Genomic DNA, 288,358 nt, shown 5'->3' on the forward strand with positions numbered 1-288,358 from the left:
GGTGGTCCTTTATAGAACACACACTATGGTGCTGTATCTTCACCTAGGGGTCAACTCTCTGTGACCATACAGCCCAGTATTGGTGGTAAAGGCCTGACCTTTCTTTACAATTAGACCTCTAGTCAGTAAAAAGCCAGAGAGTATTTTCCTCTGTTGATAAAGTGAACTACTACCCCACACGGACACACCAGGGATACATGCCAGCATTTACACTGACTTCAGGTCATACATTATGACCCCTGACCTGAAGCAAGATCAGTGATACACAACAACCATTATTCTGCCATACAACATTAAATTCCTGCTGTGAAGCCACATTTGTCAGTGCAAATGTAAACTATGAGTTGTATGCATGTACACTTTTATGCAAAACAAATACAGAGCAGTGCAGCCAATAATTAGAGATCCGTGGGTTTGTAAGATCTGAAAAGCTGAGAGAACTACAGTAGCTTCTTTATGATAATGTTCAAAAAGGACAAGATCGCTGTTTGGTAGACCTGACACAAAAACTGAAACTTGGAAAATGAAACCTGGTCTGCCAGGCAGGCTACAGGCAAACACACACATTATGCCCAAATTACAGTTTGTCATATATTACTTAACATCAGACATCTTCGTCAGAAGATTTGTAGGCTGCAAGAGAATGCAAACACTTCGTTCTTTGATTCAATATCCTCTTATTTGTAAGATTCAACGACAGAGAAAATGAGCAGCTGTGCGACGCGGTCAAGGGACTGAGGGCTTTTCTATGGGACTTTATCTACAGTACGTCCAATACGCAACTGGGTTATAATCTCCTGCACCTGTTCGTCCTCAACAAAATATCGCTTGCATGCATTGTTTCCTTTCGAAAACGCTGGCTCTATTCAGATAGAAAACAAGGACGGGGGGTGAAGATGCGTCGTGATATTGCGCCCATTAAAATTGCAGTATATTATTAGTAACGAAATGAAACGGTAGGTTATGTGAGAGCTCACTTTCTTGTCGTATGTGTTTGGATGGTTGGTTGGAGGCCTGTCGTCGACACCTTGGAACAGAGAGCGTTAGTACCGTAACGATTACGTCATATGGATATTCTCACACAGATCAAAATGCCTGATATTGGTTCTGTAATAAAACAAATAAATCACTGAAAATATCAATAAATGTTAAGTTATTACATCAAAAGTAACATCCTGCAAGCTGTCTGATTGCAGGATGGTTTGTTGACTAGTATACAAGCAGAGGGTGTAGAGCGTAACCCTACACCTCTTGGGCGAGTCGCAGCTCTTACAATGTTAATCTGCCAGCAAAGTACAATTCTGTTTTGTGCATATAAATAGCACCTCCTTCAATAGATAGGGAGACATATAGACATTGCCATGATAATACATTTTCAGTAGACTGCGGTCTGCCTCTTATTTGGCAAAAATGGTCCGAGAATCTTATTTTTGCTACACAAAACATTGTTGGTGCATAAAAACAGTGGAAATAGGCTGTGTTTGTGCTAAACCGTTCTTGTGAAAATAATGTCATGTCTACAATTGAATTGCAAAAGATTACTGTGTGTTCTTCGTACAACAGACAACAAAGAGAACCCCAAAAAACTCACCTGCGGCAAGGAAAGATGTGAACAGCAAAGGACGGATATTTAGTGATTAAATCCTTAAGACTTTGAGGTAGATTGTAACTTTTAGAAAATATTTAAAAAAGTTTTCTTCGCAGAAGAAATTAAATACATGGACCTTTGTATTCGGAGCAACACAGTTCGTTACTTTGTCCGAGCCTTTCCGAGGTCCCAACTGTTCCCTTTGTTATTGTTGAGGCGCACTAACAGCTGATCCGAGAGACGTAGTTTCAACAGCCTATGGGAGGGCCCTGTATTAAATCTGTAAACCAATCATATACCGCCGTTGACTCTGACAAACAGTCACCAACGCACGTGACCCACCCCAGAGAAAGACAAGACTGGGCTAAACCCAGCCCACGAATTTTGGGGATTGAGTCTTTCTTCAAACTTGTCAAAATATTTGACAAAGCACCCTTATTTCCTGTGATGGGTAAAATATGTTTCCTAATGTATTTATACTATTTCCCGGATTAATTTATCAAGCTTTATGGATAGCAGGCTAAGAATTAGCAATATTATAATATGCCTTATACCATGTTAATAAAATGCTTATAACCCTATATTATATAACTGTCCATAAATGGTAAATGAAGCCATCCTGTAACATTATTTCCTTCGCTCAATAAAACATCGCCCTGTAGCCCAGTGACAGTCAAATGCTCTAATAATGTGAAGGTGACATTATCAAAAGTACCAAAACACTATTCAGCACCCATGCATTAGAATTGACAAAAAAAAGTAAATTTAGGAGTGTGGGACCATGTTACAAAGCAATGACAGCTTGGCCCCCTCCCGAAAAGGAAACATAACATCTATATTTTTCATTATTGTAACCTTACACCAAGTTTTTTGTCGTTGCAATCACAAAAAAATGAGATGGATGTATGTCTCCTCTATCGGGACAGAATGGGCCATTGGCTTCACAAACAAAAAGGATCCAAACAAAGGAAGAGGGGATAAAAAGATGACAATGCACTCAATACAGAGTATGTCGGTCACCAGTGAGGGGTACAACAAAGCACCCCTTCCCTCAAGCGGTGCAAATTGGGAAAAGGGGCCTGATCCAATGGTACACCAACCCCCATACATAAACCAGATTAAGGACACTTCGGACAAAGGACCTCCTGGGGCTGGTTGCTCCAGTTGGTCGTAAATGGGTCGTAACTCTACGTCCGATGTAAAATGTGCTGGATTGCTGGCCCAGTATTCCATTAGGGTGAAAATGGGTCTGCATTTCACAGTGGGCATATAGACAGACATAGGAAATAAACAAAGACACTTCTAAGTAAGCCATACACAACTAATATGTAATAAATACCAATAGCATATCGTTATTGAGGAGGCTAGAAAACACTCCACTCAATTTGGCTAACATTTCCCCAGTCGTGTAGGCAATCCAAAACGAACATTCTGAGAAGAAAAAACATAATTACTGATTACATGACTGATTTATCAAGACGAGTCCCCACGCTTGTAACAAAGTAGCGCAGATCGGGCTACAGAGTGGCGCAGCGGTCTAAGGCACTGCAGCTCAGTGCAAGAGGCGTTACTGCAGTCCCTGGTTCGAATCCAGGCTGCATCACATCCGGCCTTAATTGGGAGTCCCATAGGGCGGCGCACAATTGTCCCAGCGTCGTCCGGGTTTGGCCGTCATTGTAAATAAGAATGTGTTATTAACTGACGTGCCTAGTTAAAAGGTTAAATGTAAAAAATAAACGCTGAAATTATTGCTGACCACACACACCTATCGCTAGCTATTTAAAACGGTTGGATGACTGGGAGTTTCTGTAACAATATGATAAATGTCATTAGCCTACTTTACTCGAATATTCCCAGAGTAATTAACCATCCAGTTGTGGTTGAGAAAAACGTGCATGCATAGTGGTGGGCTTTGGGATGCGATGGGACGAACATGCCTTGCAAAGTTTAGAATCAATGTGTTTAAACCCTGGATGACTAACAGGGGGCGCTGCATTGAACCCTGCGCGCAGCCATCTTGGCACTCAATTCTAAAACATATTTTGGAAGCTATAAAAATGCATTTATTCATATCTACATTCTTTTTCTATTTTAGACACCTTAATGCATACTTTTAAATTATATTGTGAGCAAAGACATTTTCCTTAAAGTATTTTTGTTGTTGTTGAGAGTACTGTTACTGTCCCCACTATAACAAACAAATAGTTAAATACATGTAATTTTGTCAGTCCCCGAGTCCCTCAAAACATTTAATTTAAATACTGTAGAATTCCATTCATCCTATAGAGGACTGCTCCTAATCCGGAGTGCCAATATGGCCGAGCGGTGGCTTCCAAGCCTCTCAATAGCAAAACCAATCCAGGCTTTTTATAAATCATTGTCTAGAACTGCCATGACTGACCAACCATAATTACGAAGCATCAGCGGCAGCGTAGCCTAGTGGTTAGAGCGTTGGACTAGTAACCGGAAGGTTGCAAGTTCAAATCCCCGAGCTGACAAGGTACAAATCTGTCGTTCTGCCCCTGAACAGGCAGTTAACCCACTGTTCCTAGGCCGTCATTGAAAATAAGAATTTGTTCTTAACTGACTTGCCTAGTTAAATAAAGGTAAAAAAAAAAAATCTCATGAAGGCACATTGTTTACATCGGATTTAACTATCTTATTTTTGGTTGGTGCAACCTAGCATTTTATACCAACTATGCCATCCACAACTAATATGTAAGAAATACCAATAACAAATAGTTTGAGGCGGCTAGAAAAATAACTACATGGCAAGTATGTAGTTTGAAAGTGTTTCTAAAGATATCCTAACCCACAAAACAAAGATCCATGTTGAAATGAGGAAGTCTCTTGTCAGAGGGCTGAGAGGTGGGTAGGATGAGGCCATCATTAAAATGTAGAGGCCATAAACTGAGTATGTGTTGTCTTATGCCACAGCCACCCTGCCCTCTCCCATTAGGGCAGTCTGGTTTCTCTACACTGGACCATAGGGCACAGTCGTGTTTGTGTAAGCACCGAGTAGCGGTACAAACTCTTCCTGGAAGGCAAAACTCCCCCCCCCCCATCTTTCAGCGGTCAGGTTGTCAAAGTGTGAATCAGCCATACGTGTCCATGTAAAGAAAAATCTAACTAGCCGTTTCCATAATTTTCCAGGCCCAAAAACAAAGACCTGTGCTGTTTTAGTTGGCTACTATTGCAACACTGAAGATGTGGCTTTCAGCTAAACTGTTTCCTTTTTTCCACAACAGTGTTACATCACTCAAAATCAACCTGAGTGTGTTCTTGACCTACATAACTTGAGTTCCAATTTAACTTGAATAAACAAATTAAAACATACCATGGTGTTTCTATTAAGAACATTAAAATGTTTACATTATGGAAGTCAAACATTTTTGTTATTCAGAAAAAGGAAATAAATAAGGATTAAGATGAGGGAATCTTTAAAATTAAAATGTTTAAATTAACATCAGGTGTGTAGGTAATGTCAATCTGCCGAACATCAAGTAGACTTTCTCCGATACCTCATGTCAATTAATCAAGTGCTTTTAATAAAAATAAAAAAATTGTGTAATTTAATGGGCCATTGTCATTGTATAAAAAGATAATACATGTTCCCTTTCACTTGAAGACACCACATCCTTACATAATGTTGTTAATGTTTGTTTCAAAGTGGGCAATACCTACTAGGTGACACAGTTCATTGAAGACTTGTCATTTCAACGGTTTAATAAATCAATAACGTTAATTTTTTACAGAACAGACTAATTTGTATTTTCTCTGATATTTAACATGGTGAATTTAAACCATGCATGTGACAGAAAAGAACATTACAGAATCTTCTCAGAGTAGTCCATTTAAAGTACATTCAAGGGGACAGCGATTCCTTGAGGGAGAGTGCGTAAATAAAAAATTTAAAAATCAAAAAATCAACAAAAGGAAACCTATGTCAAAGGTCATGTGAAAGAGTTTTGGTGTGTTGGGAATTTTGGGGAAAAACAGCTGTGTATTCAAGCTGTGGGGTAAAGAGACAAGGCTGTGAAAACAGGAGCATGCACGCATTCACTGCAAAGTTAAGGGAGGTCTCATTCAAGTGTGGTAGGCTACAGGCTATTTCATTCAGCCACATTCTGTGGTTGGATTGACACTTTCTGTCCATTGATAGGCAGAGGGTGATATTTCCAGCCCTCAACAACTATTATGTCAAGTCCAATCACATCACTAGGAAAGATTAATATGGAACTATGGGTAAAAAAAATATTTAAAAAATAGGTTCAAACATTGTTTTGTTTTTACAGTCCCTTTTGAATGGACAAAAATATACAACATAAGACAGACGCACATAACCTGCAGTATGTTTGACATCCATAATACCTGTGATGGGATCAATGATTAACATTTGACCCAGGGTGTGACAGTTAACAGGCAAACAAGTGAAGTTTAACCAACACAAGACAGACAAGTGGGAGGGCAACCTTTCCTGCCAGTCTACCTTAAAAGACAAAACATAGACGCTCAAGCTAAGGCACACAGAAATTCAATATTTACATTGTTCTTCAAAACAATCATTTAAGCATTCAGTCACGAACACTAGGTAATGTGGGAGAGGTATGTCATGAATGGAGATAAGCGGGAGTAAGAACATGATAGGACAACTTAGAGGAAAAGAGGTGGACAGGGAACAACCAGAATAAGGAGCAAAGAGATGCAGGAAGGGAGAGTGACATCACTCTTAAGAATTGCATCAGCTGAACAGGACAGAGAAGGCGGGGCAGACATGTGCGAGTCAGCAAGTGATTGGGTGGGACATCCAGTCAGTCACTCCCATGGAAAATAACCTTGACTGTTGAGCACCAACATGTAATGGACGCACAAGATGCTAAAAATAAATCAAATGAGTTAATTACGGTTGTGGAGGCAGACTACGGACATTGCTACTTTGTCCACCAAAATAAACCACTGGTGAATGAGGTGTATGAATTAAGTACTAAATAGTACCAACCTATCCTAGACAAGACATTGATACTGAAAAGAAAATGGCTTTATTGGTGAAAAACAATCTTCACAAACTCAGCAGTGACATGCCAACCACCTTAAACTGCAGTTTGTTGTTCTCAATTCTTGCATTTGCATATTAACGGCAATACGTTTCAAGTAGACAAGATATGCGAGTTGTCATTCACGGCGATGACCGTAAAGGAGGCACAAGCATGAGAAACATTTACACCCCTTTTAGTTCATTGACTTTAGTTTGTGATTAACACTATACATGACTCAAGTGCATCAAATACATTCCTTGACAAATATTAACATATTATCAAACGTATAAATATTAAAGTAGCAATTCCTGACCCTTTTGGGATGGGAACTAAACATAATTATTTCCTTGCCTGAGTAAAACAAAGAGATAATATACATTTGTTAAAAATTAGACTAAATCAACCCCCAATCATTTGGCATTATGCTAGGTGCACTTCCTTTTTATGTAAATGAGCTCCCTTTTTCATCACAGTCATTCTTCCTCTGGCTGGCTGAAATCCAGAGGGCCCTCAAAAGTCCGTGGCCACTACAACGCACAGCTAGTTTACACAATGCGGCTTTCAAAATAAATACAAACTGAACAAAACAGATTTACAGATCCTCACTACCAAAGACTTACCCATTGTACCTTCAGATAAAAACAGATATTGTTCATTATCAAAGATGAAAATAGGAATCCAATTAAAATACAAAACATTCACATTTATAGACTGCACGGGGATCAGGGTCATCTCCACAGTATGGCTAGCCTCAGCGAGTTGCTAGAACAGGATAATTTACCACTGTGACACCCAACTTAAGGGACCACGCACACCGCACCGAATGTTGATCTGCCTTTCTTTCGGTACCTTTTAGGGACCACCCACTGGTGGACCTCTGACGAAATTTAGCATGATTCTACATGTAGAATCGGTTTGCAAATTATGTCCGGCACTCTGTTCAGAGGTGGTAAGTACTCTTGGCTCGTGGATTCGAACTTTCGGTTACTGGCCCAATGCTCCAACCGTTAGGCTACCTACCGCCTATATGTTCCAGGGTAGTGAGGTCGGGTACCTCTTGTTGGCCATCTAGCTCAGAAGCAGCATAAAACATCTACAATTTACCAAACAAAACCAGTCTCCCAACTCTCCAACAGGCAAATGTATTGAAACAAACATCTACTCAAGCAATCACCTTGATTTGCATTTTGCCTTGGCTGAAGTTCCCTGGTGAGAGTGAAAATGACATTCCTCCATTCCCTTCATCAGTTCAAGGAAGTGCGAGTTAAGATTGTATAGTTACCTAACACAACAGCATCACACAGTGAGTCATTATCACTGTATAAAGTCCTTTCACTGTTTTTGAGCACAAGTCATTAGCCATCTCAGTGGGACAACCCAACTCCCTAACAGCCTCCAAATAGACCACAATCTGGTAACCTACATGTTAAATACACATGTAAGAACACCATCAAACACATTTCCCATCAAGTGTTCTCCCACAACCTTGTAATATAACCACCCCTGGAATGTCTCAGTGATTCCTAACCTTAGTGTGTGATTATATATATACACACACTGTTTTGTTAGTTGATCATCCCTCTTTACATCCCCACTCTCCCAACATAATCACACCATTCCCTTTACACCCCCCCCCCCCCCCCCCCCCCCCCCCATGACCATATACTATCCCAATAGCCTCATCGTCCCCTACCTCACCAAGCCGCCACACAATTCTCATATGGAAAATAAATATTGGCCATAAAGAATGTCCTTGTCTCTGTGAGGCCTCAACAGAAAAATAACAAGAATAAGCTTTCTGTTAAAGAATTGAGATTGGGGTCAAGGAGCGGTCAACAAACTTACTCTGTCAGACAAAGTTAAAAAAAGTTGTAAAAAATTAAATTAAATAAACTCACTCAGGTCCTGTCAAACTAGTTTGGGTACCTGCTTATTTCTGCATTCAAAACCCCTACTGCTGCTGCCTAAGACAATTTTGGCTGAACCAGAAGCACACTTGGCACCCAGACAACATTTAAACAGGATTTCAACAGTTTATCTGAACAGTTACAAAAATAGGTGCTTCACAGGGCTGGTGGAAACATGACTTCAGACAGAAAAAAATAGTTTGGAAATCTTAAAAACAATCCCAGTGAACCCTGGTGCAGTCACATTGAATCATTTGATAAAGTGAACTCCATAAATACAAGGTTCAGTGGGTTGGAGCGTTGGGGATTTCCTGGCTAGGGTTCAAAGTTCTTAAGTTCTTAACTTGTTTGTTCTCATGGCAACAGGTGGAGAAATCCATTCCATGTTTGTGGAACAGGATTGCAAACATCAGGGTGGCCGACAATAAAAGGACCAGAATCCTCTTCTCTGTTTATGTCCCCTTAAAATACCTATTCTTATAGGGACACATACATCCTAATGTGTAAACAAATGGTCTACTGTTGATATTAGACACAATCAAATATGTTGGCATATTGTTTCTTTTTTGTCACTTAGAAAAATCTAGAGTGGAGGACAATAAAAGTAATTTAGTATAAAAAAGTACAAAGGGTGAAAGATAAGTTATTTTCTTCCTCCTTTTACTTTATGCCTTTCTTTTCAGGCTGTTTTCTCTTTCTTTACATTCACTCTGGATAACGAGCTGGTGAGTGATGAGCCGGAGGGAAAATACAAATAGCCCTCTTTCAAATAGGAGATAGAGTGTGAAACATCGAAGGCCTCGTCAGCTCTCCCTCCCTCTTTTGGATCCCTCTCTCTGCACTGCACTTCCTCCCTCCAGCTCTGACCTCTTTATGCTCTTCTCTATCCCTGGCACCATCTCTTCCTCTCCTTTATTGATTGCAACCCATTCTCTATCTAAACCTTTCTCCCCTCCTCTTTACAGTATGTTAGAGAGAGCTTCTCCAGACAGTCCTAACAGGGTAGGCTCACTCCCACCCGTCCCCCATCACCCTCCCTCAGTGTGGACATGACCACAGTTCATCCTGGGAGTCAGTCCTCCATCTTGAATACTCTTCTGTTGGGCTGCGACCCTTTCCCTCGGACCCCTGAACCGCACGCACCACCATTGATCTCTGTCAGAGAAACGTAGGAGTTGTCCACGCGGCCGGGGTGGTGAGCCGCGGACCCCCGACATCTTGATCAGGTGACCCACCAGGCTGGCCAACAGCAGAGAGGTCAACAGGCCAGTGACGATGAGCCAGCGCTGCCTGAGGAGAGATGAGGGATGAGAAGAGAGAACAGGGGAGATGGGAAATGAAAAACGGCAGGCGCTAAGCATTGGAAGTAGTGCATTTGCGGCGTGGAGAGCGCTTGGAAAATTTACATACCCAATCCAAATCCAACCCACTTTTATTATCATAAGAGGATTCATTGATATGTTCCCCAAATAGGAACATTTGTAGGACAATGAGGGAAAATGGGAGGAGGAATTGAAGAGCAATAAGGGAGAGAAAGATGAGCAATGAATAAACAAACTTGAACCTCCCACTCCAATTGTGGAGAAAAACTCTCCATAGAGCACTTGGCAGAAACCATAGCAACTCAAAACAATCCCTCACTAGCGTATGAAAGGTAAGGGGTTAATAAATGCGTATGGGCCCCTGCACTGTTTGTCCATTCAAATATTAGAACATCAAACATAGCAGTGGACACACTGTTAGTCACACCATCGAGGCATAACATTACATATGATTAAATAACTATGAATTTCTGTCAGAGCCAAGCTGTGAAAAATAGCAAGGTTGTGTTTTGCACAATGTTCTTCTGCATTCATTTACAATAGGAGAGCGACGGAGGGATTCAAAGGAGGGAGCGTGGCTGTGCATACGAGGACGGCGGTTAGATTGATTTGTAGGTGGTTAACAGCAGGGAGGGGGTTCAGCTGATATGACCTTTGGAACTTACTCAGAGAGAAAAGGCTTGGATTTGTGTGTCTCCTCTCTCCATTTTGCAAACATCTGATTGGTAAGACAATGGCCAGCTGTGGAAACAGCAATTACAGAAACCACTCTCCATGTCTAAAGTCTCATCCTAACACACCACTATGATGCTCACAGTACCATACCAACTATAGATGGTCACTTCAGCTTCCTTGTTTGAATGCACTAGCTGTGACTCTCAGCTTAAATGGAGGACAGAGAAAATGACTAAAATGCAAATAGGATGTAAAAAAAAAAATAAAAAAAAAACAGCCATCAAAGTACAAATGCGACCATTTGTTATTCCTCAACATGGCCTCAAGCAAATACAAGCCACTTAACTTTTTACACAGTGTTGTGTTACAGCCTGAATTTTAAACAGATTACAATTAGATGGTTAATGGCCTTCAGACACAATTTCAAAGTGAAATTATGCTTCTTGAAATTGTTACAAATTAAAAATGAAAAGCTGAAATGTCTTGAGTCACTAAGTATTTGACCCCTTTGTTATGGGAAGCCTAAATAAGTTAGGTAGTAAACATTTGCTTAACAAGTCACATAAGTTGCATGGACTCACTCTGTGCAATAAGTGTTTAACATGAATTTTGATTGACTACCTCAACCCATACAGATAATTGGTCCCTCAGTTGAGCAGTGAATTTCAAACAGATTCACCCACAAAGACCGGAGAGGTTTTCCAATGCCTCGCAAAGGGCACGTATTGGTAGGTACATATTGAATATCTCGTTGAGCATGGTGAAGTTATCAGTTATACTTTGGATTGCGTATCAATACACCCAGTCTACAAATATACAGGTGCCTTCCTAAGTTACCGGAGAGGAAGGAAACCGCTAAGGAATTTCACCATGAGACCAATGGTGACTTTAAAACAGTTAAAGTTGAATGGCTCTGATAGGAGAAAACTGAGAATGGATCAACAACATTGTAGTTACTCCACAATACCAACCCAAATGACAGAGTGAAAAGGAAGCCTGTACAGAATAAAAAATATTCCAAAACATGCATCCTGTTTGCAACATGGCACTAAAGTAATCCTGCAGAAAATGTGGAAAAGCAATTAACTTTTGTATTGAATATAGTTATGTTTGGGGCAAATCCAATACAACACATTGAGCACCACTCCATTTAAGCATACTTGTGGCTGCATGAATTTATTGGTATGCTTGTAATAGTTAAGGACTGGGGGACTTTTTCAGGATAAAAAGCACAGGCAAAACCCTGCTTTCCACCAGACAATTTTCTTTCTCAAATATACAATGTCGGTCAAAAGTTTTAGAACTCCTACTCATTCAAGGGTTTTTCTTTATCTTTTTACTATTTTCTACATTGTAGAATAGTGAAGACATCAAAAGTATGAAGTAACACATACGGAATAATGTAGTAACCAAAAATAAGTGTTCATTCAAAATGTATTTTATATTTGAGATTCTTCAAAATAGCCACCCTTTGCCTTGACTGCCAAGAGCGCGCAAAGCTTTCTTTCAACCAGCGTCATGAGGTAGTCACCTGGAATGCATTTCAATTAACAGGCGTGCCTTGTTAAAATTTCATTTGTGGAATTTCTTTCCTTCTTAATGCATGAGCCAATCAGTTGTGTTGTGACAAGGGGGTATACAGAAGATAGCCCTATTTGGTAAAATACCAAGTCATATTATGGCAAGAACAGCTCAAATAAGCGAAGAGAAACGACAGTCCCATCATTACTTTAAGACATGAAGGTCAGTCAATATGGAAAATTTCAAGTGCAGTCGCAAAAACCGTCAAGCGCTATGAGGACTGCCACAGGAATGGAAGACCCAGAGTTACCTCTGCGCAGAGGATACATTCATTAGAGTTACCAGCCTCAGAAATTGAAGTCCGAATAAATACTTCAGAGTTAAAGTAACAGACATCTCAACATCAAGTGTTCTAAGGAGACTGTGAATCAGGGCTTCATGGTCAAATTGCTGCAAAGAAACCATTACTAAAAGGACACCAATAAGAAGAGAGACTTGCTTGGGCCATTAAACACGAGCAATGGACATTAGACTGGTGAAAATCTGTCCTTTGGTCTGGAGTCCAAATTGGATATTTTTGGTTCCACCCGCCGTGTCTTTGTGAAATGTGGTGTGGGTGAACGGACGATCTCTGCATGTGTATTTTACCACCGTAAAGCATGGGAGGTGGTGTTATTGTGCTTTGCTGGTGACACTGATTTATTTAGAATTCAAGACACACTTAACCAGCATGGCTACCACAGCGATACTCCATCCCATCTGGTTTGGGCTTAATGGGACTATCATTTGCTTTTCAACAGGACAATGACACAACACACCTCCAGGCGGTGTAAGGGCTATTTTACCAAGAAGGAGAGTGATGGAGTGCTGCATCAGATGATCTAGCCTCCACAATCCCCCAACCAAGTTGAGATTGTTGGGATGAGTCGGACCGCAGAGTGAAGGAAAAGCAGCCAACAAGTGCTCAGCATATGTGGGAACTCCTTCAAGACTATTGGAAAAGCAAGCTGTCAAGGCAAAGGGTGGCTATTTGAGGCATCTCTAATATATTGTGGTATGTGTGGCATTTTTGGTTACTACATGATTCCGTATGTGTTTTTTCATAGTTTATGTCTTCACTATTATTCTACAATGTAGAAAATAGTAAAAATAAGGAAAATCCTTGAATGAGTAGACGTTCTAAAACTTTTGACCGGTAGAGTGAGATATACATATTTTTTCAATTTAACTAGGCAAGTCAGTTAAGAACAAATTCTTATTTACAATGAAGGCCTACCCCGGCCAAACCAGTGAGCCAAGCTTAGAGACTAAGATGCTTCTACAAAGTATTGTCTCAGGTGTGAGTAAATTAAATATTTCTGTATTTAACAAAAACATTTTTGCAAAAATGTCTAAAAACAAGTTTTCACTTTGTCATTATGGGGGATTGTATGTAGATGGGTGACCCAAAAAATATATTCAATCCTGTTTGAAGTCAGGCTATAACAACAAAATATGGAATAAGTTAATGGGTATGAATACTTTCTGAAGGCACTGTACATTTACATACTAGTGTAAACAAGGAACATTGCAAACAAGCTATTAAGAAATTAAACTTGACATATACATATGTAGAGGACTGGGGATTTTTTTAGGGTTACTCTAGTTCATGACATACATCCCAACATGACCAGACTAAGCCCCCCACCTCTCTTTTACAGGGGTCTAAATATTTTAAACTCCTGCACGTGTGCTGTGAGTGGTAGCCAGGCAGTCAGTAGATGGTGAGGGCCAGTCAGCTCATCATCCTGATAAGGAGCACTGTAATCTAAGGTAAGACTTGAATATACTGTGCTGGGCTACATTGAGACTGAAAGGGGAGATCAACCTTAGAGGACATGGGATGAAGGACTGCGGGAGGGGGTGAGTTATAACACACGAGAAAGTGAGAGGGAATGAGTCAGTGTAGTGTTGCGTTGACATGTTCCAACCCCCACACATAAAAACACCACCAACATAGAACTAAAGTAAATAGCAGAGATAGTGTGATCCACTATCTCTGTGTGATGCACTGAGATAAACAATGTGGTGTGCTGAGGAGTGAGATTCCAGTCTGCACGTGCCTGTCATACCTCAGAGTTTAGGAGAGCTCATGAACACATCCCTGCCATGCCCTACATATGGACACAACCAGCAGAGTAAGGGAGGGGGGAGACCGACAGCGAGTGATTCGCAAACCTTCCATAACAAAGCCATCACCTACAGAGAAATTAACATGGAGTCCCCTAAGCAAGCTGGTCCAACACAATCAGACCCAATCACATGAGAAAACAAAAATAATTCCCAATGTGTCAAGTAATAAAAAAATAAAAAGCACAAACTAGAATGCTATTTGGCTCTAAACAGAGTACACAGCGGCAGAATACCTGACCACCGTGACTGACCCAAAATGAAGGAAAGCTTTGACTATGAGCATAGCCTTGCTATTGAGAAAGACCGCCGTAGACAGACCTGGCTCTCAAGAGAAGACAGGCTATGTGCACATTTTCCACAAAATGAGGTGGAAACTCAGCTGCACTTCCAAACCTCCTGCCAAATGTATGACCATAGAGACACATATTTCCCACAGATTACACAGACAAACCAAAAATGTGAAAACAAATCCAATTTTGATAAACTCTTAAATCTATTGGGTGAAATTCCAGTGTGCCATCACAGCAGCAAGATTTGTGACCCGTTTCCACAAGAAAAGGGCAACCAGTAAAGAACGAACACCATTGTAAATACAACCCATATTTAAATTTTCCCTTTTGTACTTTACCAAATTTGCACATCGTTACAACTGTATATAGCCATATGACATTTGAAATGTCTATTCCTTTGGAACTTTTGAGAGTGTAATGTTTATTGTTGTTTTTTTTATGATCTATTTCACTTTCTTTGGCAATGTTAACATGTTTCCCATGCCAATAAAGCCCTTTGAATTGAGAAAGTAAGGCCAACAAGTAACGAACAAGGAGGGAGGTAAAATGACAGACAGGAACAAGAGAGGGGAAGAGATGAAATGAGGTAATACATGGAAGGGAAATTAGTCTGGGTGTGCTGGGAGAGTTGAGATCATCTCAGAGATAAACCTTCCTGATTTGTACTACAATGACAAAACATAACACTAGACACACAGGACGACTACATTAGGGCGGTACATCCTGTCTAAACACAAACTCACCACGAAGTGGAAGTAGTATGAATGGCCTGACTTCTGCAGAGGCCGTATCTCTGTTAATACTGCATGGCCAATGCAGACTTCGGATTGACCACGAAGCGCCCAGATGCGCTTCTCTCTCCAGAATGCGCTCTCCGAAAATTTGTGCACATTCATTGTTTCATAACTTCATTGTCTGAATCGTTTGTGTTTGATTGTTAGTGTATATCAATTCCCCATTACATATATCACCATTAGTACATTTGCCATTAATTCCTAATCTACAATGGTTGTTCGGTTACGGTCATTTCTGTTATTGCATTCAATATATTATTCAATTTAGCGTTCTCATTGTCAGAGTGGACACATTTTTTGCAGAGCGCACAACCTACGCAACACTTGTGAGGAACAAGTTTTGGTTTATTTCAACCCATTTACGAGTTTTGTCAATTCAATTCAGTCACTGTCTTTTGTTTGGAGCGCTCCTGTCAATGTTGAGTAAGGACGCGCACCTGATTACGTTTAGAAGTAGACCTATAGGCTACCTGGCCTGCTGACAACTTTAAGCATATAAATGTGCCCATTTGGGGATCTGATAGTGTTTCCGATTGGTTTAACCACCACTAACAAGCTGTGGAGCTTCTCAAAGTAATGTTTTCACCTCAAACAAGCAACAAAGTATTTTTACATCCATTGAGAATGACAATTGTTCCACAATTTGAAAAATCTTTCCAGCTCTATCCCTTCTGAATACCACTCAGTGTGAATGGAAAAATGTCATGCTCTGATCCAGTGGAAACGTCATTGAATAGGCCTACCCGATTACTTCTCATCAGTGGTCGACTTCGACTAAAATGGGTCCTGGTCTCATTCTGGGTGCTGGTACTGTTAATATTTAGGTGCAGAAGCTCCACAATACTTTTGAGCTAATATTCTATAAGAGGAACAGGAGCTCAAGCAGTAGAACATTTGAGGTGTCGGTACTCAGCTCTAGTGAGCTCCTGCCCAAGTCAAGCACTGCTTCTTATCACTTGCACAAATAGCCTACAGCTGTGTCTGTCCCGAGCTCACAGGAGCCGGAAACAGAGGGCCCAGAATATTTTATACAATGTTGCAAGTTTGCTAGAGCAAGCTTCAGACCAGACCCAAAAAGCCATCAGGAGAGGGATGGTTGGGTCAGGTTAAGGTTTTTTCTTCTGGTTATCTAGATCTCTAGCTCCCGCCAGAGTCATTTGTCTTTTATTTAATCAAACAGTGAGTTTAAAGTGTCAGACAAGCTCAACGCATACAGTTGATTTGATCAAAATACATAGGATGTGTCTATATGGAAAAATACACTTTTATAAATTTCGAACCAATCGATTGGTCAAAAGTACAGACAAAGTCAGTCAAACAATATTTTTGGTTGTTGTTGGGGACAGCCCTAGACTACATACAGCCAACTGAAACATATCCTGAATGTTTGTACCATGTAATGATGGGGAACCAATAAAACAAACAACTCATATTTGGGAGAAAACCTATGCTAGCAGGCTTTGAATGAAGTGGTCCACATAATGTACAAGACACTTTACAGGATGACAACTATGAAACTATTAGTACTCATTAGAGATTGAGGCGCAGACATCATGAAGAGGCTTGTAAACCTCTATGCAGTATGTTGTGATCCATTTAGTTACTGCAACTACTAGTGCTCAGAGCAGGCGCGGGTGTTACGGGTGGTCCCATGTATGCGGTGGTTCTTCTCTCCCTGGAACAGGGCGTTGCAGCTTCCTGTGACCGGGTCACATGGGCACATGTCCTTGCACTGGCACTCCTGCCCACAGTCCAGCCCGTACAAACCCAGGGGATACTCTGAGGGGAACACAGGAAGGGATGTAAGAGACACCAAGGAAACAGGATGAGATGTCACTGGAAAATACAATAAAGCTTTAAAGTTAAGAAACTTCCTTCCTGAAAACCACTGCTCTAGCGTGCAACATCAGGGGTCAGTACCAATGTTTTGGTTTCCTAGACCTTAGGGATTTGAAGATACTGTTCACAATATGTAATTGTCACATATATAAACAAGTTCATAATACATGGGAACTACAGCATTGATGTACATGAAGAGTGAAAAGGCTCTGACAGACAATAAGACTACAACAATAGCTTAATTTAATCTCCAAAGCAAAAGGTATTCAGTCCAGGATTTGGGCATCAGAGGACCAAGGAAGTGATGTAACGTAGGCTTAGCATATTAGGGCTAATGCGTTCCAGCTGTTCATTCAGAGATTTGGAGAGAGACTATTGGCAGAAGTCGTACAGAGAGGGAATGTTCTAGTCGGACCACTGGGAAAGCTTTGGTTGATCACCGTTATCCTTGTGAGACTGGGAATAAGGCATAACATTGGAAGTGCTCCAAGGTGCTATTATTGAAACAGGTGAGGGAATGTCGGGGAATGGGAAAGAGAAATTAGAGATTGAGAGGGGATTACGAATTTGCTTTGGAGGATCATAAAAGGTTGTTAGTTGTACACCAATCAAGCAGGGTTACACACTTATCCTGCCACACTACTATAGCAGTACACACACCCATGTATAAACACACCTTGTTCACAGGATTCGCCATGGAAACCAATGGGGCAGCTGCAGCCATCGTGAACAGTGTCACACGAGCCCCCGTTAGTGCAGCTGTCACCATAGAAACCCAAATCACACACTTAGAGATAAAATAAGTTAAGACACAAGTAAGCTGTTATCGGTGGACGGTCAGATACTGTAGATTTTGGAGGGAGTATTACAGGATATGAGGACATGACCTCACTGTATACAGTATTAGGGTAGGATACAGGTTTGGTCAGGAAAGTAAGGAGTGATTTATAGGACCATGGGGTTGGGAGAGGGTGCAGTGAGTGAAAGAAAATGTGAGGGCTAGGAGGTGTTAAAGTACTGCACTGGAATGTGGAAGTTATAACTACCAACCGTAATTGCCAAAGCTCGACAGAGCACATTCTTCACAAATCATAGGGTCCTGGGGACAAGCAAAATGGTTCACACCAGGAGAAATTACAGACTTGTTGTGTAAACAAACCAAGCCAGAGAGAGAGAGAGAGAGAGAGGCTGATTACCTTGGCTGCAGTTCTCCCCTCTCCATCCAGCATCACACGCACAACCATCTGCACCAGGAGAGAGATGAGATAAGAAAGAGGAGAAGGAATAGATAAAGAGGCAAGAGTCATTTCATTGTGACCTCAGAGCTTGTTCAGAACTCAAGAGAGAACAACTGTACCCACTCCTCACCAGTCATCACTCACCCTGTGTACAGACACCGTGGGCACCGCAGGCGGGCAGGTGGCACACCAGGGTGTCACAGCCAGTCCCACTCCAGCCATTGGCAGTGCCCATCGATGCACATCCCGTGCCCGCTGCAGTCCTCAGGCTGGCACTGGGGCTGGTGGACACACAGGATGGTGGAGACCCGCCGAGGGCAGCGCCACATGGGGTCTGAGACACTGAAGGAGGAAATAGACGAGATGGGGAGCGTGGAGAAAGAAAGCAGGTGAGAGAATGAATATCATGAATAGAAATTGCAGTGTGTCAAACAGCAACATTTGACTAAAATAAAAGCCACAAAAAGCAGCTACATAAGCCTTGTAATGTTATTGCAATGAACATGTGACCTAAGCTTTCTGTTTGGCTTACCAGTGGTCCGAGGGGTAGCTGGCCAATGAGCCGTTTGCCATGTAAGTGGAGGAACCATCCCCATCCAGGTTGATGGCATTGATGACCCCCTGACCTTTCAGAAAATCTGCCACCTCCCAAAGGGTCATGCTAGAGAGAGGAGAAAACAGTTGGTACAACAACACTAGTAGTACAGTACCATAAGGCCATATAGGAGAAAGGTGCATGCATTTAATGCAAAACAAATCCATAAGGATTTCTGAAGCAATGTCGATTGTGTGAAAAATAAGGTAAATTCATTGGAGGTCAGTGGTTGGTCTGATATGCACCGAGAGACTGTGCTGACTAGATACGATTTATTGACTTTATATGGCCTATTGAGTGGAGAGGCCATGGACATGAACAGACATGTCCCCTTGTGGTCTTTTCAAAGCCATTTCTTTAACAAACTCATGAATCTCTAGGTCAATGAGGTCATTTGTTCATTGCACCGGTGCAGAGAAAGTCAGATCAATAGAATTGATCAGAGCCTTATTACTTAGCCCCATCTCCTTTCATATGCCTAAATGGCCCCACTTCTGCCTATCAAACCTGCATTGTCTAACCTGCATTGTTTCACTTTGACCACCCATTTTCTCTCCCTCCCACTGTATTCCCTTTGTCTCCCACAATACTCTTTCCACTTCTTCTCCCTCAACCAGTTACACCGGTATTATTTTCCACCCTTTTTATCTTTTTTCTCCCCCCCCTATCTCATCTCTTTTCCATTTTTTACCCGCTGCGGCCCGTCTATGTGGAACAGGATCAGTTTCCCCTCATCGTGACCAACCGCTGTCCTGGCCGACACCACATCCACAAAATGGCGGAATGTCCCTGCGGAATCAAATGCATGAAAATGTAATTGAAGCATTCTGGCTGAATTTGATAGAATACATCATTGTTGTTTTTACTTAACCAGAACGGGCAAACAGTGTTTCACCATACGCATTTGTGAATTGTGCCAAATGCAATTTCTCTTCCTATTTCTAAATGTATTTTTTGTGTATTATGACAACTCCGTTTTAAATGGCCATGTTATATGAGTGATGTGAAGCCAAAAACAGATTTCTCCATCAAGTCTAGGACAAAGTTATCGCTAAGTGTTGACGTAAGGCAAGTCCTGCTTTTTATTTCATTACATTACATTACATTTTACATTACATTACATTTCCTAATCTAATGGTTGAGCAAGCCGATGCTAGATCTGCACTTAATGGGAGACTTTACCTAAAGTAATATTAAAAGGTGTCAATACTAACTAACTACATATCTCTAGCATTTTAAGTAAGTATGGCTAAATTGAAGACATCCTCAGTATCGACCTGTCTCCTGTCATACTCAGCATCTATGCTCTGGTTAATGTAGACCTGGCTGTCTCAGAGGAGCCACACCACCTCACTGACCAACTGCACAAAGGGGTTGGCCTCATCCAGCACGTCCTCCTCAGAGAGAACTTGAGAGAAAGAAGTAGAGAAACAGGGATGTAAAGAGGGAAAATCAGAGACAAAAATTAGGAAAAAGTAAATAACATCAATCAGTGCTATCTCAAGAAAGGAATAACCAACTGTGGGACAATGTGCTCATGAGAGCACATACTTCAATACTCATGTTAAAAAGGGTACATTCAGCAATCTAGTAAGATAAAACATGTCTGAGGCAGCCAAAACTCAAGTGCATCCTAAATCTCTGTACACATCAGTATTTTCACCTGGCTAGCTTTGTTGGCTTCCACAAGAAATGTTTGTACTTCAGTTTGTGACAGTTAAATATCTTAGTGTTGACAGCCCTCAGGCTCTGGTCTATGAAAAATCTATGGGGGGGGATGAGATGTGGGCGCACATTGAATGCTTTGGTGAGTCTGCCCATACAATATTACATCCGCCACGCCACAACAACCAAGCAGCCGTCTGTTCCAGGTGGCTGGTTTTATTGGTTTAGGGACCACTGCTTTTTTCACTGCTCTTATTTTTCCCATCAAACTTGCATGAACGTAAACACCCTTATCTTGGAAACAGGAACATTCCAAGGTAGAGCCATTACTCTACATGGAATGACTGACAGGTCAACACAACACTTCTCCAGGGAACAGGGAGTACCGTTCTAATCTAATTGGTTATGTTCCAAAGTAGACGTCATATTACGCGATAGGGTTATTGTGGCGCGTGCGTTTGTTGTTTTCGTTGGGTGGCTTCATTTGGACATCGAGGTTTGGCTAGGGCAAGGTCATTAAAGTTTCATACGGAGAAACAAAGAAGCATTGCTGTTACGGAGATAAGACTTGCGATAATTTAGAATGAGTAATAATCTTAGAATATAAAAGGCCTTTGTGTTTGAGCAAATAAACATAAGAACTTCATATTCTATGATAACAGGATCAGTGTTCCACAACCTCAACTACAAGCCTTGACAGCATTTGTCTAGAAAAAGTAATGAAGTGCGAATTTATGTTATAAATTACACATTACAACCACAAATGGAGCTCAAATTGAATACAGAGAGAGATTGAGAAGGACATTTTACCCAAAAACAAGTGTACCGTCCCTCCTGATGCCAAACTGGGCATTCTGCACCCCTCCGCTGTCCCTCACTTTCACCCCGTCACTGACTACATTCCCCAGTCCTAGTACCAAAGAACCCTCCATTCTGGGCATAGAGACACCAGGTGGCTTTAGCCGTTTCCTCCACCGCCTCCCGCTGGTTCACCCCGCACCCCCCCGGCCCTCCAAGCTCCAGCACAGACACTGTCCTCAGTGGGTCGTAGACCACTGTAATGTGACCTGTGGCAAGGAGGAAATCATGTCTTATATATACACACCCACCAAACAAATTAACAGAATTTCACTTGACAAAAGCCTAATATTGTAAGGGTATGGTGTTTAAAACTGTTGAATAGATATGGAAACAAAAAAGACCACATTTTGCCATAAAGATTTCAAATGGGGCAATTTTAGGGGTATTTTCAAAATGTATATTTCCTCCACTGACATGTGACCCATCGGGTTGTGCCAGGGACGTCAGAGACGAAGACTTTGGACTCAGCCGCGGGCACCCCAGTGTGGTTGCTGGCGGGCCAGGTCTGGTGGGCGACGTTGCCATGGACAACGGGCTGGCAGTCTCGGACATGACGGTGGGAGTGTGAGGGTCCATGGCTATGGCCGTAGGAGTATGGAGATAGGTCATCGTCCAATGAGGGACTGAAGAGCAAATACCCGGTTGTTTCAACTTTATTCACTCATGATACACTTATCCTGAGCCCTGAATTCATATTGCATATTACGTTAAGCAAAATAGACAAACTGCATTCAAAGAAATCAAGATCTGCAGCAAAACTGTTTAGAACTTTTTTCTTTAAAGTAAAAGCACCTGTCACACATTTGAGTTATGTCCAAAAACACTTTAATCTCACAAACAATTGACTTATTATCAGTGGGTCACAATGTGTCCATATATTGTTGGTCATGTGAAGAAAAAAATAAGAAAAAGCCTTGGGCCACTTCAGACCATCCTTGGTACATCAACGCTTATGTCACCCCATTGAATTTTAAATGGTTAAGATAAGGGTTAATAAAGACACACTATGCAGAAATAACACCTTATTTGATTTTAAGTAATAATGATTTCAGTTTAAGTAATACAACAAGCAAGTATAGTATCATCATACCATTTAAACCGCTGTGAAACATATTTTCCATAACCAGAAATATTGTATTTTTAGCCGTTTGAAGCTTGGTGTACAAAACTGAAAGTAAAAGACGTAAAAATTTAACTTTAAAACAGAAAGCATATAAATAGACCACATCTCCTGCTTCGTAAACTTGCTTCTCAATGAGAAAAGGTCTTCTATGCCATTAGACAACATATGACAGCTTATGCTACTTGATAAGATGAGAGAAATGCTGGAGAGGTTGTAGTAACAAAGTAAAGACAGGGTCTGTAAAACCAGACAAACTTGGGTTGAGAATTGATTACTAGGATTTGATTTACATAATTTGAGATACAAGCACAGCACTATCCAACACTGCTCTCTAGTGTTAATGAAATGCAACTGCCGGAACCTTCAAGACGAGTTGTGCTTAAATGCTGAGAAGAAACATCTCTGCCTCAATGAAATTACATGTGTACTTTAGATTTGTAATTTAGATAATATACATTTTGTAAAGAATAGGGGATGAGTTATTTCATGCATAAAAAAATGCTCATATTTCACATTAGCAATGATAAGTACAATGTACAGTTGAAGTCGGAAGTTTACATACACCTTAGCCAAATACATTTAAACTCAGTTTCAAGATTCCTGACATTTAATACTAGTAAAAATCCCCTGTCTTAGGTCAGTTAGGATCACCACCTTATTTTAAAAATGTGAAATGTCAGAATAATAGTAGGGAGAATTAATTATTTCAGCTTTTATTTCTTTCATCACATTCCCAGTGGGTCAGAAGTTTACATACACTCAATTAGTATTTGGTAGCATTGCCTTTAAATTGTTTAACTTGGGTCAAACGTTTTGGGTAGCCTTCCACAAGCTTCCCACAATAAGTTGGGTGAATTTTGGCCCATTCCTCCTGACAGAGCTGATGTAACCGAGTCAGGTTTGTAGGCCTCCTTGCTCGCACACGCTTTTTCAGTTCTCCCCACAAATTTTATATAGGATTGAGGTCAGGGCTTTGTGATGGCCACTCCAATACCTTGACCTTGTTGTCCTTAAGCCATTTTGCCACAACTTTGGAAGTATGCTTGGGGTCATTGTTCATTTGGAAGATCCATTTGCACCCAAGCTTTAACTTCCTGACTGATGTCTTGAGATGTTGCTTCAATATATCCAGATAAATTTTACTCCCTCATGATGCCATCTATTTTGTGAAGTGCACCAGTCCCTCCTGCAGCAAAGCACCCCCACACCATGATGCTGCAACCCCTGTGCTTCACGGTTGGGATGGTGTTCTTTGGCTTGCAAGCCTCCCCCTTCTTCCTCCAAACATAACGATGGTCATTATGGCCAAACGGTTCTATTTTTGTTTCATCAGACCATAGGATATTTCTCCAAAAAGTACAATCTTTGTACCCATGTAAAGTTGCAAACCGTATTCTGGCTTTTTCATGCGGTGTTTTTACGGCTTCCTCCTTGCTGAGTGGTTATGTCGATATAGGACTCGTTTTACTGTGGATATAGATACTTTTGTACCTGTTTCCTCCAGCATCTTCACAAGGTCCCTCGCTGTTGTTCTGGGATTGATTTGCAATTTTTGCACCAAAGTAAGTTCACCTCTAGGAGACAGAACGCATCTCCTTCCTGAGCGGTATGACAGCTGCGTGGTCCCATGGTGTTTATACTTGACTACTATTGTTTGTAGAGATGATTTTGGTACCTTGTGGAGGTCTACAATTTTTTTCTGAGGTCTTGGCTGAATTCTTTTGATTTTCCCATGATGTCAAGCAAAGAGTTTGAAGTTAGGCCTTGAAATACAGCCACAGGTACACCTCCAATTGACTCAAATGATGTCAATTAGCCTATCAGAAGCTTCTAAAGCCATGACAGTATTTTCTGGAATTTTCCAAGCTGTTTAAAGGCACAGTCAATTTAGTGTATGTAAACTTCTGACCCACTGGAATTGTGATAGTGAATAAGTGAAATAATCTGTCTGTAAAAAATTGTTGGAAAAATTACTTGTGTCATGCACAAAGTAGATGTCCTAACAGACTTGCCAAAACTAGTGTGTTAACAAGAAATTTGTGGAGTGGTTGAAAAACGAGTTTTAATGACTCCAACCTAAGTGTTTGTAAACTTTCTGACTTCAACTGTATATGTTTATTTCAGATAGCGTCACTGCAAGCTGAGGACCTAAGTGTACGAAAGACTTCTTCACTTGACTGAACATGTTTACGTTAAATAGCCTATTCACACAGCCTAGTATAGTCACACAGGGACAACTCTGTTGTCAGAGACAATAATGACTTTGCTCTTTACTGCTGCCACTGCACTAGATAAACATAAATCAAGCAACTGCCTGGCTTTAACTGATCAAATTATTAGTGAGTTTATTAATTTCCAAAACCTGGCAGAACATAGTCAGGGAATACTAATTTACCCTGATGCATTTTACTCAATACATTTTCATACTGGTCACCATTGGAAATAGAACCTACAACCATGACATTGCAAGCTCCATACTACCAACTGAGCTACACCGGACTACCACGTCAGATGGGTGCTGTGTCCTTGTCACAGGCTGTCCTAACAAGATTCCTGTCTGCCTCCTTGAGACAGCAGCACAAACAATATAGTTAGCGAGCAGGCTAGCTCTTGTTAACTTCTGAGTCTGATTGTAAAAGTTTTGCTACCGAGCTAGAAACGACGGCCCTTACCCAATATTGTTGCACTCTGACAGCCAAATACCATGCCATATCAGGACCAATGCAAAGTGACAATTAATTGAAACTGTTGCCATATGATAGAATCGACATTGAAACTGTGTAACTGCCTCACTCTACTTGTCCCCTTATATATGACGTTGTCCAAGACAAGAGCACGTCAAGTTCTGTTTACTTTGCCTGCTGCAAAGGTCTACTATAAATGACACTCTGAAATGTACAGTTGTAGCTGCTACATATTGTTCGCTAAATTACCAATAATTATCTTCCTTGAGATAAATACTTTACCTAAAACGAGTGTTCTGTATTTAAAAATACAACATAAAGCGGAACACATAAAATAGGGAGGAATACTTTTGTTGTGACACAAGGTAAGGGTGAAAGTTGAAGGGTATGTTGTCAACATGGCATCTGGCATTAGTGCAAAGCATGGATTATTAACCACAAAATGTTCGGTGTTTCACTCACTCCAAAGAAATATATTGCCACACGCTATTTGTATTCAACGACCTACCGAAGTAAAATGTATACGAGCTTCAACAAACTCTACTGCAGAATCTCAGCATAACGAAAAGTACTGTATCGATATTGTGAGGTAAGCAAGCCAGCTTGCTAGCTAGCTAGCTAGCTAAATATGGCTAAATGGTATGATTACCAAGCATCCTTCTATGCACAAATTGCATGGGCCCCTCTCTGACTGGCTACATTGTACCCATAGTTGCATGGTTGGGTTCAATTCCTGTTAATTTAGAAAGTAAACCAAATACATAAAAATTCCAATTGTTCCTCGTTGAAATGCATTGAAGAGAATTGGAATGTCAGTGCATATACTGAATTGAAATGGAATTGACCCCAACCCTGGCCAGTTATTTGTTTTTGTTACATGTGTTACTGCATCCAATGTTTTCATTGTGAAGAAGTTTGTCCACAAATAGCATTACACTTGACTTGTTTCAATTAACTTGCCTGTGTCCACTGCCTTGTTTCCCCAGGTCTCGGGACTATGACGGTTTTGTGTCCTCCCTGCTTCTCCCTGAGGATGCCCGGCGCTCCTCACTGGCCCTGAGGGCCTTCAATGTCGAGCTGGCTCAGGCAGGTATTCCAGAAAGTTCAGCCCTGAGTGCCTTCAGAAAGTATTCATACCCCTTGACTTGTTCCACATTTTGTGTTACAACCTTAATTCAAAATGGATAATTATATTTTTATTTTTTTCTCTCACCCATCTGTACACAATACTGCATAATGACAAAGTGAAGACATTTTTGCAAAAGTATTTAAAATTAAATACAGAAATATCTCATTTACGTAAGTATTCACACCCCTGAGTCAATACTTTGTAGAAGCACCTTTGGCAGCAATTACAACTGTGAGTCTTTCTGGGTAAGTCTCTTAAGAGCGTTGAACACCTGGATTGTGTAACATTGGCCATTTATTCTTTTCAAAATTCTTCACGCTCTGTTAAATTGGTTGTTGATCATTGCTAGACAACCCCTTTCAGGTCTTGCCATATATTTTCAAGCAGTTTTAAGTCAAAACTGTAACTCGACACTCAGGAACATTTCACCGTCTTCTTGGTAAGCAACTCCAGTGTAGATTTAACCTTGTGTTTTAGGTTATTTTCCTGCTGAAAGGTGAATTTGTCTTCCACTGTCTGTTGGAAAGCAGACTGAACCAGGTTTTCCTCTAGGATTTTGCCTGTGCTTAGCTCTATTCCATTTATTTTTATTCCCAAAAACTCCGTAGTCCTTGCCAATGACAAGCAAACCCATAACATGACACAGCCATCACCATGCTTGAAAATAGGACGAGTGGTACTCATTGATGTGTTGTGTTGGATATCCCCAAACATAATGCTTTTTATTCAGGACATAAAGTTAATTTCTTTGCCACATTTTTGCAGTTTTACTTTGGTGCCTTATTGCAAACATGATGCATGTTTTGGAATATGTGTTCTGTACAGGTGTCCTTCTTTTCACTCTGTCAATTAGGTTAGTATTGTGGAATAACTACAATGTTGATCCATCCTCCGTTTTCTCTTATCACAGCCATTAAACTCTAACTGTTTTAGTCACCATTGGCCTCATGGTGAAATCCCTGAGCGGTTTCCTTCCTTTCCGGCAACTGAGTTAGGAATGACGCCTGTATATTTTTGTTGTTGTTGCCATCTACCAATAGGTGCCCTTTGCGAGGCATTGGAAGACCTCCCTGGTCTTTGTGGTTGAATCTTTGTTTGGAATTCACTGCTCGACTGAGGGACCTTACAGATAATTGTATGTGTGGGGTACAGAGATGAAGTAGTCATTCAAAAATCATATTAAACTATTATTGCACACAGATTGAGTCCATGCAACTTATTATGTGACTAGATTATTACATCTTTAATCCTGAATTTATTTTGGCTTGTCATAACAAATGGATTGAATGCTTATTGACTCAATACATTTCAGGTTTTATTTTTGATTAATTTGTAAACATTTATAAAAACAATTCCACTTTGACATCATGGGTTATTGTGTATAAGCCAGTGACATAAAAAAATCGCAATTTAATCCATTTTAAATTCAAGCAGTAACACAAAATGTGTAAAGAGTTGAGGGGTGTCAATACTTTCTGAAGGCACTGTATGAATATGTATATGCATTTATTGGAAATTATGATACTATAATCCTCAATGGGGTGGTCATATGTCCAATACATGTCCAGAGCTAAGTGTTGATGTTCAGGCATCCTGCTATTGAAGGTAATGCTGTTATGTCTAGAATAATACATCAACCTATAGACCTAGATATGAACAAGGATAACAGTGAGGGAATGGTCTAGTAAAGCGAGACATTTTTCATGCAAATCTGTATGCCTAACAGTTTAAACTCATTCAATGAAGATGTCTTCTGAAAGGAATTGAGAAAACCCTCGCTTTTTGTTTCTCTCCAAGGTGAAGGACTCTGTTTCCCAGAAGACCATAGGTCTGATGCGGATGCAGTTCTGGAAGACTACAGTGGAGGAAATATACAGGGACGACCCCCCAGTGCAGCCTGTCAGTGCAGAACTATGGAGGGTCAGTCTGGAGTAGACATCTTCTGTTTTTATTTTCATTAATACATCTGCAGGCTATCACAGTCTACAGTATATTGTTTGGGCTTTGCATACCATTAAACATAGCTTTTCCAATGCATTTGATATGTACTGTTTTAAACATCTTCAAATATCTCCTTTTGCAGGCGGTGAAGAAACACTACCTGACAAAGAGGTGGATGCTTAGGATAATCTCTGAGAGAGTAAGCAAATGTTGCATTTTAGGTCATGGATTTGGGTGGATTCAATTCTAGTTCTGTTTCATTTATTTGAAGTATGTCTCTACTGTTGCCAACAGGAGAAAGACATGGAAGACAGAGCTTATAGAAACCTCCAGGAGTTGGAGGCCTATTCAGAGAATACCCAGTCCTCACTACTGTACCTTCTTCTGGAGAGTTTAGGTGAGCAGGTTTATGTGTGTTTTGTGCTTGACTCCACTGACTGAAGAGAGTGTCCAGCATGTGCATTGTTCTGTTCCCGAGGGGTGGGGGAAACATCTAATTTATATTCACAATTAACTTCCCAGTGTTCAAGTACCTCTTAGAAATGTTGAGAATCGTGCTTGCAAATGCAGCACATTGACTAAATTGAGAAAGATGAGAATTACAGCCAGCGAATGGAACATTGCCGGGAACTTTGTAATTGTGTCTTGTCTAATGATACCATGTCCGCCTGGCGTTGCAGAGCTCTTCGTGCATAATTGCACAATGGAAATGCCATCAGAATGAATCAATATAGCCACTGATCTTCTGTAGATTTTTGCTGAAAGGCTGGACAACAGAAATGACCCATTTCCACTCTACATTAAACACATTCTGAATAGATTCCATAGAGCCAAAGAAATGGATGACTATGACTCTGCTCCTTCCCTGACAGGAACAGTCACATTATACTGTGGATGTACTGTGCATTCGGAAAGTTTTCAGACCCCTTGACTTTTTCCACATTTTGTTACGTTACAGCCTTGTTTTAAAATGGATGAAATAAAACATTTTCCTCATCAATCTACACACAATACTTTTAATGACAAAGTGAAAACAGGTTTTTAGAATTGTTTGCTCATTTGTTAAAAATAAAAAACAAATACCATATTTACATAAGTACAGACCCTTTGCTATGAGACTTGGAATTGAGCTCAAGTGCATCCTGTTTCCAATAATCATCCTTGAGATGTTTCTATAACTTGGTTGGAGTCCACCTGTGGTAAATTAAATTGATTGGACATGATTTGGAAAGGCACACACCTGTCTATATAAGGTCCCACAGTTGACCGGGCATGTCAGAGCGAAAACCAAGCCATGAGGTCGAAGGAATTGTCTGTAGAGCTCCGAGACAGGATTGTGTTGAGGCACAGATCTGGGGAAGGGTACCAACACATTTCTGCAGCATTGAAGGTCCCCAAGAACACAGTGGCCTCCATCATTCTTAAATGGAAGAAGTTTGGAACCACCAAGACTCTTCCTAGAGCTGGCCGCCCAGCCAAACTGAGCAAATAGAAATGGGGGAGGAGGGCCTTCGTTAGGGAGGTGATCAAGAACCAGAGGGTCACTCTAACAGAGCTCCAGAGCTCCTCTGTGGAAATTGGAGAACCTTCCAGAAGGACAACCATCTCTGCAACACTCCACCAATCAGGCCTTTGTGGTAGAGGGGCCAGATGGAAGCCACTCCTCAGTACAAGGAACATGACAGCCCGCTTGGAGTTTGCCAAAAGGCACCTAAAGTACTCTGACCATGAGAAACAAGATTCTCTTGTCAGATGAAACCAAGGTTGTACTCTTTGGCCTGAATGCCAAGCATCACATCTGGAGGAAACCAGGCACCATCCCTACGGTGAAGCATGGTGGTGGCAGCATCATGTTGTGGGGGTGTTTTTCAGGAGCAGGAACTGGGAGACTAGTTAGGATTGAGGGAAAGACGAGCAGAGCAAAGTACAGAGAGATCCTTGATGAAAACCTGCTCCAGTGTACTCAGGACCTCAGACTGGTGAAAGTTCAACTTCCTACAGGACAACGACCCTAAGCACACAGCTGAGACAATGCAGGAGTGGCTTCGGGACAAGTCTCTGAATGTCCTTGACTAGCCCAGCCAGAGCCCGGACTTGAACCCGTGTCGAACATCTCTGGAGAGACGCTCCACATCCAACCTGACAGAGCTTGAGAGGATCTACAGAGAAGAATGGGAGAAACTCCCCAAATACCGGTGTGTCAAGCTTGTAGTGTCATACCCAAGAAGACTCGAGGCTGTGATCGGTGCCAAAGGTGCTTCAACAAAGTACTGAGTAAAGGGTCTGAATACATGTAATATTTACGTTTTTTTATTTTTAATATATTTGCAAATATTTCTAAAAAACTGTTTTTGATTTGTCAGTATGGGGTATTGTGTGTAAATTGAGGGGGGGGAAACTATTTAAATAATTTAATAATAAAGCTGTAACGTAACAAAATGTGAAAAAAGTCAAGGGGTCTGTATACTTTCCCGAATGCACTGTATACAAAATAATGATTACTTGAACATGCAGATTGTTTTATGAGAGGAAGACTTAGAAGCTGGTCAAGCTGTATTCACTTGAGCGATTAATTAAGTGGCATCATTTCTGCATTTCAAATACCTGGATTTCTGTGAATCGTTCACATTTTCTCTTGTGGAATGTCATTATTTTGCCCCCCTCTGCGAAGGAACCTGTCACACTTGTTCCAGTCTAATTGACTAGAAGAGATGTCTGACTCAAAGCCTCAACCTATTTCAAGTACAGGGCACTCAGCATGAAAGCATTTCCCAGTTCTTAATATCCAAGCGGTTGTGCATCATTGTTGTGATAAATAATGTATACAAGAGAACAGTGTCTGCTTATGGTTTTAGCATGGTCCTAGTCAATCAAAACGGTAACTAGGTTTCTGAGGTAAACTAGAAGACAAATTATTCTTGTACCTAGACAGCGCATGTTTAATTCAATAGAGTTTATTTATTTGTTTTAAAAGTGGTGCAATGTTTTAACTTTGAGTTATTTTCTGTCTTCCCTGATTCCCTTTGTGTGTGTGTGTTTGTCCAGGTGTGAAAGATGTCCATGCTGATCATGCTGCCAGCCACATTGGTAAGGCCCAGGGGATTGTGACGTGCCTAAGAGCCACGCCCTACCACAGCAGCAGACGCAAAGTCTACCTACCTATGGACATCTGCATGCTGGTGAGTGACCATATCTGCAGCAGAGGTATCAAAATGATGACTTTCCTGCTGGTGACGTTTCGTACAGATGGATGCCATACTGCCATTCCAGATACACACACACACACACACACACACACACACACACACACACACACACACACACACACACACACACACACAGGCCTTTATGTGACATTATATTCCTGCTAGACCGGTTTGTCATTATCAACACAGTGAGGGAGTGTGTCACTACTCCAAATGAAGTATGCCATAGGCACAGTTATAATGAAACCCCATGACAAATGTACTGGCTGTAGTTACAAGTCAAATTCACAGCTTTGTCTGATCCATCTGTCAACAAGGCCTCTGAGCCACAGCTGGAGTGACGGGACTGTGTGCAGCTGGTTTATGATGTGACATCAGGAGATGTTTTTACCCCTACTAGTCCAGTGTGTGTGTGACATTAGTGACCTCGTCAGGTTCATGGAGGCCTCCAGGTCATTTGCCTAGCACTATTGTTTTGACACCTGGGGGTGCTATTGTAACATAAAGGTCTAGTCCTGAGCTCAATTGAAGCTTGCCTGGTGGGTTTTCTCCACTTCCTGTGTCATTAAAGGACAGTGAGTGCTTTGCAATTTTCCAATTATTTTAATCCGGTCATAAGTTCATTGCTCTGGTCGGAAGCGGAAGGGACTGTTGGTGTCCAGGGGTTTAACTACTGCAGCCTCTGTCCGTTGTGATGTTAAATTTTATACAGGCTTTGGCAGTGGACCCTCTGTATGTTCGTGTTTTGTTGTTGTTGCTCCCATTGCTTGACAACAGCTTCTAGCCTAGCTAATAACTTACAATTCCAAGCTTCATTGCATTCAAATAGTATTGAAGTTACCTGACTTGATTGTTTAGTTTGTCAAGCTAATGTGTGTAGCAGCATGTCTACAGACACCGACCGCCTTGTGCTTTTGGGCAATACAAATCTCATTGTCCTCATATTATTGTTAAACTAAACTCAGCAAAAAAAACGTCCTCTCACTGTCAAATGCGTTTATTTTCAGCAAACTTAACATGTGTAAATATTTTTATGAACATAACAAGATTCAACAACTGAGACACAAACTGAACAAGTTCCACAGACATGTGACTAACAGAAATGCAATAATGTGTACCTGAACAAAGGGGGGGGTTAAAATCAAAAGTCAGTATCTGGTGTGGCCACCAGCTGCATTAAGTACTGCAGTGCATCTCCTCCTCATGGACTGCACCAGATTTGCCAGTTCTCGCTGTGAGATGTTACCCCACTCTTCCACCAAGGCACCTGCAAGTTCCCAGACATTTCTGGGGGGAATGGCCCTAGCCCTCACCCTCCGATCCAACAGGTCCCAGATGTGCTCAATGGAATTGCGATCCGGGCTCTTCGCTGGCAATGGCAGAACACTGACATTCCTGTCTTGCAGGAAATCACTCGCAGAAAGAGCAGTATGGCTGGTGGCATTGTCATGCTGGAGGGTCATGTCAGGATGAGCCTGCAGGAAGAGTAGGAGGATGTCTTCCTTTGTAATGCACAGCGTTGAGATTGCCTGCAATGACAACAAGCTCAGTCCGATGATGCTGTGACACACCACCCCAGACCATGACGTACCCTCCAACTCCAAATCGATCCCGCTCCAGAGTACAGGCATCGGTGTAACGCTCATTCCTTCGACGATAAACGCGACTCCGAACATCACCCCTGGTGAGACAAAACCGCGACTCGTCAGTGAAGGGCACTTTTTGCCAGTCCTGTCTAGTCCAGTGACGGTGGGTTTGTGCCCATAGACGACGATGTTGCCGGTGATGTCTGCTGAGGACCTGCCTTTACAACAGGCCTACAAGCCCTCAGTCCAGCCTCTCTCAGCCTATTGCTGACAGTCTGAGCACTGATGTAGGGATTGTGCATTCCTGGTGTAACTCAGGCAGTTGTTGCCATCCTGTACTTGTCCCGCAGGTGTGATGTTTGAATGTACCGATCCTGTGCAGGTGTTATTCGTGGTCTGCCACTGCGAGGACGATCAGCTGTCCGTCCTGTCTCCCTGTAGCGCTGTCTTAGGTGTCTCACAGTGCGGACATTGAAATTTATTGCCCTGGCCAGATCTGCAGTCCTCATGCCTTCTTGCAGCATGTCTAAGGCACGTGCACGCAGATGAGCAGGGACCCTGGGCATCTTTCTTTGTTGTTTTTCAGAGTCAGTAGAAAGGCCTCTTTATAGTGTCCTAAGTTTTCAAAACTGTGACCTTAATTGCCTACGTCTGTAAGCTGTTAGTGTCTTAATGACCGTTCCACAGGTGTATGTTCATTAATTTTTTATGGTTCATTGAACAAGCATGGGAAACAGTGTTTAAACCCTTTACAATGAAGATTTGTGAAATTATTTTGATTTTGATGAATTATCTTTGAAAGACAGGGTCCTGAAAAAGGGACATTTCTTTTTTTTGCTGAGTTTATATCAAACTAAACTCCTTATTTGTGGAATAGGATTCCGATTACCCGTTTTTATATATATTTTTTGCTGTCAAACTATCCTACTTGTACTCGGTTTCTAAACAACTGCTGTCTATCATGGGGTTGATGGCCACAGTGCCGTAAACAGACCTCAGGGCAGCCTGAGGCCATAACAATTTTTAAAGGAGAGAGGACTGAGATCTGACAATCGCTATACATGCCGTGAATAATGAAGATAATTATCGAGAGCTTCACTTTGTTTGCCCCATTAGAGGCCATATGGTCTCAGCATGAACAATTGGTTGGCTTGGCTAGATTAGTGGTTTGAAGGAACAAATCTCTCCTGTGTGAATAAGTGGTGTGAACAAAGGTGTGTGTGTATGTGTGTGTCACCACCAGCACAGAGCCTCCCAGGAGGACTTCATCCGAGGAAGCCGGGAACAGAATGTGAGAGACGTGGTATATGACATTGCCAGCCAAGCCCACGTACACCTACAACACGTATGTACCCTCATGACATCAGGACAGTGTTCCTCCAATGTTATTTGGTGGGCTGTTCTTGCCGAACAGATTTACTGCTTGATTTGATTCAATTACATTTCTACATTTGAAGGGCTCTGATAGTGTGTTCTCATGTGGGATCAGTCGATTTCTCGAATGGCTACTACGATGCCTTTTTTACCTGTACAACACATACATAATCATTTAACGTTGATGAATACTTGTAACTTTGTTTCATTGTGAGCTTCAAGTTAATTTAGGCTTGTTTGTACACAAAAGGAAAAGAGAAGCTGAAGTAGTCCAAAATGTAGTAGCTACTGGTATTTTTATATGCTCGTCCATCTCTGTTAAACAGATTATAGCTTTATTAGCCTGTGTTAGTCATTTTACTCAGTTTGAACCTTTTTGTCTCCACAGGCCAGATCATTCAGCAAGAACATACCAGCTTCCGCTTTCCCTGCCTTCCTCCAGACAGTGGGTTGTTGTTGTTATTATTATAAGAATCATTCGCATTTATTGGGTTAGGTTGTGGTCACTGTGACTGTAACATCATGAAAATGGTCATATTTACTAAAACGTTGACCAAAGACAAGACTGAACTATGAGGCTTCTTTAGTCCTGGCACCAGGGAAGAGACCAGGTCTGTGTGTTAGTTTCTCTTCAAGTTCTCTTGTCATTCGTTTTTTAATTAATCCTCCAGTCATGTTCATCTGAACCTAGGTAAGGAGGAGCAGCCATCTGTTGAATGATCCTTTCTCCTCCTCAACCACCTCCCAATATCCTCACATGGCTGTCTGTCTAGCCTAATCTCCCTCCCATCACAGCACGCTCCCCATCAGGCTAGATAGACCTTTTAATGCTCCAATTTTAATCTCACCAGACAGACAACCAAGGGACTGCATTATGGGCTCTTACCACTGGCACTCTCAAAAGCAGTCTGATTCCCACAGAGAAAGGGCATGAAAGAGAGCAAGAAAGGAAGGACAGAACATATTAACCAGAGGCTTGAGAATGAGGCCCAGGTGAAGAATTTGAGATAGACAAATGCCTCGCGTTGTGTGTTATGTTTTGAAGGGTGGATGGTCACAACGCTTGAGTGCTCCAACCAGCAGGGGTATGATGGTAATTTGAGAAAGAAAGAGCATTAATCCACTCAATTCTGTGTTCCTCATTTATCATCTCCATCCAGGACAATTTCCACAAATATGATGCTCTATTGCTGCTGGTGATATATGTTAATCTGTTCTGACGCCTTAAAGGCTCTTTCCTCTCAGCTGCTGAATCATATCATATGTTTTAGGCCGGGCTGGCTTTGTGCATCTAGGGCAAAGAGGAAGCACATTCCTGAGCTCTGAGATGACGCTCACGCTAGCTTCCACATGTAGAGAATAAGGACTGACAGACACACACAACACAACACACACACACAGGTGTGTTGATGCTGTGGATGCTGTTTCCCTCTCTCTGGCTGCTGTTCTAGGTGGTGCTGGAGGACTACCTTCAAAGGGTGCGGCGGGTAGACTTTGATGTGTTCCATCCCAGCCTCCAGAAAAGAAACCCACTGATCCCAATCCAGCTCTATTTCCGCTCCTGGAAGAAGACCTATTGACCTGTATGGTGGGACCTTATCGTTTGCCCTATTGTAATTTATACCAGGTTTCAACATCCGATTTCCCAAAGTCCCGCTCTCGTATGTTGGTTTCTAAGTAGACCAAGATTTCAAGAGACTCCTCCATCTATGATGTCAGCACTCCCCAGAAAAGGATTCTGATCTAAAACTTGCCTCTGCCATCTAAACCAGTTCACCTGTGTTATTCCCTGTTGTAGACTAGACAGCTGAGGACCACAGACAGACATTATTGTAAAGCAATAACTACAGTACTGGAGACTGAACTGATGCCCTGATATATTGAATATTTTCAGTAATAAATCGTGTAGCCATGTTGATGGTCTAAGTGTTTTCTCTTCTTTTTAAAGCTCTTAAATAAAGATGTCACAACCATATTAACAGTTCTGTATATCATTGTGAATTATGACATTTAAGAAAATATAGAGCTTTCTACTTAAGTGTGAACATCACTGTCATATTTGCGGTACAGGCTGTATACATTCACAACATAGCTTTTTATCAGCACAAAATTATATGGTACTGTTGCTCCTGACAACCATTTACAGCCAAAGTAGGATGCAAGTGTATAATTAGCATAGTGCTTAGTTTACCAGAAAATGTCCGCCGCCAGTTGATCGTTTTGATCTGGACCAGATGCCAGCTTGAAAAGAAAAGGGAACTGTTTATGTACTTATTTGGTTTTATTCTTCAAAACCAGGAAACGCTAAGGCTTTACCTTAAAGATTGTCACAGATGGCCAAGTCAAGGTTAGTTTTATGATTTATTTAAAAAATAATGTATTTTATTTATTATAATGTGTATTTTCCTCCCTGTTGTGAATCATTACAGTCAGTGTGTTCCAGACCCTGATAATGCCCTCTTCAGACTAGGCTACCCTAGCCCTTCTGCCCTTAACAGAAGGGAAAGTCCTCCTATCCCACTTTTTCTGCCTGTTCTCAATGATGCAAAGAGCTGTAGCCTTCCAGCGCTTCATTGTTTTTTTTGTTCCCAAGAAACCCTCTGCTACTTCTGTCCGCTTAAGGCTGTTTCTCATACATGCAAATCCCTGTGGCCATTCGTTAGATTGATGTTTCATCCTACCATGGCAATCTTGATGCAGTCAATGGACTACTGATAAAAATTAAGTTGATATCATTCACTTGAAGCAACCCAGTGAAGTCCTGGACAAGTGCCATGTTTTGATGAGAAGTGCCTTGTACTTCTAAAGGGAGAGACAGTGAGAGCGAGAACGCGACTAGAAAAGAGAAATCCAGGATCAAATGATATTTGGTAGGTTGGTTTAAACCTTCACCAAAGATGAGCGAGCATCGTCACAATTTATGTATTTCTTTCGTCGCCAAGCCTGTGACGGCCAAAATAAAAACACAGGCAGAACTCAAATCAAATGTACCTTTTCTTTTGAACCAAGATACCAGTATGTGATGACCAGTCAGTTATCCATAGTACTACCACTGTCTCTTTCAGAGAGAGAACACTTTGGTCTCAACCAATTGAAGATTCTCCCCACTGGGCACAGACGTCTGTTCCACATTGGTTCAGCGTCATTTCGTTGAAATTATGTGGAAACGTTTATTCAACCAGTGTGTGCCCAGTGGGTCAGAATTAAACCAACTTGATTGTCGCCTCGCTGTTTGACTTCCTGCATTGTGCCGATGTGTCCTCTTAAACAGTTTGTTTAATAATGTAGGAATGATGACTGTTGTAAAGGAAGTGACTTGCAGTCTGAAGGGTGACCTATAATATGCTTAGGAAAGATGTTTCTTCCAGTAGATGCCACTTTTCTTGTCTTACTAAGTATTGCTAGAATGTCAGTGGGGTGGTTCAAGACTAACTGAACTGTGTGAACCTAGAACGATTGATGTAGTGGCACTGCTGCTGGTACAAAGCATCTGGTCCTGTTATACTTCAAAGGAGGAGAGAGCGAACTAGGTATGAGTCATCAAGTCCCCAACTAGAATGCTAATGATCAAGCGTCATTAATTGGTCGTATTATGGTCTGTTGCTATGGAAACCTGCTCATCCTTCCAAGACTGATAAATTGTTTCAACGAAAAAGACTTGTGTTAACGATGTTAATTGTTATTCTAAATCATATAGGCACACTAATCCAAGAGGTTTTGACCTGTGGTCTAGAGGTACAACTTAATTGCAACATGATGCCAATTTTACCTTTATATAACCATTTATTGTCTAGTTGCAGAATTGCATTTGACGGGATTGTCAAGCTAAATTAATTGCTGTGATGCATAACATATTGCGATTAAATTAAAATTGTGTGCTGAACCCTACGGGACTTGACAAGGTTCCCTGTCTAGTCAAAAGCCTACTAATTCCATATTGCAGGAAATATAGGTCCATCCAAGCTCTCGATCCATTCCGTAATAAACAAAAATATAAATGCAACATGCAACAATTAAAATTGTTTTACTGAGTTTACAGTTCATATAAATTCATTAGGCCCTAATCAATGGATTTTAGATGACTGAGAATACAGATATGCATCGGTTGGTCACAGATACCGTAAAAAAAAAGTTAGGGGCGTGGATCAGAAAACCAGTCAGTATCTGGTGTGACTACCATTTGACATTTATGTCTTGAGCCGTCTGTATCCTACTGACTGGTGTTTCTTTTTTTTTAAGACACTTAATATGCTTCTCTGCATCTCTGATAAAATCTGCGTAAAAGATTGAAAGGAATGTGAGTCTTATCCAGTACATTTAGTAATTGCTTGCTTTTCTAAAGTCTACCAACCTTGCCAGCCAAGATACAGCTAACTGCCAAAATAATGGAAACACTTGAGTAAATGGGGGATACAAAATATATTGAAAGCAGGTGCTTCCACATGTGTGGTTCCTGAGTTAATTAAGCAATTAACATCCCATCATGCTTAGGGTCATGCATAAAAATGCTGGGCAGGCCATTATTTTTGCTATTATTTTGGTTACCATGGCTCTGTACCCATAGGATGACAATGCCCCGATACACAGGGCACAAATGGTCACTGAATGGTTTGATGAGCATGAAAACAATGTAAACCATATGCCATGGTGGTCTCAGTCACAAGCTTTCAAACCAATTGAACACTTAAGGGAGATTCTGGAGCGGTGCCTGAGACAGCGTTTTCCACCACCATCAACAAAACATTAAATGATGGAATTTCTCATGGAAGAATGGTGTTGCATCCCTCCAATAAAGTTCCAGACACTTTTAGAATCTATACCAAAGTGCACTGAAGCTGTTCTGGTGGCCCAACACCCTATTAAGACACTTTGTTAGTGTTTCCTTTATTTTTGCAGTTATCTGTAATTGGACAAGCTTGATTGATAGCCTGAAATGGCTTCTTGGTAGCTAGTTATGAGGTTGGCAGATGGGTTTCCATTTTGGGCTAGCTAAAGCCAACTTCATAAAATGCTAGGAAGCTAGTAGTACTACAGAAAAACAACTCTTAAAAAAATTTTTTTATTAAAACAGGACAAATCTGAGGTACCTCTGTGTATAAACATTATGCTCAGTCACACCCAGAAACATAGACAGTTATCTAATTCTGTGGGATCTATTGTGACTGCTGAAACCAACATTGAGAAAGTGTCTGATAGGAAACATTATCATATAAAGTGTGAAAAACAAGGGGTTAGGAGGAGGAACTAGTAAACAACTCCTGCTGTTCTGTTCAACTTCTTCAAAGGAAGTGGTGGGTGAGTAGGGAGGCTCCTGATGCTTACCAACTTGAAAAGATGCACAATGGCTTCTGCCCTGTGTGTGCGCGTGGGGGCAGACTGGTTTTCTTGACGGATCCAGAGTCATGCTAGATACGTTCATGCCAACTTCAGATTGAAGACCTTTTTACTGCCACATTCCCTCAGCAGGGTTGCATAATGAGACAAGAGAGGGGAAATCATCAGAGAAGTGTATGCTGGGAATAGATAATGTAATGAACTGAGTTCATATTTTCTCTCGTCCACTATTCACATTTTAGCCTTTGAAATTTCTGGCAGGTAGAGATAATGAACATATCACCCATACCAGTCACAGGAGTTCTGTTGCTTCAAGCAGGTCCAAATAAACTGCATACTCAGGCCCTAGACATGTTTACATGAATGCAGTTTAAAACATCTGGTCTCCTTCTGTAAACAGTATTTTGACGAATACATGAATCCTATGTTATGTAGCTTAAGAATTATATTTCTGATTTATCCTGCTGGACACACTGTTCCGGGTTTCGATTCATTAAGCCCTTCGGTTTTTATGGAGATTACAAAATGTATCTCTGGGAAGTACTTAATGCTCCCTGGTTCCCCCACAATAGATGCTTACTGAGGAGCTGTAAAGGACTAACTCTTAATCCACCTGAAAATGCCCTCCCACATGCACAGAAAAAAAACACTACAATCCTTTTAGCCATAGATTTGATGTACCTCTTAAAGCAACTTCTCCTCTTCTATTATTTTCCATGGCAACCTATTTTACATGTTATTCTATGTCATTACTGTGATGTTACATAAGAACCTCAAGGTTGTATGGGTTTATTCAGAAAACTTGGGTATTTCATGAAGTTCTACTGTTGTGTGGTTTACTGGTTGGAAACACTTGGTTAACAGTATGGACTTGATGTAGCCTACAAGATAGAAATGACAATCACAACAATCGTATGCTGAATATACTGTAAATAACGCTGAAGGAGAGTGCATGCTAAATCAAACACATCAAAAAAGCGGCAACCGAATCAGTATCATTAAAATCTCATAACAACTTGCTGAGAAAGACAGAAACATCAACTTACACCCCTTAGTCATGGCATCTTGCTTCTCAGATTTTCATATCTAGAGGCAATTAAGTTAGTAGATAGAGAGAAACATGGGAAAATATAGTACATTGTTTTTAATAAGCACTGGACACATACACTAAGTCCCTTGAAATGCTGATATTGTTTTGTCATTTAGGAGTGTCAAATGAAGAAATGGAAATACCCTATGACTGGATGTGCTCCTTTCATTTGCTCTGAGGTTATGAGTGTAATGAAAATGGATCCGCGTTCTGATTATTTATTTTTGTCACCCAGTAAGCCTACTTTTCACATAATTGTTGTCAAAGTGGACTTCACCCCATTGTAACACTGTATGTGATAGGCTGTGAAAGTGCTTGACAGAAAGCTCAAATTTACTTTTTGAACTGTTACCCTTTTTAGCTCTTGTGTGAATAATGTAGAAGCCTGCTATGGCCTGCTATAATCACTTTAGAGGCTACTTCTTGATAACCAATTTGTTCTTATATTTCCAGTATCAACATGAAGCTCATGGTGGTTAGGCTAGTTAGTTAGGCTAGTTATAGCCATGGATAATAAAGGAAGAGTGGAAAACAAAATAATGACATGAGAGAGGGAAGACAAATGCCTTTGGACTCTCTTAGATTAAGGTCAATCTTATTCACTCAGCTGAAGAAAGGATCCTTTTTCCCATAATTTGTTTTGCACTTTACATTTTAAAAACTATTTATTGAAGTGAAATAAACATGAGCCTTTTCATGTAAACAACAAAGGTAATAATGCCACAAATTAAGTCTGAGGTATGTCAACGCCGTGTAGCCTGTTAGCTACAGAGGGACCCATAATCAAAGGTTATTTCAGTAGAACTATTGTGTCTTTCTATAGAGGATTGTAGGTAACTTCAATGTGTGTGTGTGTGTGTGTGTGTGTGCGTGCGTGCGTGCGTGTGAGAAAGAGAGCATGTGTGCATGTATTGCAGTGCAGTCACTCTCTCTCCCTCTCTCTGTGGTGACGTACAAATGTCAACCTCACCATGTGTATTTACATGTATTGCAGTCTCTCTCTCTCTTTGTCAACTTCACCATTGGTCCAGATGCCTTAGTAATTTTGTAATTCTGAGAAGAAAGAGGATACACACTGAACAAAAATATAAACATGCAATGATTTCAATGATTTTACCTAGTTGAAGTTCAAATCTGGAAATCTGTCAAATTGAAATAAATAAATTTGGCCCTAATCTATAGATTTCACATGACTGAGCAGGGGCGCAGCCATGGCTGCCACCCACTGGGGAGCCAAGCCCAGCAATCAGAATGAGTTTTCCCCCACAAAAGGGCTTTATTACAGACAGAAATACTCCTCAGTTTCATCAGCTGTCCAGATGGCTGGTCTCAGACGATCCCGCAGGTGAAGAAGCCAGATGTGGAGGTTCTGAGCTGGCGTGGTTATACGTGATCAGCGGATGTGAGGCCGACTGGACATACTGCCAAATTCTCTAAAACAACGTTGTAACCAAAAATATAAAGGCAACATGTAAAGTGTTGTTCCCATGTTTCATGAGCTGAAATAAAAGATCTCAGACATTTTCCATACACACAAAAATGTATCTCAAAAGTTGTGCACAAATTCTCTAAAACAATTGTCACGTTCCTGACCTATTTCTGTTAGTTTGTTGTATGTGTTAGTTGGTCAGGACGTGAGTTTGGGTGGGCATTCTATGTTTTCTGTTTCTATGTTGGTTTAAGGGTTGCCTGGTATGGCTCTTAATTAGAGGCAGGTGTTTGGCGTTCCTCTAATTGAGAGTCATATTTAGGTAGGTTGTTTCACAGTGTTCGTTGTGGGTGGTTGTCTCCTGTGTCAGTGTTTGTCGCACCATACTGGACTGTTCGGTTTGTTTTGTACATCGTCATTTTGTGTAGTCTATTTTTCCCTGTTCGCGCGTTCTTCGTGTTTATGTAAGTTCGTATTGTCCAGGTCTGTCTACTCCGTTTGTTGTTTTGTTAGTTATAGTGAAGTTCGTGTTTTTTTGTCTTTTCTGTAAATAAATAATGTCAACTTCAGAAGCTGCGTTTTGGTTCAATCCGTCCTCCTCCTCTTCGGATGAAGAGGAAGAGGACTACCGTTACAACAATATTGTAACCAAAAATATAATGGCAACATGTAAAGTGTTGTTCCCATATTTCATGAGGTGAAATAAAAGATCCTAGACATAGAGATATTAACATTAAATTATCAGCTCTGGTGGACATTACTGCAGTCAGCATGCCAATTGCACGCTCCCTCAAAACTTGAGATACCTGTGGCATTGATGTATGACAAAACTGCACATTTTAAAGTGGCCTTTTATTCTCCCCAGTACAAGGTGCACCTGTTTAATGATCATGCTGTTTAACCACCTTCTTGATATGCCACACCTGTCAGGTGGATGGATTATCTTGGCAAAATAAAAATGCTCACTAACAAGGATGTAAACAAATTTGTGCACAACATCTGAGATGGATCTTTTATTTCAGCTCATGAAACATGGGAACAACACTTTACATGTTGCCTTTATATTTGTGTTCAGTATATATTGTTCTCATGGCCTTAGAAGGTGCTAAGCAGACAACCTTGGTAGGGGATAAAAACCATCTGCACAGAAACGTGACTGGCACACTTTCCAGGGCTTTCCTCTTTACTCCAGGTGTAGTACAAACAATTAATAAATAACCTGTCTTTGTTTACAATGGGTCTAAAGAGAGGGAAAGCTGCCACAAATTTCAAATAAGCAAACCTAAACTTTCCTTACAATAGCTATTATTCACATTTGCAGTTGGTTTTCTTTTAAATTAGCGAACAGTGGTGATTATGTTTTCAAGATGATGATTCTTAGTTTTTGCCACAAATGGGAAGACGGACAACAGAATCTCTGCTATCACCACCTTGTCTATGTTGCTATTTCGGGGGCCTAGAAACATATATAGGGGGGCAAATAACGGCCCGTGGGCTGTTTCTGGCCCGCCGGGCACTTCAATCCAGCCCACGAGACATTAAAAAAATATGTATATGTATAATTTTCTTTTTACCCCCTTTTTCTCCCCAATTTCGTGGTATCCAGTTGTTAGTAGCTACTATCTTGTCTCATCGCTACAACTCCCGTACGGGCTCGGGTGAGACGAAGGTCGAAAGCCATGCGTCCTCTGAAACACAACCCATCAAGCCGCACTGCTTCTTAACACAGCGCACATCCAACCCGGAAGCCAGCCGCACCAATGTGTTGGAGGAAACACTGTGCACCTGGCAACCTTGGTTAGCGTACACTGCGCCCGGCCCGCACAGGAGTCGCTGGTGCACAATGAGACAAGGATATCCCTACCGGCCAAACCCTCCCTAACCCGGACGACGCTAGGCCAATTGTGCGTCGCCCCACGGACCTCCCGGTCGCGGCCGGCTGCGACAGAGCCTGGGCGCGAACCCAGAGTCTCTGGTGGCACAGCTAGCGCTGCGATGCAGTGCCCTAGACCACTGCGCCACCCGGGAGCCTTTTTTTACAGTTTTGTCCCATCGCTGCAACTCGAAGGTTGAGAGCCATGCATGCTCCGAAACACGACCCAGCCAAGCCGCACTGCTTCTTGACACATACCTGCTTAACCCGGAAGCCAGCCGCAGAAATGTGTTGGAGGAAACACCGTACACCTGACAATGTCAGTGTGCATGCGCCCCGCCCGCCACAGGAGTCGCAAGAGCGGCATGGGACAAGGAAATCTCAGCCTTCCAAACCCTCTCCTAACCTGGATGACGCTGGGCAAACTGTGTGCCGCCTCATGGGTATCCCAGTAACGGCCAGCTGTGGCACAGCCTGGGATCGAACCCGGGTCTGTAGTGAAGTCTTAGACCGCTGCACTACTCCGGAGGCCCGCAAATTGTTTTTAACAAACAATTGATTCGCCCCAAAAAATGCATCCCTCCGTTGAATTTCAAAATCCCGACGTGGCCTTCGAGCCAAAAAGTTTTCCCATGCACCCCTGTGCTAGAGCGTCATGTTACAAACGGCGCGCGTTTCTCCCCCAAAATGTTTCCACCCAAGCGCACGCACGTTCCTAGATCTATGAAGTGAAATGTGGAGAGACCTTTAAACGCATAGCTGGCGCACTAGTGGGGGGCGACGAGCATTTTAAATTGCGCGATAGCGCTCATGTGAATGGGCAGCTGCCGCGACAAAGAGTGGCAAGCGCAAGCCTGGATATCAGAGAAGAAACTCATGACTGCAGCTCCGCCAAGCCATAATCCCCTAAACGAAATTAAAGACAAGTTTACAAAAATCCCAAATCTGCTCAAGATTACCACTGGCAACGTTTGAATATTTGCTCCCTGTGTGTATGTGCGTGCGTGCGCGTGCGCACGTGCTGTACGAGTCGGTTTGTGCGTAATCAGAGTGACAATGATGGACACTTCGGCTTGCCTAGAGGACACCTACAACAGGACAGACGCATTACACATCTTCTTCATCATCATCTTATTTATTCCTTTCAGGCTACCATTTTAATATCCAACTACTATAATTTCTACACAAAACAAATTCATATGCTGCCATGTTCTTGCTAATGGTGAGATTGACCATCTGCGCCCTCACACGCCGCTCTACCCCAAAGTAGCCTATCAGAGTGAGGTGAGGTGTAGCTCCCGTCTGTGATTATGGTGTTAATAGAAAGTGCAACTTCCACCCATCTGAACAGGCTCCCTAAATTGTATTTGTAACAAAAATACATTTATTTTTCATAGTCAGAGAACACATTGTGTCAACAATACCGCATATTTGACCAATTGTAGTACACACAGTTACCACGCAGACAAGTATTGCTGACTGAAAACAATAATTTCACAAAATGGCTAAGTGTGCACTGAACATGACAGCCTAAATAAGACAAAGCTGCTATACCATCATATTTGAAAACGTGTTATGCTTTTATTATGTAATTTTTTTTATTTTTTATTGTTGGACATAAAAGACTGTAAAAACACCAGCAAATCAGCTCCAAGTGATTTTAATTTTTGGAATCTGTTCCAAAGTATTAAAAAAAAAATCTGAAAAATCTACACTGAGTAGACAAAACATTAAGAACACCTATTTCCATGACATAGACAGACCAGGTAAATCTAGGTGAAAACTATGATAGCTTATTGATGTCACTGTATTAAATACACTTCAATCAGTGTAAATGAAGGGGAGGGGACGATTTAAATAAGGATTTTTAAGCCTTGAGACAATTGAGACATGGATTGTGTGTGTGCCATTCAGAGGGTGAAAGGACAAGACAAAAAATGTAAGTGCCTTTGAACGGGTTATGGTAGTAGTTGCCAGGCGCACCGGTTTATTATTATATATTATTATTATTTATTATTATGTTCAATTAACCATACGTTCAAGAAAAAATCTGCCTGCGGCTGAACCTAGTTGATGATTACTGCCCGAACATGTGTGTGCGTAAAGCATCGATCACAGAGATACCATCGCCTAGCATTTCTCTGTAAGCTGCTTTTCTTTCGTTATTACATTGTCTTTGGTACCTTCATCATAAATCCGTCATTTCGACATGTACAAATATGTAAAAATAAGATTAAGACAAAATGTCCACAGTTTTTGAGGTCTTGGTGACATTATTGATTTGGCAAGGAATCAAAAGCTTGTGCGCGCGCAGCCTAAACTTCTCGTCTCTCACGCTGTATATTATAACGTTCCAACAGCTATTCGTAGTCAGTATCCAAAAAGCAAAAAGCGAAAAGTTGCACCATTCGTTTCCAAGAACATTTCCCACAACAAAGACAGCAATGGGGGTGAAGGATGCCGTAAAAGCCAGCGTTAAGGTCCCTATTGTTTTGGCGGCTTTGATATCGGAGAAAGTGGGTCTGGAGCCGCTTTGGCATTCGCTTTCAGCCAGATGTTTTCTCTGCTTTGAGTTCTGGCGTATGCTAGACAATGAAATTATATTTATCACCACGGTTCCACCAAGGAGTGTGAAATCAAACGCGGGAAAGAGCAGGAGAATGTTCCATGCCTGGGAAGGAAACGTGTCGATGGTGCCTAGTGCGTAATTGCACATTCTACTACAAAGGTTATATTCGAGGGCAATTTCATTGCTGAAAATCATCGGAAACACTGCCAGAAAGAAACTTCCCACCCATGAGAAGAGTATGAGGATAGTGGTCCGTTTGCGCGTAATGACTGATTCTTTGTGCAACGGTCTCAAAACTGCGATGCTCCGTTCGATAGTAAGGAAAAATATAGTCGTAATGGATACAAAGGTGCAGCCAGCGAAAATGGGGCCAATTAAATTGCACGGGTGAAAAGTCGTTGCTTGTGAATTGTTCACGATCCATTCTGGCGCGGAGTTGTTCAACATAAGCGACACCTCTGCGTAAACGGAGACTGGCACCACAAATATCCCTACCGCCAAGTCAGCCACCGCTAGCGACGTTTTCAGATATCCCTGGGGCGTATGAAAGTGCTTAGTCCCGCACAGTACAGCTAAAGTCACCGAGTTGCCGAACAAGATAGCAAAAATCAAGATGACCATAAAAACGACCATCAAAATCTTGTTGGTCAGAGCACAGCAACACAGAGTACAGTTTTTCGGCTCCGTTCCCTCCGGCAGCATGATTGGTCTATATGAGAAACAGACCATGAGCTGAAGTTACTTTTATAATGATGAATATCCTCCTCATCAACTGCATGTTACAGCAAGAACATCTGTGGTAAATAGACGACTCCAGGATAGGACACGCGCTGTAATGTCTCGCGTCGAGGTGTCACTAAGAGTAAAGCGATGATGTCATATTTAGTATTGACAGCAGCTGGAATAGTAAATACAGATGCTATTATTTGTAAAGTGGATTTCATAAATGAAGTTTTGCAACCCTAATATTTGATAATATGAAAAAATAATAATAATGTAGTAAAAACAAATAATATTCTAGGCTATTGTTATAGAGTTGGCCAATCTCAAATTATTATTTTTTACCTTTATTTAACCAGGTAGGCTAGTTGAGAACAAGTTCTCGTTTACAACTGCGATCTGGCCAAGATAAAGCAAAGCAGTGCAACAAAAAAACAACAACACAGAGTTACACATGGGATAAACAAAAGTACAGTCAATAACACAGTGTGTGCAAATGGAGTAAGGAGGTAAGGCAATAAACAGGTCATATTAGCGAAGTAATTACAATTTAGCAAATTAACACTGGAGTGATGGATGTGCAGATGATGATGTGCAAGTAGAAATGCTGGTGTGCAAAAGAGCAAAAAAAGTAAATAAAAACAATATGGGGATGAGGTAGGTAGTTGGATGGGCTATTTACAGATGGACTGTGTACAGCTTCAGCGATTGGTGAGCTGCTCAGATAGCTGATGCTTAAAGTTAGTGAGGGAGATATAAGTCTCCAACTTCAGCGATTTTTGCAATTTGTTTCAGTCATTAGCAGCAGAGAACTGCAAGGAAAGGCGGCCAAAGGAGGTAATTGGCTTTGGTGATGACCAGTGAGATATACCTGCTGGAGCGCGTGCTACTGGTGGGTGTTGTTATGGTGACCAGTGAGCTGAGATAAGGCAGAGCTTTCCCTAGCAAAAACTTATAGATGACCTGGAGCCAGTGGGTCTGGCGACGAATATGTAGCGAGGGCCAGCCGACGAGAGCATACAGGTCGCAGTGGTGGGTGGTATATGGGGCTTTGGTGACTAAACGGATGGCACTGTGATGGACTGCATTCAGTTTGCTGAGTAGAGTGTTGGAGGCTATTTTGTAAATGACATCGCCGAAGTCGAGGATCGGTAGGATAGTCAGTTTTACGAGGGTATGTTTGGCAGCGTGAGTGAAGGAGGCTTTGTTGCGAAATAGGAAGCCAATTCTAAATTTCATTTTGGATTGGAGATGCTTAATATGAGTCTGGAAAGAGAGTTTACAGTCTAGCCAGACACCTAGGTATTTGTAGTTGTCCACATATTCTAAGTCAGAACCGTCCAGAGTAGTGATCCTAGTCGGGCGGGCGGGTGCGGGCAGTGATCGGTTGAAGAGCATGCATTTAGCTTTACTCGCGTTTAAGAGCAGTTGGAGGCCACGGAAGGAGTGTTGTATGGCATTGAAGCTCGTTTGGAGGATTGTTAACACAGTGTCCAAAAAAGAGCCGGATGTATACAGAATGGTGTCGTCTGCGTAGAGGTGGATCAAGGAATCACTCGCAGCAAGAGTGACATCATTGATATATACAGAGAAAAGGGTCAGGCCGAAAATTTAACCCTGTGGTAGCCCCATAGAGACTGCCAGAGGTTCGGACAACAGGCCCTCCGATTTGACACACTGAACTCTATCTGAGAAGTAGTTGGTGAACCAGGCGAGGCAGTCCTTTGAGAAACCAAGGCTGTTGAGTCTGCCGATAAGAATATGGTGATTGACAGAGTTGAAAGCCGTGGCCAGGTTGATGAAGACGGCTGCACAGTACTGTCTCTTACTCTTGCATTTCTAAGAGGATGGTCTCTCTGTCACGATCGTCTTCGTGAGAGAGAGTGGACCAAGGCGCAGCGTGTGCAAAATACATCTCTTTTATTTTAGAGAAGGGAAAAACACGCAACGAACACTATTACAAAACGAAACAAAACAACAAACGATCGTGAAGCTAAAGACGTAAGTGCAAACACAAGCTACAAACGTACAACATAGACAACTACCCACAAAAGCCTACTGCCTATGGCTGCCTTAAATATGGCTCCCAATCAGAGACAATGAATGACACTCTCCCCCCCAAAAAAATCTGGTTGTTTTTTCTTTGGATTTTCTCTCACCGTATCTGCTGTGTTATATTCTCCTACATTATTTTAACATTTCTACAGACTTAAAAGTGTTTTCTTTCCAATGGTACCAATTATATGCATATCCTGGCTTCAGGGCCTGAGCTACAGGCAGTTTACTTTGGGCACGTCATTCAGACAGGAAGTGGAGAAAAAAGGTGCCTAGCCCTAATTAAAAACAAATTCTTATTTTCAATGAGGGCCTAGGAACAGTGGGTTAACTGCCTTGTTCAGGGCCAGAATGACAGATTTGTACCTTGTCAGCTCAGGGATTTGAGCTTGCAATCTTCCAGTTACTAGTCCAACGCTCTAATCACTAGGCTACCTGCTGCCCCACAAATTAAAAGAGTCATTATTGCAGATGGTAGAAACAACTCACTTACCTTAAATTGATTTTCAAATTGTTAGATATAAAATTCACCAGTATGCTTTATTGGGGGTACATAGGCCTACACAGTGGCTGCATCTTTTGCTCCAGTTTAAATATGCCATATATAATCCCTCTCATAAAACAATGAAATATGACAGATTACTATTCTCAAACCCACTTTTTCAGATGACTCTTGGAGACGAGGACCAGTCAGTCCGGGACGATATGACCAGACAGGGCTTGAAGTCAGTGTGACTGTATGTGCACTGCATGGTCGAATATTATAGGCGGAACTAGAAATTACATTTTTACGCAGGCAGATTCAACCCCATTGGCTGATGTTCTTGATGACAATGATTGATGCTTAAATTGTCTTTATGACATATGAGGTTTGCTTTGCACACTTTTGGGATGACAAACCTACCAGTTTATTTTGTATCAAGTGGAGAGATGAGGAGAAAAGTATCAGTTGGTTGTGATGGTGTGAGGGACCAGGTTCAGGAATTTAGACAGGACTATTAAAACCCCTATTTGTCATAAAACTCCACTATCACTGCCCTGTGTTGTTGGGGTCGTCAGATTGATGGCCCTAGTTCTCCAACAGCAGCAATCTGATTTTGTTTTCCCATCCATCTCCCTAAAGTAAACTGGGTCTGACCCTGCTAGATGAAAACCAGTAGAAGGACAGAGGTTGGTGTGGTTTGGCTTACTAAACTCATACAATACTGCACACTGATTAAACGTGATTGTCTAAGCAGTCTGCAACATGGACCTTCGGCTTTCGCTCTGTTTGGGCTTTAGCTATGTTCGGGCAGAAGTAGACACAGAAAAACAAAATAATAATCTCATGCCATTGTGTGTGTAGTTTAGTGGTAATAATCCCTAATCCAGGGTCACCATGTGTGACTCAGGTACCAGCTCTGCAAAGCTCCATAAACAGAGGAAGACATGCAGCTGGCATCATGCCCATCTCACCAGATGCAACAGTCAATATTGCCTTTATCACCAATTCAGTCTGAAAAGGAGCAATGGGATGGCAGGACAGAGAAACAGATGGAGATGGGAGATCAAACAAGCAATATTGAGTGTAATAGGAAAGAGAGGGAGAGAGACAAGTAGGAATAGATTGTTAAGGGCATGACACAGAGACAAACAAATCAAGGGCACTTATTTCCATCGCTGGGCCTACAACAGCACCAAGTGAGTCGAGTCAGAGTTGGATTAATTGGCTTTGACCATGACATGCACCCGTTTCTCTCCGGAAAGACCAGCGCTGCCACTATAGCTTCCCCTATCCCCCAGCTAAGTCTTGCTCTGCTCGGTCAAGCTCTTGAGGGTGTGTAGGAGTGGTACTTTGGAAAGGTGGATTGAAGACGTGGGTTTGGTTTTGAGTGACAGATTGAGAACAATCGCTAAGCATGGTTTAGTACAGTGGTAATTGGCTGTATTGTGTAGCTCTGAGGCAAGTTTGTTTTCACTATGTTGTCATCCTTGTGTAGTCATATTTCTCAGTGCTGGCTGTGTTAATGCCCTGCTGAAAGAAAATAGCATAGGCTGGTCATCAGCCTTCACTGTGTTTTTGCTGTTGGCTAGCCTTTGCTGTGTTTTGGACACAGGTGACATTAATAAGGGATCATAGCTTTCACCTGGATTCACCTGGTCAGTTTATGTCACGGAAAGAGCAGGAGTTCTTAGTGTTTTGGACACTCAGTGTATATAATACATTGGCTATCTCAGGTTATGCTGGTTTGCAAAGCAATGTTTAATTCATATTGGAATCCAGCCAGAGTGGGGATATCCAACAATTGGAACTTTTATTCACCCACAATCTGCAATCAGAATGACTGCCAGGGTAAAAAGATGAATATGAAATACTACCTAAACAATCTAAACCGGAACAACCATTTCAGTAACAGGTGCAATAAGTCCAACTAACAGATTGGATTAGTTTAGAATTGTTTTATTTTATCTACGATTAATGAATCAATCAATGTACATGCAAAAACAAAAATCAACCTGCAATAGAGCTTGCTGGGAAATATGTTAATGATGGGCGTGGTTTTACCTGACTAGCTTGACCAGCTAGCTAGACCATGCTGGACCAGCATACACCAGCTTGGTCACCAGCATACCAGTATCACCAGCATAAACTGGTCACCAGCATACCAGCATCACCAGCATGAGCTTCTCACCAGCATCATCAGCTTGAGCTGCTAGTGGGCCAGCCTAACCAGACAAGGGGTGGGAAACTTTGATAGGGGTGGGGGCCACCAAAAATCTGAACTCATGAGGGGCCGCAGTGGCTCGCGGGTCTGTGTACCCACATCCATACTCACACATGCAGCCTTTTTGGGGACCTACAGTATGTGAAATTTTGTTTTGCTAACAAAATCAATGGCGGCCCCCCGATCAATAATTCGACCATGATTACTACAGGTTTAGATAGTTGGCTAGACTAACTTACTCATCTAAAACCTGTTAGCTGACATGGGCTAATTGAGTGACTGTCAGTGACTGACATAAGAGAAAAACTGCTGATGCACATTCAAATTTAGAAATTGCACCCTGTGTATTCTACTATTCTAACTAAGTTGAGACCCTTTCAAAAAAATTAACATTGTGTGGAAATAGATCCGCGGGCCTACAAAAGGGGGGCCAGTTGCCCATCCCTGTGCTAGACCATGCTGGTCAGACCAGATATACCAGCATGAACCAGCTTGAAATGTAGGCTATTTTTTTCAGCAGTGTGTACCTCGTCATCAGAAAGTTGAACTGAGTTAGTATTTCATGGGAGAGTTTCCCATTGAACAATATAAACTATGAAAATCCTGGAAAAGGGTCTCAAATTCCATACAATTCATAGAAAAAACATTTAATTCACAATATGTGTTCCTTGAGCATTGCCCTCTCTTGTCCTATTTGCTCCAGTTGGCAAACACAGCTACCTTTCAATCAGGGCAGTAGCACTGACACGTTTCAGGTAAATTAGGCTGCGTCAGCCATTTCATCACAGCCTCAGTCACTGAGAGGAGCACTTCCTCGACAACAAGCCAGGGAGACTGTCTGGAGATGACACAGGGAGACACACCAACGCAGACAGGCTCACCTGTTTCAGACAGGGACGGAAGTCTAATGGGGTGCACGACAAGATAGGGGCTTGAGCCACCTGGCGGAGGGTACTACAGCTCTGTGATATGAACCCTGGTAGGGGTGGCGATGCACAGGAGTTATCCCTGCTGAGATTCCCATTAGCAGAGAGACTGGACAGTGCTGAGTGACCCACGTACAGGCGAGCACAGGGGGGAAATTAAGCTAGACCAATGTTAATAAATTGCCATGGACACCTGATATTTTCTAATGGGAATCTGAACCAAGTAAGAAAGCAATTAACAGTGATAGGAGAGAACCATGAACAACAACAGGGCCTAAAACACATGTGGAACGTCAAAAAGAGAAAACTTGAGAAGTCTTATCACTTATCATGGAGATGAGATTTAAAACATACAAGGGTTTTAGAAAATAGAAAAACATGGATTTGGTAAAAAAGGTACTTTGTGAAAATTCCCTAAATGTCCATTAGTTGCTACCTGGAGAGACAAAGAGTCTAGAGCAAAGGTATTCACTTCCTGATGGTTTTCTGTTCTACCTGATAATTAATTGCAGACATCCGGTGTCTCAGGTCTAAATCAGTCCCTGATTAGAGGGGAACAATGAATAAACGCAGTGGAACTGGCTTCAAGGTCCAGAGTTAAGTATGACAGGTCTAGAGTATAAAGCTGGGATTGAACTAAATCTCCTTGAGGCCACTCTAGCTGAAAATAATGTTTATTTCTCCCTTTGCTCTCAATTAGTTTTTTGGAACTTGCCCAGAGTCTTTTCCTTGTAGTCACCAGAGTACACACTCCAATTGAACAGACTCTCGTCTCTACACGCCATGTTTTTTGGACTACAATTTAACCTGTTGTGTGTGTTCATGATCAGTCAAAGTAGTTTAGATGATAATCAGTGCCTTATCATTGTGCTCTAATTCCTAGCCTGGCTCTATGCTCTAACTCCTAGCCTGGCTCTATGCTCTAACTCCTAGCCTGGGTCTATGCTCTAACTCCTAGCCTGGGTCTATGCTCTAACTCCTAGCCTGGGTCTATGCTCTAACTCCTAGCCTGGCTCTATGCTCTAACTCCTAGCCTGGGTCTATGCTCTAACTCCTAGCCTGGGTCTATGCTCTAACTCCTAGCCTGGGTCTATGCTCTCTCCTAGCCTGGGTCTATGCTCTAACTCCTAGCCTGGCTCTATGCTCTAATTCCTAGCCTGGGTCAAAATCAGCTGCTAGAGACAAAGGAATATGCTCCTTATAAAAGTGTGAAACATTCAGGTGCACTGAATTAGATGTACAATTAACTGTACTGGAACATGTTTTCTGAGTGTTCTTGGACATCCCTGACCTACTAGTGCTATGTCTGTGTGTACTAGATGGTTGTCCATGCTTACATGATCATCCAGGCTATATTCACCTCTATTAAGAGTGTGTTCCTTATTTAAAGATCTAGGCATTGGAGGATAAGGATTAGAGAGGAGCAAGGATGTGACATTCTCCTGATCCTCTTAACTACACTAAACAAAAATATAAATGCATACATGTAAAGTATTGGTCCCATGCTTCATGAGCTGAAATTAAAAATCCCAGAAATGTTCCATACACACAAAAAGCTTAATTCTCTCTAATGTTGTGCACAAAGTAGTTTATATCCCTGTTAGTGAGAATTTCTCCTTTGCCAAGGTAATCCATCCACCTGACAGGTGTGGCATATCAAGAAGCTGATTAAACAGCATGATCATTACACAGGTGCACCTTGTACTAGGGACAATAAAAGGCCACTCTAAAATGTGCAGTTTTGTCTCACGTCACAATGCCACAGATGTCTCAAGTTTTGAGGGAGCGCTCAATTGGCATGCTAACTGCAGGAATGTCCACCAGAGCTGTAGCCATATAATTGAATGTTAATTTCTCTACCATAAGCCACCTTCAATGTCATTTTAGAGAATTTGGCAGTATGTCCAACCGACCTCACACCACGTGTAACTTCTTCACCTGTTGGATCGTCTGAGAGGGGTTGTTGGGGTGCTGAGGAGTATTTCTGTCTGTAATAAAGCTCTTTTGCGGGGAAAAACTCATTCTGATTGGCTGGGCCTGGCTCCCCAGTGTGTGGGCCTGGCTGCCAAGTGGGTGAGCCGATGCCCTCCCAGGCCAACCCATATCTGCACCCCTGCCCAGTCATGTGAATTCCATAGATTAGGGCCTAATGAATGTATTTAAATTGACATATTTCCTTAAATGAACTGTAACTCAGTAAAATATTTCAAATTATTGCATGTTGCATTTATATTTTTGTTCAGTATAGAAGAGAAAGCAGATGGACTTGATGAGAAAGTGATTATGTTAGTCCGTTCCTGAGTTAATGCTGCGTTCAAAACAACTGGGAACTCGGAAATCTCAGACTTCCAACTTTGGAAAAAAAACTAGCTTAATCTGTATGGGACCTCGCTTTGTGCACGGAGGAATTGTGATGCTGAAAAAGAAAAGAGCCTTCCCCAAACTGTTGTCACAAAGTTAGAAGCACAGAATTGTCAAGAATGTAATTGTATGCTGTAGCGTTAAGATTTCCCTTCACTGGAACTAAGGGGCTTATCCCAAACCATGAAAAACAGCCCCAGCACCATTATTCCTCCTCCACCAAACTTTACAGTTGGCACAATCCATTTGGGGAGATAGCGTTCTCCTGGTATCCACCAAACCCAGATTCGGACTGCTAGATGGTGAAGTGTGATATATCACTTCAGAGAACGAGTTTGCACTGCTCCAGAGTCCAATGACGGCGAGCTTTACACAACTCCAGCTGACGCTTGGCATTGTGCATGGTGATCTTAGGCTTGTGTGCGCAGCCGCTCGGCCATGGAAACCTATTTCATCAAGCTCCTGATGAACAGTTCTTGTGCTGATGTTGCTTCCAGAGGCAGTTTGGAACTCGGTAGTGAGTGTTGCAACCGAGGACAGACTATTTTTTACACGCTACGCACTTCAGCACTAGGTGGTCCTGTTCTGTGAGCTTGTGTGGTCTGCCACTTCGCGGCTGAGCCATGTTGCTCCTAGACATTTCCATCTAGCAATAACAGCACTTACAGTTGATTAGGGCAGCTCTAGCAGGGCAAACATTTGATAAACTGACTTGTTGGAAAGGTGGCATTCTATGATGGTGAAACATTGAAAGTCACTGAGTTATTTAGTAAGGCCATTCTACTGCCAATGTCTGTCTATGTAGATTGCATGGCTGTGTGCTCGATGTTATACATGTTTCTGAAATAGCCGAATCCAATAATTTGAAGTGGTGTCCACATACTTTTGTATATATAGTGTATTTTTAGTACTGACTAACCACATGATATGTTATAGCAATCTATCAGTCAATTACGTGACACGCAACCATTGGTTGATGTTTGCAACGTCTGAGAAGGGGAACGCAACCTATATGTGGTTAGCTGATAAATACCTATCAGGCATTGTAAGATCTGTCAGGAGTCAGAAATATACAAGCAGTGGAACATGACCTGAGTATTCACTCAGTAGGGAGTCCAGGCAGTTATCTTCTCTACTATTGTTGGATCCCAGTTTACTAGGGGAGTAGCCTGCCTACTTCATAACAGGGCCTGTTGACCAATCCTGAAACAAATTATGGAGAGAAAAAAAAAAAAAGACCAAAAAACATGGTAAACCAGTGAACCAGTATCCCGACCCGTCCTGTTTATGACTGCACGTCCCAGTCCAGCCCAACCCAGCCTTGCACTCACTCCCATATTTTTTGAACAAGTCGAGTGACGCCACTACTCCCTGTAGCCATATTGTTATTACTTTCAAGGCAACGAGTGAGCAGCTGTCCGCGGACAGCAAGGTAGAGGGCGACTGACAAGTGTGGAATTTCATTAAACGAAGCTACTTGTAAATTGCTGGTCGAAGTTAAAGTCGGGTATGTGCTTTGTTGGAATGGTATCTCACTATATGTGTTCTTGTATTCTTAGCCATAGTCACAGCTACTGTAGCTAGCTAACTCGCCACTGTTCCACTGCACTGTGCTAACACCACAGCGGCTAAGTTAGCTAGCAAGTTGGAAACGGGACCGAATGGAGGATTTAGCTAGCCTTTGCTTTAGCATTAACATTGTGGCTAATGAGCGTAGCTAGCAACTAACTAAATAAGTTGATCTAGCTAACTTAGCAAGCGCTACACCAATTATGAATTATATTGATATAACGTTGGCCAAGTTAACCACGCGAGTCATCTTTAGTAGCTAATGTTAGCTAGTTAACCAGTACACCATTCAAAGACGTTGTTAGCAAACTACCTTCTTTAGCGCCCATTAACGATGGTATCGTCTGACTGGGGGTGTTTTCTTAAGCGCCCCGACGCTTGTTCCTAACGTTAACGCATCGTTTGCGGTAGGGTTTTGGAAACATAAGGAACGTATCTTTCATATCAGCAGGTGGGGAAAAAGTACTCAATGTTCATACTTGAATAAACATAAAGATACCTTAATAGAAAATGACTCAAGTAAAAATATAAGTCACACGGTCAAATACTACTTGAGTAAAAGTATTTGGTTTTAAATATACTTCAGTAGCTATCAAAAGTAATTGTAATTGCCAAAATATACCAGATCAGAGACAGTAGGGATGAACAGGGATGTTCTCTTGATAAGTGTGTCAATTGAACCATTTTCTTGGCAAAATGTAACGAGTACCTTTGGTTGTCAGGGAAAATGTATGGAGTAAAAGGTACAGTATTTTCTTTAGGAATGTAGTGAAGTAACAAAAATATTTTTAAAACATATATATATATATATATATATATATATATATATATATATATATAAACAGAAATGTACAGATTGTCCCCCCCCCCCCCCCCCCCCTTAGGTAGTACTTTAACCCTGCTGCTGTGTTCTGGTCAAATTGGACCAATCTACGTTTTCGCTCTGAAAAATGTAATTAATTTAATCTGATAGTCATGGAACCTTATGACATTGTCCACACAGGGCATCTGAACACACAAAATACATCTTGATGATTTATTACATTTTGGGGGTTTTATTTAACTTTTGTACACCTGTGGTGTTCCCGGTCAACAATGACCGGTCATTAGAAATGAATGGGTGAGACTACAATTAGTGTATAAAATTGAGTTCAGGCACATGCCCATTCATCAGATGGACACACTTCCTCTCCCAGACCCCCACATGCATGTGTGTTTGAGCACACACACACACCTCACTCCCCTTCTTGGCTTCCATGGCAACCCCCAAGGAACCTTTCCCCAATAGAATCACCTGTTGGCATTCTCACAAACAATCACAACATTGTTTCAATAATATATAGAACTTTTTTCGCAGCTCTGGTATGTAAAGCTTTTTTGAGGCCTTGCTCACAATTAATTCTGTGGCAGCACAATGACCAAACAATATACTGTATGTGAGGCTCTTGATCATGACACTGGTGAGGAGAGAGTCCTTGATAAACTTTGACACACAAGTAGTCTGTGATAAATGGCACAATATGTTTCATCTGAGTATTTGTTATAGTCAAAATAACCATACATTATGCTTTTTTTAAACTCAACAAGTTGTATAAGCCTAAAGGCCATAAATAGCAAATAGAAGTTCAAACTTGTAATGTTCACATGAATTTAAGTTGATAAAAAGATCTAACACAACATTAGGTGATAATATATGGATTATTATGGATTTATAATCAGCTATAATGGGGTATAATGGGGTGTTCATTTTGGACCGAGAACACAGAATGAATTAACATGAAACAAACAACAGGAGGGTTGAAGTATTTTTACTTACAGTTGAAGACAGAAGTTTACATACACCTTAGCCAAATACATTTGAACTCAGTTTTTTCACAATTCCTGACATTTAATCCGAGTAAAAATTCCCTGTTTTAGGTCAGTTAGGATCACCACTTTATTTTAAGAATGTGAAATGTCAGAATAATAGTAGAGTGGATTTATTTAAGCTTTTATTTCTTTCATCACATTCCCAGTGGGTCAGAAGATTACATGCACTCAATTAGTATTTGGTAGCATTGCCTTTAAATTGTTTAACTTGGGTCAAATGTTTCTGGTAGCCTTCCACAAGCTTCCCACAATAAGTTGGGTGAATTTTGGTCCATTTCTCCTGACAGCTGGTGTAACTGGGTCAGGTTTGTCGGCCACCTTGCTCGCACATGCATTTTCAGTTCTGCCCACAGATTTTCTATAGGATTGAGGTCAGGGCTTTGTGAATCCTTAAGCCATTTTGCCACAACTTTGGAAGTATGCTTGGGATCATTGTCCATTTGTAACACCCATTTGCAACCAAGCTTTAACTTCCTGACCGATGTCTTGATGTTGCTTCAATATAGCCAAATACTTTTCCTACCTCATGATGCCATCTATTTTGTGAAGTGCACCAGTCCCTCCTGCAGCAAAGCACCCCCACAACATGATGCTGCCACATCCGTGCTTAACGGCTGGGATAGTGTTCTTCGGCTTGCAAGCCTCCCCCTTTCCCTCCAAACATAATGATGGACATTATGGCCAAACGGTTCTATTTTTGATTCATCAGACCAGAGGACATTTCTCCCAAAAGTATGATCTTTGTCCCCATGTGCAGTTGCAAACCGTAGTCTGGCTTTTTTATGGCAGATTTAGAGCAGTGGCTTCTTCCTTGCTGAGCGGCCTTCCAGGTTATGTCGATATAGGGCTCATTTTACTGTGGGTATAGATACTTTTGTACCTGTTTCCTCCAGCATCTTCACAAGGTCCTTTGCTATTGCTCTGGGATTGATTTGCACTTTTCGCACAAAAGTACGTTCATCTCTAGGAGACGGAACGCGTCTCCTTCCTGAGCAGTATGACGGCTGCGTGGTCCCATGGTGTTTATACTTGCGTACTATTGTTTGTACAGATGAACGTGGTACCTTCAGGCGTTTGGAAATTGCTCCCAAGGATGAACCAGACTTGTGGAGGTCTACAATTTTTTTTTCTGAGGTCTTGGCTGATTTCTTTTGATTTTCCAATGATGGCAAGAGAAGAGGCACTGAGTTTGAAGGTAGGACTTGAAATACATCCACAGGTACACCTCCAATCGACTCAAATGTTGTCAATTAGCCCATCAGAAGCTTCTAAAGCCATGACACCATTTTCTGGAATTTTCCAAGCTGTTTAAAGGCACAGTCAACTTAGTGTATGTAAACTTCTGACCCACTGGAATTGTGATACAGTGAATTATAAGTGAAATAATCTCTGTAAACAATTGTTGGAAAAATACTTGTCATGCACAAAGTAGATGTCCTAACTGACTTGCCAAAACTATAGTTTGTTAACAAGAAATTTGTGGAGTGGTTGAAACACTTAGGTTGGAGTCATTAGTTTATGTAAACTTCCGAATTCAACTGTAAGTACTTCACACCACTGCATATCAGCGAGAAATAATTTTCAAAAATCAAAAGGTTAAATGACCTTGTATAGGGTTAGGGTTCCCACAGAGACATATATCCATGTTACAACCCTTGTTTTCAGTAGTGATGGGGAAATGAAGCTTCCTGAAGCATTGCATATTTCTAGCCAATTGTGTCAAATAGGTTAATTACTCAAGGCTTTGATCAACACTGTGTACACTAGTGGCACCTGGTAGTCAAAACAATTTAGCACAGCCAAATTATTATAGATGACATCCCACATGCACAGTGTAGCCTTTTTGTCTTCTGAAGATGATACCTAGCCAATCAGGTGTTTGCGCCAGGTAGCCTAGTGGTTAGAGCTTTGGGCCAGTAACCGAAAGGTTGCTGCGTCGAATCCCAGAGCTGACAAGGTAAAAATCTGTCGTTCTGCCCACTGTTCCCCGGTACGCCGTCTTTGTAAATAAGAATTTGTTCTTAACTGACTTGCCTAGTTAAATAAATAAAAATAAGATTTTGTTAGATGAAACGAAGCTTCGGATGTCATTGGTCACGTGCCTTTGATAAAGCGATACAAGCATCGGCACACTGCTTAAAAATAAACTGCTTAGCAATTGCCTCGGAGCACCGGTATTAAACGTAACATCACTAGTTTATGGAAGACAGTGGACTAGCTAATTAGCTATCTGCGTCACTGACACCTGTGTGTAAACAAAAGACAGATGCAACAAACATCTTGTCACTGAAAAATACTGTCGGGTGCAACTGTGTTAAAACCGGTTAAAACATTGTATAGTACTAAGTGTGTTTTTAATTTGTGAAATTATTTTGTTTTGAGATGAAAGTAGAGGGATTTCTCTTTCTAGAACCGTACTGCAATTGAGAATCAATGCTTTCTTAAGGGTCCTTCCTAACAATGCAGAGAATTGTATAAATAATAGAAAACAAGGAATAAATACACAGTGAGTAATGATAACTTGGCTGTATACACGGGGTACCAGTACCGAGTCAATGTGCAGGGGTACGGGGTAATTGAGGTAGATTGAGGCGTTTGTGACGAGTCAAAATAGTTAGTGCAAAAAGGGCCAATGCAGATAGTCAGGGAAGCCATTTGGTTAACTATTTACCAGTCTTATGGCTTGGGGGTAGAAGCAGTTCAGGGTCCTTTTGGTTCCAGACTTGGTGCATCGGTACTGCTTGCTGTGCAGTAGCAGAGCGAACAGTCTATGACCTGGGTGGCTGGAGTCTTTGACAATTTTTAGGGACTTTTTTTTTAAGGACACTGACTAGTATAGAGGTCCTGATGGCAGGGAGCTCGTCCCCAATGATGTACTGGGCTGTACGGACTACCATTAACACCTTGTGGTTGGATGCCAAGCAGTTGCCATACCAAGTGGTGCAACCATTCAAGATCATTTCAATGGTGCAGCTGTATAACTTTTTGAGGATCTGAGGGCCCATGCCAAAAAGGGCTGTTGCGATCACAAAAAAATGTCAATGTCAAAAATAAAAATGCGAAGCAAACCAAACTCTTTGGTCCTTTAAAAACCTGATGTATGTAAAATATTGTGTGCTATATAAAAAGAAAGGAGGACCAAGGCACTCTTCATATAATTAATTAAAATGCCACGAAGGCCATGCAGCCGAAACGCATCGGTTTTTAAACAACTTTGTTTCTATTGAACATGCCATACTAATAAAGGCATTTTAATTAATTATATGAAGAGTGCCTTGGTCCTCCTTTCTTTTTGATGACCAATTTACCCCTTTCACCAAAGAGCACCTTCTATCTACCAAAATATACTATAGTGTACCTTAGTAGCGCTTCCCTTCCTCCTCTTTCTATTGTGTGCTAAATGTTGGAAAATATACTGAACAAAAATATAAATGCAATATGCAACAATTTCAATAATTTGACTGATTTACAGTTCATATAAGGAAATCTGTTAATTGAAATAAATTCATTACATGCTGACCAGACCAGACACGTTGCGTGCTCGAGCGTTGCAAAATAAATTTAGAAATCCATGTTATTCAATTATTGCACCCACACTGCTCGCGCACGTCAAGGGCTAAAATAGAACTCATTCCTATTTCTGACGCAGATCGCACTGCAAGTCCTGCCTCTCCCATCTCCTCATTGGTTTATAGAAGCAGGTACCCACATGCCATCTCCTCATTGGTTATACCCACGTGGGTGATTGAATGATGAACTTTGTTGCCAGTTGTCGTGGAAATACAATGAAAGTTTAGATGAGATCGCCATATAAGTTCAAAGATGAAAAAGCCTGGAAGGAGGAGAGATGACTAGAAACGATTCGGTTGGCCGTTTTATGTGTGGATTAATTGTCGGAGAAGAGGTCCTTGTGCATTTCAGGTAAAATAACTCAATGTTTATATCCCAGGACAAATTAGCTAGCAACAGCAAGCTAGCTAAATAGGACAAATTAATGTTAGCTAGCAAGTGCAAGCTAGCTAGCTAAATTGCCATACATGTTTAATGCTTTTCGACCTGCCCCCAAATTAATGTCATTGGTTCAGAGTTTGTTTTGATATTTTAACCTGCGTGTTGTGATCGCGTTTGGTGTGTGGGGGGGGGGGGGATACATTTATGCACAATAGCGCACGCACGCAGCCGGTTTGGGTTCCGTGTTAGGCCCTAATCTATGGATTTCACATGACTGGGCAGGGGCGCAGACTGGGAATGTGTTTTCTCCACAAAGGGCTTTATTACAGTCAGAAATACTCCTCAGTTTCATCAGCTGTCCAGGTCAATCCCGCAGTGGAAGAAGCCGGATGTGGAGGTCCAGGGATCTTTTTATTTCAGTTCATGAAACATGGGAACAACGCTTTACATGTAGTTTTTTATTTTAGTTCAGTATAAATGAATGTGTCTCTGGATGACTGATGTTTGTTTCCAACATTAGGTATGTTTTCCTGAATAAGTTGAATCTGCTTTGTGTTTTGTTTCCTTGCCAGCGCCTTTTGCGATACTGGTATCATCATGTATCTATTGCCAAATCTTTTCACCCTCCTGAGGGGGAAGAGGCGTTGTCGTGCATTCTAAGAGGCATTGTTGCGCCTTCTTCATGACTGTTTAGACCATGATAGTTCCTTAGCAATGTGGACACCGAGGAACTTGAAGCTCTCGACCCTCTGTTTCCTGTAGTCCACAATCAGCTACTTTGTCTTGCTGATGTTGAGGGAGAGATTGTTGTCCTGGCACCACACTGCTTAGTCACCTCCCTATAGGCTGTCTCATCATCGTTGGTGATCAGGCCTACCACATTTGTGTCGTCAGCAAACTTAATGATGGTGTTGGAGTTGTGCATGGCTACAGGAGGGGACTGAGCACGCACCCCCGAGGGGCCTCAATGTTGGAGGTCAGCGTGGTGGATGTGTTATTGCCTACCCTCACCACATGGGAGCGGCCCGCCAGGAAGTCCAGGATCCAGTTGCAGAGGGATGTGTTCAGTCCCACGGTCCTGAGCTTATTGATGAGCTTGGAATGCACTATGGTGTTGGAATGCTGAGATGTAGTCAATAAACAGCATTCTCACATAGGTGTTCCTCTTGTCCAGGTGGCAGAGGGCACTGTGGAATGCAATAGAGATTAACGCTATGCTCCTTTAGTCCATTATTGGGCTAGTTAATTAGACAGAATTTAGATAGCTAGCCGTTTTGTTGTTTATCACCACATCCAGTACTTAAGTAACTAGAGAGCTTAGAACGGCCATAAATAGATTCAACTCACTTAGCTAGCTAACTAGTAATCATGACAAATATCAATCACCATTTAAACTTGTAGAAACTTGAATGCAGAACACCACCACAATGACGGCTCAGCTATCATTAAATGTACTTTATCCTCGTCCTGGGGAGGCAAAGGTGTGTACCTTTTTTGTTTGTTTTTCCTTGCTCAGTTTGTAAAGCATGGCACCACCAACGGCAGAATAGTGGGTACGATTCCCAGGACCAACCTCGCGTAAATGTATGCATGCGTACTGCAAGTTACTTTGGCTAAATGCGTCTGCTTATGGCATATCTTTTCCTTAGCACTACACAACTGATTCAAATGATTAACTCATCAAGCTTTGAGGATTTGAATCAGGTGTGTAGTGCTAAGGCTAAAATATGCAACTCTTTCAGTTGCCAGGACCAGGATTAAGAAATTGCGATTACGACATCAGCTAGCTAGTTTTTCACCTGGTCAGAGCATCAGCCTTGTACAATTTTGTCAAAATTAGAGGTATTGAGCAATCTAGCGGTTGCTTTTGCTCTGTTACGAAACACACACACACACAAACGACTACCCAGTGCCTGATGCTGCTCACTCTCTCCTAACTGTAGAGTAGCCTAGATGGTTTAGGGCAAAAGGACAACGTTGTGCAAGTGTGTCAATAGGCCATTGCCTATTGAATGCAGGTGCTGTCATTCCCCCCCCCCCCCCGAGTAGTTTCACGTGGTCAGAGGCAAAGCATAAAATGTGCATCTGAAAAGAAGCACCTACAATAAGTTGTTTGACAGCGGTTTTATCCCTTTTTTTTTAGCTTAATGATGTAAAACCAGTTTTCTACGAGCTAGGCCTAGGTGAGGCTAAATGCAGTCGACTTGCCCAGGAGGACTCCTTCCAGCCTCAGGCAACTTGCTGCTCTGCCGCACCGGTACAGGATGTTGCTCTGGTTCCTGTAATCCAATATGGCTCTGTTTATAAATGGATGCAGATTAAATACACTAGAATAGTTCCCACTCTGAAACAAATAGGTTGCCGTCGCTTTAGTAGATCACAGGTATTGTTTAGCTTGCTAAAGTTATCGGTGTAGTGTATGTCAATTGTGTTTATCTTTCTCACCAGGAAGTAGTTCTGTCACGAAGGCCTATAATGTGATAGTTAATAGTTTTCTGTCGCAACAGGAGGGTTTTTCATATTATGTAAGCATTTCACTTCTGCATTTGTTGTGCCTACCTCCCACCTGGCGTTTTTGAAAAGGCACAATTCAGACTCACTTTTGCAGTGCCTTTTTACTTCTAATTTATTCTCTTTATGTCTCTGTGAGAGGATTTCACTTGTGACAACTTCACTTTTATCCACATGGAGGTAAACAAACAGTTAGCAAAATGGGCTGTGAGTAGCCTAGTTTTTTCTTGCTATTAGCAGACAGCCACTTTAAAATAAAACTAACTGCAAGCCTTACCACTCAACCTTTTTACCGTTCTCTGCTACCTTTTCTATTAAAATGTCCCAGAAGTGAATATGATGAACGCATATGCACATCTGAATGAGTGTAACAGATGTTATGGTGCATTCCTGTGTAGATAACTCTTCGCTGTTAATGCTCCTACAGACACACACCATGGTTGAGTTTAACGAGCACTACCAAAAACCTGGAAGAGCAGCCATTTCACATGTCATCAGAAAATATAATGTGTTCATACTCAAACCCCATATGGAGCTCAGCTACCCTTTTTTCACATTAAACATCAATCTGTAGTGAATGCTGTTGCCTGCTGCTGAGGGAGCGATCATAGCTTTCTGAGTGAGTGGTATAAGTAACAACAACTTCTCCACATAGAAGCAGAGAGCTTAAGGATCAACCACATGACACAGTGCCCTTTGACCTCTACTACAACTCGGTCGGAAAGAGGCGTGTCAGTCGGACTCTTGATCTCCATGGTGATTTTACAACCCTGTGAGTGGTCTGAGCTAATGCATAGACTTACTAAAGCTCCCACGCTGCCTGTACTGGAAATTGTAGAGGTGGAAATGATGTTGTCAACCTATAGGCCTAGCCTAAAAAATAATGTTGAGACAAAAAGGTACTTTGATCATATATAGCGTGTCAACTTTTGGCCTGAGAGGCAGCTGAAGTCAAAGGGTGGTGACCTCAAAGGTTTAAGCCAAGTTCATTTGGGTCAGGCACTTTGTCTTTGACAATCTTTCAATGATTTCTGTCAAATCAAATCCCATGATCCATCGCCTGCTCCATTAAATCGATTCAGAGGTTTTATGTAGCCTAGTCCACAACAATCTGGGGTGGCTTCCCCTCTAGTCAAAGTTAACATCCTTTCTGCCTAATGCTTTTTTTACTAGCTTTTCTTAGTCAGCAAAGTTATGGCAAGGACTAAAGCTTTCCCTCCAAGGTTCTCGGTAGAGAATAGTCGCTGAATAATTATTTGCCATTTTAAGAGTAGAGGTTTTTATTTTTTTTGTCCCTCAAACCAGTGTTTTTTTTATTTATTTAAGCTCTCACCTGCACAAGGTTATAATCTAGCCTATCTACAGGTGGCTTCACTGTAATCATTTACACAGTGGAATGTCCCACACCTTCACTTGAAGGTTAAGGTCCCCTAACAAAGGTTAGACTGAAGCAACCTGGTTGCTGTTGGATTGATAAGGGCCCTCCCTGTATTCTGTAAATGCAGTGCACTGGACATGCTTTGGTTAGACTGCCCTTTTGCTCTGGTTTAGAGAGCACATTCACAACAGTCCCAAGCAATTGTGCATGTCATGAATTAGGCTTGGGCAGTATACCATATGCCAGGGTATTTGGAAAAAGCCAAGGGATGGTTTTTCAATACTGTTTTATACATTTTAATATTTGTAGATACTTTTGAAGTAAATACCTGCAGTCAACTTGTGCAATACTATAGGAGATAAAGAACATTGCGTAATATAGTTATCCTGTCACATTTTTATGAAGCTTACGGTAGTCCCTAGTCACGTGTCACATGGTGTTTGTTTACAAGCAACTACGACGAGAGATCGGAGCTTTGTGAGTCACTCACTGTTGTGCAGCATGCGCCAGGGGATCTAATTACACTATGGAATTCACAACTAAATGTTTGCCAGCTAGATATCTTATAACGTATGTTAACAGTCTAAAATGTGCAAAATGTCTGCAGTTGTGCATTTGGTGTGTAAATTTAGTAGCTAGTTAGCTATCTAACTAAGTGGTTAGCTTATTCCAAAATCAAGCATTAGCTTGGTAGCAGCAGAGAATCACATCCTGGATCAAGAGCCTTGCTGGAAAATATTTGTTTTGTGTGCAACAAAATGAGTGAGTAGTATTTTTGAGTTACTTGTATAGTTTAGTTCAGAAACTGTACAACATGTTTACAATGCGCTCTTTAGCATTTTGTTGGTATTCTCTATTGGGATTTTACATATACAGTGCATTCGGAAACTATTTAGACCCCTTCCCCTTTTCCAATGTTTGTTACGTTACAGCCTTATTCTGACATGGATGAAAAACATGGATGAATCCTGTTTCCATTGATCATCCTAGAGATGTTTATACAACTTGTTTTGAGTCTACCTGTGGTAATTTCAATTGATTGGACATGATTTGGAAAGGCGCACACACACACACCAGTCTATACAAGGTCCCACAGTTGACAGTGCATGTCAGAGCAAATCCAAGGTCGACGAAATTGTCAGTAGAGTTCTGAGACAGGATTGTGTCGAGGCACAGATCTGGGGAAGGGTACCATATCGACTGTAGTAGTGCCATCATGCCACTATATCATCGGAGGCCATTAGGTCAAATGGCTTGTTTCGAAAGGTTACCAAAAGGAGAGGTTACCCGCCCCCCCCCCCCCCCCCCCCCCCCAACTTGTGCAACTTTCCCTTTCTTGACGATTCAGTACATATCCAGATACATGGGCTCCAATACGATACAGGAACAATATGTTTTGATTTTGAACGACTCGGTGCGATTTGGTTTGATTAGAGGAACGAAACGATAAGATTCGATGCACTGACATTTGTTGTATAAACACATTCGTTTTCCATTCTAATCTGCAGCTAATGGAGTTTATGAGCTGGGCGCCTCTAAGCTGAATCTGTCTGAGCTGACCTCTCTCACTGTGTGTGTAAATTATGTGTATATGTCGGGACTTGCTCAGCCATAAGGGAGACTCTGCATCTACCACCCCACCTATCAGATAATGGGGATAATGTTTGCTTTTTGTCCCTCAACTTTCGATCTGAAATCCCCATCACCAACTAATTTTGTCATTTTTGCAGATTCAAAGTGTTTGAGCTAGTAATGTATCAATATTCATCATTGCAAATTAGCTATGACATAGCCAATGAATATAGAGCACAATTTGGGATTTCAGCCCTGTCTCAATTGAATGGTTTAGACCTTTTTGGAAGTTGGAACTGGCTTCAAGGTCCAGAGTTGAATTTGAGGGCTTTAGTCTATTGATAGACTGGGTAAATCTAGATGTACCCTAGGACTGTCCACAGTACAGGGGAATGCATATTCAATAGGAGTATGTGCATGCATTGAGTTATTGAGCTTGTTTTGCTGATTCCATGTGGCTACAGATGAAAAACAATCTGTTTCCCTTCCATTTGGGACTTATTTTATTATACTGATCAACATCATTTGCTGCTTTTCTTTCATTCTAAAAGTTTGCGCTCTCTCTTTAAGACCCTTGACTTCATTCACACAGTCAGTTCGAGGCTAGAGCAAAGATGATATGTGAATTGGGGGAGACGATGAAAATGTTATGTTTTTGGTGTCAATCAGCTTTGAAATCAGCAATATTTTGCGCTAACATTTGCATATCAGAAGCATGGTACTAGGGTAGTGAATTGATGTTTGCTTCAGCTAGCAAGGAAAGTTGGCCTATAATTTTAATTTGTATTTATTTAACTAGGCAAGTTAGTTAAGAACAAATTCTTATTTACAATGAAGACCTACCCCAGCCAAACCCTAACCCGGACGACGCTGGGCCATTTGTGCGCTGCCTTATGGGACTCCCAATCACGTCCGGTTGTGATACAGCCTGGAATCGAACCAGGGTCTGTAGTGACGCCTCTAGCACTGAGATGCAGTGCCTTAGACCGCTGCGCTTCTCTGAAGCTACCGGTATCTTCTTGCAAGTGTTTTAGCATGTAATGCTAATGAGTGCAGTGGTTCCTCAGGCCAGGCTAGAGCTAGCAAAGAGTAAGTGGAGCAGGGACGGTGCTCTCTCGCTGTAAGGGGACATCGGCTGACCTGATACAGACATACTTGATCCACTCTCAATCAGTAGACGACGTTAGGCACATTTGACACTGACAGAAGTACCGAAAGTAACAAATTCTAGTAACAAACTTTCATTTTCTAGTATTGAAAAACGACTACAGTGCAATGGTACCTGTCAGTACCAAGGACTCAACATATTTTTTTCTGGCTGTCTGGCCCTTGGTGATTGGGGCTGGCTGCAGAGTGGGCATCAGCTCAGAGAATGGAGAGCAGAGAGTTGGGTGTAGTGAAGTAGTAGCCTAAATTATTTTGGAGGTGTCTGGTCACTGGTGACATTCATTCTCATTGAGGAGGCATAGGCCTGTAGCTGTACTGTACGTCGGCTTACATAAACACCTGCTGTGGTGGTGAGTGTCAAATGTCTCACATATACAGTGAGGGTGGGCTTATCCTCTCATACAACCTGTGCTACATGGTCCAAGGTGTAGTGAATCATGAGCTTGGCAGTCATACTTTCACTTTAATAGCTGAAATGCTTGAGGCGGATCTTTTCTTCCTGTCTGGTTGAATTATGCAATCCTCTGTCTTTCATGCAATGCTTCCTTCAGTTAAAGGGGCAATCAGCAGTTTCTACATACGTTTTAGACTTATACACTGAGTGTACAAAACATTACAAACACCTTCCTAATATTGAGTTGCACCCCCCCACCTTTTCTTTTGCCCTCAGAACATGAAATCTACAAGGTGTCGAAAGCGTTACACCGGGATAATGTCCCGTGTTCATGCCAATGTTTTCCACAGTTGTCAAGTTGGCTGGATGTTCTTTTGGTGGTGAACCATTCTTGAAGCACACGGGAAACTATTGAAAAACCCAGCAGTGTTGCAGTTCTTGACACAAACCGATGCGCCTGGCACCTACTGCCATACCCTGTTCAAAGGCACTTAAATCTTTTGTCTTGCCTATTCACCCTCTGAATGGCACACACAATTCATGTCTGAATTGTCTCAAGGCATAAAAATCCTTCTTTAACCCATCTCTTCCCCTTCATCTACACTGATTTGAAGTGACATCAATAAGGGATCATAGGATTCAACTGGATGCACCTGGTCAGTTTGTCATGAAAAGAGCAGATTTTCTTAATGTTTTGTACACTCAGTGTAAATTATATATGCCCATTGATTCTTGAAGAATTTAACTTATAAATGTCTCATGACCTAAGTTCAACTGTCGTACCCCATCAGAACCCAAACTATAAACATGTTTTACTCCCACTGTTTGTCAACAAAGTAAATACAAATGCTATATAGCCTTCAAACATGGTTAAAACTATCATTTTGATATCATGGATGGTGAATCCTTGCATCCATAGCTCTGTCTATGAATTTGAGTGGTTAGATTTCTCAAGGCCCATCCCTTAACTTTTTACTGAAACTGGTGGGGAGGTCACTTTGTTATTGTTTTAACTGCTGATTGCCGCTTTAAGGTCGTGAATTCGTGTTTTGGTGAGCGGTGTAAAAATATCTTGATGCTCATCTCTTCAGATGAATGTGTGCAGGGTAATTACTTCCTCTGTAGGAGGAGGCTGTGGCAAACTGTGCATACACCAAAAACATGAGCGCCCCCCCAACAGTGAGGTTGTTAAGCTACCACGCCACAAGTGTTTATAGACCCAGAGGCGCAACATCGCGAGACTTCCAGAAACGGCTGCGAAATAGACTAAGCAGACAGGCTGGGGTTTGGGGTTTGAGAAGTCAATGAGAGCAGTGAAATTCTCCCTTAGTAGTTAATTTTCTCAATCTAAAGGCACAACCTAGATTCAAGTCAATGTCTTAATAAGTAGTTGAACATGTTTTTACTTAAATTGACATACTAGCACGTTATGATTTTTGTCAAAAACAACTTTATATTGAGTGCCTTTGCTTTGACGGCCTGCACATGCGAAGTTTGGCGCCAGACGACCGTTAGACCTGCTGACGTGTTTCTACGCATGAGCTTAGCTAGCCAACGTCGCAATGACATCGCCTACAAGCGTGATCGAGGATTTCTATTGGCGAAGCAGTTTCTGCCTGTCTTTGACCTCTCATATGCAAAAGCAGCAGCATCCTTGTCAACAACAGAACCCTTTTAATTGGTTTTGCTTGTTTTGGAGATTTCTGTTTGGGTTAGAGCATACAAACACCTCTCTTTCTTCCGCCACTTTCATTCTCTTGGTATCTGAGTCACTTCTGTCTTGCCAGGGTTCATGAGACATGGGCCGGTATAGAACTGCATTGCACTTTGACTCAAACAGTGATCCTCAACAAGTATTCTAGTGTCTGACAGTTAGGCTAAGTAATGTTGTAGCCCAGGATTGAGGAGAAAGGTTGAATGTCCTCCGCTGCCTCCCTCTGTCTGCTTCATGAAGACAAGAGTTTTGCAATGGTGACCCATCTGGGGAAACCTTGGATTATTTTTTAGATGTACTGTCTCCCAATTTGAGACTGAAAGAAGACTGTTTTGCATTGAGTGCCTCTTCTGTTCAACGTTACAGGAAGGTAAGGGCAAGGAACCATTCATTATGAGAGCCAGGCCTTTTTTAAAGCTGTTGTTTATTGGCAGTGTCTCCTATACCATTAGTTTATTATGACCATTACACCATGTAATTGGATGCCCTCCTGCCTAGGGAAAATGTTAGCATTATTGGCCTTGATGTTGCCTCAGGAAGATGTTGGGTGGCAACTGTGTTCATTAGGCCTTCCCCACAAACTCATATAAACCTAACATAGAAAATGTTGTGGGGAAAAGAAGAACTAACATCATGAGTGTTGACTTTCCCTAAGTTGTCCTATTTTCATGTCTGCCTAATGTTGGTTGTATTTTCACAACCTCAATCTGCTTCTTGGCAAAATGTCTAGAAAAATAAACTTGAAAGAGTGAGAGGACAGAGCTCGTAATTAGGGATGCACGATATATCGGTGAACATATTGGAATTGGCCAATATTAGCTGAAAATGCCAACATCGGTATCGGCCAATGTCTAGTTTAACGCCAGATGTGCAAAACCAATGTGAAAGCTGACGTGCATACTAGAGGTCGACCGATTTTATGATTTTTCTACGCCAATACCAATTATTGGAGGGCCAAAAAAAGCCGATACCGATTAATCGGCCTATTTATTTATTTATATATATATATTTGTAATGATGACAATTACAACAATACTGAATGAACAATGAACACTTTTATTTTAACATAATATAATACATAAATAAAATCAATTTAATCGAGCCGATCGAGCTGTCAAACAGTCATTTGAAAGAGTAACAAAATTTCAGAGACAACTCAAAGGCAAAATCTATTAAAGCTAAGATAATGGAATTCGTTGCCCTTGAAAATCAACTGTTCGCCGACTGGTCGAGCACCGGTTAACACTACCAAAAGCTCTATTTTTCAGATGTTGCCCTACCGGAGTTACAATGTAATAGCGTCAATGTATGTCAAGAAGCTAATAGCATACTAAGGAACGCCGTTTGGGTCTTTGCGTGTCAAAAACGATACAGTAGCACTGTCAAAGCTGTACAAAAAAGTCAGCAAACACCACGAACGATGTGTTTACAATACCGTGTTGGTAATAAAGCATTATTTGTTTGACCGCAACTTCTGGGGTAGGTAACTTTAGCTTGGTACCTAGCTAGCACCAATACAACGCAACCTGAAAACAACGACCAGTAGAAACTGCAGTCATTTTCATTATTCTTAGCAATGATTTAGGAATCCGTGTGAGTAAGTATTGTTGTTCGCTTATTGATTTTGAACTTCTTCAGTTCATGAAAATAAATAGCTAGCCAGCTACTTAGCTTTGGGCAACAGGGTTAACGTTATAAGCAGCCAGCTAGCTTCATCTGGCTAGTGAGGCTCGACCGGACCGGATTATGTGTTGTGAAGCTAGCCACAATAAGGATTAAGCACAATAGTGGAATTTGCAGTTTGCCTTAAAAATTAAAGTATGTCATTGACAGTGATGGAAATGAATACAAATAGTAGAATTATACTATTATTTTGAAGGCTAACCACGAAGTCCGCTATTGTGGCTAATCCTTATTGTGGCTAGCTTCACATAGATGGGTCCGACCACCATTTAATCAAATAAGAACTGTTTTATAAATTAGGGTTATTTTTAGATGACACAGAGCAATATAGTTAGCTAGCTAACTATAGCTACTGAAACAGATTGTCATTTTTGGGGAAGAACATTGTTTGCATCCATGAGCTAGCTAGCTTTTTTTTATGACCAGCACTGTAGGTGCGCTATACAACTTTACCAGCATCATAGCATACGTATCGATGAATCGTTGTGACATATGAAATACGAGTGATAGTGTAATCAATGTGTAATAACTATGTAAAAAAAATAAAAAATGAACACGTTAAATTATTATGTGACGTGCAGTCATATTCAGGCCCCGATTGGTCAACAAACTTCTTTGACACATAAAATAGTGTTAAATACTATATTTTTTGACACGCAAAGACCCAAATGGCTTTCCTTAGAAATCCTGGTTGAGAATGAAAAGACTGAACAAATGAACAACGAAACAGCCGGGCAAGCAAGTGAAAAATAAGGTTTTGATGATGTTTTACTGGAAATGGGGACATACGTAAATGCCAACAAAATATATTTTTGGTGTGTGTATAACCTTTATTTAACTTGGCAAGTCAGTCAAGAACAAATTCTAATTTACAATGACGGCCTACCCCGGCCAAACCCGGACGACGCTGGGCCAATTGTGCGCCGCCCTATGGAACTTCCAATCACTGCCGGATGTGATACGGCCTGGATTCGAACCAGGGACTGTAGTAACGCCTCTTGCACTGAGATGCAGTGCCTTAGGGCGCTGCTTGTGTATGTTAACTTTTTAACTGTACTAGAATGCTTAAAAGGCCACAGTAATTTTTAATATTGGTATAATTTTCTTTGGCAAGCAAAATATTGGATATCGGTATCAGCCAAAAATGTCATATCGGTGCATCACTACTCATAAACTATTAATCATGGGTTTATCTTTAGCTCCTACTTCTCCCGTAACCTGAGTTAGGCTATAGCAACAAGTGTTGGCGTCAGCTAACCCTGCCATTCAAAATTAAGTCTTTAGTCCTGTTACTCCAGCATCCAAAACTATGAGGAGTGCGTTGTAAAAGGTTGTCCTTTTTCCCAACCTGTCCAAGATCTGGTGTCGCTGATGGAAGGGGAAAGCTTATGAGGTTTTGAAAGGACCAGCTGGTGATGGGGAAGCCCATGGTGCTGGGATAGAGGTGTATTCACCACCTTGCTACCCTCTGCTACCTGGCACATTCTTCAACCTGGTGACCCTCGGCCATTTGCCAACTTGTACGTCCACTCAGGGTCAAGAGGCACAAGAGCAACCAATCAGCAAATGACAAACTTAAACACTCCCAAGTGTTGTTGCTACTTGTTGCGTGGTGTCTGACCGGAGTCCAGGTTTGTGTGAGGGGGTGGTTATCCTGTATGTGTTTTGGCTAGGTAGTTGTTTGCTATGTTATTTTTGTTTGAGTTTTGATAGAACTCTTGAAATCAAGTCTTTCATCTGTCATTATAACAGTACTAAATCTTTCGGGGACATACACACGTGTTTGATGCGACGACTAACGAGTAATTACCTAGTTCCAGTGCGTATTTTCTTTCGTCAATGATCATTTGGACAAATCACGATTTTACAGGTGTGCTCATCTTTAACATTTCAGAGATTGGGGACATTTGGCCCATAAACTTGCCTGTAACCTGCAAGGAGAGGGGGTGGAGCTACAGCTCTGCTTCCCCTCCTCGTTCTAGTGTCTTTTCTAGCTAGACTGCCCCCAGAACTTAATCGAGCATCTGATGCAATTTCGTGGTATTTTAGTTATGGATTTCCGAGATTACTAGGTAGTGGACCCTGTGTACCCTACCTATTTGACAGCAGCAGTACATCTGTAGTATTAAAATATCTACGTTAATTCAGTCTGTATGTGCTTACTCTTTCAGGCAGTGCACTGGTTCACCCGTTGTGCTGAAGGTGGTGTATGACCCGAGCTATGCTGAAAGGACATGAATGTTTTTCTGTCTTCCCCATCTGTTTACTGCGTGTCACACTGAAGAGGAGGCGGCGTGAAAGTGAGACTGATGTCTTGTAGGTCATAATGCTGTTATTTTGGATGAGAGCTGGAATCTGCATCTTCAGAACTAAATCTATTGAATCCACTGAAGCAGTACATGTACTATAGGCCTAAGACATGTTAGGCCTCTTACTGTATAAAGTTAATGCAAAATCTTTAGCCTCACTCTGAAGCACTTTTCTCTGAAATTGCATAGGCCTCCCTCTCCACTCTGTGTTTAACTTTGCAAAGCAGAGGTGAGTCACAGTAGTTCAGGCACAACCAGGATTGGCAGTTGGTTTTGTCCCAACATGTTGGGCCCTTCAGATGAAAACAACCACGCCTAACCTGGTGGGCGCAGAGCGTCACGCTTTAATGCTGAATGTCAAAGCGCCCTCGTATGCTTTTTCCATTTACATGTAGGTGTTTGAATCGATGCTGCAATGCAGCCTCACCACCGCAAAGTTGATTTTTTTTTGGACAGTGTAACGTGATCAAGATCAAATCAAATCAAATGTATTTATATAGCCCTTCGTACATCAGCTGATATCTCAAAGTGCTGTACAGAAACCCAGCCTAAAACCCCAAACAGCAAGCAATGCAGGTGTAGAAGCACGGTGGCTAGGAAAAACTCCCTAGAAAGGCCAAAACCTAGGAAGAAACCTAGAGAGGAACCAGGCTATGAGGGGTGGCCAGTCCTCTTCTGGCTGTGCCGGGTGGAAATTATAACAGAACATGGCCAAGATGTTCAAATGTTCATAAATGACCAGCATGGTCAAATAATAATAATCACAGTAGTTGTCGAGGGTGCAGCAAGTCAGCACCTCAGGAGTAAATGTCAGTTGGCTTTTCGTAGCCAATCATTCAGAGTATCTCTACTGCTCCTGCTGTTTCTAGAGAGTTGAAAACAGCAGGTTTGGGACAGGTAGCACGTCCAGTGAACAGGTCAGGCTTCCATAGCCGCAGGCAGAACAGTTGAAACTGGAGCAGCAGCATGGTCAGGTGGACTGGGGACAGCAAGGAGTCATCATGCCAGGTAGTCCTGAGGCATGGTCCTAAGGCTCAGGTCCTCCGAGAGAGAGAAAGAGAAAGAGAGAATTAGAGAGAGCGTACTTTAATTCACACAGGACACCGGATAAGACAGGAGAAGAACTCCAGATATAACAAACTGACCCTAGCCCCCCGACACATAAACTACTGGCTGAGACAGGAGGGGTCAGGAGACACTGTGGCCCCATCCGATGATACCCCCGAACAGGGCCAAACAGGAAGGATATAACCCCACCCACTTTGCCAAAGCACAGCCCCCACACCACTAGAGGGATATCTTCAACCACCAATTTACCATCCTGAGACAAGGCCGAGTATAGCCCACAAAGATCTCCGCCACGGCACAACCCAAGGGGGGGGTGCCAACCCAGACAGGAAGATCACGTCAGTGACTCAACCCACTCAAGTGACGCACCCATCCTAGGGACGGCATGAAAGAGCACCACTAAGCCAGTGACTCAGCCCCTGTAATAGGGTTAGAGGCTGAGAATCCCAGTGGAGAGAGGGGAACCGGTCAGGCAGAGACAGCAAGGGCGGTTCGTTGCTCCAGAGCCTTTCCGTTCACCTTCACACTCCTGGGCCAGACTACACTCAATCATATGACCCACTGAAGTAAAGACTTAAAAGTTGAGACCGAGTCTGCGTCTTTCACATGGGTAGGCAGACCATTCCATAAAAAGGGAGATCTATAGGAGAAAGCCCTGCCTCCAGCTGTTTGCTTAGAAATTCTAGGGACAATTAGGAGGCCTGCGTCTTGTGACTGTAGCGTACGTGTAGGTATGTACGGCAGGACCAAATCGGAAAGATAGGTAGGAGCAAGCCCATGTAAGGCTTTGTAGGTTAGCAGTAAAACCTTGAAATCAGCCCTTGCCTTACCAGGAAGCCAGTGTAGGGAGGCTAGCACTGGAGTAATATGATCAAATTGTTTGTTTCTAGTCAGGATTCTAGCAGCCGTATTTAGCCCTAACTTAAGTTTATTTAGTGCTTCATCCGGGTAGCCGGAAAGTAGAGCATTGCAGTAGTCTAACCTAGAAGTAACAAAAGCATGGATTCATTTTTCTGCATCATTTCTGGGCAGAAAGTTTCTGATTTTTGCAATGTTACGTAGATGGAAAAAAGCTGTCCTTGAAACAGTCTTGATGTGTTCGTCAAAAGAGAGATCAGGGTCCAGAGTAATGCCGAGGTCCTTCATAGTTTTATTTGAGACGACTTTACAACCATCAAGTTTGTCAGATTCAACAGAAGATCTCTTTGTTTCTTGGGACCTAGAACAAGCATCTCTGTTTTGTCTGAGTTTAAAAGTAGAAAGTTTGCAGCCATCCACTACCTTATGTCTGAAACACAGGCTTCTAGCGAGGGCAATTTTGGGGCTTCACCATGTTTCATTGAAATGTACAGCTGTGTGTCATCCGCGTAGCAGTGAAAGTTAACATTATGTTTTCGAATTACATCCCCAAGAGGTAAAATATATAGTGAAAACAATAGTTTGAGGAACACCGAAATGTACAGTTGATTTGTCAGAGGACAAACCATTCACAGAGACAAACTGATATCTTTCCGACAGATAAGATCTAAACCAGGCCAGAACTTGTCCGTGTAGACCAATTTTGGTTTCCAATCTCTCCAAAAGAATGTGGTGATCGATGGTATCAAAGGCAGCACTAAGGTCTAGGAGCACGAGGACAGATGCAGAGCCTCGGTCTGACGCCATTTAAAAGGTAATTTACCACCTTCACAAGTGCAGTCTCAGTGCTATGATGGGGTCTAAAACCAGACTGAAGCATTTCATATACATTGTTTGTCTTCAGGAAGGCAGTGAGTTGCTGCGCAATAGCTTTTTCTAAAATGTTTGGGAGGAATGGAAGATTTGATATAGGCCGATTTTTAGTTTTTTATATTTTCTGGGTCAAGGTTTGGCTTTTTCAAGAGAGGTTTTATTACTGCCACTTTTAGTGAGTTTGGTACACATCCGGTGGATAGAGAGCCGTTTATTATGTTCAACATAGGAGGGCCAAGTACAGGAAGTAGCTCTTTCAGTAGTTTAGTTGGAATAGGGTCCAGTATGCAGCTTGATGGTTTAGAGGCCATGATTATTTTCATGATTGTGTCAAGAGATATAGTACGAAAACACTTTAGTGTCTCCCTTGATCCTAGGTCCTGGCAGAGTTGTACAGACTCAGGACAGCTGAGCTTTGGAGGAATAAGGAGATTTAAAGAGGAGTCCATAATTTGCTTTCTAATGATCATGATCTTTTCCTCAAAGAAGTTCATGAATTTATTACTGCTGAAGTGAAAGCCATCATCACTTGGGGAATGCTGCTTTTTAGTTAGCTTTGCGACAGTATCAAAAAGAAATTTCGGATGGTTCTTATTTTCCTCAATTAAGTTGGAAAAATAGGATGATCGAGTAGCAGTGAGGGCTCTTCGGTACTGCACGGTACTGTCTTTCCAAGCTAGTCGGAAGACTTCCAGTTTGGTGTGGCGCCATTTCCGTTCCAATTTTCTGGAAGCTTGCTTCAGAGCTCGGGTATTTTCTGTATACCAGGGAGCTAGTTTCTTATGACAAATGTTTTTAGTTTTTAGGGGTGCAACTCCATCTAGGGTATTGCGCAAGGTTAAATTGAGTTCATCAGTTAGGTGGTTAACTGATTTTTGTCCTCTGAAGTCCTTGGGTAGGCAGAGGGAGTCTGGAAGGGCATCAAGGAATCTTTGTGTTGTCTGAGAATTTATAGCACGACTTTTGATGCTCCTTGGTTGGGGTCTGAGCAGATTATTTGTTGCGATTGCAAACGTAATAAAATGGTGGTCCGATAGTTAAGGATTGTGAAGAAAAACAATAAGATCTACAACATTTATTCCATTTGACAAAACTAGGTCCAGAGTATGACTGTAGCAGTGAGTAGGTACAGAGACATGTTGGACAAAACCAACTGAGTCGATGATGGCTCCGAAAGCCTTTTGGAGTAGGTCTGAGGACTTTTCCATGTGAATATTAAAATCACCAAAAATTAGAATATTATCTGCTATGACTACAAGGTCCGATAGGAATTCTGGGAACTCAGTGAGGAACGCTGTATATGGCCCAGGAGGCCTGTAAACAGTAGCTATAAAAAGTGATTGAGTAGGCTGTATAGATTTCATGACTAGAAGCTCAAAAGACGAAAACGTCATTTTATTTTTGGTAAATTTAAATTTGCTATCGTAAATGTTAACAACACCTCCGCCTTTGCGGGATGCACGGGGGATAAGATCATCTGTTGTAATCAGACATGTTGAAAGTTTTAGGCCTTCTCTCTTTCTATTGGGCATTAAGTACCAATGAAGAGACCAAGCAGCCTTGTATCTTCCTCTTAACCTTTTATCTTTCTCTTAACCTAACTCCCTATGATTCATTTCCCTGACACAATCCTTCATCTCTTTTTTTCTCTTTCTTTTCTTTCTTTCTCAGGCCCGGCTCTAGATCTCATCTGCCTCTTGACTGCAGCTGAAGCCTGTCGTCATGGCAGTAGGCAGTGAGGCCTCACTAACAGGGCTAATATGTCTCTAAACAATGTCTCACCCAGGCAGAGGCACATAAGGCCCTATACTCCATGGCTCCATATCACCTGTTGTCAATAGTGTTAGCGCTCTGGGCTAGTTGGCTAATGCACAGATCATTGTGAGCCCGTGTGCCCTCCCTGCCTGTAGCCTCGCCCCAGTGCTTATGTTAGTCTTAGCTTCTGCTGCTAATTAGCACAATCCCAGAGCAGCAACAGTGGGACCAGGCCTGGAGTGAAATTGCGTTGCTAGGAACCACTCCATATTAGAGATCTGCCAGAGGTGTGTTTACCTATGTTTTGAATTTGTCTTGGTATCAACATCAAGAGATGGCATAGTTGAGTAGGCTATGTGTATGCGATCTGTATGCTTGATTTGAAATTGTGGTGATCAAAAATAATGTGCCTTTAGTATTGTATGCATCAGAGGCATGTGTGCATCACCAGTTCAAACAACTGAAGTCTGTCCCTCTTGCAAGGTACCATCCCCAGGCCCACAGGGCAAACGCAGCCCTTCGTCTTTCTCATCAATTACCTTTGACATACAAATACCGTTCAAAAGTTTGGGGACACTTAGAAATGTCCTTGTTTTTGAAAGAAAAGCATCCCAGGGTCGCCTGTTGACGTTGAGACTGGTGTTTTGCGGGTACTATTTAATGAAGCTGCCAGTTGAGGACTTGTGAGGCGTCAGTTTCTCAAACTAGACACTAATGTACTTGTATTCTTGCTCAGTTGTGCACCGAGGCCTCCCACTCCTCTTTCTATTCTGGTTAGAGCCAGTTTGTGCTGTTCTTTGAAGGAAGTAGTACCCAGCGTTGTATGAGATCTTCAGTTTCTTTGCAATTTCTCGCATGGAATAGCCTTCATTTCTAAAAACTAGAATAGACTGACGAGTTTCAGAAGAAAGTACTTTGTTTCTGGCCAGTTTGAGCCTGTAATCGAACCCACAAAATAGTCATTTACAACATTAACAATGTCTACACTGTGTTTCTGATTAAGTTGATGTTATTTAATGGACAAAAAATTTGCTTTTGTTCCAAAAAACAAGGACATTTCTAAGTGACCCCAATCTTTTGAACGGCAGTGTATATGAATGTACAATTATAAGCTCCCACTCAGTGCCTTTGCTCGAAGTTGGGTCAAAGCAGAGAAAATTCTGTGTTTGCTTATCTTGTTTTGGATTCACTCCAAAGAGTGTGAGAGATGAGGGGAGCTTCTACCTTTTGGGATAGAGAGGAATCAGGAGTATGCGCTGCAGGATCAAATCAAATTGTATTTGTCACATGCACCGAATACAACAGGTGTAGACCTTAGAGTTAAATGCTTACTTACAAGCCCTTAACCAACAATGCAGTTTTAAGAAAAATGTGTTAAGTAAAAAAGATAAACAAAAAATAAAAAATAAAAATAATTAGAGTGTTTGGACGATGATAGTTTGTTGGTAATGTGGACATTAAGGAACTTGAAGCTCTCAACCTGCTCCACTACAATGATTAGTATTCTCACGTTGGTGTTCCTTTTGTCCAGGTGGGATAGGGCAGTGTGGAGTGCAATAGCGATTGCATCATCTGTGGATCTGAGGCGGTATGCAAATTGGAGTGGGTCTAGGGTTTCTGGGATAATGGTGTTGATGTGAGCCATGACCAGCCTTTCAAAGCACTTCATGGCTACAGACATGAGTGCTACGGGTCGGTAGTCATTTAGGCAGGTTACCTTAGTGTTCTTGGGCAAATGGGGTTTTCTGGTTCTGTGAAGTTGCAGATGTGAGTGTCCTCAGGATAGAGAGAGCGAGGGAATTAGGTTGAGGGAGACAGAGATGGTGTCTTCTGGGCAGAGAGCGAGGTTAAGGAGGCGAGTGAGTAACGGAGATTGTCATCATTAGGAAAGTTAGATAGGAGCAGCTTGGTTTTTCTACTGGTATGTCAGAACCTGTTAGAATATAATGTCACAGACACCATTATTCTGCAGCTATCAACATTCATTAAAATGATTGTCCAGATCTATTTTTGGGGACGATGGGAGTTATTATTACTAAGTGTTTGCGTCTCGATTTGTGTGTGTGTGTTTATCGTTCTTTGAAGCAGTGTTTCTCCTATAATCATTTAGCAGCGGTGCCGCCACTGAAAAAATACATATTTCTGCCGAGATACGCTTTTAAGATCAGAGTGGCAAGTTACAACAAGTTGCATATCTTCCTCAGATTTTCATCAGCCCGTCCGAGAACCTCTAAGGTAATTTGTAATCCTGGAAGTGTAGCCAACCCATAGAGAGGATTCTAGTGCCCAAGGGTCCGTTTTAGCATGGGCAGCGCTATTGAGGACTTTCACCATTTTGAAGTAGTTAGCAGGGTGGGACATCCTATGAGTAAAGGAAGGACCACATAATTCCATCCAGGTCATCAGGAGGGATCAGCCAATGAATTATACTTGTGTGAAAACATTCCATTACTGCAGGTGGCAGTAAATGTATACCTGTTCAAACAGCACACTTCAGGTGGCAATATGCACCCTTTCACTTTGTTTACCAACTCATAGAAGTAGTAGAGGAAGAACATTTGACTACTTCAAAATGGAGATGGCCTCAATGGCACTGCCCATGCTCTGACAGTTGCCATAATGGGACAAATACAATGTTGCGTCCTCTGACTATCTTTTAGCCAACCTTATTAATAGATGTATGTAATAATTGTTAGCTAAGAGTTACGTTACGCTAGTTAAATTACTGTTTGGGTTAATATAGAATGGTCTGGTGATGTCATTGAGTTTTAAGAGAGAAAATGAAACTGTCCTTGATTTTCAGATGAGTTTTAAAGGAAGATAACATAATTACATGTTCATGTATTTTGGAGTAGGATGTTCAACAAAAAAATCCTCATTTTGAGTGAGTCTTAAGTTAATAAAGCAGCTGACTGAATGAGAGGCCTAGCCTAGACATTTTGCTAGAAGTTCTCTATTGAAACACGTCTGTGTTGCCTGCCATATATTTCCTATATCGTTTTTCATATTCTTATAATGCAATGAACTGGATAACACTTTTCCCACTTTCAATCTTTGTATCGCAGGTTTGAATGGGGTATTTTCTAAAAATTAAAACACAATCGTTTTCTCCCTCTCCCTGCTCTCTCTGTTTGCTCCAGGCGAGGCTAAGATGGTGGACCGGCTGGCGAACAGCGAGGCCAACTCCAAGCGGATCCAGGTAGTCGAGGGCTGCTTCGGCGCAGCGGGCCAGCCACTGGTCATACCGGGCCGCGTACTCATCGGTGAGGGTGTGCTCACCAAGCTGTGTCGCAAGAAGCCCAAGGCGCGCCAGTTCTTCCTGTTCAATGACATCCTGGTGTACGGCAACATTGTCATCCAGAAGAAGAAGTACAACAAGCAGCACATCATCCCGCTGGAGAGCGTCACCATCGACACGGTGGCTGATGAGGGCGACCTGCGGAACGGCTGGCTCATCAAGACACCCACCAAGTCCTTCGCCGTCTACGCCGCCACCGCTACCGAGAAGTCAGAGTGGATGAGCCACATCGGCAAGTGCGTGGGCGACCTGTTGGAGAAGAGCGGCAAGGCGCCGACTGGCGAGCACGCCGCCGTCTGGATACCAGACTCAGAGGCCACCCTCTGCATGCGCTGCCAGAAGATCAAGTTCACGCCCCTCAGCCGCCGCCACCACTGCCGCAAGTGCGGTTATGTGGTTTGTGGCCCGTGCTCTGACAAGAAGTTCCTGCTGCCCAGCCAGTCATCCAAGCCGGTGCGTGTGTGTGAGTTCTGTTACCTGCAGCTGGCCTCCGCAGGAGGGGGGATGGGCTTAGGCCCACGCTCGGACTCCTACAGCCGGTCAGGGTCAAAGTTCAACAACGTGTCGGACGACGAAGATGAGGAGGACAGCAGTGACTGAGGAAGGCCCTCCTGACAGCCTTCCATATTTTCCCCTTTTAGTAATCAATTAGCAATATTCCACTAATAATTATCGTTTTTTTTTTTTGCCCTCCACAGCTTAAAAATACCGTAGGAAGATTAATTCATTGGACAGCAGTGTTTTGAAGAAACATTCTCTTTTTTTCTTCTAGCTGAAATAAATGTTTTTTTAATGATAATATAGTGAAATGCGTGATGGGAATTGTAGTAAGTTCGGTAAAAATATCCCTCCGACTATTTGTAGATTGTCTGCTTCCTGTATGGCATGCTCCACAGTCCATCTTCTTTGTTCTCCATTAAACAGTGGACCTCACTACAGGAGCGAATGATGCAAGGAGTAATGTAGCTCCTCTGCTAATGTCATCCTCTCTTCAATTACATTCTTGATTTCATTTCCCCTTATATAAAAAAATTCCCGTTTTTTTTTACCAATGAACCTTAAGAGGTGTGTGTACATGCCTCAATGCTGATATTTCTGCGGGGAGAGGTGATAAGCATTCAGTCATACTTTACATAGTCTTGCCTACCCCTTTAAATATTTCAGGTAAAATACCTGTAGGTGCTTTTTTTTCTAGGTTTGTAACCGCTTCAGTATTTTCTAACATAAATAACCCCTCCTTAACTAACCTCTCAAATGATTACAGTATCAAAGCCAGAAACGTAAATAGTCTGATCTGTTGTCTGTTGATTTGTCTTTTGTAGTTATTTGCTAATGACAAATCGGCTATAGCTTTATGATTGTATGGTGAAGCTCCTCTAGGTGTGTATGTCTTAGCATACAGTGGTGGCCAACTTTCAGTTTTGAAGTTGAAGAGTTTTTCTCCACAGCTTAGCTTGTAATAGCATGTATTTGAAATGCACATAGTCAATCATCCCAAAAATGTACCTCACACAGACCTTAATTTTCACACAGTGCCTTCTGAGAAAGTGAGTTGTCTGGGCAGGCCTGTTTTAATGAGATATTGCATCAGAGTAGACCCTAGTACTGGAACTTCTGTTTTGAGGCTGTGTTCTGTCGGTATAACCCTAAGCTGAATAATGGCCATAGGGAGAAGTTTGTGTGATCATTGTGTCGGTGTCTGTAGATGCGCTAGAAAGCTTTACTTCAGATATTTTTTACTAAATCATAGAAGAAAACATGCACCTAAAAATATTGTTATGCTTTATAGAGTACTGTCCAGTGTTGGAGATGGGGTTTTGTTCATCTAGAGTATTTGGCAAGTTTCTGGATGGAGTTTCCACTGAGTGCCTCTAGAGTGCTGTGAGAGCAGAAACTTGACCTGTGATGATCAGGAAATCAGCCCATTGTCTTATTGTGGTCTCCTCAGTGTGACTGCTTCCTAACCTGCCCTCAAAGTTCCAGGGTATCCTGACCTGTCAGAAAATAAAGCTGAACTGAACTTGCCTGACCACAGAGAACGGGATATCATTGCATAACGTACAGGAAGTGTCTACCATCGACTTCTTTCCGAGGAACCGAGACCATCCCTGTCACTCTTCCAACTGAGCTTCCCTATAAGGTATGGACAGTCTGTGTCAGCTGACGCTGACATGTGAAAGGCTTGTTGGAGGACCAACAATGACCTACCCGCAACCACCATCACTTTTTCACGCTGTGAAGCAAATGTGAAATGCACTAACCATTTCAGGTTTTACACTCTGGGCCAGACAGATCTAATTCACTTTGTCTAGGCATAGTTTATCTTCCTGTGTTTCCATGGGAATCCTTACTCTCCTTTTTAAAGCAACTTGTTTTTACACTTAAGCAGTCAGGTTCACAGGTGGCATAGACTTGGAACTAATTTGCAGTCTTTCAGTGTAATATGGAACGTTTATCCTGAGAAGTGTGTGTGTGTGTGTGTTTCAGAGTGACAGAACTGGCAAAAGGGATAATTTCTTTCCTTTTTAAAAATGTTTCGCTTCTCTAAGAAGTAACTGTAGAACCCTATAAAAGTCCATCTCTTTGGCAAGCAATAAGACATGAGACAAATCTCCTACCCTGTTGTCTCTGATTATCAGGTTGTATTGTTGAAGAAGCAGATGCTCAAAATACTACATCACTCACTCCATTGAAGGTTTAGCATTATACTCACTTAAGCAAGTTTTGCTGTTGATCCTACTTATAGATATTGGGCACATCTATATTAACTCAAATCCTACCATAATCTGTAGTTTTCTTAATCAACACGTTTGTTTTTCTTCTTTCACCTCACTTAATGAATATTTTGAAATGACTTTGTTTTAATCCTGTTGATTTTGTATATTTGTATAGTGTTTGGGGTTTGTTTTGTACAGTATACTATGTAGTTATACAAATGCCGCTGTTTCAGGTCTCTTGTGCTCGTCTCACCTTCATGTATGGACCGGATTAAACACCAGCACTTTACTCTCTTTCTCTAGAGAGAGGTCGTAAACAAGAGCTACAGTGCCCCTGAGACCGTAGACTGACAGGACTGGATTTCCTGTATGATATCACCTCATGAGAGTGAGCTAGGGGGACCAACACAACCTGATATTTAACATTGTACACCCATTAAGCAAAAATGATGTCTGAACACAGAACTGAGGGAACAATGTGAGATTTCTGAGAGAGAGCATACCATACTGTTTTGAGTTTGTTTTCTTTGCCTGTTTATCTGGTGTGGTCTGTTAACCACTCAAGTCTCATGGAATTGAAGTTCTCTCGATTGTTATCGGGTGACGTTTTGTCTTCTCTCAGATTTAGATTTTTCTTGTCATTTAAATTCTCGTTTAAAATGTCTTTAAAGGGCTTAAACCTGAATGTAATACAGCATATCATCGTTAGATACTAATTTTCTCTGAATTGAAATATATATGTATAAAATATAAATAACATATTGCCTAAAATCTGTCTTGTCTTCTTTGGCTTGTTGGGAAAAAGTCCTCATGGCTTCAGAGGGGAATGACTATTTACCATGGTGTTTAGAGGGAGCTTGCTAGGTGGTGGAGACAGTCTTCTCGGGGAGCTGAGAACTGACTGCCTCATGACCTCATAGGCTGCCTGATAGTCACATGGCCTGTAGTGCTCGTAACAATCATGCCATAATCCAGCAGCCAAACTGCTCTCGGTGCAGTTTTCAAGCTCTGTTTGTCCAGTGACTCAATGGGAAGCCCAGAAAATTCTCAGACTTATTTTGTTTTCCTTATGCATATCTTAACATTTGTGATCAAGTCACTTTTAGTTATGTAGTAGAAATGAATTAGCCACTGCTTCCTATTCTGAGCATCACCGAATTCCTTGTGGCTCCGCATTGTACAGCTGTAACCAATTCTTTCACAATGTTGAGGAATTTCCCAGGCTTAAAATAGCATTCAGAAAGAAATGCACCAAGCATTTCTGAAAGCTATTTTAATCATTCTGAAGATGCCATGTTCATAGCTGTCCTTTCATTTATCTATTCGACATCTTACATTCATCCGTTTCTGATGAATTATCAAGATGTTCTCATCTAAGCCTGTGGTCTCTTGACATAAAGTCAAATAAAGTAAAGATTATAGGGATGGTTTTGTCACATTTACCAATCCCATTCCCTGTAGTAATACATGATGTATGAAGCTTAACTTGTCTAACAAGTGCAATTTTTGTATTTTTGAATATTTTACTGTGCCTCTCCCCGCAGGTACAGGTCTATCAAAACATTCAGGTTAAAGTTGGTTAAATGCCCCCAAATCCCTTCGATACACCATCCAGCCCAAATCCCTTCGATACACCATCCATCCCAAATCCCTCTGATACACCATCCATCCCAAATCCCTCTGATACACCATGCAGCCCAAATCCCTTCGATACACCATGCAGCCCAAATCCCTTCGATACACCATCCAGCCCAAATCCCTTCGATACACCATCCAGCCCAAATCCCTTCGATACACCATCCAGCCCAAATCCCTTCGATACACCGTCCAGCCCAAATCCCTCTGATACGCCGTCCAGCCCAAATCCCTCTGATACACCGTCCAGCCCAAATCCCTCCGATACGCCGTCCAGCCCAACTCCCTCCGATACGCCGTCCAGCCCAACTCCCTCCGATACGCCGTCCAGCCCAAATCCCTCCGATACGCCGTCCAGCTCAAATCCCTCCGATACGCCGTCCAGCTCAAATCCCTCCGATACGCCGTCCAGCTCAAATCCCTCCGATACGCCGTCCAGCTCAAATCCCTCCGATACGCCGTCCAGCTCAAATCCCTCCGATACGCCGTCCAGCTCAAATCCCTCCGATACGCCGTCCAGCTCAAATCCCTCCGATACGCCGTCTAGCCCAAATCCCTCCGATACGCCGTCCAGCTCAAATCCCTCCGATACGCCGTCCAGCTCAAATCCCTCCGATACGCCGTCCAGCTCAAATCCCTCCGATACGCCGTCCAGCCCAAATCCCTCCGATACGCCGTCCAGCCCAAATCCCTCCGATACGCCGTCCAGCTCAAATCCCTCCGATACGCCGTCCAGCTCAAATCCCTCCGATACGCCGTCCAGCTCAAATCCCTCCGATACGCCGTCCAGCTCAAATCCCTCCGATACGCCGTCCAGCTCAAATCCCTCCGATACGCCGTCCAGCTCAAATCCCTCCGATACGCCGTCCAGCCCAAATCCCTCCGATACGCCGTCCAGCCCAAATCCCTCCGATACGCCGTCCAGCCCAAATCCCTCCGATACGCCGTCCAGCCCAAATCCCTCCGATACGCCGTCCAGCCCAAATCCCTCCGATACGCCGTCCAGCCCAAATCCCTCCGATACGCCGTCCAGCCCAAATCCCTCCGATACGCCGTCCAGCTCAAATCCCTCCGATACGCCGTCCAGCCCAAATCCCTCCGATACGCCGTCCAGCCCAAATCCCTCCGATACGCCGTCCAGCCCAAATCCCTCCGATACGCCGTCCAGCCCAAATCCCTCCGATACGCCGTCCAGCCCAAATCCCTCCGATACGCCGTCCAGCCCAAATCCCTCCGATACGCCGTCCAGCTCAAATCCCTCCGATACGCCGTCCAGCCCAAATCCCTCCGATACGCCGTCCAGCCCAAATCCCTCCGATACGCCGTCCAGCTCAAATCCCTCCGATACGCCGTCCAGCTCAAATCCCTCCGATACGCCGTCCAGCTCAAATCCCTCCGATACGCCGTCCAGCTCAAATCCCTCCGATACGCCGTCCAGCTCAAATCCCTCCGATACGCCGTCCAGCTCAAATCCCTCCGATACGCCGTCCAGCTCAAATCCCTCCGATACGCCGTCCAGCTCAAATCCCTCCGATACGCCGTCCAGCTCAAATCCCTCCGATACGCCGTCCAGCTCAAATCCCTCCGATACGCCGTCCAGCTCAAATCCCTCCGATACGCCGTCCAGCCCAAATCCCTCCGATACGCCGTCCAGCTCAAATCCCTCCGATACGCCGTCCAGCTCAAATCCCTCCGATACGCCGTCCAGCTCAAATCCCTCCGATACGCCGTCCAGCCCAAATCCCTCCGATACGCCGTCCAGCCCAAATCCCTCCGATACGCCGTCCAGCCCAAATCCCTCCGATACGCCGTCCAGCCCAAATCCCTCCGATACGCCGTCCAGCTCAAATCCCTCCGATACGCCGTCCAGCTCAAATCCCTCCGATACGCCGTCCAGCTCAAATCCCTCCGATACGCCGTCCAGCTCAAATCCCTCCGATACGCCGTCCAGCTCAAATCCCTCCGATACGCCGTCCAGCTCAAATCCCTCCGATACGCCGTCCAGCTCAAATCCCTCCGATACGCCGTCCAGCTCAAATCCCTCCGATACGCCGTCCAGCCCAAATCCCTCCGATACGCCGCCCAGCCCAAATCCCTCCGATACGCCGTCCAGCTCAAATCCCTCCGATACGCCTGGCTAATCACCACTGTACAGTTCACATGGTAACCGCACAGGGCTGCAGCCTGGCCCTTGCTGTGATTCTGACCTGCTGTTGAACTTTGACCTCTGTCTGGGAGACATTTCAGTGCTATTGAATTTTTACTGAGACTTCACAGAAAATATATATTTTTAATCCCATTGAGAAACTTGGAAGGTTTAGTATTTGTACGTTGATACTTGAGATTTTTGTGATAATGTTGCAGATGGTGTTATAGATTGACTCCTTTATCAGGCCAGTATAAACTTGTGGTAGTTATACATCTTAAGAATTTTCTTACTCAAATGATGTCAAGGATATTGACTGGGACCAAACTAAACCTAATGGTCTAAGCTGGGGGGGATTCAGCCCCTACATGGCAAAAAAATGTGTACAACATCTTCAGAAAAATAAGTATTGATTGCTTAAAACCTATGACATCAAGCTGAGGAAATGACAGACAATCAGACTGGGAGCCATCAGGACTGATGTCCAGCCGGCCTATAACACTGGCAGGTCAGCAACCAAAGACTCATGGGGTGGAGAAAGAGGTATCGATTAAGCTAGCTGCCAGTGGGATGTGGCAGGTTAACGCCACTAAGAAAGCATGATGTACTTGCTCAGGTTGGGGGTGTGATCAGCGGGGAAGCTAGACCACTTTGTCTGTGAACAACATGCAATAAATGCACAGACAACCATTAAGTGGGGTGTTTGGTGTAGAAGTGAGAACTGCTTGTGTGTGACTGCTCTCTTACAGATGGGAGCTATGGCTGGTCTTGATGCTGTAACTTCAAAAGCTGCAGGATGCTTCCTACTGGCAGATGCTTAAATTGGGTGCATGAAGGTGACTGTAGCAGTTTCCTACTAGGGACAGTGTTCATACTGAAAACAGAAACTGACATTACCACAGGAGGCTGGTGGGTATTAGGCAGTTTACGCCACACATGCTATACATCCTCTTGCAGCGGTTTTGAACTCAGTACAGTTGGGATTCCTTCTCCTGGCATTCTCCTTTTCTACTTTCTTTTTGACAGAGGTGCAACAAAATGCTATAACTCATTTTCAATCTGAGTACCTTATTCATACTGCTTGTGTATGAAAAACTGATTCAAATGAATGGAGGTAGAAAAGCTGTTTTGAAAAGCAGCTGTACGTGTTCAATGTTTCATTCTACAAAGTCCCATTGTTTCGCTCCACAGGTATTAATAACCTTACTGCTGTGTGTCAATTAGCCTGCCTTGTCTCTACATGGTGGAGTCTGATGAACTACCCTGCATCGGAAACAGAGGTGCATTGTTTCAATAGTGATGGCTGTTATAGGAAATGCATGAACATACTTGAGGAAGTTGCCCGTTGGGTTCCCACAAAAGTCACTTGAATAATGTATGTCAAATACATTTCAAAAGACAGAGGCCTAGAGAACAATGTTTTTAATTCATTATTTAACCTTTATTTAACCAGGTAGACTAGTTGAGAACAAGTTCTCATTTACAACTGCGACCTGGCCAAGATAAAGTAAAGCAGTTCGACACATACAACAACAGAGTTACACATGGAATAAACAAACATACAGTAGAAAAAGTATATATACAGTGTGTTCAAACGAGGTAGGATAAGGGAAGTGAGGCAATAAATAGGCCATGGTGGCGAAGTAATTACAATATAGCAATTAAACACTGGAGTGATAGATGTGCAGAAGATGAATGTGCAAGTAGAGATACTGGGGTGCAAAGGACAAGATAAATAAATAAATGCAGTATGGGGATGGGGTAGTTGAATTGGCTATTTACAGATGGGCTATGTACAGGTACAGTGATCTGTAAGCTGCTCTGACAGCTGGTGCTTAAAGCTAGTGAGGGAGATATGAGTCTCCAGCTCCAGTGATTTTTGCAGTTTGTTCCAGTCATTAGCAGCAGAGAACTGTAAGGAAAGACGGCCAAAGGAGGAATTAGCTTTGGGGATGACCAGTGAGATATACCTGCTGGAGCACGTGCTACGGGTGGGTGCTGTTATGGTGACCAGTGAGCTGAGATAAGGCGGGGCTTTACCTAGCAGACTTGTAGATGACCTGGAGCCAGTGGGTTTGGCGACGCGTATGAAGCGAGGGCCTTCCAACGAGAGCGTACAGGTCGCAGTGGTGGGTAGTATATGTGGCTTTGGTGACAAAACGGATGGCACTGTGATAGATTGCATCCAATTTGTTGAGTAGAGTGTTGGAGGCTATTTTGTAAATGGCATCACCGAAGTCGAGGATTGGTAGGATGGTCAGTTTTGAGGGTATGTTTGGCAGCATGAGTGAAGGATGCTTTGTTGTGAAATAGGAAGCCGATTTTGGATTGGAGATGCTTAATGTGATTCTGGAAGGAGAGTTTACAGTCTAGCCAGACACCTAGGTATTTGTAGTTGTCCACATATTCTAAGTCAGAACCGTCCAGAGTAGTGATGCTAGACGGGCGGGCAGGGATCGGTTGAAGAGCATGCACTTAGTTTTACTAGCATTTAAAAGCAGTTGGAGGCCACCGAAGGAGAGAGCGTTGTATGGCATTGAAGCTCGTCTGGAGGTTAGTTAACGCAGTGTCCAAAGAAGGGCCAGATGGATACAGAATGTCGTCTGCGTAGAGGTGGAAAGGAGAATCACCAGCAGCAAGAGCGACATCATTGATGTATACAGAAAAGAGTCGGCCCGAGAATTGAACCCTGTGGCACCCCCATAGAAACTGCTAAACAAAACAATGCAAAAAGAGGGCACATAGCTGTCAGAAAAGCTTCAGCTATGCAATTATGACCTTAACGATGTTCTTTACTGACAGAAGTACAATGGAACGAACTTGTAAAAGAATGCATTGACCAATAATAAACAGAATAATAATAATAGTAACAGTGATTATGATTGTGTAATCAGCAGTGCTTCCCAATGATGAATCATAGCTACAGCAAGGAGGTACAACAGCAAGAGAGAATGTTGTACTTTACAGTACAACCATCCCCACACATTTTAAATGATGCCTCTGCTGTTTTCAAACATCTTGCATAGCTTTCATTTCCTGTTTTCTGTTCATCACACTGATCTGACTTGACAGGTGACTGGCAAATAACGTAAGGATCATCAAGAGTGAAGCTGTTGCAGATAATTGGGGTAACATAATTTCTATAGAAATACAGTAAATCAAATTCAAAGTTAAACTTCCTCTTTCAAGGAGTTGCTCTGTCTCCGTCAAACAGATTACATTTAATTAAATGGATGTCTTGTTGACGAGTACAAAGATGTGTGACGCACACCACCGACAATCACCCTTTCGCCCGTCCTTGTCAATTAGCTCCAGTGAGCAACAGTAACAAGACAACTAAAGAGAGAGAGAGAGTCTTGACTTAGCTATTGTGCCATGTAATCCATGTGAGTCATTGTGGGTGCTTACTGAGGTATGTGGTCTGTAGTACAGGGTAACGGTATATAGAGAGTAGTGGTGAGGTAGTGGTGTGTGCTTTGTGATACACCAATCAGTATCATGGAGACCTGACCTACAGTATAGTACTGTAGGGACTCAAAAGGGTTGTGAACCTGTTCTGGAACAGGATCCATTGGGTGGTGGGTTGCAGTTGTTACACAACTCTCCCCTATTGAAAAGCATGTCAACACTGACTCACTAACTAGTCCTTCATAGGACTTCAGGAGTGATGGTTGTCATGGTCACAATTCCACTTCTGCCACCAACGTAACAAAGCTTTGGCCTCATGTATAATGACTATACAGTATATTGTCCTTGTACAGTGTGTATAAAGGACACATTTTTGACACAAGCACAAGAGAAATGCACATACATTGTTGTCTTCCTGGATCTGCTACAACATTTCAAATGAGTTTGGGCCAAGTTCTGGGCCCAGGCCTTCTGCATGCCCTTCAGACTGAAGGAGTCTGTTTGTGTATGGTACAACCACGTCAATCTCATTGTCAAAGGATTCGTGATCAATGGAGAACATCAGGGGTGTAATAATTAGTCCAAACAGTTGTTTTGCAATGAAAACAAGAGTTTCTATTGGACAAATCCAGGTAGGTCCCTCCCCGTTCCATTCCGTTTAAGAAACGTTTTGCAACAGAATTGGTGTAATGAATATGCCCCAGTTGTGGGCGTACTGGAGGTTTAATCATGTGTACTCAATGACACTCATAGGACAGGATATTAGTTGGTTACGAAATCCAACACCTACTCCTCCCTTGGGCATTCTGTCTGAGGCAATATTGAACACTATACCTGGGGTCTCAAAGTGGTTTTAGTTGTGGTGGGAAATGCGTCATGGAATAAATTTATTTAAGTAAACAGCCAGACTTCGCAGTCCTGTCCATTCCTGTCCGCAGTCCAGCTGTTTTAGAGGGAGATAATGATTTGTTGTGGTAAAAGTGCTTTTGTAAATTGCTTGTTAATGTAGTAGGTAGTATATGAATGTGTTACCATTGAAAAGGGTATGTGTGTAAGTATGCAAAACTATTCAAACCAATAATTGACTCATTAATGAAATGTCTCATTAGATTATATAGGCATGCCTTCTATAACTTTCTCCAATTATAGCAAATTAAGAACTTGTGCCTCATGCAAATCAGTCTGTTGACATCCACCCAGTCCTCGAGTGGTTCAAGTGGCTTTCCTGTTCAAACCAGAAGCCCCGTGGCGGTAGAAAATACATTTAGTTAGGGGAAAACCCTGAGTCTGATATCAAGCCAGGGCTGAGTACCATTCCAAAAACTGTGACCTTGTCCATCTGGCCTTAACCAACCTCTTGCACATTGGAAGGTAGAGCTTCTGCTTTCGCCTATCCAGTACTTTCCATTCTGCAAGGTTTAGTCGTCAAGGGCAGAGGAAAGATGTAAGGTTTTTGGAATGGTATGCAGTCCAAGACTAGAGCCACACAACACCACAGCAAAGGTTCCTGTAGCAAACAGGTGAAAATAATACTTGGCTTGGAAAGCTATTTGGTTAGTTTCTCTTCTAGTGTCAAACTTGGCAGTAGTTACCAAATGCAATTAGGTTGTTTTTGACAAAGGTTTCAAAAAAATTATATTTGATTTATCGTGCATCTTCAGTAATCTTTGTCCAGGGCATGACTCATTCCATGTTGCTGGAAACATTTATGATGCACTGCACTCGACAAGAAAACGCCAATGTATGAGCAGTACATCATGTACACACATACTTACCACCCCCATGGCTATCGACATGGTTTGAAAGTCTTTGGTGTGAAGAGATGACACACTGACCATCAGCTATGTCCAATAACTCAGCATGAGAAACACAATAATACCGCTCCACAGCCTATTTGTCACTCTACCTTCCTGGCTGTGTTGCTATTAACCATTCTATGGTAGTTTCAGTACATGTTACATTTGTCATTTCTCTGTGGGAGAGTGAATCAGACACCTAGTCTGGATCAATCTGAAAAACCATCCCAGTGATAAACATGCAGATAGGACTGACTGTGATGGTTGGAGGGGTGGAAGTAGTCTTCTCATTTGATTGAACATGAGAGGATGCAAATTACAGTATTTAGTACCCTGTTGAATATTGAAATAAAGAATTGTTCAATATTCCTCCTTTAGAAGTGGGGTATTTTTTGCCTTATATATATATATATATAAATACACTGCTCAAAAAAATAAAGGGAACAGTTAAACAACACAATGTAACTCCAAGTCAATCACACTTCTGTGAAATCAAACTGTCCACTTAGGAAGCAACACTGATTGACAATAAATTTCACATGCTGTTGTGCAAATGGAATAGACAAAAGGTGGAAATTATAGGCAATTAGCAAGACACCCCCAATAAAGGAGTGGTTCTGCAGGTGGTGACCACAGACCACTTCTCAGTTCCTATGCTTCCTGACTGATGTTTTGGTCACTTTTGAAGGCTGGCGGTGCTTTCACTCTAGTGGTAGCATGAGACGGAGTCTACAACCCACACAAGTGGCTCAGGTAGTGCAGCTCATCCAGGATGGCACATCAATGCGAGCTGTGGCAAGAAGGTTTGCTGTGTCTGTCAGCGTAGTGTCCAGAGCATGGAGGCGCTACCAGGAGACAGGCCAGTACATCAGGACACGTGGAGGAGGCCGTAGGCGGGCAACAACCCAGCAGCAGGACCGCTACCTCCGCCTTTGAGCAGGAGGAGCACTGCCAGAGCCCTGCAAATTGACCTCCAGCAGGCCACAAATGTGCATGTCTGCTCAACTGGTCAGAAACAGACTCCATGAGGGTGGTATGAGGGCCCGACGTCCACAGGTGGGGGTTGTGCTTACAGCCCAACACCGTGCAGGACGTTTGGCATTTGCCAGAGAACACCAAGATTGGCAAATTCGCCACTGGCACCCTGTGCTCTTCATAGATGAAAGCAGGTTCACACTGAGCACGTGACAGACGTGACAGAGTTTGGAGACGCCGTGGAGAACGTTCTGCTGCCTGCAACATCCTCCAGCATGACCGGTTTGGCGGTGGGTCAGTCATGGTGTGGGGTGGCATTTTTTTGGCATTTCCTCCATGTGCTCGCCAGAGGTAGCCTGACTGCCATTAGGTACCGAGATGAGATCCTCAGACCCCTTTTGAGACCATATGTTGGTGCGGTTGGCCCTGGGTTCCTCCTAATGCAAGACAATGCTAGACCTCATGTGGCTGGAGTGTGTCAGCAGTTCCTGCAAGAGGAAGGCATTGATGCTATGGACTGGCCCGCCCGTTCCCCAGACCTGAATCCAATTGAGCACATCTGGGACATCATGTCTCGCTCCATCCACCAACACCACGTTGCACCACAGACTGTACAGGAGTTGGCAGATGCTTTAGTCCAGGTCTGGGAGGAGATCCCTCAGGAGGCCATCCGCCACCTTATCAGGAGCATGCCCAGGCGTTGTAGGGAGGTCATACAGGCACGTGGAGGCCACACACACTACTGAGCCTCATTTTGACTTGTTTTAAGGACATTGCATCAAAGTTGGATCAGCCTGTAGTGTGGTTTTCCACATTAATTTTGAGTGACTCCAAATCCAGACCTCCATGGGTTGATAAATTTGATTTCCATTGATAATTTTTGTGTGATTTTGTTGTGAGCACATTCAACTATGTAAAGAAAAATAAGAATATTTCATTCATTCAGATCTAGGATGTGTTATTTTAGTGTTCCCTTTATTTTTTGAGCAGTGTATATATACTACACATGTTGACATGACTTCACCATAGTTCACACATTTTTCAAATACTGTTGTTGGGCTATACTCGGCCTTGTCTCAGGATTGTAAGTTGGTGGTTGAAGATATCCCTCTAGTGGTGCGGGGGCTGTGCTTTGGCAAAGTGGGTGGGGTTATATCCTTCCTGTTTGGCACTGTTCGGGGGTATCATCGGATGGGGCCACAGTGTCTCCTGACCCCTCCTGTCTCAGCCTCCAGTATTTATGCTGCAGTAGTTTATGTGTCCGGGGGCTAGGGTCAGTTGGTTATATCTGGAGTACTTCTCCTGTCTTATCCAGTGTCCTGTGTGAATTTAAGTATGCTCTCTCTAATTCTCTCCTTCTCTCTTTCTTTCTCTCTCTCGGAGAACCTGAGCCCTAGGACCATACGTCAGGACTACCGGGCATGATGACTCCTTGCTGTCCCCAGTTCACCTGGCCTTGCTGCTATTCCAGTTTCAACTGTTCTGCCTGCGGTTATGGAACCCCTACCTGTCCCAGACCTGCTGTTTTCAACTCTTAATGATCGGCTATGAAAAGCCAACTGACATTTATTCCTGATTATTATTTGACCATGCTTGTCATTTATGAACATTTTGAAAATCTTGACTCTCTCTAATTCTCTCCTTCTCTCTTTCTTTCTCTCTCTCGGAGGACCTGAGCCCTAGGACCATACGTCAGGACTACCGGGCATGATGACTCCTTGCTGTCCCCAGTCCACCTGGCCTTGCTGCTATTCCAGTTTCAACTGTTCTGCCTGCGGTTATGGAACCCCTACCTGTCCCAGACCTGCTGTTTTCAACTCTTAATGATCGGCTATGAAAAGCCAACTGACATTTATTCCTGATTATTATTTGACCATGCTTGTCATTTATGAACATTTTGAAAATCTTGACTCTCTCTAATTCTCTCCTTCTCTCTTTCTTTCTCTCTCTCGGAGGACCTGAGCCCTAGGACCATACGTCAGGACTACCGGGCATGATGATTCCTTGCTGTCCCCAGTCCACCTGACCTTGCTGCTATTCCAGTTTCAACTGTTCTGCCTGCGGTTATGGAACCCCTACCTGTCCCAGACCTGCTGTTTTCAACTCTTAATGATCGGCTATGAAAAGCCAACTGACATTTATTCCTGATTATTATTTGACCATGCTTGTCACTTATGAACATTTTGAACATCTTGGCCATGTTCTGTTATAATCTCCACCCGGCACAGCCAGAAGAGGACTGGCCACCCCTCATAGCCTGGTTCCTCTCTAGGTTTCTTCCTAGATTTTGGCCTTTCTAGGGAGTTTTTCCTAGCCACCGTGCTTCTACACCTGCATTGCTTGCTGTTTGGGGTTTTAGGCTGGGTTTCTGTACAGCACTTCGAGATATTAGCTGATGTACGAAGGGCTATATGAAATAAACTTGATTTGATTTGTTTATTTTCAATGGCATACTGTAATTACTGACAAAGCATGATTTAGAAAGGTCTTCTGATAATGACTGAGTGTCATGAAATTGGATGCAGAACTAGTCTACATCCAAAAATAGAGAAAAGCATCAAGCAAAGACATTTTTCCGAGTCGTTCTGAAGAGTTATTTGAGGAAGGAAAGCGAGGAAGGCTCCTGCCACTCTCATTTGAGTATCTTACCTAGTTATTTTCTCATCTCATTTGGCCTTTTTGTAGCTTTGTGTTTCCCAGTTCACAGGTTTTACAGATGCTCCCAACCCCTTGGCTGCAACCCTTCTAATTTAGTGTAACCTGCGTGCACAACCCATGTTGAATTCCTAGTCTCTGGCAAAGTTTGGAACTGCCAATCTGCGGTCCCTCCCCTTTTTTGGCCCTGACGGAGACATGGATTTCCCCAGAAAACACTGCTACTTCAGCTGCTCTCTCGTCATCTGTGTTCTCACATAGTCCGAGAGCATCAGGTCGTTGCGGTGGTGGCACAGGGCTACTAATTTCTCCTAAGTGGAGACTCTCTTTTCCCCCTCTCTCGCCTATCTCCTCATTTGAATTCCATGCTGTCAGTGTCACTTGTCGACTCAATTTAACATTGTTGTTATCTATCGCCCACCAGTCGCCTTTGGAGAATTCCTCAATAAGCTTGACACCTTGATAAGCTAATATACCGACACTGGCTCACCACTCATCGTACTGGGTGACTTTAACCTCCTCACGCCTGACTTCAATTAATTTCTTTTGTCAAAAACGACAGATTGGTATCCCTTCTTTCTTTTCTTTCCAAAACACTTGAGCGTGCCATCTCTGACTAACTATCTCGTTATCTCTCTCAGATCGATTTTCTTGACCATAACCAATCAGGCTTCAAGGCGGCTCACTCAACTGAGACTGCTCCCTTCTGTGCCACCAAGGCTCTCCGCTCTGCCAAAGCTGACTCTCTTTCATGTGTTATAATCCTTGCGACACTCATCTCTGAGTGCCTGGCAGAGATGAGTAGGGTTTGAGCACCGACCACCTCAAGCTCAACCTCGAAGCTGCTCTTCCTCTCGGGAAAGGCCTGCTCGCTACAAGACCTCTCCATCAAGGTTAATTTTCCATCCATTCCTTATGTGGTGTTATAAGTTGCTAAACGATCACACTTTTCAGACGTGCGTGTGTGTGTGTTAGAAAGAATACAAAGTTAGAGAGAAATTACTTCCAGTCTAGTGAAGGTACACTACATGACCAAAAGTATGTGGACAATGGCTCGATGAACATCTCATTCCACAATCATGGGCATTAATACGGAGTTCTTCCACACCGATCTCGCCAAACCATTGCTGTATGGACCTCGCTTTGTGCACGGGGGCATTGTCATGCTGAAACAGGAAAGGGCCTTCCCCAAACTGTTGCCACAAAGTTGGAAGCACAGAATTGTGTAGAATGTCATTGTTTGCTGTAGCGTTAACATTTCCCTTCACTGAAACTAAGAGGCCTAGCTCAAACCATGAAATACAGCCCCAGACATTATTCCTCCACTATGCATTGGGTGTGGCTGCTCGGCCAAGGAAACCCATTTCATGAAGATCCCAAAGAACAGCTCTTGTGCTGACGTTGCTTCCAGAGGCAGTTTGGAAATTGGTAGTGAGTGTTACAATCGAGGACAGATGATTTTTACCCACTTCAGCACTTGGCGGTCCCGTTCTGTGAGCTTGTGTGGCCTACCACTTCGCGGCTGAACCATTGTTGCTCCTAGACGTTTCCACTTCACAACAGCACTTACAGTTGACCAGGGCAGCTCTAGCAGGGCAGAAATGTGATATATTGACTTGTTGGAAAGGTGGCATCTGTTGAATGTAACTGAGATCTTCAGAAAGGCCATTCTACTGCCAATGTTTGTCTATGGTGATTGCATGGCCGTGTGCTCGATTTTATACACCTGTCAGCAACGGTGTGGCTGAAATAGCCAAACCTACTAATTTGAAGGGGTTTCCACATAATTTTGTGTATATATAGTGTATGATAACCACTTATTACTAAGAACAACATAGTCGTTTACCTCCTTCACTTTATATTTAGATCGTTTGGAGGGTGGAAAACTGTTTGAACTGTGTTTGGAGGGAGCAAATCACAGTTGCCTCTGTCCACAAATACACACAGCTGACATTAATCTCACTCCACTGCTTTCTTTCAATCTTATCTGAGGGTCGTTGCCAACAAAGCGCAAATTGATATTTGGGCAATTTTCTAAAATGTTTTCTCATTGGGTGTTTATGCAGAGCTTAAAAGGTATGGTTCTTGACCAGAAAATGCATACCTAACCTATTTGGTGTTGATTCAGAGAGCTTAGGGGTCTTTTTCTCAAAAACACTGACTTGACAAATATATTTTTTACCAAAATGTGAGATCAAGTAGGCCTAGTGATGATGAAAAGTTGGACTGTATAGTGTTAGGTCATATTAGGCTTTTTGTAGCTGATAAAATTAGTCAAGGGTTTGTTGTTGATCAGCTATAGTTTGATCAGTTAGTATGGGTTCAAACAAAAGCCTGCACTCTGTGGGTCTCCACTCTCCATGGACCAAGATTTCAAAAACAGTTGTAGGGCTGTGAAGATTTTGTTGTTAGCATATGACATCACGAAATGCAAAGTAGGGCTGCTTTTATTTTGGCTTTGAACCTTTCTCTTCATTTCTAACCCATGAAATGGAGGATTGGATCATCTCAGAAATCTCAGGTAAAAGTAACAATTTAAGGCGATTTTGAAAGAACTAATAGCGCCCTCTTTCGGGTTTTCCATGTACAGGCACAATTGAACTCATAAAGCAGGCGGTCATTGCTTGCAACAGGTGGAGGGGCCCCATGGCGTACGCAACTCTTTGTTTTACATCATGGCACCTGATAATTGTCACTACATTACGTCAGAGCAAGAGTGTTTTTTAAGGCCATGTGACAATCTGTCAGACGCAAATATCTGGTTTGATATCGGTCTCAGCCTACCTAAAATCATGGCTGATAGAAGAGGATAGAATTCAACCATGATTACCCGTAGCTCCCAGGAAGTTCTCTCTCCAGGTAACAAAAATAAAAGTAGCCTAGGTGCCTACCTAGTCTTGTAAAGTAGGCTAGATAAATACATTTAGGCTACAGTAGAAATGGGTATATGGAAGGAGAAGGGATGGAAATGACAGAATACATTTTAGAATCAAACTACATTGACCTTGTATTATCAAAAAACTGAACCTAATATTTAAATATCTGTTTAAAAGGAGGTTATCATTAACTGATTGCCCCTCTCTGTTCTCCCTATAGCCTCCAACAGCTCTGACCAGGGTTGGTGTCTGAATGGAGGCGGAAGAGGAAAAGATCTGGGTTCCACAACGCCAAAACTGCTTCCCCCAACTTAGAATGTAGTGGGTCCAAGGAGCCGAAGGCTTTCCAGGAGATATTTTCTGTGCTGGCTTCCCCTGCACCCAAGGTCCTGTGGCGGCGTCCAGGGAACGTTAGCCAGAGATGCAGTGCTGTGACCTCCAGGGCCTGGGCCCCAGGCAGAGGGGGTTGGATGGAGCATGTAGGCCATGAGTCTGGTTCACGGCTGGACCAAGGCCCCTGGCCACTGTGCCTGGTGGGGGCAAAGGGTGACTGCCCCTCCACGTCCCGCCCTAAAGCCACTAAACGCCACCGGAAAGGTAAAAGTGACCACCAAACAGATTCAGATATAATTTATGGTTCCATCAGGAGGGAATTAATTTTCACAGCTTTGTTTCGTTTCAGCCTGGCTGGAAAAGCTGTGTGTAAAGGGGGCATTACTGGGGAAAGGGTGCTAAGGGGGCTCCGTCTATGCAGGGACCCGCAAATCTGACGCATGCCTGTGAGACAACACACAACTCTTCCCTTTCCTGTGAAAACAAATGTTGCCTGTGTGACACTTAATATTGTTTTAGTGTCATACAAAATCTTAAGCCAGTCTGGTTACACAGTCTGTTTCTGCATCAGCCAACTTGTTGTTGTCCTGCTTGTTTAGCAGAGCAACAAAGAACTGATAAATTGTTGAAAGCAGAAACAGACTGGTAGTCTTATACATGTTTCTACTCTCACATTCTCAATCTTACACACTGCAGACTCACCCTACTCACACACTCAAGGGATCTAATCATCATAGACAGCCTTGCAGATTCGTATATTTTTATAGTTTGAGACATTCTGTCTCATCGATGCTATAACTTTTGACTGTCGGCTCTCTATGGCAGTTGACTATTGATTTGTGTTAGTTTTGCACAGTGCTCGACTTGGGCAGGAGCTCACCGGAGCTGAGTACCGGCTCCTCACATTTTCTTCTGCTTAAACTCCTGTTCCTTTTTATAGAATATTAGCTCAAATGTATTGTGGAGCTCCTGCACCTAAATGGAATCAGTACCGGACTCAAAATGAGTACCGGCACCTATTTCAATCCAAGTCAAGCAGTGCTTTTGAATGAAGCAACTGTAGCTTATTTAAGAAGCCAAGGGTATTTCAAACAGAGGCTGCTCTCGATTCCATCTTACACCTAAACTCCCATAACTCTTGTCCAGTGTCATGGATCAAGCACACACTCGCCTTCCCTGGCCCACCAGGGGGCAAGATTCAACTGAAGCAGTTGCAATGGTAGTCTGAGATATTTTCTTGATGAGAGAATGGAGATCAAATATTCCTCTGGAGTAGTGGATCACACTCTTTTGTACTGTGACATGGCCACCCAAAGTCAATGTGACCTGACACAGGAACAAACACAGGGCCCAGTGTTGAGCTATAACCCAAATGGGACTGAGCTGTGACTCAGCATTTGAGACTGCTCTGCGGTAATACATGCCTTGGGCCATTGTATTGACAGGCCAATTCTCACTTAGGTCATCCTGTTAAAGTACATTTTATTTCTCTGTGGGCTGTCAGTCAATATAATTGCCCCTCTCCTTTCCAGTGGCAGTGTAGGAAAGTAGTTACACCTCACCTAACTTTTCTTTCCAGTAGAAAATCTCAAATTTCTTTTCATTTAGTGAGATCTTGCGCTGCTCCCTTGCAAATCAGGAAGAATGACCCAGTCATTAAACGAGCCTGTAATTATACTGAACAAATATATAAATGCAACAATTTCAATGAGTTACAGTTCATATGAAGAAATCAGTCAATTGAAGTACATTCGTTAGGCCCTAATCTATGTATTTCACATGACTGGGCAGGGGCGCAGCCATGGGTGGGCCTGGGAGGGCATGGGCCCACCCATCGGGGAGCCAGGCCCAGCCAATCAGAATGAGATTTTTCCCACATAAGGGCTTCATTACAGACAGAAATACTCATCAGCTGTCCAGGTGGCTGGTCTCAGATGATACCGCAGGTGAAGAAGCCGGATGTGGAGGTCCTGGGCTGGCGTGGTCTGCGGTTGTGAGGCCGGCTGGACATACTGCCAAATTCTCTAAAACGACGTTGAAGGCTTATGGTAGAGAAATTAACATTCAATTATCTGGCACCAGCTCTGGTGGACATTTCTGCACTCAGCATGCCAATTGAGCGTTCCCTCTACATTTTGACATCTGTGGCATTGTGTCGTGTGTCAGAACTGCACATTTAAGAGTGCCGTTTTATTGTCCCCAGTACAAGAACCACCTGTGTAATGATCATGCTGTTTAATCAGCTTCTTGATATGCCACACCTTGGTTGGATTATCTTGGGAGGAGGAGAAATGCTCACTAACAGGGATGTAAACATATTGGTGCACAACATTTGAGAGAAATAAGGTTTTTGTGTGTAATCCAAATTTATGGGATCTTTTATTTCAACTCATGGAACATGGGACCAACACTTTACATGTTGTGTTTATATTTTTATTCAGTATATTTGACGTAAAATTAAGCAATAAGGCACGAGGGGGTGTGGTATATGGCCAATATATGGCCAATATATAATATACACTGCTCAAAAAAATAAAGGGAACACTTAAACAACACAATGTAACTCCAAGTCAATCACACTTCTGTGAAATCAAACTGTCCACTTAGGAAGCAACACTGATTGACAATAAATTTCACATGCTGTTGTGCAAATGGAATAGACAAAAGGTGGAAATTATAGGCAATTAGCAAGACACCCCCAAAAAAGGAGTGATTCTGCAGGTGGTGATCACAGACCACTTCTCAGTTCCTATGCTTCCTGGCTGATGTTTTGGTCACTTTTGAATGCTGGCGGTGCTCTCACTCTAGTGGTAGCATGAGACGGAGTCTACAACCCACACAAGTGGCTCAGGTAGTGCAGTTCATCCAGGATGGCACATCAATGCGAGCTGTGGCAAAAAGGTTTGCTGTGTCTGTCAGCGTAGTGTCCAGAGCATTGAGGCGCTACCAGGAGACAGGCCAGTACATCAGGAGACGTGGAGGAGGCCGTAGGAGGGCAACAACCCAGCAGCAGGACCGCTACCTCCGCCTTTGTGCAAGGAGGTGCACTGCCAGCGCCCTGCAAAATGACCTCCAGCAGGCCACAAATGTGCACAAATGTGCAAAAATAACTTTTTTTTTTAATTTTAATTTTTAAAATGTTATCCCCTTTTCTCCCCAATTTTCGTGGTATCCAATCGCTAGTAATTACTATCTTGTCTCATCGCTACAACTCCCATACGGGCTCGGGAGAGACGAAGGTCGAAAGCCATGCGTCCTCCGAGGCACAACCCAACCAAGCCGCACTGCTTCTTTAACACAGTGCGCCTCCAACCCGGAAGCCAGCCGCACCAATGTGTCAGAGGAAACACCGTGCACCTGGCCCCCTTGGTTAGCGCGCACTGGGCCCAGCCCGCCACAGGAGTCGCTGGAGCGCGATGAGACAAGGAAATCCCTACCGGCCAAACCCTCCCTAACCCGGACGACGCTAGCCCAATTGTGCGTCGCCCCACGGACCTCCCGGTCGCGGCCGGCTGCGACAGAGCCTGGGGGCGAACCCAGAGACTCTGGTGGCGCAGTTAGCACTGCGATGCAGTGCCCTAGACCACTGCGCCACCCGGGAGGCCACTTGAAAATACATTTTGACCTCAGTCTGAAAGACTGGTAAATGATCTAGACATATTCAGATCATAGACAGAGCTTGGACATTTTTCAAATGTTTTGGGGTTATTCAAGCATAACATGGGCTCCAATCTCTACTGTTTTCTGATAAGTACAGCCCCACTGCAAATGCTGGGGCTAGTTCAAAAAGTGAGATATATCTGTACAATTCATGTTTGAGTTGTGAAAGACATTTAAATAAAGCACATGATCTATGTAAAACTTTAAAAAAAATAATGATTGAGACAAAGACAAGTTGGAAAAAAATCACAGGTTCTCTTTGAAATATTCTTACAAAACAAATCAAAACATGAATGAATGGAAGAGAGTTACTGAGTTTCTCTGAAAGGAGAGTAATCAAGTCCTTTCATTTCTTTTTTGATTCTATTCCATGTATTAAACTTTGCTGAATCTCGTTGATAATTATTTTGTTCACATTCTCGTATTCCTTGGCAACATATTAGCTGCACTACCAAACCAACATGCTTGGTATTCAGTCAGTGTCCAAAATTATCCATTTCATTTCAATCGAGATGTGGCTCTGTCAGATGAGAGTTGATGATTTATATAAATAGAATCTATGTGTATCTGCCTGCTGGGCTACTTGTGAAGCATACATATCCCAGAAATTGTTTTCCCATCAAAAACGGGAGAAGGTAGACATCACAGCTACACACGATTCCTTTACTTCCTAGCAGATAGCTGTCCTGTAGCACAACAGCGTAGACAACCAAAGAGTTCTAACCTTTATGCATTTGAGTTTCTTGAAAACATTGTTTAGTTTTGGGAACAAAACAATTCTGTCAGTGCAAGAGTTTTTTATTAATCCAATATGTGATTGAATAGGGTTCCTAAGTTTTCAAAGGGATACCAAAAGTAAGATTAAATGGGTGTGAAAGAGGGTAATTGTAATTGGAACATAAATAATTCACTTGTTAAAACATTTGATTTCATAATGCTGTTCTATTTTGAATGCAGAATGCAATATCAACCTGTTTTGTGGTTTTGTTAATTTTGATTTATATGAGTTCAATTCTAAATGATCACTCTGAATGTCACGCCCTGGCCTTATTATTCTTTGTTTTCTTTATTATTTTAGTTAGGTCAGGGTGTGACATGGGTAATGTTTATGTTTTGTTGGTTTTGGGTGTTTATTTGGTAAAGGGGTTATGGGGTGTAGTAGATGGTTTTGTGTTGAGTGTATATGTCTAGCGTTGTCTATGTTGGTTAGTTATCTAGGAGAGTCTATGGTTACCTGAATGAGTTCCCAATTAGAGACAGCTGATTTCGGTTGTCTCTGATTGGGAGCCTTATTTAGGGTAGCCATAGGCTCTCATTGATTGTGGGTAATTGTCTATGTAAGAACGTTAGTAGCCTGTATGTTTGTGCACAACGTTTGTAGCTTCACGGTCGTTTTGTTGTTTTGTTAAAGTGTTTTTGTATAGTTTGTATTAAGTGTTCGTCTTTCATTTAAATAAATTCATTATGACTGCATACCTCGACGCGTATTGGTCCGACCCATGCTTCTCCTCTTCAGACGAAGAGGAGGAGAACGATCGTGACAGAATTACCCACCATAGGACCAAGCGGCATGGAAGGCGGCAACAGGACCTACCCACAAAGGATTTCTGGACATGGGAGGAGATACTGGATGGTAAGGGGCCGTGGGATCAACCTGGAGAATATCGCCTCCCTCGTGAAGAGCTGGAGGCAGCGAAAGCCGAGAGGAGGCGATATGAGGAGGCAGCACGGAGACAAGGCTGGAAGCCCGTGAGTACAACCCAAAAATTTCTTGGGGGGGGCCTTAAAGGGAGTGTGGCGAAGTCAGGTAGGAAACCTGCGCCTACTCCCTGTACTTACCGTGGAGAGCGAGAGTACGGGCAGACACCGTGTTACGCAGTAGAGCGCACGGTGTCTCCTGTACGCGTGCATAGCCCGGTTCGGTACATTGCAGCTCCACGTATCGGCCGGGCTAGACTGAGCGTTGAGCCATATGTCATGAAGCCGGCCCAACGCATCTGGTCACCAGTGCGTCTCCTCGGGCCGGCGTACATGGCACCAGCCTTACGCATGGTGTCCCCGGTTCGCCTACATAGGCCGGTGCGGGTTATTCCACCTCCCCGCACTGGTCAGGCGACGGGGAGCATAGAACCAGGTAAGGTTGGGCAGGCTCGGCGTTCAAGGGAGCCAGTACGCCTGCACGGTCCGGTATTTCCGGCGCCACCTCCCCGCCCCAACCCAGTACCACCAGTGCCTCCTCCACGCACTAGTTATATGGTGCGTGTCTCCAGCCCTTTACCACCAGTGTCTAAACCACGCACCAAGCCTCCTGTATGTCCCCAGAGTCCTGTGCGTCCTGTTGCTGCTCCCCGCACTAGCCCTGAGATGCGTGTCTCCAGCCCGGTGCCACCAGTCCCGGCACCACGCACCAGGCCTACAGTGCGCCTCAGCCGGCAGGAGTCTGCCGTCTGCACAGCGTTGACTGAACTGCTCGTCTCCCCAGCGCCATCTGAGCCATCCGTCTCCCCAGCGCCATCTGAGCCATCCGTCTCCCCAGCGCCATCTGAGCCATCCGTCTCCCCAGCGCCATCTGAGCCATCCGTCTGCAATGAGCCTGCAAAGCCGCCCGTCTGCCATGAGCCTGCAAAGCCGCCCGTCTGCCATGAGCCTGCAAAGCCGCCCGTCTGCCATGAGCCCACTGAGCCGTCCGCCAGACAGGAGCCGCTAGAGCCGCCAGCCAGACAGGAGCCGCTAGAGCCGTCCGTCAGACAGGATCTGCCAGAGCCGCCAACCAGACAGGATCTGCCAGAGCCGCCAACCAGACAGGAGCAGCCAGATCCGTCAGCTAGCCATGAGCAGCCAGATCCGTCAGCTAGCCATGAGCAGCCAGATCCGTCAGCTAGCCATGAGCAGCCAGATCCGTCAGCTAGCCATGAGCAGCCAGATCCGTCAGCTAGCCATGAGCAGCCAGATCCGTCAGCTAGCCATGAGCAGCCAGATCCGTCAGCTAGCCATGAGCAGCCAGATCCGTCAGCTAGCCATGAGCAGCCAGATCCGTCAGCTAGCCATGAGCAGCCAGATCCGTCAACCAGCCATGAGCAGCCAGATCCGTCAGCCAGCCATGAGCAGCCAGATCCGTCAGCCAGCCATGAGCAGCCAGATCAGTTAGCCAGCCATGAGCAGCCAGATCCGTTAGCCAGCCATGAGCAGCCAGATCTGTCAGCCAGCCATGGGCCGTCCCTCAGTCCGAAGCTGCAGTCCCTCAGTCCGGAGCTGCAGTCCCTCAGTCCGGAGCTGCAGTCCCTCAGTCCGGAGCTGCCATTCCTCAGTCCGGAGCTGCCCCTTACCCTGGAGCTGCCCCTTACCCTGGAGCTGCCCCTTACCCTGGAGCTGCCCCTTACCCTGGTGCTGCCCCTTACCCTGGTGCTGCCCCTTACCCTGGTGCTGCCCCTTATCCTGGTACTGCCCCTGACCCTGGTACTGCCCCTTACCCTGGTACTGGTCCTTAGTCCGGAGCTGTCCCTTAGTCCGGAACTCCCCCTTAATGCAATGGGGTTAATGTGGAGGGGGGTCGTTTGGAGGAAGCCTAGGAGGTGGTTAGGTACTGTGGTGACGTGGGGACTACGACCAGAGCCGGAGCCGCCACCGTGGAGGGGAGCCCACCCAGACCCTCCCCTAGACTGTGTATGGTGCGCCCGGAGTTCGCGCCTCAAGGGGGGGGTTATGTCACGCCCTGGCCTTATTATTCTTTGTTTTCTTTATTATTTTAGTTAGGTCAGGGTGTGACATGGGTAATGTTTATGTTTTGTTGGTTTTGGGTGTTTATTTGGTAAAGGGGTTATGGGGTGTAGTAGATGGTTTTGTGTTGAGTGTATATGTCTAGCGTTGTCTATGTTGGTTAGTTATCTAGGAGAGTCTATGGTTACCTGAATGAGTTCCCAATTAGAGACAGCTGATTTCGGTTGTCTCTGATTGGGAGCCTTATTTAGGGTAGCCATAGGCTCTCATTGATTGTGGGTAATTGTCTATGTAAGAACGTTAGTAGCCTGTATGTTTGTGCACAACGTTTGTAGCTTCACGGTCGTTTTGTTGTTTTGTTAAAGTGTTTTTGTGTCGTGTTCATCTTCGTGTTATAATAAAAGAAGATGGCTTATTTTCCAAAAGCTGCATTTTGGTCCGTTAATCCGCCACACGATCGTGACACTGAAGCTGAAACACCGTTTCCTTCATTAATCCATAGGAATGGCAGGAACAGTAATAATAATTGTAATGAAGGAGACCAAGGGACCATAATACCAATTTCATTGGGAGGAACAGTGATCATTTTAATAAGATGAGAACAGCTCAAGCCCAACTCTGTGACAGGTAAATCTCCATTGCCCATTGTCTGATTGTGACCACATTATGCTAATGACGGAGTCTGCGTTGATTTATGCAAGACCCTGAGGGCAGTGGGAGGCGATAAAGTCACTCGACTGGAAAGGTAGGTAGGAATTGTATTATCATATAAAAAGGAAGAGACATTTAGTCATGGGAACTGACCTTCATGGCATCATTTGGAGATACTCTGCAGGGATAACAATAAAATTTACTGTAATACAAATTGAAGATATAAGTTTAACTCAAGTAATAATTAACGCTATGAAACACTAAGGATTTTCATTGTCCTCAGCTTAGCTAACTGAAAAAAGGCTACATGGTTGTATCAGTCATTAGGATACTCAGTTGATTATATATGTTCCCATCATGTCACAGGCATGCCTGCAGAGCTGTCATTTAGGAGAGACGTGATTGACATGACTTAAAAAGTCTACTCCGCCCCCAGAACAACTGGGCAAGTCATCCATCTGTCACATACTGACAATCCTTTATTTACCTTGCCATCGGTGGTTTAGATGTTGTCAGTCATGTATTAAGCTAAATAAAAGCTGCCCCAAAAGATACAAAGGAATGAGATGTGGGGGTGAGCGAGGAGATGAAAGAAAGATGACAGAAGTTAATGTCATCATTGAAAATAATCCTGCAGCAACAAGAAATGAGAATTGTTATGTGGATTATAATTCATTAAAAAAAATGTATAGGGGTTGAAAATCAAGTCTCAAATTTCGAAGTGGAAATTACAAACTTCCATGGCCTTTTTAATCCTCAAATACACTACTAGTTGTGAAACAGGGTGATCAAATTAAAATCCTACATCTGTATGTTGACTGTATTTGTTATGGTTGATATAGTATGAAGTTATTGTATTAAGTCAATCCCCAGGAAAGGAAAGTGAAGTCACCTCTCATTGAGTAGTGTATGTTTTCCAACAAACTTTCAGACTCAATGGAGAGCATTAAGAAACCCAAAGTCTTCTGGTGCTATATGATGAATCAAATGAAATGAGAAGCCAACTGAATAGAAACACAATTCTAAAGGGTGTTAGGGTGAAACAGGGTCAAGGTGTGTGAAGCATGGTTCACTTTCTCTAAAGAGTTAAATGAATAGGGAGGTTGACTAGGCTGACTCTTGGGAGCTCTGCTGTGGTGGCTAAAGGCAGTTTGTATTTACGTCCCTAAACCTGCCTCCAGGCTGCAACCATAGAGCCAGGCCTGCACTGGCAGATTCAATAGTGTTAATTAGATTCACTGGAATAGGCCTGGGCTGTGTGGATGAGGAAGGTTCCACAATAACTTCCTGCCTGGCCCTCAGGTTTGTGAGGTGTCTTCAAGAATGGGATAAATGCTTTTTATTTCAAATGAAATGACCTTGATGACCTTTGGTATATGGGTACTCAATTATATTCAAGGCTATGGTACAGCCAAGGCCTAGTCCAGTCAAGTGAAGTTCAGCTGCCTCACATAAAAGGAAACGTTTACCCATTTGAGGTAGTCTTCATTGGTCATAATGGTGGCCTTTGCGTACTGAAGTTCAGGATGTTTGTGAAGTGCTATCATAAGATAGCCTAAAATAGATTCCATTACTGTGTATGGGGACAGCTTCTACTCAACTCCTTTATTTGCTCAGACTGTCGAGGCAGACAGGCAGACCTTCCATGCCTTCCCCCACTCTGGGCCTATAATTTACCAGCTGAATGGTATTGGAGTTGGTCTTTGTTCACAAACAGTGCTTAAATTCTTATCTAGCCCATGTAAAACACTGATGAAAATGTCTTTGCTTCGATCAATGTTTAATTTAGACTGTAATAATATAGTTTTAGTGTTGCCAGCGGCTACAGCTTTTCTCAAAAGTGTTCTGGCATATAAGGCTTTTCAAGTAGATGTATTGTTGTGTTTGCCTGAATCCTAAAGCAGGGATATTTGGGTCTGATTCATTTGACATGCTCCTCTTTATCAATATAAGGAGATAATAGTCATTTGGGTAAACCTCTTAAATTGCATATGAATTTGAGTTTGTTTGTTTATTCAACCTTTTTTGAGTGTCGTTAGGAGGTTAAAATGAGTTGTCGAGGGTGTTTGCCAACAATTAAACATCTTGTAGTTGTGTGTAAGGCAGTGGGTGTATCTCACAGCCAGTCTGTGTCTGAGAAAGGCTTTTGTCTGTAGAGCACACTACTATTTGATTTTGTGTCAGAGACGGTGCTTGTGGAAAACCACAAGTTGCAGCAGTGCAAACAGAAATATAGTGAGTACACAAGTTCTGACATATACTGCTTTGTTCATGATAAGAACAGTAACGTGCATTATTTTTTCGTTTGATTGTTATTAATATTAAAAGAACAAAGTTGTTTCCGGTTGAGGAGTATGCTCAAAGGACCCCGGCCTAACTGTTTTCTATGAGATGGAACTGTTCAGGACAGCAATACTTCTGTCAGTTCTGGTTCTCTCTCAAGGTAACATAGTTTAATCTAATATTTCTACTTTGATTGTATTCAACTATATTATCTTTATTGGCTCTTTTGAAGGAAAGTATGACAGTTGTACTCTATGTACATCAAACACAGCATCAAATGTATTTTAGAATTGTTTGTATGAATACTAAAGATATGCACATCAAAATAGTTGGCAGTGGAGTCACATTTGCTTTTTTATTATGCTTCAACATCACCATATTTTTTAATTAATGTCTGTCTGTTACGTTTTACTCTACTTTTTTTTCCAAATAAGTAATAACATATTCATACAAAAAGGGACTGACCGGAGTGATGCCAATTAGGTGTAGGCTAAAGGCTGCATAATCTTACAGAGGATTACTTTACTTGCCAAAGCAAGGAGTTTACTGCAACAGCCAATACGATTCATCGAACACTAGCTAGCTAAAATTCAAAGACCGCTTGACGCAACATAAAAGTACAGGGAATTCAAATCAACCAACCATAGTAAACAAGGATTGGCTGAAACGTAAATGTTTTTGTATGAATCACTAATTTGTCACAGAGTGATACATAAACAAAGTGATAGTTCAAAATGATTTGCTTTCCGAGGAGGAGAGCTGTGTCATGGGTTAAAGCATGAACAAACTATTTTGCTTCACGAAGATGATTCATTATCTGCATTGATTCCTCAAACATTGCTAGTGTGAAATTGGTTTTAATTCAACATTGAGCCACAGATGTTATTCATGGCATATCCATCTAACAACTAAATTAACCAATTGAGGCAGTTGATATGAAATCCAACGTAAATATAGTGATTTACAGACTCCATATTATATCCTTCTAATGGGACTATTGTGTAGCCACCTTGAAATACCATCAACAGACAGTTTACAAAATGGAAAAGATTATTCTGATTAGAGCCAAATTCAATAACCTGTTTGTAATTTACCGCTGCGTGTCCTGGGCTTCATATAACATTGACAACACGTGGTAAGCTGAAATAACTGATTGGACAGCTGCATGAATACTCTCATAACTATAATACGCATAACTACAATCATTTTTCATTTATCTTAGTTTACTTTGTTGTTGTTTGTCATTTCAGGCTTTCTAAATAAAGCCTACTCTGTTCCGGGGAACTTCTCTGGGTCGAGAGAGACTGATGAGCAGCAGACATCCAATCTAAGTGAGTTCCAGTTTTATTTAAATGGTTGGAATTATGCTAAAAAGATCCTCAGAACCCGAGCCTCCAATCAAGCTTCATTTGGTTCCGGAGGACATTGCAATCTACATCGATCTTACTCTCTGAATACCATCCACCATTCCTTCCTTCCTAAACCCCAAATTCCAATCCCTCGTGCCCATCCTGTCACGTTCCTGACCTATTTATGTTAGTTTTTGTGTGTTAGTTGGTCAGGACGTGAGGTTGGGTGGGCATTCTATGTTATCTGTTTCTATGTTGGTTTCGGTTTGCCTGGTATGGCTCTTGATTAGAGGCAGGTGGTTTGCGTTTGCCTATTCATATTTAGGTAGGGCATTCTCACTGTTTGTTTGTGGGTGATTGTCTCCTATGTCTGTATGTTATGTTCGTACCACATGGGACTGTAGCGTTTGTTTGTTTCGTTTTTGTTTCGATGTCGTCTGTTTCCTGTACGTAAGTTTATGTTTAGTTATGTAAGTTTATGTTCAGGTCTCGTCAACGTCGTTTTGTTATTTTGTAGTTTTGAAAGTGTTTGTTTCGTTTCGTGTTGCCATCATCGTTTTATAATAAAGATGGCTTATTTCCCTGAGCCTGCGTTTTGGTCTGAAGATCCTTCTCTCCTCACCTCTTCCGAGGATGAGGAGAGCGTCACCCGTTACAGAATCACCCACCCACAAGCTAAGACCAAGCGGCAAAGGAAAACGAAACGGAGTAAGGGACAGGAGAGAAAGGATTTCTGGACATGGGAACAGATAATGAATGGAGAAGGTCCCTGGGCAAAGGCAGAAGAAAATCGCCGTTCACAGGAAGAGAGGGAGGCAGCTAAAGCCCAGGAGCGGTGGTTTGAGGAGGCAGCAAGGAGACGTGGCTGGAAGCCCGAAAAGCCGTGGGAACAGGTGGAGGCACTGAGGAGAGCAGAGGCTACCGAGGAGAGGAACCGGAGCTATGAGGGAACGCGTCTGGCACGGAAGCCAAAAAAGCCCGTGAGTAATTCCCAAAAATTTCTTGGGGGGGGGCTAGGAGATAGTGGGCCAAGGGCAGGTAGGAGACCTGCGCCCACTTCCCAGGCTTACCGTGGAGAGCGGGAGTACGGGCAGGCGCTGTGTTACGCAGTAGAGCGCACGGTGTCTCCTGTACGAGTGCATAGCCCAGTGCGGGTTATTCCACCTCCCCGCACTGGTAGGGCTAGATTGGGTATTGAGCCAGGTGTCATGAGGCCGGCTCAACGCGTCTGGTCTCCAGTGCGTCTCCTCGGGCCGGCATACATGGCACCTGCCTTACGCATGGTTTCCCCGGTTCGCCTACATAGCCCGGTGCGGGTTATTCCACCTCCCCGCACTGGTCGGGCAACCGGGGGTATTCAACCAGGTAAGGTTGGGCAAGCTCAATGCTCAAGAGTGCCAGTACGCCTCCACGGTCAGGTATTTCCGGCACCACCTCCCCGCCCCAGCCTAGTACCTACAGTGTATACACTACGCACTAGGCTACCAGTGCGTATCCTGAGCCCTGTTCCTCCTCCACGCACTCTCCCTGTAGTGCGTGTATCTAGCCCGGTGCCTCCAGTTCCGGCCCCACGCACTACAGGGAGAGTGCGTCTCCAGAGCCCTGAACCCACTGTATCTTCTCCCCCTACTAATCCTGATGTGCTTGTCCTCAGCCCGGTGTCACCAGTGCCGGTACCTCGCATCAGTTATAGAGTAGGCTTTGAGAATACAGTGTGCCCTGTCCCTGCTCCCCGCACTAGTAGGAAGGTGCTTGTCATTAGCACGGTGCCTCCAGTTCCGGCACCACGCACCAGGTCTACAGTGCGCCATATCCGGCGAGAGCCATCCGTCTCCCCAGCGCCATCTGAGCCATCCGTCTCCCCAGCGCCATCTGAGCCATCCGTCTCCCCAGCGCCATCTGAGCCATCCGTCTCCCCAGCGCCATCTGAGCCATCCGTCTCCCCAGCGCCATCTGAGCCATCCGTCTCCCCAGCGCCATCTGAGCCATCCGTCTCCCCAGCGCCGTCTGAGCCATCCGTCTCCCCAGCGCCGTCTGAGCCATCCGTCTGCCATGAGCCTGCAAAGCCGCCCGTCTGCCATGAGCCTGCAAAGCCGCCCGTCTGCCAGACAGGAGCCGCTAGAGCCGTCAGCCAGACAGGAGCCGCTAGAGCCGTCAGCCAGACAGGAGCCGCCAGAGCCGCCAACCAGACAGGATCCGCCAGAGCCGCCAACCAGACAGGATCCGCCAGAGCCGCCAACCAGACAGGATCCGCCAGAGCCGCCAACCAGACAGGATCCGCCAGAGCCGCCAACCAGACAGGATCTGCCAGAGCCGCCAACCAGACAGGATCTGCCAGAGCCGCCAACCAGACAGGATCTGCCAGAGCCGCCAACCAGACAGGATCTGCCAGAGCCGCCAACCAGACAGGATCTGCCAGAGCCGCCAACCAGACAGGATCTGCCAGAGCCGTCAGAGCGCCATGAGCAGCCAGAGCCGTCAGAGCGCCATGAGCGTCGAGAGCCGTCAGCCTGCCATGAGCGTCGAGAGCCGTCAGCCTGCCATGAGCGTCGAGAGCCGTCAGCCTGCCATGAGCGTCGAGAGCCGTCAGCCTGCCATGAGCGTCGAGAGCCGTCAGCCAGCCATGAGCATCGAGAGTCGTCAGTCAGCCATGAGCTGCCCTTCAGCCTGAAAAGGCTAGATACCCAGAACTGCCCATCAGTCCAGAGCTGTCTCTCTGTCCGGAGCTGCCTTTCAGTCCGGAGTTGCCCCTCTATCCTGATCTCCCTCTCTATCTTTATCTACTTCTATATTCTTATCTATCCCTCTGTCTTGATTTATCTCTCTGTCCCGGTATTGTCATTATTAGATGTGTTATTAGGAGGATTTTGTGGGGGAAGTAAGAGGGTGGACATTCTTGAAGGGAGGGGGCTAGGATGGATTATGGTGGGGTGGGAACCGCGCCCGGAGCCACCACCGTGGTTAGATGCCCACCCAGACCCTCCCCTAGACTTTGTGCTGGTGCGTCCGGAGTTCGCACCTTGTGGGGGGGGTACTGTCACGTTCCTGACCTATTTATGTTAGTTTTTGTGTGTTAGTTGGTCAGGACGTGAGGTTGGGTGGGCATTCTATGTTATCTGTTTCTATGTTGGTTTCGGTTTGCCTGGTATGGCTCTTGATTAGAGGCAGGTGGTTTGCGTTTGCCTCTAATTAAGATTCATATTTAGGTAGGGCATTCTCACTGTTTGTTTGTGGGTGATTGTCTCCTATGTCTGTATGTTATGTTCGTACCACATGGGACTGTAGCGTTTGTTTGTTTCGTTTTCGTTTCGATGTCGTCTGTTTCCTGTACGTAAGTTTATGTTTAGTTATGTAAGTTTATGTTCAGGTCTCGTCAACGTCGTTTTGTTATTTTGTAGTTTTGAAAGTGTTTGTTTCGTTTCGTGTTGCCATCATCGTTTTATAATAAAGATGGCTTATTTCCCTGAGCCTGCGTTTTGGTCTGAAGATCCTTCTCTCCTCACCTCTTCCGAGGATGAGGAGAGCGTCACCCGTTACACATCCAGTCAAATTGCTAGGTTCTAAAGTAGAGGGATGAATGGGTAAGGTGTCTGTGTGCTTCTTAGAGGGAGGAGACACAACCTCAAGCAACAATCCTGCAGAGAACTTGATTGCTCACAAGTCATTATACTGAGATCGAAATGATATGAGGCAAAGGCATTTGTTTTACTATAATGATACAGGTCACCATCAAATAAGCCATAGTATGACAATATTTTAATTCTTCTGAGTGTTATGATGATGATGCGTAAGGCTCCGTTAGTGCAAAGTGGGAGGAACATCCCATACAAACATGCTCTCTCTAACACACAAACAGAAAATAAAAATAAGAAAAGAATGGGTCAATTGTCATTTGTGTCATAGAGGATTTCAAATGGTCCGGTGGAGTCAGATTTTGAAGGAAAATGCTATCAATCAGTTATTCAGTTATAACCATACGACACTAACCTCAATTTCATTCTCTATTTGTTGAACCTAAATTAAGTGAAGACTGAAGTGTGAAATGCAGTACCAAAGGCTCCAGTGTCACATGATTTGAAACCACTGTGAGTATTTGGTCCCGTGGTGTTTCTAGAATCAGGTTGGTCGACTTCAGTGTCCCCCTCCGAATTCACCACCCAGTGACATTTCCACAGGACATGACTCACAGGATGTGGCTGCTCTGCTGAACGTCTGCAGAGCACGGCAACCGATAGGCCAACAAACAGCTAGGCCATTCAATGTGTCTGGGTGTGTGTGTGTATTATGCTGTATAACATGTACTGTACATGTGGCTACACTACATGGGGAAATATAAACAGTCATCTGTACTTCACTCTCATATTGATTCTGCATCTCCCCATCCCTCCAGCCATATCTCACACCCCCAGGCTATCTCAGCACTGCTCTGGGGTTGTCGAGGTGCTCCATCGAGGGCTGTGGAGGCCGGTGACCTTTGACCTTGGGTCTGCAGAGTGGGCCAAAGTGGTGGAGGACATATGTACCAACCTGAACTGCGGGGCAGTGTACGAGCTCCGACAGAATGGCACAGCTACTTTAAACTACTCCAGCTCAACGTGTCTGAGCCAGTGTGTCTACAGAGACCTACTTGTGGAGAACTGTACAGAGCTCTCATACACGGACTGCTCTAACCTGACTGAGATAACCTGTGGTAAGACCCTCATTGCAAAGCTTATGAGTGGATCGGCACAATTTATCTTGAGCAAGAGTAATAGCTACCGCTGTTGATAAGCAACCACAAACACGTTGTTGCAGTAACGCCTGCAAATTGCATGCCATGGAGAGCCATCGTATGGGCCGTCTCAAGTGTTTTGTGGACGCTTTGCAACAAGTTCCTCCCTTCAGCACGCTTCCATTTTCAAGCTGCTTTTTAATGATCCTGAGTGAGGCCCAGCTTCTATCGAGGTTATCTGATGATCTATGATCTGATTGGTTGATCTGTCCATTCCTCAGGGCACCAGGCCGTGCGATTGGCTGGAGGCTCACACCACTGTGAGGGACGGGTGGAGTTGTGGAGAGAGGAAAAATGGGGAACGGTGTGTGACGATAGCTGGGACCTGAGAGATGGGGGCGTGGTCTGTGCTCAATTGGGCTGTGGCTCTGCCCTAAATGTGAGTGGGGAGGACGGGTCCTTTGAAGCGGGTGTTGGCCAGGTTCTCTTAGACGAGGTGAACTGTGGAGGGAGCGAGAGGAACCTATGGGAGTGTCCCTCCATGGGGACAGTCAACAACTGTGGACACAAAGAGGACGCTGCAGTGGTTTGTTCAGGTAAGCCTACAGCTATAATATTATCATTGTCAGTTACTGTATTCACAATCATGTCATAGTGTTTTTATATTATCTTTAGATTGGTCTGAATATGGATAGTGCAGTAATAACATGTAAAATACATTGCCATGATTGAACATCTGGTGTCTTGGTGGCGAACCAAGTCCCTATCATCTTAGCGCTGATTTTCAGCACGCTAAATGTCGACAATCAGGATTCTGATGATTGCGAATCAAGAATGATTTGGCTCGTGACCTTATCAGCGTGTCTGAATGGATAGCACTGAGTCTCAGTCACACTCAGCACTGACACTGACAAACAAGCTTCAAATCCTCCTACAGTAATGCAGAGATCAGGTGATGTGAGAGAGGTCATAAGCAGAAAAGAGACAGCTGCTTTGCATATGAATTATTGTTATTTTCATTAACGAAAAAAAAAGGAAACACAGGCCTAAGTAATGCATGTCACTCAGAAAGTAGACATACCACGTCAATACCACGTCGCAACAGCTCTGTCTGAGGAAGACCCTCAATGAAAGATGTTCAACCTGGGAGCCAAGTTCAAGAGTTCCTTGGTGAGAAAACATCCAAACTGACTTGACCTCAACATGACAACAGTTGTTCACCACTTCCATGGGTTTTGAATCTTGCATCTAAATGAACAATTTTTGCTAAATGTATAGTGTGAGTTTTAGTGTGTCTGAAACTCCCGTTCTGTCAAGGCCATGGCTTGTTGACCATGTTTCCGATCCATTTCGAACACCTCAAGTGATAGTTAATTATGTAGGCCTACTCAAAAGGCTACATCCATCAATATGTGAGTCCTCCACATTTCAAGCACATTTTTTAAAGAGAAAACGCACACATTCCTGGCAGTAATTGCCAAATGACTGACTGAAATGTCTAACTTTTGAATAAGAGTCAGATATTGGTTCAATAGATCATTAGATACACAGATGGACAAACACAACTCCTCTTGGATTTACAATTTTTGAGCAAATTTTTTTTTTAAGCAAAAATGTTCCCCGTCTTTCAAACAAGAGTGCCTTGAACACTCAGGAGAAGTGAGCCATGCATCTCTTATACATTCTAGTTCTCTAACACCTCTAGGACTTTTCCATTTCCCTGACAGGAATTCAATCTCAACCAGGCAACGAGACAGCAGAACAGAACACCCAGACTTCAACCACAGGTGCCTTCAATAGATGCGGACACACATGACCCTCCATCTGTGTAATAATACACCAAGAGTGCCTGCTCTGCTCATATGAACATGTCAAGAAGAATTTGTTATCTAGTCTGTACTCTGCACTATGATTTGTTCTTGTTTCCAGCAGGCTCAGTTCTACTAGTCACCAGTGCAGAGAGCTGGTCCTCTCCTCCCACAGCTGCTGTCTGGGGCTGCATCGCATTGTCTATAGCCCTCCTCTTCACACTCCTCTCCAATGCTTCACTCTTCCTGTCTTACAGGAGGAGAGCTGGTGAGTCATCATGTTTCTCTATTTTTCTTTCTCTTTTATTGCCTCAGACTCAACTGCCACTCTCCCCATTTGTTCACACCAACAACAACAAACATGCTATCATCAATGAGTAGTAATTAACACTGAGAAACTGCTTTGTCTGAAGGGTATTACATATTCTTCTCAATGGTTTGCCAATTATGATAATACAACAACACAATGCAATGTGATTCAATACAGTACACAAAGGAAATCACCAAACTGGAACAGTATACATATCACTGGGTTGGTTGATTGCTCATTATGAGAGTCCCGCTACCAGTGTTGTTTTCACACCAACTTAAAAAAAGCAGCATTTATTATTTCACAAGGATGATAATGATTGAATATGTGCCATATGTGACGGTGGTCTAATTCAAATATTTAATTGGTTTTGAGATGTATTGTCCTTATTTTCTTTTCCAACATCAAATACAACAAAGACCAACAAACCTATTATCCTAGCTTTGGTATAGAGAAGTTTCAAAGGTAAAACTTTCCCTTCATTACTAGCACTTCTGGTTCACCAAAGACAAGATGGCCGCCTGCTGTCCATCCAGTCTCAACACACCGACCAAGGGGAGAGAGTCAACCTCCTCACAGTCACCACGGACACAGCTGATTACAGTGAGTTCCTACTGATGCACTTGTCCTCTCTGTGCCCATTAGTTACTTGCAATTTTAGGAAATGTCTTATTAGTTCAAGTGTCCCATTTGTCAGAATACATTTTCTCTGTGGCCTTTCATGCAGCTCCACAGTACCTTTCCCAACAACCCTTTCAGAATGACACCGACGCCTTGTGTGACTCTGACTATGAAAACTATGACTTCAATGACCAACCCTCTATTGCCATGGCTACTGCACTTGGTCAGTTCATCTTCATAGTTATGGATAAATAGTGAAATTCTGAAAGAAAAAATATGGGAAGTGACACCTGGCTATTAAGGGAGAAAGTGGTCCAAGGACTTGCTCACAGTGCCAACCAAATGGTCTTTTATGTTTTCATTAGTCAGGGTCCTTGACAATGGAGTAAGCACAAGCAGAGAGCCATGGGAAACCACGCAGACAGCAGAGACCTCTGACGCTCCTGAGAAATATAATATTATTGCTGAGACAATCAACGGCATTGAGAGAAAAAACCCTGCCACCCAAAGCCGTAAGTTACTGTCAGGTTGGGTGAACCAGATTTTTACCATGATCATATTGTGTCCATGTCCGACAGATTTCTTCTTTGCCTTAAAAGGACATAATGTCCTCTTAAAATCTGGGACTTTACTATAACCGTTTGCAGAACAAGGAATCAGAAAAGTTATAATTTTTTGGAAATTCCCATGGTGACAGAAAAGTTGAATAAGAGCCCTATTGTAACATACTAGCACTAACAACCATTTGTATGTCCAGTGCATTCGCTGGTGTCATCCAGCACATCTTCTGGGGAATGCTATGAAAACATTGAGACACAGGAGAAGGAGCTGCTGGACTCAGGTCAGTTTAAAATGCTCAACGACAAATGCTGCAAAAAATAAACAAAATAAAATAATTGTAGTCCAAAAATGCTTTTGTGGAGTCAGTCAGTGCATCTATGAAATCCATTCTCATGAATCAACGATAACAGAGTAACTGTGTGGAATGCCCAGGTCCAGGTTTGAGGAGAACTGCCCTCACAGACTTGATCTGTGCAAGAGAGCCATCCTTGGGATCGAGTAGTAGTACATCATCAGGGGAATCCTACTACAACGTGGGGATGGCAGTGGAACAGCATCTACAGTCAGGTCCGTTCAAGTCAAAATCACGAGAACAACAACACCTAATTTATCTGGCTGTGTCTAAACACTGAATGGAGTAGACACAACAGCAAAGGCCTTTTGCACTACAGAACAGTACATGAAAGTATTCTCTTGAAAGTTTTGGGGAGAAAATATGTAGATTCGTAATTACTTCACTGGGAGCACATTTTCTCATTTTCTCCTCAGAGAACACCTATACACATTCCCCTGTGCAATCAACAAGTACACACAAGGATCAGCAACAGCCTGTGAACAGTAGCTTTCACCTATTGAGCAATCAAAATCAAGGTACCTGATATTTCTGATGAGTCTGTGCATGTGTGTTTCAAAGGTGGACAGAATTTCCATTGAACCATGTAATGTTCCCTGCAGAGACTAATTCTCAGTCTCCTTGCTGGTGTCATATTGTGTTTCAAAACCTGACAAATTAATTTGACGACCACCGGTGTAATCCCTGAAAGAAACAGAACAAATCATATTCAAAGGTTTCTCTAAGTTTATAAGCCAATGTGATTTCAAGTTGTGTCAAAACTAAATTCAAAGAACTAAGGTAGCTTGACAGATGAGGCCATTGGGTATGGGGCATAAACATCTGTGAGGATTTAAATTGTACTTAATTCCTTTAGTTTTCGCCAGATTTACTATCACAGTGAATAATGGAAAGGGTAGTATTCCTGGCAGGCACATGCTTGAATCCAACAGAGGGAGGGAGAGAGAGCAGAAGAGAGAGACTGTCCTCATTCAGATGGAGGAAATTGGCCAACTTTCACTCTAATCTGCCATTAAACTATAGACACTAATACCCTTTATAGACAGACTTTACGGCATGTTGCCTGTAAAAAATGTTTATCTGCCAATGTTTTTTAGAACCCAATTCATATAGTCCCATTTTTAACACATTCTTGCCGGGATAAGTATTTTATATCTACTGTGCACATGCCGGCATGATTAGGAGTGGGAGTAGATGTGGGTGGATGTTATTTTAATAAATATACACCATCACAAAGAAATCCATTATTAATTTGTTTTTTGGCAGGTCCTAAGAAACATTATAGGACCAATACAATTTATTTTCAAAATAATACAAAATAATGGCATATTTTGAGTTTAATTATGTTACTGGTCTGTGCAGCCTATAGGCTACATGGCTGTGCCATGCATATAAAACCAAGTTATTTTGTTAATTAAACAGAGAAGACACACTTAGGCTACACTGGTCACAGTCAACACACATTTTATAGTAGGCTGAGAATATAATGAAATATAACAGAATAAAATCCAGAATATTTTTCCCACACCACTTGCGTCACGGCAACGTGTGGAACTGCTGTCATATTAAAAAAAAAAAGTGATTTTGAAACATAGTCCAAGGCAAGCCCATGCTTTTTTGATCCACAATCCTCACTCCGCTTTGATAGGGAGCAGGCGTAGGGTCTTACATTGAGAGTCTTCGTCATGATACCCATAGAAAATAATAGCAATCTATACTTTCAAAAGCATGAGTCTCCTGTTCATATTTCACCACTGCTGGCTTTTGGAGTTGCCTATACGCGACCTAGCATAACAATAGGCCTACGCTTGATTTAGGGTACATTATTGCATACTAAATGTTTCTAATCAGTGATAGTTGAGCAAACAAATTGATGAGTTACCACCTCTACTTATTTGGCCAGCCAGAGAATTAACCAAATATAGATGGAGATTCAGGTGAAACAAAATCACACTGACAAGTCACAGGCTTTTGGTAGGGAGTAGAACAGGCTACCAAGCCACTGAAGATTAGTATTTTTCTCCGCTCATACAGGAGTAATTAAGGCTTAGTTCTCTAATTGTACTTTTTTTGCTCATTAGAATTGTTTATTTATTATTTAATTTCGAATTATTAGGGGGTGCTGCATCACCCTCAGCACCCCTATTTCCTGTGGCTATGCCATTAATACAAAGGGGTGATTTAAAATGTTCAAACATTGATGCATTATCATTAAGGGTAAGTTCCCTTGACAAAGATTAAGCCTAGTCCTTGACATTAAGTCATGTTCAATGGCAGCACCAGGTACCCGTATTCCCCTACATGGATCACAACTGTGCAGTAGATTCTAGAGTCATGTGCTGTCTAATGTACATTGCCTTCATAAAGTATTCATACCCCTTGACTTATTCCACTTTGTTACAGCCTGAATTCAAAATGAATGACATAAATAAAAACACACAATACCCCATAATGACAAAGTGAAAACATGTTTTCAGAAATGTTTGCACTTTTTTAGAAAATGAAAAATCTTTTTTAATTTAAATAAGTATTCACACCCCTGTGTTAATACATGTTAGAATCACCTTTGGCAGTGATTACAGATATGAGTCTTTCTGGGTAAATCTCAAAAATCTTTGCACACCTGAATTCTACAATATTTGCACATTATACTTTTTTTTTATTCTTCAAGCTCTATCAAGTTGGTTGTTTATCATTGCTAAACAGCTATTTCCAAGTCCGTCCATAGATTTTCAAGCCGATTTAAGTCAAAACTGTAACTAGGCCAGTGTATATTTGGCCTTGTGTTTTAGTTTATTGTCCTGCTGAAAGGTGAATTTGTCTCCCTGTGTCTATTGAAAAACGGACTGAACCAGGTTTCCTCTAGTATTTTGCCTGTGCTTATCTCCATTCCGTTTTTTTTATCCTAAAAATAACTCTATTCCTTGCTGATGACAAGCATACCCTTAACATGATGCAACCACCACCATACTTGAAAATATGTAGAGGGTACTTAGTGATGTGTTGGATTTGTCCCAAACATAACACTTTTAAATTGTTATGAATTTGTTAAAATGTCTACAAACATAATTCCACTTTGACATTATGGGATATTGTGTGTAGGCCAGTGACACAAAATCTCAATTGAATCTATTTTAAATTCAGGCTGTGTAACAACAAAATATGGAAAAAGTCATGGGGTATAAATACTTTCTGAAGGCATTGTAGATGCAATTGCTGAAAACATGTAGCCTATTGTGGATGTATGTAGATGGTAATGTAAGTCTTTTATACAGATGATTCAAGCAGCTCATCCTCCTCTGAGCTTTATGAGAACATAGAAGTCCAAGATGAAGAGGGGATTGGTGATGCTACTGTGAAAGAAGACCCGGACCAGTCTCTTTCTGACAGTGACTACGATGACATAACAAATTACTAGCATTTCATCAAACATAGCAGTAAAGTGAGAACTATAAAAACAGGGTCATTTACATTTTAGCAGATGCTATTATCTAGAAAGACATACAGGGGAAATTAAGTGTAATTGCCTTGCTCAAAGGTAGACAGATGTTTTTTCACCTCGTTAGCTTGGGGATTCGAACCAGCGACCTTTCTGTTACTGGCCCAAAGGTCTTAACCCCCTTCGCTTCTCCACTGCACAGAATGACCCGCATTGTCAACGAACTGTACTGTCACTGATATTGATTTAATATGGTGACCTGAGCCACACAAAGCACAGTCAATGCACATCAAACTGTTTAAACTTGAAATTCAATTGTGTTAATATTATCAAGGAGAAAAAGCTACAAAAAAATAAGTGCATACAACATATATTCAACTATGACTAAATGTGAATAGCCTAGTCTATACACGCATATGCAGATGTTTTGTACATAATATGAGCACATTTTTTACCATCCAAAATACCTACTTCTGACTGGGCTATCACAACAAATCCCATGAATGTCTTTGGAAGTTAAGCTTTTTTATGGTTCCCTAATGATGAATAAATTAGTACATATTTAATCAACTATCCACAGAATACTTCATTTGATTATGATTCATTTATAAAGTATCAACTACTAGACTGCCAGAGTGAAGTAATGCTTTTATGTTTAATATTTTATGTCTCAATGTCTAGCACAGATGCATTAGGAAAGGTTTGCATCATTTAACTTCACACTAACCTCACCTTCATATTATACACAATACATGAATGGTAAGATCAGAAATCACTGAACAGAGAATGCATTTGACTCAAACTCAGTGACAGAAGGAAATAAACAAAAGGACAAGGGAGATAGAAACTAAGATAGAGAGGAAAGGCTACAGAAAAGCATGTAACATACTTTATTTTATTTATTTTTTTACATAAGACTCATTCAATTTAGCCTCATCTTTCATAAGTACCGTTTTCACACACATATGGTCTGGCATATACCTGCTCTTAAAACTGAGCTAGCTAAAATCACATCTCTAAAGATAGCAGAAGACCTACTTTGTTCATTTACCTTTAAACCCAGAACACACTAAATGTAATGCAGAGAAAGACCTATATCATTCTCAAGGCAGAAAAATATGTGTTGGGCTGTCTATAACAAGAGGACATTGGTTTTCAAGTAACTGCAAAGTGGTGTGTGTGTGTGTGTGATTGAAAGAAGGCTGTCACATGTCATGCTTCCCCCAGACCCACTTGAGCTGGTGCTGTTCTCTCAGGTCGGTGAGGTCTCGAGCAGAGTGCCAGCTACACTGGTAGGCGTGCGCCTGCGCCCCTTTTCTTCTCCTCAGCTTGGCCCGCAGCTTCTGACAGTCTCGCATGTTGCTCCTGCAGAGATACAAAGAGACAAGGCTGGTTAGCTAAGCAATGAGCTAGATGAATAGATTAATTTCTCTCACAGTATAATACTGGTATATAGAGTTATAGATAGGATAAGTAGTACTAAATTCACAAAGTACTTGACACAAATTGGTCATGTGCATGGAACAAAACCAGCCTCCAAGAACCCTTGAAATATTGTTGAATGATTGGAAATATCACAAATATTCCAGAGTTAACCTGCAATTTACAGCTGAAGGAATACATTTGAGTGGAAAGACAAATTAGACAAGACACAATGGACATGGAAGTTTGATGGTAAGCATGTCCATACTAAAGCTTAATTTCTGCATCATTTGCACAATACGTTACGTTGCATTTAACAAGCACATTTGAATGATAAATGAATCCCCATGTCTTATAGAGGAGCCCTAGTCTCTCAGAAACTTAGTAAAACCTCTATACTCCAGCACAAAGCCTGAAACCACCAAGTGTCCACCAGAACAGATCAGAACACCGACAGGAAAACCCACAAGCTTGGAACATCAGCCACTGCGCATTCTCTAGGAAGACAACGTGGTAGGGTCCATGTGAGTACTCCCTGCTCGCTGTTCTTGCACTGGATTTTCACTAGGCCTACTACCTCCATTTTGTCAACACAAAAGTCTGGATTCAACAAAGCTGTGCTGCTGCAATCCTACACTATGAAACATTTAAAAAAAAATGAAAGGCACTAGCTACAGCATATTTTAGATGAAAGAAAGAGGCTGTTCACAAAGCATACGCTGCTCCAAGTGCCATAATTTACCTGCACCAAAATACCAACATTGTAATTGCGATAGGCTTTGTTGTTTTTATATTTTAAAATGTTTTTCTCCCATTTGAGCACAGCCCTTCTGTCTATTGTCTTAGTTTGCATTTCAAGTCGACTCTCACCAATAGTATCAAATTAGTGTAGCCTAGAATAATTGAATTCCTGTCTTTGTGTTAAGAGCACCAAATACCCACGCCCGCATACTTACAGTGCTACTGTTGTAAGGTCTTCCACTTCACTGCATTAACTAAGCTTAAGTGTCAGTCTTTGTCATCATGGGCAAGCTCTCTGTCAGTAAAACACAATATTGAACCAGAGAGGCACCCAAGGTGGCATTGTTGTGTTGTTTGACTGCCTTTATAAAAGTCTGTCTCCATCCACTTGTACCAGTTGTCCTATGAAATTCCTATCTGCCATGCACTGATCTCAGAGCATGGTTAAAAAAAGTTTTAAATTTAACCACTGTGTATTCATACTCACTTTGACAAAAAATTACCCGTTTCTCTGAACGGGTGGATATCAATCAAGGTGAAAGTCATAATCTCCATTTAAAAGGTATTTTACATTAAGAATCAAATTAAGATTATTCCAGTTTATTTTCACGATGTCCCAAAATAAAAGGTTTACACTGCCTTCTTCTGTTCAAATCTGAGATATTTGGGATTTGTGGTTTTCTGTAACAACTTCAAACTTGTTTCAGGATAACAATATTTAAATTCTGCAAAGAGTTTGTTAACCGATAAAGATACATCAGGCCCAATGAGAGGAGGCTCACCTGAAGAATAGGTCATCACAAGAGGGGTCCCATTCATGATCGTCAAACATGGCCACCCGAAAGTCACAGGAGATACATTTCAGCTGGTCACACGACCTGTCAGCACAGGTTAAACAATGAGTCATATTAAAATGTGATCCATACTTACACACACTTAACATTACAACAGGGTTCCCCAACTGGTGGCCTGCAAGTGATTTTATTTGGCCCCCCACGTTTTCTGAGCAAAATAAATAAAATATATTTTATCATTTTATTGTTGGACATAAGACTGTAAAAACGGAAATCTGTTCCAAAGAATTCCCACGCATAATATAGAGATATACAGTATGTGATCATACACAAATGTAAGCAAGATTAGAAATTTGTCTGTTTTAGTTAAATATTATATATGTTTGGGCTTCTTGCGGTCAATTTGCAGTGGAGTTACTTGAAATTATTCGTAATTATGTTCCGGCCTCCTGACCATCCACTCAAGAAAAGAAAAAAATCGACCCGCGGCTGAATCCAGTTGATGACCACAGCTCTACAATTTAACAGCACTTTTAACTTTGTGAAACGGCTGTTCCTAAACAATTTGCAATGGAGCTACCACCAAGGAAAACTGGGCAGCACCTGCTCACATAAGAACAAATAGGGATTGAAAGAGAGCTTTTATCAAATACATGCTTTACCAAAGGCTCACTACTAGACTTTATGGCTTCCCGTGAATGACCATTTTGGTCTTCCTAAGATAATGACAACTGTAAAACATACAATGACATTCACAGCATGCAACAGAGATATACAGATGTCTTAGATAACATTTACTGAGTTTCAATAATAACGTCATATGAACACATTGACTTTTTGCAGAATACCATTGACAGAATGATACAGCCAGATATTATGATTCAACAGGCTGCAAAACAACCCGTTGTCGGCAGGATTCGAACCTGCGCGGGAAGATCCCAATAGATTTCTAGTCTATCGCCTTAACCACTCGGCCACGACAACTACCTACATGTACAACTACTACCAACCAACTATGATCGCAGGAATAAGTGAGGTTCTTTAAAGTTGAGTTATTGGCCAACTTACTTGCCTGTTGCCTATGGCAATGACTTCGTCTTTGTCGTTTTAGGAAGCTGTCCTGTCTGCAAATGTGTAAAGTTAAGCAAATATGAGACTACCTAGAGGGCAGCCCTTTCGCAATTTAGGAAGGCTGGCGTCTGCAACTAATTAGCTAACGTTACATAGCTATTGTCGTTAGTTACGTTGCATAAGCTTCCACTGTCAGTCATGGTCAACAACTTGGTTTGCTAACGTTAGTCCATTCCACCGTACTAGTTAAAGTTAGCCTGTTAACGCTTGCATTTTACTACGCACCAGTTTTTTTCCCCCCCAGTTTGCGTTAAACATTCCCTTGAAGTTGTGGCGTCAACGAAACATTGCGACAGAACTTTGGTTCAACCTCATCTAGTAATTCGTACCAATCGTCTGCCATAGCTTCAGGGTACTGCTGCTTATTTGGCCGTTGTTGTCATGAACAGGAGTGCTTGATTGACAGGCGTAACCTCATTTCAAGTAGGTAAAGTACGATACTTTGTAGCTCGCGATTTATGTGTAGTGATACAATAACGGATACCTGCCATCTGTGATACAATGTAAACGCCTGGGCAATGCGTCAATCACGGGAGAAAAATAAACGTTGTCGGCAGGATTCGAACCTGCGCGGGAAGATCCCAATAGATTTCTAGTCTATCGCCTTAACCACTCGGCCACGACAACTGCCTACATGGACTCCTACTACCAACCAACTATGCTCGCATGAATAAGTGAGGTTCTTTAAAGTTGAGTTATTGGCAAACTTACTTGCCTGTTGCCTGTGGCAATGACTTCGTCTTTGTCGTTTTAGGAAGCTGTCCTGTCTGCAAATGTGTAAAGTTAAGCAAATATGAGACTACCTAGAAGGCAGCCCTTTTGCAATTTAGGAAGGCTGGCGTCTGCAAATAATTAGCTAACGTTACATAGCTATTGTCGTTAGTTACGTTGCATAAGCTTCCACTGTCAGTCATGTTCAACAACTTGGTTTGCTAACGTTAGTCCATTCCACCTTACTAGTTAAAGTTAGCCTGTTAACACTTGCATTTTACTACGCACCAGTTTTTTTCCCACCCCAGTTTGCGTTAAACATTCCCTTGAAGTTGTGGCGTCAACGAAACATTGCGACAGAACTTTGGTTCAACCTCATCTAGTAATTCGTCCCAATCGTCTGCCATAGCTTCAGGGTACTGCTGCTTATTTGACCGTTGTTGTCATGAACAGGAGTGCTTGATTGACAGGCGTAACCTCATTTCAAGTAAGTAAAGTACGATACTTTGTAGCTCGCAATTTATGTGTAGTGATACAATAACGGATACCTGCCATTTGTGATACAATGTAAACGCCTGGGCAATGCGTTAATCACAGGAGAAAAATAATCGTTGTCGGCAGGATTCGAACCTGCGCGGGAAGATCCCAATGGATTTCTAGTCCATCGCCTTAACCACTCGGCCACGACAACATCTGATTATACTGTCGATAGAAATTGGTAATATCCAACATCTTTTGTATATAAAAAGAGATATCTGACATTTTGACTGATATTATGATTCAGCAGGCAGCAGCACACAACAACCCGTTGTCGACAGGATTTTGACCTGCGCGGGAAGATTTCTAGTCTGTCGCCTTAACCACTAGGCCAAGATAACTACCCCCTAATTTCACTTGTACGAGTAACTTTGTTTAAATTATTATCATGTTGGGTAGTTAGTTAATTAATTGGTTTCTTCATATTGACTGTGGCAATGACGCTTCTCAAAAATGTTACTTAATCAATGACCTAGTACAAACATTTGTGAATAAATCAATTCAACAGATAAAATAAGCATTACAAACTGGGTGGTTCGAGCCCTGAATGCTGATTGGCTGACATACTCGTGACGTGTACCAAGCGTATGACCAAACATTTATTTTTACTGCCCTAATTACGTTGGTAACCAGTTTATGCAGGCTGTATTACAACCGGCATTGATTGGGAGTCCCATAGGCTGGCGATCAATTGGCCGAGCTTCGTCCGAGTTTGGCCGGTGTCGTGTTAGGATTTATGTTTATGCACTATAGCCTGTTAGCATATTGTTTGAAGATGAATATTGTTTTGTTACACACACACACACACACAAACAATACAGATGGGTGTGTGTGTAGGTGTGTAAGGACTGACCAACACAGGCCATAAAAGCTGTGGACAGTCTGGAGAAGGGAGGGGTGCATCACTCTAGGCCAACCAGGAAGGTTGGGAGACTGTTCAGTACCATATTAGAAATTGTGTGAGTGAAGAAGCAAGGGGAGACACAAGACGGAGCTAATCTACCCAGCAACCAGATGTGGACAAAGGAACGCGCCAAGGGGCTTGGACAAGTCCGAGGGCCAGCAAAGGCGGGGCAAAGCCTCTACTGTGATAGGCCAACAGACGCGTTGGAACTACGTCATCACGGTATAAGAAGAGCTGTTTACGTACTTCCTGCCAGTTCCCTGTTTACCCTGCGCGGTGATACAGCGAACCCGTATATACGAAAATTACATTTGCCATTCATTGTTTGCGGTAATTAAACATAATTAAAGAAAGTTAGCAGACCTTGCTTTTTATTTATCCTGACACCGGATGTGTTACACGCAGCGTTCACAGTAGGCCATCATTGTAAATACACATTTGTTCTTAACTGACTTGCCTAGTTAAATAAAGGTTAACTAAAACATAAATAAAAAGTATAATAGCAATAAGGCATCTTGGGGGTTTGTGGTATATTGTCAATATACCACGGCTAAGGGCTGTATCCATGCACTCCACTTTGCGTCGTGATTAAGAACAGCCCTTAGCCATGGTATATTGGCCATACACCACACCTCCTCGTGCATTATTGCTTAAATATAAAAAACAGGAGGTTGGTGGCACCTTTATTTGGGAGGATGTGCTCGTGGTAACGGCTGGAAGCGGAATCAGTGGATCGGTATCAAATACATCAAACACATAGTTTGATGCCATTCCATTTGTTCCATGCCAGCCATGATTATGAGCCGTCCTCCCTTCAGCAGCCTACACTGATATAAAATTAACTTTATAAAGAGAACACTGATAGAAAATGAACTCTATAAAGAGAACGTTAGTGCAAACCGTTAAGGTACAGAAAGAGCTGTTCAGAGCAAAGGAAAACAGTATGTTCCCTGACCGGGAATCGAACCCGGGCCGCGGCGGTGAGAGCGCCGAATCCTAACCACTAGACCACCAGGGATCTATTACGGACTTCAAATTGACACTTTGAAATTAATGGAACAATGCTTGCATGTCTCTACAATATTCTCATACCAATGTTGTGCCGAAAAGCCCCCCCCTTTTCGCGTGAATGCGCACGCACCCCCTCCTTCTTCATTGCTGCGACTTGCGTGAACGCGCACGCACTCAAATCTTTATTGCTGCGACTTGTTTGCTAGTTGAGATTTCTGATCACGTTTTTGAACAGTAGTGTGTGCCACAAAATCAAGGGAATTAGAAGGGGGGAATTTCGGAAATTAGAAGGGGGGAATTTCGGCAAGGCTTTTTTTGGCAAGCCCCCCCCCTTTCTATTTTGGGAATGCAAGGCCTGGCACACTTCAGAATAATTTTTGGTGACCTATCATGCCCTCTGATGTGTGCCATAGGAAGTATTAGACTAGTCCCAAAAGGAAGTGGTTATTTCAGCAATAATAGTTTTCAGAGCCCTCTACTGTTCTCTACCCATCCCTCAATCCCCCATCCCATCGTTCTTTTCCCTCTTATGGCTTTTCCCACATTTTGTTTTGTTTTTAAGAATGTAGGTACAGTAGTAATAATAATAATAATAACAATAATAAATCAAAAATATGTAATCTGGGCCCAAAATAAAGTTCAAATATATAAATCAACATGAGTGCATTCCCATAATCACAGTAAACTGTTATTATAATAGACAAAAAAAGGGAAAAAATGTATAATAGTATAATAAACAAAACTATGACTGACTGTGCTTCCATGAAGAACCCTCTCCCCAATAGCTCCCTTCGCCCTCAATAGGTCACCCCCAGCACCTCCACCATCCCCATCAACCTCCCCCCACCACTCAACCACAAAACAGAATAATGACAATAATAATAGAAATTAAAATACAACAAAATATATACCAAGATATATATACACATACACACACATGTATAGTACATATACATAAACATATTCACAGGACACTTGTTAGGATATTTTATCAAGGTTTAAGATAAATGATTAAATAATTCTACCCAGAAACTTAACCATTAGGATTAGAGGTTAGGGGGGTAGGGGGGTAGAACGGAATGTCTGCGTGTGTACCTAAAGAAAACTAAATGGACCATTAACCTATGTTTGAACCGACTAAGCTATAACTCTGTGGAGATAAGGGAAGACAGAAATATCCCATCCAGGTTTTCTGTATCTTGGGGGGGGGGGGGGGGACTGGAACTGTCAGCTAAGGGGTAATAAACTGTGGTGAGAATTCAGGAGATAATCCAGATATAGTGTGCATGTGTGTGCGTTAGGGTGTTGGGATGGTCTTTTGAATTAGCTTTGTCCTAGTCGGGGGGGGAGGGACTCTATGACGCTGTGTGTAATATATAATGTGATATACATGGTTTTTGGAGGAGAGATCTCTCGAGAATAAACGCTATTGATTAATTTGGACACGGGTCTCTGTCTATTTTATGCAAATAAGAATCTTACAAATTCTTATAAACGGACAGAGTGTTTGCATTGTTATAATTAAATTGGTTAACGAACATTTAGGAACCAAATTCGTTCATCAACACTCAACTTATCTCTTATCATTTTTCCTACATCAGGTATGCAGGTAACATTTCCACCTGGATGACAGCACATAATCAGCAAGACGGAGGTGCTCTTCATCCGAGGGAATGCCTGCCCATTCTCAGATGTTAGATCATCCCAGATGATCACATGTCATTTACATTCCAGCCCTTGTCAGATCCAGATTTGACTGCTTCAACTCACACCCTGCTGGAATCCCTGCATTCTCAGATTCCCCTCTGTTATTAATCTCTATTTTGTAATCAATAAAGTGTTTCAAAATGCTGTACCTTTATTAACATATAATGTTCAGATCATTCCTGTGAGAGAAGGGGTGTAATATCTTCAGATGGGTGTGTGGGTACCCTTCCTCACCCATGCCAACAAGATGTTACTTGTGGGGTATTTGCCTTGACAGTAAGTATTCGAGTATAAGTAATGTACAATTAACCTACTGGAAGTATACTGACTAAAAGGCAAAACAGAACTGTCAAATTATATTATAGCTGTGTCGTTGTATACTTGCGAATTAGAATCTTAAGTGTAACATAATTTTGTTGGGGAAAACTGAAATGCCCATCACATTTTTTCCCCAGTTTGCAGAATGTGTTCTGAAGGAGGAGTCGTTTGTCTTTTCAAATACGGACAAAGATGTTAACATCATGATATGTTAACACTCCAAAACACTGTGTGTTCAATTTCTAATTTAATATAATTGTAGATAAAAAACATTTATATGGATCTTTCAAGGTTATCTTTGATTCAACTTCTGATTCGATGGCCGCTAAAACACATGTATTTAAATAATTTTGTTACAAGAAACCTATACTATTCCCCTGTTCCCTGTTTGATCAGAAAAATACATGTAAAGATGTATAGACTACTTGACATTATGTTTTGCTAGAAGACCTGAGCCAACTGTGCCACTTCTGTAGGGAGGTGGACAATAATGAGGAAGACACTAACTGGGTAATTGCTTGTTCACTTCTAAAGGCACATTTTTACCAGTACGAATTTGTATAAGCAGTAATGTTTCTAGAGGTAGTATTATCTGCTTTGTCTGATAATGAAATAATTGTAATTCAAGAAAATGTATTTAATGTTTTAAATATATTAACATTTTTCATCATAAATTTCAGATTGGTTGTGACCGCTGCCCACGATGGTTCCACCAGTCCTGTATGAAAACCATCCCATCATTGGAGGATTATGTCTGCGCTGCCTGTCAGGACTAGGTTAGGCTTGAGTTCCAGGCGACCGTATCACCTGGAAAACTTTCCATAAAAAGTGGAATAAATGTTCAGTCAAACTGTTGCAGCTTTCCAATATTTGTTTATGTTATTTATTGTCTTTTTATGTTTGATTTATTGTCATTTTATATCTTATTATGCAAATATTAAAATTTGTATGTCCTATTTAAAGGTTGCTAACAAACTTAACTTTCTGTAATGTTTTTGTGTTATCGTGTGATAATATTTGTGTATTATCTTTATTTTCTTAAACATTACAAAATGTTTCTAAAATAAATGTTATTTCTTTATACTGTAATTTAGCTTTCTGTGGCACACACTATTGGTAAACAGGAGCTACCAAAATGATTATGAAGTGTGCCAGGCCTTGCAGTCCCAAAATAGAAGGGGGGGATTTCGTCAGGCAAGAAAATAGCCTTGCCGAAATCCCCCCTCCCCCTCTAATTTCCTTAATTTTGTGGCTAGAGTCAATTACTTTCTGTGGCACACACTGCTGGTCAACATGAGCTACCAAAATTATTTAGAAGTGTGCCAGGCCTTACAGTCCCAAAATAGAAGGGGGGGATTTCGTCAGGCAAGAAAATAGCTTTGCCGAATCCCCCCTTTCTAATTTCTTTAATTTTGTGGCTGGAGTCAAATACTTTCTGTGGCACAAATCAGTCAAATACTTTCTATGGAATAAACTTCACATCCGGATAGGCAACCGAAATGAATAATTAATGTATGTGTTATATTAAACATAGAGGAGAGAGTAAAATGTAGGCAAGCAATCAACATTACTACTAGACAATACCACTAGTCGAATACGACATGGGAGAGATGACGAGTATTGGCAAATATATTTATTTATGGACTAATACACTTGAAACAAATAGCCAAACCGAAAACTGCAGACATTACTAGTGCCTCCCCCGCGATCAAACCGACATAAACATTTTTATGAAACGCTGCCTAACGTGATCAGAAATCTCAACTAACAAGCAAGTCGAAGCAATGAAGAATTGAGTGAGTGCGCGTTCACGCGAAGGAGGGGGGGGATTCTGGCAAGGGGAGCTTTTCGGCACAACATTGGCACCTCAGATTTTCTACTGCATGAGGTCTTGCACCTCATAAAATAATAGCTCAAAGGTATTGTACAGTTCCTGCACCTAAATATAAACAGTACCGGCACCCAAGATGAGTACTGTCATCTATTTTAGTCGAAGTCAAGCACTAGTGTCAAGCTATTTATACTGAACAAAAATATAAATGCAACATGTAAAGTGTTGGTCCCATGTTTCAAGACCTGAAATAAAAGATTGTAGGGATTTTCCGTATGCACAAAAAGCTTTATTCTCTAAAATGTTGTGCACAAATTTGTTTACATCCGTGCTAGTGAGCATTTTTCCTTTGCCAAATAATCCATCCACCTGACAGGTGTGGCATATCAAGAAGCTGATTAAATAGCATGATCATTACACAGGTGCACCTTGTGCGGGGGACAATAAAAAGCCACTCTAAAATGTGCAGTTTTGTCACACAACACAATGCCACAGATGTCTCAAGTTTTGAGGGAGCTTGCAATTGGCATGCTGACTGCAGGAATGTCCGCCATAGTTGTTGCCAGAGAAATTAATGTTAATTTCTCTACCATAAGCCACCAACATTGTTTTAGAGAATTTGGCATAACATCCAACTGGCCTCACAACCGCAGACCACGTGTAACCACGTCAGCCCAGGACCTCCACATCCGGCTTATTCACCTTCGGGATTGTCTGAGACTAGCCACCCGGAGAGCTGATAAAACTGTGGGTTTGCACAACTGAAGAATTTCTGCACAAAATGTCAGAAACTATCTCAGGGAAACTCATCTGTGTGCTTGTCGTCCTTACCAGGGTCGGTGTCGTAACCAACTTTAGTGGGTAAATGCTCAGCTTCGATGGCCACTGGCATGCTGGAGAATTGTGCTCTTCACGGATTAATCCGGGCAGTATGGCATCGTGTGGGCAAGTGGTTTGCTGATGTCAACGTTGTGAACAGAGTGCCCAATGGTGGCGGTGGGGTTATGGTATGGACCGGCATAAACTAAGGACAGAGAACACAATTGCATTTTATCGATGGCAATTTCAATGCACAGAGATACCGTGACGAGATCCTGAGGCCCATTCTCGTGCCATCCACCTCATGCTTCAGCATAATAATGCACAACCCCATGTCTCAAGGAGATGTACACAATTCCTGGAAGCTGAAAATGTCCCAGTTCTTCCATGGCCTGCATACTCACAGACATGTCACCCATTGAGCATGTTTGGGATGCTCTGGATCGATGTTTACGACAGTGTGTCCCAGTTCCCGCCAATATTTAGCAACTTCACACAGCCATTGAAAAGGAGCAGAACATTCCACAGGCCACAATCAACAGCCTGATCAACTCTATGCAAAGGTGCTGTGTCACGCTGTGTGAGGCAAATGGTAGTCACACCAGACACTGACTGGTTTTCTGATCCATGACCCTACCTTTTTTTAAAGGTACCTGTGACCAACAGACGCATGTCTGTATTCCCAGTCATGTGAAATCCATTCATCTCAATTGACTGATTTTCTTATATGAACTGTAACTCAGTAAAATCTTTGAAACTGTTGCATGTTGTGTTTATATTTTTGTTCAGTGTATATTGCACAGTGAGGAGAAATTCAACAGTGGACATAGTCCCCCCCCAAAAAATCCTGCTGTTGTGAGCATGTAACAACCACAATACAATGACATAACATGTAGCTAGTACAACAAAAAGGATAATCAATTAAAGTATTAGAAGGTTCAGTATTTATTTTTGCAATCTTAGTCCACACCCAGGGATCCAGCCACAGCAATAGAATGTTATTTGTAAGTCGCTCTGGATAAGAGCGTCTGCTACATGACTTAAATGTAATGTAAATGTTATTTATATATGATGTCATAAGGTGAATGCACCAATTTGTAAGTCGCTCTGGATAAGAGCGTCTGCTAAATGACTTAAATGTAAATGTAATGTAAATGTAAATATATTGCCTGTGTCACGTGTGCTCCCTCTCCGGCCTCTAGGTCACTAGTGTGCTCCCTCTCCGGCCTCTAGGTCACGAGGCTGCTCGTTATGGCGCACACCTGTCACCATCGTTACACGCACCTGCGCGTCATCTGACTCCATCACTTCCCTGATTACCTTCCTTATATATGTCACTCCCTTTGGTTCCTTCCCCAGGCGTCATTGTTTCTGTTTCTGTGTTATGTCTGTGCGTTGTTCGTGTTTCTTATTTTATATTATGTTGCGTTTATTTATTAAAACACTCACTTGAACTTGCCTCCCGACTCTCAGCACACATCGTTACAGCCTGGCTATACCTTAATTACAATAGAATGCTATCACTGCATTCTTATAAAACACAACCTATTATTTTTTTGTCATACTTACCTCTCTTATTTTAGCCACCACTTACTAACTTAATGATTCTATAATGGGTGGGGAGCCGTGGTTTCTCTTCTATTTTACAGACTAATCTCTCACTTTAACTTTCATTCTGTGTAAGTTTGTCATAATGGCCCTGATACTTTCAATTTATCAGAAAGGGTGTAGGCTACTGTTTCTGTTTAATTTCTTTGAAAAGCCTACACATACTGGTTCTACAGGACCGACCAAAGGGTTGTGTAACGGTCCTGACCTGTTTTATGTTGTTTTTGTATGTGTTTAGGTCAGGGCATGTGTTTTGGGTGGGCAGTCTATGTTATCTGTTTCTATGTTGGTTTTGGTTGCCTGGTATGGCTCTTAATTAGAGGCAGGTGTTTTGCGTTCTCCTCTAATTAAGAGTCATATTTAGGTAGGGTGTTCTCACTGTTTGTTTGTGGGTGATTGTCTCCTGTGTCTGTGTCGAAGTTACACCATACGGGATTGTTTGTTCATGCGTTTATGTAGTCTGTTCCTGTGTCAGCGTGCTTCGTGTATTTGTAAGTTCGTTTGTTCAGGTCTGTCTACATCGTTTTGTTATTTTGTTAGTTATATCAAGTATAGTTTGTTTTTCGTCTTTGTCTGTTTTGTTTATTTAATAAATCATCATGTATTCACAACCCGCTGCGCCTTGGCTCGATCACTACTCCACCTCTTCTTATGAAGAGAGAGAGGAACACCGTTACAGGTTGTCTGCCTACCTCTGCTCTAGAGGTAAACTCTCCGGAAAGTAGACATGACTCTTAGGCTCCTTAAAACGCAATTGAAAGGAGACATAGTTATTGTCTATATGTAATGTATTTAAGACTATAACTTTAACATGGACCTAATTTTGATAAGAAAAATGTATTGAAACCTCTAGGCTGCTATAGTCTAGCGCACCAATCAGATACTCCTCATATTGCCCTGTGCGCAATGGAGACGAGGGTATGCTGTCTATGTGTGACTGCATATAAAAATATCATATAGGTCTTTGTTTATAGGCAGATTGGGAATTTAGCCAGGACACGATAAGTACCATGGGATCTTTAGTGACCACAGAGAGTCAGGACACCCATTTAACAATCCCAAAGACTGCACCCTACACATGGCAATGTCCCCAATCACTGCCCTGGGGCATTGGCCTTCCAAAACCTGTTCAGCAGCATCCAGGGACCAACTCTGCTTATCTTCAGAGGTAATTCAGCAGTGGTATGCAGGGTGGTATGCTGCTGGCTAAATGTGGCCTATGTGACAGCAGTCTGAATTCTACAACAATGTTCCATAATAAGTCTAATGTCAGATTGTCTAATGTGAAAGCATTAGATGTCCTGAATACAAAGCATTATGTTAGCCGCAAATCCAACACATCACTGATTACCACTCTTCATATTTTCAAGCATGGTGGTGGCTGCATCATGTTTTGGGTATGCTTGTCATCAGCAAAGGCTAGGGAGTTTTTTAGGATAAAAAGAAACGGAATAGAGGTAAGCACAGGCAATATCCTAGAGGAAAACCTGGCTCAGTCTGCTTTCCAACAGACACTGGAAGACAAATTCACCTTTCAGCAGAACAATAACCTAAAACACAAGGCCAAATATACACTGGAGTTGCTTACCAAGACAACATTGAATGTTCCTGAGTGGCCTAGTTACAGTTGTGACTTAAATCGACTTGAAGATCTATGGCAAGACTTGAAAATGGCTGTCTAGCAATGATCAACAACCAACTTGACAGAGCTTGAAAAAAATAATAATAATAATGTGCAAATATTGTACAATCCACGTGTGCAAAGCTCTTAAGAGACTTACCCAGACAGACTCACCGCTGCCAAAAGTGATTCTAACATCTATTGACTCAGGGGTGTGAATACTTATGGAAATTAGAGATTTCTGTATTATAATTTTTTATTTATACTAAAAACATGTTTTCATTTTGTCATTGTGGGGTATTGTGTGTAAATAGGTAAGAGAAATGTTTTTATTTAATCCATTCTGAATTCAGGCTGTAACACAACAACATTTTTGAATAAATGAAGGGGTATGAATACTTTCAGAATGCACTATAGATGTTAGAGATGCAGAGCAGTAACAGAAAGCTCTCAAGGTTAATCGGTTCATCTTGGACTTGGAAGTGATGAAATGAGCTGGCAATTGGGGAGTTACTGGTCTGAAATCCTAATGCTGTTGTGGTATAAGGAAGGTACTCACTTAACCTGTGTCAAAATTAGCAAGGATTAAAAAACATTTAACATATTTTTATACTGTCCTCTATCTACTCTGCAATTTATTATTGGTACGGAAATACTTTTCTTTTTGAAGTTACAAGCTACACTTATCCCTATCAGACAATAAGCTTAGAGACAAGTGACTAACTGAATAGGTTGATATCACTTTGTACATTTCATGGAGACTTACCAAATATCAGTTTTTCTAATTCCTCTTATTTTTATTAACCGACAGACGTCATTTGATACACAATAGTATTACATGAGCCGCAAATAAGCAAATGTTTTTTTAGGTCAGATGCTTTGCATTTGCACTCTTTAATTCTGTTAAGCTTATTATTATTGTGCAATAATGTGTTGAGTGCTATGATCACACAGTTGTCATGAAAAAAGGTCACTGTTATTGTATATGACCCGAATCCATGCACTCCTTATATCAAATCTGTCCTGTGATATGGTGATGCAATAAAAAACAAATATTTAGTTATTCTATAGTATTACATTTTTTAAGCTACATGGAATTTAATGTTTGTAAAGGATTTTCATTTTCAATGTGGTTTAGATCACATGTAACCTAGCTTCCATTTTATGCTGTGTGATGTTGTTACCTTGTAATGTGTTTGGGGTAATGTGATTGTCGATGACAATGACAGAGACTTCACAGAATTGTTGTCACTCAAAAGATTAGTGAAGAGGTATTTATGGATTTAACAATTAAAACAGCTATCCAAAAAATATAATATTTCAGCTAACACTTTGTGTCAGCCCTTGAGGATAATTGGGATCATCCCTTTTAAAAATGTGCACATTACAACATTGACAGGTGATGGAAATGACTCATGTCAAGGTTCAGTATATAACTAGTATAAAATATAACAATGTGTTGTGTGAAATAGGTAGAGATTTGTTGCCAGCCATTTAGCACCTCAAACAGTATACTATGCAGAGAAATAGTTATGTATCTAGCTTGTAAGCCTCTGTAAAATGGTAGGGTAAATAATTTATCTTAATAACATGAAATATTCTGAGTAACAATCAATTTTTCTAAGAGAAACATCACTACTGTGGTGACTAAAAAAGTGAAGACTCGTCTTAAGAAAAAGTTAAATAACATTTATCTAAGAACCATAGCACATGTACGTCAGATACAGTACATTACAATTATTTACATGTCTTCTTTATTTTCAACGTATACACAGAATTGCTGATCATATTCAAAAACCGGATAAAGATTTATACAAAGTTTATTTTCTGTCAGTTACTTTTTGCCAATATTCACCAAAGCCCACTTTCGTATTGCTTGGATGAAAATTTTATTTTTTGGTTCTGCATAAAAAAGTATATACTGTTTTGACCTCACAAAATAACTAAAAGTTATCGGTAATGCCTGAACATTAGAGTTAATTGAGAGCTTTGCTTGGCTCAGTTGGAATGCAGTCTTGGATATTTCATCTCTCTGCAGAGTCCAGCATGTCCCACCAAATCCTTCCAACACGGGTGAGCCCCATTGAACAGTGCTCAGATCAATTCCATTTCAATACCAGTCAATACAGGATTTTAATTAGGCATGAAATTCAATGCAGTACACATTGATAATTTTCCAGTTCAAAATCAATGTCAACTTCCAATTACTGAAACTTCAATTGACTGGGTTGACTGAAATGTAAATGGAATTAACACCAACATTGCCATGGAAAGACCCTGCAGAATGACCCCTATTAGGTTTAAATTTTCAGAGTAAAAACTCAACGGCACAATGAAAGCTTTACCAAGTTTATTCTTCCCAGAGGATCAATACAGCTGCATTAGACAAAAAGATTTTCACACAAGCACTGATATTTAACCCTCTCTCTTTGGCTGAGTTGCCTACTACCCATCTGATTGTATCTTTACTGCTAGGCAGGAAACTAAGTAATATGGCCATAAACTTTTCTTTCTCCCTTAACGTGACCTGACCTCGACCCCCTTCATCACTAATCCATGGCTCTCTCACCTTATCAATGCCTGCCATATGTGATCGCTTCCCTGCACTCAGCACATTCCAAGCTTAATTGCACACACTATATACCTTCCTCCTACAGATAACCATAGGATCCCTGATATAATGTAAACGTTATACATTACCCTCTCTCCCTCAGTGACATGAATAAGTATATTTCATATTCTCAGAACCCCACACCCCTTATCATTAATTATTTATTCTCCCTTTCCTGAAGCTCTTTGTTGGGGTTTGATCTTGGGGCTTAGATCGTGGGGTCCCTTCACCAGGCCCTGCTCCTTGCGCATCACAGGCTCTTGAATGCTGCAGTCATGCCTACACAACTTAGTTCGTCCAGAGCGTCCAGAGGTTTGTCTGCCTCCCGCTGCTTTAGAGGTGAACTCTCTGGAAATTAGACATGACTCTTAGGCTCCTTGCTCAGCTTCAAATGGACTATAGTCTTTCTCTGTGTTTCCTCTTCACATTCAAGTATACAATGAGCCTAAACTAGCTGAACAGGGTCTCACACACAGACATGTTTTATGGAAGCCTGTCCCGACCAGTTTGGCCCCAGAGTGTAGATCAACATTAAATCTTTCTTCTCAAGGGGTGCATCTAGAAGTGGTTCTTGTGGATACTTCTTACTCCTTTGCAATAACATATTCCTTAGGATGACCTATGGTAAAGATTAGCATTATTAAGTAAATAAGGAAAATGAAATACATGGAAACCATCACCATAAAATGTTAGTTTCTTTCATCTGTTTAAAAAAACAAATAAGTCAGAGGAACAGCTGACAGTGTAGTAACTCACATAGCTGATGGTGAATATCAGCAATGCCGCAACAATCCCCACAATGGAAAGAACTAGAATGGTATCCATTTCTTCTGATTGGTATGTGGACTCAAGGCAACCTGGAAAACAAGTATCCACAAATCCTTGAGCATCACTGGAAATGTTTTAAAAGATTAACTCTCTCTGGCTCCAATTTAAAAACACTCACATACAGTATACAGTTTGCTTACATACCAAAAGAAGCACACAATGAGAGTAGAACACACTCACCTGTCACTCTGAGGTGAACCTGCCCCTGCTGGTTCTGCTCTCCTACAGGTGCTGCCAGGAGACACTTGTACCTCCCACTATCAACAGCCGTTACATTGGGCAGGAAGATATCGAAAGAATCGTCAGCCAAAAGTTCCACTTCACGCTCCAGACCGACGTACCATTGGGTGGTGCTGTTAGGTGATAGCCTCTTCATCAATAGACCAGACTCCTTATTATAGGGCTCCTCACCCAGCTGGGAGAAGAGGGTGTGAGGTTACTTTATGCCCCTAACAGCTGGTCTTAACCTGATCTTAGAGAATTTCATATTATTCTTTACGTAAATCTGTATGACATGTATCATATTGTCACGATCGTCAAAGGGACTGAGAGAGGACCAAGGCGCAGCGTGTGGAAAGTACATCTTCTTTTATTAGAAGAGAGGGAAAAACACGAAAACTATACACAAAACAAACCAAAACAACAAACGACCGTGAAGCTAACGACGTAAGTGCATGGACAAGCAACAAACGTTCAACATAGACAATTCCCCACAAACAGCTAAAGCCTATGGTTGCCTTAAATATGGCTCCCAATCAGAGACAACAATAACCAGCTGTCTCTAATTGAGACCCAATTCAGGCAACCATAGACTTTCCATAGACAACCATAGACTTTCCTTTCCTAGATACCTACACTCAACCTACACCCTAGACACTACAAAAAACACATACATTCCCCATGTCACACCCTGACCTAACTAAAATAATTAAGAAAACAAAGAAAACTAAGGCCAGGGTGTGACATAACCCCCCCCTTAAGGTGCGAACTCCGGGCGCACCAGCATAAAGTCTAGGGGAGGGTCTGGGTGGGCGTCTGTCCACGGTGGCGGCTCTGGCACTGGTCGTGGTCCCCACCCCACCATAGTCACTACCCGCTTTCGTAGCCTCCTCCAAATAGTCACCCTCCACATTAACCCCACTGGATTAAGGGGCAGCACCGGACTAAGGGGCAGCACCGGACTAAGGGGCAGCACCGGACTAAGGGGCAGCACCGGACTAAGGGGCAGCACCGGACTAAGGGGCAGCACCGGACTGAGGGACGGCAGCTCCGGACTGAGGGACGGCAGCTCCGGACTGAGGGACGGCAGCTCCGGACTGAGGGACGGCAGCTCCGGACTGAGGGACGGATCCTGGCTGGATGACGGCTCTGGCGGATCCTGGCTGGACGGCTCATGGTTGGCTGACGGATCTGGCTGCTCATGGCTGACTGACGGATCTGGCTGCTCATGGCTGGCTGACGGATCTGGCTGCTCATGGCTGGCTGACGGATCTGGCTGCTCATGGCTGGCTGACGGATCTGGCTGCTCATGGCTGGCTGACGGATCTGGCTGCTCATGGCTGGCTGACGGATCTGGCTGCTCATGGCTGGCTGACGGATCTGGCTGCTCATGGCTGGCTGGCGGCTCTGGCAGATCCTGGCTGGCTGGCGGCTCTGGCAGATCCTGTCTGGTTGGCGGCTCTGGCAGATCCTGTCTGGTTGGCGGCTCTGGCAGATCCTGTCTGGTTGGCGGCTCTGGCAGATCCTGTCTGGTTGGCGGCTCTGGCAGATCCTGTCTGGTTGGCGGCTCTGGCAGATCCTGTCTGGTTGGCGGCTCTGGCAGATCCTGTCTGGTTGGCGGCTCTGGCAGATCCTGACTGACGAATGGCTCTAGCGGCTCCTGACTGACGAACGGCTCTGACGGCTCGGGACAGACGGGCGGCTCTAATGGCTCGGGGCAGACGGATGGCTCAGATGGCGCTGGGTAGACGGATGGCTCAGATGGCGCTGGGTAGACGGATGGCTCAGATGGCGCTGGGCAGACGGATGGCTCAGATGGCGCTGGGCAGACGGATGGCTCAGATGGCGCTGGGCAGACGGATGGCTCAGATGGCGCTGGGCAGACGGGTGGCTCAGATGGCACTGGGTAGACGGGTGGCTCAGATGGCGCTTGGCAGACGGGTGGCTCAGATGGCGCTTGGCAGACGGGCAGTTCAGGCCCCGCTGTGCAGACGGCAGACTCTGGCCGGCTGAGGCGCACTGTAGGCCTGGTGCGTGGTGCCGGAACTGGTGTTACCGGGCTGGGGACACGCACCTTCAGGCTAGTGCGGGGAGAAGGAACAGGGCATACTGGACCCTGGAGACGCACATTAGGCCTAGTGCGTGGTGCCGGAACTGGTGGTACCAGGCTGGGGACACGCATCTCAGGGCTAGTGCGGGGAGCAGCAACAGGACGCACAGGACTCTGGAGACACACAGGAGGCTTGGTGCGTGGTGTAGGCACTGGTGGCAATGGGCTGAGGCGGAGATATGAGGAGGCAGCACGGAAACAAGGCTGGAAGCCCGTAAGTCAAACCCCCAAGACATTTTTGGGTTTGACTTACGGGCTTCCAGCCTTGTTTCCGTGCTGCCTCCTCATATCTCCGCCTCTCTGCTTTCGCTGCCTCCAGCTCAGCTTTGGGGCGGTTATATTCTCCTGGTACTTCGCGGTCCAGAATTTCCTCCCAATTCCAATAGTCCTGTGTAGGTGGGTCCTGTTGTTGTTTCACACGCTGCTTGATCCGATTCAGGTGGGGAATTCTGTCACGATCGTCAAAGGGACTGAGAGAGGACCAAGGCGCAGCGTGCGGAAAGTACATAAGTCGCTCTGGATAAGAGCGTCTGCTAAATGACTTAAATGTAAATGTAAATGTACATCTTCTTTTATTAGAAGAGAGGAAAAAACACGAAAACGAACACTATACACAAAACAAACCAAAACAACAAACGACCGTGAAGCTAACAACGTAAGTGCATGGACAAGCAACAAACGTTCAACATAGACAATTCCCCACAAACAGCTAAAGCCTATGGTTGCCTTAAATATGGCTCCCAATCAGAGACAACAATAACCAGATGTCTCTAATTGAGACCCAATTCAGGCAACCATAGACTTTCCTAGATACCTACACTCAACCATAGACACAGCTAGACTTCTATACTAAACATAAACCCAACTACTCTAATAAACCCCCTAAACCTTACAACAGGGGTGTCAAACTCATTCCACGGAGGGCCTAGTGTCTGCAGGTTTTTGGTTTTTCCTTTCAATAAATCCCTAGACAACCAGGTGTGGGGAGTTACTAACTAATTAGTGATGTTAATTCATCAATCAAGTACAAGGGAGGAGTGAAAACCCGCAGACACTCGGCCCCCCGTGGAATGAGTTTGACACCTGTGCCTTACAACCACCCTAGACACTACAAAAAACACATACATTCCCCATGTCACACCCTGACCTAACTAAAATAATTAAGAAAACAAAGAAAACTAAGGCCAGGGTGTGACACATATGTTACATTTTGTATGGTATGTATTAATTTGTGGATGTCCATCACCCATTTTGTATGATATGTTACAAATTACAATTCCTATAATATATTACGAATTTGCTAGACTTAAAATATATTACGAATTTGCAAAACGTATGATATGTTACGAATTCTAGCTACTCTAGCTAATGTTAACTAGGCTAGAGCTCAGGGGTTAAGGTTAGGGTTAAGTTTAGGAGTTAGGTTAAAGGGTTAGGGGAAAGGTTAGGTACAAATATTAAGGTTAGGTGAAGGGTTAGCTAAAATGGTTAACGTTAGGGGAAGGGTTAGCTAACATGCTAAGTAGTTAAAAAGTTGCTAAAATGCTGAAGTTGTCCCTGATGAGATTCAAACTCGCAACCTTTGATTTGCTAAATATTTGCATCGTATGCCCACCTATCCACTCCGACCAATCCTCCTCCTTTAGTTTTTGCCTTAGGTAACCATCTGTCTTATGTAACCGTAACAAACGTAACTTATCACACTAAATGGAGTTTCATGGATTTACGTACAGAATAATACAAAATGCTCTGAGACAAGTTGCTGGTCTAGGACCAGTGCTGTATATTTTTTTTACATATATTGCATGGTTCAAAACACAACGTTTGTGCTATTATAATAATAGAAAGCTTACCTTGTACCACCTCACTGCCCGGTACTGGACCCCAGGCTTACGTATTGCTTTACATTTCAGAATTGAATCCTCTCCACAAACTGACTTCACCTCTTGTGTAGGCCTATCCTGTGTAAGCCCACCTTGCAAGTAGGCAGCTATAGAAAAACACAAGGTAAATCATCATTTCAGGTGAGCCTGTCCAGTTAGACTGATATCAAATTCATTGTTTAAAAGAAATGACAACATACCTAGAATGCAGACGAGTTGAAAAAACATATTTGTAGAACTACAGCAATGAAGATGATGATCCAGAAAAGAAGTGAATCATTTTATATAATAAGCTAAAATGGAAGTGAAACTAAGGGGATTCCCGTACAGTGTTTCGTCACAGTGGGTGTAGATGGGCACTTCCGCTTCAGTACGAAATTAAGACGAGACAGCCAGGGTCCTGTATGAGGTGTGAATGTGATCTCATTGAATTACATATTCTGGGTGTGAGGTCTCAGGTGCGCGTGAGATTCCATAGGAATTGTATTTTTTGAGCATATCATGGCGATACGAGGCATTATCCTGGTGTGTTTCGGTAGGCTCTTTTTTATACATATGTTTTCATACACATCGTTAAAATAAAGCACACGGGAATTTACCGTTGTCACTGGATGCTATTTCTGAATGTTAACTCAATACTTTATTTTGCAGTTTATTAGTAGATGGGCCAAATATGGTGGATACATTAAGATAATTAATTCAGGTCATATACAATTGAAAAATTAAAGGTCAGTTACTGTCTGCTTAACGGGGTGGCTATCCCATAGGCGATACCAGCTCGGCCTGGTCGACTTAGTTAATTGACTTCAATTGAACCAGAAAAAACAGCGAGTGGGGTGTCTCGTTTCTCATCCGTCTCTGGCTAGGCATCAGATGCATTTTACGCTCACTCACACATGCCATGTGTCTGTCTGCTTGGCATTACTTAGATTTATTTCGGTAGATGAGAAGGCCTTAATTCGAAAATAACAAATATGTATATATATATATATATATATATATATATATATATATATATATATATATATATATAAGCCTAAATATACATAGGCCTTTTGCTTACTGAAAGTTTACATTTTTTTTCCATCGCCGGTGAATAACCACGCTGGCTGCGCAATCGCACACATGTCTGGTAAAGCAAAATTAGGGAATCCCATAACCATGAGCTAGGAATCCCCGTGAATTCCATTAGTCGCACTAAAAACAAATGGTTATATATAGTGCAAAGTAAGGATTATTTGGCTTGTTATGATAGCGGAATCCTTTTTGGTGCTATATATGTAACTGGGGTGCGCGCTAATAGCGTTTCAATCGGTGACGTCACTCGCTCTGAGCCCTTGTGGAACGATGGGTAACGATGCTTCGAGGGTGGCTCTTGTCTATGTGTGCAGAGGGTCCCTGGTTCTAGCCCAGGTAGGGCGAGGAGATGAACGAAAGCTATGCTGTTACATATAGAACCCTTTTTGGAAGGTCCTACAAAGAACCATTAAAAAGGTCAAATCGTTTTTTTATTTAATACATTTATTAAACTTTTATAGTGCTTTTCATTATAGACAAAATCTCTAAGTGCTTGTTAAACAAAATAAACAAGTACTTTTTAAAGAAATATAGGCTATAACAGTAGCTAGACCAGCTAGATTTTATTTATTTTACCTTTATTTAACTAGGCAAGTCAGTTAAGAACAAATTCTTATTTTCAATGACGGCCTAGGAACAGTGGGTTAACTGCCTGTTCAGGGGCAGAACGACAGATTTGTACCTTGTCAGCTCGGGGATTTGAACTTGCAACCTTTCGGTTACTAGTCCAACGCTCTAACCACTAGGCTACCCTGCCGCCCCGGCATGAAGTCTGAGTGTTTCTTGACGCCTCCAGCAGATGGGCATGAGGATCTGGAAGCTCATAGCTAGATGGTCAGCGGAGGTGGTGGTCAGGTCAGCATGTCCAAGGGCATGCAGGTAGTGCGATGTCATCATGGCGTCTCTGCCGTCTCTAGATTTTCTGTATTGTTAGGACTCTATGATAAAGTTTGAGCTCCCCACAGAGAACAGCCCACTCCTTACTTCAGAAGTATCCTCCCGAGCAATTAAAAAACTGCCCCGCTGCCAACATATCCCCTTGTACATTCTGTTTAACTTCATGTACAAATGGGTAACCTGTGCAAGGTGTGAAATGGAAATGTATGTTTTGCATATCCCAACTCCCCCTGAGACATCTTCAGAGATTGGGGTCACGGCCAGGGATCAGCCATTATTGACGCTGACCCGGGAGCAATTGGGGTTAAGTGCCTTTCTCAAGGGCACATCAGCAGATTTTTCACCTAGTCTGCTCTGGGATTCAAACCAGTGACCTTTTCAGTTAGTGTCCCAATGCTCTTAACCACTAGGTTGCCTGCTGCCCTTGTTCTATAAAAAAAGGTTTCAACTTGTCAGTTATCAAGTTTCAGTTTCCAAACGTTTCCTCTTACGTTTCACTTTTAAACCAGGATAGTTTATAAAAAAAATCTGAAGAAACACCAACAAACCAAAGAAAACAAAAGGGTCTCATGAGGGGTGCAGCCCAGGAGGCAGGCATCCATTTTCTCCAGTTCTCAGTTGAAGCTCAAACTTCATTAGCCAAACAAAACCATAAACTTTCTGCCCACTTATCTCCACCATGCCTCCAGACAACATTCACTTCCTGTGGACAGCTGCCAAGAAACACAAAAAATCGGTGGGGTTTAAACACGTAAAGCTATAATCACATGACTAGTCAGTTAGCCAATGAAATCACTTGTTATATTAAATATGCTTAAAGTCACAGCTGGGACAATGGCCTCAAAAGGTTTTCCACTATCGCTACAACCCTTTTTGGTGCTGTATAGAATTTATTTTAACGGTTCTTTATAGAACCTTTGTGAACCTTTTTATAAAACCTTTCTCAATCTAAAAATAACCTTCTGAAGAACAATACAAGTTTTTTTCTGGTTAGCCATTTTAAATGTTAAATTTCCATAGGTTTTATTGTTGTGTTAATTGGTTTATATCAGGGGTGCTAACTCTGGAATGGCTGTAGGCCGTCATTGTAAATAAGATTTTGTTTTTAACTGACTTGCCTAGTTAAATTAAATTACATTTAAAAATGGTTCTGTCTAGAACCATAATGACTCAGCATGGTAGCAACACAACATGGCAGCAGCACAAAACATGGTACAAACATCACCCAATCCAAAAAACCCTTGAGGAACCCTATTTTCTTAGTGTGTGACAGTGTGGTCGTTCGGGTAATTGGGCTGTGACAGATTAGGTTACATCTCACATGTGAGATGCATCATGAAAATAGTTCACGCATGCTGAATGGGGATATCAACAGCAGCCTAGTCATACCTAATTTAGTATATGCAGTTTGCATGGTGATGTATCTAATCTCATTTCCAGACACTTCCGCCCAAATGCGCGAATAGTCTAGTGGACCAAGGCGTCAAACTTGGCCTTCATTAGCCAATACAGAAAGATTGCGAGAAACTCCAGACGCATAGGCATTGATTTAGTCGGCTTAATCCACCAACCAATCATCTCTCAAATATACTAAGAGCAAAAACAGCTGCCTAGGATGTAGCATAATACAGTGTGGATTTAGGTCGACATCATCCTTTCTTAGTGCTAGGTGGATTCCAGTGGAGGCTGGTTGGATGTGCTATAGGAAGACAGGCTCATTGTAATGGCTGGAATGGAATGGTATCAAACATGGAAACCACACGTTTGACTCTGTTCCATTAATTCTATTCAAGCCATTCCAATGAGCCTGTCCTATAGCTCCTCCCACCAGCCTCCACTGGTGGATTCCCAATCCCCTTCAAATCCTTTTATTTATTTGCTTTTTCAGTCTTATTGTCCGCAGCCCTTGTAGTGGAGAAGAACATTTCCTACACATGTCAAGAGGGTACAAACACACTTGAAGCACCATTTGGAGCAATGGATCCCCATTGTGATCAGAGCTGGACCACTGGCAAAAAGGTAATCTATTATCTATGTGGTCATGACAAGTAGATACATTGTGAAGTCAAACATTTTTATTAGCACTATTATTTACATATCACCATTGATAATATCATCATCAACAGTATGCAGAGGGTTAGGAGCCATGTCAATTGACCTAGATAGTGTGTGTGTATTTGACCTAGATAGTTTATGTGTATGCATTGATATGTAGGCTACATGTGCCTTTTTAAAAATGTATGTAGTTCTGGCCTTGAGCTGTTCTTGTCTAATGATGTTCTTTATTATGTCATTCTGTATTCAGTTTCATGTTTTGTGTGGACCCCAGGAAGAGTAGCTGCTGCTTTTGCAACAGCTAATGGGGATCCTATTAAAATACAACAAAAAAACAACAATTGAGACATGACGTGAAAGATTATTTTCTTACTGCAGCCCATTGCCTACTACAAAAATGGCGAAGGTGAATGCAGGTTTCCATGCAAGCACGTGATCTCTGGCAAAGTCATCCTCCGTGAATGTCCCGATGTCATATTAACTACTGGTTGCACCACCAAAGTAGGTCAACTTATTCAATTCACCTTCTTCTCCTCTGTTACTGCCTGCCAAGTGTCAACCTGTTTCTTTCTCTTTCACAGGATGGGGTATATGAAGAGACCAGATTACACTTCTCAGGTATGGTTGCTCCTGATGTTATTGGTGTATAACACAACAAACTATTGATATTCATATAAAGCGTTGTTGTCATCATATTGCTCTTTTTGCTCCATTAGTGATAACCAGACCAACTGTCTCTATGACAACCACTAACACTGCAAACAAGCAATTCTATGGTAAAGTATGTTTAAAAAAATATTACATTTTGATTGCACAAATAAGTGGCACTGTTATCAAAATATACATTACTAGCGGTAAATCATTGCAAAGTAATATATATATATTTTTTATATTTTTTATCCCATTTTCTCCCCAATTGTCGTGGTATCCAATCGCTAGTGATTACTATCTTGTCTCATCGCTACAACTCCCGTACGGGCTCGGGAGAGACGAAGGTCGAAAGCCATGCGTCCTCCGAAGCACAACCCAACCAAGCCGCACTGCTTCTTAACACAGCGCGCCTCCAACCCGGAAGCCAGCCGCACCAATGTGTCGGAGGAAACACTGTGTACCTGGCCCCTCTGGTTAGCACGCACTGCGCCCGGCCCGCCACAGGAGTCGCTGGAGCGCGATGAGACAAGGATATCCCTACCGGCCAAACCCTCCCTAACCCGGACGACGCTATGCCAATTGTGCGTCGCCCCACGGACCTCCCGGTCGCGGCCGGCTGCGACAGAGCCTGAGCGCGAACCTAGAGACTCTGGTGGCGCAGCTAGCACTGCGATGCAGTGCCCTAGACCACTGCGCCACCCGGGAGGCCCCGCAAAGTAATATTTTAATTTAATTCCCCCTCTCCTACAAAGCAAATAGCCTATGTACAATGCCTTCGGAAAGTATTCAGACCCCTTGACTTTTTCCACATTCTGTTACGTTACTGCCTTATTAAAATAAAAATATAAAAATCCCCCTCATCAATCTACACACAATAAATACCCCATAATGACGAAGCAAAAACAGGTTAGAAATGTTTGCTAATTTATGTATAAAAAATGGAAATATAACATTTACATAGGTATTCAAACCCTTTACTCAGTACTTTGTTGAAGCACCTTTGGCAGCGATTACAGCCTCGAGTCTTCTTGGGTATGACACTATAAGCTTGGCACACCTGTATCTGGGGAGTTTCTCCCATTCTTCTCTGCAGATCCTCTCAAGCTCTGTCAGGTTGTATGGGGAGCAATGCTGCACAGCTATTTACAGGTCTCTCCAGAGATGTTCGATCGGGTTCAAGTTTGTGGTCTGGCTGGGCCACTCAAGAACATTCAGAGACTTGTCCTGAAGCCACTCCTGCATTGTATTGGCTGTGTGCTTTGGGTCATTGTCCTGTTTGAAGGTGAACCTTCGCCCCCGTCTGAGGTCCTGAGATCTCTGGAGCAGGTTTTCATCAAGGATCTCGCAGTACTTTGCTCCGTTCATCTTTCCCTTGATCCTGACTAGTCTCCCTATCAGGAATCAAGGTAAGACCCAGATACAGACTATCGAAGTAAGAATGTTTATTGTGGCAACAGGGGCAGGCAAAGACAGGTCAAGGCAGGCAGGGGTCGAAAATCCAGGGTAAGGCAAAGGTACAGGACGGCAGGCGGACTCAGGGGATTATAGGGAAGATGGGCGACAACTGGAGAGGGGTGGAGACAAGCACAAGGACAGGTGAAACAGATCAGGGCCTGACACTCCCAGTCCCTGTGCTGAAAGCACACTCACAGCATGATGCTGCCACCACCATGCTTCACCGTAGGGATGGTGCCAGGTTTCCACAAGACTTGATGCTTGGCATTCAGGCCAAAGAGTTCAATCTTGGTTTCATCGGACCAGAGAATCTTGTTTCTCAAGGTCTGAGAGTCTTTAGGTGCCTTTTGGCAAACTCCAAGCAGGCTGTCATGTGCCTTTTACTGAGGAGTGGCTTCTGTCTGGCCACTCTACCACAAAGACCTTATTGGTGGAGTGCTACAGAGACGGTTGTCCTTCTGGAAGGTTCTCCCATCTCCACAGAGGAACTCTGTCAGAGTGACCATCGGGTTCTTGGTCACCTCCCTGACCAAGAGCCTTCTCCCTCAATTGCTCAGTTTGGCCGGGCAGCCAGCTCTAGGAAGAGTCTTGCCGGTTTCAAACGTCTTAAGAATGATGGAGGCCACTGTGTTCTTGGGGACCTTCAATGCTGCAAACTGTTTTCGCTTTGTCACTACCCATAATATTGTGTGAAGATTGTTGAAAAATATATATATATTTAAATGATTTTAGAATAATGCTTGTAACATAACTAAATATGGAAAACTCAAGGGGCGTGAATATTTTCCGAACACACTGTATAGGCTATCAACTCAGGCGCATTTAAAAAACTTGTTGGGGGCTACTGTGTTTTTTTGTAGGCACTTGCTCTCTGGACCGATACAAAAGTCAGCTCGGCTACTTGTGTCACGGGCACATGTTTCGTTAGGCCTAAACCATGTTATCCTTATCTGTTAAAACAGTAGCCTACAATAGAAAATGAATTTTGTGATGCGTCATTTTGTGCCTTGCTTTGTTTGACCTCATTATTTCAAAGGATTTGAGGCTTGGTTTAAGAATTGGGGAAAACAGGACAACTGGTCATGAGACTATGCTGTTGAAGATTTTATGCATGGGCCTTCCATAGACTATAAGCGCAGCAGCGCACTTGCAGTTGATAGGATACTTACTGTACCTTGGATACCGCAGATTGCTGTCTGCATGTTGCGTTAATATTGTGACGCATAATTGCCATGTAAATTTGGAATGTCCAGTCCATAGCCGTGAGACACTCTGTTTGGACACGGCCGAGGTGGCAGCCTGACGCACTGTACGCACCTTATGACTCACTTCCTCATCACTGTCATCTTCTCTTGGGCGTACTCTTAGTGGCCTCTTATTGTTATACCCACTGAGTAGCTGGACCCGCGCGTGTATAGGCCTAGGCTTTGCCTTGGCAGCAAAATGACGTCATAATGGCATCGACATGATGCAATAGTAACCGTGCCATTCGAAACCAGTGTTGTGTTTGATACCACCTAAAGCGAGACCAATTCAAAACCAAGACCGGAGCAACTTGAGTCAAGACCAAGACCAGAGGTGGGGCTAGATCAAGTCAAGACCGAGACCAGGAGGGGGGTTAGGGGTCCGAAACCAAGTCAAGACCTGAAAAATGCGAGACCAGTTCAAGACCATTAATTGTGTCAAATCTCCACCATAATAAGAGTTCAAATTGTCCAGTATTGCTGTATTGATATGTCAGATATGTATTCTTTAGACATTCAGAATGGTAAGAATTTAAAAAATCATGCTGACGGCAAATAGAGAGCCACTCTGCAAATTATCACGAATTTCCCCCAGTTTCCCCTTACTAATAATAGTGATAGTAATAGTACTCTTCCCTACCAGCGAATCAATTCTGACGAGCGCGAAAATATTTGAGGATAATTTTCTGAGAAAGTAAAGGACAGTAATGTTATGAGTAAAGTAGGAAGCCCTGGTTTCAATAGGCAATAAGATATTAATGTGTCATGAAATGAGTGTGGATTTTTGGCCTGGCGAAACGGAGCTGATAATTATACGTTTTTCACTCCGCTGGTGCAATTCAAGAAATGATTAGACCTCACTGTCCGGAGACAGAATCAAGACCAATTAAAAATGTATCTAACACCGAGTCAAGACCGAGACAGATCACTCATTTGTTGCTGAGAATTCACCTGCACAGCCAGCCCAGCATGTGGTCTGAGGGGCTTCTCCCATTGTTGGTCCTAGATTGTTGGTCCTCAAAGAACCCAGATTACATCCTTTATCCTGCCAATGAAGAACAGTTGTGTATTTGTAGTGGTTGGGACACACTACACAAACTAACATCAAAGTTGAGCCAATAATATTATAGACATCTATCTACCTTTATTGCTTTTTGAAGGAAGAATATGGCTTCCGCCACCAATCTCCAGACTCTAATTGCATGTTTTAGTCTCATTGCTGTCTTCTATGCACTTTTTTACCTTTTGTTTCAATACTCTGCTAACTAAGTTTACATGTAGGATGGGTGAAGTTAACATCATGTAGTTTCACCTGAGAGGAAGAAAGAAAGCCATAGTGTTTTTTGACTGAACACAAAATTAAACAGGAAATGTGTTGCTGCTGACCACTGCCTCAACATGTTGTGCCATGTAGACAGTGTTATTTATTACATATATTTATGAAGCTATTTATTACCTATTCATTCTAAAAAGCACAAATTACCAAAGTATGAATGTACAATTAGCTAGAAAAACAAGCTGTGAAATGCTCCATTACAAGCCAATCATCTCCATCTCCAATGGACAATTTTTTGGCACAAAACGGCAGTACTTCAATATGCCTTGGGACCAATGTCAAATTGTATGTGTTTTTATGTCCCATCAAATTAAGGAATTTATTTTGCAAGGTTTTAAGAATATATATTTTAAGTAGTGTCCGTTTTTAAAATAATATCCACTTTGCCTTGGACCATTTTGTATTGGTACAAATATAGCTACACCTACTGACCCCTAGATCAGACAATGAGCTTAGAGACAAGTGACTCAATGAAGTGGATAGATTTCACCAGGTATATTTCAGAGAGATGTACTGTAAAATAGTGTTTAACACTTGGTATTAATAATACTTATTACCTGCCCCCAGTCCATACAACCAATTACTTTTATATTAACTGACAACCATCATTTTACACACATTAAGAGGAGCCCTTTTGAACACGAGCAGCGTTAAACAAGTGACTCAATAGTTTATTTTCTTGTCCGTTGATGTCATGTATGTGTACTTTCGTAGCATAGTTGTACACCATAATGTTTTGCATGCTTTTGATGAGACTATCACCCATGTTCATGTTTTGCTCATTTTCTAATCTGTCCTGTGATGTGGTGGTGATGCATTAAAAAAAATTTTTTTACAAACATTGTGACGCTTTTCTATCAGGGTTCTGATTTCCAGCATATGTACACAAAAGTACAAATGTTAAGAACACGTGTAATATAGTTGAGTTTACTATGCTATTCCTGACCTGTTTTCTGTTGTTTTGTATGTGTTTGATGGTCAGGGCGTGAGTTTTGGGTGGGCAGTCTATGTTTTCTGTTTCTATGTTGGTTTTGGGTTGCCTGGTATGGCTCTCAATTAGAGGCAGGTGTTTGACGTTTCCTCTGATTGAGAGTCATATTAAGGTAGGTTGTTCTCACTGTTTGTTTGTGGGTGATTGTCGTCCGTGTCTGTGTCTGCACCACACGGGACTGTAGCGTTTGTTCGTTCGTTTGTCATAGTCTGTACCTGTTCCTACGTGCTTCGTGTTTTATGTAAGTACTCATGGTTTAGGTCAGTCTACATTCGTTTTTTGTTATTTTGTAATCCTTCCCAGTGTTTGTTTTCGTGTTTCGTCGTTTACCTTAATAAATTCATTATGTATTCACAACCCGCTGCATGTTGGTCGAATCACTACTCCTCCTCTTCGTATGAAGAGGAGGAGGAACACCGTTACAGCTATGTTTCCGCCTTGTAATGTGTTGGGATGATTCTCAAGGAAGATTGACAATGACAAAAATATCAGTTAAGAGGTGATAGGAGTTGAACAGCCTGTTCATGTGAAAGTTATTATTCATGCAAAATAAATAATGACATAAATCTATTTAATAAATCAAAACCTCCATCCAATGAATATAGCCAATTAATTTAATCGACAGACATTTTGTGCTGTCCTACAAATCGTTTGCAGATTATCTAACTCTATAAATTCCAGATACAATACATACTGTATAACAAATGTCAATGTATTATTTTGAATATGAAATAATATCAAATAGTACGTTTTTATTTTATTTTGATCAATTTGATCTTGTCTGTGAACATCTGTAAATGGTAAAAAAAACGGGGTTCTTTCGATTAACCCAAATAACATGAGATGACTGAAAGAGACCACATTCTCAGAAAGACACTCAAACTGTGGCGACAAAAAAGTGAGGACTCATCTTACGAAAAGTAAGACAGAATTTATCTAAAACAGTGATATTTCAGAACACACAGTACATGTACTTGCGATACTTTACAAAATTATTTACATAACTTTTTATTTTCAATGTATGCGCAGCATTGTTGATCATATCAAAAACAAAACCTGACTGGTAGCCAGAGACACCTGCAAGTTTAATTTTCTGCCAATTTCTTTTAGCCAGTTTCTCAAGACCCTTTACTTATGGTTTGCTTGGAGGAAGACAATTACATTTTTAGTTTTAGCATAAAAAATTCATAAGGATTGTTTTGGCCTAGAAAAAAAAGTGATCAATTATGCCTAAACATTAGAGTTCATTGGGAGCCTTCATCTCCCTGTGCAGAGTCCAGCGTGTCCCACCAAACCCTTCCACCACTGGTGAGCCTCATTGAACAATGCTCGGATGAATTCCATTTCAATACCAGTCATTACAGGAATTGAATTAGCTATGAAATTCAAAAAGATCCACGCTGTACACATTGGTCATTTCCCAGTTCAAAACTCAATGTCAACTTCAATTCCTGGTATGGCTGAGATGTGAATGGAATTAACCCCAACGTTGCCATGGAGCGATCGTCCAACATGACCCCTCATCGTGGACCATTCCTTCACCCCTTCCTGAAGCTCCTTGTTGGGGTTAGATCTTGGGGCTTAGATCGCGGGGTCCTTTCACTAGGCCCTGCTCCTTGCGCATCACAGACGCGTGAATGCTGCAGTCCCGTGCCTCACAGAAGCCGGGCACTCCTGCGTTTCCCGCCATGCCAGGCTGGCCTAAAGCGCCTGTGAAACCACGGGGCCCTCTAGGACCTGCCATACCGGTTTTTGGCTCGGCTGGGTGGCCTGGCAGCCCTGTGAAAAAAATAAAACAATTGGAGGTCGCGTCTTAAAAGTTCTCTTGAAAAAGAAGACTTCCTGCTAACATAAATGTTGAATAAGAACCACACAATCCCTTTTGAAGTGAATCTGGAAGTGAGTTACAGATACTTTCCAACAATTCTAAGACAAGCAATTTTGAGGTAGACCTGAGAGTTTCACACCAGTGGAAACAGTGTCCTACCTCTGAGGCCTTGATGCCCATCGTGTCCTGGCAGACCTTTACCAGGCTCACCCCCCTTTCCTTTCAGACCTTTTGTACCTGTGGAGTAAAACAGAGAGCCTGTGAGTGAACTCTGAAGCTAACACTACAAATGTGCTCCACTAATTTTCACTTGAAATGAGCCTTTGTGATCAGGAGTTTTGTTTACCAGTTATCAAGTTTGGTTGAACTAAGACAATTGGAGTACATACCTCTTTCCCCCTCTGCCCCCTTCTGACCATCCACTCCTGTGTCCCCTTGGATGCCCCTGGCTCCTTTGACTCCAGCTTTGCCCGCTTTACCCTGAGAGAGAGAGAGGTCAACAGAACTTATCATCATTTGGAATAAAGGCTTTCCTTAGTAGATAGGGGTTGGTTTGGGGGCTGTGTGACTCACGGGTTTGCCTGAGTCTCCAGTTGGTCCCCTGGTTCCGGGCGGCCCAATGAGTGTGCGGTTGTTGATGGGGCAGCCTTGGGAACACTTGGCCCGGATGGAAGCTGCATACTGGGAGATCTGGGCTGTCACCACTCCTTTACACAGCTGCAATACCTGCTCATCTGTCAGCCCAGGGCCCTGAGGTAAAAAAGCAGGCAATCAATCAACCAAGCAACTAAACAATCGATCAATCAATCAGTCAGTAAAAGTTATTGCTAGATATGGGTCAATGTAAAATAAGGGGGAGACCCTTCCTCCAGGCAGACTGGAGTTGGCTCCTGATACGCACAGGGGCACCTGACACTCCTTTAGGTCCAGAGCCACCTTTGACGCCCAGGTCACCGCCTGGACCTGGCTCTCCTCTGGAGCCTGGGATGCCGGGGGGTCCATTTCGTCCAACAATGCCATCAGGGCCGATGGTACCTCTCTCCCCTTGCTGCCATTCAGGGATGAGGGGAATGAGGGAGACAGAGAGAGGGGGGACACTGTTCAGTCACTGAGTGCAGAAAGCCACGATTTAAACTCAATTATCTCAATACTTCTACCTAATAAAATCATTTAATTCTCAATACTTCTACCGAATCAAATCATTTAACTCTCAATACCTCTACCTAATTAAATCATTCAATTCTCAATACTTCCACCTAATCAAATCAATTAATTCTCAATACTTCTACCTAATCAAATAATTTACTTCTCAATACTTCTACCTAATTAAAACAGTTATATTAGGATTTTATAATGTAACAGGAACTCAACACTGTACTGTATGTGCTGTTGTGTCTGCTGTCATCTAGGAACAACCTATTGTGTCAGTATTATGGTTTTTATGTGACATAGAATGAGTTAGGGTGAACAAAAACTCATACATTCACAGAAAGAAGTATACAAACCTGTCCTTTGTCACCATGTGCTCCAAAACTTCCCTGTTTGGAAAGAGGAACAGAAACATTTTTAGTAAGAACAAAATCAGTCCCACTACATCAATGGAAACAGGAAGTAGACACATGAGTGACGTCGCCTCGGCATTGTCACATGATTACCTTGTCTCCTTTCCCTCCCTTCACTCCAGTTCTTCCAACTCCACCCTGAGGAAGGAACAATCAGCACATGAGATGAGTCAGTACGATGCCATGGCAATGATAGGACTGCTTATTACAGCTTATCAGTCACAAAGGAAAGACCCAAACATAAACAGTAGATGACCAATACACATTCACTTTCACTTACTGGTGTGTGTGTGTGTGTGTGTGTGTGTGTGTGTGTGTGTGTGTGTGTGTGTGTGTGTGTGTGTGTGTGTGTGTGTGTGTGTGTGTGTGTGTGTGTGTGTGTGTGTGTGTGTGTGTGTTTGATTAACTGTGAGAAACTGTGAGAGACTGGTAATTTAGCAGTCTGATGGGGAACGTAAATAAAAGGTTACCTTCTCACCATCAGGACCTGTATCCCCTTTGGCTCCCTAGAAACAAAGCATGAAATCAACAATTACATAATCATCAAAGTGATGATAATTGTAGTGGTAGTGAAAATGTTTGAGTAATGACATATACACACAGGCTGAGCCTGCAGGCCTTTAGGTCCTGGTTTCCCTGGAACTCCTGCATCTCCTCTCTCTCCTTGAGGCCCCTATAATATGAAATATATATAGGTAAACTGCTGCAAATACTGTACACACACACTTTAGAATGAGAACCTTTGTTCAAAAATAGGAATTTTGTTGAATTTCCAATGACAGATCATTCTTAATTGTCTAAACTTATAACAAGATACACGGTACTATTGTCATAACATCTCTGACAGTTAAGCTGGGTTTTTTAACTAAAAACAGAATGACCATCTGTGTTTTTACCTGACACTGAAACCTTATCAGGGACTTTACCAACAGATCTCCTGTTTTCAGGGACTTTACCAACATATCTGTTACCTTCCTGTTTTGACTGTCAACAATATCACATAGCTATTTGTCCACCCACACAAAACCCTCAAGCAACAAGGAATTTAAATCTAATTAACAACAACACTGAGGGGAATTTACTGAGGAATGTGGAAGTGACAGTTTATGTACTGTGATCTGTAGTCTACTGTGCACATGTGATTGAGATTAGAGCACCTCATGTAGTGGTTATAATTAAACAGTAAGGCCCGAGGAGGTGTGGTATATGGTCAATATACCACGCCAAGGACTGTTCATAAGCACGACGCAACACGGAGTGCCTGGACACAGCCCTTAGCAGTGATATATTGGCAATATACCACAAACCCTGAGGTGCCTTATTGCTATTATAAACTGGTTTCCAACGTAATTAGAGAAGTAAAAATAAATGTTTTGTCATACCCATGGTATACGGTCTCATATACCACGGCTGTCAAACAATCAGCATTCAGAGCTCGAACCACCCAGTTTATAAAGCCTGTCTTACCCCAGCTCCTACTCTCCCAAGAGGTCCCCTCACACCACGATCCCCTCTCGCACCCTAAGAGGGAAGACCGGACATTATTCACAAAGTATTCATATTAAAAGTATTAAAAGCACATGTCCACTTTTAGTTTATTTAGTAAATATTTACTTAACTCTTATTTTCTTACAACTGCATTGTTCGTTAAGGGCTTGTAAGTAAGCCTTTCACGGTAAGGTCTACCTGTTGTATTCGGCGCATGTGCCAAATAACATTTGATTTGAATAAATGTACTGTACAATATAACAAATTACATCCATGTCATAACAGCAGAACAGGTCAACTAGACATGTTTGGATTATATATCTCAGCCATTGTGATGATGTCATCCTGATACCCAGCATGCAATTCTCCTTCACTTTACCTTTTGTCCAAACTCTCCAGGAAAGCCGATCACCCCAGGAACTCCAAGAGGACCCTGGAAAATAAACAGTAAATGTAGTTTGTTAGGAGAAATCCCATCGACAGATTCCTTACCTATTGATTACTAATTTAGTGGTTATCATACTGATACTCACATCCTCTCCAGGCTCCCCATCACTGCCTGGCATGCCCCCTGGGCCTTGGTCACCCTGAGAGAGAGGAATGAAAGAGATACAAAGAAAACAGAAATTGGAAGAGAAAAGAGCAAGGGAGACATTGCTACTACAGTATCAATCTAATCTCCCACGCAGAGGACGTGCTATAGTTATGGCCAAAAGTGTTTAACAGCCACATGACTCACGAAATCAACAATAGCAAAACCTTCAGTGAAAATATAACAGTATGCAGTTTAGGGAAAACACCCATAAACACACATACATCTTGGGGGAACCAGAGTAGTTTCTGTGAAGAGTAAGGGCCAATTACTTTTGAAAGCAACCACAGTACTTTCTGTGAAAACAACACTACTCCTCTCCCCCTAAACATACCTTGTGACCGGTCTCTCCTCTGCCTCCTGGCTCTCCAGGATACCCCTATAAAACACAGAAAGAAAAAGCATGTTAGTAGGATTATTGGTCTCCCTCCATGTAGGGAATAGCATAGTCTTTGTAGAGAAGGACAAACAAGAGGTCCAAATGGTATTTTTTGTATTTGGTATTTTTATTAGGATCCACATTAGCTGTTGCAAAGCAGCAGCTACTCTTCCTGGGGTCCACACAAAACATGAAACATAATACAGAATGACATAATACAGAACATCATTAGACAAGAACAGCTCAAGGACAGAACTACATAATACATTTAAAAAAGGCACACGTAACCTACATATCAATGCATACACACAAACTATCTAGGTCAAATAGGGGAGAGTTGTTGTGCCGCGAGGTGTTGCTTCATCTGTTTTTTTAAACCAGGTTTGCTGCTTATAGAGCAATATGAGATGGAAGGAAGTTCCATGCAATAAGGGCTCTATATAATACTGTACGTTTTCTTGAATTTGTTCTGGATTTGGGGATTATGAAAAGACCTGGTGGCATGTCTGGTGGGATAAGTGTGTGTGTGTGTGTGTGAGAACTGTGTGTAAGTTGACTGAGCAAACAATTTGGAATTTTCAACACATTAATATTTCTTATAAAAAGAAGAAGTAATGCAGTCAGTCTCTCCTCAACTCTTAGCCAAGAGAGACTGGCATGCATAGTATTTATATCATCCCTCTGATTACAATTAAGAGCAAGACGTGCCGCTCTGTTCTGGGCCAGCTGCAGCTTAACTAGGTATTTCCTTGCAGCACTGGACTACACTACTGGACAATAATCAAGATTAGACAAAACTAGAGCCTGCAGAACTTGCTTTCTTGAGTGTGGTGTCAAAAAAGCAGAGCATCTCTTTATTCCGGCTAGACCTCTACCCATCTTTGCAACCATTGAATCTATATGTTTTGACCATGACAGTTTACAATCTAAGGTAACGCCAAGTCATTTAGTCTCCTCAACTTGTTCAACAGCCACACCATTCATTACCAGATTCAGCTAAGGTCTAGCACTTAAGGAATGATTTGTATCAAATACAATGCTCTTAGTTTTAGAGATGTTCAGGACCAGTTTATTACTGGCCACCCAATTCCAGAGAGATGAATGGTGTGACGGATAGACAGACATCCATCTTACATTATAGCCCATCTCCCCATGGTCTCCTGAGAATCCAGGTGCTCCAATCTGACCCTGTGGAAGAGAAAGGATGAGATGGAAGACATTTTAGACAGGGGAAATGGAAGTTGAAGTCATAAGATAAAAATAAATAAAAATAAAATAAAATTGTTATTCAACCACGGTTTAATTAACCATGGTCACAAAGTGAGGTTGAAAGGCGCTACCTTTTCCCCTTCTGTTCCCTCAGGACCCTGTTTCCCTTCTGCTCCAGTTGATCCCTGAGAAGAAAGGTTGGGGAAAAAATGTCTCAACATGGCCAGAACAAATAACAATAATTTGTATGTTGTTTATATGTTAAATGGAAATGATCACATCACATAGCCTGTTTGAGGCTTTCACATCATACGGTCTTGTATTGCTTCTAATGAGAGCTGTGTAAGGAGCTGAGTGCAGAATTGATTTGAGCATGTTGAGAAGACAGTGTGTGCTGAGTTGTGGTAGCAACTCTGAGTGGTGGCAACAATTGTGATTGGATAGTGTTGAGTTGTGGTGGCCACAATGTTTACCTTGATACCTCCAGTTCCATCAGGCCCACCAGGCCCTGCCTCACCAACTGGACCCTAGAAAAAGACAAAGAACTAAACACATGAGTAGGGCCAGACAGAAACATGCTGGGGATTTTGTACCAAATTTCCTTACACTCATTTGAGGAAGCACTTTATTTTACACTACAGAAATGACCAGGTAGTGGATTTCCTTAGAAAACCCATGGTACAATGGTAATTACACAATAATAACCTATGGATTGTTTATTTGTTTATTTGAGATGAATTGAAAAAAATCTCTGATATCAAACCAAATATGGTTACCTACAAAACATAACAGCTGCATTGTGTCAATACTCACAGTCTCACCCGTTACCCCGACTCCGCCGCGTGGCCCCTCCATACCGATGTCACCCTGTTGAGGATAAGGAACACACTCAGGCATAGAGACAGTTTCAAATTGTCATTGAAGATTTATTTTGGTGTAATTAGCTGATATTTGTGATGGAATAGTGGTATTCTATGATGTCATGCTGGTACTCTGTGATATCTCTGTGGTACAGTGGTGGTCTATAATGTCATACCTTTTTGCAGGTTTTACCTGATGGATGCGGTAAAGAAGTCAATGAAATGCAAACCATTCCAAATGACCATATTGGCACACATTCATCAACTCTGATCCAACAAAGTGGATATTCGTAACAGGGTCAATGTGGTTACTTAGATGTGATTTCGATATATTTGTCTGTTTTCTCTGTATAACATTTACAAGTTGTCCTTTTTCAGGTTTAGAAGTGACTGCTAAATGCTAACTTCCGTTCGTATAAGCTGGCTAGCATAGCTAGCATACTGAAATCGGTGGTGGTAGTCAAAGTCATTTTTAACTGTAATACAGTTGATTGGTGATGATGACATGAACATGTGTTGGGGTTGACAACCATAAAACCATTATACGCCAATTTTTACCTCACCATAGTGTGAAATACACATATAAACAATAGGTTAAATTTAGGATATTTTTGCTACGGGCAATGAGAAGTTTCAGGATCTTTCCCCCGCGGCCCTTTCTCCCACTCGTTTCCATGGCAAATCCATTGTTTTGGTCAGGTTCGATTGACCTCAATACTGCATCTATGAGGATTCAAACTGAATTGTGTGGTGTCAGAGTGGTTCTCTGTTATGTCATACTAGTGATCTGTGGTGTCTTATGATGCTTTCAAGACAACTCAGAATCTCAGAAACTCTAAGTTAAAATGTACCTATGTTTTTTGCGTAGCGCTTCCTGTTGGTCAATTCTGATATTTTCCAAGTGGAAAACTCAGACCTCATCTTTCTACAACAAGTTTTTAAGAGTTTCTGAGTTCCAAGTTGTCTTGACCGTGGCAATACTGGTTCTCTGTAATGTCACACTGGTACTCAGTGATGTCATTTTGGAATTCCTTGATGTCATATTGGTTCTCGGGGGTATAACAGGGGTTTTATGTGATGTCATGCTGTTTCTTGTAGGTTTAAACTTTAGTCAAACATTATGGTGGCTTGGGCTGTTATTAGTGAACATTCAAATAAGATTTTGTGAAGGGCCACATTGTTTTTGATATGGGGTTATAATGGCTTTTTAGGTAGAGGGTGATTTTGTTTGATGTGATACATATTTTGTAGGATGCCCGTCTGGTTTTGAGGAAGGGTCTTTACCTTCAGTCCTAGCACCCCATTCTCACCTGGATCGCCAGGAAGACCAGGCAAGCCCTGTAGGAGAGAGAAAGAATGAGAGACAAGGTGCAAAAGAATGGAATAAAGTATAGACCAAGAGAGAGAATGAGAAAGGGTGATCATAGTTGTTGAAGCTCAGCCAGTCACCTCAACTACACAACAGTGCCACTCTCCAGTTCTGAATAATAAAAGAGATCACCATCTACTGGCCATAATCAATATAGAAAAAGTTACATTGCTTGTGCCATGTTGCAGAATTTAGACCAGAGCATAGAAACAGATCAGAGCAAAACAATGAAAGAGAGATACATTACATCTGTGATATCCTCTAGAGGCCTCTTACTTACCTGGGCTCCAGAGAAACCAGAGGCACCGTCCTCCCCATCAGGCCCGGATTCACCCTGTAGAGATGGCAAAAGTCAATATAGCTGTTGAGTCAAGTTCAAGTGTAATGTTGATGCCAGACTTTGTAGTTACAAACATACCTCCCAGGGAGATACTGTTTCTCTTTTGAGGTTGTGGCAAGCATGTTTGCCGTGGGGTTGGGAAACCTGGGTTCAAGCCTCGCTTAGGGAGATGGATAGTGTCTAAGGCTGCTTTGGGTATTTGTGTGAGGTCTTTTATTTCACTTTTTTGACTTCCTCACCTCAGGCCCTGTGTCTCCTCCTCTTCCTAGTACTCCTTTGAATCCTTTGTACCCCTGAACACAACACACAGGAACAATATCAACAGCATTCCTCCAATAGGGATATGAGCAGTGATTCATTGATTAAGCACAATGGATGGTGTAATTTGGCATGCACTATGAATTTGATATAGTAATTATACAGCAATTAACACTCACCTCCCGTCCTTGAGCCCCAGGGAAGCCATCTTTACCTTGCAGTCCTCTGGCTCCCTAGTTGGACAGACAGATAGACAGACAGACAGAGACACACAGACAGACTGATATTTTGTTTAGTCCAGAAAACAGAAGGATACCACAGGATGGTGGTGGATGGGGTGAGCTACCCCCATACAATGCAAATCACTTATGGACCCAGTGAATGCTATTTAAATGCCATTTAATCAGTATTAATCAGCAAAGTACATGCATGTTTGCTGTTTATAAGGTTCTAAATTCCATTTGCATGGCGTTGAGCGTTAGGTTAGAGCCTTCGTCCTACCTTGGGCCCTGCAAACCCAGCGAACCCTGGCTCTCCTGGCTCACAGTTACAGTCTGTTGGCCCCTCCTCCCCCAGAGAAGCCTCCCCACCATCAGGGGCCTGGAGCGACTCTTCGTAGGGCTCCTGCTCGTATGGCACCTGCAGTTATAACATGATATCAACTTACATGACAGAACACAATGTTACATGACATGCCATTACTAAACATTACACATAACATACTTTCCCCCTTGACTTCCCCTCACCTGTGTGGTGGTGGTGTAGGGGTAGGAGTCCTCTGTGATCATGCTCACACTGGTGGGGGCTGGTGCATAGGGGTCATATCCAGATGAAGGTTGCTGCTCCTCATAGCTGTGAGTGTGCTCCGGTGGGTATTCCTCTGCCAGCGAGGAATGTCGGGCGGTGGAGGTGTTTAAGTGAGGCAAGTGAGAGGGAAATGTTTGCATTCTACAGGTTAGTTCATGTCAAAGGAAGCATCATACCCTAGAGTTTGTACTGTAGTAGTAGTTAGTGTCTGACTGTACACCTAGTGTACTTACACGGAGTGTACAAAACATTAAGAACACCTGCTCTTTCCATGACAGACTGACCAGGTGAAAGCTATGATCCCTTATTGATGTCACTTGTTAAATCCACTTCAATCAGTGTGGACAAAGGGGAGGAGAAAGGTTAAAGACGGATTTTTAAGCCTTGAGACAATTGAGACATGGATTGTGTATGTGTGCCATTCAGAGGGTGAATGAGCAAGACAAAAGATTTTTGTGTCTTTGAACGGTGTATGGTAGTAGGTCCCAGGCGCACTGGTTTGTGCCAAGAACTACAACGCTGCTGGGTTTTTCATGCTCCACAGTTTCCCGTGTGTATTAAGAATGGTCCACCATCCAAAGGACATCCAGCCAACTTGACATAACTGTGGGAAGCATTAGAGTCAACATGGGCCAGCATCCCTCTGGAATGCTTTCGACCACTTGTAGAGTCCATGACCTGAAGAATTGAGGCTGTTCTGAGGGCACTCAATATTAGGAAGGTGTTCCTAATGTTTTGTACACCCAGTGTATATTTTGGATCCAGGAGGGTATTAAAATACTTTATAATCTGACCACACCTCTGTCGATTTCCATCCAATGATGTATACAAACCCTGGATTGCTGATGCTATGTATTGGCCATTGAGAGGCTTTGAAGCCACAGGTCAGCCATATTGGCACTGCCCAGTAGGAGCAGTCCTCCATAGGAATTAATGGAATTCTACAGTATTTCAATTAAATGTTTCAAGGGCAAAATTACATGAATTTAAGTATTTTTGTGTTGCAGTGGGGACAGACATTGTTCCCACCAGCAATTCACATTATTCATGAAAAATGATTTGGTTTGTTGATGCATAAAAGCCATTTGGAGGAGGCATAAAGGGGTTCTGAAGGCTTGGACCAAACTCTGGCTTTTGACTAAGGGAAGGGACTTTGCTATGTTGTAGTTATTACCTGGTTGTGGGTATCCTGAATGCTCATAGTTGTCGACCAAGGAGCCCTCATAGGTGTGTTCATCACCTAATATGAAACAAAACAATAATTGAACAATCTTGAAACAATAATTGAAAAAGCCTGAAACCTCCCCAGTAAAATGATAGTCTGTTTACAAAACAAATTAGACTGTTATTAGATAGATAAACCAATGTAATGTTTGTACTCAATTATCAAAAATGTTTCATTGTGGTGACATGAGAATATACGTCTATACATTTTAACCACAATCTAGGTCAACTGAAACAAAATCAAGATATAACCTACTGTTTTTGCTTACCTCTAGAAATGTGGATAATTTGCAGTAGCTATTGTCGCGAAGGCTAATGGTGCTAACAGTGCACGTCAGGCAGCTCACCTGAGTGGTAACCAGAGTACTCGTCCTGCGCGTGGGAGGGGGGGGTGCACAATAGGAGCATGAGCAGCGGCGAGATAACGGACACCTGTAGAAAAGGCGGGGGAAACAAAGCAAGGTTAAAACTACCATGTAGGCAGTAGCCTATTTCGTCGCCGCTATAAAGATAAACAAAAGCTAATGGTTGGAAGACCTACCTTTGTCGGAAAATGGAAGACCTCTCAGCTAAAAATGAATAGCCTGCATGCGCTCTTATTTCGTTACACTTTTAACTCCTTAAATGAATACATGTTTTGAGGACGAAAAATTAGGTGACTGTAGACGTCTAAGCTAATGAAGGCTAATGGATCACTAAGAACGTTTAATACCCAATTATCATAGCCCTTTTAAAATGTCAGCTATATCTTCCTCTGGTGTTGTTTACGCACATAACTCCTTCAACTAAAGACCCTGTTTTCTTGTCTAGGCATTCGAGACATGTATTAATTGCCCACTTGTAGGCTATGTAACATGTATGAATAATATTCAACATATATATCGTCTATATTTGACTAATTTCTTGAAAAAACATCAGATTTCATATCAATCATAATATGACATCTGTAAGATCATAGGTCTATAGTCATATATCATATAGGCTTGCAGTAAGCCTAGGCTACAGTTGGAGTAGGCTAAAAGTCTACATTTAGGCCTACCTACTAGGCCTATGATGAATCTGCTAAATAAGAAAAATGCTAACTTTATTTTCATAAAACTGTATATACTGTACGACAAGCAGTGTGTGTGTGTATCCTACTTCAAATTGAATTCACAGAAAGCAACAATTTGTGGGGTTGTTGAAATAAAAATTGGGCTGCAAGGTGGCCTATCAGACCATCACTAGAAAAGGCTATATGTTATTAGGGGAGATGACCAAAGATGGTCTGTGGTTGGGTAGTTGGCTGTAATATTTGGTCACTATTTGTTAAAAGACACACTGGAACATGTCACGAAGCCTACATTTCTGGTATTGAGCCATATGGCTAAATCATGTCCAAAAATAGAGTAGCTTCTTTTATTTTCCAGAGAGAAAATGGGCCAATAAACTGAAGTCACATCCTTGGAGTAACAGCAGCCTATTGGATGTCACATGACATGAGAGATGTGGGAGGAGATTCTGCAGGGATCAGCCATCCAGGTGATAGGTTTGTATTATGCTCTGTAGATTTAGGCAAGAGCTCATCTGTGCCTTGAACAAGATAGAGATGAGAAATACAGGCGCAAAAAGCTCTTTGTTAGGGTAAAACCACAGGGTGAGCCACAGCAGTTCTCAGGCCCTTCTCACATTCCAGGGCACTTTCTCTGTACTCTAAAGGCTCTCTTCATCCCACTCATCTGAGATGGTAAAAGGCCTTTTCTCTGTTTGCTGTGAGGTCAAGCAGCTGTCTGTCCACCATGAGTCCACCACTTTCCATCCATGCCATTTCCAGCTTTGTATTCAAAACTCCAAAGAGGACATCAATAAAACACTTGTGCAGTAGTCTATAATGGACTTAAATAAATTATTAAAAGACAATGAATAAGAGCACCTAAGCAATAAATACATGTCAGTGTATACATGACAAATGATACTCAATGATAACACAGATAATTTAGTCTGTTGAAATAAACCAATTGATTTGGAGTATTCCATTCATTACCTGGGCAAGTACCCAGAATGCTTTGCATTGCAGAGTTGACGCCATACGTCTGCCTGGTGGTGTAAATCGGTGATCACCACCGACCTCCAGGTCCCCTGGGACACTGAGGTGCAGTGTGGGATACAGACTGCTCACCTCCACTAACCTTAATCCTTCCATTTGAACAATTAGTAGTCATGAAAAAGCTTCCTTTGACTAATTCTCCAATATAATCACTATTCATTGAATAGTAATATACTATCCACAAAGAATTGCTGCAAAAAATAAGAAAAGCAACTGCTTCCATCTGTATCCAGAGTGTAAACTGAGATCCTGAACTTCTTGAATGATGCAAATTTGATATTGTTAATTTATATTTATCTACCGTTAACAAATAAACATACATTTACCCAAACTGTCAAAATAAAATCACCCCTCAAAGTTGTAAAGTTTTAAGCTTTGTCGGTTGACTTGCTGTTGTGTGCAGTGGAGTGCTCTGTAGGGTAAATAAAGTCAAATCGGCACATTTCTGAGAAACGTACAAACTAAAGTAATTACCTCCTAACTACCCTTAATTCAGAGGGAACTCAAACACTGTTAGGGGCTGCATGTGACCCACTAGGCTAATCATCCTGAAAATAGGTCACATAGTATTTAATTTAAATGCCTATGTATATTTAGGTTTCTTTATGCTCACAACACACCAGCTAAATCAGTCCATGTCAAGTACACTCTCACACAGTACCAAAAATAAACCCTCATTACCGTATCATTACACAACCAATAGTTAGATTAGGTTCCTCAATCCAGCATCACTAAGTACACCACCTGCGGACCAGAGAACCTAGGCCCAAGAACCACACTACATAATTGGACCAAACACAGCGTTCACATCCAGAACCTGGCGTAGCAACATCTCAGAAACCTTCTTAGACCATGATGCCTGCTCTGCTTGCTTACCTTCACCCTGGGGGCTCCCATGGTGCTGGTTATGTCTGTTTGGTTCTGTATAATCCACTGAGACCAGACCCTCACTCAACGTATTGGATAGTCCAGTTAAAAAATAAATAAAGACAGAAAAGCCCAGTTTATTTCCTCCCTGAACTGTGCTCTTTACAGCATTCTCACTCCCCACTCACGGCACTGGTTCCCCTTCCTCTCGCTCTCTCCCTTGCTCTCCCTCTCTCAGGGTTCCATAAGGTTCTCAGGCAGCCTCTTCTCCTTGACAGGGTGAGAAATACCTGAGTCTAACCCTAACCCCAAATACACACAGGGACAGAGACCAAGACAGGAGAGAGAGAAGAGAGGGATGAGAGAGTAAGGAGAATATAATAAATACAGAGAGAGGGAGGGTTTAAAATAGAGATGAGGAGACTAGTGCAGGGTACATTTTGTTGTGAGCATTTTAGTAGACTGACAGTTCTGCAGGTCGCAAATACCCCAATGACTAAAAACATTCACATGTTGACATTTGGAGCTATGTTCAAGTAGTACAGTAAAGGTTAAGGTCAATTCTAGTCATTCAGTCAAAAACATAAATGGACATTCTGATAATGAATTGAATACCAATTTAAAGTAACGGTTTAACAGGTGATCAAACTCAGTACCAATTGAATAGTGTTGTGACTGATATTGAAAAGTATTTTTATCCCATCATTAAAAGACTGCAGATGCACATTGACTCCAGGATTGACCTTCTGTGTCCTTTTGACCTGCTGGTAAAAGTGTGCCAGCTATGACACTCCTGTCCAACATTCCATACAGTACACACTGAGAAATGCACAAACTGCTCTGAGGGGCCTCAACCAATAGGCTTGGCCTGGGCAGGGCCATTTACACCTAAATTACTACCGGTACATGAATATATTTATCTAATGGAAATGTGTAGATGTTTCTGACTATTTCTAGTCGCAATATGGAAAGACATTGACAATTGTTTATGCAGAGTTCTTGTTAAAAAAAGGAAGTAAACCATGAATTCTCAAGTAATTGTGACTTTACAGAAGTCATTTTTCTAGTTCTCTGAATACTTCTAAATAAGGGCCATCATACACACAAAAGCTTTTACACACAGATTATGACCATGATCATTAAAGTACACATATGAAGTTTTTAGTCTCTATTCAAAGTTCAAACATAATGTAGTTTTAACTTTAAACATTTAACTTTTTTTGGAAGTGAATCAAACACAGGGGTAATTGTGAATGTACAACAGAATTCCGAGAATCGTGTTCTAACAGTTTATTTACATTCTGTAATCTAATACAACAGGCATTTAATAACCTCTCAGTTTAAGACAAATGTTTAGAGCTGCACTGTTGCTTTAAAATATCATCATTAGATTACATCAAAGAAAGATTTGTCTGTGAGTCAAACTAAAATATCGACCCATGCATACCATTTAGTATGAAGCCATGAATTGGGCACTTAGTATGAAGGCGTGGTAAGTGGTACGCTCTTATGAACATTGGAACGTAGCTGTGGTTGGCTCCTTGACCTAATCTCTGGTTTTCCAAGCCAAAGTACTAAACTTGAAAATCACTTCTCTTCCTTTTTCTTCTTTTTCTTCTTTTTCTTCTTTCGTTCATGAGGTCTCTCATCCGGCGAACAGGAATCCCTGTGAATGTCCACACATTCAATTCACCAAACATATATACAGCCAAAGCATTCATCAACCACTAAATGTCTGCAACCAGCCTTGATGGTGACTTCATACAATTAAACACGGTCAGATTTGAATGCATGAGACAATGATATTCAGTCAATCCACTACTCTGACTCACCTCTTTCTCTTTTTCTTGCTCTCCTTCTCTCGGCTGCGCTCCTGGCTCTGCTCTGGGCTGGGGTCTTTGCTGCGGTGGCATTTGTGGTGGGAGCCGGGTCCATCTCTGGAGCTGACATGAGATTGGCGGGACTCTGTAGAGGCAGACCGCCTGTCCTCAGACCTTCTCCTGAGACAAACGGTTCAGTGGAGTCAGTTTTTATTTTATTTTTTACATGCTCCTCAGATAAGTATTACAGTGCTAATTGGATTTTGTATGAGCCGTCATGTAGGTAAGAAGACAATTGTTGGATTACCTATGAGGGGCATGTTTGGACTCTCTAACCTCGTCCTTCCTCTCCTCCTCTTTCCACTGACTGGACAGTTCAACAGAGTGGACATTAATTACCTCCCGAATCACCTGCAGGATTCATGAAAAACATAGCCAGATATAACACACACACCTCAAAGTAAAGTACATCCATTAACATTCTATTGAAACAGTCACACCCCCACACACCTCAGTGTAGGACTTCTTTGTGTTGTGGACGTTCTTGGCTCTGTAAGACTGCCGCCGTCTCTTGTAGTCCCTCATCTCAGCCATCAGCTCCAGGTGAGACTTGTGCTCGTTCTGATCGTTACCTGAAGAACAGAAACAAACACAACAGACTCACTGGAATTAATTTAGAGGAGCAATTCATAGGAAAATTGGTTTAAACCATACTACTGGTCTCAATAGTTAATGTTTAATAGGCCTACCCTTTTTGAGCTTGGCCACCAAATCAACATAGAGGTCCTCGTTGTCGGTTGCAACAGCTTGATCCTTCTGTTGGCTGGCCTCCCTTGTCACGTGATCAAAAAGAGCCAGTCGGTCTGCCACAGTAAGGTCACAGATAGCTCGCTTGTGGTTCTGAGGAACTTCTGAAGGATCTGTGGAGTATTCACCTGCAGCACAATGAAAAGGGCTTTACACACACTCACATGCTACAACAGAGTACAGATAGAGTCATGAGAAGTCACTAATTCAAAAGCTTTTAAGAACACATTAATCACATTGAGATAATCACTCATCAAGATGATCACCTTCAGTATTAAAGGGTTAAAAAATAGTAAAGGCCTTTCCCCAACACGTACAGGGAAAATGTGTGTGTTCGTACGTGTGTAATGCCGCCAACAGAGGCAGCATGTTTGAAAGGATATGGCATTAAAGGATACTGCACGGAATCAGTAAGCCTGAACGAGGGAAGAACCTCCTGTAATTACTCACCCCTGTCACTGAAAACAAAACACAGAACACGTACTGTTGACAAACGCAAAGAAACTATATCATAAAATAAAAAACAACAGCCACCATATTTCGCCGTGTTAATAATGAATTAATGCATGTTAATGGAGACCTTTTTAGACATGGGCAAGGCACCGAAGACCTACGAGCTTGGTAAAAAAAATATAAACATTGGTTGTTCTTTGGTGAAATGACCATTAAAGAATAAAATAATAAAGGCATAAATATTTTGTGGGGCATGTATACCACAGAGTCAAACTAACGCTGATGGCCATGAATACAAGCATAGGGTTTTTATCAGTGACCTAACACTAATGTAAGGGTGTAATGACCTTACTTTGGCTGTACAGTCCCTCTGTCCTAATTGACGGTGCACTTGCTCTTGCTTGTAGAATCACTTGTTGCTGGGTGTGTTTGTCTACAGGTGAGGCAGAACAAAAGAAAGATATGAGACAAGCATTGGGCTTCCCCAACCCAGGGTCAGTCCAAGGAATTTTGACTATTACATTAAGTTGAGATTCACTTTGCAGTGGAATAGTGTGACACTCACCCATTGTGAAGCTGGTAATGCTGGCATTCTCATAACACAGAGAGGTGTCATACATCTCAGCCTTGGGAAAGGAAAGGAGTTCACTTTTTTAAAAGCTTTTAAGAACATAGTAACAGATAAGGTTGTTGCATAATTAGGGTGGAGAGTCTTTCCTGATCATTTGACCTCACCACTTTGGTCCGCTCTAGTTATAGGGTCCAGTTTTTCTAGGTCTGGCCCTATGGTCAGGAAAAATCCTTACCCTAATGACAAGCAACACCAAAGGGTGTTGATGGCTCAGTTGATATTTCATTAGAGTATGTGTGTGCATATGTGATACAGTATAGCTCTTTAACCTGTTCCTCATGGGAGTATCCCATCTGGCTGAGTTGGCAGGTGGCTTTGTGTCTCTCCATGCTCCTGCTTGGCACTCTGTGGTTCGGGTCATAGGGGCACACCTCCATCGGCTCCTGTGGAAGGTCATTTACAAGTTATAATCTCATCTCTGCTTGTTGTAGCATGCATGTCATGTATACAGAGACTTAATGAATCTCCCATCTTCGATGGTTTTCCCCATTTATTTGGAGGCCTCATATCTAGTTAGCAACACATTCACAACAGATGGTGCACATTTTAAATGTGGATTTTCGGATATTAGCTCAGGTAACGTTATGAAAATATTGATTATGGGGTGAACTAGTCCTATAAAGAACGCCGCGCTTTCAGGGCTAGGAGAACCACCCATCGTATCTGAGCAGTTGAATAAATATAGCTAACTATCTTCCTGACCTACCTGAACTGAGCCGTTGTCCAGGTCCCGTCTCCATCCCAGCGTCTCGAACAGCTCATTCAGTTGTCTCTGGCAGTTCTCGGTGAACTCCGTCAACTCTTCCAAACTTCGCAGACGAGCCTGGAGCGTTTGATTTTCTGGTGAATCGCACATGTCGTAGTCAGGTAAAATCTAAATTGTGTTTACATTAAAAGGGGTTTCCTTACATTTGACTAGTTAATGTCCAACCTATATTGGGTATGCAGATTTTCGAACGTTGTTCAGCACCACAGTCGCATTTTAATAGCGTTAGCTGTGTGGCGCATGTAGATGACGTAAGCCTGACTGAGGTGCATTCTGGTAATTGAAGAATCAAAATGAATTTAAGGTTTAGTTTTTAATTGTACACGTTTGCCGCTAAAAGCTGAATTGCAGCATACATAGGCCTACGTAAGTAAGTAAATCAAATAAAACATGATATGTAGTATAAAATATTACATTTAAGCAGCTTCACAAAGTAAGGTATAGTGCTGTTGTAGTATCTGTCAGTCCGAATAGGGGGAACGATTCGATGGGTAGATCTGACACTGACGTGTCCTATCTATCGTCTGAGGCAGCTAACGTTATTTGTTGCTGGGGTTTTGCAAGCTTCTGGACAAAGGATCTGCAGGTGGGTGCGGCGGGACTCCACGGACTGCAAGCCCAGGTCATTGCATACAGAGGTGTAGGTTGTGCCAATGATGATTTTGATAGCATGTCGTTGGATTTTCTCAAGTTGGTTGTGTTGGTGGGCTGTGAGACTTGCCATACTTGAGCAGAGTACTGGAGCACTGGACGGACAAAGCAAGTGTAGACTGTCAGAAGGTCTTGGAAGTTACATATATTATATCTTCATTAGAAGTTCAAATCAAGACAACAAGCAAAGGTTTTCTTACTTTATTGGGTAAAAAAATTATAATTAATGAACCTCACATAACACTGGCATAAAAAAGGCCTTTAAATGGTATTTCAAATACATTTAAATATTTAAACTACATTTAAATAAATGTAAAATACATTCAAAAGACAAGGCTCACATTTAAAAACACAGAAAGTTCCCTTGCAAACAACTTTTGAAGGAATGCATGTTTAGGTGGGGAAAAGCTGGTCATCATGCAGCAATATGGTTTCCATCAAATAATTTGGATAGACTCCTTCTGATCTAAAAAGAAAGACATACAAACATTAGCTACTGCATAGCCCTACTTTATGTTTATGTGCTTCAGCAATGTGTAAATAAACCATGACCTTGAATCATTTAACTACTTACATTACTTCAAGTGTCTCTGTGTCCTCATAGGCTACTTCCTCCACTATTTCCACCTCGACGCCTACCATTATTGTCTTCCTCACTGGGAAACAGAAGTATTTGATTAGAGAAAAAAACTACATAGCAGCCATGCTGGATGACCATAGAGAAGAATGACCCTCTTTCACATAAACAGACATATACACTTACTTCCAAAATTGAAGAGAGGGGAACCAGCCCAACTGTGGCAACATCTTCCTGGTTCACTTGGTCCAGGCACACAAACACAGCCATGGCCCTCTGTCCTGTGGCTCCTCCATTGACTGCCTAAACAATGCTGGGATGATTCTTCTCCATCAGCACCAGCCAAAGAGGGCTGGTGTGGGGGGACATCCATCCACATTTCAGGGGCATCTAGCCCTGTGTCACTCTGGCTTTGGATGCTAACTAGGTCTGTGTGGACAGGGCCAAAGGGACTCTCGGTACAAGCCCAGCCCCAGTGGTTTTGAACACACTCTTGGGTGAGGCCATGGCCATCTGAAGACACGGGACAGAGGAGAGAACCTAAGAACATTTGACGAAAAGTTTCTGTTCATACCATTGATGATGTCTAAAGGTATTCAAGTGAATGGAGAAACCAAGCAAATGGCATTATGTCTATGTTGGATAGCACATTAATGAGCATACAAAGAAATGGGAATAGGGGAGATGAAGACTAAACGTGGATAACGAGATGCAAGGAGAGGAGATAGAAGGCTGGGAGAGGGGAAGGGAAGAGATGGAGGAGCGATAATAGTAAGGTGTGGTGAGAAGGGACGACATAAGGTAGGATGGAAGGTTGGGTGCTGTTTTGTTGCAGTCTGTCGTTGTATCACGTGTTTGGTCCTGCTGTCTCTTTGGCCTGCCAATGGGCCTGCCGAGTTTGGGCAAGGCTCTTTGTGTAACGGCTGTCAAATTCCTCCTCCTCGGATGAGAAGGAGTAAGGGTCGGACCAAAATGCAGCGTAGGTTGAATCCATAATGATTTATTTAAAGACGAAAATACACTTGAACAAACTACAAAACAATAAACGAAGTCAACAGACCTGAACAAACGAACTTACATAACACGAAGAACGCACGAACAGACTAAACAAACGAAACAGTCCCGTGTGGTGACAATCACCCACAAACTAACAGCCTACCTAAATATGGTTCTCAATCAGAGGAAACGTCAAACACCTGCCTCTAATTGAGAACCATATCAGGCAACACATTAAACCCAACATAGAAACACATAACATAGAATGCCCACCACAACTCACGCCCTGACCAACTAAACACATACAAAAACAATGGAAAACAGGTCAGGAACGTGACACTTAGTCACAAGTCATCTGCCCACACTGGCAAGCACGGAGGCAGTGGTAGGTAAGCAAATTCAGAATAGCAGAATTGGGAAAACATGTTATTTGATACAAACCAGCATAAACCCTGTTTACCCCAAAACAACAAGGCATGCCACTTAAAAACAAACCTAAATCAGGGTTGAAACAGACAAGCAATGAAAATCCCCTGAACTATTTTGCAATGAGCCTGCAATATTCTCTCACAGTTAACTCATACACCTCACTCTTACTTGTAGTATAGCAACAGATTGCTGGATGCTCCCTGGTCCAAATTGCATGTTCTTTCTCTTTTCCTTCTTCCTCATCCTCCCATTGCCTCAGGGTTGCTGAGCCAAGTCTGCCCAGGTGCCTGTGGTGGCGTAGAGGCTCCCCGTTCGACCACAACCAGTTAGGGTTCTGTCCATACATCTCAATCAGGGCTTCTACTGTATACCAAGGCAAAGAAGAATAACTTTGCGTGTTTGATTCCCTAGTTGATAATAGCAGGTCTATAGGCTAGAGATGAGCCAGATTTGTGCATGGGCTCCGCAGCAGTGCCCTCTGATCCTGTCAGCCGCAGAACAGCTTTTCAGTGGAGGCACGATTCAGTATTTCCTGTCCAGAAAGGAAGTGCACCCCAATGGTTCTGAGACAAGAGTGTTTCTGATCTTGTGTAATGATGTAATGATGACTCTTGGTGGTCTTACTGTATTAAAATACAACACAAATACAGTACAACATTATTAGCCTGTTGGACAGTTAATGCTGTGCAGTAGCATTAGGAACATGCACACTCACACATAAAATAAACACAAAATACAATACACAATGCAATGGTTGGCCTGGTGAAAATAATGTTGTTTATCACAATAGTAAGACACAGAAACAATTGAGACAACTCACAATTTGGCATCATATTCACTATATGCAAATCTATTACTATAAGTACTACTACTATCTATAGTATTACTTTATTACTTAGAGAAATGCAGTCAGCGTTGCATTTATCTTTGTTGACAAGTATTACTGTCACATGATTGGCAGGCAGCTGGTCACATGTTAATGCAAGGCCAATCTGGAAATAGTGCATTGAAGTGATGAGCCTCAAAGAAACTTAAAACACTGGAATATGCCTGGAATATACCATTTACTTCCTCGAGTGTTCAATTCATGTTAACAAAATATACTCTGGTAAACGTTTATACTTTGACTTCTGTTCAACTGCATCCACTATTTTACTCCAAATAAAGGTTGCCAAAGACAACAGCCTAAAACTCAAATTCATCCCTCCCATTGTTTATTGTAAATTCAGACACCCGACATTCCCCTTGTATGTAAAGAAGGGCAAGTCAGGGAAGGGGATACTTTATTTCCAGTTGGTATCACAATGTTATTATTTTCATTCATAGAAATTAGTTATCCTGGATATGGTGCTCCCGCAGGCGGATACCCAGGAGGGGTAAGATCTTACAGACAAGTTCCTTCTATATAAATATGAAGGTAAATGACCATTTAGTTGTCCGGAAGTAGAACTGCAAACCGGTCCTGCATAATATAACATGCGTATATTGCACAGTGTTTTGCATATACAGTATACTATTTGTTGTATCTAATACAATTTGTAGGCCTGCCTGCCAATGAATCGCTACCATTGGCAAGCCGTAGCATATCTTTTATGCTTGATGTGCCTCTTGATGCGCCTCTGTTATTCCCTGTTATTGCTCCAGGGATACCTGTGTGTGCCTCTGTTGTATCGAACAAGTGTTGTTCACTTGTTCGATACAACAGAGGCACACACTCTTACAATGTAACAATCTGAGCTGATCAAAAGGTTACATGAAGTGCAAATGCTATGATGGAGTATAGGGCCAACACTTTGTATAAAAAGTTCAGTAGCATATAGGTCGATAGAAGTACTGTTTTTTAACTGACTCATTTCACCCAACCCTGGGAGTGGTCAGGTTCACATAATTGCTGGGACTCACGGTCCTGGTGTTGCTGGCCAAAGTATTGAGAGTATTACAATCAGTAAGAGTTTGACACTCTTACTGATTGTAATAAATAATCTATATGAAATAATTCTCAGCCCCTTGACCTCTGCAGAACAAGTTGTCAATGCACTGATTTGAGACATAATTGTCTGTTGTCTATAGACTATTGGTTAGGTAGTTCAGAGTGAGTCATTGGGATGTTCAACTTTAGTCACTTTCATGGCACCTGACCTATGTTGTCACTAACTGTTTCATAGTAACCTTATGGTGTTCTCTCTCTCATTGTCTCTCTCTCTCATTTTCTGTCTGTCTCGTTGTCTGTCTGTCTGTCTCGCAGCATGGAGGTGCCCCTGCTGGTGGCCCTGGCTTTGGAGGATACCCTGGTCAGCAGCAAGACCCTCTCTATGGATATTTTGCTGCTGTTGCAGGCCAAGTAATAAGACTTTTAGTTTCACATATTGAGCTATCTGCTAGTCTCAACACAGTAAAAACAGCATACTGTAGTCTAAAAATGCATAGCGTTGTTTTAGTCTCAACAAGTATTTTCCCCCCTCCATCTGTACCAGCACCAGATGAAAAAGAGTACTGAAGTGTGCCACGAGTGCCACGAGTCACGTTTCTCCTGCACCTGACATTGACCGCATGAAAAATAGGAAGATTCTGCCAGGCCATGCATGCCTTGTTTAACTTTAAAAAAATCACCGATCCAGCCTGTCGGTCTACTGAGAACCACTCAGGCTCAGTGGACACCGACAAAGCCCTAGCGTTCACTGATCACCCATAGACCGCTAAACAGTACCGTTCTAAAATCACAAGCGTATTTTTTTTTTTGGTTTACAATGGCACCACCTGCAGGACAATTAGAGAACCTCTCAAGTGTCGTTCAATTGATCCAATCCTATAAATTATTTTATTTAGAGATTACCAACATTGCCTATAGAAATGTAGCAGTCACAAATGAGTTGAGAAACACATTTCTCTTGCAAAATGCTTTAACACAATCAAAACTTAAAATAGCCTACCTGTCACAAAATGTAATAACTCCGAAACAGTATAATTTGTCATCTTAATGAGAATAATTATTCTCAAAATCAACTATCACCCTCAGAATTTAGAATACATGTTACAAGCAAAGCCACGGGAAGTAGGGGTGCTGCTGCAACCCCTGAAAAAGCAGAATTAAATAATAATTACTTTTATTCACAAAAGTAGTGCACTGGGCCTTTACTAGTCCTGTATTAGCAGACCGATATAGCCATCTGTAGTGTGGGCAAAAAAATGTTCCAGGACATTATCTCTGAACTGATCAATTAGCTCAGTTGGCCAGGTGTGGTGCCTAGCTGGAACAAAATCCTGCAGTACTCCAGGAACATGGTTGCCTACCCGTGTCATAGGTTCAGGTGGCTAGAGGTTTCTTCAGTTTCCAGAGGCCCAGAAGGTGGTCTCAAAAAAAGCCTCAGAATCCATTAGGAATTCTAGATTGAAGTTACCACCATCATGCCATAGGTTCTCACTTTCCTCCTGCTGCTGCTCCTCTACTTTAACATCCTTGTGCCCATTGGGTATGAAGTTTACTTCTAGGTATTACTGCACTGTTGGAGCAAGAAACACAAGCATTTCTGTGCACCTGCGATAACATCTGAAATTCTGTGTACGCGACCAATACACTTAGATTGATTTTGATTTCAGTAAAGTCATCAAGCAGCCATATTGGAGAATGAAGTAGAATTCCTGAGTTACCTAAGCTGTTTCACGCAGAGAATACTCATTATAGGATATCTATGGTTATAGGGCTTTGACTGGATGATTCAATTCCACTATGTCAACTGCACCAGATGAAAAAGAGCACTAACTTCCACTTAGTGACTCCCAAATACAGTAGGTCAAATAGAGATCTCACTTGTCCTTCAAATTGAACCAATCATAGAAGACAATTCACACACATGAAACCACAATTCTTTTATTCAAAAATGCATTTTGTCAGGAACTAAGATGTAGATACTCATATGTAAATAGATAATGCTCATATATAGAGAGAAACATATGCACTAGAGCACAGGTGTCAAACTCATTCCACGGAGGGCCGAGTGTCTGCGGGTTTTCGCTCCTCCCTTGTACTTGATTGATGAATTAACATCACTAATTAGTTAGGAACTCCCCACACCTGGTTGTCTAGGGCTTTATTGAAAGGAAAAACCAAAAACCTGCAGACACTAGGCCCTCCGTGGAATGAGTTTGACACCCCTGCGCTAGAGTCATTGAAATATTCATACACATTTAGGTGTGTATGTCCTTTCATCTATTCTCAAAAAACAAAAAACAATAAATGCAACGGCTGTATCACTACTTAAAATGGACGACCTTTCGAGGCCTTTCAATGACACCAAAATCTGAATGAGCAGACATGATCAAAGGAAATAAAGTGTGTGTGTACCAATTTGTATGATGAAATCAGAAAAACCTCTGGAATATAAAGCATTGTTAGCTTGTTTAACATGGCATAACATGTTAGTTTGTTCGATGTTCATTGATTTATTCAAGACTTCTCCCACACTGCAGCTCTATTTACAGTCTGGTAGTTGGCAGCATGGGAGGTTGTTGCTGGGTAGGAGGGAGGGTCTCCCTCCCTGGTTTAGTTGGCAGGGTGGGGGGGTCCCTCTGGGATGAGGGAGGTGAAGAAGGTGCTGATGAAGGACCAGGTGGAGGCCAGGAAGCCGTGGTGGCGGGGAGCAGCGGGAGCTGCCGGGTCCTCTGGGCCTTCCTCTCCACTGTCGCCCTCCTCATCCTCCAGCCCTTCATCCATCATCCGCTCCTGAGATGAAGAGAAACAGAACAAGAGAAAGAGAGAATAAGAGAAGGACCATCGGTTTTAAAAGCAGAGATGGAGAGAGAGAATGTGGCAGAGAGAAAGGAGCAGCTTGGACACAGAGACAGATCAGACAGAAAAGCATAACCACACAGACAGAGATGGAATCCATCTTAGACAAGGAGCACCCACCATCTCCTGGATGTCCTGGTGTCTCTCTGCCTCGTCCTGATGAGCCAACCCCGCTCCTCCCCCTCCGGGGTTCTGCAGCTCTGGCCTAAAAGGAAACCAACCAGCCCTGTGCCTAGTTAAAACACAATCACAAAATGAGTATCTCACACACAGATACAAAGTAAACAGGGTCCTTCAAAAGTATCCATTCTAATGTCAAACTGATAGTGTACAGATGAGAACTCACAAAAAGACGAGCAGCATGGCGCCTATCACCATGACGAAGCGGCCAAAGGAGGAGTAGAAATACACGATGCTGAGCAAGATGGCGGCGCGGGAGACCGTGTACATCCAGTCCAGCCAATCACGGTTCAATTCGTCCTCATTTAGCACGGCCCCGCCCTGGGCATTCATCTGGATATTGGGATTGGCCGGCCTGTCCTCTTGGATAGGGTTAGGGGCGGGGTTAGGCCCCAGGGGAGGCGGAGCTTCATTTGGCTGTGCGGGTTGGGGGGAGTGGGTGGGACTGGAGGAGTAGGGAGGGGTGGAGGGGGGCTGTGAGGCCGCAACTGCTGCTTGACTGGAAGAGGGAGAGATTGGGGAAGAGAAAGAAAGACAGAAATATGTATTAGCGGATAGAAGCTAGTGAATTTAACTCATTCCAACGTAGAGAAGTCTGTGGTCCTTATGGGTTGTTAAGATTGGGCCCTAAGTGCAGACGACCCTGACTTACTATTGCATGTAGTAGTGGCGTGCATACATCTGCTGCCACCAGAGGACCTGCATGGGCATGTACATGGGGTGGGGGGGCACACCTGCAGCCATACCCCCCTGTACCGGGACCTGCGTCCCATCTGGCCTGTGGAGGAAAAACAGTCACATGTGCATTCAAAAACTATGCACACACAATATTTTCTGCATTTCCTCCACCATTTTTTAAAGTTTTAAATGTAATTTTACTTCATTTCCTGACTAGGTGGAAACTGAAAATTAGATTAGAAAATTTATCCCAATTAGAAAATTGATACCAATACACAAGAACAGTGCTTACCATTGCATTATACCAGTAGAGGAAGGGTTTTGAGGGTTAAATTGGGGGAAGCCTCCACGATGCCTTAGTCCATCATAACTTCCTGCTACTGAGGAGGCGGCGGACTGACCGTCCTGATTTGGTGCTGTGGCTTGGGAGGTGGAGCCAGCACTGTCTGAACTCTGAGTGACAAGACATACACCAATCATAAACCAGCAGAGGAAAGAGGAGGAATAAAAGCGTTAATATATTGGTAAAAAACAATGCCACTATGGGAATAAGGACAGCTGAAAAGTAGGCCTGGGCGGTATAGTGTATTTTACTCTATACCGGTATTGATGCACAGACAAGTTTGGGTTTTTACTTTACCTTGTATAACGGTATTTCAATGTTTGGTTTGTTAAATGTGTTATGCCACTCCACCGTGTGTAATGACAGTTGGTTCCTACCCTGTCACAATAACCTCTCCCTCACTTTTTCAGTGTGTCAGACAGTGTGTGTGTGCCCACTATACTCCAACTTTTGGTTGAAATTTGTCCAAAGCCCTATTTGTCCAAAGCCCTATTAAAAACACTTAGAATGTATGTGTTGCCACTAGAGGTCGACCGATTATGATTTTTCAACGCCGATACCAATTATTGGAGGACCAAAAAAAGCCAATACCGATTAATCTGACAATTTTATTTTATTTTTTACATGTATTTATGTATTTGTAATAATGACAATTACAACAATACTGAATGAACACATTTAGTTTAACTTAATATAATACATCAATAAAATCAATTTAGCCTCAAATAAATAATCAAACATGTTCAATTTGGTTTAAATAATGCAAAAACAAAGTGTTGGAGAAGAAAGTAAAAATGCAATAAGTGCCATGTAAAAAAGCTAACGTTTAAGTTCCTTGCTCAGAACATGAGAACATTAAAAGATGGTGGTTCCTTTTAACATGAGTCTTCAATATTCCCACGTAAGAAGTTTTAGGTTGTAGTTATTATAGGAATTTATAGGACTATTTCTCTCTATACCATTTGTATTTCATATACCTTTGACTATTGGATGTTCTTATAGGCACTTTAGTATTGCCAGTGTAACAGTATAGCTTCCGTCCCTCTCCTCGCTCCTACCTGGGCTCGAACCAGGAACACATCGACAACAGCTACTCTCGAAGCATCGTTACCCATCGCTCCACAAAAGCCGCGGCCCTTGCAGAGCAAGTGGAACAACTACTTCAAAGGTCTCAGAGCGAGTGACGTCACCGATTGAAACGCTATTAGCGCGAACCCAGCTAATAAGCTCGGGAGTTGATAGGCTTGAAGTCATAAACAGCTCAATGCTTGAAGAACAGCGAAGAGCTGCTGGCAAACGCACGAAAGTGCTGTTTGAATGAATGCTTACGAGCCTGCTGCTGCCTACCATTGCTCAGTCAGACTGCTCTATCAAATATCAAATCATATACTTAATTATAACATACTACCACACAGAAATACGAGCCGTAGGTCATTATTATGGTCAAATCCGGAAACTATCATTTAGAAAACAAAACGTTTATTCTTTCAGTGAAATTCGGAACTGTTCCGTATTTTATTTAACGGGTGGCATCCATAAGTCTAAATATTCCTGTTACATTGCACAACCTTAAATGTTATGTCATAATTACGTAAAATTCTGGCAAATTAGTTCGCAACGATCCAGGCGGCCCAAACTGTTGCATATACACTGACTCTGCGTGCAATGAACGCAAGAGAAGTGACACAATTTCCCTAGTTTAATATTGCCTGCTAACCTGGATTTCTTTTAACTAAATATGCAGGTTTAATAAAATATACGTCTGTGTATTGATGTTAAGAAAGGCATTGATGTTTATGGTTAGGAAATGCGCTTTTGTTAAATCGTCCCCCGTTTGGCGAAGTTGGCTGTCTTTGTTAGGAATAAATAGTCTGCACACAGTTCGCAAAGAGCCAGGCAGTCCAAACTGCTGCATATACCCTGACTCTGTTGCACAGAACGCAAGAGAAGTGACACAATTTCCCTAGTTAAAAGAAATACATGTTAGCAAGCAATATTAACTAAATATGCAGGTTTAAAAAAATATACTTGTGTATTGATTTTAAGAAAGGCGTTGATGTTTATGGTTAGGTACACATTGGTGCAAAGAAGGTGCTTTTTTCTCGAATGCACCTGTTAAATCATCCGTTTGGCGAAGTAGGCTATGATTCAATGATAAATTAACAGGCACCGCATTGATTGTATGCAACGCAGGACAAGCGAGATAAACTAGTAATATCATCAACCATGTGTAGTTAACTAGTGAACATGTGTAGTTAACTAGTGTGTAATTAACTAGTGAACTAGTGACACAATTTCACCAGGTTAATATTGCCTGCTAACCTGGATTTCTTTTAGCTAAATATGCAGGTGTAAAAATATATACTTCTGTGTATTGATTTTAAGAAAGGCATTGATGTTTATGGTTAGGTACACATTGGAGCAACGATACGCACCGCATCGATTATATGCAACGCAGGACACGCTAGATAAACTAGTAATATCATCAACCATGTGTAGTTAACTAGTGATTATGATTGATTGATTGTTTTTTATAAGATAAGTTTAATGCTAGCTAGCACCTTACCGTGGCTCCTTGCTGCACTCGCATAACAGGTAGTCAGCCTGCCACGCAGTCTCCTCGTGGAGTGCAAAGTAATCGGCCATGATCGGTGTCCAAAAATGCCGACTACCGATTGTTATGAAAACTTGAAATCGGCCCTAATTAATCGGCCATTCCGATTAATCGGTCGACCTCTAGTTTCCACCCCAGGGTCATGCACTAATGATAAAGCATATTTAGAACTTGGCATTTAATTTCTATCTGATTAATTTGTTGAGCTCCACAGAATGACTCCACACCATTAGACGTACCCCAGAGCTGGAGCCGGGATCAGAGATCAAAGAGCTGGGGGCGGAGCAGTGGGGCGTGGGCGACGCTGGAGGGGTACGAGAGGCACACACCAGGTGCATCATGTGATAACCCTCTTGCTGTAGGTGGAAATAGAGGGTTGGATGTGGGGGGAAAAGGAGAGGGGCGTAATTAATCATTTGATTCTGTTTTGGTGATCGGTGTGAGTGAGAGAGCGAGCGAGCGCAAGGGGGGGTAATTTCAGGGAACAGGCTAGAATTCAGGGACAAAGTCAACCTCAATGTTGCTTACTACATTAGATCAGCTATTTTTATACCGTCACAGTCTCTTCTGCCTCACGCTCACCCTCTCTCACAAACACAAGGGGGTGGGCCCTATGTAATAAAGGCTCAGCAGTCGGTTGTCTGTTATGTTGTGAGGTGTGAGTGAGGTTTCTGTGATATTGCATACCAATTATAACATTTCAGATACAGTGTTAGTCCACCATACTCCAAACTTCGACCATATGCCACAGCAGAAAAACAGAGACAAGGTCGAGGGTGGTCTTTACCTTCCTGAGGACATCCCTCAGCTGCAGGTGGTCCTGGAGGAGATGGCCCGAGTATACCAGCCGCTGATCCTTGGATGACTAAGACAACACAACTGTCAGTCTGAGAAAGCCTGTTGCAGAATACACAACTAGAGCATTTAAAATCACATAGTTTGGGTTGATAAGCCCTAAATGCAACATTTTTGGAAATGTAACACGTGCCTCTAGCTCTTAATTATGCAAGAACAATGGTGCTGAAAGTATATCAACAAGCTGGTAGGGCAATATTTCTTGCACATACACATGTATGTTTATTAATACAGAAGTACTATTGCAACCATTGACCTAAATGTTTCACTGATCTGATACAATGACTGTACATGACATTCGTAACATCTCTGGTTGGAAAATGTGAACATTGTTTTTATGTAGATTTGAGAATATTTGCATGAAAATCTGGCAGCATTTGGATAGAAACCCAGTTTGTGTTCCAGAAAAGACTAAACATCTTCAGATTAGATTACATTAGTTTGGGATAGATTGCACACCTGAACGCATGCCTGCAGCGTCACAAGACAGTCCTTTACAGAATTTTCGCATTATGTACAGAACACCTACTCATTCAAGGGTTTTTCTATATTTTCACAATTTTCTACATTGTAGAATAATAGTGAAGACATCAAAACTATGAAATAACCCATATGGAATCATGCAGTAACCAAAAAAGTGTTAAACAAATCTAAATATATTTTATATTTGAGATTCTTCAAAGTAGACAACCTTTGCTATGATGACAGCTTTGCATACTCTTTGCATTCTCTCAACCAGCTTAATGAGGAATGCTTTTCAAACAGTCTTGAAGGATTTCCCATATATGCTGAGCACTTGTTGGCTGCTTTCATTCACTCTGCGGTTCAACTCATCCCAAACCATCACAATTGGGTTGAGGTCGGGTGATTGTGGAGGCCAGGTCATCTGATGCAGCACCATCACTCTCCTTCTTGGTCAAATAGCCCTTATACAGCCTGGAGGTGTGTTTTGGGTCATTGTCCTGTTGAAAAACAAATAATAGTGGGACTAAGCGCAAACCAGAGTGGATGGCGTATCGCTGCAGAATGCTGTGGTAGCCATGATGGTTAAGTGTGCCTTGAATTCTAAATACATCACTGACCGTGTTACCAGCAAAGCACACACACACCTCCTCCTCCATGATTCACGGTGGGAACCACACATGCGGAGATCATCCGTTCACCTACTCTGCGTCTCACAAAGACACAGTGGTTGGAAGCAAAAATCTCAAATTTGGACCAAAGAACAGATGTCCACCGGTCTAATGTCCATTGCTCGTGTTTCTTGGCCCAAGCAAGTATCTTCTTATTGGTGTCCTTCTTAGCAGCAATTCGTATTATGAAAGCCTGATTCACACAATCTCCGCTGAAGAGTTGATGTTGAGATGTGTATGTTACATGAACTCTGAAGCATTTAATTGGGCTGCAATCTGAGGTGCAGTTAATTCAAATGAACGTATCCTCTGCAGCAGAGGGAACTGGGTCTCCCTTTCCTGTGGCGGTCCTCATGAGAGCCAGTTTCAGAAACCGTCAAGCGCTATGATGCGACTGCACTTGAAGAAACTTTCAGTTCTTTAAATTTCCCGTATTGACTGACCTTCATGTCTTAAAGTAATGATGGAATGTCATTTCTCTTTGCTTATTTGAGCTATTATTGCCATAATACATTACCAAATAGGGCTATCATTGGTATACCACCCCTAACTTGTCACAACTGATTGGCTCAAATGCATTAAGGAAAGAAATTCCACAAATTCACTTTTAACAAGGCACCTCTGTTAATTGAAATATATTCCAGGTGACTACCTCATGAAGCTGATTGAGAGAATGCAAAGAGTGTACAAACTGTCATCAAGGCAAAGGGTGGCTATTTGAAGAATCTCAAATATATTTTGATTCGTTTAACACTTTTTTGGTTACTACATGATTCCATATGTGTTTTTGCATAGTTTTGATGTCTTCACTATTATTCCACAATGTAGAAAATAGAAAAAATAAAGAAAAACCCTTGAATGAGTAGGTGTCCAAACTTTTGACTTGTACTATACGTAAATGTGGACCTATGTACCTATGTACATAGGTAAAATCAAGCATTTCAAATCCCAAAAATGTAGTCTATGCTCAGATGTGATAGTTGGGTTTCGGTTTTGTGGTCAAGGCGCATCAAGATAGTGCTCACAAATAAACAATGTGGCAGAGAACCCAATGTGTCATTCATTTTGGAAAACCTTACCCTTGCAAATGAACTATTAAGATAATTTCCCTTTATTTAGGATGCTTGGTTGGTTGCTGTGGTTATACAATTTTGTTGTGCTTTCCCAGGTGGATGTCCCCTTTTGAGATTTACTTTCAGTTTATGGAGCTCAGCTAGGAAACAATGACACTGTCTACAGCCTCCTTTGGTTATAGAACATGCTAAGATGAATAGCCCAAACGCAATTAACTCACAAGTGTATAACATGAAAAATCAGGGCTTATTTCTTCCTCAGATTCTGGAGAAGTAAGTCTACTTCAATGTTATACTGAACAAAAACGCAACATGTAAAGTGTTGGTCCAATGTTTCATGAGCTGAAATAAAAGATTGCAGAAATGTTTCATAAGGCCACTCTAAAATGTGCAGTTTTGTCAGAACACAATGCCGTGCTGACTGCAGGAATGTCCACCAGAGCTGTTGCCAGAGAACTTCTCTACCATAAGCTGCCTCCAACGTCGTTTCAGAGAATTTGTCAGTACGTCCAACCGGCCTCACAACCGCAGACCACATGTATGGCATTATGTGGGTGAGCGGTATGCTGAAGTCAACGTTGTGAACAGAGTGCCCCATGGTGGCGGTGGGGTTATGGTATGGGCAGCCATAAGCTACGGACAATGAACACAATTGCATTTTATCAACGGCAATTTGAATGCACAGAGATACCGTGTCAAGATCCTAAGGCCCATTGTCGTGCCATTCATCCACCGCCATCACTTCATGTTTCAGCAAAATGCACAGCCCCATGTCGCAAGGATCTGTACACAATTCCTGGAAATGTCCCAGTTCTTCCGTGGCCTGCATTGTCACCAGACATGTCACCCATTGAGCATGTTTGAGATGCTCTGGATCGATATGTATTATTGCATGTTCCAGTTCCCACCAATATCCAGGAACTTCACACAGCCATTGAAGAGAAGTTGGACAACATTCCACAGGCCATAATAAATAGCCTGATCAACTCTATGCAAAGGAGATCGCCCTGCATGAGGAAAATGGTGGTAACACCAGATACGGACTGGTTTTCTGATCCGTGCCCCTACTTTTTTTTTTAGGTACAGTTGAAGTCGGAAGTTTACATACACCTTAGTCAAATACATTTAAACTCAGTTTTGCAATTCCTTGACATTTAATCCTAGTAAAAATTCCTTGTTTTAGGTCAGTTAGGATCACCACCTTATTTTAAGAATGTGAAATGTCAGAATAATAGTAGAGAGAATGATTTCTTTCAGCTTTTATTGCTTTCATCACATTCCCAGTGGGTCAGAAGTTTACACACACCCAATTAGTATTTGGTAGCATTGCCTTAATTTTTTAACTTGGGTCAAACCATCCACAAGCTTCCCACAATAAATTGGGAGAATTTTGGCCCATTCCTCCTGACAGAGCTGGTGTAACTGAGTCAGGTTTGTAGGCCTCCTTGTTCGCACAAGCTTTTTCAGTTCTGCCCACAAACTTTCTATAAGATTGAGGTCAGGGCTTTGTGATGGCCACTCCAATACCTTGACCTTGTTGTCCTTAAGCCATTTTGCCACAACTTTGGAAGTATGCTTGGGGTCATTGTCATCTGGAAGACCCATTTTCGACCAAGCTTTAACTTCCTGACTGATGTCTTGAGATGCTGCTTCAATATATCCACATAATTTCCCTCCTCATGATGCCATCTATTTTGTGAAGTGCACCAGTCCCTCCTGCAGCAAAGCACCCCCAAAACATGATGCTGCCACCCCTGTGCTTCATGGTTGGAATGGTGTTCTTTGGCTTGCAAGCATCCCCCCTTTTCCTCCAAATATAACGATGGTCATTATGGCCAAAAAGTACGATCTTTGTCCCCATGTGCAGTTGCAAACCGTAGTCAGGCTTTTTTATGGCGGCTTTGGAGCAGTGGCCTCTTCCTTGCTGAGTGGCCTTTCAGGTTATGTCGGTATAGGACTCGTTTTACTGTGGATATAGATACCTTTGTACCTGTTTCCTCCAGCATCTTCACAAGGTTCTTTGCTTTTGTTCTGGGATTGATTTGCACTTTTTGCACCAAAGTACGTTCATCTCTAGGAGACAGAACGGGTCTCCTTCCTGAGCGGTATGACGGCTGCGTGGTCCCATGGTGTTAATACTTGCGTACTATTGTTTGTACAGATGTACGTGGTACCTTCAGGTGTTTGGAAATTGATCCCAAGGATGAACCAGACTTGTGGAGGTCTACACATTTTTTTCTGAGGTTTTGGCTGATTACTTTTGATTTTCCCATGATGTCAAGCAAAGAAGTACTGAGTTTGAAGGTAGGCCTTGAAATACATCCACAGGTACTCCTCCAATTGACTCAGATTTTGTCAATTAGCCTATCAGAAGCTTCTAAAGCCATGACATAATTTTCTGGAATTCTCCAAGCTGTTTAAAGGCACAGTCAACTTAGTGTATGTAAACCCTCTGACCCACTGGAATTGTGATACAGTGAATTATAAGTGAAATAATCTGACTGTAAACAATTGTTGGAAAAATGACTTGTGTCATGCACAAAGTAGATGCCCTAACCGACTTGCCAAAACTATAGTTTGTTAACAAGGAATGTGTAGGGTGGTTGAAAAACGAGTTTTAATGACGCCAACCTAAGTGTACGTAAACTTCCGACTAGAGGTCGACCGATTATGATTTTTCAACGCCGATACCGATTATTGGAGGACCAAAAAAAGCCGATACCGATTAATCGGACGATTTTAAAAATGTATTTGTAATAATGACAATTACAACAATACTGAATGAACACTTTAACTTAATATAATACATCAATAAAATCAATTTAGCCTCAAATAAATAATCAAACATGTTAAATTTGGTTTAAATAATGCAAAAACAAAGTGTTGGAGAAGAAAGTAAAAGTGCAATATGTGCCATGTAAGAAAGCTAACGTTTAAGTTCCTTGCTCAGAACATGAGAACATATGAAAGCTGGTGGTTCCTTTTAACATGAGTCTTCAATATTCCCAGGTAAGAAGTTTTAGGTTGTAGTTATTATAGGAATTATAGGACTATTTCTCTCTATACCATTTGTATTTCATTAACCTTTGACTATTGGATGTTCTTATAGGCACTTTAGTATTGTCAGTGTAACAGTATAGCTTCCATCCCTCTCCTCGCTCCTACCTGGGCTCGAACCAGGAACACAACGACAACAGCCACCCTCGAAGCAGCGTTACCCATGCAGAGCAAGGGGAATAACTACTCCAAGTCTCAGAGCGAGTGACGTTTGAAACGCTATTAGCGCACACCCCGCTAACTAGCTAACCATTTCACATCGGTTACACCAGCCTAATCTCGGGAGTTGATAGGCTTGAAGCACAGCGAAGAGCTTTAAGTGCTGTTTGAATGAATGCTTACGAGCCTGCTGCTGCCTACCACCGATCAGTCAGACTGCTCTATCAAATCATAGACTTAGTTATAACATAATAACACACAGAATTACGAGCCGTAGGTCATTAATATGGTCGAATCCGGAAACTATAATCTCGAAAACAAGACATTTATTCTTTCAGTGAAATACAGAACCGTTACGTATTTTATCTAACGGGTGGCATCCCATAAGTCTAAATATTCCTGTTACATTGCACAACCTTCAATGTTATGTCATAATTACGTGAAATTGTGGCAAATTAGGCGGCCCAAACTGTTGCATATACACTGACTCTGCGTGCAATGAACGCAAGAGAAGTGACACAATTTCACCAGGTTAATATTGCCTGCTAACCTGGATTTCTTTTAGCTAAATTTGCAGGTGTAAAAATATATACTTCTGTGTATTGATTTTAAGAAAGGCATTGATGTTTATGGTTAGGTACACATTGGAGCAACGATACGCACCGCATCGATTATATGCAACGCAGGACACGCTAGATAAACTAGTAATATCATCAACCATGTGTAGTTAACTAGTGATTATGATTGATTGATTGTTTTTTATAAGATAAGTTTAATGCTAGCTAGCAACTTACCTTGGCTTCTACTGCATTCGCGTAACAGGCAGGCTCCTCGTGGAGTGCAATGTAATCAGCTGGTTAGAGCGTTGGACTAGTTAACTGTAAGGTTGCAACATTGAATCCCCCGAGCTGACAAGGTAAAAATCTGTCGTTATGCCCCTGAACGAGGCAGTTAACCCACCGTTCCTAGGCCGTCATTGAAAATAAGAATGTCTTCTTAACTGACTTGCCTAGTTAAATAAAGATTAAATAAAGGTGTAAAAAATCTAATAAATAAATAGGCCAAATCGGTGTCCAAAAATACCGATTTCCGATTGTTATGAAAACTTGAAATCGGCCCTAATTAATCGGCCATTCCGATTAATCAGTCACCCTCTACTTCCGACTTCAACTGTATCTGTGACAAACAGAATATATATGTATTCCCAGTCATGTAAAAGCCATAGATTAGGGCCTAATGAATGCATTTCAATTGACTGGTTATATGAACTGTAAACTCAGTAAAATCGTTGAAATTGATGCATGTTGCATTTATAGTTTTGTTCAGTATACTTTGCAGATACTTTTACTGTGGTTATTCCTTTGAGATTTAGACCTAGAGCCGAGCTGGAGCAAAAGCCTGTACACCCAGCAGCTCTCCAGGCGGACGGTTCCCCTTGCCCTATCCACTCCCCTTAGTTAATGGAATGGTGGGGATGAGGAAACCAAAAAATGGCAGTACCCACTCACCGGCTTGCTTGGGTACACATTCGAGATGTGACTCTTCAGTTTCTCCACCGTCCAGTTGAGAAAACAGTTTATTGTCTGGTCGTCATACTTCTGGTTGGGGGCCTTGATGACTAAGGTGACGGGACTGTCAACTGCTCCTGGGTCCATGGTTCATATTAATGGGTGTGTCAAGGGAATAGGAAAGGGCCCGCCTCCTACACCTGAGGAGGAAGACTCCCTCAGATCATCTTCATCATTGTGATCTCAAGTCCAGCTCAGCCAATGACTATGGTGGACATGGACATTTCCCCTCTAAAGAGCTGTCATTGGCAGGGAGACGGTCATGTGTCCAATCACAATGTAATCCTGGTGGAGAGTGAAGCAGCTATGTTTCTTGGGGTTCTGTCAAATAGAGAGAAAGTGATTAAGACCATGCTTATCAAACATCTGAACATTTTGAATGTCCTTACTTGTGGTACTAGCTAGGCTTCTCAAATGTATTGACATGCACAGATTGACAGTCTCTGGAATTGTTTATGTTAATTTATAATTTAAAAAATAAACAGGGATATTGACTAGCTAGCTAATACTTTTATAATGTAATTAATGCGTGAGACACACAGCCAGTCCTGATGATCACTATTTAATCCTATGTATGGCCAGTTTAAGAAAATATTGTTGCTCAAGTGCTTAGTCAGCATGACTATATTCAACAGACAAGTCACGGATAAACCTAAACACAGACACTAGACCGCTGACACCCTTGGCCTAGCTAGCAACAATTCAGGGAGACATTCGAGTCTTCAGAACACCTGTCATGTTGCGTCATACAGCTGTCAAAACGAGCCATCCAGCCAGAGGCTAGTTAGCGAGCTACTTGTTTATTGTTTACACTAGCCACCAAAACTAGTCTATGTAGAAAGTAATTGTATGATGTTAACTACTTTAGCATATCTGACAAATATACATTCGTTTTACACGAGTGCTGTGCTATCAACGCTCTAGAGATTAGTATTGCTAACTGACGTTAGCTAGCTACCTATTAGCCAAGCTAACGTTGCGTTAGCATATCATGAAATGTTTGTTTGCTACTTGTCTTGATAATACGAACGACGTGACAGTATCGGGACTGGAGGCTTATTCATACACAACATTAACTTACTGTAGATTCTTTGAGTATTTTCGACCCCTTTAGACTGCTCCCTGCCAGTTCGACAGTTTTTTTTTGGTGAGTTGGGGCGTAATACCGGAAACTAAGTCATAGAGATAGATAGAGGGCACTATATTATCTCATATGTGTTAGTCGTCCAACGAAAGTATTTGTAAGTATATTAGAAATGTTGATGAGAAATGTACATTTTGTCAGTCTGGGAAATAATCACTTGAGCATTTTTTCCCCAATGTGTGTATGAGACATGTTCTGGGTGGATCTTCTGATTTGGTAGGGGACACTATCTGCAAGTTTGTGCTGTTCTTTTTGATAGTGCAAGATTCTCAACTAACGAAAAATATGTGATGAATTTTATTATAATTCTTACAAATTCTTCTCAAATTGATTAAATCGTCCTACCCCCAACCTCATCAATCTACACACAATACCCCATAATGGCAAAGCAGAAACGGGTTTTTCGACATTTTTGCATATGTATAAAAATACAGAAAAAATCTATGAAATATCACATTTACATTATTCAGAACCTTTACTCGGTACTTTGTTGAAGCACCTTTGCCAGTGATTACAGCCTTGATTCTTCTTGGGTATGGCGCTACAATTTTGGCACACCAGTACATTCTTCCCTGCAGATCCTCTCAAGCTCTGTCACGTTGGATGGGGAGTGTTGCTGCACAGCTATTTTCAGGTCTCTCCAGAGATGTTTGATTGAGTTCAATCAAACATTGCGAAACTCTCAAGGACATTCAGAGACTTGTCCCGAAGCCCCTCCCGCGTTGTCTTTAGGGTAGTTGTCCTGTTGGAATGTGAACCTTTGCCCCAGTCTGAGGTCCTGAGCGCTCTGGAGCAGGTTTTCATCAAGGAGGCCTCTGTATCAAATGAAATGTATTTATATAACCCTTCTTACATCAGCTGATATCTTAAAGTGCTGTACAGAAACCCAGCCTAAAACCCCAAACAGCAAGCAATGCAGGTGTAGAAGCACGGTGGCTAGGAAAAACTCCCTAGAAAGGCCAAAACCTAGGAAGAAACCTAGAGAGGAACCAGGCTTTGAGGGGTGGCCAGTCCTCTTCTGGCTGTGCCGGGTGGAGACTATAACAGAACATGGCCAAGATGTTCAAATGTTCATAAATGACCAGCATGGTCAAATAATAATAATTACAGTAGTTGTCGAGGGTGCAGCAAGTCAGCACCTCAGGAGTAAATGTCAGTTGGCTTTTCATAGCCGATCATTAAGAGTATCTCTACCACTCCTGCTGTCTCTAGAGACTTGAAAACAGCAGGTCTGGGACTTTGCTCTGTTCATCTTTGCCTCGATCCTGACTAGTCTCCCAGTCCCTGCCACTGAAAAACATTCCCACAGCATGATGCTGAAATTTTTTGGTAGCCTTCCCCAGATCTACGACTCTACACAATCCTATCTCAGCGCTCTACGGACAATTCCTTCAACCTCATGGCTTGGTTTTTGCTCTGAGATGCACTGTCAACTGTGGTACCTTTTATAGACCGTGTGTGTCTTTCCAAATCATGTCCATTCAATTGAATTTACTACAGGTGGACTCCAATCAAGTTGTAGAAACATCTCAAGAATGATCATTGGAAACAGGATGCACCTGACCTCAATTTAATGTGTCATAGCAAAGGGTCTGAATACTTATGTAAATAAGCTATTTCTGGTTTTATTTTTCATAAATGTGTAAAAATGTCTAAAAACCTGTTTTCGCTTTGTCATCAGGGGTTATTGTGTGTAGATTGCTGAGTATTTTTTTTATTTAATCAATTTTAGAATAAGACTAACATAACAAAATGTGGAAGAAATCAAGGGGTCTGAATACATTCCGAAGGCACTGAATATAAGCTAATTGTATGATGGCTGCCTAGTAGCTTGACTGAGTCTTGCATTTGATAACATAATATGGAGTCAGAATAAACATTGGTTATATTTTGTTGTTACACTTATCTGTTAATCTGTTATCCTCATTATAAATGGAATATCTTATAGAATTCTACAGTCTGGCCACACAGGAATGTTGTTAGTAATTTACAGAATTTTTTTTACCCTGTCACTGTTTTGACTGAATAACTGAATAGGACCGTAAGTTCACTCCATTGTTTTTGTGTGACAGTGCTCTCTTTCCAGGGGCTGGAATTAAATTTAAATTCCCTCAAATCAGGAGATAAATTGAAATGTAAGAATGAATAGTGTCATTCCTTTTCAATGAGAAAGTTTTCCATTTTGGAACTAGAATTTCAATTTTCTTTCACCGGGTGTCATGGAGGACAGGTATGTTTGTCAGGAGAGCTGGAGGGGGTATTACTGAAATAGACCCCTGTAGTTAGTGGAAAGGTTTGTTGGTCAAAGTGACTCCTGCAGGAGCTCTACTCCCGATGTAGTGATGACATCGCCCTAGGGAAAATAACACAGTAGTGAAGAATAGATATTGGATGTTGAGACAGAAATCCAATTCACACAGATTCATTTAGTGCAGACACAGCAAATTCGCATAGACAAGTGAGAGCTAAATCAAGCTCAGACAGACAGACAAGAAAAGAAAGACAGACTAAAAATAAAGACCTTATGGAATTCAATGAGGTTGGCCAGAGTGACAAGCCTGTTCTGGTCAATGCCTAGGAAGCTTTCTCCAGAGACGTCCACCATGAAGTGTTTGAAGCTACAGGTGAAGCGGTAGCTCAGGGTGTAACCCATAGACATAGAGGACTCAACATGGATATGTTTTTATTTAACCAGGCAAGTCGAGTAAGAACAAATTGGTGGGCCAATTATGTGCTGCTCTATGGAACTCCAAATCACAGCCGGATGTGAGACACCCTGGATTTGAACCAGGGACACCTCTTGCACTGAGATGGAGTGCCTTAGACTGCTGCGCCACTCAGGAGCCCTCATTTATAACTCGTTTTAGCATGGACATTGCCTTTGAGGGCGTCCACCATTTTAAAGTAGTCAACTGGCTGTGGGTTCCTTTTGGTTGGGAGTAATCAGCCAATGACTTCCAATTTAAATTGGGTGCTATGGTTTGTAAATGGCTTTAAACTATATAACCACCATCTAGTGGCCACAATAAATGAATGACACACAAGATTTGGTTTCAGGACTAAATCAGCAATATTAGCTTTACACTTTATTTAAACACAAAATAAGAAGAAAATGGATTACTTTAAAATTGAGATAGTGTCAATGGCGCTGCCCATGCATGCTGTTGCATACGCTAAAATAGCAGGTATGGAAAGATGAGGTTTCTATCTATCTCTATGGTGTAACCCCAGATCCTGCTCCCTGGTTCAAACCAGGAAGCATCTCTCTGAAGCATTCATCAGCAGACTCAGACTCCTCCCGAGAGGTGATGCCTACAGAGAGAAAGAGACAGCTATGACCTTATATCTGTAGTTATAGGGCCAGATTACAGTAATTTCCATGTGTATCTTCTTGGGAGTGTACTGTCAAGAGTGGGTATCAGTGCCTTTCAGAGTGGTCCTATATAGGCTAATTAAGACCTAGTAGGCCTACACATATGCAAAAACATACACAGACATGCATGCACACACAGACAGACACAAGCGCACACATGTACATTTGTCTGATGTCTGGTGATGGCAGAAGAGTTGGGCTCATGTGAATATTGTTGCGAACTAAGGGGTGTGTTCAGGAGAGAGCAATGTTACAGAATTTTCAGATAGAGAACAAAGTTATAAAAAAATAATATTCAGTTTCAAACATATTGTGTGGAGAGATATGATTATCTTTCAGGTAGAATAGGGAATCATGTTAGCTCTATCCATTACTGTTCTACCTGAAACGTTAAAAACATTTAACCTCACTGAATAGACCCATGACCAATATTGCCATTCACCCAGTGGGCAAAACTGGTTCAAATTATGGCATAGTGACGTCGAAACAAGACAGAAGGAGGAAGCTGGGAGATGGAGGTTCATAGGTGAATGGCAATATTGTAATGCATTGTTGTGATGTAAGAAATGCAGAAGGAAAACCGTGTGGATTCATCATACACCAATCACAGGAGTTAATCCATTTGTTTTGATTAAGACGTCATTAATTTTGTTAAGAATTGTCACGTCTACTCCCATTCCCACTCCCGCTTTCCGGCGCTCGATGTCGGTCTACTTTACCACCGTTCCTGGCAACCCATCTATACACACACCTGCGCCTCATCATTAGGCACACCTGAACTTCATCACCTCCCTGATTACTTCCCATGTATCTTGCACTCCGTTGTTATCACCCACCAGGCAATAGTGTTTATGTTTCCATGTTAAATGCATCGCTTGTTTTGGTCCATGGTCTTAGTCATTCAACTCACTAACTGCACTTGCTTCCTGACTCTCTGCGTCTATGTTACAAACATTTAATAAATAAAGTAGCCCAGATGTATCCTGGCAAACAAGCTTTCAAAGTAATTTTTTGAATGTCATAAAAACACTTGTGCTTAGATTTAAGTTATGATACTGACCCGTCTTCATGCAAAGTTGTTTATACCGCTTGGTCATTATTTATTACTGTAAGTTTAACATTTTATATTATATAATATTAATCCAAACTTTTCCAAAACCACTTTTTTATGAAACAAATGTAAAAATTCAAGGGTTGGTTAAACAGAATAAAATGTCCTTCAAAATAAGCAATAAGTTCAACTAAATTAGTTTTATGTATTTAACTATTCCTTTTTATCCATGAATTATGTAAAGTGTGTTGGCCCTCATTTATTCCTTACTGGTGTCATATCTTGTCCTTATCGTGTGGACACTATTATGCCTCTTTGGGGGTTTAATTGAACTTGTTTATAACTTGAACGAGTTTTGTAATAAGATCAAAATGAATAAAAACAAAAGTAAAGCGACCTGTGACCTACCGATGAAGTGAATCAACATGCTTATCATGCTAATGTTGTGCGAATGACTGACGATCTCACAAAACATCCCTTAAATGAAATGCACTAATCTTTTAAGCATTCTAAGTTGTCCACATGACTCTGTGATAATGTGACACTTACAGCTCAGACACACCGGTAGGATTGTCAAACGTTTGCCTGCCAACAGTACTTAGCACCTCTGAACAGTGTCAGCAGTCAATATCTTCTGTGTTCACACAGCAAAGACCTTGAATTCGTCAGCCACCTTGTTAACAACTCCAAACCAGGTGGCAGTAGCATTGTTTGGCAATGCTTATGGTTTAGATTGCGCGAATGTTGCTATTTTGTAGAAAGCCTTGATTATACTAGCCAGATGGCCACAGCTGATAACTAACTACCTAGCAAGATGATGAATAAATGATTTAATTCACTCCCTATAATCCCATACTGTCATTTCATTAGCCGAATGTTGTTTATTTTTACCCCATTTTACACCGTTTTTTTATGGACTCGGGAGAGGCGAAGGTCAAGAGCCGTGCGTCTTCCGAAACCCAACCCAACCAAGCCGCACTGCTTCTTGACACAACGCCCACTTAACCCAGAAGCCAGCCGCTGTGTCAGGGGAAACACTGTGCACCTTGCAACCGTGTCAGCATGCACTGCACCCGGCCCACCACAGGAGTCACTAGTGCGCAAAAAAAAGAACATTCTCATCTAGCGATCCCTCCCTATCTGTTGCAGGTGTGGTTTTAGAACAGGAGAGCCAGAACCCTGAAGCACAGGGACCACAGACTCTCCCCTCAGCCAGAGTCAGCTCACCCTATCCCCAGTCCCTTTCTACCTACACAGTCTTTCTCCAAGCTCCTCCATGGGATCAAAGATGTGACCCGCCAGGTCCGACATAGAGAAAGTCTCTCATTACCAGCCGCTGAGCCACAGCCAGATGCACAAGGAGGGAGAGGAGGACTGCTTCTACGGTCCCTCTTCCCAGTGTGTGGAAGACATCTTTGGGCAGATGTAGATGGAGCAGAGTTCAGTGGAAGGACCAGTAAACCCCCTGCCATATTCTAAGTCTTCAATGACAAGGGTTGCCAACACTCCAGGTTTGAATAGGTCTAGCTCTTGTCAGAAGTAGTTATATTCCGGGACTGTTTCAATTAAGCAAATAATGAACATTTTAATTATGTTGATGGATTTATGAATTCGGCAACATATAGGCAGACCTGAATGTATTAGCCATGTACAATAGGACTGTACAATAGGACTGTTGCATGAATGAACATTGCTGCTGCGCTGTTATGTAGGGAGGTACTATAATATAGGGTTAATCTATTTATTTGTAAAATATGTATTTAACCAGGCAACTCAATTAGGACCCTGGGACCCACGTATTTACTGGCTATAAATTGTGAATAATTTAAGTAGAATAATAGATTGACAATTTATTTTACATAATTATCACAATTTATTGTATTTATTCCAAATAAACACCTACTTTATGTGAACTGCTGTTTTGGTAATTTATTATATCATAATTGACAATGAAATAGGACAACCGTACCAACTGCAGTAATTTGAGTCTAATTTAGGAGAAAGCTTTTAACTCACTCTTCCTTTGTCATTGATAGATTTGATATATATATTTTGTGCAGACTAGACTACAACCAAAAACGGCGGAACGTTGTAGGAGGCGGAACGTTTCAATTGGTGTGATGTTTCCTAGACGCCTGGAAATACAGATGGCCATCACTTCCGGATTTGCAGTACGCACGTGAGACAGTTGGAAACACGTTTGTTTTGCAACTGTTATATTTATCCAGATGAAGTAAACATTAACTGACTGGAAATCAAGTCGTTGGAAGTAACGTTAGATATCTCACAGGTAACTAACTTAATGTGGTTTTATTTCTCCCTGCCTTCATAGTTGCAATTAGCTTTGTATCTCAACCAGAGACCTGGTCTCACAGCATTTCGTATTTATTCTGTATGTAAATCCGACACACTCCATGTATACTGAACAAAAATATAAACTCAACTGATGCAACTATTTTACTGAGTTACAGTTCATGTAAGGAAATAAGTAAATTGAAATAATTTCATTAGATCCTAATGATGGTTTCACGTTACTGGGCAGGGGCGCAGCCATGGGTGGGGCTTGGGATAGCGTAGGCCCACCCACTTGGGAGCCAGGCCCACCCACTGGGGAGCTATGCCCAGCCAATCAGAAGGTGTTTTAACCCACACAAAGGCTTATTACAGACAGAAATACCTCTCAGTTTCGTCTGGGTGGCTGGTCTCAGACAATCCCGCAGGTGAAGAAGCTGCATGTGGAGGTCCAGGGCTGGCGTGGTCTGAGGCTGTTTGAACATACTGTGAAATTCTCTAAAACTATGTTGGAGGCAGCTTATGGTAGAAAAATTAACATTAAATTGTCTGGCAACAGCTCTGGTTGAGTTGCTGCAGTCAGCATGCCAATTGTTATATGACAAAACTGCACATTTAAGAGTGGTGGCCAGTGTTTTGTTCAGCATATGATGTGTTACATTTCATATATATTAATTTGTGAATGTCCATTTCGTATGATATATTACAATTCATATTATAGCTTACAAATTTGCTAAACTTACAAACTTCTAGGCTAGGGGTTAATGTTAGGAGTTAGGTTAACATGCAAAGTAGCTAGAAAGTATTAAGTAGTTGAAAAATTGCTCAAACGCTAAAGTTGTCCATGATGAGATTGGTATCTATGGGTAAGCCTTAAGTAGACTGGAACTGCCCATTTTTTTCAGTGGTAAACTACCTGAGTAAAACACAATTTATTCACCAGCTTTGCCTCAACTCCTTGATAGTTAGTTAATAAGGGACCTAAAGTCTCCTCCTGCCAATTCTCTTCCTACGCCTCACGGTCCGAGTGGCTCTACACTTCATGCGGACTGGGCGAGTAGTTGATTGTCTACGTCTGGGCATGATTATTTTTATACCCACTGAGGAGCTGTACCTGCGCTTTTATAGGCTTTGCCTTGGTAACGAAATGATGTCATAATGGCATTGACATGATGCAATAGTAACCATGCCATTCCAAACACAACAACTGGGGAAATAGACAAAAGGTCCTATTTTAATTAAACAAAGTACAGCTTATAAAGGCTTATTATACAGTATACATAAAGGCTTCACAAGCACTACATAAATACTTAACAAATAATCTATAAGCATGCCATACTCTATAAATGCTGTATAAACATATTACATTATGTTACTTTTAGCATTTCACCCTTTAGTAGGAATGGTTATTTCACACTTTACATGCCATTTATAGAGTATGACATGCTTATAGATGATTTGTGAAGCATTTATATAGTGCTTAAGAAGCCTTTTGTATGCTATATAAAGTCTTTATAAGTTGTACTTTGCTTAAAGTGGGACCCGAAAATACAACTCAATATTTGGAAAATGTTCGTAATGTTTGGTATACTCAGTGTAAAGTAGACAATGCCATGTGGGAGGACGGCACACTTCTTTTGAGCCTAAAAGGAAGAAAAGCATCCCAACCTTGTAGGAGGAGATCCTCCCTCAGCTTAAAATCCTTAGTGTATTATAATACAGAGGTAGACATTCGTCTTGTCCTATATCTATGTGCCAATATCTTATGACATACAGTACAACTGGATATAATGACAGATGTGTCTATTTAATTTCCATGGAGCCTTAGTTCAATATCCTGTACGATGGAGGCAGTCTCTTTTACTCAGCTATGTGCCAATATCGTATGACACATACCACGCCAGAATAAACAACAGGTGTGTGCTGGTCCTATTCTGTCTATAGGTCTAAATGTAACTCCCATTCTTCCAAAGCCTTTATGACCGAGACATGAGGATTTGAGATGATGATTCACCTCCTAGTCGGTGATCTTTTGGTCAGACAGCCTCCTGCTAGATTTTAATAATACGATAATTACAACATGACCTAAAAGCACCTCTTCTCACAGATCTCCCTCCCTCCTTCATTCACCTATTCCCTCTATCCTCATCTCTTCTCCTCTCTTCTCACATCTCCCTCCCTACTCCCTTTACTTATACTCCCTCTATCCTGCTCTCTTTTCCTCTTCTCTACTCACCCCTCTATCCTTGCAGGGGTAAATGTAGCCCCGTTAGAAGAAGCATATGCAGAATGCAGGAGAATCTCTAATTGCTGCAGATGTAAGATGTCTCTGAACCCAGGCATGGGATCTCAGTAGCGAGCCCTAGTCGCTGTGCTCATTGGTGACGTTGCTCTCGGTGCTACGATGTGGTACACTCTGCCCAGCAGTGGGTGTCGACCCGTTTCCTGGGCTGCACACATGAAAGCTTTGCTATTCCTATTTTAGTGTTAAAATATATATATATATATTTTTCTCGGGTTCTGTTTTGACGTTGTTTTGTTGTTCCCTATCAAACTTAATACAACAATAAGCTGTTGTCATTGTACCACAGATGTGTTCCTGCATGGAACATACAGTACAGTGATCTATAAAGAACTTGTACTGTAAGAAATATTAATACATGCTCAATGTTTAGGCCTAACCTTTCTATGGTGGTGAACTGCCACTGTTTTGTTAAACCATACTGAACTCTTTACTATAGTGGCGTGTCATTCTACTATGCCTGTGACATGGGAATCATGCATACTTCCAGTATAGCCTTTGTATGGAAGTGGACTTCCACAGTTCTGTTAGTGGAACCATGTAGTATGTCAAGTCCTATTAAATCCAGTAGGCTACAGATAATCAGTAGGCTATGTATCCTGTCTACCTGACTGCTCGTGTTCATTGTCTGTCACTTCAGGAGCTGAGAGACTTTAGGGTGGTCTGTTCTCTCAGTATGTTACAGATCTACTGACAGTGTAAGGTACTCTAACCTGACAGAGCCACATCTCCCCCTGTTGAGGGAAAAGCATAATACTACAGTTTCCACACCATGAAAAGCATAACCACTGTTACTGTTAACTTTAAAACACCTCATAACTAGGGCCAGGAGATTTTCCTGATCATGTGACAGGGATGTGAACAGGAAAAACTCCAGGCCCTACACCATCAAACTAAAACATGACCCTTTTCACATCGTCAGAGTATTGGATAAATAATGGTACTCCAATGACTGTTGCTCAACAAATACACACAATAAACTTTCTATGATGTCAAAAGTACTGTACCCATTACCAGGGGTTCTTAAACTTTTTTAGCTTGTGACCCAGAAGAGAAATTGACCGTTCTCCCAGGACCCAAGTCGTCATCCAACGACTCAAATTAAGAAGAAATTGTGGGTGATTTATAGATGTAATCTCATAACTCACGGCCCACCTCTCACATGCCCAGGTCCCAGTTTGGGTCCCAACCCATAGTTTTAAGAAACCCTACACGAGACAATGTTTTGCCAACATGTTGTGCCATGTTGAGCGCTTCTGATAATTTACGCTCTGTTTAATTTTCTGCTGTCTAATGGAAGAATTCCCTGGGCTGGTGTAGTTCACAGAAATTGCATGTTAGTCCCATGAATAATGATACATGTTTAGTTTGACTAAAAGCTTATGATAGCTCCTGGTTTCTGTGCTCACAAGCACCAAAGGAAAGGAAAAATGTAATGCATTTAATTGGCAATCACCAAGAGATCTGACCCTCATGGATATTTTGCGCTAATATTCCTCTTAGGATGTTTTTCAACTGCGTCCAACGAATCTATGCAGTCGGATATACACTTGTCATGTCTGCCGGTGACCGGCTCGTACGTAAATATCTTCTATTTAGGCTGCAAGGGCGGCAAATTCCTTCTTATGGAACTTTAATGGCGAGCCGTTTATAAAAAGGAAAAATATGCGTACTGTTAAAAAAATATATGTTCCACCACCATACTAGTTGCTAATGCTACTTCCTGATTTGGAAAGTGTAGTGTGTTTTGTCGACCTTTGGAAAGTTTACCAACAAATTTGTTTCCATCAGGCCTTTCGTGACTTTTTTTATCCTACATGTACTTTACGTGGATAAAAGGTTGGATGGAAGCCTGGTTAGTTGCATATCCCATCCCTGCATTGAGGTATGTTTTCCAGCCCATCTCTCACCGGCTCTGCAGTGTCTAAATCTAACCATGATGGCGTTCCCGACTCCAGTGCAACTCAGTGTAAACAAGCGTGATAGTAGTCGGAATCTGCTGGATAGCTGCATAATTCCAGTTGAATGTAGTTGTAAAAAACGATGTTAAAGGAACAATAGCGCAGGTTGGGCTAGAGTTGACAACAGCAGACTATAGAGTTTTTGAAATGAACCTCAGACTCCTTTGCGTCAATACTTAAAAATGTTACATTAAATCCTTCCCGTGTACCTATGTTTGTCCTCTGTTGCGTGCCTTTCTTAGTATTTCACAGTCAGTGGTTGTATTTGATTAAGGTTTTATTCAAATGTGTGGATTTCAGCAAAGGCCCGCAACAACAGAGGATGCACGTGGGTTCATTTAAAAAACTGTAGTCTGCTCTCAACTACGTGGAGGAGTTGAGGTACTTGGCAACAATTGGCTACAATTTGTATGCCAGATGATGTCATATCTTAATAATACGTTTCCATTACTGGGCGTTACAGGTTAGCTTAAACAAAACGTTGCCATAGTCACATTTTTCTTGATGATACTTTTTTCCCCCGAATCGAGAACTAAAAAATTATCTTAAGTCTTTGTCCAGTTGCAGGTCGTTCTCCAAAAACCAGAGACTTTTCAGAAATATATTAAATCCACGTTTTGCACTGAGTGAGGTGTTCCCTCGCCATTTTAGCTGCCAGACATCTTGCATTTCCCAACATCTTTGCAGAAACTAGTCTTTTCTATGCGCCACAGCCACTTGTAGAAGTAGATGGCAGCGCATCACACATTGCGACCAAAACAAAGATGTACACACATGCAAGAGGCATTTCTCACTCAATACAAAACATGGATGTAATATCTTTCTGAATATTCTCTGGTTTTCAGAGAACCACCTGTAACCGGACACAGACATTTCTAAGATACTCTTTTCACCGAATCAGGACGAGAAAAGTATCGCCAAGAACAGTTAAGTTGAAAAATCTATGGCAACAGTTTGTCTGAGCTAACCTGTAACATCCTGACGACGCGAGCGGTGCAAAATAAATGTACACGTGCGTCTGCGTGGCCAGGCGCTAAAATATAACTTGGTTCTATTTGTGATGCCCAACGCGCTGCAATCCCTCCTCTCCCATCTCCTCATTGGTTTTTAGGAGTATATACCCACGTGGGTGTTTGAAAGATGAACTGAGGTCCACACTCAGTTCGTCTTTGTGGTAATGCACTGTAAAGTTGGTTGCCAACTGCCAAAGAAGCCTGAAGGAAGGAGGAGAGATGAAATTAATTCGGTTTTATCTGTGGGTTAATTGTCGGAGTAGAGGACCTTGTGCATTTCAGGTAAAGTGACAACCCAATGTTTATATCCCAGGACAAATTAGCTAGCAACAGCAAGCTAGCTATCTAAATTGCTGTAAATGTTTAATGCTTTTTGACCTGTCCCCAAATTCATATAATTGGTTCAGAGTTTATTTTGATATTTCAACCTGCGTGTCATGATTACGTCTGGTGTGGGTGAACAAAATCAACTTGTGCATGCAGACGCACGCGTGGTTTGTTCAGCATGTAATGCCCAGTAATGGAAACGTATTAAGTTATATCACATTATCTGGCATACAAACTGTAGCTTATGTTGAAATGAGCTAAAAACTAAATCTATTTGCATGGTAGCTAGCTAGACATGCAGTTAGTGTATTAACAGTCAGGAAGTACAAAAAGAGACTCCTCAACACTTTGTGAGTAAATGTCGCAATACAAACACGAAGACGACTGACGTAATGCTCGTCAAATGAGGCAAACAATTTATGATAATGTGGTTACATGTAGTTGATTTGTCGGTAGTGGTGCTCCCAAAACACCCACTAGCTATTTTGGGCCGGGACGATACCAGTATCTTAATCTTATTTTCATGGCAAAAATGAAAACACGAAGCTGGTAACTCTTTGGTCCTTTAAAAACTTGCTGTATGTAAAATCCTCCCGGTCCTACTATCTATGTTGTGAGCTGTGGAAAATGCTTGTACAATGTGTAGCAACATTATGTAGCGTATACCAAGTTGCTGCAGTTATTTTTTTATGTTGTCAGACAAAACCATCACCTCTTACTGATACTTATTTCAGATTTCCATGAGTTGAGTGACCCTGTTGTTACTAGCAAATGCACTATAACCATTATGGGCAAGTTTCTTGACATACTGTATTCACTCACATACAGGGAGGTAGTTGGAACTATCTAAATGATTGTTACAAGAAGCACATAATTAAGTGGGATGTGCATAAGGCAAAGCTACATTTGATCCTGCAAGCTTCAGTTTCTGACGTGTGTGTGATTGTCAGATAGGAGAAGATGGAGGGGAAGGAGCCAAAGAAGGAACAGAAGCGGCACCAGCAGAAGCACAGCGGGCCCAAGGCGGAGAGGAAGAAGAGCAGGAAGCAGCTGGGAACTCCAGCCGGAGATGACGAGCGCAAGAGGAACCCCAAAGCGTTTGCGGTCCAGTCAGCAGTGCGCATGGCCAAAACCTTCCACAGGTCAGCAGCATTCGTATTACCATGCCCCACTATACTACACGAAAAATCAGCCCACCATCAACTTTCATGTTTGCTTTTTTATCATTTATTTTGTTTTATTTCACAAGGTTCACATAGTATATTGTTGTCTTTTAAGTTACTGTGACACTAATCTGTGGTTTTACAAGTTCATAGAAATAGCCATAGGAGTGAATGCTGTTAACATGTATCTTGAGTGGTTCAGACAGATGGTCAGACGTTGAGATTTAGAAAGCGGTGTAGAGGCAGCAGCACAGCAAGTGCAGACAGACACAGTTCAACATTGTAGGAAACTATAAACACAGTTTTTTCCCCCTCTCTTAGAGCCCAGGACCTAAAGGTCAAGAAACATCACATACCCCTGGTGGACCGCACCCCTTTAGAGCCTCCCCCGATAGTGGTGGTGGTGGTAGGACCCCCCAAGGTGGGAAAGAGCACCCTCATCCGCTGCCTGATCAAAAACTTCACCCGGCAGAAACTAGCGGACATCTGCGGGCCTGTGACTATCGTCTCTGGTGAGCTGAGCTTGGATGTTTCTTACTGTATTGTGATCAGTTGGGTCGTATTTATTAGTGCACACCATAGCAAAGCAATTTGCAACCGAAAAATGAAAACAAGCACTTCTTCTTGAAAAAGTTATGATAATCCCTCCCCGTTTTGTCACATTTGCTTCTGTTTAGTTCCTAGTGAATACAACCTTGCGTGACCACAGAGCTGTCATTTAATGTGTTTACCTTGCGTGACCACAGAGCTGTCATTTGTTGTGTTTAGCTTGTGTGCTAACGCCGCCGCACCACCATCTTCATTTTCCTTTCAGGAAAGAAGAGGCGTCTTACCTTCATCGAGTGTAGCAATGACATCAATACAATGATTGACTTGGCAAAGGTTGCTGACCTGGTAAGTTAAGTTGTGTATGGTGGTTAAAGGCAAAATGTCTGAATTTTAAAGGTATTGATGACAAGGTAGAATTGTACTTATGATATTGGAATACGTACAGTGTCTGTTTTGATGCCTTATTGTTGGCATTTTTGTATATTTTATCATGCTACAAAAATGCAGTGTTGGCATAAACACTATGTGAGTCCCAAATGACATCCTATTCACTATATAGTGCACTACTTTTGACCAGGGCCCGTAGTGCACTACTTTTGACCAGGACCCATAGGGCTCTGGTCAAAAGTAGTGCACTATATAGCAAGTAGGGTGCCATTTGAGATGCACATGTCTGTGACAATTGAATTGAACCCAGATTTCCCTACCAAACAATAAAAATAGACTTGACGGTATGCTATCAGTGAGCTAAAGACTGACATCCATGTGGTCCACCAGGTGCTGATGCTCATTGACGCCAGCTTCGGGTTTGAAATGGAGACCTTTGAGTTCCTCAACATCTGCCAGGTGCACGGCTTCCCGCGCATCATGGGCGTGCTCACCCACCTGGACTCGTTCCGCAACAACAAGGCCCTTCGCAAGACCAAGAAGCGGCTCAAGCATCGCTTCTGGACTGAGGTCTACCAGGTCAGCACCGAAATTAGAATGAGAAGCTTTTTATCTTTGGCTTCACACTTCACACCATAAATTGTATTAGCAATTGTGTGTGTGTAAGGTTGAGTGAGTCAGTGCAAATAGTCTCTTAAAATGCTGGTGAGTACTGGTAGACGGGTCGGTGCAGGTAGACAGCTTAGGGTTGGTTAGTTGCTCAACAGTCTTATCGACTGGAGGTAGAAGCTGTCTCGGAACCTGTTCGTCCGAGACCTGATGCTCGGGTACCGCCTGCCGGAAGATAGCGGAGAAAGCAGTCCGTGGCTGGAATCCTTGGCGATCTTCTGGACTTCCTCAGAGAACGCCTGGTGTAGATGTCCTGCTGCCTGCATGACTGGGCAGTCTTCACCACCCTCTGTAGAGCCTTGCGGTTCAGGTCGGGTAGTTGCCGTACCAGGCGGTGATGCAGCCAGACAGAATGCTCTCAATGGTGCACCTGTAAAGGTCCCTGAGGGGCCAAGCCAAACCTCTTCAGCTGTCCTGTAGTCTACAATCACCTACTTGGTTTTGCTGAGGTTGAGGGAGAGGTTATTGTCCTGGTACTACTCTGCCAGGGCTCTAACCACCTTTCTGTAGGCTTTCTCGTCATTGTCGGTGATCAGCCCTATCCCCGTTGTGTTGTCAGCAAACTTGATGATGGAGTTGGTTTGACAGGTTTTTTTGTGACGTATTTTTATTGGTTTTCACAAATATATTCAAAAAGTACAAAGCATGGATAATATCAAAAGCAACAACAACTGAACACCATACTGTAACTAACTATATACAATCTATAGCTAGCGCATTTCATATTTAATTTCTTGGCAAGCACTGAGATATTTCTGATGTGCTAGATAAACCTTGGAGGTAAATTAGGAGAGTTGGCCAGTCTGTGCCAACCCTGCACATCCCTTTCATACATCCTGCAACTCATATTTTTTCTCTTGTGCTATCGAAGTGACAAGTTGACTTATGATTTTCTTAGGTTTGTCTTGATAAGACGTAAAAAAATAAAAAAGTACACTGTCAGCTTGCATGTTGTAAATGTGTTATAGTTATGAAGGCTGACAATCTTATAAGCATGGCATGCGGTCTTTCTCTTAACCTAATCCAACACAAGTCCCTTTCCTGAACAGTGTTCCACGTTCCCTCTTTGTTCCCACAGGGTGCCAAACTCTTCTACCTGTCCGGTATGGTGTACGGAGAGTACCAGACCCAGGAGGTCAAGAACCTGGGCCGCTTCATCTCCGTCATGAAGTTCCGCCCGCTGGTGTGGCAGCAATCTCATCCCTACGTTGTGGCCGACCGGTGAGTGTTCAGACCTTTTTTAGAGCAATGTGTTTGTAATGGAAAGTAGCTAGAACTGATTCCGAGTAGGGAAAGTGACATGATCCATGCTGTTGAATGGTGCCATATATGGTTATTGTGTGTAACAGAGCTGTTTTCTAATAGAAAGAATGTTTATGGTTTGTGCGTGTGTGTTGTGCACACTTGTGTGCCTGTGAGCGATGGATCCTACTACCTTGCTTCCATTTTCATTACGTTTTCAAATGTTCTTGTTGAACTGTACCCCTTCACTGTTCCTTGATCACATTCACCATCTACACAGCATGGAGGATTTGACGGACCCCGAGATGGTGAGGGTGGACCCCAAGTGTGATCGTACTGTATCTCTCTATGGCTACCTGAGGGGGACATACTTGAAGAGTAAAGGCCAGGTCCATATCCCTGGTAAGTATGCTCATTGGGTTAAGAGCAAATAAGAATCTGAGCCCTTTTTAGGAACACTGACTTGTGGAGAAGAGATGAATTTAATACTGCATCAATACTCTCAAAGCTAGTACATATTGACATGCGCTATTCACATTCACCAATATATTTTGCAAATAAACATAGCATGTGGTTACTGCGATGGTGTTTTGGGGAAATGTTTCACTCCTACAGAGTGGGGTTTTGGGGTATTGAAAACATTGCAGACAACTGTATTGTCTTAACATTGGGCAATTTGGTTTGAAACCTAACACATGATGGCACTCTCTGCAGGTGTGGGGGACTTTGCGGTGGCAGACATCAGCTTCCTGCCAGACCCCTGCGCTCTGCCTGAAGCGCAGAAGAAGAGGGCGCTGAACGAGAAGGAGCGGCTGCTCTACGCTCCCATGGCAGGGGTCGGGGGTGTCGTGTACGATAAGGACGCAGTGTACATCGACCTGCCCGGCGGCCACGTCAATCAAGAACAGGTCAGTTCCAACCCCTGGGCCATGTTCAGTAAGACACAGAAAAGGAAAATGCTTTGAAACATTTAACAAAAAATTAAAAACGATGTATTTTTATTGGTCAAAGTCAGGTAGTTGATGGATGTGATATGAAAGTGCTCGTGAATATAATTGACTACTGTTATATACAATGGCTTGAGACTGTTGTAATGAGTGTACTAAACCGAAAGTGTCATGGGCCATTGAAAATTCCCTCGCCCCTGAACCTAGATAATGTCCAGAGGATTTCAGTAATATGTATGAATGTGTGTGTGTGTGTGTGTGTGCACACGTTCCTATAATCAGTTACTTCTGTCCCGTGTCCACTAGGAGGAGGTCCGTCCCACCACAGAGTTGGTCCAATCCCTCATCAGTACACACACCACCCTGGATGCCAAGATGGCCGCCAGCAAAGTGTCACTGTTCACAGGGGCGGCTGCCCTGACCCCCGGGGAAGTGGAGGAGGAGGAGAATGGGTGAGTGATGCTCAGACAGCAACGTCTTGGAAATCTCAAATGACACCCTATCCCATATATTATGCGCTACTTTTGAAAGCCACTATGGAATCATTTGAGAGACAGCCCTAAACTCATTGTTAAAATTGGTTAAAGACTAATTGTCAAGAGTTGCAGCCCGAAAAATCATTGTTAAAATCTGTTTTATAAACTTATTGTTAAAAGAGAACCTCATCGTCATGTCAATCTCATGGACTGTCAGTCCTTGCAATTTGAGAGTCGCTACATTTTTCCAGTCCTATCGCTCAGCTTTATAGCAAACGAAGTGGCTGCCGTTTTGTTCTTTTATTAAATATAAAGTGGACCCTTAAATAAAGGCATATAGAAAATGATATACATATTTGCCTCTGACTTATGTTGGTCTCCATCTTGTCTTACAGGCTGACGTCAGGACCCCAGGAGAGCCGAGTCTGGGACCCTGAGACACAGAGAGAGAGGAGGAAGGCTGTCTTCACTGAAGAGGAAGATGATGATGACGATGATGACAGTGAGGGTAGCAGTGAAGAAGAGGGGGATGAGGAAGAAGAGTCTGAAGAAGAGGATGAGGAAGATGAGGGGGGAAACAAAAGGGAAAAAGAAGAAACGGTTTTGAAGAACGAGGCAAAGGTCAAAACTGAACCAAAAGAGAAGCAAGGAATAAAGACCATCCCTCCAGTGAAGAGACAGAAGATGGAGGAAAGGAAAGTGGAGAAAGAGCCAGTGGTGGAGGTACCTGCCTTTGCAGACAGTGAGGATGAGCTGGAAATGAGTGAGGAGGAGGAGGAAGGGGGGAAGGGAGAGCAGGAGAGTGAAGGAGAGGAAAGCGATTCGGAGGGGGAAGTAGACGGTGCAGTGGAAAAGGGTAATCTCAAACCGATAGACTCGGGTCATTGCTCGGAGGAGGAGGATGCGAGTGATACAATAGAAGATGACTGCGAAACCAATGTCTCGGGCAAAGAAAGCAAGAAGTCGAATGCCATCTCCAAAATGGAAGAGGAAGATGAGGAGATGGAGGGAGGAGAGCTGTGCTATGAAAGTGCAGGTAATATTCTATCTATTCAGTGTAGTTTCATTGTGGCCCCTCCCCCTTGTCTATACTACCACTTCAGGGTCCACAGATTTTTGTTCAATAATGCTGCTCTGAATTGAGTACCAAGTTGAATACTTGAATCAGGTGTGTTAGTGGCGGGCTGGAACAAAAACCTGCACACACTGGTGTAAGAAATATTGTGATGGATGCACCTTACCCCAACAGTTGTCTGTTGAATTCAAAACCAACCTAGCCCTTACTATCTAGGCACTCCTGTAGATCTGATGGGACTGGATAGGTTTCTTGCCTTGTGATAGGATAATCTAAATCCCTATCTAATCGTCTTACATTTACAGGAGTGCCAAGGAGCTAAGGGTCGATTTAGCATTCAGAATGCATGCTTCTTCTGTCTGCCATATTGCATTCACCTTGTGAACACTGATGGGGAGGGGAAGTGGCTAAATGGAACAAGAACTGAAGTTGGAATCAATAATTAATTTGACCTTTGACCCTAACCCACCTCATGTTTCTCAGGGTCACTGCGGTGGAAGGAGGGCCTGCAACAGAAAGCGTCGGAGGCCTTTCTACGGCAACAGCGCGCCGCCCCCAACCTGCGTAAACTGGTGTATGGCACAGGTAACGTCTCCTCCTGGGTTTCAGTAACAATATAAAAACATTTTGCTATGAATTTTACTGACGTTTTCCCTTTTATCCTAATGTCATGGCGGATCTTGTTTGTTGAGCACTAGTGTATTCATTAATGCACACTATAGCGATTAAAAATGGCAGTTTCTTATTGGACTATTTCGCCCCATTTGCTTCCGTTTGTGCCTAGCCTTGATTTCTGACTGACTACGCTTGTTTCCTTCAGTGGGAGAGGATGATGGTGATGGGGAGGAGGATGAGGAGGAGCTGGGAGGGCTGTTTCGAGTCAGCCGCCCCGAGAAGGGCAAGAAGCATCGCGCGGACGGAGTGGACTGCGCCCGTTTTGATCCCGATGACGCTCGCAATTGGGACCTGGAAGAGGTAAAAGGAATCTACAAAACCATATTGTAGCACCCCTTTCCTTTGTCCCATCTCTTTTACTACAGGGTTTATCTTCCTCTGGGACCCCAAGGGTTGCACATTTTTGTTTTAACCCAGCACTAGCACACCTTATTTGGTACTGGACATTTAAAGTGTGGAAAGACCAAAAGTTTGAAGAAAGGCATTAGTAAGATGTTAGGAGCTATGGATGGAGGCATCCATACATTCATATTCTGACCTGGGTTGGGGTCAATACAGTTTAGTTTCCATCAATTCAAAAGATGAATTAAACTTGAGAATATTTTTTTGTAATTGACATAAATATTGTGTCTCAGATGCTGGACTCGATACGGGACTGTTTTGTGACAGGGAAATGGGAAGACGATCAAGATGCTGCTACATTGCTGAAAGAGGATGGTAAGGAGTTGCTGCTCATTGCTCAATACTGTTGGGATTGTTTTCATGACTTTCTTGGTCTTGTCCTTTTAAAAAGTGCTTTATAACTGCAATCTGTCCCATTTTAAATTAAATCTGTTAAGGTCGACTCCGGTGTGCACATCGAATATAGTAAGCAGAGAGCAATTGAAATTCATCTTCCCCAATTGTAATTACTTTCATGTGCTCCGGATATGGGCTCCTATTCCCAACAGAGTAGCCCCAATCCAACAGGGCTATGCACTGTATATCAGAAGTCCACTGTTCATTATCACCCCCTTGCTAACTCGCTCTTTTCTCTTTTAGAGGAGCTGTATGGGGACTTTGAGGACTTGGAGACGGGGGAAGTGCACAAGGGGAAAGCTGCCAAGCAGAAGGACCAAGCCAAGGAAGAAAGTGAGGAGGAAGAGGAGGAGGAGAAGCTGATGAAGGTGGACGACGAGACCCAGAAGAACAAGCGCCTGGAGAAGAAACGGCGGCTGAAGGAGCGTTTCGACACCGAGTACGACGACGGAGACGCCACCTACTTTGACGACCTCAAGGAGGAGATGCAAAAACAGGCAGAGGTGAGGGGTTATGGGGTCATAGGTAAACGTTTGATATGACAGAAAGCTCTGGCCCTGTTCGAATACTTCAGAAATGTCTCCTTTTTCTTTTCTTGATGTAGTCACAGATTGTTTTACAAATGATATATATGTTTTGTGTGGGTATTTTGACACTTCATTTAGACAGTTATGAAATGAGTGGGGATTACAGACAGGTGGGAGAAACCGTGGGAAGAGAGGGTGCAGGCAAAGTTCCCTAAAAATGTAGTCAATGTTCAAATTTCAGGTCTGCTGAGCACAAACTTGAACTTTGTGAAAATGTTGTGCAACTTCCGGCATGCGTTTACTGTGCACACTGAGGCTGTACCTGATTTTAAGTTAGTTTTAACAGTGGCCAAGTAGGCTACTGTGGCTATTTGATCATAATGTTGGCCTACAATCGCAGCGCTAGCTGTACCACCAGAGACTCTGGGTTCGCGCCCAGGCTCTGTCGCAGCCGGCCGCGACCGGGAGGTCCGTGGGGCGACGCACAATTGGCTTAGCGTCGTCCGGGTTAGGGAGGGTTTGGCCGGTAGGGATATCCTTGTCTCATCGCGCACCAGCGACTCCTGTGGCAGGCCGGGCGCAGTGCGCGCTAACCAAGGCAGCTAGGTGCACAGTGTTTCCTCCAACACATTTGTGCGGCTGGCTTCCGGGTTGGAGGCGCGCTGTGTTAAGAAGCAGTGCGGCTTGGTTGGGTTGTGTTTCGCACCTTCATCTCACCCGAGCCCGTACGGGAGTTGTAGCGATGAGACAAGATAGTAATCACTAACAATTGGATACCACGAAAATTGGGGAGAAAGGGGGGTAAAATAAAAAAAAATATATAATAATAATGTTGGCCTACCATAAAAAAACAATGAAGAAAAACACATCCCAGAACATATTAACATGGAACTAGAACAGCTATCATTCAGCCTACAGTAGCAGCCAATGTGTGGTGTTCAATGCCTACATTCCATTAGACTTTAAAAAATATAAACATGCAGGGCTTGACATAACCTGTTTAGTCAAGGAGGTGACTGAAAATGTTGTTTGACAGAAGAAACCACTTTACAAAATCAAATTCGTTATTATTCCCATACCCTTATTACAGAAAATCAGACAAATTGTGCTACAATCTGCCTATTGGCTACTTATTCAAGACCGTCTCAAAATACAACACTTACCCTTTTAGACACAAAAAAGCTCAGTACCTGACTTGCTTTCCAAAGATGGCTAGAAATACAAACATTTTGTGCTCTTGTTGGACGCAATCACTCCCTCATTGTTGACTAGAAATTAGCTATAACTGGGCTAATAACTCACTAACTATCAAAGAATAGGAACAAATGTGCACTCATGGCTACATGCAGCTCTCACTTTGATCTCAAAACAAGCGTATTTACTCGAACGCTCATACTGTAAACACAGTCCAGTTCAAAGTGAATAGCATATCCATATGGCAATGGCTATTTGCATATAGGCCTACTGCAGCTGTGATTAGTTATGGCGCACCGTTCTGTGTAGAATACTGCAGAGACATGCCTGTCAATGCATTAGAATCCTACTCCAATGCGCTCTGCCTGCAAGAAAATCTCTTGCACAGTTAATTTTGCATACGAAATCTTGCGTAGTTTGTTTTGTTTCGGTATATTACATTGAAAGTGGCTAATATTGCGTTGATACGATCACAATTGCCACAGTAGAGTGAAACGTTGATAGTGTTAACCTCTACCGAGCACCTACCCCGGGTCCGGGAGCACCCCCCACCCCCCCCCCCCCCCACACTGATTAGCATCGCTAGCATAGCGTCACAATTAAATAGTAGCATCTAAATATCATTAAATCACAAGTCCAAGACACCTAATGAAAGATACAGATCCTGTGAATAAAGCCACCATTTCAGATTTTTATAATGTTTACAGGGAAGACACAATATGTAAATCTATTAGCTAAACACGTTAGCAAAAGACACAATTTTTTTACTCCAACAGTTTTTTCCTGCGTCAGTAGCTATCACTAATTCGACTAAATAAAAATATATATAGCCACTAACCAAGAAACAACTTCATAAGATGACAGTCTGATAACATATTTATGGTATAGCATAGTTTTTTTTTGAAAAATTTGCATTTTTCAGGTATAAATCACAGTTCTACATTGCAGCTGCAATCTGAAATAGTGCCGACGCAGCCAGAACAATTACAGAGACCAACGTCATATAACTAATTACTTATCTTAAAACATTTCAGAAAAAATACACAGCGTACAGATATTGAAAGCCCAACATCTGGTGAATCCAAACAATATTTCAGATTTATTAAATGTTTTATAGCGAAAACAAAATGTAGCGCTAAATTAGCATAGCCACGCCAGCCAGAACCAGCTGGGCGCCCACGACCAGTTCACATGCACGACAGATATATGAAATAACATCGTAAATTGGGTCTTACTATTGCTGATCTTTCATCAGAATGTTGATCAAGGTGTCCTTAGTCCTGATGAGTCGTTCAATCCATTCATAATGGCAACTTTCCCTCTTCATTTAGCATATGTACTGGTCGACTGGCCAAAGTAAAAAAAAAAGTCACAGAACGGAACACGGCAAAACTCCCGAAAAAATTCTAATAATCTGATTAAACTATATTGAAAAAACATACATTAGGATGATATGGTCACATGTATCAAACAAACTTCGAGACGGAGATAGTTTTCATCCGTAACGGCAGCAAAACAGTAGACAATCGCACCTCCAAATCGCGCGATTCAGAGAACCGGAAGTTGTCGGTCACGCCAAAGAAATAGGTCTTATTTCACGTCAGTATAAGATCAACAAAAAATTTCTCCTCTGACGTCCTCTTGACACCCAGAGGAAGACGAATGAAGTGTGTTTCGGGTCATAGGTGGCGTGACCATATATAGGCAGAGCGTTGAAGCGAGCATACACATCTTGCATTCTTCTTCTTGGTCAGGGAAAGTGCTGTCAAATGACTTCTGTTTCACTCAGAGACAAAATTGAAACGGTTTTAGAAACTAGATTGTTTTCTATCCAATGGTATTAATTATATGCATATAGTAAGAGCAATAATTGAATAAGAGGCAGTTTAATCTGTAGAGGAAATTATGCTAATGCGAAAACAGTATTCTCTGTATTCTCAAGAAGTTAACTAAAGGGGAAAACTGTAGAAAGTTGAGTGACGTTCAATCTCAGGCTACTGTGCGCTCGCTCATATTTCTTCTGCACGGCTGCGCACCTGCGCGCTCACACAGCTTAGAGGGAACATTGGTTGCAAGGTATTGTCTCCAGTGGGGAGCGACGTATATGTGACATGGCGGGAGTGTTACCACTCAACCACGGCTCTGCGGTGTGAACACAGATCTGAATTGGTTGGATTGGTGAGCGATAGGGTGGTAAACTTACTTGCACCTAGCCAACCACCAGATCTGTGCTTACATCTAAGAAACAAGGAAGGATGCATTTGGAAATTATTCAAACGGGGTCAAGGTAACATCTTATTATGCCCGAAAGGAAACCAAAGTTATCAGTGGCATTCCGATCAGACATTGGGTTGTGTTCATGAGGGAAAATCAGTCTTGAAACGCAACACAAAATTGTGCATTTTAAATCCACTTACAGGACTGTCAACCTTGGCACTGACACGAAGTATATTCTGAATGTGGCCCGTTTGGGATTCAAACCAACAACCCTGGTGTTGACAACACCATGTTCTAACCCACTGAGCCTTTCAATTCACCACAATCTCTAAACCTTTCTCTTCCTAGCTGAACCGGGCTGAGTTTGAGGACGTGGATGACGAGACACGGGTCCAGTACGAGGGCTTCCGGCCTGGCATGTATGTCCGTCTGGAGATCCCCTACCTGCCCTGCGAGTTTGTCACGAACTTTGACCCCCACTATCCCATCATCCTCGGGGCTCTAGGTGCCAGCGAGGGGAACGTAGGCTACCTGCAGGTAAGCAAGGGTTAACGAGTCAGGCTCCGATCCATTTAAATGGAAGTAGAGTGAATTGGACTTCCAGTTCAAGAACTGAAAACTCCTTGGCTGTGTCTGAAATATCACCCTATTAAATACAGGGACGTCCTATTGAGACCAATGTCTCTTTTGCAAGGGAGCCCTGATTCACAAAAATGCAGCAAAATAAGGAATTACTGACAATTAGAAAAATCAAAGGCAGGAGCATGAAACATACAAAAATAACATTTTGGAAACGCATGCATTCCTCTGTAAAAAGGTAATTTACCAATACCCTGAAATGTCTGCAAGGCAACGGTGCGTCCAATTGTAGGGTATTCTGAAATGTGTACCATGTATGTGGCACGTAAAACTAAAAGCTGTTTTACCTAAATCAGTAATGAGAACCGTAATTTCAAGAATTAGCCATTCCTGGGAGCGAGTAAGGTATTTGTACTTCTGTTGGTCAGGAGCGATGTAGTATGGTAGTTTCTGCATGAGCGCTTTATAAATGAACAGAAGGCAACGCTCTCTGCGTTGCCAGTCCACTTTCTGATTCAGATCACAGTGACGGAAAGTCAACTGAACTATTTATTCTATCAAGCGAAAGGCACAATCTATTTCTGTGGAAGTCCATTTTAATTCTGTTTCTTCGTTAGCTCATCTACATGTTTTAAATGACTACTTGTCATCGATCCAAATGCCATGGTATTTATGAGTGGACTTGCTCCATTCACCGTGCAGATATGTCTGTGCTCTAGAGAACAGAATATACTTTATTTTATCTGCATTCAGTACCAGTTTGTGGTCAACTTGTGCTTTTTGTATGACATTTTGAAGCAGTCTGCAGATCAGCTATAGCCTGATTCGAAGAGGAGGCAGAGTAAAGCACACTGTCATCAGCATAAGTGTCGCTTGCAGTTTTTCACTAACCAATATTGTTTATTTACGGTGCGAATAGTATTGGGTTGTAAATCAGTTGTGTAGTGGTGCCTGGAGAAGTGGGTATACTAACGGTTTGCTAAAAATATTTCTAAACATACACTGCTCAAAAAAATAAAGGGAACACTTAAACAACACAATGTAACTCCAAGTCAATCACACTTCTGTGAAATCAAACTGTCCACTTAGGAAGCAACACTGATTGACAATAAATTTCACATGCTGTTGTGCAAATGGAATAGACAACAGGTGGAAATTATAGGCAATTAGCAAGACACCCCCAATAAAGGAGTGGTTCTGCAGGTGGTGACCACAGACCACTTCTCAGTTTCTATGCTTCCTGGCTGATGTTTTGGTCACTTTTGAATGCTGGCGGTGCTTTCACTCTAGTGGTAGCATGAGGCGGAGTCTACAACCCACACAAGTGGCTCAGGTAGTGTAGCTCATCCAGGATGGCACATCAATGCGAGCTGTGGCAATAAGGTTTGCTGTGTCTGTCAGCGTAGTGTCCAGAGCATGGAGGCTCTACCAGGAGACAGGCCAGTACATCAGGAGACGTGGAGGAGCCCGTAGGAGGGCAACAACCCAGCAGCAGGGCCGCTACCTCCGCGCCTTTGTGCAAGGAGGAGCAGGAGGAGCACTGCCAGAGCCCTGCAAAATGACCTCCAGCAGGCCACAAATGTGCGTGTGTCTGCTCAAACGGTCAGAAACAGACTCCATGAGGGTGGTATGAGGGCCCGACGTCCACAGGTGGGGGTTGTGCTTACAGCCCAACACCGTGCAGGACGTTTGGCATAGAGAACACCAAGATTGGCAAATTCGCCACTGGCGCCCTGTGCTCTTCACAGATGAAAGCAGGTTCACACTGAGCACATGTGACAGATTCTGGAGATGCCGAGGAGAACGTTCTGCTGCCTGCAACATCTTCCAGCATGACCGGTTTGGCGGTGGGTCAGTCATGGTATAGGGTGGCATTTCTTTGTGGGGCCGCACAGCCCTCCATGTGCTCGCCAGAGGTAGCCTGACTGCCATTAGGTACCGAGATGAGATCCTCAGACCCCTTGTGAGACCATATGCTGGTGCGGTTGGCCCTGGGTTCCTCCTAATGCAAGACAATGCTAGACCTCATGTGGCTGGAGTGTGTCAGCAGTTCCTGCAAGAGGAAGGCATTGATGCTATGGACTGCCCGTTCCCCAGACCTGAATCCAATTGAGCACATCTGGGACATCATGTCTCGCTCCATCCACCAACGCCACGTTGCACCACAGACTGTCCAGGAGTTGGCGGATGCTTTAGTCCAGGTCTGGGAGGAGATCCCTCAGGAGACCATCCGCCACCTCATCAGGAGCCAGGCGTTGTAGGGAGGTCATAGAGGCACGTGGAGGCCACACACACTACTGAGCCTCATTTTGACTTGTTTTAAGGACATTACATCAAAGTTGTATCAGCCTGTAGTGTGGTTTTCCACTTTAATTTTGAGTGTGACTCCAAATCCAGACCTCCATGGGTTGATAAATTTTATTTCCATTGCTAATTTTTGTGTGATTTTGTTGTCAGCACATTCAACTATGTAAAGAAAAAAGTATTTAATAAGAATATTTCATTCATTCAGATCTAGGATGTGTTATTTTAGTGTTCCCTTTATTTTTTTGAGCAGTGTATTATGAGTCACATAGGCCTAAACTGAAATTTTGTTCATGTTTTTGCTCACACTTTCTTTTAAATAGAATGTTTTAAGTCCACAACAATGATTAACCACATCAGGAGACCACTTGAGGTCTGGGGAAAAATCTAAGAAACATTTTAATTTGAGTGTAGTTACCCTTTAATTCAACTGCAGGCACTGTTTGGTTAGCGGTGTTTCTGTATTGCACATGAGATGGAGTTTGCAAAACAAATGGCCACTGGATTGATATCATTCTGCCAGGTAAGCGTAGGCTACTTTGTAGCTAGTTAACATTTAATTGAAGGTTTTTGGGAAAACCTTTCCATCTACCAGAAGATGGTTAGGCCCATCATTAGCATCGCACATTTTTCCTGTTGCTTAATTGTTTGAAACCTGGAATTTTTACTTCATACATTGCTTCAGTAGCCTATAGCCCAAACTTTTTTTTTTTACTAGGCAAGTCAGTTAAGAACAAATTCTTATCTACAATGACAGCCTACACCGACCAAACCCGAATGAGCTGGGCCAAATATGCGCCGCCCTATGGGACTCCCAATCACAGCCGGTTGTGATACAGCCTGGATTCGAACCAGGGTGTCTGTAGGGACACCTCTAGCACTGAGATGCAGTGTCTTAGACCGCTGCGTCACTCGGGGGCCCCAAACCCACTATAGAAACGTGGAGGTAATTATTTTACAAAGACTTTGCTCTCCTGTGGTATTGGTTTTCAAATCAACTTTCTTTCATTGTTTAGCAGCCAAAAGCATTGTTCTAGTCACGTTAGCAACCCCTGATAGTTGTTGCATCTTTAGTTCTCCCCTCCTAAATTTCTCAACCCTTCTGATAGTGCCTCTACTGCATCACATCGATCTTAAGAAGCTAGCTAGCTACATGGAAGTAAGAGGGAGCGTCAACATCATTGCTTCTAGTTGAGGTCAGTGACAAGTAAAGTGTCCTTGCTTCATATCAGTTCAAAAGATTGATGAGTGACTGAAGAGACTGCCTAAGAGCTGTGTGGGATGGGAGAGCCACACAGATCAGCTCAGTCATCTCAGTCAGATTGCGCAACTGAAAGATGTAAATTCTGCCAATGAGAAGATTGCATAAAATATTCTGCATGCATCCTTCTGATTGGACAAAAAATATGAAAAGGAGCTTCACATCAAATTACATGTCCATTAGTCTCAAATGGAATTCTCGCCTCGTCACATTTTTGTTGACTAAAATTAATAATAATTATAGTTTTATATTAGGTTCTTGGTCACCACCCTGACAAGGTACTTCTGCCGGGTTGCTCAGTTTGGTCGAACGGCCAGCTCTAAGCATAATATTTCCATATTCTTTTTAATTTCCAAATGATGGAGATCACTGGGCTCCTGGAAACATTTTTAACAAATGTAACAGTTTTATACCCTTCTCCAGATAGAGTGCCTTTGGAAAGTATTCAGACCCCTTCACTTTTTACACATTTTGTTACGTTACCGCCTTATTTTAAAATGTATTAAATCGTTTTTTCTCCTCATCAATTTTTACACGATACCCCATAATGACTAAGCAAAAACAGTTTTTTAGAAATTGTTGCTAATTTATAATAAAAAAACTGATATCACAGTTATATAAGTATTCAGACCCTTTACTCAGTACTTTGTTGAAGCACCTTTGGCAGTGACTACAGCCTCAAGTTTTCTTGGGTGTGACACTACAAGCTTGGTAGACCTTATTTGGGGAGTTTCTCCCATTCTTCTCTGCAGGTCCTCTCAAGCTCTGTCAGGTTGGATGGGGAGCGTTGCTGTACAGCTATTTTCAGGTCTCTCCAGAGATGTTCGATCGGGTTCAAGTCCAGTCTCTGGCTGGGCCACTCAAGGACATTGAGACTTGCCCCGAAGCAACTCCTGTGTTGTCTTGGCTGTGTGCTTAGTGTCATTGTCCTGTTGGATGGTGAACCTTCGCCTCAGTCTGAGGTCCTGAGAGCTCTGGAGCAAGTTTTAATCAAAGATCTCTCTGTACTTTTTTCTCTGTTAATCTTTGTCTTGATCCTGACTAGTCTCCCAGTCCCTCCCGCTGAAAAACATCCCCACAGCATGATGCTGCCACCACCTTGCTTCACCGTAGGCATGGTGCCAGGGTTCCTCCAGACGTGACGCTTGGCATTCAGGCCAAATAATTCAATCTTGGTTTCATCAGACCAGAGAATCTTGTTTCTCATCGTCTAAGATTCCTTTAGGTGCCTTTTGGCAAACTCCAAGCAGGCTGTCATGTGCCTTTTACTGAGGAGTGGCTTCCATCTGGCCACTCTACCATAAAGGCCTGATTGGTGGAGTGCTGCAGAGACGGTTGTCCTTCTGGAAGGTTCTCCCATCTCCACAGAGGAACTCTGGGGCTTTGTCAGAGTGACCATCGAGTCTTGGTGGTTCCAAACTTATTCCATTTAAGAATGATGGAGGTCACTGTTTTCTATTTTTAATACATTCAGAAAAAAATCTTAGCCTGTTTTCGCTTTGTCATTATGGGGTATTTATAAAAAGATAAATAAAAAAATATATATCATTTTTACAATAAGGCTGTAACGTAACAACATTTGGAAAAAGTCAAATGGTCTGAATACTTTCCAGAGGCACTGTATATGCCTCATCACAATTCTATCTCAGAGATCTACGGATAGTTCCCTGGACTTCATGGTACAGCTTCTGCTCAGACATACACTGTCAACTGTGGGACCTTATATAGACAGGTGTGATTCTTTCTAAATCATGTCCAAACCATTGAATTGGCCACAGGTGGACTCCAAGTTGTAGTGATATCTCAAGTATGATCAAAAGAATTTGGATGCACCTGGGCTCAATTCAGACTAAAACACAAAATGTGGGATAAGTCAAGGTGTAAGAATACTTTCTGAAACCAATGTGGTGTTCTTAGCTAGCTTCTTTACATCGATTTCATACAGTCACTACCAGATGGGATGATAGATGACCTATGGAATCTACAAGTTTATCTAACTTTTATTTATTTTATTTTACCGTTATTTTACCAGGTAAGTTGACTGAGAACACGTTCTCATTTGCAGCAACGACCTGGGGAATAGTTACAGGGGAGAGGAGGGGGATGAATGAGCCAATTGTAAACTGGGGATTATTAGGTGACCATGATGGTTTGAGGGCCAGATTGGAAATTTAGCCAGGACACCGGGGTTAACACCCCTACTCTTACGATAAGTGCCATGGGATCTTTAATGACCTCAGAGAGTCAGGACACCCGTTTAACGTCCCATCCGAAAGACGGCACCCTACACAGGGCAGTGTCCCCAATCACTGCCCTGGGGCATTGGGATATTTTTTAGACCAGAGGAAAGAGTGCCTCCTACTGGCCCTCCAACACCACTTCCAGCAGCCTCTGGTCTCCCATCCAGGGACTGACCAGGACCAACCCTGCTTAGCTTCAGAAGCAAGCCAGTAGTGGTGTGCAGGGTGGTATGCTGCTGGCTAGCGCCAGTCTGTATAGCTACTCTCTCCCTAACATGTAAAACTCACCGGCCCCTGACCATCATACTGCTGCAAGCAAGCGGCACCTAAGTTATGCAGCAAGCCAGTTCATAAGTTGAAACAATGTTATTAAAAAAAGAGTGGACATGTATTTTGACTATCCGGATATCTGAAGAAATGTCATCATATTCGAATCGAGAAATTATTTAAAATGCCCATCCCTAGAATAGGGTGCATTTCGGACACATCCCTTGTTTTCCAACTCTTTCATTTGAATTAAGTAATCTACTGAATTTGAATGGAATTGACCCCAACCCTGCAATGGGTGAGGCAGTCCTTTTGAGAGCACTAAATGTAATGGAAGGTGTTGTTTGTTGAATAGTAGATGTAAATCCCCTCAGCTAAGCTTCTTAACAGACTGGCTAAGTAATGGGCCAAGAACCATGCTTACTGAACTTCCCTAAGTTCATACTTTTTCAGAAAGCAAATGGTTCAACTCATCCCAGTGTTGATTTATTTAAATGTTAACATTGTATTCATTATTCATGTTTTATTTGCATCTTTCCCTATAAATTAAGATCTAAACAAATGGCATAAATGTCATTTCTATATGACTTTTCCAAGTGCCTCAAGGTGATCTTTCTCTTGTCCCAGATGCGGTTAAAGAAACATCGATGGCACAGCCGGATCCTGAAAACGCGCGACCCCCTCATCCTGTCCCTGGGCTGGCGTCGCTTCCAGACCATCCCTTTGTACCACATCGAGGACCACAACGGGCGCCACCGCCTGCTCAAGTACACACCGCAGCACATGCACTGTGGTGCCACCATCTGGGGTGAGAGCAGTAATGCGGCTGTAGTTTTAGTATTTGATTCAGGTGGCACCTTTTTCCTCCATTGCAACTATTCATCAGAGGGCTGGATCGCTACGTTAACCAGCTAAGTTTGATGCACATTCAGATATAGCTCTTGATTATCTGGTTCCTTAAGAAGCTATATTGTAAAATATGTTGAGGGCGTTGATCTGGTTATACTATGCTTATATAACTACATATCTATGAAGTCGGAAATATTACTTTATTTCAGTAAACTGACATGGCCCCCTCGTCAGAATTACATGGATCCTCAATCAACTTGATACCTGTTAGTATATAGGTAAAATAATGAATAAATGTGAACCCTGTCCTTCTCTGCTGTGTTCCCAGGTCCCATCACACCTCAGGGTACTGGCTTCCTGGCTGTGCAGTCAGTCGCAGGAACTAAGGTAAGTACCACAGAGGCAGGCCACAAAGGAAATAATTACATGTAATGTTTTTACACTTGTGGGAATTGGGCTACATGTATAGGGCTATATTGAAATGTTTCTTACAGAAGAAATATAAGATGCATATCCATGGTAGAAATTGAAAGGGAACAGGTTGGAGATTATTTGGAATTTATTAGACCAAAGGTGAGGACGTAACTGGGGCGGCAGGGGGGCGGCAGGTAGCCTAGTGGTTAGAGTGATGGACTTGTAACCGAAATGTTGCAAGATCGAATCCCCGAGCTGACAAGGTAAAAGTGTCTCGTTCTGCCTCTGAACAAGGCAGTTAACCCACTGTTCCTAGGCCGTCATTGAAAATAAGAATTTGTTCTTAACTGACTTGCCTAGATAAATAAAAGTAAAAATAAAACTGTTACCTGACACAATACTGAATCCAAATATGATATTGTTGATACTGTTAAGTTCTAAATAAACTGAGTAAAAAACTCACGGATGCTTAGTGAAGCTCAAACAAGTTTATTCACCCACTGGGTCATACAGCTGCATGAGACAAATAACATATTCCCACAAGCACTGGTATATAACGCTTTCTCCTATGCTGAGCCCCTCCTTACACATCTGAACAGCCAATACACCTCTGTTGCTATCCAGAAGATTGGTGATAGGGTCTTCCTCACTTCATCTAACCTGACCTCTGCCCAAATTCCTCACTCCTCTCCAACTCACGGTTGACTTGTACCAGACTGGCTCTTCTCCTCCCATAGGATCCCTGATGGCTAACAATAACATATCCTGACAATGTAAACGTTCTACATTCCCCTCTCCTTCTGATATGGTTAAGGATATTTCATATTTTCAAGTTTAGAAGTCAGAACCCATCAATACTATGTGCATTTTACATATACTGTACATTTCGCAGCATTTATTGATAATGAAATCTGAAAATACTCTGGATACATTCAGTAACATAAGTATCCCAGCTAGCTGCAGGGATAGGGGAATCTTGTTTCAGGTTGTGTTCAAGTTTAGAACATCTTTCAGTTGAATCCCATATAGCGCTGTAAAGCGGAGACCCTGAATGCTGACGTCATGTATAGCATGTTACTGTACAGTCACTGTTCCAATTTAAGCACTTACATTTTACAACCCATATACGGGCTGAAGTGTAGAGGGTTAACCTTCCGTTGCTACCCATCCCGGATCCGGGAGCATCCTCATCAAAAAAGCTGACTAGCATAGTCTAGCCTAACGCGACAGGGATATCATATAATATAATTTTCATGAAATCACAAGTCCAATACAGCAAATGAAAGATAAACATCTTGTGAATCCAGCCATCGTTTACGATTTTTAAAATGTTTTACAGCGAAAACACTATGTATTTCTATTAGCTAACCACAATAGCAAAAGACTCAACCGCATATTTTCACAATTTTTCTGCCGCATAGGTAGCTATCACAAAACCGACCAAATAGATATATAATTAGTCACTAGCCAAGAAACAACTACATCAGTTGACAGTCTTATAACATGTTATACAATAAATTTATGTTTTGTTCGAAAATGTGCATATTTGAGGTATAAATCATAGTTTTACATTGCAGCTACCATCAAAAATATCACCAAAGCAGCCAGAATAATTACAGAGAGCAACGTGAAATACCTAAATACTCATCATAAAACATTTATGAAAAATACATGGTGTACAGCAAATGAAAGATAAACATCTTGTGAATCCAGCCAATATTTCGGATTTTTTAAAAAGTGTTTTACAGCGAAAACACAATATAGCATTATATTAGCTTACCACAATAGCCAAACACACAAATGCATTTATTAGCAGCAAAAGATAGCGATCGCAAAAAACAGCAAAAGATATAAAATTAATAACTAACCTTGGCCAACTTCATCAGATGACAGTCTTATAACATCAGGTTATACAATACACTTATGTTTTGTTCGAAAATGTGCATATTTAGAGCTGCAAACCGTGGTTATACATTGTGAATATGTAGCATCGATTCACCAAATTGTCCGGAGCTATTTTGGACACTCACCTAATCTGACCAAAGAACTCATAAACTTTACTAAAAAATACATGTTGGACAGCAAATGAAAGATACACTAGTTCTTAATGCAACCGCCGTGTTAGATTTAAAAAAATAACTTTACCATAACAAACAGCTTACGTTATAGCGACACAGCGCCCGCTAAAACGCGAACAATAGGACTCAACACTTTCCACTGAAATACGAAATAACAACATAAATTGTTCTTACTTTTGCTGAGCTTCCATCAGAATCTTGTACAAGGAGTCCTTTGTCCAGAATAAATCGTTGTTTGGTTTTAGAATGTCCTTCTCTCCTGTCGAATTCGCTCCACAAGGCTAGCCAATGTTGATGACGTTCCCAATTTCTCTCGACGCAGAGAACGGAAAACTCCAAAAGTCCCATTAAACGTTGAATAAACTGATGAAACTCGGTTGAAAAAACCTACTTTATGATGTTTTTCTAATATGTATCAAAAAACATAAAAAAAACATAAAAAACATAAAAACAAAGCCGGAGATATTAGCCGTGTATACCGAACGCTTATCATAAGACAATAGGGAGGTGCTTCCCGCGCCTAGGTAGAGAAAGGAAATTCTGGACACGTCATTCCAAGAGCTCTTGTTCGACCTCAGATCAAGCTAGACACCCCATTCCACCTTCCACTGCCTGTTGACATCTAGTGGAAGGCGTATGCAGTGCATGCATATCCATAAATATAAGGCAATTCAATAAGCAGGCCCTGGAACAGAGCATCGTTTTCAGATTTTTCACTTCCTATATGGAAGTTTGGTGCAAAATGAGTTCTCTTTTACTCACAGATATAATTCAAACAGTTTTAGAAACTTGAGAGTGTTTTCTATCCAATAGTAATAATAATATGCATATTGTACGATCTAGAATAGAGTACGAGGCAGTTTAATTTGGGCACGATTTTTTCCGAAGTGGAAACAGCGCCCCCATATTGACAAGAAGTTAGCATCCCTGACTTGGATGCAACACAGCAGCCAACCCCGAGGCTACGGCTGAAGACACAAACGCGTACAAGAAGTCCTGCTACGACCTCCGCAGAGCCATCAACTAGGCAAAAGGAGAATATCGGGAACAGGGTGGAATCCTATTATACCAGCTCCAATACATGTGACAAGGGCTACAGTACATTACGGACTACAAAGGAAGCCGTGATCTGCCCAACGATGCCTCTCTACAAAACAAACTCGATGCCTTTTTATGCAGGTTTCAACAAAAACAACACAGAGCCCTGCATGAGGGCCCACACTAATCCAGAGGACTGGGTAATTTCTCTCTCTGAGGCTGACGTAAGGTTTTTAAACGGGTCAACACTTAAGAATGCTGGGCCAGACGTTATTCCGGGGCATGTCCTCAGGGCATGCGCAGACCAGCTGGCAGGCGTCTTCCCTGACATTTTCAACCTCTTTGTCCCAGTCTGTAATCCCCACATGTTTCAAGCTGACTACCATCGTTCCTGTTCCCAAAAACTCTTAAGGCATCCTGCCACAATGACTACCGCCCTGTAGCACTCACATCTGTATTAATGAAGTACTTTGAAAGGCTGGTCATGGCACACATTAACTCAATCATCCCAGACATCCTGGACCAATTAGAATTTGCATGATGCCAACAAATCCACTGACAACGCAATCTCAATTGCACTCCATTTTGCCCTCTCCCACCTAGAAAAAGGGAATGCATACCATGTGAGGATGCTGTTCATTGACTACAGCTCAGCGTTCAACACCATAGTGCCCTCCAAGCTCGGGACCTTGGAACTGAACACCCCCCTCTGCAACTTGATGTTGGACTTCTTGACGGGTCCATCCCAGGTGGTAAGAGTAGGCAACAATACCTCTGCCACATTGTCCCTCAACATGGGGGGGGGGGTCCAGGGGTGTATGCTTAGCCCCCTTCTGTACTCACTTTTCACCCACAACTGTGTGGCCATGCACGACTTCAACTCCATCAAGTTGTTGACGACACGATGGTGGTCGGCCTGATCACCAACGGTGATGAGACAGCCTACAGGGAGGTGGTCAGAGACCTGTCCGTGTGGGACCAGGACAAGAACCTCTCCCTGAACGAAAGCATGACCAAGGAGCTGATCGTGGACTTCAGGAAAGAGGGGAAGGTGCAGATCCACATCGACGGGCCGCAGTAAAGCGGGTCAAGAGCTTCAAGTGCCTCGGTGTCCACATAACTGAGGACTTAACTTGATCCTCTCACACCAGCACAGTCGTGGAGAATGCATGGCAGTGCCGCCTCTCCCTCAGGAGGCTGAAATGATTTGGCAAGGCCCCTCAGATTCTTAGGAACTGTTATAGCTGCTCCATGGAGAGCATCCTGACTGGTTGTATCACTGTCTGGTATGGCAACTGCACCGCCCTTGACCGGAAGGCCCTACAGTGGGTGGTGCGGAAGGCCCAGCACATCACTGGGAGGACATGCATGCCTGGCAGTGTCTGAGAAAGGCCTGAAATTGCCAAAGACTCCAATCACTCAAAACATGGACTGTTCTCACATCCGGCAGACAGTACCGGTGAATCAAGGCTCCGAATAACAGACTTAAACAGCTTCTTTATCTTGGCCATAAGACTGTTAAATGGCTAAACAACTACTGCCCCCCCCCAATGCTGTTAAATTGATTGCCATTACCTTTAGTATCTATCTATGTTATCCTGCTACCAGTTACTATTACTCTTCTTTACATGTATATATTGCCACTAGCATAATACCATAAGTATTTATATATTCCTGTTTGCAGTCACTTTTCAGCCCTGTTTACATGTACTGTGCCTTCAGAGTATTCGCACCCCTTGACCTTTTCCACATTTTGTTGTTACAACCTGAATTTAAAATTGATCAAATTTAGATTGTCATTCATCTACACACAATACTCCATAATGTCAAAGTGGAATCTTTGTAGCTGAAATATTTTGAGTCAAGTATTCAAACATTTGTTATGACAAGCCTAAATACGTTCAGGAGTAAAAATGAGCTTAACAAATCTCATAAATTGCATGGATTCATTTCTGTGTTCAATAATTTTACATTTTACATTTTAGTCATTTAGCAGACGCTCTTGCCCAGAGCGACTTACAGTAGAGTGCATAAATTTTTATTACATTTTACATACTGAGACAAGGATATCCCTATCGGCCAAACCCTCCCTAACCCAGACGACGCTATGCCAATTGTGCGTCGCCCCACGGACCTCCCGGTTGCGGCCGGCTGCGACAGAGCCTGGGCGCGAACCCAGCCCAGCCTGGGCGCGAACCCAGAGACTCTGGTGGCGCAGCTAGCACTGTGATGCAGTGTCCTAGACCACTGCCCCACCCGGGAGGTCTCGGGTGGACAAATAATGGTTAACATGATTTTTGAATGACTACCCAATCTCTGTACCCCACACATACAATTATCTGTAAAGTACCTAAATCAAGTAGTGATTTTCAAGCACAAATTGAACCATAAAGAACAGAGGTTTTTCAATGCCTCACAAAGAAGGATGGCGATTGGTAGACGCATAATTTGTTTTTTATTTTTTAAAGCAGACGCTAAATATCCCTTTAAGTATGGTGAAGTTGTTAATTATAATTTGGATGGTGTATCAATACACCCAGTCACTACAATGATACAGGTGTCCTTCCTAACTCGGTTGCAGGAGAGGAAGGAAACTGCTCAGGCATTTCATCATGAGCCCAATGGTGATTTTGAAACAGAGTTTAATGGTTGGGATATGAGAACTGGGGCTCAATCAACAACATTGTAGTTACTCAACATTACTAACCTAAATGACAGAGTGAAAATAAAGGAAGTATTTAAAATATTTCAAAACATGCATCCTGTTTGCAACTAGGCAATTACGTAATACTGCAAAAAATAAGGCAAAGCAAATAACTTTTTGTTCTAAATTCAATACAACAGAGTACTACTCATCATATTTGCAAGCATGGTAGTGGCTGCATCATGCTATGTTGTATGCCTGTCATTGTTAAGGACTGGAGTATTTCCGGATAAAATAAATTACTGAATGGAGCTAAGCACAGGCAAAATCCTACAAGAGAACCTTGTTCAGTCTGTTTTCTACCAGACACTGGGAGATTAATTCACCCAGAAAGACTCACAGCTGTAATCGCTGCCAAAGGTGCTTCTAAAAAGTATTGACTCGGGCTGTAGGTTGATTCTGCTGCTACGATCGGGTCGCATGTTGCCGTGTTCCAAATCAATAATTACTTGAGTGCTGCCAGCCGCAAATCTCAGTTTTGGAAGATATTGACTTTTTACCACTTACACTTTTTAGTAAATTTTGCAACTAGTACAATTGTTTACGACTCAAATTGATGCAATATCTTCAACCAGAGAAGTTGTTTTTTGAGTTCAGCTCCTCTTTAAAATGTTACCATATTATGTAAATACCCGGTAAATGGTGAACTGGATATTTGTGAACTGGATATTTGTATTAATTTGTCATTATTAGCGCAATACGTACACCTGTTACACCAAAGATGTCTCATTTTCATTTGTCAGGAGTAACATACCATGCACCAGTACACAGTATGGGTTACTTCTAGTTGTATCTTTGTTGAAGTTTTCCGTTCTCTCTCTTGCAGACCAGTTTCCGCATCGCAGCTACAGGAGTCGTCCTTGACCTGGACAAATCGGTGACCATAGTCAAAAAGCTCAAGCTGATTGGCTACCCATACAAGATCTACAAGAACACATCATTCATCAAGGTAGGATGCACCTCATAGCACTATTGACATACCATAGTTCAGCTACAATATATTTACTTTTTGTGGTAGACATTTGAGGCATTTGTTAATCTGTTGTAGAACAGAATACGAGAAATAATCTAACACTAGATCAAATTTTATTTGTCACATAAACATGGTTAGCAGATATTAATTTGAGTGTAGTGAAATGCTTGTGGAAATTATGGACCAACTGTGTACATAATGCTTTATGAATATATTAATATAAAATGAATGGTTCACAGCAAAGCTTTTTTTTCTTGACATGTTCAAATAACTAGATTTTTGGGGTGTTTTTTTTTCTTTTTCTTTTTATAATTTGGCACACACTAGAGGCCATGAGTAACTTGGTCAAAAAATAATGGCACTATTTGGCCTACAGGGGGCGCTGTTGTAATCACTCACTTAACCCCTCATATCCATCACCCTGTTTGACCTAGAGATTTGAAACGGTTGTTGTCTTTCCTCATGTAGGTGTCTTTCCTCATGCTGAACAAATTTGCCTCAAGGACCCGTCAGGTCTGTTGGGATAGATATCCCTCCATCTTGGACATTTTGGAAAAACGTTTTCTCATGAACCATAAATCCAAATAAGACCAAAGTATGTACAGTTGAAGTCGGAAGTTTACATACTTACACCTCATGATGCCATTCATTTTGTGACGTGCACCAGTCCCTCCTGCAACAAAACACCCCCACATCATGATGCTGCCACCCCCGTTCTTCACGGTTGGGATGGTGTTCTTCGGCTTGCAAGCATCCCCCTTTTTCCTCCAAACATAACGATGGTCATTATGGCCAAACAGTTCTATTTTTTGTTTCATCAGACCAGAGGACATTTCTCCAAAAAGTACGATCTTTGTCCCCATGTGCAGTTGAGAACTGTAGTCTGGCTTTTTTTATGGCGGTTTTGGAGCAGTGGCTTCTTCCTTGCTGAGCGGCCTTTCAGGTTATGTCGATATAGGACTCGTTTTACTGTGGATATAGATACTTTTGTACCTGTTTCTTCCAGCATCTTCACAAGGTCCTTTGCTGTTCTGGGATTGATTTGCACTTTTTGCACAAAATTACGTTCACCTCTAGGAGACAGAACGTGTCTCCTTCCTGAGCGGTATGACGGCTGCGTGGTCCCATGGTGTTAATACTTGCGTACTATTGTTTGTACAGATGAACGTGGTACTTCAGGCCTTTGGAAATTGCTCCAAAGGATGAACCAGACTTGTGGAGGTCTACAAAAAATTTTCTGATGTCTTGGCTGATTTCTTTTGATTTTCCCATGATATCAAGCAAAGAGGCACCGAGTTTGAAGGTAGGCCTGGAAATACATCCACGGGTACACCTCCAATTGCCACAAATGATGGCAATTAGCCTATCAGAAGCTTCTAAAGCCATGACATTTTCTGGAATTTTCCAAGCTGTTTAAAGGCACAGTCAACTTAGTGTATGTAAACTTCTGACCCACTGGAATTGTGATACAGTGAATTATAAGTGAAATAATCTGACTGTAAACAACTGTTGGAAAAAGTACTTGCCAAAACTATAGTTTGTTAACAAGAAATTTGTGGAGTGGTTGAAAAACGAGTTTAAATGACTCCAACCTAAGTTTATGTAAACCTCCGACTTCAACTGTATGTATGTGTGCCCATGGTACATCTCTTAATAACCTTTTCTCAATAGGGGGTGCTGTTGGCACTTTGTAATAATTTAGTTCCCAAATTAAACTGCCTCGTACTCAATTCTTGCTCGTACAATATGCATATTATTATTACTATTGGATAGAAAACACTCTCTAGTTTCTAAAACCGTTTGAATTATATCTGTGAGTAAAACAGAACTGGAGTTAGAGCAATTTTCCTATGAGGATGTGAGAATGTTGAAATCTGCAGGCTATTCTGAGGTCCCTTTATTAATTTGCCTGTCTTCTATTGGTTGAGATGCACTGCATACGCCTTCCCCTGGATGTCAGTGAATAGTGAGAATTGAAATGGTGTTGCTAGGCAGATCTGAGAGCTTATAAATGGGCTGGCAACGTGGGGTCCGTCCTTTCTTCTCTTCGCCATGATGCAAAAAGGACCTCTGGATGTCGTTCTAGAAAGCTCCCGTTATAGCCCTTAGATATATCCGGCTCTGTTTTTATTCGATATAGGTGTTAAAGACATAATGTTGTTATTTTAAACCGAGTTATATCAGTTTATATCAGTATATTGCGATTTTTGGTTATTTATTAGTGCTGCGTTTTAGTGAGTTGGACGCGTCTTTGCCACATGGCTAATGTTTACTGCTAATTCGAACGTTGAAGACGACAATCTACAACCGAGCAACGATTCTTTTGGAAAAAGGACAACTTGCCCAAGATTCTGATGGGAGCTCATCAAAAAGTAAGAACTATTTAACATTTTTCAACAGAACAACGAATTGTTGGCAGCTTGGCTACTTTTCTCATTGTATAACCACGATTTGTGCCACTAAATATGCACATTTTCGAACAAACTCTATATGTATTGTGTAATATGATGTTATAGGACTGTCATCTGAAGAAGTTTGAGAAGGTTAGTGAAAAAATGAATATCTTTTGCTGGTTTATTTGTTATCGCTATTGTTGGCCTGAATCAATGCTGTTGTGTGGTTGGCTATTGTAGTAAGCTAATATAATGCTATATTGTGTTTTCGCTGTAAAACACTTAAAAAATCTGAAATATTGTCTGGATTCACAAGATCTTTGTCTTTCATTTGCTGTACGCTGTGTATTTTTCAGAAATGTTTTATGATGAGTATTTAGGTAAACACGATGGTCTCTGTAGTTATTCTAGTTGCTTTGGTGAGAGTTGTGATGGTAGCTGCAATGGTAAACTATGATTTATACCTGAAATATGCACATTTTTCTAACAAAACATATGCTATACAATAAATATGTTATCAGACTGTCATCTGATTAAGTTGTTTCTTGGTTAGTGGCTATTTTTATCTTTATTTGGTCGAAATTGTGATAGCTACCTATGCAGGGGGGGAAAAGTTTGTCTTTTGCTATCGTGGTTAGCTAATAGATTTACATATTGTGTCTTCCCTGTAAAACATTTAAAAAATCAGAAATGATGGCTGGATTCACAAGATGTGTATCTTTCATCTGGTGTCTTGGACTTGTGATTTAATTTAATTTTTTATTTTTTTTATTTCACCTTTATTTAACCAGGTAGGCTAGTTGAGAACAAGTTCTCATTTGCAACTGCGACCTGGCCAAGATAAAGCATAGCAGTGTGAACAGACAACAACACAGAGTTACACATGGAGTAAACAATAAACAAGTCAATAACATGGTAGAAAAAAGAGAATCTATATACAATGTGTGCAAAAGGCATGAGGTAGGCAATAAATCGAATAATTACAATTTAGCAGATTAACACTGGAGTGATAAATCATCAGATGATCATGTGCAAGAAGAGATACTGGTGTGCAAAAGAGCAGAAAAGTAAATAAATAAAAGCAGTATGGGGGTGAGGTAGATAAATTGGGTGGGTAGTTTACAGATGGACTATGTACAGCTGCAGCGATCGGTTAGCTGCTCGGATAGCAGATTTTTAAAGTTGTTGAGGGAGATAAAAGTCTCCAACTTCAGAGATTTTTGCAATTCGTTCCAGTCGCAGGCAGCAGAGAACTGGAAGGAAAGGCGTCCAAATTAGGTTTTGGCTTTAGGGATGATCAGTGAGATACACCTGCTGGAGCGCGTGCTACGGGTGGGTGTAGCCATCGTGACCAGTGAACTGAGATAAGGCGGCACTTTACCTAGCATAGCCTTGTAGATGACCTGGAGCCAGTGGGTCTGACGACGAACATGTAGCGAGGGCCAGCCGACTAGGGCATACAGGTCGCAGTGGTGGGTCGTATAAGGTGCTTTAGTAACAAAACGGATGGCACTGTGATAAACTGCATCCAGTTTGCTGAGTAGAGTATTGGAAGCTATTTTGTAGATGACATCGCCGAAGTCGAGGATCGGTAGGATAGTCAGTTTTACTAGGGTAAGTTTGGCGGCGTGAGTGAAGGAGGCTTTGTTGCGGAATAGAAAGTCGACTCTAGATTTGATTTTGGATTGGAGATGTTTGATATGAGTCTGGAAGGAGAGTTTGCAGTCTAGCCAGACACCTAGGTACTTATAGATGTCCACATAGTCTAGGTCGGAACCGTCCAGGGTGGTGATGCTAGTCGGGCGTGCGGGTGCAGGCAGCGAACGGTTGAAAAGCATGCATTTGGTTTTACTAGCGTTTGAGAGCAGTTGGAGGCCACGGAAGGAGTGTTGTATGGCATTGAAGCTCGTTTGGAGGTTAGATAGCACAGTGTCCAGGGAAGGGCCGGAAGTATACAGAGAATGGTGTCGTCTGCGTAGAGGTGGATCAGGGAATCGCCCGCAGCAAGAGCAACATCATTGATGTATACAGAGAAAAGAGTCGGCCCGAGAATTGAACCCTGTGGTACCCCCATAGAGACTGCCAGAGGACCGGACAACATGCCCTCCGATTTGACACACTGAACTCTGTCTGCAAAGTAGTTGGTGAACCAGGCAAGGCAGTCATTAGAAAAACCGAGGCTATTGAGTCTGCCGATAAGAATATGGTGATTGACAGAGTCGAAAGCCTTGGCCAGGTCGATGAAGACGGCTGCACAGTAATGTCTTTTATCGATGGCGGTTATGATATCGTTTAGTACCTTGAGCGTGGCTGAGGTGCACCCGTGACCGGCTCGGAAACCGGATTGCACAGCGGAGAAGGTACGGTGGGATTCGAGATGGTCAGTGATCTGTTTGTTGACTTGGCTTTCGAAGACCTTAGCTAGGCAGGGCAGGATAGATATAGGTCTGTAACAGTTTGGGTCCAGGGTGTCTCCCCCTTTGAAGAGGGGGATGACAGCGGCAGCTTTTCAATCCTTGGGGATCTCAGATGATACGAAGGAGAGGTTGAACAGTCTGGTAATAGGGGTGCGACAATGGCGGCGGACAGTTTCAGAAATAGGGGGTCCAGATTGTCAAGCCCAGCTGATTTGTATGGGTCCAGGTTTTCCAGCTCTTTCAGAACATCTGCTATCTGGATATGGGTAAAGGAGAAGCTGGGGAGGCTTGGGCGAGTAGCAGCGGGGGAGGCGGGGCTGTTGGCCAAGGTTGGAGTCGCCAGGAGGAAGGCATGGCCAGCCATTGAGAAATGTTTGTTGAAGTTTTCGATTATCACGGACTTATCAGTGGTGACCGTGTTATCTAGCCTCAGTGCAGTGGGCAGCTGGGAGGAGGTGCTCTTGTTTTCCATGGACTTTACAGTATCCCAGAACTTTTTGGAGTTAGAGCTACAGGATGCAAATTTCTGCTTGAAGAAGCTGGCCTTTGCTTTCCTGACTGACTGCGTGTATTGGTTCCTGACTTCCCTGAACAGTTGCATATCGCGAGGGCTCTTCGATGCTATTGCAGTTCGCCACAGGATGTTTTTGTGCTGGTCGAGGGCAGTCAGGTCTGGAGTGAACCAAGGGCTATATCTGTTCTTGGTTCTGCATTTTTTGAACGGAGCATGCTTGTCTAATATGGTGAGGAAGTAACTTTTAAAGAATGACCAGGCATCCTCAACTGACGGGATGAGGTCAATATCCTTCCAGGGTACCCGGGCCAGGTCGATTAGAAAGGCCTGCTCGCAGAAGTGTTTTAGGGAGCGTTTGACAGTGATGAGGGGTGGTCGTTTGACCGTGGACCCGTGGCGGATACAGGCAATGAGGCAGTGATCGCTGAGATCTTGATTGAAGACAGCAGAGGTGTATTTGGAGGGCAAGTTGGTCAGGATAATGTCTATTAGGGTGCCCATGTTTACGGATTTAGGGTTGTACCTGGTGGGTTCCTTGATGATTTGTGTGAGATTGAGGGCATCAAGCTTAGATTGTAGGACTGCCGGGGTGTTAAGCATATCCCAGTTTAGGTCACCTAACAGAACAAACTCTGAAGCTAGATGGGGAGCGATCAATTCACAGATGGTGTCCAGGGCACAGCTGGGAGCTGAGGGGGGTCGGTAGCAGGCGGCAACAGTGAGAGACTTATTTCTGGAGAGATTAATTTTTAAAATTAGAAGTTTGAACTGTTTGGGCATAGACCTGGAAAGTATGACAGAACTTTGCAGGCTATCTCTGCAGTAGATTGCAACTCCTCCCCCTTTGGCAGTTCTATCTTGACGGAAAGTGTTATAGTTGGGTATGGAAATCTCAGAGTTTTTGGTGGCCTTCCTAAGCCAGGATTCTGACACGGCAAGGACATCAGGGTTGGCAGAGTGTGCTAAAGCGGTGAGTAAGGCAAACTTAGGGAGGAGGCTTCTGATGTTGACATGCATGAGGCCAAGGCTTTTTCGATCACAGAAGTCAACAAATGAGGGTGACTGGGGACATGCAGGGCCTGGGTTTACCTCCACATCACCCGAGGAACAGAGGAGTAGTAGGATGAGGGTGCGGCTAAAGGCTATCAAAACTGCTCGCCTAGAGCGTTGGGGACAAGGAATAAAAGGAGCAGATTTATGGGCGTGGTAGAATAGATTCTGGGCATAATGTGCAGACCAGGGTATGGTGGGGCACGGGTACAGCGGAGGCAAGCCCAGGCACTGGGTGATGGTAAGAGAGGTTGTATCTCTGGACATGCTGGTCTCAATGGGTGTGAGGTCACCGCATGTGTGGGGGGTGGGACAAAGGAGGTATCAGAGGTACGGAGAGTGGAACTACGGGGTCCATTGCAAACCAAAACAATGATAACTAGCCTGAACAACAGTATGCAAGGCATATTGATATTTGAGAGAGACATACAATAAGGCATAAAGTGATTGCAGGTCATGATTGGGAGAGCTAGCTAAAACAACAGGTGAGATAACAGCAGCTAGTCAGCTAACACAGCAACAGAAGGTAAAAATGGCGACGACTAGGCAGAGAGGGTCGGATTAACTACACACAGATCCTGAGTTAAAGCACAGAGCCGACAGATAAAACACAAATAAACAGAATGGAGTACCGTGAATTAATGGACAGTCAAGCAGGCATCAGCTATGTAGCCAAGTGATCATAGTGTCCAGGGGGCAGCCGTAGATGGAGCAGTGAGGCCTCCACTAAGCTAGCACGCGTTTAAAGTTAGTAGCCCGGGGGGTGGTCTGCTCAGACGGAGGGGGTCTGCTCAGACGGAGGCCGGTTGAGTGCACCGGTTGAGGGCACGTCTGCAGACCAGACGTGGTCGTGTCGACAGAGAATCCAAGCCGGATGGCGATGGCGAAAGAGAGGTTGTGAATTGTAGAATTGTGTTTGCTAACTGGTGCTAGCTTCCTGGCTGCGCTAGCTGCAAGATAAGCTAGCAGTTAGCAGACCGGGGCAGGCAAGTTAGCCTTTGGGGGACGTCGCGATGGGGGGGAAGTCTGTTTTTGCCTCTTCGTGCGGTGACGTCGATAGACCAGTCGTGGAATTAGTAGGGTTCCAGGTAGCTCTAGGTAGCTAGTAGGCCTAGTAGGTTAGCAGAATGGGCCTTCAGCGGGCGTCACACCTGAGGGGCCTGTTGGAGTCCTAGGGCAGATTATGCCGGTATTTCAGTCGTAGAGGATCGGCGGGGTTCCGTGCTCCGTACCGGCAGTAAAGGGGTCCGGATATTGTAGCCCAGGAGTGGGCTTCAGTGGTAGCACAGGAGCCCTAGCCGGGCTAGCTTCAGGCTAATTGGTGCTTGCTCCGGGATGGAAACGCTAGCCAGGAGTGGTCACCCGGGATTGTGGTTAGCTAGTTGCGAAGATCCAGATGAAAATGTTCAGAGTTTGCGGTAGGAATCCGGGGATATGGAGAGAAATAGGTCCGTTATGCTCTGGTTTTAGTCACGTTGTTCGAACTAGCGAGAGCTTTCCGAGCTAAAGGTTAGCTGATGACCGCTAGCAATGGTTTGCTAACTGATAGCTGGTAGGCAGTTAGCTGGCTATCTTCAGTAGATGGATTCCAGATCAGAAGTAAATAGAAATACTTTAGAAAAAAGCAGATCCACGCCACATTGGGTGAGGCGGATTGCAGGAGAGTATTTAGAAGTTGAGGTTTAAGAAAATATTTTTAAAAGATATGCGAAGAAAAAGATGTAAAAAGATATATACAAGGGACACGGGACACGACAGGACAAAGACGTCTACACTGCTACGCCATCTTGGATATTTAGATGCTAGTATTTACTTGTGACGCTATGCTAGGCTATGCTAGTCAGCTTTTTTACTGATGGGGGTGCTCCCGGATCCGGGATTGTGATGAAGTAGAAGTTAACTTAGTTTTAAAAAAAGTTTAGGGATTTGTTAAGAAATGGCTGGGTTATTGATAAATTAGGAAATATTTAACATTTTTCTTTTAGGGTCATTACCATGATGAACCATGTTAAGTGTGGAATTAGTTTCCTTACTTTAAAAATAATAAATCTCATTTAACAAATCACTTTAACTATGCTTCAAATAGTCCATTAAGATTTTTTATGATTGAGTCAGATTCACTCCAAATGTGGTCTTTGGACCGATCGCTATAGTCGTAATAGATCGCAAAGAATGAGAAAATAATGTTGATGCATTCAAAGATGGCCACACTATACCAGTAGATGCATATTGGGACTAATATGCTAAAAAAAAGACTTAACATTTTTACGTGTCCATTTTAACCACTGTAAATCCACTCCAGTGGCCTATCAACTTGAAACTTGTAATCGCTACCATGGATTTCCCTAAGATGAAACTCACTGTATTTGGTATTGATATCTCAAAAAACAAGGAAACTATTAACTCATTATTTGAATATGTAACGTGAATACTCAATCATCTTCTCTTCATGAACCGTGCATCAGATTCACTCCAGATTTTGTATTTCGACTCATTACATCAGTCTTCAATGGGTTAGAATTGTTTTGTTATTGTATTCATATGGCTGCACTGTACCAATAGATGCACATTAGCACATATGCTAATGATAAAAATCCTTTACAAATCTTCTTATGAACAATAAATCAGATTTGACTCCAGATTTGGTATATAGACGGGTTGGTTGTTTAGCAACAAAACCGACACATGCGCTGCTATGGGGCAAAACAGACTGACCTGGATTAGATTGTCAACAACATGTAAACCTATATTTCTTCTCCAATGTTTAGTCTCTCAAAAACATTGTTACAGTTGTTGGTTAGCTAGCTAGTCAATTTTAGCCATATTAGTATTGACTTTAAATCAGTTTAAACACCTCAAAACAAGACATGGTATCAAGAACAAGATTAAACTAGCTGAAACGAGTCACTTACGATTCCCCACATGGCAGTTTCTTGTCATTGTTGGTAGCTATCTGGGCATCCAGAATCACAACTCACTTCTGCACTTCTGTGCACATCGTTTTTGTGACGTTGTCAGCTAACCCATCTATAGACTCAATGAATTAGCCTCTAATGAATTTGAGAATGATTAGTTGCTGCATTCAAAGTCGGCCACGCTACACCACTAGATGGCCCTTATAGTCCTGGTGTGATAAGAACTGAACTGATGAACACGGGGCCATGAAATTTGGTATGTAAACCTTATGTATATGTCCTTAGAAGTTGTGTGAATATATAAGTCAGATCAGCCCTACTACTCTGAGTATGAATGAGACTCAGGTCCACCCCAAAAAATTCAGAAAAAATGTGAGCTTTACACCTCTGTTTTGTTCCCAGGGGATGTTCAACAGCGTGCTGGAGGTGGCGAAATTTGAAGGGGCCTCCATCCGAACAGTCAGTGGGGTCAGAGGTCAAATTAAGAAGGCCCTGTCAACGCCGGCGGGAGCCTACAGAGCCACGTTCGAAGACCGGCTGCTGATGAGTGGTGAGCAACTGGCGCAGTCTAGAGCATTTCATAGTCCCAAAAACAACCCGTAGCCCCGTCACCCTACCCTCTATGCGCTTATGGAGATCTGAAGGCTTGGATAGGTGAAAGTAATATGGTGAAAATTCCAGGAGTAATAGGATTTATACAATTTGAATAATTAATGTATTTCCTGCAGCAGATTGCTCCTACTGTTTTGGTTGCACATCTCATGGAAGCGTCTATGGACGTTACAGTAATTTATACGGAATACTGCCTTTATATTCTTATCTAGTACTTCTGGGTGTGTTTACATATTGCGTCCCTGTGCTCCTGTTGCATGTTGTTCATTACTCTTATGTGTAGATATTGAATTGTGTGTTTTGTAGATATTGGTTACCTGTGCTCCTGGTATATGTTATTTAGGGCTGTCACCTACTAAAAAAAATACTGGTTGACCGAAAGGCGTCTTGTTCTTGTTCTGGACCAATCAATTGGTCAACATTTTTGAAAATGTATATTTTTCCATATATAGACCTTTTGTGTTTTTAATCAAATCAACTATATATGCATTGAGCTTGTCTGATGCAAGGAGTTAGCAAATGTGTGGAATGCAAATTTATCTTACCATTTCTTTTTTCTCTTTTTTTTATCCCCTTTTCTCCCCAATTTTCATGGTATCCAATCGCTAGTAATTACTATCTTGTCTCATCGCTACAACTCCCGTACGGGCTCGGGAGAGACGAAGGTCGAAAGCCATGCGTCCTCCGAAGCACAACCCAACCAAGCCGCACTGCTTCTTTAACACAGCGCGCCTCCAACCCGGAAGCCAGCCGCACCAATGTGTCGGAGGAAACACCGTGCACCTGGCCCCCTTGGTTAGCGCGCACTGCGCCCGGCCCGCCACAGGAGTCGCTGGAGCGCGATGAGACAAGGATATCCCTACCGGCCAAACCCTCCCTAACCCGGACGACGCTAGCCCAATTGTGCGTCGCCCCACGGACCTCCCAGTCGCGGCCGGCTGCGACAGAGCCTGGGCGCGAACCCAGAGACTCTGGTGGCGCAGGTAGCACTGCGATGCAGTGCCCTAGACCACTGCGCCACCCGGGAGGCCCATCTTACCATTTCTACTGATCGCGTGCCAGTTATGGTTTTCATATGTACATTTTCGTGCAACAGTTTCATTTTATTTATAATAATGTCTATCCAAATTAAAACGATTAACCTAAAAAGTAACTTCTACCATTGCCAACTATGTAAAAATAGCCTATAAAGTCAACATAAAAACCTTGCATCCTGCAGGTAGAAAATATCCTGATAAAAATAAATATTCTATAAATCACATTGGCTACGCGTGGCCTTTCTGCAACGAACTTGAAACATTGTATTAACTTATGTCCGGCCTGAAGCGCCTTGCAATATTGTATAAAATATTCTGGGCCCAGAGGCCGTGTCTAGACTTGACAGTTCACGCAGCTTCAGTATTCTGATCATAGAGTTCTGTTCACGAAATTCCGTACGCGTCATGCATCTACGACTACATTTAAACGTGTCTACCGTGTCTGGATTCCCTATTCCCACCTATATTCAAATGCCAGTATGCATTCTAGAAATGGTGAAATAGGCAAAATATGATAACACAACAACTGATGGCAGTAGATAACTTCTGTGGCTAACTAGCCAGCTAACTTCTGTGGCTAACTAGCCAGCTAACTTCTGTAGCTAGCCAGCAACGCCAAAGGGATTGCAAACGGGTTAGCGTAACTCTAGTCCCAAACAAGTATATTCCAAATATTAGCTAGCTGGCTAGCATTTATGAGGCCAGCAAGCATGTTACTCATACACTAGGGACATATTTACTCCGTTATAATAAAAAGGTGCCTCGGTCCCAGAACAGAAGTATTCTTGAGACTTGTGGGAGGAGTGTAGATTTCGCCTACTGCACACAATGCAGCCTGACTACCTTCTGAAGTGGGCAGCCAGATCTGAACACAATCAGACCACACTTTTGTGCACCTAGACCAGTCTTTTCATTGCAGTCTTTGTATTCTGATAGCAGAAGTCACATGTATGTGTCAAATGTAGACAACCAGAGTTTCCTGCGCCAGTGAGCTCGGCACAGGAATTGTCATTCTCAATGGATGTAAAAACAGACTTTGTTTGAGGTGAAGAAAACATTATTTTGAGTAGCTCCATAGCTCATTGGTGAAGGTGCGTTAAGCCAATCAGAAATTCTATCAGATCCCGAAATGGGCACATTTATATGTCAACATTTGCGATCAGGCCAGGTAGCCAATACACCTACTTCTATGCGTAAACCTTACTCAACATTGACAGGAGTGCTCCAAACAAAAGACAGTGCCTAAATTGACAAAACTCATAAATGTAATAAAATAAATCAACTGGTTTCTCACAAGTGTAGCATAGGTTGTGCGCTCTGCAAGCAGTGTTCACTCTGACAATGATTAGTCTCGCCCTCCGCAATGGATTAGTCCACTGAGAAATATACATTTGCTACTGTTCGACGGAAAAAAATATTTGGCGACCAACCGCCTATCGGCCAAACAATCGACCAGTCAAATAATTGGGGTCAGGAAAAATGTTAATAATTACGTGTGTGTGTGTGTAGACATTGTGTTCCTGCGCTCCTGGTACCCGGTGTCAGTCCCTCAGCTCTACAACCCCGTGACCTCCCTGCTGATGCCAGCGGGCCAGAAGGACAGTTGGTCGGGCATGAGGACGGTGGGCCAGTTGAAACACGACCTGGGGATCCGCAACAAGCCCAACACAGACTCGCTGTACAAGGTAAGGAATGTCCGCTCACTGTTCTGCTGCTAAACCTAACCGTAACCCTAGCAAGCAGTTGCATATCAACAGTTTGACCATCTGTAGATTATCTATAGGGGACTATCCAAATACAGTGTGACCTGATCTTTTGATAAAGCTCAATTTATTAAATATGGAGGCAGTTAGAGTATCAACTATTTATTGTTCACAAAAGAGGTGTGTTTATTAGTCATTTTAGGTATTTTGGGTGAATAACTTAACTTCAAGCATTTGGTAAATAAAAATGTTGCAAAACATAACACCACACAGATTCATTTATGAGTGCAATTCCTACTTCCTGACAATCTGAGAACCATCCAGCTGTGTACTGAAGGCGAATCTCAAAAGTCATGCATGTGTGTCTCAGACAGTGTTTTTGCATCTCAGATGGCATGTGTGCAGTGCATTAACACCCTGGACCAGAGCTATACTCTATCACTAGCTCTGGTCCAGGGTGTTAGTGCACTGCACACATACAAGTCTGCACATTAGCTCTGGTCCAGGGCGTTAGTGCGCTACACACATCATTTGAGCCACTACAAATCGTAGTGGCCGACGTTGGGAAAGTGTTCAGGATTAATTTAGTTTTGTAATACTTTTTGGAGACATATTCTACTTGTATATTTTCGGGGGGAAATCACTACAACTAAGCAACCACTTTTGCTTGTGCTTTAGCTGTCACCTTGATATATTGGCTACGCTAGCTAGCTAGCTGACTACTTCCCTCGCTGTAAGGTTAAAGGATTTGTGGGAAAGCTGTGCTCGGCAGGCGGGGGCGAAGGACACTGTCCTGGTGTTGTGAAACACCTGCTTGCCATGCATGCTCTCCCCACTGAGTAGACTGTATCACGCGGTGACATCCAGGTGGTTACCAATAGAAGTTATTTCTCATAAAGGCTGCTATCCTACTTGGAATAAAAAAACTTGGCGCAAAATATTTGGCTACGTTAGCTAACACCAGCAACACCGTGATACAGCTGCCCAGTGGGAAGCACCTCTGGTGGGCAGGCACCTCGATACAACAGGCTTGTCGTCATGCTTCCCAAAGCATATCACTGTGACATCCATGGTGACCAATATTACAAGTTTTTCTTGCTCGCCCATTAGAATAAACATATCTCTTTAACTAGCGCCCCGCATTTAATGTCTGTATGTGAAACTGAAGGCAACTTTCCACATTGCGTGGACAGTAAAGTTTGTCTAAATCTGATTTCACCACGTTAACGCTCCATCTTCTCTGGCACCATTTGACATCCGTCCTCAGCTCCAATGTCTCACAGCATCTGTAGTATGAAAAGGTATCTGCTTAAGCCAGACTATTGGCCTGGTTGGATTCTGAACCTCTGACCTAACCCCTGACCCTTTCTCCCCCCTTGGCAGCCGGTGGTGCGAGCGCAGCGCCACTTCAACAAGCTGCACATCCCCAGGGAGCTGCAGAAGGCATTGCCCTTCAAGAGCAAGCCCAAACAGGACCAGCCCAAGGGCAAGACGCCCAAGGACCTCCAGAGGCCCGCTGTCATACGGGAGCCCCACGAGAGGAAGGTAAGGGTCTCCTTATGGAAACAATAATGAAAAATCCCATTGGATTCTGTGATTGTCAGATTTGCTCATTTTCTTTTTCTCTGATGTACTAATATGCTGTGAAAGCGAAAAACAATCACCACCTTATTTTAGAAGAAATCGGACTGGCCAAGGTACAGGCTTTTGTTCTAGCCCAGCAGTAACACATTTGATTCAACAAATGGAGGTCTAGATTTAATACAAAGTTGATTATCTAAATCTGTGTAAATGCTGGGCTGTAACAAAAACCTACACCGCCCCCCCCCCCCCCCATAATACATGGTGGGCACGCACATCAATAAGTGTATATATGAATGGACAAAGCCATTGATCACGGGACGACATTCATTCCTATGTGAAGACTCCATAGCACATTGAAGCCAAATTAAGTTGGTTAAGTGACGTTGCAGGCTCAGGGCTGCCACTTCAACTAATTATCCATAACTTCTGTGTGAGGTTTTAAAATAATTGTTTCAAGGACCTACAACTGGTGTATTAAAGTAATTATTGGTACCATGATTGTCTTATCATTTTTTTATACGGTAAGATGGACCACGAAGACTGCCATTTTTTCAGTCACTGTAATGGGGGTCCTGTTTTCTGCCAACAATGCCTGCAGTACTGCCTGCAGTACCGCAATCAGCCTTGAACATTTGTGGGTTCAATGACTGCCCCTGACACAACCACACACGAATGACACTGCATTTGAAATCTGAGCATGTGCCCTCTCTTGTCCACCAGGTAGCGGCGCTGCTCAACGCACTGAGCACAGTGCACAACTACAAGAGCAAGAAAGCGCACACGGCGCAGCACGCTAAGCACAAGGACTTCCTGCGGCAGCGGGACAAGGCGGAGGAGGACAAGCTCAAGAGGCAGAAGGAGGCAAAGAAGAAGCTTTACCGTATGATGGGCCAGAAGGAGAAGAAGAGTCAGAGGTCCAGTCTGAAAGGGGCCCCGCTTGATGACTGATTTGTAAATCAATGTGACTCTCTTAAAGACCAGTGTAATAACTTTTCGGCCTACCAATGTAATGGAATTAATCCTCTGTTTAAGCATAATCTGTTGGGCTGCAGTGGAGTAGGGTGAAATCGCCTGATGCTGATCTTGGGTCAGTTTAGCAGTTTCCCCGTTAAAGGGATACTTTGGGATTTTGGCAATGAAGCCCTTTGTATTCTTCCCTAGAGTCAGAAACTCATTCATGGATACGATTTTTATGTCTCTGCATCCAGTATGAAGGAAAGATTGGGGGAGGGGAAGCTTATCCTAGATCTGTACCTAGGGGGATCTTCACCCAGAGGGTCTGCAGTACTGGGGTAGGAGACAGTGCAAATGCAAGGAATGGATGAACATCCTTCAGCTTCTGTAGCCTGGTTGTGTAATGTGGTTTATCAACGCCAGTTATTGACACCTCATTTTGAGTGGTTCCATAGTGGAACTAGAAAGAACTGTATATTAGTTCAATCTTGGCCACTTTTCCAGCTTCAATCTTGCGTGGTGTTTAAATATAAAATAAATTACAAAAATGGTATGCGTGTGCCTTAACTCTAAAAGAGCATAAAAGTAAAGTGTAATTCTATAATATATTTTGATCGAGTAGAAGTTTCATAATGGCTAGGTTGTTAGGAATGCACTGATAAGTGGAAGCACATGGCATTTCAGCCACTTTGAAGTTGTGCCTGTTGTCAGAGAGAACTCATCATGGATATAACCTGTTTTAGCATGGACATTGGACTTCCACCATTTTAAATAAGGTCTGTGTTCCGTGTAGGCTTAACTTGGCAGGACATTTTGATAACCATGTAAATGTTGGTAAATAAGGTGACATCAATATATTCGGCTCTATTTACACTCAGATTCTAAAATGCTAATTAGACATCATGCAAGACTACAAATCCCTACAAGATCCTGCACGTCATCTCTGACACCTTTGCTAACATGTATTGTGTCAATTTAAAACTTGCACAAGGCAGCTCACAGAATTGTCAATTTTAAAGACATTTATTCATTACTAAATTTAGCTAACATTAGATAGTTAATCCAGAGATTCTTACCTTTGCCTCTATTCGGCAGTCTCGTTCAGATCATCGTGGCATTTGTAGTTCTTTATGATGGCACATTAGCATTTCATTTTGGGGGGGTTAAATACAGGCAAATATATTGATAAAAGCCACCTTGTCCTAGACTAGAGAGATTTTACATGGTTATCAAAATATCACGCCAGGGTACGCCGACACGAAACACGGCCCTTATGATTTTCTAAAACCCCCATGGAGAAAAATGAATGGTGGAAAAGCGATTGGAACCATTTCCTTGTTTGACCACTAGGTTTTATGCAGGGATGCAAACTCGTGAGGGCCCAAAAAGGTGACACTTTTTTTCTTTGCAGTGAGCATGCAAAAAAAAATCCTGCTAGGGGGAAATGCAGGTTTAAACAACAAAGAATATGATCTACATGATCAGTCTGTGTAAAATAAAAAGTGGTTAATGTGAACCTAACTCACAGCTAAAAAATGTCAAAGCAATCCAATGTTATTTGTTGCCTAGACTTTACAGCAAATGACACAGGTCTTGAGAAGAAGAAAAAAACACAAATTTTGCAGTTAGCCATGGCAGCCTTTATAATAGAACGCTTGTGACCACACACACACAAATATTGCTCTTGGGGAAAAAACTTCTTAAAGTAGAAATAGAACGAAACTAACAGCCATTCTATTTTTGCTCTATTATAGTGGTCACTATAGTAGACATTGATCAAGTACACAAGCCTACATGTGTGCAAAAATATCCTGAGTAAAAAAAAATCTAATCCCACTCAGAAACACACGTGTTACTGTCAAGTTCAACAAAAGCAATATCTTTGGGCTACACTGCACATTATACACTTTCTGCCTGTAGACATCTGTTCTACAATGTGCCAACAAAAGGTCTCTTTCAGACAGAGAGTACATTTGTATCCACTGTAGTGAGAAAGAGGGAAAGTATGTGGTGTAATTTTCAACTCTTTCTATAGTGGCTTACACGAGTCACGTATGTCACCTATTTTGGATTCAAAATGGCGAATTGGGCCGAATGGTGACTAGTTTGCTTCCCTGTTTATGGGTATGATGACTCAACCTGTGGTACTTTTGGTACTGTCAGATACAAAAATGAGTCCTCTGTCTCTATGGCCTGTTGTCACCCGTATCTGCCCTCTCGTTGGCTACAATGGTCCCACCTGATCTCGCCTCCTTCCACACCTGCCATCCATCTTTGAGAACATGTATTTTCATTGTTAGTGGTCATTCGAATATAGATTAACACAGTTTAAGGAGATTTTATACGCTGTGTTCTGAGATAGTCGATTAACATGACCTTTTATGAATGCTTCAATGTTCACAAAGTGACATCAGCGGATGAACATGATCTCAGAATAAAACGTGTAAAATCGAAGCCTGTGTTTACCATAGACTTTTTCAGTAAAAAAAAAAAAGTTAAATAAAGTGTAGCATGTTAGGAAAGCATTTTCACGAACCCTTTTGTAAACGCTGCGTGTAACACATCCGGTGTCAGGATAAATAAAAAGCAAGGTCTGCTAACTTTCTTTAATTACCGCAAACAATGAATGGCAAATGCAATTTTCGTATATACGGGTTCGCTGTATCACCACGCAGGGTTAACAGGGAACTGCAGGAAGTACGTAAACAGCTGTTCTTATACCGTGATGACGTAGTTCCAACGCGTCTGTTGGCATATCACAGTAGAGGCTGGGCGTGGTTTAGACTTTGCCCCGCCTTTGCTGGCCCTCGGATTTGTCCAAGCCCCTTGGCGCGTTCCTTTTGTCCACATCTGGTTGCTGGGTAGATTAGATCCGTCTTGTGTCTGTCGATTCTACACTGAAACAGAGAGATGCACCCCTCCCCTCTCCAGATTGTCCACAGCTTTTATGGCCTGTGTTGGTCAGTCCTTACACCTACACACCCCCCCCCCCCCTGTATTGTTTGTGTGTGTAACAAAACATTATTCATCTTCAAATAATATGCTAACAGGCTACAGTGCATACACATAAATCCTAACACTTTGCCTAAACTTACTAGGTTAGAAGTTAAGGTTAGGAAAAGGGTTAACCTGCTACGAAAAGTCACTTTAGGTCGTAGCGGTGTGTTTTTAGGGAATCTCGTGTGCAACAGCTGATTACTATGTCTCTAACTACAGTTATTTTGCCTGGATCTGACTCCTTCATCTCATCTGCATTGTGCACTGATATGATAACTCCAAATATCTGAAAGTACTATTGTGGGTCGCTACCAGGGAGTTGCCTTCAACAATCCAGCACCTATTTTAAATCCGTGCAGGTAAAGGAAAGAAGAAAATTCCACTTCACGCTTGATGCACTGTGGTACTACATTTTGGTTGTCTGTTTTCATTAACTTGTCCCCATAGAGAAAGCATAGTGAATGTGTCATTCTTTGTGGTAAAGAATATGGATACAATGGCAAAGATGGTTAAGTTCTCAAATGATCTTACAAGCTATGCAGAACATCAACCAAAACACTGCAAGGTGGGCAAAAGGTGAATTATAGTGCTTTATTAGTCTATCTGCAGATATTAAACTGCTGCTTAGTCACGAAACGTGGCAATTCCTTAAATTGTGTAGGCAACGCCATACACACATCTAAAAAAAAATAAACGGCCCTTGTTCTGTCACAAATGTTTAACAAAATTAGATTTGAACTCTGCCGATTCTCCACCGAGGTAAAGACAGTTTCAGGTTGGATATTCAACGGATATTCGCCTGTAGTCTTATGTCCACCAACAGCAGTTAACATAGTGACAAATCAAATTTCAATAGCTATTTAACCATTACTCCTAAAACTTTCAAAGCTGGTTCTAGCTAACCTGATGGCATAGACACACATTGCACACTTATTTTTTGTCGATTTACATCTCGCACTTGAAAATTATTTATTTACATTTTTGAATTTTAATAGCTCCTTGGTCATGTGACCTACTGAACTCAAATGAGGTTCAGAATGTCCACTCAGTGGGCCTACACATTGCACACCCTTTAGTTTGTCCATTTTCATCTCACATGTTTTTACATACATTTTTCTAAATGTAAACTTTCAATAGCTCCTTGGTCATGTGACCTTCTGACTTCATTTTGCAGAATGTACCCTTCTATATTGCACACTCTTGTTTGTGTACTGTAAAATCCTGTGGTGTAACGTACATTTTTCATAGTTCTCAATTTCAATAGCTCCTTGGTCATGTCAATTACACACCTAAGAAGCGTGCAGTGGATATACACCCATATTGCATATCCTCTAGTTATGTCTCTTCTATATTGTTGTACATTAATATTAGATTGACAATTAGGGGGTTCAGTCCAGTGTTGTGTTTACCCTTTTCTTTAATAGTTATAATAATTGGTAGTTCTAAGTACTTATTTTCCCAGTTTTTTATTTTTCCACAGTATTTAACAGTGGTACATAATAGGAGAGAGACAGATAATATCTAATTTCGTTGTCAATATCAACCATAAAGGGGAAAGTACGAGAGTCATGCTATTAATTGTCCAAAGCAGGGATGGAGAGTGAGGTAGGCTGCAGTGGGTTTGCTGGTCATATATACTGAACATGTAACCACAGTAATGGTGGCCAGTAAATCAATGAATAAAAATGTAATATTGACAAACTAAACAGAAATTGTAGACCTTTAATCTTTTCCAACATGTCAACAGACATGTAACACTGAAATGTTTCATACTTATTTGAAGTTAACTTTCTCTTTATCCCTGGTTGATGTGCATTTCAAAGCCTCTTCAGTGTGGATGGGGTATAGCATACATTTTCAACAACAAAGACTGCACTTCCAGTTTGTGTTCTTTACTCTGTTGAACAATTTTGTCTTCATTCCTAGTTACAGCACATGGAACCACCGTTGGCTTGCAAAACATTAAATCTAAAACAAAACAAAGTGTAACACGTTATAAATAATATCAAATATCAATGCAGTATGACGAATATCTAATTAGCCATCCATTGTGTTATATCATAAATTGGTCTTGCATGCTGTCGCTGTTGTCAAAAGATTATAAACATGTTAAATAAAGTTACTAACCCAGTCAGTCTTTGGGCCACATCCAGGTTCTTTATCAGTGGCACACATGAAACAGTTGTTGGCTTTGTTGAACTCTGAAATCATAGGCATGAACTGAACATATGGCTGTTCCACACAACTACATAAAAATAAAGAATTTACATTTACTTTGAATTAAATGCATACCAGACATTTTTAGTATATCCTCAGCCATTTCTTTTTGCTCCATGTGTTTTTGAAGGTTCCATAACAATTTGGGATGTTGGGGAAGTTCTGTGCAACTTCCTTGACCAGCTACACCAAAAAATAAAATTGTTTTTGACCTAATTGTCACAACAGCTAACCATTCATTATTGAAAATATAACTATCAAACCTGCATTACAAAGGTGTCCTGCTGCATGATGTGAGTTATTTCCCCTCCTTTACACTTTGTCTGCCAAGTCTTTTCCATGGCAGGATCTTCTCATTTTGAAGTATTCTCTTTTTTATGTAAAAATAATGGAATTATGAGTTATAGGCAAATGAATACACAAGCCAAATTTGAATGCTGTTTTCTTTATCACTATAATCTAGTAGTAGAGGTAATTTCCTTTATGCCCCATTCTACACAGCCTAAATTATAGGCACTGAACCATTTACAGGACAATAATAAAAGTAGCATATAGGATCCAACCCTATCACAGAGTGAATAAATGTTGAGCGTTTGTAGACTTTAAGAAAAAAATATGAAGTGACAGTTTCATCAGTACGTGCTTAAAGTCATATCGCAAAGATCACAGATGACAGTGCCCACCAAATCTATGACAATAGGGAATGAATTGTAAGCACCAAAGTGTGTTCGTCAAAATATCTGAAAATGTCAGTTGTTGAACATAATACTTCTATTTGCAATAGCAATTTATGATATATGCAGTTGAGGAATATTCCATGTACCAACACTACATGTAGAACGGACATGAGACATTCCCACAATTTTTAAATTGATTTTATTTTTAATTTCATATTTATTCAACCAGGTAGGTAAGGTAAGTTCTCATTTACAACTGCGACCTGGCCAAGATAAAGCAAAGCAGTGACACAAACAACACAGAGTTACACATGGAATAAACAAATGTACAGTCAATAACACAATAGAAAAGTCTATCTACAGTGTGTGCAAATTAAGTAAGATTAGGGAGGTAAGGCAATAAATAGGCAGTAGTGGCGAAATAATTACAATTTCGCAAATAAACACTGGAGTGATAGATGTGCAGAAGATGAATGTGCAAGTAGAGATACTGGGGTGCAAAGGAGCAAAAAAATAAAAAATAACAATATGGAGGATAAGGTAGTTGGATGGGCTGTTTACAGATGGGCTATGTACTGGTGCAATGATCTGTAAGCTGCTCTGATAGCTGGTGCTTAATGATAGTGAGGGAGATATGAGTCTCCAGCTTCAGTGATTTTTGCAATTCGTTCCAGTCAATGGCAGCAGAGAACTGGAAGGAAAGGCGGCCAAAGAAGGAATTGGCTTTGGAGGTGACCAGTGAAAAATACCTGATGGAGCGCGTGCTATGGGTGGGTGCTACTATGGTGACCAGTGAGCTGAGATAAGGCGGGGCTTTACCTAGCAAGGACTTATAGATGACCTGGAGCCAGTGGGTTTGGCGACGAATATGAAGCGAAGGCCAGCCAACGAGAGCATACAGGTCGCAGTGGTGGGTAGTATATGGGGCTTTGGTGACGAAACGAATGGCACTGTGATAGACTGCATCCAATTTGCTGAGTAGAGTGTTAGAGGCTATTTTGTAAATGACATCGCCAAAGTCAAGAGAAGTAGAGTTGGAAGGAGAGTTTACAGTCTAGCCAGACACCTAGGTATTTGTAGTTGTCCACATATTCTAAGTCAGAACCGTCCAGAGTAGTGATGCTAGGCGGGTGGGCTGGTGCGGTCAGCGATCGGTTGAAGAGCACGCATTTAGTTTTACTAGCATTTAAAAGCAGTTGGAGGCCATGGAAGGAGAGTTGTATGGTTAGTTAATACAGTGTCCAAAGAAGGGCCAGAAGGATACAGAATGGTGTCGTCTGCGTAGAAGTGGATCAGAGAATCACCAGCCGCAAGAGCGACATCATTGATATATACAGAGAAAAGAGTCGACCCGAGAATTGAACCCTGTGGCACCCCCATAGAGACTGCCAGAGGTCCGGACAACAGGCCCTCCGATTTAACACACTGAACTCTGAGAAGCAGTTGGTGAACCAGGCGAGGCAGTCATTTGAGAAACCAAGGCTGTTGAGTCTGCCGATAAGTTCCTAACTTTCCTGAAAAGTTGCATATCGCGGGGGCTATTCGATGCTAATGCAGTACGCCACAGGATGTTTTTGTACTGGTCAAGGGCAGTCAGGTCTGAAGTGAACCAAGGGCTATATCTGTTCCTGGTTCTAGATTTTTTGAATGGGACATGCTTATTTAAGATGGTGAGGAAAGCACTTTTAAAGAATAACCAGGCATCCTCTACTGACGGAATGAGGTCAATATCTTTCCAGGATACCCGGGCCAGGTCGATTAGAAAGGCTTACTCACTGAAGTGTTTTAGGGAGCGTTTGACTGTGATGAGGGGTGGTCGTTTGACCGCGGACCCATTACGGACGCAGGCAATGAGGCAGTGATCGCTGAGATCCTGGTTGAAGACAGCAGAGGTGTATTTCGAAGGCAAGTTGGTCAGGATGATATCTATGAAGGTGCCTGAGTTTACGGATTTGGGGTTGTACCTGGTAGGTTCCATGATAATTTGGGTGAGATTGAGGGCATCTAGCTTAGATTGTAGGACGGCCGGGGTGTTAAGCATATCCAAGTTTACGTCACCTAACATTACAAACTCTGAAGATAAATGGGGGACAATTAATTCAAATATGGTGTCCAGGGTGCAGCTGGGGGCTGAGGGGGATCTGTAACAAGTGGCAACAGTGAGAGACTTATTTCTGGAAAGGTGGATTTTTAAAATTAGAAGCTCAAACTGTTTGGGCACAGACCTGGATAGCATGACAGAACTCTGCAGTAGATTGCAACTCCACCCCCTTTGGCAGTTCTGTCTTGGGGGACAATGTATACACATATATAGAGGCATTTTTCAGCTATGATTTTACCACTCAGAATCCAGAATGGATATGACAATGTGGCCAGCACAGGACGTAATACACCCTTATAACAATCTACTTTTTGATCTTATCGACCTCTTATCTGGTAAACTGCTACTGTGTGTCAAGAAAAGAGCCCCAATTAGGGGTTAGTGTACTCCAGTAAAAAAAGGGCTGGTTTAGATTAAAAACTCTTGCCATGTGTCCCCGTTCATAGGGGCATGAGAGACTCGTCACAGGTAGAATTTAGTTGGCACTTTATTAGCCCAAAATACCCACAGACCCACAAGGTTGAGGTTACTCATGGACAGTAATTCGTTTTTTGTTTTTTTCCTTGATGCATTGTGTCTTCTAACTGTCCAAGAATAGGATCCAAAGTGTTAGGAAATATTTGTTCCCATAAATACAAAGGAGGATGTCTCTCCTCATACCTCTGGCACTTTAGTCAGACTACCAGACTGTGCACCACAGAGCCAAGCAGGAGAGAATACAGGTCAACGGTGCCAATTGAAAGTCAATGGGTGAGTCTGTGCCTTTTGAATTACTCTCTTTACAGAGAACCCCTGCGGTTCAAGTCAAGAGCTACACTTCCCCTTTCAGTCTGCTCTGTGCATGTCTGAAAGTGACAGAGCCAGCAGCCAAGAGTTTTTCACAGTATGTCCTAAAAAATGATTACACTTATGAATGTAGGTAAAATGCTAATATGTATTAGATCCGGTACAATGGAATAACTAAGACCTGAATTTAAATGCAGTGTGTTCCAATTCCTCCTTCTCTTTCTGTCCAGCAGGGTCAACCAAAAACACTTGGCCTAATGGTTCATGCAGATACTGGAAAAGCAATATAGAAATGAATTGATCCCTTAAATGATTTTACTATTAAAATGACCCATATCACAACCCCCCATACCTCTTCACAAAAATGTACTTAAATCAACTTTGGAAAAAGGATTTTACTCACAAAAGACATAGGAATTTATTTTTCCAGTTAGAAATAGTAGGCCATGCATCTAATAACTATTTTCATCAGAAAATTGCATTTTGTAAGTTGACTGCAGGTGGCTTGTTGTGAATGCACTCAAATATCAAGTCATTATCAGGTTATGTAAACTGCGTTCTAATACTCAACGTAGAAGGATTTGTCTTAATGTACAGTAAATGAAAGTGGCCCCGTGTGGCTCAGTTGGTAGAGCATGGCGCTTGCAACGCCAGGGTTGTGGGTTCGATTCCCACGGGGGGCCAATACAAAAAAAAGTATGAATGTATGTACTTGTAAGTCGCTCTGGATAAGAGCGTCTGCTAAATGACTTAAATGTAAATGTAAATGAAAGTGATGCTATGAAAAGTATTCTTTCACTTTATCAAGCTCGCTCTGACTGACAAATCCCTGCCTATTACTGTGATTAAAAAGAGCATATGAAACACCCATGTGAAATGAAGGCCTACAAAGCTTACAGATTTAAGTCTAATAGCATGATACGAAAGTAGACAAACATCAGTGTGCGATATGAAGGTATAGTCAGTGGACATTCTGAACCTTGTCTGAAGTCACGAGGTCACATGACCAAGGAGTTATTGAAATTCTAAATTTAGAAAAATTCATGTAAAATCTTGTGAGATGAAAATGGACAAACTAAAGGGTGTGCAATATAGAAGGGTAGTCAGTGGACATTCTGGACCTTGTTTGAGTCATGTAGGTCACATGACCAATGAGCTATTGAAACTCGAATGTAAAAAAAGTTTGTACTTATTCAACTAGGAATACAAAATGCTCCTCACATTTCCACATGTTTATTGGCTTTGGAAAGCGAATTAATGTCCAAATCGTGAAAATATGACCTGTGCAATGTTGTGTGCAATTTTTCCAACATAATGACACTTATTTGGAGTCTGTGGCTCAAGTGGTTTGAAAGCTATTGAGGTTTGAAAGCGTGAATATCCAACTTGGAACTGTCTTTACCTCGGTTGATTGTCCGTGGTGTTGGTCCGTCAACTGGTCAATCTTGTATTACGTATCCACAGGAAAGTATTATTAAACCGACTTAAGTGCATGCACGCGATGCATACTAGCGGGTGTTTACGTGGTTTTGTGCATGTGCCAGGTGATAGACATTCATCTTCAGTGCCTGTGCTCTAAATAGTTGGGTAAACAAAACTTTCCAGTTGATATTGTCTCAAATTTCGAACCGCTGAAGAACCAACCGCTAAAGTAAATTCAAATGTAATTTAAAATATTCTAGCTTGTAAGGAAAACTTTATATGCATTGTTTGACTGTATACCAAACATTGGGCTCAATGTCTGATTTTAGGCAATTTTCTGCTCTCCCCCCAACAACACACAGCAAATCAGTTTTTCTGATCGACATCCCTCAATACAACCCAGTCCAATAAGCAGGTGATTGATGAGCCTAAATGGCAGAGGCTTTAGTCACCGTTTCACTTTCCTCAGAACCTCTTTAGTCAGCAGCTTGTTTTATCTGTTGATCTTCTGGTGTTCTGGCATCCATCCAAGGAGAAAGCGATGGAAGTCTGTCCAGGCAAACATCTCCCTCCACTCTTTCTCCAGGGCAGCAAAGTCCACCTGCTTGTTTACTGATGCCCTCAGTTCTGTGAAGTAGTAGTCCAGCAGGCTTAGAACCTTCTTTTCAAGCTGTTTCTCCTCTATTTCCTCCAGGAGGTAGACAACATCCTTCATCCACGTACTGAAAGTCCACTGCCGCCACACCCTGCCTACTAGCAGAAGTTGGCTAGTTTGGCATCTCCGAGAACGATGGTCTTGAAGCGGCATTCATTGAGGATCCTGTCAATCTCCCGGGAAGTTGCTTTGAGCTGGGCGTCGTCCATGGCATCCAGCTCGTCAGGGCGTGTTTCCAGGTGCCAATAGGTACCTACGGGCCACAGCCCCTCCGGCACCACCCCCAGGAAGAGGCCATGGAAGTGGGCCAGCCAGCTGATGCAGGCCCTCATCTCTGCATCCCTAACGCTGGTTCTTCTCTGGTCGAAGCCCACCACATCCAGGTCCTCCAGAACGATCAGCTGTTCGTCCCCGTATGAACAGGCAGCCAGAGAGGATGGCATTCGACAACCATCATTGGTGGTGTAGTTCTCGTACCAGTGTCTCCACTTGGTAGGACCTCACCTTGCGCATGTGAGACAGGTCTGTGTTCCAGCCTCCAGGGTGCTGGCCTCCTTTGGGAACATGACATGTTTGACAACGAATGAGGGGTGGTAACAGTCATCTAAATGGAACTTCACAATCTGGCCATAGCCGCTCCACAGCGTCTGGATTTTGTCACCAACACGCAGTGCCTTTGCACCACACTCCTGTAGAATAAAGGTCCTGATATTCTTGTTTCATTCTTAAAGACTTTCACCAGACTGAAAAATAACAGGTTAAGTTATGTCAATCTGTCAAAAAAAAACTACAGCTTTTCACAAAAGACTGATACATGTAGATAGAAAAGTGTTGAATGGTGGAATAACAAAGTAAGCATGCACGCACACAGTTTAATTGAATAGGAAATGCAAGTCTATGCGTTTCACACACATGGAGGAAATTGAACTTCGACAAACTATTTAATGAAGCGCAATCTTTCAGTTCCACACACCGCCATCTCACAAGGGACACAGTCAAAACGCCAATGTGCGTAAAACTCACGATGAACATATGATGCACGTCGAGTTGTATTGTGTTGTGTTTCGATCATGAATACTCTTCAATGTGGACTGGAGATCTACACCAATCAATGGCGCAATACTGCCACCAACTGGATTGGAGTGTAAAAGCTCTCGTCATCGCTGGAGCTACCCGGAAGCTAAATCATGGAAATCACTTGTTGTTATCGAGCAGAAAGTAGCTCGTCTACTTGCTAGCTGTATATCATAATGATATTGTCAAGGCGGTTGTTTGTATTCTATTCATTTGATAATCTTCTCTTAAAAATCTATATTTTGGAACTGTAACTCATTGTTTTGATTTAGTTGTCTGACGTTCTGTCAAGTTCGTCTTGCTAGCTAACGCCGCTAGCTAACGTTAGTTAGCTAACTTTAGTTCCGAATGACAGGGACAGCCATATTTTCCAGGCTGTATGAAGGCGTTTGAAAAAACTTTAGAACAAAATGGATTGCACGGCACTGGAGCACGATGGAGTTAAATTTGCTAAAACTGCTGTCATCTGCGACCAGAATGGAAAATACAACGAGGCTGTCTTCTATTATAAGGTAACGTTAAGGACTCTGAATGAAATGGATGTTGTGTAATAATTTGCCACACTACTCATTGGCTTTTACTTTCACCTGCATCTTATGGTCACCCTTGTGGAATAGACTACTTGATCACTGATGCACTTTTAGCCTTTAGAAGTGGCATCCCAGTGTTTACACCTGTGTAACAAACGGTATGTATTAAGCCTTTAAGGTGTATCCAGAAGCTCAAAAAATATAGGGTACGTTACTATCGTAGTGGTACTTGACCCATGGTTAAGACACTTGTATTTTGCTACATGAAAATTAATTTGTCATTTTGAGAGCAATAATGTTGGTGTTGTATGTGATATTAGGAGGCGGCACAAGCCCTGATCTACGCCGGCATGGCAGGGTCTAAACTGGAGGGCATCCAGGATAAAGTCAATGAGTACCTGGACCGGGTTCAGGCCCTGCACAATGCTGGTGAGTCCAACTCAACAGCGTAGGGAAACGGGTGATCCTCCGGAACCACTTCTGATCCAACTTCATTCACTCTCATACTCCATCCAGAATGTTTGGGCCCGTATTCATAAAGCATTGCAGTGAGTAGCCTACAGGGCATTCGGAAAGTATTCAGACCCCTTGACTTTTTCCACATTTTGTTACAGTGCAGCCTTATTCTAAAATGAATTAATTACATTTTTCCCTCATCAAACTACACACAATACTCCATAATGACAAAGCAAAAACAGGTTTTTAGAAATGTTTGCAAATGTATTAAAAAAACAGAAATAGCTCATTTACATAAGTATTCAGACCCTTTGCAATGAGACTCAAAATTGAGCTCAGGTGCAACCTGTTTCCCTTAATCATCCTTGAGATGTTTCTACAACTTGATTGGAGTCCACCTGTGGTAAATTCAATTGATTGGACATGATTTGGAAAGGCACACCTGTCTATATAAGGTCCCACAGTTGACAGTGCACGTCAGATCAAAAACTGAGACAGGATTGTGTCAAAGCACAGATCTGGGGACACATTTCTGCAGCATTGAAGGTCCCCAAGAACACAGTGGCCCCCATCATTCTTAAATGGAAGAAGTTTGGAACCACCAAGACTTCCTAGAGCTGGCCGCCCAGCCAAACTGAGCAATCAGGGGAGAAGGACCTTGGTCAGGGAGGTGACCAAGAAGCTCCAGAGTTCTTTCTGTGGAGATGGGAGAACCTTCCAGAAGAACAACCATCTCTGCAGCACTCCACCAATCAGGCCTTTATGGTAGAGTGGCCAGACGGAAGCCACTTCTCAGTAAAAGGCACATGACAGCCCGCTTGGTGTTTGCCAAAAGGCACCTAAAGTACTCTCAGACCATGAGAAACAAGATTCTCTGGTCTGATGAAACCAAGATTGAACTCTTTGGCCTGAATGCCAAGCATCACGTCGAGAGGACACTAGGCACCACTCATCACCTGGCCAATACCATCCCTACTGTGAAGTGTGGTGGCAGCATCATGCTGTGGGGATGTTTTTCAGCAGCAGGGACTGGGAGACTAATCAGGATTGAGGGAAAGATGATAACTCCTTGATGAAAACCTGCTCCAGAGAGCTCAGGACCTCAGACTGGGGCAAGGGTCACCTTCCAACAGGACAATGACCCTAAGCACACAACCAAGACAACGCATGAGTGGCTTCGGGACAAGTCTCTGAATGTCCTTGAGTGGCCCAGCCAGAGCCATCTCTGGAGAGACCTGAAAATAGCTGTGCAGCGACGCTCCCCATTCAACCTGACAGAGCTTGAGAGGATCTGCAGAGAATGGGAGAAACTCCCCAAATACAGGTGTCCCAAGAAGACTTGAGGCTGTAATTGCTGCCAAAAGTGCTTCGACAAAGTACTGAGTAAAGGGTCTGAATACTTATGTAAATGTCATATTTCAGTTTTATTTTATTTTATACATTTGCAAAAATGTCAACCTATTTGTGCTTTGTCATTATGAAGTATTGTGTGTAGATTGAGGGGGGGGAAACGATTTAATACATTTTAGAATAAGGCTGTAAAGTAACAAAATGTGGAAAAAGTCCTTAGCCTATCTAATGTTGGATCACAGTAAACTTAGTGAGTGTCCTTATGATTCATTCTTTCCATGACCTACCGAACAGCTTACACTTCACTTCACTTGTTTGTGCATGTTTGTGTGAGATGTGCGGGCCTTCGCTTGTGTTTATGAAACTGGCCCACAGATTGAGTTTGAGTTTATTTTTATAGGGACAGTGCACATTAATCAACATTTCAGTAAAAGCGACGGTTTTAGCCAGCCGGCAAATTTTCAACCGCAGTCCCTGTGCAGGCTATTAAAAACAATTACAATAACAATACAGACAAACAATGAGCAGTGAGCACATGCAGAGCAACATAGGACAAGCAACACATAGCAGACAGAGCAATAGCACAAAAAGCAAAATACATAAAAGCAACAAAGGGTGTGTGGGTATGTCCCGTTAAGTTGGAGAGTGGGTGTGACTCAGGTTCATACTATACGGTTGCCCGGGCCTAAAAGCCTCTTAATATCTCTGTCGCTCAAGAGGGTCATGTTACTGTATTCAAGTTGATATGAGGCACTAGCCTTATTTGGGTAGAGGAAACCTCTCATTGTTTCCAGTGTTTCTCAATGCTGTAGTTGGCAGTAGCTATCCTAACATATCCACATCACCTCAAATATATAACACCTATATTTCCCTCATCCAGTTATTTTCTTAGTCAGCCTCTCATTGAGGATATCCTAGCGGTTGTAGCATTGGGCCAGTAACCTAAAGGTTGCTGATTTGAATACCTGAGCTGGCAAGGTGAAAAGAAAAATTGGTCGGTGCCCTTGAGCAATGCACTTAACCCTAATTTGCTCCAGGGGCGCCGTACTACTATGGCTGTAAAACAACAACATTTGTCTGCACCTATCCAGTGTATGTGAAAATATATATATTTTTAATGTTCCGTTGTGTCCTACTTACCTTTGACCCCATGCAGTTCAAGCTCAAAGTAGCGATCCTCTGAAGAGCAAGCAGCAGGTGGATCTGGAGCGGGCCCACTTCCTGGTCACCCAGGCCTTTGAGGAGGATGAGAAGGGCAATGGGGACGAGGCCATCGAGCTCTACACACAGGCCGTGGAACTCTGCATCCAGACGGTAGGGGCTGCTTAGGAAAGACCCAGGCTTCTTTTAGGCCCACTGTGAGACTACAGAGGCAACATTCACCACCAATGCTCTTGTATTGAGCAAAACAACAAAATTAGCTATACTCTCTGCTATTCAGACCACTGTATCAAACATTTATACAGGATGTTAATTCCTGGGTCATCATCAGGTCCAATGGAGGTGTAGTCAGGAACAGGTATAAGAACTGTTTATTTGGATTAGGCCATGAACAGATTGATGCACCACTAGCCTTCATTGTATGTATTGACATCTCTCTTGACCTAGTCTCTAGGGTACATCATTTGTGGCAGGTGTCAAGTGTAACCCCCCCCCCCCCCATTCCTTTTCTCCCACTTTCTCACAGTCTCATGATACGACAGACCAGGGGCTGCAGGGCAAACTGAAGCAGCTGGCTCGTCAGGCCCTCGATAGGTAAGGTCATTCTCCCCTCCTCTCTATAGTGTAATATTTCTACATTTCTAATGTTGTATACAGTGCATTTGGAAAGTAATCAGACCCTTGACTTTTTCCACATTTTGTTAAGTTACAGCCTTATTTTTAAATGGATTTAATACATACATATTTTCATCAATCTACACACAATACCCCATAATGACAAAGCGAAAGAGGTTTAGACATTTTTGCAAATGTATTACAAATAAAAAAAAAACTTAACTTATTTACATAAGTATTCAGACCCTTTGCTCTGAGACTCGAAATTGAGTTCAAGTGCATCCTGTTGCCATGGATCATCCTTGAGGTGTTTCTACAACTTGGAGTCTACCTGTGGTACATTCAATTGATTGGACGTGATTTGGAAAGGCACACAGCTGTCTATATAAAGGTCCCACAGTTGTCAGAGCAAAAACCAAGCCATAAGGTCGAAGTAATTTTCCGTAGAGCTCCGAGACAGGATTGTGTCAAGGCTTTCAATGTCTGCAGAATTGAAAGCCCCCAAGAACACAGTGGCCTCCATCATTCTTAAATGGAAGAAGTTTGGAACCACCAAGACTTCCTAGAGCTGGCCGCCTGGCCAAACAGAGCAATCGGGGGAGAAGGGCCTTGGTCAGGGAGGTGACCGAGAACCCGATGGTCACTGAAAGAGTTCCCAAGAAGACTCAAGGCTGGGATTGCTGCCAAAGATGCTTTAACAAAGTACTCAGTAGAGGGTCTGAATACTTATGTTAATGTGATATTTAAGTTTTTTATTTTTAATACATTTTCTAAAAACCTGTTTTTGCTTTGTCTTTATGGGGTATTGTGAGTAGATTGATACGCATTTGTTACGTACGCCTCTAGGAAGAGGGAACGCAACACCCTGCTACAACTCAACTCCCCGTGGCGTGAAAGATGAATGGGATTGTAGGTGTGAGTAAGGATGACAAAGGCAGAGAATTTACCGTTTACAGGGAATTTATTCCGTCACACGGTAATTTTGGGAAAAAGAGGCTGGACGAAAGCAAAGAAAGTAAAAGTTAACGAGCCCCCTCTCCTACCTTACCTGCCTACCCACTACTTACCTAACTAGCCCCACCTGGTGCGCTAACCAAAATACAGGGGGTGGTCCGCCCAGGTCTTACCTAGTGTGCATAGCCATTAAATACTACGGGTTATGTATGCCCGCAGGCCTCTTGCTTAAGCACACCCTAGGTGCCTTCCCCTTCCCCCCTGGGAATGAATTAAACAGAATACAAACCTAAGTAAACAATTTCAAGAATCAAAAACACTGCGTCCTATTGACACACCCATACCTCAGATCAGCGGCAACAAAATACTTAACACAAACCTGTCTCTCAGCAACAACCAACACAGGACATAACCATCAGCTCTCAGCAACAACCAACACAGGACATAACCATCAGCTCTCTCTCAGCAACAACCAACACAGGACATAACCATCAGCTCTCTCTCAGCAACAACCAACACAGGACATAACCATCAGCTCTCTCTCAGCAACAACCAACACAGGACATAACCATCAGCTTTCTCTCAGCAACAACCAACACAGGACATAACCATCAGCTCTCTCTTAACAAGGGAACACTGGCTTTTCTAGCTTCAGAAGGAGTCTGTAATGGGATACAGCTGTATCCTCTGACGAGAGGGTGGGGTCAGTTCCAATTAGCAATGGGGCCGAACAATCAGCTGCTTGGGGGAAGCCATTTCATGAAAAACAAACATACAAACAAAACCACAACACAGAAACTTGGGAACGTAACAGTTTTTAAAAAAATCCATTTTAGAATAAGGCTGTAATTTAACAAAATGTGGAAAAAGTCAAGGGGTCTGAATACTTTCCGAATGTGCTGTAAATGATCAAGGAACACCAACCCGACTGACCAACCAACCACTTTGTTTCTCTCCAGGGCGGAGGGGCTGAAGGAGTCCCAGTCCGCCAGTCCCTTAGCCCAGTCACCACAGGACAGGCCGGGGCCCTCAGGGGCCAAACCTAGTGGGGGGCCTTGCCCCGTCAGACAGTTCTTCCCCCTTGGACCTGACTTCTCCCTCCAGAACCGTCCCCAGCCAGTCAGGCCGGTCCAGTCCAGCGAGCCTCAGGGTCAGCGCTACACCTCAGAAGAGATCGAGGTGCTCAGGTGAGCAGGCTGGGATCTATCTGGACTCTGGAGAATCATAGAACATGGTCAACACATTGAATTTAGGCACCCAAGAAGCAATGATCTGTGGTTCCATAATAATCCCCATTTCCCTCGGAGCATAATGCCAGTGTGTGACTGGTTTTTCTAAAGGTTAGCTAGTAACACACCTTTGTTTGGTGAAGGTTCAGGTTTGACTCTCATCTACATTTTCACCTGCTGGGTAAGGTACACATGTTACATTTCTCCTGATTCTCCTCTCCTCCTTTCCAAATAGGAGCACGTCCAAGATCAACAGCATACCCTTCGTCCCCTTCATGAGCGTGGACCTGAAGGAGAGATTTGCCTTTCCTGTTCCATTCTCGTAAGTCAGGATATTCTTGGCCGAGTTAAAAAAGCTCCTTAGTAAGTGGGTGTACAGATTGTAGAATACAGACATGATACATTTCTACTGACAACCAATTTCCATCTGAAAGCAGATACTAGATGGAGTGCCGCTTGATTGCATCAGCTGTTAATTTGTGATTAACATCAGACTTTTTATTCTCTGTGGATGTTTCCCAGGGACAAACTAGGCAAGCTGGCCCTGTCTCCCAAGCAGAGAACCATCTTCTCCCGCTGGGTTCGCCCTGACGAGATCTGCAATAACCCCACCATGATCTTATCTGTATCCAGCTTTAGCATCAAACAGGTCCAGCCACACACACAGCCGCCAATATTCAATATCAATAATCAAGACCAAAATGAACCCTGTAAAATACATCATTATTTAAGGTGTAGACCACTAAGAGTGCAGTAGCTATATGAGTTGTATTGGAATTGACTCATCATCAGATGGCGCCACTTGTACTTAGGTTTTGTCTGATAAAACCTACCTACTTTATAGATAATCTGCTCTATACTGAATACCTGTCAATGTGACAGATAAAACTGACAGATTCACCTCCCATCCTGGTGGTCGGATGTCAGTCTCATACTCTTAATGTTAATCACCAACTCTCTCCTGTTAGACGGTGGTGTCTGACTGCTCGTTCGTGGCGTCGTTAGCCATCAGCGCTGCCTATGAGCGACGCTACAACAAGAAGCTCATCACCAGCATCATCTACCCCCAGAACCGGCGCGGGGAGCCAGAGTATAATCCCTGTGGGAAGTACATGGTGAAGCTTCACATCAACGGTGTGCCCAGAAAGGTAACACAATGCAGAACCTGGGACCTGGTTCCACTGGTGCTCAATGTCATTGTGAGATAAGCTAGCAAACCTCACTCTCTAAATGACTAGACTGTCACTGTAAAGCTGCCATGTCTCTGACAGTGTCTACCAATGGGTTGTATTGTTGTAAGTGTTCCCCCTCCTGTTCCCTGCAGGTCATTATAGACGACTTCCTGCCATGTGGTCAGAATGGAGAGCTGCTGTGTTCGTACTCCAGCAACAGGAACGAGCTGTGGGTCTCCCTCATAGAGAAGGCCTACATGAAGGTCATGGGAGGCTACGACTTCCCCGGCTCCAACTCGGTGAGGGAGTTCCCCCTGTGAAAGTACTACCCCTTTTGCACTGGGCTCTGTCCAATAGCCAAACGTGCAACTCAATTATCTGCGTTGGCTACATCTCCTTGTCTCCTACTGAACTGATATGAGAGAAGCGAATGTTTCACTTTGGAGAATGTTTCAGAGCTAACAACAGTTCCCTCAAATTCACAGCGTGGGCTAAATTCCACATTTCATCCATTGTGCGTGATTGGACAGTTGGCTCTTGTTATTGATGTTCTCTATAGTGTGATCTCTATTCGTTCTGTCTTATTGTAGAACATCGATCTGCACGCACTCACTGGCTGGATCCCAGAGCGTATCGCCATGCATTCAGACAATCAGTCATTCATCAAGGACGACACCTTCCGCATGCTCTACCAGAGGTGAGACACGCAGACACAAACACACACTCTTTAATTCACCCATGCACACACTTAAGGGCCTACATAGTCCATCTGCTCTGTAGAATTCACACATACAGTACACACCAAGAGATATGACTCACAGATTCGTACACATTTGAAACACTTTATTTGAATCCACAAATCGTATTACATTTGTAAAAAGATACACACACACACACCGAGTAATGCCACTAATCCATCCTCCAGTCAGGTAGTGATTTTTCATGATTACCTTTGCTGCCAGATGGTAATAGACATGGTTATCAATACCTCAGAGTTTGGTCTCCTAGCCAAGATAGCTGACCTACTACTCTCACATCCCCCTCTCCTCTCATGACAGGTTTCACCGGGGCGATGTCCTAATCACCACGGCAACGGGGGTGATGACAGAGGAGGAGGGCGAGAGGTGGGGCCTTGTGCCAACGCATGCCTACGCTGTCCTGGATATCCGGGAGCACAAAGTAAGTGTTAGTGTTAACTTAGCATAACCACTCATAGTTGTTACAGTAGCTTGTTAGCATAACCACTCATAGTTGTTACAGTAGCTTGTTAGCATAACCACTCATAGATGTTACAGTAGCTTGTTAGCATAACCACTCATAGATGTTACAGTAGCTTGTTAGCATAACCACTCATAGATGTTACAGTACCTTGTTAGCATAACCACGCACAGATGTTACAGTAGCTTGTTAGCATAACCACTCATGGTTGTTACAGTAGCTTGGTTAGCATAACCATTCATGGTTGTTTCAGTAGCTTGGTTAGCATAACCATTCATGGCTGTTTCAGTAGCTTGGTTAGCATAACCACTCATAGTTGTTACAGTAGCTTGGTTAGCATAACCATTCATAGTTGTTTCAGTAGCTTGGTTAGCATAACCTCTCACAGATGTTACAGTAGCTTGTTAGCATAACCACTCATGGTTGTTACAGTAGCTTGTTAGCGTAACCACTCATGGTTGTTACAGTAGCTTGGTTAGCATAACCACTCATGGTTGTTACAGTAGCTTGGTTAGCATAACCACTCATGGTTGTTACAGTAGCTTGTTAGCATAACCACTCATGGTATACATGTAGCATGATCTGTTTTATTTGTATCTGGTCAATTTCATTTATGTCTTTGGTATTTTATTAGGATCCCCATTAGCTGTTGCAAAGCAGCAGCTATTCTTCCTGGGGTCCACATGAAACATGACAATACAGAACATTAATAGACAAGAACAGCTCAAGGACAGAACTACATAAAACATTTTTTAAAAGGCACATGTAGCCTACATGTCAATGCATACACACATCTACGTCAAATAGGGGAGAGGCGTTGTGCCGTGAGGTGTTGCTTCATCTGTTTTTTTTAAACCAGGTTTGCTGTTTATTAGAGCAATATGAGATGGAACGGAGTTCCATGCAATAATCGCTTTATGTAATATTGTACGCTTTCTTGAATTTGTTCTGGATTTGGGGATTGTGAAAAGACCCCTGGTGGCATGTCTGATGGGGTAAGTGTGTGTGTCGGAGCTGTGTAAGTTCAACTCTTAGCCAAGAGAGACTGGCATGCATAGTATTTATATCAGCCCTCTGATTACAATGAAGAGCGAAACGTGCCACTCTGTTCTGGGCCAGCTACAGCTTAACTAGGTCTTTCCTTGCAGCACTCGACCACATGACTGGACCATAATCAAGATAAGACAAAACTAGAGCCTGCAGAACTTTGTAACTTTGCGCATCATTAATAGTGTTCTGCCTGCATGCTAAGCTTCTTTGCCATTTGATCTGGCTCTCAGGGGAAGCGATTCCTGCAGCTGAAGAACCCGTGGAGCCACCTGAGGTGGAAAGGCCGCTTCAGTGAACGGGACGAGAAAAACTGGACCCCAGAACTTCTCAAATACCTCAACTTCGACCCCAAGACCGCACAGAAGTTTGATAACGGTGTGTTCTGGATCACGTTTGAGGACCTGTGCCAGTACTATGATGTCATCTACCTGAGCTGGAGCCCTGCCCTGTTCAGAGAGTCTTCCTGTATCCACAGGTCAGTCAACAACAGCCCTATTCTATCTCCCACAAGGGTCTGTTATACCTATAAATACCTACTGTACAGTGCATTAGGAAATTATTCAGACCCCTTGACTTTTTCCACATTGTTACGTTACATCCTCATTCTAAAATTGATTAAATCGTTTTTTCCCCTCATAAATCTACACACGATACCCCATAATGACAAAGCAAAAACAGGTGTTTAGAAATTTTACAAATAAAAAAACCGTAAATATCACATTCAGACCCTTTACTCAGTACTTTGTTGAAGCACCTTTGGCAGCGATTACAGCCTCGAGTCTTCTTGGGTATGACACTATAAGCTTGGCACACCTGTATTTGGGGAGTTTCTCCCATTCTTCTCTGCAGATCCTCTCAAGCTCTGTCAGGTTGGATGGGGAGCGTTGCTGCACAGCTATTTTCAGGTCTATCCAAAGATGTTCGATCAGGTTCAAGTCTGGGCTCTGGCTGGGCCACTCAAGGACATTCAGAGACTTGTCCCGAAGCCACCACGCTTCCCCGTAAGGATGGTGCCAGGTTTCCTCTAGGCCTGAAGAATGGCATTCAGACCAAATAGTTCAATTTTGGTTTCATCAGACCAGATCATTTTTGTTTCTCATGGTCTGAGTCCTTTAGGTGCCTTTTGGCAAACTCCAAGCGGGCTGTCATGTGCCTTTTACTGAGAAGTGGCTTCCGTCTGGCCACTCTACCATAAAGGCCTGATTGGTGGAGTGCTGCAGAGATGGTTGTTCTTCCGGAAGGTTCTCCCATTTCCACAGAAATAACTCTGGAGCTTCTTGGTCACCTCCCGAACCAAGGCCCTTCTCCCCCGATTGCTCAGTTTGGCTGGGCGGCCAGCTCTTTAAGAATGATGGAGGCCACTGTGTTCTTGTGGACTTTCAATGCTGCAGACATGTTTTTGTAGACTTCCCCAGATCTGTGCCTCGACACAATCCTGTCTCAAAGCTCTACATAATATTCCTTTGACCTCATTGCTTGGTTTTTGCTCTGACATTCCCTGTCAACTGTTGTACCTTATATAGACAGGTGTGTGCCTTTTCATTTTCAATCAATTACATTTACCACAGGTGGACTCCAATCAAGTTGTAAAAACATCTTAAGGATGATCAATGGAAACAGGATGCACCTGAGCTCAATTTCGAGTCTCATAGCAAATGTTCTAAATACTTATGTAAATAAGGTATTTCAGTTTTTTTGCAAAACATTCTAAAAACCTGTTTTCGCTTTGTCAGTATGGGGTATTGTGTGTAGATTGAATAAAAATAAATCCTCATCAATCAATTTTAGAATAAGTCAAGCGGTCTGAATACTTTCCGAATGCACTGTATGTGTATAAAAAATACACGTGTATGATATGTGAAGTATATTTCTGGTTTTGTGTGTCCCTGCAGTACCTGGGATGGGAAGCAGGGCCCGGTGAAGGATGCCTACAGCCTGGCCAACAACCCTCAGTACCGGCTGGAGGTGACCTGTCCTGCAGGGGGCACCGCTGTCTGGGTGCTGCTGACCAGACACATCACTGACAAGGTGCACACACTGTCTTTCTGGCTGTCCACCACCACACAGTATCAGACAATGTCCCATTTTCTCCCATAGAAACAATAATCACTCTGTTTTTGTCCTTTTGATGTTCAGGATGACTTTGCACAAAACAGGGAGTTCATCACCTTGGTGGTTTACAAGACAGAGGGAAAGAAAGTTTACTACCCTGGTGAGTTTTGTGTGTGTGTGTGTGTGTGGTGTGTGTGTTTTTCCTCTGACTGTCTCGTATGTTCCTCCTCAGCGGACCCTCCCCCCTACATAGATGGGATCAGGATCAACAGCCCCCACTACCTGACCAAGATGAGACTAACCAGCGCTGGAACACACACCTTCACACTGGTGGTGTCACAGTACGAGAAGCAGAACACCATCAACTACACCTTGAGGGTGAGACACACACACACAGTGTCAGATCTGTCGCTGGCAGGCAAACACTGCGATCCTGTTGTACTGCGGTGCAGAAGTGCGCATATAGCATGCTTCAAGCATCTCACAATAGAGCGTGAGAAAAGAGAGTGGGATGGTGGGGGTGAAGAGGGAGTGGGGGGAGATGAAGAGCGAGAAAAGAGGAAAGTGTCTTGTTTCACTTAATGAATGTCAAGTGTACATACATATACCGTACACACAAGGAATATAAAACTAGATCTGAGTTGTATAATTCTACATTCTGAAACATGAATCCTTTGTCCTATAGTCTGTGAGTGTGTGTTCATATCCATGCAGATTGAGTCTTAAATGAACAGTGTGCTAATTATTTCATTAGAAACAGTTCTGTGTCAGAACCCACTTGCAGAACTGTGAAATCAGTTAAAAGAGAGCTTGTGAGTTTGTCTGCAATGAATTTCTGTGTGTGACAGAGAGATGGAGAGAGACTTTCTGTTGGTTTGTATGAGTAAAAGGTTTTGTGTGAGTATGTGACCCAAACCTTTTTTTGCTCATTTATATTTCATAAACTCCCCCTGCCAACTGATCTGAAGTCTTTGAGGAGCTGTTATCTGATGTCTCACAAAAACAACATGTTTGGCCTCCGTAGAAGAGAAGAAACCCTGAAAGTAGTTGCGTGTGTGTCTTTCTGAGAATGATAGAGAAAAGACAATCACCAGAGGAACATCTCTAGCCTTGACTGACAAGCAGCAAACTGGCTGTGAAATAAATTCCTGCACTCTCACTTCCTTAAAAATAATCTGGAGAATTAGTGAATTGACGTTCAGTCTCATACTGAGAAGAGTTCTCGTGAGGTACGGAACGAACATGATTTCTTCTATCTGTATAAGAGCTGGCCAGTATTCTTCCTTGAGTTTCTTCATGATGTTTCTATGTTGTGCTGATCACATCCCTGCTCATTCAGTTCCAACAGAGTAGACGTTTCCCTCCAACAGGTGTACTCTGGATGCAAGTTCTCCTTCTCCAAGATCCCAACGCCCTTCACTCATACCAAACGGGTAATATTTACTTCCACTTGTCTCTTTGTTGTTCACATTCTCTATTGACATGATAACAAAATCACCATCTCACATTGCTGAAGCCCCCTCTCTCTCCCTGTGCAGATCAATGGCCAGTGGAAGGGGCCGAGTGCGGGGGGCTGTGGGAACTACAAGGACTCGTACAAGCACAACCCAATCTACCAGTTTAACCTGGAGCGCCCAGGGCCCATGCTCATAGAGCTACGAGGCTCCAGGTAAGACTCAATGCGGCCTGCAGGAGCCCTCCACACCACTGGGGGCACTACACCCAGTGGGGACACTTTATGGCTCAATCACAATTGATGGAGATAAAATGAATGTCCTCTTGTAACACAGCATTTTTAATACTCGAGTGTTCATCCTGTCCGTCAAACCTTCTCTAATCCGAGGTGACTGCAGAAGGACTACTCTCCACAGCTTTATACTCTGCCCTGACCCACCTGGACAAAACCAACATCTATGTGAGAATGCTGTTCATAGACTTTAGCTCAGCATTCAATACGATAATTCCCTCTAGGCTGGTCACCAAACTCCATGACCTAGGGATCAGCCCCTCTCTCTGTAACTGGACCCCGGTCTGTCAGGTTAGACAACTTCACCTCCTCAACCCTGAACCTGAACACCGGTGTGCCACAGGGCTGTGTGCTGAGCCCCCTCCTGTACTCCCTCTTCACCTGTGTTCCTGTACACGGTTCCAACACCATCAAGTTCGCAGACGACACTACGGTGGTAGGCCTGATCAGTGACAATGACGAGTCAGCCTACAGGGAGGAGGTCAAGCACCTGTCTGCATGGTGCGCTGACAACAACATGGCCCTCAATGCAAAGAAAACCAAGTAGCTCATTGTGGATTACAGGAAGTCTAAATGCTGCAGCCACGCCCCAGTCCTCGTTGATGGCACTGAGGTGGAGCGTGTGCCCAGCTTCAAATTCCTGTATGTCTACATCTCCGAGGACCTCTCCTGGACCCTCAACACATCAACCCTGGTCAAAAAGGCGCAGCAGCGCCTATACTATTTGAGGAGGCTGAAGAAGGTCCGCCTGTCTCCCAGATGCTGGGGAACTTTTACCGTTGCACGGTCGAGAGCATTCTGACTAACTGCGCCACAGTGTGGTTTGGCATCATAGACCTCCAGCGCAAGCGGCGTCTGCATAGGGCGTGCGGCATCATCAGGTCCCTTCACATCCATGCCACAAACTGTGTGCCCTTCTACCATCAGGCAGGTGGTACAGGTCTCTACGTTCCTGCACTAGCAGGCTCAAGAACAGTTTCTTTCTTTCTTTCCAGCTACTGTAACCCTGCTGAACTCTGTAACAGCCATATCCACCCGCCCACATCTTAGTAGTACCTCTCAGGGACTTTGTTGCATTACTCTCTTTGCACTCTTCACGGTACTACTGGACTCTGACATTGCTTTGCAAAGTCTGATTAAGGACATTATTCAGTTGTACATGTCTACCTCGGTAACCTCATTGCTGCTATCCCTGCATTTCAGTTGCATGCCTCCTTGCACTTTCAATTTGCCTTCATTGCACATTTATACATCCCACTTAATAACATACATTGTACTTAATTGTTTTACTTGTACATTTTTTGCACTCTTTTATTTGCACAGTTATACTGTACTTGTTCAATGACAAAGTTGAATCTAATCTAAATGACTACAATGCTAAATAATATGCACGGTCTGCATTGTGTCTGACAGTCTGACTCCAATGAGACTTTGTCATGACACATCCAGACAATTTGAGCTGTCAGAGAATACGATTGCCAGGTGTAAATGTGAGCAGACAGACTAACAGTCAGTTTCCAGTGTTACTCGACTCCCTTACGTCATCCTGTAGGCGTCTTCTTTAGGAGTTCATCTGGTGCTCCTAATTAAAAGGAGATGACTCCGTCTGTAGGCAGTAGAGCGCAGGTTCTGGTTGCTTGTGGTGTTGTTATTGTTGTTATCATGTCTCGGTCTCTCCCTCTAGGCAGTACAGTGTGGGCTTTGAGATGGTGACTGTGTCCACTGTAGTAGAGCCAGGACCTGCAGGCCACCCGAAGAAGAACAGTGGAGACTACAGGTACTCACCCAGGATACACAGGAGATAGACAAACACACTATCAGCTCATAGAGGTGTTCAGGGACAGTACATAGTGTTGAGTTCCAGATGAGTTCAGTATCAATCCTAATATTAACCCTTTACACTCGTGGGAATTGGCCTATATAGATAGGGCTAAATGGAAATATTTATCAAAGAAGAGATATGGAAAGTATATGCATAGCAATGGTAGCAATTTAAAGGGAACAGTTTGGAGATTATGGTAAATGTATTAGACTAAAGTTGAGGATACAACAGGTCACCTGACACGACTGATTCCAAACATTCTGCTGTTGATTTGATGTGTATTTTACAGCATTTTACGAAATCTGAAAATACTCATTCAGTAACATGATAAGAATATTCATGGTTTGGGGTAGGTCCAACATAAGACCAAACAATTACAAGAGTTTGAGTGAGAGGTCAAGCTGGTGTTTAAGAGCCACACACCTCTCCTAAGTATGCACAGTTCCTAAGTAACTTCAATACACTTTTATGACTAAAATTCGAGTCTTCAACTACAAGGTGCTTTTTGAGCTCTCCTAGCTGTGCCGACCATATGCACTGGTAGTTGTATGCAACACAGCCCTGCATCCCCGCCATCACACAATTACTGTTGTTCTAAAAAGAAATACTGTCCAAAAACGCTCCATTATAAATCCCAGTCTGGGTCAGGTTGGCGTCATTAAATTCAAAAATATGATTTTACAGTAGGCTTTCACAAGCCAATTCAGAGAAGCAGATGGTAATTTTGGTGCGCATAGAATGGAGTCAAGAGTGCATTCAAATGTGTGGTCCGCAGCCCCAAAAACAAACACAGGCTCATTGTGTTCAGGACATCCCAGATCATAACGCCATGTCATCTTGTAACTGTACATCAAACATAGTGATCATAAACGTTGACACTGTATATTACATGAGTTTCATATGGTAATGTGAAGTGCACATTTGGGCTCACGCGTGTTTGGCTCACTTGTATGACGTTAGTGGTATTTATTATAATCCTCAACGTTTCATCTTTCAAAATACATCAAGTCCTCTTAATTTACAGCATTTCCCTCACTCAGACGACAAAATATTTTTCCCAATTAGCGGAACGAATGGGGGCAACTTCTTGTCGCGCACGGTGCTCAAGATCCAGACGGCTCAGTCAAAACCCATACAGAGCTGTGACGCGGAGACTCTGACCTCTGACCTCATGTATAGCATGTTACTGTACAGCTACTGTGTTCCAAATTGGCCATTTTCAACCCGGGTATGAGTGTAATTTTCCTACTGTGAAACTCTGAGCTTGTTTAACTCCAATGTTGGTAAACATAAATGTAAACAAACACTATATAGCCTCTACATGATTGAAACGATCATTTTGAAATCATCTATGGTCAGTCCTTGCAGTCGCTGCTCAACTGACTAGGTATCCCTTTTCCGTCTATGAATTTGAAAGTGGTTACATTTCTCCAGGCCCATCCCTCAGCTTTTTACTAAAACAGGCGGGGTGACCGCTTTAATGCTTCCATCATAAAATGCTATGCACAGGTTAAAGTTCAGTGTTGGAACATATATTGGGGACACATGATTTTCCAAAGCCGATGACATGCTGCCTAAATGTGGTGGCTACAGTCACAACACCGAGGGAACAGACCTCTGGGATGTCTATGCTAATTATGTTAGCCTGGTTCAAAGGTTGAAAGTGTACTGAAATTAGTCTCGCTGCACAGTTAGATCTTTTGGCAAAGACTGTGTGTGTCAGAAATTATTTTGAAATAATCGGAAGTAAAGATATTCATAACATTTTCCTCGCATTTAGACCATGATTGTTGATTATGCAATATTATCCTGTGGATGAGGTTAAGTTAGTATTCAATAGCAGATCATCTCTATAAATCATTCATATAATCAGCTCTTGAACACATTGTATGTATTTATTTGTGGGTAATGAAATATGAAACAGAAAATGTCCAGGAATGGTGGTGGACTGCATTGTAACAACAGGTTATGAAGGAATGGAGATTAGAAAGGGTGCTATTTGAGACTATTGAGACAAAGCCATAGTGACGCTCGCTCTCTCTTGCTCTATCTCTCTCTATAGGTGTGGTTTCTGCTACATGGAGGCGGACCATGTCCCTGCTGGCATCTACAACGTCATCCCCACCACCTTCCTGCCCAAACAGGAAGGACCCTTCTTCCTGGACTTCAGCAGCGTCACGTCCCTAAAGGTCTCCCAGCTCCAGTAAGGAGAGGGGGGGAAGGATTCAGGTGTGACACCAGGAATAACTTGCACACAGCATGGACACTCACTGTTCCCTAAACTCTAGGTGGAACTTGTTATGACTGCAGGAGGACCCAAAAGAGACTGATTTATTTTATTATTATCAAGGGTATTTGGAAAGGGACAAGTTTTTGGTATGGAACCTAGCCCTCTATGTGCTGAGGGGTGTGCATGTTGGAGGTGCTCCTTTGCCATAATGACAGATACAGTAAATGATGTCACAACAACTATGGCCCTTCTGATTTTCAATGTTCAATTACTTGGCGCTTGTTGACCACCAGTCTAGGTACTCAAGAGGCAGTGCTGGTATTTACCAACAACGAAGGGTGATGTTCTCAACTGCAACCGCTACTGTCTTTTTCTCAGGAGACCGCACCACGACAGGGATTTCTCTGTTGCACAGGACTAATCTCTGGCATCTATAAGGATGCGTGACACAGGCATGCAGGACGTGTGTGTGGTTGCAAAATTCTAGGAACTTTCAATACATTCCCTGGTTTTCCAGATTCCTTGAATCTTCCAACTGGGATTTAGGGAAGACCAAGGAATTTATAAGTTCCTGGAATTTTGCATGTGTGTACTCACATGGAATATGACATTTGAAACGTATCGCCAATCTTCAGTCGCTTGTTTACGCTTCAGCAAGGACTTGAACACTTCACAGCGGTTTCTCCTTCTCTGTTAACATTTTGTCAAACAGGCAAGACTGCTAGTGGCTTTGTCCTTTTCTGGACAATTACTGTAAAGTGTCAATGCTATACAGTCTCGTGGACAAGACCCACTCCTCAAACATACTTTATTTTTTACAAAGGTAAGCATGGACTTACTAGAAGAGTCACCTGTATCATGTAGACTTATTTTGCATTAGCAAAATGGCTGCTCTTTGTCGTTTCATTCTTCTTTACATAGAATTACATTTCTGTTTTCTTCCCCCTCCAGTGACTGTTAAAAAACGGCAACTATTGCTGCTGTTGCCACTTATGTCAAATGCAATAGTCTTGTATGATTTTTGCTTAACTTGCACTAAATGTGGAATGATGTATTCAAACATGGCATTGAAGGAAATCAGAAAATGTGTTGTGTGTGTTGGTGAAGATCTGGCCTCTCTCCTGTCTGAGAGCATTTGAAAACAGAGTGTGTTGCGTGGGCAGCAGCTGGTCACAACCTCTAATGAGAATCACAGGACAGAGAGACCAACTACCAGACCTGAGGGATCTGGAGAGGTAGAGGAGAAACAGACAGTGCAGTAAAGAGGGAGAGAACAAAACAATTGTTTAGGTAAAAGGCAGGAATTTAACCCCAGAGCCAGATTTGGCAACTGACAAATACTGCTAAGTCAAGTGTCTGACAAACGAAAGGAAAGCAAATATGAAGAGAAATCTGAAAACCAGTTTAACTTTTGTTAGTGTGAACAGGATCCTATAATCTAGGTCTGTGCTGCCTTGCCACCAAAGATCTTCACTTGGCTTAGCCGTGGCTAATGTCAAACCTGCTAACATTCTGAAACCTGTAGCCCTACAGTCAGCAGCACACGGCTTCCCAATGGGGAATCCCAGCACGAGTCTGGTACTTTTCTACTGTGGTTAATCATGTTAAGGTTTGCCAATGAGGAGCCAGGGTGATGTAAACAACCTGCAAGAAAACAATGATCTGATAGTTATTTTTTTGTTGCAATAGGCTATCTGCAGCGATTCAATAACTCTTTTGACAATGTCAGCAAGACCAAGAAAATATCAGTATAGCTCATTTGGAGTCAGAATGGCTACAGGCTAGTCAATTACTGTATAGGCTTCTGACAGACATGTTTTTATAGAATAACTTTTAAATCTACCTAGAATTTGGGTCAATGGGTCATTTAACCAAATAAGACCTTGAGTTTGGTTGACCGAAGAATTGCAGGCTAGTGAGGAAAAAAAACAAGTTGATCTACATTTGTATAGAACTTCAGAAATGAACAAAGGCTTACTGCAGTGAACATCAGTTTATTTTCAGAAAACAGGCACATAAACTGTGGAGACACAATGGAAAGTTACTCTTACAACACCCACTGGAAGAAAACGGCTATGACAGGGACTGTTCATGGTTATATCCTTATATTCCACAGCGAAGGGTGACAGAGATAAACATCGAAATCACATTACATTTGTACATGTACAGTACATACACAGACTGTAGCAATCACAATAACAAATAGACTGCATACGCTTGTGCAATAGCTTGCTTTTCTCATAACTCAGTGGCCATGGAGCATAAGGAGACCAGGAGAGGAAGACAATTTAACACTATTTGAGACAGACGACTAGACCTCACAAACATCTGACAGTCTACTGTGTGCCACTTTAGCCAATATGGATCTACAACTTACAGTAGCTGATACTGTCACCAGAAATCACAACACTCACTATTAATTATTCTGTCAGTTTCCACAAAAGGCCTCATCGTTCTTCACCATCATCAGTTTCACTTTATCCTCAAGATTGGTCCAAGACAAAACCATCCTCAGATTCTGAGAATTACCAGGCTGTCCATTTGCATTCCGTTACAGAAAACACTATATGAAAGTGTCCATGAGCAGATATGGTTATCAAAAGTTCTGTTCTTGCGCTATTGCTCAGTTCTTAGTGTTACCGTCTGTGGGTGGATGTTGTCCCTCAGTACAGGGCCATTGGGGATGCCATGACAGGGAGATGGATGGAAGGAGGGCTAGGGGTGACAGTGTCTGGAGGCCCATTTCCCTGGCACCGAAGAACCACAGGATGGAAGGAACCAGGAGGAAGAGGGGAGGGTATATCTACTGTAGCCTCACCCCACACAATTATTCTACTCTCGTTCAATCAGTTTCCAAGTCCAGCTTTATGTGTACTGTAGGCGAGATGGATTGTTAGCTCACTGGGAAATTAGTTGTGCAATAGAATACAGTTATTTTAAGTCCAATTCTGAAGACCCCTATTGGACAAATGCACAGGCTGTCCGAAGAGATGCCAGCCAGGGGGTGTTTGGTCTCCATGGTAACATGAAGCAGTTGCCATAGGCTCTATAGGCCGTACACAGGATTACATAATGGTGAGCGTATTCACATGTCAAGTATCTGTGAGAGGATGTAGCAGAGTAATATTACAAGTTATGAGGGTTATTCACAAAACTTCAACTCTGTAAAATGTACTTGTTTCTTTTTAGAAATCCTGACTTTAAATCTTGGCCTCATGCGTGCTCTTCTTTTTCAAAAGCATAACATATATTGCTATCAATGTTTTGTATTTCACTAATTTCTGTATTGGTAAAACAGGTGTCTTAGTGAATGTGCCATCAAGTTTTATAAATAACCCCCATTTTTAATAGTCGAAGCTAGGAGTGCATTCTTTCATTTACCAACAATAGAATCACATCTTGTCTAGAAGTGCAGCTCCCTCTCAGGGAGAATATCACAGTAAAAAAAAACACTTTGTCCCATTTCCCCTCATATACCATGGGCCCCCACCCATAGGACGTTAGCCAGCACTGTCCTTAATGTGTGTGGAGTACAGTAGCGAATTATGGGAAGCCAATCTGACTGAGGAAGCTATGGGTGGGAGGTCAAAGGGGGAAAGGTCCTTTCTATAGGAAGTGGTGATTTCATGACATCACCAACCCTGGGTTGGGTCTTAAGTCTCTTCATCATCATGATCCATAGGAACTGTATATACACTGACATTTAGTTCATAGTATCTCATACTGAGCCACTTTCTGTTCACTTAGCCAGCATTAGTTCACGGGGTAGAATGGAATGTGTGTGTGGTTATTGGCAATACAGCATGTTGGCACACAAAGCCGGTGATGGGGTTAGCTTGTGGATTAGCTTTCCTCATCACACCCCGTTGATCAGAACCACAGTTTGGGTGGGGGTCTGGGAACGGCTTTGACGTTCGCGCTTGGCGTTCTTGGTGCTGTCGTTGCGTGAGCGTCGAAGAGACAGGAAGCTGAGGCGGCCCTCCAGGCCCGTGGTTTTGTTGGTGTTTGGGACGGTGGTGATGTTGTTGTTTACAGTATTGTCCAGCTTACCTTCCGCTCCCTCTGCTCGGTCACCTGAAACACACAGAGAGGTATGTTGTGTGAGCCTGGTGATCGAGATAGATAAAGTATATTGGAAGTCCCCCCCAAAAAAACTCCCGGAAACAGTAATGAATATCCTTTGTGTGAAGGAAGCCCTGCACACACACCCGTACACTGTCATACCCAAGTCTTTTTCTAAAAGTTCCCACTGTGTTACCCTTTCTCACTGGTCCAAAACTTTCTGCAGGCTCTTAGGGACCCAGTGGAGATTAGGATGTATCCCCCAGCAGTACTGCTTGCCTGTGCCTCTTCACCTGCTCTGGTCTAAGCACTAGGCTAGCTGTCACTATGACTAATAGGTCTCTCCTCTGGCTCAAGCAAGTCAGACAGGAAGCAGAAGACGATATGTCTTACTGAAAATAAACACACACACCATCAATCTCTCTCCTTTTCCACTTGTCTGCATATTTACACACTACCTCATACAGTATGCAAACACACGCTCTAAACCCAGCTCTCCTTTTTTACTTTTTTGGCCGCACACACACACCTCTCTCCAGGTCACACTCCGGTGATGACGCCCCGCTACACTCGCTGCGTGGTCCCAGGACAGGAGAGATGAGGCCAAAGTCAGACAGCGAGACTGGGCTGGGAAGGTCCAGACTGCAGGGGCGTGAGGAGGGAGCAGGGGAAGAGGAGGAGGAGGGGCAGGGCGAGGGCGAGGAAGAGCTGACAAAGGGACAGGGTGAAGGGAGGTCCTGGAGGCTGTTGGGGGAGTGGGAGGAGGAGCCCAGGCTGCAGGTGGAGCGGGTCTCTGAGTCCTCCTCTGACATGGCACTGCTGCTGCAGGTCTCATCCTCAAACGACTCAGACGTCACTGCAGAGACAGACAGAGAGGGGGAAAGAATGGTTGAGATGTAACAAGCCTTTACTGTACAACTGAGTGTACATGCAGAGCATCAATGTGGCATCCACAAAATCCAAAGAGAAAACAGGAAGCTGGAGATTGAGTGTGAAGGGGTTTAGGTGAAAAGGGAGGGAGGGGAGGGTAAGGGTAAGGAGGGGAGAGAGGGAGTAGGAAGAAAAAGCAAATGAGGGAGACAGACGGTGGGTAGACGAGGGAGACAGACGGTGGGTAGACGAGGGAGACAGACGGTGGGTAGACGAGGGAGACAGACGGTGGGTAGACGAGGGAGACAGACGGTGGGTAGACGAGGGAGACAGACGGTGGGTAGAAGAGTGAGACAGACGGTGGGTAGAAGAGGGAGAAATACTCCTTGGAATACTGCAGACACATACTTTACACTGAAAGAGGGAGTGTGGAGACATACAGCACTTCAAGACTAATATGAGATCCATTTCACATGTAGGGGTCAAAAGTGGCGACTGTATGAATGCATGGCGACTGTATGAATGAAGGAATGTTTTTTATGACTTTGAACTAAGGGCAATCGCTGATTCTTTTGTTTACTGCCATCGGAGAGTTTGAAACAGACACAGCATATTACTGTTTATGTGGGTTAACGCGCAACAGCAATAACCTTAGCCAATGGCGGCTAAGTGGGTCAGCCAGCAGTAGGGCTCTGAGGTTGCCATGGAAACATCATCCTGCAGCCCATAATGCAGGACAATAGGAAGTGGATCAGTGAGTGACACACACTGCTGTGAACATCCACTGTCTTCATCTGACTACAGTTCAGCCTCAATCTTATCAGTGTGTATCTTCAGCACTTAACTGATTCGGGATCAGCTGTCATTACTCAAGTCCTAACCTTAACCATAGGAGCTTAAACAGTAACGCTGTCTCTAGGCTAGTTGTCATATCATGGGATCTTCTGCAAAGTCAATACAGGCATTTTAAATTAAACAGGCATTTCCTTTGAAAGAAAATTGAATTAACAGACTTCAAAAGAGCACATTTAGCATGTATTGTAATATTATTTAGACACCAATGCAGGGCAGTGCTTCACTTTCAATAAAGTCAACTCCAAACATTCTGTGCGCCTTTAATGTTCCAATTCTAGGAAAACATTCCAAGAAAACAGGCAACCCTCTCAGGAGCCGGACACAATCATGATGTTTTCGAAGAAAAGACCTCCCTGCACAATGTCAATAATGACGTTTTCTAGGAATTCCTACGAAGGTTTTGAAGAACAAGTCAGGAGTCAACAGGGTGTTTATGTGCCGTACCCAACTACTAGTGAAAAGTAGGCAAGGCTGGCTGTTTAGCCTCACCATGTAGGACAGCTGATCCAAGAACAGTTTCTGCAGTTTTCAAGCACAGAAATTAAATGACCAGAACATCATGCATTGTAAGTGTACTTACTGGAGATGCCATCTGACTCCATCTTGAAGCTGGCAATGTCATCCACTGCGACACTGTCGCCATCGGCGCCCACGCCCCGCCCCCGGGGGCCCATGGCAGAGTTGCGTCGGCGTTCGTGGATCTCGTCTGAGATCATCTCCAGGTTTCTTAGAGCCGTCTTGTACCCTTCTTTGGCCTGGCTCAGCTTGGCCTGCAACTCATCCACGTTCTTCTTTAGGTGCTACAGACGGACAGAAAGAGAGTCATTGTTAGCATTAGCTTGCTATACACAGTTAAGTACACACACACACACACACACACACACTCACGCAAAGGCAGAAGAAGAAACCATCATTGCCATAAATGGTTTAGACCTGAGATGACATGGCAATATGTTCAAGGTCAAAGTATATTGACCTAGGTCACATCAGTAAAGATCTAACCATGGAGTAGAGTCCACAATAACAAGACAGTAAGCCTCCTTACATCTAAAATACCTTTAAAAAGGTCTATAAAGGCAGGCAAATTCCAGTGTAGTGTAGTGTACACATACCTCAAGCTGTAGGTAGTACTTTGCCTTCAACTCAAAGTAAGGTCTGCGGGAGAGATGTCAATCAAAAAGAGAGAGGGAGGAGGGGAAAAAAGAGGGAAGGAGAAAGATTAGAGGCGATGACAACAACTCAGAACAGCTG

The 288,358-nt window shown here is 42.6% G+C and overlaps 12 protein-coding genes, 5 non-coding genes and 2 pseudogenes across 29 annotated transcripts in view; 6 read left to right on the plus strand and 13 right to left on the minus strand.

Annotated features, from left to right (window-relative positions):
- LOC129837052 (tumor protein p53-inducible nuclear protein 1-like) overlaps positions 1-1,814 on the minus strand; it is a 10,454-nt pseudogene extending 8,640 nt beyond the window's left edge.
- A 6,823-nt stretch (positions 1,815-8,637) lies between these two features.
- Positions 8,638-19,605, minus strand: LOC129837211 (N-acetylglucosamine-1-phosphodiester alpha-N-acetylglucosaminidase-like; annotated as a pseudogene).
- Positions 19,606-25,648: 6,043 nt separating this feature from the next.
- Positions 25,649-36,462, plus strand: LOC129837210 (NADH dehydrogenase (ubiquinone) complex I, assembly factor 6-like). Of its 3 annotated transcripts, none has more exons than XM_055903190.1 (9): positions 25,649-25,899; positions 26,297-26,396; positions 28,237-28,359; positions 28,523-28,579; positions 28,675-28,777; positions 31,426-31,559; positions 34,416-34,517; positions 34,935-34,995; positions 35,998-36,462. In XM_055903190.1, the coding sequence occupies exons 1-9, from the start codon at positions 25,709-25,711 to the stop codon at positions 36,042-36,044; spliced, it is 918 nt and encodes a 305-aa protein (XP_055759165.1). In that variant the 5' UTR covers positions 25,649-25,708; the 3' UTR covers positions 36,045-36,462. The 3 variants fall into 3 exon arrangements, with proteins under 3 accessions (XP_055759165.1, XP_055759164.1, XP_055759166.1); XM_055903189.1 differs by having other exon boundaries at positions 34,935-34,991; XM_055903191.1 differs by lacking the exon at positions 25,649-25,899 and having other exon boundaries at positions 26,298-26,400; positions 34,935-34,991.
- An 8,953-nt stretch (positions 36,463-45,415) lies between these two features.
- Positions 45,416-47,645, minus strand: LOC129837720 (beta-2 adrenergic receptor-like). The gene has a single exon (XM_055904110.1). It carries the CDS (start codon positions 47,568-47,570, stop codon positions 46,506-46,508), a length of 1,065 nt encoding a protein of 354 aa, XP_055760085.1. The 5' UTR covers positions 47,571-47,645; the 3' UTR covers positions 45,416-46,505.
- A 9,307-nt stretch (positions 47,646-56,952) lies between these two features.
- On the plus strand, positions 56,953-87,065 carry LOC129838076 (pleckstrin homology domain-containing family F member 2). Of its 6 annotated transcripts, XR_008756822.1 has the most exons (4): positions 56,953-57,115; positions 75,588-75,716; positions 83,420-85,717; positions 86,598-87,065. XR_008756822.1 is itself a non-coding variant. In XM_055904770.1 (3 exons), exons 2-3 carry the CDS (start codon positions 75,726-75,728, stop codon positions 84,175-84,177), a joined length of 765 nt encoding a protein of 254 aa, XP_055760745.1. In that variant the 5' UTR covers positions 56,953-57,115; positions 75,588-75,725; the 3' UTR covers positions 84,178-87,065. The 6 variants fall into 6 exon arrangements, 5 of the variants coding, with proteins under 5 accessions (XP_055760745.1, XP_055760743.1, XP_055760747.1 ...); XM_055904770.1 differs by having other exon boundaries at positions 75,588-75,732; positions 83,420-87,065; XM_055904768.1 differs by having other exon boundaries at positions 83,420-87,065.
- Positions 87,066-112,504: 25,439 nt separating this feature from the next.
- On the plus strand, positions 112,505-126,144 carry LOC129837728 (T-cell differentiation antigen CD6-like). Of its 2 annotated transcripts, XM_055904122.1 has the most exons (13): positions 112,505-112,589; positions 113,680-113,760; positions 118,169-118,468; positions 118,771-119,085; positions 120,217-120,276; positions 120,419-120,565; positions 121,097-121,210; positions 121,335-121,451; positions 121,594-121,740; positions 121,986-122,069; positions 122,222-122,356; positions 122,558-122,659; positions 125,417-126,144. In XM_055904122.1, the coding sequence occupies exons 1-13, from the start codon at positions 112,538-112,540 to the stop codon at positions 125,557-125,559; spliced, it is 1,797 nt and encodes a 598-aa protein (XP_055760097.1). In that variant the 5' UTR covers positions 112,505-112,537; the 3' UTR covers positions 125,560-126,144. The 2 variants fall into 2 exon arrangements, with proteins under 2 accessions (XP_055760097.1, XP_055760096.1); XM_055904121.1 differs by lacking the exons at positions 112,505-112,589; positions 113,680-113,760 and having other exon boundaries at positions 117,247-118,468; positions 120,422-120,565.
- A 313-nt stretch (positions 126,145-126,457) lies between these two features.
- Positions 126,458-130,824, minus strand: LOC129837167 (cilia- and flagella-associated protein 418-like). Its single transcript, XM_055903080.1, has 4 exons — positions 130,700-130,824; positions 130,380-130,435; positions 128,526-128,621; positions 126,458-126,945 (listed from the first exon to the last, which is right to left on the minus strand). The coding sequence occupies exons 1-4, from the start codon at positions 130,784-130,786 to the stop codon at positions 126,786-126,788; spliced, it is 399 nt and encodes a 132-aa protein (XP_055759055.1). The 5' UTR covers positions 130,787-130,824; the 3' UTR covers positions 126,458-126,785.
- On the minus strand, positions 129,440-129,521 carry trnas-aga (transfer RNA serine (anticodon AGA)). Its single transcript has one exon. It is a non-coding gene; the product is annotated as a tRNA-Ser (tRNA).
- On the minus strand, positions 130,214-130,295 carry trnas-aga (transfer RNA serine (anticodon AGA)). The gene has a single exon. It is a non-coding gene; the product is annotated as a tRNA-Ser (tRNA).
- Positions 130,825-130,988: 164 nt separating the features above from the next.
- trnas-aga (transfer RNA serine (anticodon AGA)) lies at positions 130,989-131,070 on the minus strand. Its single transcript has one exon. It is a non-coding gene; the product is annotated as a tRNA-Ser (tRNA).
- A 1,696-nt stretch (positions 131,071-132,766) lies between these two features.
- trnae-cuc (transfer RNA glutamic acid (anticodon CUC)) lies at positions 132,767-132,838 on the minus strand. The gene has a single exon. It is a non-coding gene; the product is annotated as a tRNA-Glu (tRNA).
- Positions 132,839-143,070: 10,232 nt separating this feature from the next.
- Positions 143,071-148,662, minus strand: LOC129837890 (CD83 antigen-like). Its single transcript, XM_055904396.1, has 5 exons — positions 148,587-148,662; positions 148,357-148,493; positions 144,355-144,589; positions 144,103-144,203; positions 143,071-143,965 (listed from the first exon to the last, which is right to left on the minus strand). The coding sequence occupies exons 1-5, from the start codon at positions 148,612-148,614 to the stop codon at positions 143,813-143,815; spliced, it is 654 nt and encodes a 217-aa protein (XP_055760371.1). The 5' UTR covers positions 148,615-148,662; the 3' UTR covers positions 143,071-143,812.
- Positions 148,663-158,824: 10,162 nt separating this feature from the next.
- LOC129837356 (collagen alpha-2(IX) chain-like) lies at positions 158,825-174,147 on the minus strand. The gene is made up of 26 exons (XM_055903455.1): positions 172,971-174,147; positions 170,356-170,440; positions 169,959-170,024; positions 168,724-168,857; positions 168,479-168,616; positions 168,157-168,210; positions 167,959-168,012; positions 167,660-167,713; positions 167,295-167,348; positions 165,964-166,017; positions 165,624-165,677; positions 165,282-165,335; positions 165,076-165,129; positions 163,897-163,941; positions 163,504-163,557; positions 163,350-163,403; positions 162,950-163,003; positions 162,084-162,155; positions 161,953-161,988; positions 161,576-161,620; positions 161,426-161,458; positions 160,822-160,968; positions 160,494-160,670; positions 160,310-160,400; positions 160,080-160,157; positions 158,825-159,871 (listed from the first exon to the last, which is right to left on the minus strand). Exons 1-26 carry the CDS (start codon positions 172,989-172,991, stop codon positions 159,660-159,662), a joined length of 1,974 nt encoding a protein of 657 aa, XP_055759430.1. The 5' UTR covers positions 172,992-174,147; the 3' UTR covers positions 158,825-159,659.
- An 89-nt stretch (positions 174,148-174,236) lies between these two features.
- Positions 174,237-180,638, minus strand: LOC129837357 (U11/U12 small nuclear ribonucleoprotein 48 kDa protein-like). Of its 3 annotated transcripts, none has more exons than XM_055903459.1 (12): positions 180,260-180,637; positions 178,853-179,179; positions 178,664-178,745; positions 177,379-178,550; positions 176,942-177,055; positions 176,607-176,667; positions 176,394-176,474; positions 175,531-175,716; positions 175,292-175,413; positions 175,089-175,192; positions 174,794-174,961; positions 174,237-174,627 (listed from the first exon to the last, which is right to left on the minus strand). In XM_055903459.1, the coding sequence occupies exons 4-12, from the start codon at positions 177,526-177,528 to the stop codon at positions 174,549-174,551; spliced, it is 1,065 nt and encodes a 354-aa protein (XP_055759434.1). In that variant the 5' UTR covers positions 177,529-178,550; positions 178,664-178,745; positions 178,853-179,179; positions 180,260-180,637; the 3' UTR covers positions 174,237-174,548. The 3 variants fall into 3 exon arrangements, with proteins under 3 accessions (XP_055759434.1, XP_055759431.1, XP_055759432.1); XM_055903456.1 differs by having other exon boundaries at positions 177,379-178,555; positions 180,260-180,636; XM_055903457.1 differs by having other exon boundaries at positions 177,379-178,555; positions 178,853-180,638.
- A 3,305-nt stretch (positions 180,639-183,943) lies between these two features.
- LOC129837264 (homocysteine-responsive endoplasmic reticulum-resident ubiquitin-like domain member 2 protein) lies at positions 183,944-197,729 on the minus strand. 3 transcript variants are annotated; one of them, XM_055903281.1, is made up of 9 exons: positions 197,619-197,729; positions 196,478-196,858; positions 189,480-189,557; positions 188,932-189,048; positions 186,028-186,188; positions 185,710-185,835; positions 185,224-185,556; positions 184,998-185,109; positions 183,944-184,811 (listed from the first exon to the last, which is right to left on the minus strand). In XM_055903281.1, exons 2-9 carry the CDS (start codon positions 196,622-196,624, stop codon positions 184,632-184,634), a joined length of 1,254 nt encoding a protein of 417 aa, XP_055759256.1. In that variant the 5' UTR covers positions 196,625-196,858; positions 197,619-197,729; the 3' UTR covers positions 183,944-184,631. The 3 variants fall into 3 exon arrangements, with proteins under 3 accessions (XP_055759256.1, XP_055759257.1, XP_055759258.1); XM_055903282.1 differs by lacking the exon at positions 188,932-189,048; XM_055903283.1 differs by lacking the exon at positions 197,619-197,729 and having other exon boundaries at positions 189,480-189,589; positions 196,478-196,566.
- Positions 197,730-204,248: 6,519 nt separating this feature from the next.
- LOC129837075 (ribosome biogenesis protein BMS1 homolog) lies at positions 204,249-256,936 on the plus strand. Its single transcript, XM_055902980.1, has 22 exons — positions 204,249-204,395; positions 210,951-211,142; positions 211,485-211,675; positions 211,978-212,057; positions 212,490-212,678; positions 213,847-213,989; positions 214,291-214,412; positions 214,725-214,918; positions 215,264-215,409; positions 215,829-216,469; positions 216,992-217,093; positions 217,329-217,483; positions 217,819-217,900; positions 218,225-218,484; positions 222,268-222,456; positions 229,198-229,378; positions 229,748-229,806; positions 236,480-236,602; positions 246,318-246,465; positions 249,074-249,249; positions 250,651-250,812; positions 251,572-256,936. Exons 2-22 carry the CDS (start codon positions 210,961-210,963, stop codon positions 251,797-251,799), a joined length of 3,753 nt encoding a protein of 1,250 aa, XP_055758955.1. The 5' UTR covers positions 204,249-204,395; positions 210,951-210,960; the 3' UTR covers positions 251,800-256,936.
- Positions 256,937-261,191: 4,255 nt separating this feature from the next.
- Positions 261,192-261,267, plus strand: trnaa-ugc (transfer RNA alanine (anticodon UGC)). The gene has a single exon. It is a non-coding gene; the product is annotated as a tRNA-Ala (tRNA).
- A 2,560-nt stretch (positions 261,268-263,827) lies between these two features.
- Positions 263,828-284,525, plus strand: LOC129838005 (calpain-7-like). Its single transcript, XM_055904625.1, has 19 exons — positions 263,828-264,246; positions 264,585-264,693; positions 267,227-267,384; positions 267,758-267,825; positions 269,760-269,987; positions 270,265-270,351; positions 270,552-270,678; positions 270,998-271,177; positions 271,354-271,500; positions 271,792-271,898; positions 272,260-272,380; positions 273,700-273,944; positions 275,362-275,497; positions 275,606-275,681; positions 275,754-275,899; positions 276,892-276,954; positions 277,060-277,190; positions 278,953-279,045; positions 281,153-284,525. Exons 1-19 carry the CDS (start codon positions 264,145-264,147, stop codon positions 281,295-281,297), a joined length of 2,469 nt encoding a protein of 822 aa, XP_055760600.1. The 5' UTR covers positions 263,828-264,144; the 3' UTR covers positions 281,298-284,525.
- LOC129838007 (SH3 domain-binding protein 5-like) overlaps positions 283,299-288,358 on the minus strand; it is a 26,889-nt gene continuing 21,829 nt past the window's right edge. The window contains exons 6-9 of the mRNA XM_055904628.1: positions 288,220-288,262; positions 287,688-287,907; positions 285,912-286,238; positions 283,299-285,394 (exon numbers count right to left, since the gene is read on the minus strand). Coding sequence (XP_055760603.1) covers positions 285,177-285,394; positions 285,912-286,238; positions 287,688-287,907; positions 288,220-288,262 — 808 coding nt within the window. The 3' untranslated portion in view covers positions 283,299-285,176. The remainder of the gene's footprint in view (positions 285,395-285,911; positions 286,239-287,687; positions 287,908-288,219; positions 288,263-288,358) is intronic.

The sequence above is a fragment of the Salvelinus fontinalis genome, chromosome 38, assembly GCF_029448725.1.
Source record: "Salvelinus fontinalis isolate EN_2023a chromosome 38, ASM2944872v1, whole genome shotgun sequence".
NCBI lineage: Eukaryota > Metazoa > Chordata > Actinopteri > Salmoniformes > Salmonidae > Salvelinus > Salvelinus fontinalis.

Coding starts and splice junctions, on each gene's coding strand:
- LOC129837210 (XM_055903189.1), top strand. CDS start 25,709: ATGGCATCTGGCATTAGTGCAAAGCATGGATTATTAACCACAAAATGT. Junction 28,360..28,522: donor TCAGTGCAGAACTATGGAGG/GTCAGTCTGGAG, acceptor CTCCTTTTGCAG/GCGGTGAAGAAACACTACCT. Junction 31,560..34,415: donor CTATGGACATCTGCATGCTG/GTGAGTGACCAT, acceptor TGTCACCACCAG/CACAGAGCCTCCCAGGAGGA.
- LOC129837264 (XM_055903281.1), bottom strand. CDS start 196,624: ATGGACCCAGGAGCAGTTGACAGTCCCGTCACCTTAGTCATCAAGGCC. Junction 189,049..189,479: donor TGAGGGATGTCCTCAGGAAG/GTAAAGACCACC, acceptor TTCCACCTACAG/CAAGAGGGTTATCACATGAT. Junction 185,557..185,709: donor CGCCACTACTACATGCAATA/GTAAGTCAGGGT, acceptor TCCCTCTTCCAG/TCAAGCAGCAGTTGCGGCCT.
- LOC129837167 (XM_055903080.1), bottom strand. CDS start 130,786: ATGGCAGACGATTGGGACGAATTACTAGATGAGGTTGAACCAAAGTTC. Junction 128,622..130,379: donor TTGCCACAGGCAACAGGCAA/GTAAGTTTGCCA, acceptor CTGTGCTGACAG/GTCGTGTGACCAGCTGAAAT. Junction 126,946..128,525: donor TGTGATGACCTATTCTTCAG/GTGAGCCTCCTC, acceptor GTATCTCTGCAG/GAGCAACATGCGAGACTGTC.
- LOC129837720 (XM_055904110.1), bottom strand. CDS start 47,570: ATGGTCTGTTTCTCATATAGACCAATCATGCTGCCGGAGGGAACGGAG.
- LOC129838005 (XM_055904625.1), top strand. CDS start 264,145: ATGGATTGCACGGCACTGGAGCACGATGGAGTTAAATTTGCTAAAACT. Junction 272,381..273,699: donor TGGATATCCGGGAGCACAAA/GTAAGTGTTAGT, acceptor TCTGGCTCTCAG/GGGAAGCGATTCCTGCAGCT. Junction 277,191..278,952: donor ATAGAGCTACGAGGCTCCAG/GTAAGACTCAAT, acceptor CTCTCCCTCTAG/GCAGTACAGTGTGGGCTTTG.
- LOC129837890 (XM_055904396.1), bottom strand. CDS start 148,614: ATGTTTTTTCAACTCGTCTGCATTCTAG. Junction 144,590..148,356: donor GGGCAGTGAGGTGGTACAAG/GTAAGCTTTCTA, acceptor CTCTTCTCCCAG/CTGGGTGAGGAGCCCTATAA. Junction 143,966..144,102: donor TGATATTCACCATCAGCTAT/GTGAGTTACTAC, acceptor TCTTTACCATAG/GTCATCCTAAGGAATATGTT.
- LOC129837357 (XM_055903457.1), bottom strand. CDS start 177,528: ATGTGCGATTCACCAGAAAATCAAACGCTCCAGGCTCGTCTGCGAAGT. Junction 177,056..177,378: donor TGGACAACGGCTCAGTTCAG/GTAGGTCAGGAA, acceptor GACCTTCCACAG/GAGCCGATGGAGGTGTGCCC. Junction 175,193..175,291: donor CAAAGAAGTCCTACACTGAG/GTGTGTGGGGGT, acceptor TGAATCCTGCAG/GTGATTCGGGAGGTAATTAA.
- LOC129837728 (XM_055904122.1), top strand. CDS start 112,538: ATGGAACTGTTCAGGACAGCAATACTTCTGTCAGTTCTGGTTCTCTCT. Junction 122,070..122,221: donor GAAGGAGCTGCTGGACTCAG/GTCAGTTTAAAA, acceptor TGGAATGCCCAG/GTCCAGGTTTGAGGAGAACT. Junction 122,660..125,416: donor ATTGAGCAATCAAAATCAAG/GTACCTGATATT, acceptor TCTTTTATACAG/ATGATTCAAGCAGCTCATCC.
- LOC129837356 (XM_055903455.1), bottom strand. CDS start 172,991: ATGGGAGCCCCCAGGGTGAAG. Junction 170,441..172,970: donor TGGGAGCCCCCAGGGTGAAG/GTAAGCAAGCAG, acceptor CCTTTTCTACAG/GTGTCCGTTATCTCGCCGCT. Junction 160,158..160,309: donor GGGGGCAGAGGGGGAAAGAG/GTATGTACTCCA, acceptor TTTACTCCACAG/GTACAAAAGGTCTGAAAGGA.
- LOC129837075 (XM_055902980.1), top strand. CDS start 210,961: ATGGAGGGGAAGGAGCCAAAGAAGGAACAGAAGCGGCACCAGCAGAAG. Junction 246,466..249,073: donor AGACCGGCTGCTGATGAGTG/GTGAGCAACTGG, acceptor GTGTGTGTGTAG/ACATTGTGTTCCTGCGCTCC. Junction 249,250..250,650: donor ACACAGACTCGCTGTACAAG/GTAAGGAATGTC, acceptor CCCCCTTGGCAG/CCGGTGGTGCGAGCGCAGCG.
- LOC129838076 (XM_055904768.1), top strand. CDS start 75,626: ATGACCCGAGCTATGCTGAAAGGACATGAATGTTTTTCTGTCTTCCCC. Junction 75,717..83,419: donor GAAGAGGAGGCGGCGTGAAA/GTGAGACTGATG, acceptor TGTTTGCTCCAG/GCGAGGCTAAGATGGTGGAC.